Source organism: Erythranthe guttata, chromosome 14 (assembly GCF_056151865.1).
Source record: "Erythranthe guttata isolate IM_541 chromosome 14, IM_541, whole genome shotgun sequence".
Taxonomy (NCBI): Eukaryota; Viridiplantae; Streptophyta; class Magnoliopsida; order Lamiales; family Phrymaceae; genus Erythranthe; species Erythranthe guttata.
In genome coordinates this window covers 25,980,891-26,246,814 of record NC_142546.1, presented here as the reverse complement: position 1 = coordinate 26,246,814, position 265,924 = coordinate 25,980,891, and the positions used below count along the sequence as shown (strand labels likewise).

The following is a 265,924-nucleotide window of genomic DNA, read 5'->3' as shown; positions in this document are numbered from 1 at the left end:
ACCCTTCAAACACAAGAAAACTACTACTTATTAATTGTTTATAATATAGCTGCCGTTTGGCCTCTCCACACCCAGGCAAACCCCTGTTTTTTACTTTATTTTTTCCCTCCCCCAATTAAAGTTTTTTTTTTTCTTGAATAAATACACGGTGTGTGAAATAAAATTTAATTGTAAATTCAAGTTTGATCTTGGTACTGTTTTCGGCTAGTATTTGGCGAAAGGTATGTGTTGTGTGCATGCTTTGTAAGGCCATATTGTAACCCGAATTTTTTAAATTTTCTAAATAGAAGAAAGTTTGATTATTGTCGGGAAAAACACATTTGGTCCACCATATTTCAAAAATTCAACATTTTTAGTTATTCCCGTAAATTTTCTGTTAGTACTAACAAAATCAAGGAGTGTGCCGATGACAGCCTTAAGTGACGACCTAATGGTAAATTGATAAAAATGACCAAAAATGTTAAATTATTGAAAAGCAAGGTATCAAATGTGTTTTTTGTGAATATAGAGACCAAATGTGGAATCGATGCAAACATAAGGGATGAAAACTGTAAATTTCACGATTTCTCCAAATTCAAAATTGAATGAAGAGGAGCAAAGGGTCCCAGTTGGACTATAACATGTGCGGTCCACATGCTGACAAACTCGTGATGTCGGCTAATGAGACACGTGTCCACCGACACTCATGTGCGTACAAAAATTCATCGTCCATTTATTTCTGAAATTCATCACTATATTGAAATACAACTTATGTAACAAATGACAAATTTAGTCCAATAGTCTTTTCTTTTGATAATTTTTCTAGTACAATAGTCAATTAAATCTAATAGACACCATTTTATGGACTATTGGACTGACTAATTGTTCAAAGGGAAAAGGAATAATAACTAAACCCACATTTTAAATGTTTTACACACCTAATAAGAAAGAGTCAACAATATATACAATAAACTCCGAAGATAAATCTATATGATAGCTACATATATATGCTAACAAATAAAAGATAAACTATATTTACTTCGAGACCTGAGTCTTCATAAACTTGTATTATTCAAATAATTAAACCTTTTTTATATAATAATAAACCTATCTATCTCTTTGCATGTGTATAATTATGAATAATGTGTCAGTTTGTCTCTGTGCGTGTTTCACTTGCAGACAAGTTATTGCATTTTATATGCATCTCTGGTTGACTCATTCGCTCTCTCTCTCTCTCTCTCTCTCTCTCTCTCTCTCTCTCACACACACACACACACATAAACCCGCATCTTGAATCTTGATTATAATCCCCCATTATTGATTATATTGTCCTCATTTAATTTCACTTCTCTCTCTCACACACGCACACATACACATATCAGATCACATAGAAACTAACTAAACACCACACATAAATTTCTACGCACACAAATTACACACCGAGAAACACGCAGTAAACAAGAAGTTGAGATCGAGAAACCCCACCCCAATTAATGGGCCACGGATATGATCACCATAGCATTCAGCACCACCACATCTTCCACCGGAAAAACATGTTCCTCCCAATCTTCTGCAGATTATCAATCAAAGACATTAATCTAAACAACCGCCGCCGCAAGGATCCAACGCCCGCCGCCGATGAACCCTCCTCCCCTAAAGTCAGTTGCATGGGCCAAGTCAAGAGAAACAACCGTGTTATCGGCTTTCCCACCACCGCCGCCGTCGCCGCCGTCACAACCCACCACCAAAAATACTCCAAGCTCAGAAAACTATTTTCCAGCAAAGCCCTTTTGCCCCCAATATCGACTTCCTCACAGTCCACCACCAACACGGGCGGCGCCGTCGTGGCCCTCTCCGCCGGAAGAAGTGGGAGCAAGAGTTGCAGAAGTAGCAGAGATCAGGTGTGCCTCAATAACTTAAGAAGATTGAAATTGAATAGTAGCGGTGACGGCAAATGTGGACAGGGTTTCGTTAAATTGGTGAATATTGGTGAACTGGATCCGCCTCTGCCGGTGGTGAAGAAGGTGGCGCCGCCGGGGGTTGACCGAGATGAAGTGAATCTATGGAAGAGAAGATTTAGTGGGGCTGCACTGAAAAGCTTACAGATTGAACCAATTCATTTGCCGAACACCAAATCACAACCACCAACTGTGTGACAATTCATTTAATTAAGTGGAAATAGATTGAGGTCTTTAATTTGGACCCAGTCTATATTATCTTGTAGTGTAAACTATAATTCAGCTGTAGATTTTTTATTTTTTTTTCTCATTTGATTTATTCTTTTACACCACAAAATTGACAGTGATGGTCAATATTTTGTGTTCACTTTAGAATTCAAATTGAGGTTATCCAGTATTTTAATTGAGCACGATTAAAATAATTATTCAATACCACGCGTTCACTTTAGAATTCAAACCGTGTTTAATTTTGTTAAAAGGTTCAAAATACAAAATATAAAATATAAAATACAGTGGGCTGCTCTGCTCTCTCCCAGGCTCACAACTTTTTACATATCAAAAAGTAATAATTTCTTGAAATCAATCAACACAGGTACAAAAATCTCATACATTTCTATTCTAAGAAGCTACAGTGCTGATTATACAATATTATATAGAAGGCCTACAGAGCTACTACCACCAGAATCATAATCTGGTTGTTTAATTTTTTCTATATACATAATACAGAGGGCATCAAATTCATGACAAGGAATAATAGAGAGAACTTTGTATCGACTCTGTGTAATAATAAGACTCAGCCCTGTTCTTTATAAGGAGTCCATATCAATTTGGCAACATCAACATCAAGACCACCTCGGCCAGCTGCTTTAAGATGACGATCTAAGACCTTAGGATCTGCGCATATAACATGCTGCCCCTTTCGATATTGTATCAACTCTAAACTCTGTAGCGTCGACAGAATATCCTCTGCTCTGATTGCTGTCATGTCACTAAGCTCCTGTATTAACCAATTAAACTATCAATATTGGAGCCCTAGTATTTGGTATGTAAATAAGCAGGCAGCATCACATATGAGGATGGAAGTTTTTATTTGTGTCAGAAAAACTAAAATGGTCCTTCAAACTGAGCAACACTATTTTAAGAGTCGAGATAACTGTAGGTCATGAAAGAACATACTCATGTACCAGGAAATGAGATATTTTTTACCACATGCAAAAAAGATCTACTTCAATAGGTATCGGTAAACTTTGAAACTACTTGTTAAACAAACCTTAATAGAGATGTTTCCCTTGTGCTTTTTCAGTATATCTAGAAGAACACGTGTCCAATATCCTCGGTAGCTCAATAGCCCCAGGTCCGAGAGAGGTCTTTCCGGTGTTCCAACTTTACCTTCCTTCTTTGAAAGCTCATATGCTGCATGTTGGTCAGAGTAATTAAGCATTTTGTATAAACATAATTTAGAAGTTATGCATAGTGTATACAGAGAACTGAAGTGGTGTAGGAAAAAGAGACATGGTAAAATGTCATCATTGTGTTGCGTGTATTGTGGTTATGTGTGTTTAATCTTTATTTAAGGCAATGGGATACACAAAACAGGAGGGAGGATGATAAATGAAGAGCTTACAGAAAGCAATCAGGAATTTTCCATAGCCTTTTCTCTGGTAAGGAGGAAGAGTAAGAATGCAAGCTAAATTGTAGGACTCCTCTGAATGCTTCTCCTGCAGATCAATCAAAGATGAGTCAGGGAAGAGAAAAATGTCTAGTAATTTCACAAATGCCATCAACTACTTCTTCCTAATGGCTGAAATTACTCGAAGGTGTTCCAGATGTTCATACACATAATTAGATAAGTACCTACCCAATCTGGTTTTCCTTCACCTTAATGACGTTAAACAAGAGAACAATAGGGCAAGAGATAAAGTTGAATAGGAATAAACTCAGGTGACATGTTAAATACCAAATAGCTCAGATGGGAGCTAATAAAATTCTGTATTGATCAAAAGGCTAATATATGAGAGAGATGGTGCATGACCCAAAACGAAAATGCATGATAATAAGACGGAAAGGATTTTGAATTAAAAAACATGAACTTCACTGAATTGGCAAAGTAAAAGAGAAGACCAGCTCCAAATGATAAAATTACCTTGGAGAAGTAGCCAACCATGTGACATCCTCGATCATCACATTCGCAAAGCACATAGAAAAGGAAAAGATCAACATCATAGTACAGGGTCTTGTGATCAAGAAACAACTTCGCCAGATAGCAAAGATTTTGCCCGTAAACCTTGTTCTTTTTGCCATCAACCTGTTGCCATGCACTTTCAAATTTAGATACTTCTTCCCAACAAATGCTTGCACTAACAAACCAGACAAAGTCACAAAGAAAAGAGTGAAATGTGAAAATGCAAAAGACAACAGTGCATGTCAATTACTAAGAGTACGCTTAAATTGTTTCTTGTATGCATAGAGAATTTCAGTTGACGGACAGCTGTGGCAATAATCAAGAGCGAGAAAATTACAGCAAATTATTTCTGGCAAATTGCCAACCAGCAAAGTACTTCCTTACTTGCAATGAGAGTAGCAAGTAGAGAAACGAAATACATATAAGCAGCCACTCGAATGGAACTTTTACCTCAAACATTGACAAGGTTCCATTTCGGTATATCTCATCACCAGGAGGATGCTTGAGATCACATTTCCTCTACAAGTAAAAGGTAAAAGAATAAAACATCTAAGTTGAATTTAAAAAAAAAAGATAATAAAGCCCGAAAAAAACTACGAAGGACCAGGCAATAAACTGAGAGAGAAAGACAGAGAGAGAGAGAGAGAGAGCTCACCATATGCCTCTGAAGTTGTTCTTTGCGCTTCATGAAATTGAGGCAAAATTCACAAAAGAACAGCTTGGTACAATCATTGTATTCTGGTGGAAAGGGAGAAAAGTACCAAGTTTCGATCTCGTATCTTCCGAGCTCCATAGTAGCAATATTTTTAACTTTTGTAAATTCTTCATGCTCACGCAAGCTAGCAGCATCAAGCTCCTCGTGGCCCTGCTAATTTCAAATAATACATCTTATCATCCAAAATCAGATCTACGAACCTCTAGAAAAGAACATACCAAAACCAACTAGGAGTACCTCCACATGTGTCTCATCAATCTTACGCTTTTGGTGCCGTGTCATTTTCAAGCTAGTTACCTGAAATGTCCATATGTCATGTGGAGAACAATGAATGAGTATAGATAATTAGGAGATTTGTACATATATGAGAACCCAAATATGTAATAACTATTGATACAGAATTGATCTTCGAAATGTGGAAAAGGTATAATACGTACTAACAGGAATAAATGCCAGGAAACAAAGATACGAACAACATGTTACCTTGTCCTCAACCTTCTCATCCACATCAGTTTCTACAGAGTTCAGATCAAGTTGGTCAACTTTTATCCATTCATCAAGTCTACGGTTAACTGTCCAAAAAAATAACATACATAATCAGATAAACTGAATCAGGTTTCACTGATGGCTTAGTGAACTTCATCTGAAGACCAGCAACAAACACAAAATTCGACGTCCACCAATTCAAAATCTCAGTACATAAAAATGTGAGCAATAATGATGAACGGATAGGTCTAACAAACAACTCAAATCAAACAGGGTTCATTATCAAGGAATCGAAGCTTTAAACAGAAATTAGAAATACTCTTTTCAAAATTGAATGAAATCTTATCAAGCCAAAGTACACAAATCCCGTAAATACTTAAATAACTCTCTTAATTAGTCAATTTTCCCCATTTTTGGATCGAGTATGGGAAAGCCAATTATCCTAACCCTAACCCTAATATTTATAATTAACAAAAAAAAACGGAATCAAACACTACTCTCACATTCGGTATAGTGCACGTAGTACTCATAATCGTTGGATTCATCAGCAGGAAGCTTTCGGCGCTCGATAACCTTGACGGGATGGTATTTTCCGTCCCGCCACCGGCAATTGACACGGGTCCCGACCTCCAAGGGGATACTTGTCATTTTTCTCTTGCGATAACCGTCGCTGTCTGGCTGTACGCCGTTTGAGTGTGACATCGAAGGAAAGGTGACTCCTCCGGCAGCAGCCGCCGCATGGTCGTTCGCGGTGGCGGCGATAGAACCGTTGTCAATCGAAACCATTTTTCGGCTTTTTCGGCACCAAAACTTTTTTGGGGGGTATTTGTGAAATAATTTAGTGATATATTTCCTACGTGACCTCTTATTTGCAAAATGATCCCTTAAGTTTCTACATATCGAGTATTCGCCCCACAAGAATTACTCAACTATTGTGTTTGACTAAATTGGATCCTTACTTTTAATCATGCAATTTAGTATATTTTTTGCCATTTACGAAGTTACTTTTTTAATAATAATAAAATAAATGATAGTAGTGATTAAGAGTTAATTGAAATAGGGTATTTTGAGTATTTTTAAGGAGTAAAAAATTGGGGCAATTCGAGTAATTTGAAGAGTAGATGGAGCTAAGTAATATATTTGAGAGTATAAAGGGTTAGTAGTGAAATTATTGATTAATTTATATATATATATATATATATATATATTATTCTTTTATATGCAAACGCACACTACAAAAACCCTCGTCTAAAACCCCTCCGCCTCTCTCTGTATCCTGAGCACGCATACAGTAACACCACGCACCAGCTGACGGAATCGTTAAGAAACTAAGAAATCTCAGGTAATAAAATTGTTAAATTCTTTTGAAATTTTCGAATTTGAATTTAATTGTCCCGTTAAAATCTTTCGCAATCTTCATCTAAAACTGCGTAATTTGGGGGTGGATGAATGGGCTGGGAGGATTGTTTTTATTAGATAAATACGGAAATGGTTTCGTCTATGTAGGTTTTGTGACAGTGTTGAGTAGATAATAATATTGTTATCTTTTCGCGTCTGTGCTTCTTTTTTTTTTTGGTAACATATTGCAATTACAGAGGGAAAATGTTGTCTGAGGAGGAAATCTCGCGGCTTTATAGAGTGAGGAAGACAGTGATGCAAATGCTGAGCGATAGGGGTTACTTGGTGGATGATTCTGAGATTGAAATGACGAGGTCTCAATTCGTTCAGAAGTATGGTGAGGGTATGACCAGAGAGGGCCTTGTTATCCTCAAACCCTCGCGTACCAATCCCTCCGACCAGGTCACCCCCTTTTCGTGTGTGTGTGTGTGTGTGTGTATAGATAATTGTATGCGTGCATGTGTATGGTTTTGTGGATTCGTTCTAGGTTAAACCATGAGAGGTTTTTGGGTGTAGTGTTTAATGTATTTTGTACATTTTTATTTGTAGCTGCAGAATGTGATCCACGGCGAATAGATTTTTGGAAAAAAAAAGAGCATTGTGAAACCTAGAATAAAAATGATGAACATAAAAAAAGTATGAAAATATTTTCACACGAGCCACTAAAGAATCAGGAAGTTTATGTTCTTTATCCACTTCGGATGGATGTCTAGTTGTGCTCTTCGTTTGGGTGATATGGCCCGGGTTCAAACGAAAGCAGCTATGTTATGGGATTATGCCATTAAGATATAGTATATGTATTGTGATTCGTTTACATTTTCCATCTCTATTTATGTGTTGTTGTCCTCTTAATATTCGTCAAATCTTGCATCCAGTGTATTTTTATGTAGCTTCTTTGGTTCCTCAAAACTGAATCATGGTTATTGGTGGGATATCAACTTCTCTTTACTGTTGTCAGTTAACATCCTTTTGTTTTGGTGCTTATTTCCAGATATTTGTGTTCTTTCCTGATGACCCAAAGGTTGGCGTAAAGCCAATTACCATTAGTACAAAACGAATGGCAGACGAGGGTGTTCGTCGGGCGATCCTAGTTGTACAGCAGGGATTAACTCCTTTTGCTAAGAACTGTATAAGTGAAATATCTTCAAAATTTCATGTGGAATATTTTCTGGTAAATTTTCCTGTCTCTCATTCTGTTGTCATTTACAACATGTGTCTTACATTTTATATTCAAAATATAAGCGTACATTCTCGTTTTTTCGACAAATGCGTCTAATATTTTCCTCAGGGTAATTTTTAGAAAAAAAAAAAAGAAAAGTTTTCTTGCAGGTATATATACCACTTATACCACATTTCTGAATCATTCATATGTTGTTGAAATTTGAAAACATGTTTCTTTTAGATCTGCTATGTTTAGTTTTTATTACATATAAAAGAAAGAGTAACGTTTATTGGGATTTATAGTACATGTCACTATGTCAGTAATACTATTGTCTACTTATTGCAATAAAACAGGAGGCTGAACTGTTAACCAACATAAAAGAGCATATTCTTGTTCCCCAACATCAGTTGCTTACACCTGAGGAAAAAAAGACTCTGCTGCAAACGTACACTGTAAAAGACACTCAGGTTAGTTTCTGATTAAGTGTAGCAGTTCTATATACATCTGAAGCGATTTGTTATATCATTTTATATGATTTATTATCTATTATATTTCACAACTTATAAACCGCTCGTTGTATTGAGAAGCTGATTGTTATATTTTTGTTGGACCAGCTGCCTCGCATATTGATGAACGACCCGATTGCGAGATACTATGGGCTGAGGCGTGGACAAGTTGTAAGAATCATAAGGCCAAGTGAGACTGCTGGACAGTACATCACTTACAGATTTGTGGTTTGAATATTTAGAGATTTCTTCTTGTGATTTGATGATAGTGATAATATTATTGCAGTAGTATTCTTAATGATTATAGTAGATGATTGGCATCATGGATAAAAAAAAAAAAAAAAAAAAACTCCCTTATTATTTGTTGAGTAAGTGCTTTTATCACCTAAGCTTAAAGTATCCACTTAAAGTTGAGCCATTTCATATAGTTCTTGAAGGAATTAGTTTTCTTGATGATTATATTCAATCTCAATTGGTTGTCTTCCTCATAATGCATCAAGTGTACGTGTAGCGTTAGTTTGGTGTGTAACGACTACTTCAGATTGTGATTGCATTCGGAAACGAACATGGGAAATTGTCATTTTCAAGGATTAGTCTGATAAACTTTTAATTTATGGGGTTAACAAAAAATAAATAAAAAATGGAGGTACTTAAAGAATATTTTACCAATGAAATAAGCACAGATTAGGGTTGGTGGTAGGTTTATATAGGGCATAATTAAATAATTAATAGACGTTTCCAATTACATTACAGTACTTGAACTAGTGAAGTATGTACTATTACTAATAATGCAATACTGATGAGTTTGATTAACAGTAATCTACGTGGGAAAAGGATCAAACTGAGTTGGAATTCCATCATATTGTCTAAGTGATAATAAAAGTGGCCGTATATATATATCAGGCTATTTTGTGAACCAACAGTCGTGCAAATAAGTGCCTGTATTTTTTATTTTATTTTTTGAATAATTATGAATGTGCATGAAAGTCTATTTCATTAATTATATCATAATTCACAATGAATATATTTTTAATGTGAATCGTAGTACTACACTTAATTGCTTGATTGATGTGGAACACACCATAGATAATCTCAATATTCAACTCAATTATTATAATATTTCTAAACCATTCAATCAACAACACATAATTAAAACATTATGTATTAAGCATGATTAACAAGAAGTAATTAATGCATGTGAACGAGATTAGAAAAATTAGGTTTGTGTATCGAAATAACCTTTTTAGCGCCACATGGGGCACTAACTTTTGCCTGTAACAAAGCATTAACTGAAAATCTCACACTTCCATTAATTAATTAATTATGCATCAGAAAATTGTATGTGTTACAACTTACATGTACAGTTATATATAGTTTGGTAATGAAATATAATGTGGGAGACAGCACAAACACACTAGTAAGATCAATCTTAATTGGGCGTGCTTCTTCACTGGACCACTTTGTGGGTCACAATTTTAATTAAAGCAATTCTCATTTTTTCTTTTCTTTTCTTTTTTTAATTTTATTACACTCTTCACATTTATTTGCATGACGCGCTTTTAATTAGTTCATTCCATTTGCCTATAAATACCCCATCACTATGTGCAATGAAATTCATGGGTTATGGGATTAATTTGAATTAATCAAGAATTTAAATATTGTTATTAATTTCCCAATATGGCTGCCAACAAATTTCTTAGTGTTTTTTTCTTTGTGTTTTTGTGTGTTGCGATATGTTCGGCTGCTAGGGTTCTTATCGAGGGTGGTGGTTATCATCCTCAAGGTTTGAGCGGCGGCGCAACTGCTGGTTTGAATGTGAACATTGGTGGAGCTTACGGCGGAGGTGGTGGTGGAGGTGCCGGTGGAGGATCTGGTGGTGCTGTTGCTGATCATGGCTCTGCCAGTGGTGCCGGGAGTGGTGGTGGTAGTGGCGCTGGCTTTGGTGGTGCTGGTGCTGGTGAGCATGGTGCTGCTGGTGGAGGCGGTGGTGGTGGTAATGGAGGTGGTGGTGGTGGTGGTTTCGCTGAAGGTGGGGATCATGGGGCTGGTTATGGAACTGGCAGTGGGGAGGGACATGGGGCCGGTTATGGAGGTGGAGGTGGTGCTGCACATGGTGGTGGCGGCGGCGGCGGTGGTGGTAGTGGGGGTGGTGGAGGTGGAGGTGGTGCTTCTGCTGGTGGAGGACATGCCGGCGGATATGGAGGAGGTGAAGGTGGAGGCAGTGGAAGTGGAGGTGGTTATGCCGGTGATGGAGGATTTGGTGGCGGTGGCGGAGGCGGCCATGGCGGCGGCGGCGGTGGTGGGGCTGCGTCCGGTGGAGGAGCGGCCGGATACGGTAGCGGTGGAGGTGCTGGTGGTGGTGCGGGAGGTGGTCTTCATGGTGGAGGATATGGAGGAGGTGAAGGAGGTGGGGCTGGTGGTGGTGGTGCGTCTGCCGGCGGTGAACATGCTAGTGGATATGGTGCGGGATCGGGTGCCGGAGAGGGCGGTGGCCACGGTGGCTATGCTCCTTAGAAGAAAGAACTGTTTTAGTTATCCGAAGATGGATAAAAAAATTGAATATGAATAGTTCTTATTAATATATTAATTAATATTATATATTGGTATTAAGAATAATTTCAAGTGTTAATGCCTTTGGATGTTTGAGTCTTTGAGTGCATGCACTTGAAAGTTATAAATGGTGCATGGAGTGTATCAATATGTTGTTAATTACTACTAATGATATATCAAATATTTGCTTAATTAGTGGTGGATCCTTTAAATTGCATAATATTAGGACCGGCAATTGAGCCGGGCCTAACCGATGCCCGATGGCTCGGCCCGATTATATTTGAGCCGAGCCTACTTTTTAGTGAGCCGGACTGAGTTTGAGCCATTTACTAAATCTGATTTATTTATAAGCCGAGTTTGAGCTTACTATGGCTCAACTCGAATAAGGCCCGACCGATTAGGATAATAGTAAAATATATAATATATTTATTATTTTAATCCTATGACTCAATATACAGGATATGACCGTATAAGATTATTTGATTTTGCGAAGAAAAAGTCAAAATAAAAGGAGTTAATTAGTCACCGAGATTTGAGAATATAAAATGTTTTCAATAATAAGAGTTACTAATTTTTTTTTTACTTATTTCGATTTTATTTTCAAGTTTTTCCAATAACTTTCAAAGATCGTTTAGGGTTTTTTTTTTATGGGATTATTTCACAAAACCCCCTCATCACACAAGTCCAATTACAATGAGCCCAAATTTATTTCTTATTTTTAAGATAAATCCAAAACATCTTTTATTAATAAAAATTAATTAATTATCACAATTATACCCTTGCTTTATTATAACGTAATATTTGTTCCCTTAATATCACATTCTCAATCTCACCCACAAATCGCGCTCCACAAATCTCTCGAACATAAGAACATAACGTGTTTCTCTTTTTTTTCTCTCCAGATTTTATTTTCTTTTTATCTTCTTTTCTATTCACCGTTGCCCGTTCGCCTCTTCTTCTCTCCCCACCGGTGCTGCCCCAACCCCACCCGGCGACGCCCCAACTGCCGTCTGAGCCGCCTCCGCCCAAACGCCGCCCCATCCTCCGCCCTCCGCCGCCCCATCCCCCGCCCGGCGCCGCCCCAGCCCCCGCCCGGCGCCGCCACAGCCCCATCCCTATTTCTTCTCTCTTCACCGTCGTCGAACGATATCTATGGGTGGTTGAAAAAGGTAAATATGTGCCGAATACTACATCGATTTTACTAATCGGCCCAAAAGCTTCTGGAAAAAGTGCTCTTGTTAACAAAAATTCTCGAATTCTTGAAAAAGACTTATTCACCTCAGAAAGAGCCCAAGTGTCATGTATATATATATAAATCGGTCTATCTATTCGGTTTTCTGTATTACATATATTATATTTTAACTAATTTATCATTATTGATTTTAAGGGCTTGTTTTGCTTAAACATAGGTAGCTCTTCTACTGAAGATGGAAATTTTTTTTCGCTTCAATCATCTTTATTCAATGGTTATAGGGTTTGTGGGGAAGGTTCCTATTTGATAACGATATTGTAAAAAAGACTATTAATTCTTATAAATTAATTTTTTTTCTTGATCAGATTGATACAGTGACCCTCGTCCACCTTGTTGGTGGTGGTGTACTGATTTTGCATTTTTTCCTAGATATAGTAGTGACTTGCGTTTTAAATAGCGGATTTTTTAATAGTGAATTTATGTTTTTTTAGATGTGTTAGTAGTGGATTTACGTATGTTTTTAGTGGATTTCGATAACTTTGTTGTTGATTATGTTATTATTAAAGTGGATTACGTTAATTTTTCGTAATATAATTGGACATAGTAGTGGTTTACGTTTCTAATAGTGGTATACGTTTCAAATAACGAGAAGAAGATGATTACACGGACTATGCTCTAGGGTTCATTGGAGAGAAGATGGTGTCTTTTATAGTGGTTTTATAGCTTCTTTTTTCGCAGAATTTTGATGTTTTCTTGTTAGAATTCATAGTGGTTTTCGATATTTATATAATTGTGTATATATAGTGGTTTTCATGTTTATATAGCTATTTTATGCATAGTGTTTTTTATAGTGAATTTACGTTTTTTTCCGTTTGTTATTTTTTAGTTGTGTTACTAGTGGATTATGTATGTTTTTAGTGCATTTCGATAAGTTTGTTGTGGATTATGTTAATGTAAAGTGGATTACGTTATATTACAGTGATTTTTGTAGTAATTTTACAATGGTTTTCGATAATTTTATAGTAGTTTCTGATGAGTATATAGAGGAATTTTAATTTTTGTAACCCGGGTGGAAAAACAATTAAGTGGATTTGACTAATTTAATAGTGGTTTTCGATGAACATGTAGTGCATTACACTAATTTAACAGTGAATTACACTAATTTAATAGTGGGATTACATTTATATTAATGTGCATTATGCTTATTTTGTAGTATTTTTTACTTTATTTTCATAGTGGTTTTCGATAAATTTAGTGGTTTTCGATAAATTTAGTGGTTTTCGATTATTATATAGTGAATTTCTTTTTATATAAAATATGAACGATTTAAAAACTGAAATAAAATAAAAAATAAAAAATAACAAAGTTTTGTTTTAAATTTTGAAATAAAAAAAAAACTATTAAAAAAATAAAAAAAAATGGAAAAACACTAAAATTCCGTGCGTGAAGTAGAGAGAGAATATTGGGGTGGGTGAGATAGTGGAGAGAAATAAGGGATTTGCATATTTAATTTTTTTTAATGATTTTCCATAATAATATAATATGGTAACTTTAACTAATAGTAAATAGGGGTATTTTAGATAATTTGGGTCAATTGGATTTATAACAAATATCAATTAAAAAAATGGATTTATTAAGAAGTCAAAATTGAATGGAGGGGTTTTGGCAAATAGCCCCTTTTTTATTGACTTCAATGGAGGTAAATCTTGTTCATAACTTATTTTTATAAAAAGAATTACTCATTACAAGTATATAGTAATGGGGCTCGATATAAACCTGAAACCCGAAAAGATAAATGAGCTGAGCTTGACCCTATTCTAATGAGGCCCAATGACATGTGAGTTTGAGCTATAGTAAGAGCCCGATGGTATATGAGCTTGAGCCGACTCAAGCTCAGCTCACATGGCCCGATTGCCAGCCATACATAATATAGATGTTACTTACTACTAGTTTGCTTCACGTATTCTGTTGGGTAATTTGAATTTAGGTTATTTAAAACAAGCTCTCTTGTTTCAACCGCTAAAAAAATGGACGGTTTATATCTAGTCATATTTTAAACACCACCTTTAACAATTTCCCTCCAACAAATATGTTGGTTATATTTTTTACATAACTATTATATTTTAATAATTTAAATCTCAATTGCTATATTTCAAAGCGATATTCCCACTGTCATATTAAACTATTTGATATAAAAGTAGGGATTATTTGTCAAAAGCCCCCCATCACACAAGTCTAATTACAATGGATCCAATTTTTTTACAACTTTTTGAGATAAATCCATTTCAGTATTTATTAATAAAAAGTAATAAATTATCACAATTATACCCCTAACCTAAAAGTAACCTATGTTTTAGGATTTGAAATATTTAAGTATTTTTAATTGTCTTAGCAAATTATTTAACACTTAACATTAATTAAAAAAATTATTAACACGGCAGAAAATATTTAATAAACATAATAATCTAAATAAAACTTAATTGGGAAAGAAAATAACCAACCCTAAACCCGTCCCCCCCAAACGTTCTGCATCTGCCATGGACACAAAGCTCAAGGGCAGGGCTCCCACACTATTGCCAGTTTCTTCTCTCAACCATCCGCCCAGGGCGCCCAGCCCACTCAGTCACCCGGGACGACTCTAGACGCCGTTACTACTCCATTGGAGACCAAAATCGAACGGAAAATATAGTTTATCTTTTTTTTTTTCCGTAAACTTAATAAAAACAGCCCAAAATCCGTTCATGTTTCATCAAGTTTGGGGAGGACTAATTTATATGTACAGGACCCACTTCAATATAAGAGTGGTTTTTGCACGCAGAGTGGTTTTTGCACACAGAGTGGTTTTCGCACACATAGTGGTTTTTGCACGCAGAGTGGTTTTCATTAATTCCATAGTCTTTTTCGTTAATGATAAGTTTTTAGTGGATTTTTGTAATGAATTTTGTTAATTATATAGTGATTTTCATTAAATACAGAGTGATTTTCATTAATTACAGAGTGGTTTTCGTTAATTGATAAGTTTTTAGTGATTTTTTTTGTCATGGAACTTGTTAATTACAGAGTGGTTTTCATTAATTATAGAGCGGTTTTCGTTAATTCATAAGTTTTTAGTGAATTTTTGTAATGAAATTTGCTAATTACATAGTAATTTTCTTTAATTTAAAGAGTGGTTTTCATTAATTATAGAGTTATTTTTGTTAATTACATAGAGTTTTTCGATAAATTTATACTCTATTTTCGTAATAGAATACTATAATCACATAGTGATTTTTGGTAAGTTATAGAGGGATTTCAGTTTGTTAAAAACAATTCTTTTTTAAAATTTAACTTAAAAAACGGATGTATAAAAAAACCATTTAATTTTTTTTTGATAAAACTTAAACATAAATAAAAAGAAAATTCCAATTAATTAATTAATTAATTGGAGGAGAAGGAGGCGTGATACATGAGAGGATAGGGGGGTGGTGGGGAGAAAATAGGGGGATTTGCATATCTACTAAGAAAATAATGAATTTTTCAAAATAATATAATATGGTAATTTTAAGTAATATTAGATAAGGGCATTTTGGATAATTCCACTCAATTGGATTTATAACAAATATCAATTAAAAATTTTGGATTTATCAAGAAGTCAAAATTGAATGAGGGGTGTTTGACAAATAGCCCCAGTATTAAAAAAACTGAAAAACAATTAGAATTAAGAATTTCAATGATATTATTTAAAGTTAAAATAATTAATATAATGATAACTTTTGATTACAATTAATGACAAATATAAAGTTAATTTTCAGTTTTAATATGATTATTTAAAAAAAATTACAATAAAAAAAGAAGTATAAAGCTGTCGATTTTCTAATAATTTGTTGACTGTTTAAAATTGAAGGCTTTTTTGGGTTTAATTGTTTAAATAATATAAATATTGTAAATATACATCTTTTAATTGGAAATTCCCCTCCGAATGTATGTTGGCTGAAGACGAGTCACAGTCAGAGAGAGAGAGAGAGAGAGAGAGAGGGGAGAAAAGCAGAAAGATTGTTTGCTGAAGACAGAAACCCTAATATCAAAATTCTCCAATTGAAGAGCCACGAACAATCAATCCATCAAAATCATATCCGATTTCCTACTACTCTCCTTTAATCTATCAATCAATCAACCCGATCACAATTCTCTGAGTTAAGTAATAGTTGCATAGAATGGATTTGAGCGAGCTGTTGGCGATTTTCGGACCCGGCGTCTCCGGTGCAGTATTCGCCACTGGGTGGTGGTTTTGGGTGGACGCCGTCGTTTGCAGCTCTGTCAAGGTCCCGTTTGTTCACTACCTGCCAGGTAATTCTATGCGAATTATGCATGAAATTATCTCTCTCTCTTTTTCGTTTGTTCTGCTCTTTGTTAATTTTCAATATTTGTTTTTTAGGGATTTTTGCGTCTTTGTCTGCTTTGATGTTCAATTCCGTGAACAAAGAGGATATTGATTACTCGCCGTATGCAGAGGGTGAATGGAGGTTAATATCACTTTATTTTTTCTATCTTTAGTTTACTTATTTCTGTTAACACTATCAGATTTTATTACACTTCTAGCGAAGCAATTTGCTTTGGGATTTCCTGCCAAAAAAAAAAAAAGAAAAAAAAATTGGGGGTATTTATTGATTAAAGATGGTAATGACTAGTGTGTTTGTGTTGATCAAGTTTCCTCTTGGTTGGTTAGAATGGATGAATCGATGAAATTCGAAGTCTTGACCTTGTGCAAATTCTTATGAGATTGAGTTTAGAAATTGGATATGATTTTTCACAAGTCTTCAAACTATGTTATTCACAGTTTACTCCATAAAAAAGCTATTCAGTCATTGTAGTTTCTGAATTTGCAGGTTGAAGCTCTGGCTTTTCATAGCATATGTTGTTTCGTTTGTCTCGTTAGCTGCATCAGTCGGCTTATTGATACAAGATGCACTTGTGGAATCTGGTCCTTCTGCATGGGCCGGGGTTGCAGGTGTTCTTCAATGTGTGTTTGTCCTAATCAGGTGAGATTTTTCTCTCTCCTTTCTTTCCCCCAATCAGAAATGTTGCTCGTCAAATAAATATCGATCTTCTTATTTTGATTTTATTGCAGTGGCCTAATTTATTGGATATCTCATTCGGAATAAAGCTACTATGTGCAGAGTGTCATCCTTCAGTGTAAACTGAGATTATTTGTGTCATCCATTTGTGTAAACCGAGGTTATTCGTCTCACACAGACACGTGAAGTTATAGAGAGAATAAAATGAAGTAAGTCATTTGTGAATCTAATGGTGCCTCCTGTGTTATTTTGCTCGTACAGTTCAGTTCAGATATCTTCTGTCCTCGTTCGATTCAAATAAGTTTTAATAGCAGGATCAGTATTTCAGAAGCCAACCTTATTTTTTGAAAGTTGTTAACACATCCCATCACAGACAGACTTACGAATGCTCATTTTGTTCCCACTCAATTCCTTCATACCGATACTTCCAATGAAAAATAAGTTGGGAAATCATCGATCTTACGGTGCATTGCAGATGCATGATATATTCAAATGTTCGGCTATACCTCTGTGATATAGCACGACACTATTGATCAGAATAGAAAATGCTACAAGGGAAAGATTAAAAGACAATCGGTATAACTATAATCAGCTTTCAACTTTTTTTTTTTTCCTTTTCTTCAAAATATAGTAAACCTTTCTTCCCCTATTTAAATCAGGAGAAATGGGAGAAAATATGCCCAGAAAAAGGATGAGCCACTGAATTAAATGTTAGCCGAATGCATTTTATGTCCTATCTTTCAAGTATGATTCAGCAAACTCCCGTTCATGCCAAGCATCAATCTCAGATGCCAGAAATTTATTATTTCATCCACATACAAAAACCAATCATCACCGTAACTTTCCTTCAGAAACAAATAGCCTGCCAACAAAATTGAACTTCCCAGATACCTTGAGCTGACATTAAGTCTCAAGCTTCAGATTCGGAGGAGCTTGATTCAATGCCAGAAATACCAGAGTATAATTCAGACCGTTTCTCGAGAACTTCCACACACTTCCAAAGATGGCCTCCTATTCATGTACTGTAACGAAAAAAGTTAAAATAAATTAATTTACTGCATTTAATTTTATTCACTAATGCAATCAACTTGGATGGATAATTCTCACCTCCTGATAGAAGGCGCTGATCTCTTCCTCTGTGAGGCCTTCATCTTCCCCACTATTTTCTTCCCAACCAAGTGAACGGAGAAATGCAGCCTCTTCTTCATCTGGGCAAATTTGTCCGTTACAAAACATATTCGTCTGTCCAGCATCAGAAAAGTTATTGGACTTCTCAGAAATGTAATCTCCATTTCCATTGCAAACCGTCTGGTTACCATTCTCTAAAGCACGAGGGCTTTTCGGATCATGGTCTTCTTTAACAGCCAAACTCGGACTAGATAGAACGGTTACATCATTGGCTGTGGTTTTCCTCCTCATGAGGTTAAAAAATTCACTTCTGCTTCGGGCCAGAGCACTGTGGGAGGATCTTTTGTCGATAGTAGATTTGGAACTTAATGGGAATGCAGTAGCCAAAGAACCGTCCAGACTCAATGCAGTTGGAGTCGATGGAGCCACGAGCTGACCATTAAGAACTCTACAGTTGTCTTCCCTGCTTGAAATAGATGCATCCTTTGCCAAAATGCTGACCGTGTTCTCACGCCCTGGTTTGAGGACCAAAAACTTCCCGTTATGAGAGGTGCTTGAAGAATCAGATCTGACTTGACCAGAACGAGGTTGGTTAGAAAATTGAGGGGAATGGGGTGGCGGCTGAATAGCCTTTGATGAAGCCACAATCATTTCAGTAGTTCTGACTGTACTTTTTGGTTGTTTCGATTTGTCTCCTGAACTAAGACCCTGAAAAGAATATTATAATTCAATCAAACACGTTGTACCATGCATCAAGGATGAGATATGAAACTAAGGTAAACCACCATATGAGATATCCATAAGACTAAATGAAATCAGACAATAAGCAAAAGCATGCCACATAAAAACTCCTTCTACAAAGGGTTTAGGCATTGAAGGTGCTATGTATATAAAGTTCAAGATGTCATCTAAGATGCAAAGAAATGAATATGCCATTAAAATTCCTTTTACCGAGGGTTTAGGCATTGAAGGCGTCATAGGAATTAATTGTCTGGACTGCTTAATGGCCAATTCCTCAAACCACTGGCTCTTATCAGATATCTGCACAATGATTAAAGAGATTCTTCAATTAAACTTGGTTCATTGTTGCGAGACAAATTCATAAACCAGTGAAAGGAGTTACCGACAATTTACCTCGGGAGCAATGCGGACTCGGGCCTGAGGCTGTGACAACGCCTCAGCCATGTTAAGACCTGCCCCACAAGAGGCTCCAGATGTAGAAGTTGCAAATGTTACTCCATTTTGCTGACTGGGAGAGTGGCATGTGCCGTTATTGGCAATAATAGCAGGCACTTCTGCTAAAGCAGAAGTCCATTTCTCACTACCAATAAACCCTGAGCTGCCAATGGGCAAACTCTGGACAGCAGAACTCAAACCAGGAGACAAAACTCTCCTAGTTCCAGTCATATCTTGCTTCTCTTCAGTTCCAAGAGACGGGAAACCCTTCTCAAAAGCAGATTTCTGAATGCCACTAGGATTAGTACCTCCAGAAAGCACATCATTGCTACTTTGTCTGCTAATACTGTTTTTTGTGTCCTCTGTTCTGCGAGGAAAGACCTCACCGGGTTTCCTCGAAACCAGTGATTGGGAGCGCCTAAAACCACTATTTAATATACTTGCCAAGCGGTTTGACGAGCCATCTTCCCAGATTTCATCAGAAAGAGACTTCTCTTTATCTCGAACACGGTTTTTTTCGCGGTGAATCCTTGTGAAACTACTATACGGATGCTTTGCAGAACCGTTACTATTTGAAATACGCCTAGTATCGGACGATGAGCTTCTATCCAGAAATCGAGAGCTATCTTTCTCACTACTAATCCTACACGATCGGCTTCGTGTGGAATATATGGAAGAAGAAATTTCTACAAGAGAAGGAACTACAGTCAATTTTTTGGTAACTTGAGAATTGAAACGCATAGCAGAGATTACACGGACAAACATACACAAAACAAACATAACGACTACATGTATATAAGTATAAGGGCAAGCAAGCAATGATACCTGAGTGACGGGCTGATGAGCCACCTCCAGCAACACTTCTTGTACATCTTAACCATTCAGGAACTAGTGCATATTCAGTTCTTTCCATCAGCCCTTAACATGATCTATTTACTGAGTGACTGAACATTACAACTCAATGAAGCTCCTGGATTACCCAACTTTGCTTTGTTTCGCTCTATACAAAAACACCTTTCGATCAAGCCATTGCATTAATAGTGAATCTGTTAATCAGCATTCAACAGATTCAACAATGGGGATTATCAATCTTCCACTTTTAAACTATCATTACAGAAAAAAGAGACACACTGAAACAGCCAAGAAAAATAATCCTTCCTGTCCAAAATAAGAGTCCAATTGCATCAACTAAATCCCTAAATCAGAACATTTTTCTCTCTTCGAATATCATCCAATCAAAGACAAACCTACATAAAAATGCAGGTCGAATTAATGGAAGAATCCAACCATAACCCTTGAACTAAAATCCTCCCACCAATACAAAGCAACTGCAGAAACGACTTTCTTACCCAAAAATCTAAAAACGAGAGATCATAAATAATCAGTAACCCCACCTCCAAAAGGAACAGTGAAAAAGGGATCCAGCAAAACCCTAAACGCTCCAAACACCGCCAAACTAAGAGTATATATTTACAAATAGGGGCAATAGTATATAATTCAGCGGTTTACTAAATTTGTTCGACGAATAACATATGAATACGATTGATTGTATATTGGACGTATGTAAAATTTCCGGCGCTTAAGAGGAAATGCAGAGGGCGAATTTTGGGAGAGAAATGCATACAGATTTGGTAATGCAAATTCAGAGAGAAATATATTATGAATAATGTAAAATATTAGGCGGAGAGAGAAAGTGAGAGAGAGAGAGAGAGAGAGAGAGACCGAAGGGTGTTATAAAACGTTCCGTTTTATAGTAGCGATTTCACATTTTCGTAAATCACAGTGATTAAACTTTTTTTTTTCCAGAAAATAAACTGATCATAACTTTTAGGAATATTGATTTTATTACAAAATGTGTTTTTGTAAATATTATTCATATTAATTAAATTTAATCAACATCAGTTATGACTAATTGATTTTGTACTACTTTTAATGGGTATAAGATTGATCATTGATCCTTTCTACGAAGAAATTTCTGAGTAAGTGCTATTTTCGATATTTTATTGCATAGTAATTAATTTTGAGTATAGTATTTTCTGATCTGAAAGTGGTAACAAATTTGCAAATTTTGGTGAAAAAATTATCCAAGCTTTCTTTATTTGGAATTTACTTTCAAGTAATTTGTATTTTTTCTTGGTTTGCTGCTCGTTTTTTTTTTCTTTTTTTTTTTTTTGTTTTTAATGGAAAATTCGTATATATGTTTTACTTCAAATCCCTTAAGTAAAAATTCAGAAAAATAATGCGGAAAAGGAAAAATATCATATCATGAAAAATACTGCATGCAGCTGTTCAGACAAAAACCAAACGAAATTCAATAAAACTCCAAATTTACTAAATACTGTGTGTCAAATATCTGCAAGCTTTTTTGCTTTGACAGATTAACCAATCAGCAGCCTCCATTTTTGCATTTCCAGGCCCTGCACATCTCCTTCAAGAAACACCTCAATCTCTTCTGCACAAAATTCATTATAAATAAATAAAATTTGCATATATAGTGCTGAAACTGTATTTTTTGAGTATGATTACCAAAAAATAAAAGACTTACACAACAATGAGAATATCTTCTTCTACCCTTCATATTTTCTCGATTGCACGATCCTTCGACATCACTATAATATTCCTCATGATCACTAACAATGCGCTCATACTTCCATTTCTTCTTTATCCAATTAAGCCGCGTAAATATTACTCTGATTTTCTTCGGTGCATGAAGTGTCCATTTCCATTTCTGTGATTTTATAAATATCAGATCGACTACGTACTACATACTGCATTATAAATGTATAAATGAAGGAGGTTGATCGTATTTACGTTTGGTTTTCGCCTTGATTTTTGTGGCTGTGGTGCATTGGCCCCATGCCTTAGCTCTTGAGAGTAGGCGAGAAGCTGGGCCCGCCTGCTGTAGCCTCCTGTTTCGAAAACACGAGGCTTAGAAGATGAACGGTTGGGATTTAATTTCTTGATCGGATCTGTTTTCTGATCTGATCGAAGTTTTCTTGATTCTATGTATACTTTGATGATAACCCCTTTGTTGTTTGGCATTCTCCTTTTTTTTGTGTGTGTGTGTGTATTGACATCTATGCCTCTTTTGAGCTGAATTAAGCCTTGCACTTGTTAATGATGCTATAATTAGGGCTATGTTCTTGGAACCTGTTTTGAACTAAGCAACATTATCAATTTTCACATCTTATAAATTTTGACCTTGTTTGGCAACATGGATAATAATAATTAACATGTATCAAATGTTTGGTGTTTAGGTTTGAAGTCCGTAATTAAAAATAAGCCCGTAATTTAATTAACTATGGCCTCGTTTGCTTACCTATATCGGATTACATTGGATTAGGTGAGATTGGATTAATACCTCACTGACTAATTAATTATTTAGTCAATAAGATGTTTGATTCGTTAGATTAAATCTTGTATTAAATTTGTTAAATTCTGGTATTTAATGTGAATTGTCTAAAAAGTATTTCAATTAAAAAAAATTAAGATATGGTTTTAAGGATAAGATTGTATTTTCCTCTTTTAATCACCCCTACAAAATTAATCGCAGGGGGAAGGGTGCTACTAATTTAACCAAATAATAGCACTTAATTGCGGGCTTTGAGTGTAGTAGCGGGCTTGACTAAATACGAATCTCATCAACCAAACATCTTACTAACCCCTACTATTTAGTTAATAGAGGTTAATAGCACTAAGCAAACGAGGCCTATATCAATAATAGTCACCCCATTTTATTGCACAATCATTTGAAATATATTACCCAATGCAAGAATTTGAATAATCATAATCACAAATATAAGATAAATCACATTACATTATTGATTATTGTGGACAATGTAATCATATCCAATTCAATCAATCTTATATATCAAATCTCATCAATATTACCAAATAATTATTAATTTACCATATAATTTATCCCAAATTGAACTCGACCAAAAATATTATTTGAACAATATTATTAGTTAATCAATCGTTCAGTCGATTAGGGTTTACTGTAATTCGATCGACACAAAACGTTGGTTACTCGTGCTTAGTCTTAAAACGATATTATCAAACTAATTTTTTTGGATTAATTATGGAAAATACCTGGCGTACAATATTTATTTATTTAATATAATATAATATGCATTTTATTCGAAATATTTTATTTTAAATTAAATTTAATTCGAAAATAACAAAGGAGTGTGAGTCGAATATGTAAATGGTGTAGAAAAAGTCAAATACCAAGGTACAAGAGTTGATTATTCTGGGCGTATTTGACATGAAATAAAATTCAAAAAGCGGGGACAGAATAATAAATAGACAGTTGTTAATAAGGGAGTATAAAAAGAGAGAAATGAGAAAGCAGCCTAGCCTATAAATAATAGAGAGAGAGAGATAGAGAGAGAAAACGCCGCTCGTGTTTTAATTCTCTTTTTTATTTTTTTCTCCTCTTTCACTAGTATCTTTCTGTAACGGACATTCAGAAATGGTGGATGGGGCTCAGCCGGCGGACGCCGTGATGTCGGATGCGGAGCCACAACCGCCGCCTCCGGCAGATCACATACCTGCGGTTCTTAGCCACGGCGGACGATTCATTCAATATAACATATTCGGCAACATCTTCGAGGTCACCTCCAAATACAAACCCCCAATCATGCCCATCGGAAAAGGCGCATACGGCATCGTTTGGTAACCTAATCTCTTATTCTTTTCGCTTCCCCCCCTTCCCGCGATTGCTGTTAACTGTTGATTTTATTTTATTTTCTTCTTTTTTTTTTGTTTGGAGAAGCTCGGCTCTGAATTCCGAGACGAATGAGCATGTGGCGTTGAAAAAGATAGCGAATGCTTTTGATAATAAAATCGATGCGAAGAGGACTCTGCGTGAGATCAAGCTTTTGCGTCACATGGATCATGAAAATGTTAGTCAATTATTATCATTTTTTTTATGAGCTAATACATGTGTATATAGTTGTATGTAAATGTTACTTTTTATGACTACTGCGAATTGCAGAAGGTAGCTTAGAAGTTAATTTTTGATTCAATTCCTTTATCTTCGGAACACTTGCCACTTGTATTCTGATATGTGTATTTCTGCTTGTATTTTGATAGCTGGTCATGGACTTTCCATCAATTCATCTGAATTTGTTTGAGAAATATAGAGCAGGTTTAATACAGGGGGTTTTAAATAGGTAAGTTAGCATTCACATTAAGCACACACAAATAGACGTCGAGGAGAAAATAGCCTTTTTAAGGTATGAACGAATTGGAATCCGTATGCTCTTGTTTTTTAAAATTTAATCCATTTAACTGGAAAAATTAATCGGTTTTTTTTCAACTTTGTTTGATGCGATTCCGAGTCTAGCATATCTCGTATTTTGTGTAGTTGAATGAAGTTTATTGCTTCATAAGGTGATCTAGTTTAGATATGTACTAGGTAAGTACTATGAGCGTATATTTGTCCAAAAAACGAACACTGATGATTTTAGGCCGACATAGGCCAAGTGTCAACAACTTTGGTAGGTACCACTATTACCGTCATGCATAATCCATGAGGATAAAAAAATTGGATTCTCAAGATATGATCATGATTAGGTTTCATAAAAAAGAATGGGGCTAGGAACTTTCTTGATAATTTGCAATCTGTTTGTTGATTTCTAGGACAGACTTAATGAAATCGGAGAACGAGAGAAACATTTAATGCGAGTCGACATATAGTAACCACCATGGTATGCAATGGTGCCGTGGCCAAATAAATAAATTAGACTATTAACCAACATTTAAAGTGTTCGATCTATTAGCTTTTCGATTAATATCTTTTGGGGGCAGGGAGGAGGAGGAAAGTTTTGCTCACAGCCTAATTTATACTCCTTTTATGTCGTTTTGTGCTAAACTGGATGCTGCTGATTTGTTCACCAACTTCTCATTTTCTGTATGTTTCTTGCTATGTAATTATCAGTTAGCACACTTGATTAAAGCTGTAGCATGCATTTTACTCTGCATCTAGTATGTTTAATTATTGTTATCGGATCTTCATATAATAACAACCAGGAAAATAACTTCTTCATTATAAGGATTACCACGGGTTATAAAAGCAAAATAAGAATATAAAATTGAGGTGTGATTACATTAACTTATCAGCATGCTTTTCGATCATTTAAAGATATACACCTTTGTGTTGCAGGTTGTCGCAATCAGAGATATAATTCCACCTCCGCAAAGGGGAGCGTTTAATGATGTTTACATAGCTTATGAGCTTATGGATACTGATCTTCATCAAATTATCCGTTCTAACCAAGCTCTGTCAGAGGAGCACTGCCAGGTTCTGTATTTTTTTTAATATTCGTAGAACTCTAATTATCATTAGATAGGACACAGTGTCTTTAGAGTGAGACACGTACTTTTCGTTTTATCCACTAAACCATGAAATTTCATGACAAGGCATCACGTGTTCCATGAAGTAAATGTTACTTAATTGCACCGTAATATTTATAATAGTCAGGATACAATATAGTAAGTAATTGAACTGTTAGTAGGCACATTTTTCTCATTTTTTTAAGAGAAAAATGGAGAGCAAAAATAAAGCACCAGTGTTGTTTGGGTTGAGATCTCAAAGCATAGCTTTAATGTTATTCCTAAATAAAAGCAACGAGGAGTTAGGAAACACTATACAGTTTTAATGATTCGAAACCACATTAATTCACTCACTGAAGAAAAAAAAAATCTGTTGACTTCTATTCGTTGGTCCCCTTGTACTGCAGCACGTGACGTGCAAAATTGTGAAAATGTGCTTCGAATCTGCATAACTTGCTTTTTTTATTGACAGGTTCAGATTTTATTCCCTGATTTTTTTGGTGAACTTTTACTTCATATCTACGAAATTGTTTATGAAATGCTTATTTTACATCCAGTCCTTGATTGTCAAAAGATATCACCGTGATTCTCTATTGATCTATCACTGTTTTCTTTGTCTTGTATGGTAAACTAACTATTGCCATGATTTTGTTGCAGTATTTCTTGTATCAGATCCTCCGAGGGTTAAAATACATACATTCGGCCAGTGTTCTGCATAGGGACTTAAAACCTAGCAATCTTCTCCTGAATGCAAATTGTGACCTAAAGATATGTGATTTCGGATTGGCACGAGTCACGTCTGAAACTGACTTTATGACAGAATATGTTGTTACAAGGTGGTATCGGCCACCCGAACTTTTGTTAAACTCATCTGATTACAGTGCCGCTATTGATATATGGTCAGTGGGGTGCATTTTCATGGAACTGATGGACCGGAAGCCATTGTTTCCGGGTAGAGATCATGTGCACCAGTTACGTCTGCTTATGGAGGTATCTCTGACTCCCCTTCTGCGCTTATACCTATTTAGGATATCTTCTAAGTCCTAATACCTTTTTTATTTTATTTTTTAATTTAAAAACATAAAATACCTATTTAGGATATCTTCTTAGTCCTAATACCTTTTTTATTTTATTTTTTAAATTAAAAACTTAAATCCTGTTACAAATGGGAAATTTAGTTCCGATTTATAGTTGTCGCTAGAAGGATGAATGAGGTTCAGTATGGGTCTTTTTAACCTCAAATGAAGCATTTGTTAAATTTAAGGCAGAACAATTTTATCAAGTGTGACTAAAGAGGTTACTTGGTTGCAGCTAATTGGCACCCCCTCAGAGGCTGAGCTAGGTTTTCTGAATGACAACGCAAAAAGATACATCCGACAACTTCCTCCTTATCGCCGACAATCATTCATCGAAAAGTTCCCTCATGTTCACCCTCTTGCTATTGATCTCGTTGAGAAGATGCTCACTTTCGATCCTAGGCTGAGGATTACAGGTCATTAGATTTTCCGAGTCCACAACCTATATATATATATGTACACACACACTTCATCTTTATAGTACTAATGTTATGCTGCTCCCCATATGAATTAACATAGATCTTTTTACCAAAATGTTGATTCATGTAATGAAATTTTGGGTAATGATCATTCCAGTGGAAGGTGCATTGGCTCATCCGTACCTGAACTCACTCCATGACATCAGCGACGAGCCTGTCTGTACGAGCCCGTTTAACTTTGACTTTGAGCAGCAGGCACTGACTGAAGAACAGATGAAGGATCTGATTTACCTAGAGTCTCTTGCTTTCAATCCAGAATATCAGCCCATGTGAAGTGTTCGTAGCTCCCGATTTCCGATAATGCTAATGTGGTACTCAGGTTGTATGTAATCCCGATTGATGATTGCATGTATATTAATTTATTTAAGTCATAAAAACTAGATTTCGACATTATATTTTTTCTTTTTTTGTTAGAACCTGCATCTGCACTCTGTGGCCAGGTATTGGGTGGTGTGTGCTAACTAGGTCGAGGAATAAACTCGATATGTGGCTTGCCTTGTATTTTCCCTAGTGAATTTTAATACTATACATTTTCTGATAAATCGAAAATCATAGACTAACACCCGAGCCCTTGTTTAGTTGTCGCTTTGATAATTTTAAAACTTGTTGTCACACTGCAACATGGTCGAATGCAACATGGTCGAACAGGGAAATAAATAGACGGATGACTGCAACGAAATGGAGTAGTTAACAAATATTACAAAGCCGAGAAAACATAGTTGGATAGTCCAGCAAAAGGAACAAGTCCCATGTTTCCATTTCACCCCAGCCAGCCCTTAATCAAAACACCACAAATCCAGGGGGACAATGGAAACACAGGCTGTCAATGCCTATGTAAAATCGCCGGACAAGTACCTACCGCATACTACTAACTTACAAGAACAAACCCATACTTACAACAACTGCTCAGAGAGAGAGAGAGAGAGAGAGAGATGATCAGTAGTACATCTTGCTAACAGCCCTCTTTTGCAGCTTCCCAATAACAACAGGAGGAGCGCGTATGGGATCCGACCCGTTGCGAGGTGGATCAAGTACCACCGGCAAGTAATCCAATTTGTCGCAATCAAACTTCGAAGCCTGGAACCTTTTCAATAAACTTTGTTTGCCCTGAACAAAAAACTTCAACAATTATGGACAAAAAATAAAAGTTGGAAATGCAACAATATGATTAATAAATAAATAACCTGGATTCTAGCCCAAGTGGTCTCGCAAACTTTGTTGGAAGTAATGAAACCGCAGCCAGTCTGAACAGTTCCCCATTCGTACTTGTGTATAACTTGCTTGAATTTCTCAGCAGCAGCAGTGCTTGTGAAATTCACAAAGCAGTATCCCAGATTATCCCTCTTTCTATTGGTTCCAAAATTCAACAACAAAGATAACTAGTTAATTAAAACAAAATAAATAAATGTTCTTGAAAAAAACAAAGCTAGAGAGTCTGTTATACCTGAAATCCATGGGCAGATAGAGGAAATCATATTCCAAAGAATAATGATTGCAGTATAAGTCTATAAACTCTAGCATATAATCCCTCCTGGTAAATAATCAACATAAACAAAAGCATATATATATATATTTGTTTCAAAAAAAAAAGTAAATGTACATATGTCTGAATTAATGAACTGTGTCTATATCATTAGCATTGATTTGCAAAAGTAAATGACTTGGCAAAGGAGACAAAACATTAAAGATGCATTCCTTATTAGTGCAACAGACTTTCCATTCAACGTAGTTATATATATATATATATATATATATATATATATATATATATATATATATATATATATATATATATATATATATATATATATATATAGCAAAAGTTAAAGGGAGTGGACTAGTCCAAGAATTGCCATTTCAGTGTAGTTTCTTTACTTAATTTCAGATATCGTCTTGTCCCACTATTAACAAGGGAATAAATTTGCACATATCTTAAAAAAAAAAAACTTAAAGAAAATATTTAATAATGTAAAATAGTAAAGATTAATCAATCTTAACCCAAAACAATTTATAATAAAAAGTGCACCTTAATTGATTAGGGATGTTTTTTATCATGACAGTTGTTGCTGAACAAGGTGAAAACTCCTCATCAATAGACATCGCCTTAGCCGGCGGTGAATGGACGGCGGCACCACCACGAAGGCCATTATCAGAGTATGCTTTCCTAGGCCTAAACTCCTGCTTACGCGCCGACTTCGAGTCCATACTAAATGACCTCGTTGCCCTTCTCGGAGGAGGTGAAAAGAACTTTCTCCCACAAGAGACTGGATGGCATTTCGGACTTTTCTCAGTCGTCGGGCTCTCCGAAAAGTTCATCACCGTTTCAAACCCATCGCTCACGAAGTTTGGAATCGGTGTCGCCGCCTCGTGAAAGTAGGGATCACTCGCCGGAAAAGAAGCAAACGTGGAGTGGTGGTAAAAAGGCCGAGGCGGTGGTTGTGCGCATGGCATCACGTACGGGTTCACCGGAAGTGCATGACAGTATGAAAGTTGAGGAATCTCAAATGCCGCCATGATCTCCTGCGGCGGTGGCGCAGCTGAAACCGTCACTACCTGAACCGCCGCCGGCGGTGGCAGAGGCTGGTAGTGCAATGGCGGTGCGAAGAAAACATGCTGGTAGTGTGAAGATGGCCACCATTCTTGAGCACTAGGGTTTAGTGAAGTTGTTTCCATGAACGCTTTGATACACATTTTTAAGGGTTTTGGTGATTGTAACATTTATAAGTTCTTTTTAGGGTTAACTGCAAAAAATCCCCTAAACTTTGGACGTTTTTGCGCTTTACCACCTGAACGGAAAAAAGTTGCACGAGCATACCTGAACTTACTAATTTGTAGCAACGAAACAAAAATTATCCATTTTTAGTAAAAAGTGACCGGAATCCGCAACACGTGAGAAGCACATGTTTTGAGCTGGGATAAATTAGTCTTTTCCTCCTACTACTATTTTCTTCATTTTTTTAATAAATAAAGAAAAAAAAAGGAAAAAAACTTCCATCTTCTTCACGTCACCAGTTCCCCTTGTGCAGCAAAACAGGGACTTTCTTGTGAACGAGGTTTTGTTTGAGGAGTAAATCACTCTTGTTTCGAACTTTTAGAGCCGACTCAACTCTTGTGCAGTAGGAAGACTCACCACCACGAAAAACCAAAATTAGTCTTCGTCCTTCTTCAGCCCGCCGCCGCCCGCCGCCTGCCGACTCTGATTCGCCCCCGCCGCCTCTAATTCGCCGCCCTCCGCCGCCTCTGCTTCGCCGCCACCGGAAATAGAGGACCCAATTCATCAACCCCACCAATCAAAACCTCCCATTCATCGGATCATAAAACCTCTGCACCATCCACATCGCCGTCGATTTCCCGGACCCACCGGAAATAGAGGACCAGTGCACCGTCGCCCCACTCTTAATCGTCAAGCAATTTTCTTGACTTTTTTCCGTTGCCGTTGACTATCAACCCCCAAAAATTGCGTTAATTCCTTTCAAAACCCCCAAAATTGTGTTCTTTATGTTCATTTGTGGACCCTGTTTGCTCCAAGGGTGGATGAAGATTAATTTGGTGGGGGTGTTGGTGACGGGAAGAAGATGATTTTTTTCCCTGTTTTTTGTGATTTATTCATATTTATCCTCTTGTCAAGAAAAGAGGAGAGGAATGAAATTGGTGTTGCGGTTGTGGTGTGGTGGTGCAGCGGCGGAATAGAGGTGGTGGTGGTGTCTGATTTTTTTTTTTTTTTTTTTTTTTTTTCTGATTTATTAGAGGTCTCCTCTCCCATATTCTGTTGCAAAAAGGATAAAGGCAGAAGATGCAGACCATTTTTTTTATCTTTTTTTCTCTTTATTTATTTTTTTATTTTTTTTTTCTTTTTTCTTTTTTCAAAAACCTTGTGAGTTGGCAAAATTGCCCTTTTATTTGCACGTGTGAGTTGCACGTGTGCATTTCCGGGAACAATTTGGCTAAAAATGGTCAATTTCAATGCCGGTGCTACAATATAGTAAGTTGAGGTATGCCCGTGCAACTTTTTTCCGTTCAGGGGGTAAAGCGCAAAAACGTCCAAAGTTTAGGGGATTTTTTGCAGTTAACTCTTCTTTTTATATATTAACGTTTTCTTAATTAAATATTGGAAAAAAAATAATATTTTATAGTAAAAATGAAAATATAATAAGAATCAAAGAAAATCTTGGAAAAAATAAAATAATCGAAACTTTTCATTACAGTAAACACTGCAAAAGCTAGCTGCAGAGACTGTGTTGTTGTAGTTGTTTACATTTCACGTAACAAGAGAATATCTGTAATGATGAAATTTTGAAAATATTGAAAATGTCTAATTATGGCATTCGCATTAAATGAGACATCTCACTACACGACAAAATTACATATCTTTGGCGGCGGAAAATCTGATTTTCTTTGCATACAAATTGCAGGCTTTGGGGAGACAATTTGTACTAACCTTGGGTTTTGCTATGCTCACCGCTACTGTCACAGTTCTCCCTTCCTTTTTTTTTTTTTTTCTTTTCTCTTTTTTCTTTTTTCTTTTCATTGAAAAAAATATGGAATATGAATTGGATATACAATTGGATTTGGATTGATGTAAAGATGTAGATGCACTTATTAGCCTAGTCTTAGAGTAAGGCCTATTATTATTATTACTACTACCTAAAAAGATAGATTTGACGCCACTGTAGAGACTAATGAAATATATTATTTTAAATAATAAATAAATAAAAAATTGCAATTGTGTACACGATTTCAAAAAATATTTGTTTCCCAAAAAAACTACTTGTCAAGTTTTGATGATTGATAATATGATTTGACGTAGAGAGTTGGATTTTTAATGATGACTAAGATATTGTAGGGTATGAGGACAATCAATTAGGATTTGGACTAATATACCTTAAACAGTAAAAACATTTTTACTTCATTTTTTTATTCAGACAAATAGTTTACACTACAGCCATGCCAGTTATACTAAATAAATCTAGTCATATTTTGTTGGGCTAAAAGTGAGCATAAGCCCATTATTATCATGACCCGAATTTATAATGGGCCTGGGCTTAAATTTTATATTATATATAACCAATAACCAACAAACCCATATTGCTGACCCGAAACCAACCATTAAAACATGGCAATTCATAACAGAAAATGACAAGTTTGCCCTTCTAAACACTAGAACTAAATATTTGACTGGAATTTATAATATTAAGGTGGTGTTTGCAAATCATTATTTAAAAGCAGAAGTTAGTGATTATGAGTTAAATCAATTTTAAGTGCTTATTTTTAAAAGTTTTGGGTGTTTGCAAATATTCCGGAAAATGAACTTAAATAGAAAAAGCAGGGTTAATGGTGCTTTAAAAAAAATAGCTTAAAACAGATTATTTTAAGAGAAGCAAAAGCAAAAGTTGATTTTGCAAACACCTGAAAACAGATTATGAAACAGCTGAAAACAGATTATGAGGAAAAAAAAAAAAAAAGCTCATAATCACTTCAAAAAGCGTTTGCGAATTCATTATGTGATAATTGTTTTTGCATAATTCTCTCTAAATAATATTCAACTCAGAAAACATGAGGCTTAAATCGCATTGCTCCATACCATACTTCATGTTCCAGAAATTGAGTACAAAAATAGACGTTTGATTTGAGTCATCATTATCTCTTTCAATACAAACAATTTCAAAGTTCAATCAATATATATATAATTAATTTTTTTTCTATAGACTCCGAATTAATCTAATATTAATTAATTCATTTTTATTAAATAATTTATTGATGCGGGTCCCATTACATCATGGGGATCCATGAGGTGGGCTAACGTATGTAGTTCACGAAAATACATTGTAAAAATACTTATTAGCAATATCCTAAGAATCACGTGTGATATCACTATTGAACATAAGTATTAAATGTAGGACAACCTACTTCATTATTTCAATTCATACATTGCTTAAAACAAAATCAATGAGGTGACTCGATCCATAAATTAGTGTAACCTCTCAATAATTAACATTTCTTTAAAATTAGAGTTAACTGCAAAAAATCCCCTAAACTTTGGACGTTTTTGCACTTTACCCCCTGAACGGAAAAAAGTTGCACGAGCATACCTGAACTTACTAATTTGTGGCATCGGAACAAAAATTGTCTATTTTTAGCAAAGAGTGATCGGAATCCACAACACGTGACAAGCACATGTTTTGAGTTGGGATAAATTGGTCTTTTCCTAACATTACTATTTTCTTCATTTTTTTAATAAATATAAATAATTCTTTAAAAAAAAAAAAAGGGAAAAAGATTTCATCTTCTTCACATCACCACCACCAAAACCCAAAATTACTCTTCGTCCTTCAGCCCACCGCCGTCCACCGCCCCGCCGACTCTGATTCGCCCCCAAACGGAAATAGAGAACTACTCAGCCACATGGAAATAGAGGACCCAATTCATCAACCCCACCATTCTATCGCCGTCGATTTCCCGGACCCAATTCCCCCGACCAGTGCACCGTCGCCCCGCTCTTAATCATCAAACAATTTTCTTGACTTTTTTCCGGTCGCCATTGACAACCAACCCCCAAAAACAGCGTTATTTCCTTTCAAAACCCCCAAAATTGTGTTATTTCCATTCATCTTGTGGACCCCTGTAATCAGCTCAGCCACGCTACTTGACCATGGTATCAGCCCATATGAATTGATTAGCTGTCGGTCGGAACCGGTTGTAATGGGGAAGAAGAGGGAGAATGGGCACAGCCCCACCAGCAGCCCGCGTTTCCGACCCGAAAGGAATTGAAAATGAAAGAGGAATCTGTGTGCACTATCTATGGAGTGGAGTGACTATCCAACATCTCATCTTCCCTATCTCTCCCTTTTTGCCTTCGGCTATTACCGGCTGGCAACGCTTGGCCCAAGATTGGATTTGTTTGAATGCTCCAAGGGTGGATGAAGATTAATTTGGTGGGGGTGTTGGTGACGCGAAGAAGATGATTTTTTCGTTTTTTTTTTTTTTTTTTTTTTTGTGATTTATTTATATTTAGCCTCTTGTCAAGGAATGAAATTGGTGTTGCTGTTGTGGTGGTGGTGGTGCAGCGGCGGAATAGAGGTGGTGGTGGTGGTGTCTGATTTTTTTTCTTCGAATTTATTAGAGGTGAAAACCTCTTCTCCCATGTTCGAAGATGCAGGCCAATTTTCTCTCTTTTTTTTCTTTTTTCTTTTTCTTTTTTCAAAAACCTTGTGAGTTGGCGAAATTGCCCCTTTATTTGCACGTGTGAGTTGCACGTGTGCATTTCAGGGAACAATTTGGCTAAAAATGGTCAATTTCAACACCGGTGCTATAATTTAGTAAGTTGAGGTATGCCCGTGCAACTTTTTTCCGTTCAGGGGATAAAGTGCAAAAACGCCCAAAGTTTAGGGGATTTTTTGCAGTTAACCCTTAAAATTATACATAACTCCCCCAAAATTAAGTGTAATTGCACTTAGATTCTCTCGAATTTGAAATTTCACATTCCTATCTTAAGGTTTGACTCTCAATTTTGAAATCGGTTCAAGATTGAACGTTTGAAATGCTATTTACATATATATATACATGGTTTTATTCTTTATAACATATTTTTATATTTAAATTAAAATAATAAATATTTTTAATAATTTTGAATTAATAAATATGTGTAATAGCCTAGAGTGTGAAGAGGGTGGGCTTGTCTGCCTTTGGACAAGCCTTATGTTGGAAATGCCCACAACACTGCCCAACATATGGTCTCACTTAATTTAATTATTGGGCCAATCACAATCCACCGAAAATGATACATCTAACTTATTCTAAATTTACAGATTTGTTTTAAGTTCTAATAAATATTAATTAAAAATATATACAAATGGGTTTCTTATGAATTTTCCATACCGTGTGGAATAGATAGGTATTTAAAACAAGAACGTGACATTTCAGCGACGTGAATGAATTACCTATGTGAGGAAATATTATTACTTTTATTTGTTTATTTGTTTTATTACTTTACATAAAATAAAAATAAAAAATAAATAAAAAAAGAAGAAGATTAGCAAGCATAATTAGGGGGGGTCAATTAAGCTTACAAAGTAAGTCATGTCATATAGAATAAAGACAAGTAATTTGAACTAAACATTTCAATGGGTAAAGGTCAAATCGTAACGAAGAAGGATGTGAAATAAATCAAATAATACATACAATATTAGTAAAACCTGAATTAACCAAAATAAAAAATAGAGGCAAACAAGAGCACAAGAATCAATGATAGAAAAAGTAGGGATACCAAAATGAGCAAAAGAGGGCATTAATAAATTATACGGCTGAAGTAGCAGGTTTACTAAATCTATTCATTTCATTTATTGACGGCTCTCTTGCAGAACATAGTACGGAAGCTAAACAATTTTGGTGTAAATTCATTTCAAACAACTATTTATTTAATTTATATGTGGTCCAAAACATTGGAGTAAATAGTAACAAATTTATGTAGCAAAGTAATAATTATTTCAGCTTTTTAGGCATGTGGGGGATGCCTGTTCTATGAAGAGGTAAAACATACGGATTAGGGTCCAAAAGCTCAATTTAGGGCACGGTACATATAAATGTCATTCATCCTTACATCACATAAACATGTAAACAACACACTATTTCTGTGTTGTATTAATTGCATTAATGTATTTACCTAGAGTTGGATTTCAATCAGCTATGTTAAACTTGGACAGCAATTATAATTAAATTTTATTTAGAAGAAAATTAGATATTTGAAAATAAAAAATAAAAAAAATAAAATAAAAAAGGGCGGGAAAAAGGGGAAACGGTCCCAATACAGAGTGAGGGGGACTGATGAAGAAGGTGTGTGAGGTAATAGAGAAGCGAAGATCCCATAAAAAAGAGAACAAGGTCAAAAAGAGGAGACACTGTGTAAGAAGAGGAAGAGAATAAAATAATGGTGGGTGGGCCCCACATTAACTGGTGGGGTCTTCGCTTTGAACTTTGACCCCCCACCCCCTACCACAGTATCCTCCTTAGATTCTCTTTGCTTGAATTGACCATAATGCCCTAGTAATTTCAAAAGAATTAACAGTTGGAGAGGATTTTTTTTTCTCAAGACTTTGGCATGCATTCATTCATACTTCAACATATTTTTCTTCAAAAGAAGAAATATTTTACAAGTAATAAACATTTCAATAGTAGAAGAAGAAACACCAGCTCATCTTTGCTTTCTCTGCTTTTTAGGTTTATTATAAGTTTTATAACTGCCCCCCAAAAAAGGGCCCCCCTCCCCCGCCCCCCATCTCTTTCACTGCAATCACAAGAAAAGCAAATGTCCCTCTCTCTCTCTCTCTCTCTAGTCTAGAGAGAGAATGAGAGCGACTACATTGTACTACATTATTAAAGAAAGCACAGAGTAGAGTGGGGTTTAAAGACTTCCATTTACCCACCAGAAACTTTGATTTCTCACCCCCCCCAAAAAAAACATACATATATATATATATATATATATATATATAAACTTAATTAATAATCTATGGCACTATTTTTCTTGTATACTACTGTACACTGCATTATTCAAAAAACCCCTCCCATATTTTGAATCTTTTCTTCACAGAATCTCTGTTCCATGTTACTATCTCTTCACATTTTTTTGGCACTTGATACCAAAAATATTACTACCCCCCCTCAACCATAGCTAATCCGATAAAACTCGGCCATTCCGTTTGTTATCCGTTAGGCTGGCTATGCTTGTTCTCGTATCCAAGGTGGTTCGATTCGTTCAAGAATCAATCGAAAACACCTCACGATACCCTTTTCAGAGAACCATATAATATAATCTCAATTGTATCACCTGTCCTCAATAAATATTCTTCCAATGAAATCCCGGAACCTTCTAGAATACAATTTCGGGTCGACGGCCGAAATCGAGGTGGGGTCCACCTGCAAGGATTTGTACGCATGCTCAAGCTTCTTGCTGATATCGTAGTCTTGTAAAATGTCGATTATACCAAAGTAGAGGACTACTTCGTAAACTTCGCCGCTTCGTGAGGGTATCAAATTGCCAAATCCACCGGGAGTGTACTGATCGAAATCACTCCTTCGAGCAACACGCTCTGCTCTAGCAGGCATGTTCGCCCCTAGCCTGATCAAGGGTTTCCTGATTTACGAAACAAATACATTTAAATTAATAAAACAAAACGCATGCTCATGTTAAATTAATTAATTAATCTTGAAATATACGTACCTGCCCGCTAAAACCCGGTCCATATCTTGTAGTTCTGCTTCAAGAAAACGACACCCACGCATGAACTTTTCACTTTGATAAGTATCACTCTTCCCTGTGTTCCAAAATTCAATGTAAGCTATATCTTCCAATGCCATAATCGATTGCTTATTATGATATGGATAATTAATTACCTGTACGCAATAGAAAAGGTGATAATCCCATTTTGTCTTTAGTACTATCGTCGCGAAAGTGTAAGCCCACTAGGAGACTGTAATCCATAATTCTCTCTGCCTCCAAGAACTCACAGTCGCGCTCGATTTGTCTGAACAGATAAATCAAGAATAAGCTAATTTCACAAAACAGTATAAAATCGAGAGTCAGAAAGACAAAGAGATACGAATACTAACTTGATGAGTTCTTGATACCAATTGGTTTGAAGCCGAAATAAAAAATTTAAATCAAGGTCTTTGAGGGTTGTGGTTTCATCAATCTCCTCTTCGGGTTTATCAGTTGTTCGGCCATGGGAAGATCCTTTCAAATCGAATCTCCTATGAATTCGATATTCTGAGCAGAACATATTACCCATCACAATAAACCGAGTCTAATTTCGAAAAAATATGACCAAAAATTAGTTAATGGAAAGTGATAAACATTATAAAAAAAAGCTGAAATAAAAGCTGAATTACCTTGACACCCCCCACTGGTTTGACACAATGGACACCGAAGAATTTAGTTACGAGAGAATTTTCGTAACGACATACATGCTTGTGATAACTTGGAAGCATCTTGATAAGCACCTGAAGAAAGAAAAAAAAAAACGTACCGAGTTTAATTACAGTTATAATTGTCTAGAAGATGGTCCGAACCAACTATAATCCACCTGTCATGTTAAACATAAATTTCGTTTCACCGTTGATTATGCTAATTTTGTCCTAGTTAATATATTTTTTTTTGTCAACTCTAACAAGTCAAAGGTAGGCAACAAACCTTGACTTCTGATTTCTTGACTGTCTTGATCATGAACCTATCGTCCTGTGTCAAGTAAAAGAAACTTCCACTTTTCCCGGGCGATGAAAGCTCTCTCAAAGCATCGTCCCCACAAATGGCTAACATATAATCTGCAGGATCGACTTGAAATAGCTCCCTTAAATGTCTGAAAAACACCCAATAAAGAAATCCATTATTTAGGAATGTAACTCAAGCACATATATAATCATAATCGAAATTTAATAGCAAAAATTGCATTCTGAAACAAATCAAATAAGCCCGATTAAAGAGGAATAATTACCTAAAAACCAGAGGACAATAGTCCTTCCATCGAAACTCGAACGATTGGTGAGGTGGCGTAAGTTTTGATCCCTCGGAAGGGAACCTAGTCCAAAACTTTTCGTTAGGATCAAAATCACTCAGCTTAAGATCGCGTATCGTTGAAGCATGCTTCCCCACTGAATGCCTACAGAACAATACACATACACAACTCAACAAAAATCAAATCCAACAATACAAATCTCATCACAATAAAACTACAAGCATAGATAAACAGATAAACATCAAAGCCATCTGGCGTAAAATCTTACCGAATACCCAATTGGAGATTGAGCATCAAATCGTAATTCTTATGCCCTTTCGATATTGTATGACCAGGCTTCTTGGCTTCCCCACTGAGAGAGTAGGGATTCCTCCTAAACTGCCGCAACCCATCTCGATCGAACACAAACCCGTCTCTATACATCATAGAAGCCTCTGTATTATCAATAATATCACAAGTTATATCACCTTCTTCCCCATCTGATTCCCAAATGCAAATTCTCGGAAATGCCCTTTCCCCCATCCCATCCGACGACCTCTTCTTCCCCCCACCACCGCCAACGCCACCATCGCCTCCAACAATCAACTCCAAACTATCCTCCCCCACCACCATCAACGGCGCCGATAATTTATGACTAAAGTACCCCTTCAAACCCTCGTCGTTACCATTATCGCCACTCTTGGCATTATGAGCAGCATAAAAAGTCCCATTCAAGATTTGAGTTGCGTTGCTATTTTTAGACGAATCGTTCGACCAGCATCCGATATAGCAGCTTCCATCGGGCCAAGTGAAAACCCCATTCCCTTTGGGAACACCATTCTCCCAATTCCCATCGTATCGATTCCCATTATTCCAGACCAAAACACCCCTACCATGAATATTCCCACACCTCCACTCCCCAATATACTCATTCCCATTCCTCCAAAGGTATCTACCTTGCCCATCTTGCAGATTCTTTTTCCAATGCCCTTCGTAATAATCCCCATTACCGTAATACTTAACCCCGTACCCATGTTTCCGATCCCCCGACCACGAGCCTTTGTACATATCTCCGTCGGACCCGATAAAAGTACCGGTTCCCTCCATCCGACCCGACTTGAATTCGCCTTCAAAAGTTGCGCCCGACGGCCAGGAGAATTTGCCTTTGCCACTCGCTTTCCCCTTCTTCCACTCCCCTTCGTACATGCACCCGTCTTTCCACAGGTATTTTCCCGATCCGTGAGGGGTGTTGTTCGAGAATGTTCCGATGTACAGATCCCCGTTCGGGAGATGCTTCTCGATAACAATGGCTCCGTTGCTCTCGGGAACTGAAGTCGGCGCTACTCTCCGGCAGGTGGCTTGAGATTTGCTCCGGGGAACAATTATAACTGATCTCGGCGTCGTTGTGGTTGTCGCATTCTCCAATAATTTCTCGTCTTCTCTATCGAAATTCTCTTCGTATGAATTCTTCTCCCCATTTTCGGCTGGCTTTACGCATAACAGTGTCTCCGGCATTTTTCCCTAATTTTTTTTTTCTGGAAATAAAACAAAATAGTGACTCTCTATATCGACGAACAAAACAATTGATTGGTTTACTAACCTAAACTATGGCTAGAAAAATTGATGCATATAGCTGCAACACCCAGCTCCGGCAGCATTTTCCGGCCTAATTTTTTTTTTTTTTTTTTGTCCGGTGAAATAGTTTCCGTTTGTGGCTTTTGTGGGAAGGTCTGTATGAGAGAGACAAACAAAAAGACGAAAAATTGAATAAATTAAACAATGAAACTGAAAAAGCAGAGAGCGAAACAAAAAAAAAAAAAGCAGAAACAAAACGAGTGCGTGAACTGTGTGAGATAGAAAGTGTCGATAATTAAGTAGGAGCCGGCATTACATTTTTTGTGTACTGTAAACGTTTCTGTAATGCTCTGCTAACCTATACATACACACTATACATACAGACACTGATGAATCTTGCGTTTATATTTATTTATAAATAAATATAATGAATGACAAATATACCCTTACGAAGGAGGTGCACAGTTTTACCCAACAATAGGAATATCTCCCTAGTTTCTACTTGACGTGACGGCTTCGCCTAGGACTGAAAAGGGCAGGACTCGTCATTTGTGTGTACTTAAATTAAATATCCTTTCGTTTTGAGTTAAATTACGGAAACGCCATTATGTAGATTTATATAGGTGAACCGTCGGTTTTACTGACAATCTTTTAATATGGGCAGATTATGTGTCCTTTATTATGGTAATGTGTAATAATTCTCCTTGCTTTTATTAATATTAATTGCATATCGTATTACCATTTCTTAGTTTGGTAGATAAATAAAGTCTTCTTCACAATTTATGCTTTTAATTAATTTGGTCGGCGTTAATATGAATCCCTGTTCTTTTGTTAATTCGTATGATTACCACATTCTTACCTAATTTATTTATTCAATTGGATCTAATTATTTAAGAAATATAATATTTATTTTATTTTACTTGTCCATGATCAAATCTTGTGTTCAATTGTTGGTGAACTATATATGATAATTTAATAGAAATCCCCAATTGTCAACGTAGGAATAATGAACAGATTTTAAGACATGGGCACAACTTATGGACTAGTTCTTAGGTCTTTTCTTGGTTTTTTCAATTGGCCTATTGATTTAAATAATAAATAATAATCCGATTATTATCTTCTAAATCCTCCACATCAGTCATTGACATATTAATGTCAATGACGGATACTTTTTACGTGAATATTTGATTTCATTATTAAATAAAAATAAAAATAAAAAACTTTTCGATTTTATAAATATTTGTTATTTTTTTTAATAAATGCTCCATTTAGAGTAGATTTTCAAAAATTTAAATACAGAGAAAAATACTTATAATTCATACTTCAACTAAAAAAATTAATTGACAAGATACTCAATTTAAAAAGTGCTTTCATATGAATTCAAATTAGGGTTGAATAATATCACACTCTATTACTCTACTAATTAGGTAATCTAAAACAAATTTAATTTTATAATTAAGTAAAATGGTAAGAAGAGAATAAGTTATACTAAGTGTATCAGCATTGCATTGACCAAATTGTGTTGGAAATGGTGGTGCATGATGGACTGTAAAGTGAAAAAAGACCTAGGTGGAACGAGTGTGGGCCCACTTAATGGCCCATTTGCATAGTGGGGTTGCCTCGTTGGAGATCCATCATCTTTAGCATAATTGCATATTCGGACAAATAGTATGTGAAGTGGGTAATTGTCATTTTCATCTCTAATTAATCCTAGGTTTTATTCTTTTGTCTTAAGATGATTAAGCATATAATCTATGACCTTTTACTCCTAGATCCCACAGATTTGGAATCTAATTGCCAATTAAGACGTTAATCTTTTTTTTTTTTTTTTTGTGTCTGTCTTAATTAGCCTTTTTCTATCGAGAGTGAACATTTAGTTTGATATTGTCTTATCCAATATCGAAAAATTGTAAGATATTGTTTACGAGAATGGTAATGGCAACTATCCTTCTAATAAGATGGTGTTTACCAAAAGGAGTAAGATATTTTTTATTTTTCAAAAAATTCCACTAGTAATAAGTTTATTAGCAATTAAGCCAATGGATTTTTTTGGACATAATTACCCCAGTATATAAACTGAAAATTAAAAAGTCCTAAGCTTGTTTTTCATTTTCGGTGCGAAGTGACAGTAACTTCTGAGGACTCCAATGTAATTTTGCTTCAAAATAGTGGCACATATGACATGAAATTTAAGTCCGAAACCGCGGTGTAAATAACAGTATTTTTTTAGATGCATTAGTGGTTTTGCTTCCGTGTATGAAAATAAGGTTGAAAGATTTGATTATCCTCATAATGCATAAGGACGTGGCTGGTGTAGTACTTTGCTTGTGATTTGTCCAACTTTTATCCACCATTTAATAATAATATTTAAAATAGAATAATAAATAAAAATAATAATAATAATATACATTAGTGGTGATGGATCATAAATTCTTAATAAATTTGGAGCCTCTTCATAAATTCTAAGATGACCCTATATATCTAGTCAATTATCAGTTGGGGTCGGGTTTTAATTTATATGACTAATGTGTCCCAGTATTTATATATTACATGTGAGTGCAAGTTATGTACTCCCAACCAACCATATGAATTAAGGATGATTATATTATTAATATAATTATTCTTTTGGTAGGTAAACATTCATTATCATTCACTTTGATTTGGTCTTATTTACTGATGTCATGGTTGTGAATTTCGATTTTTTTTTTTTTTTAAAGATTATTACTGATGCTAATACTAAAAATTATATATTAAATGATGGTGGTAATACCCAAACCCACCCAATTAATTTTTATATTGCTGAACCAATTATTAAATTGAGTTATGAAGCCCATTTTGTAGTTGATAATTGGTTTCAATAATTGAATATAATTATTGACAGAATGATATTTTTTTCAAATACAATATTTAATAATGAGAAAATAGAAACATTTAGGTGGTGCCAAACAGTTGCTTTTAACAGTTGGCAGTTACTCGTTAGTGGCAGGGTGGATCCGCCGTCCAATCAAGGTGGTGGCGCCACCTATCTCGGCTTGGCCGTTTGGAAACCACCACCTTCATCTTCCAAGTGGTACCTATTTTGATGTGAACCTCTCATGAATTGACACGTGGCACTATAAAAGATTATTATTCGTGAGAGAGACTAGGAAACATGGGCTCAGATATACAGTTTACAGTTTACACCAAAAAAATAACACTGTTCATTTAGGTAAAGAAGGCCAAACGGCAAGAATGGTCGAGGGGCGTAATACGATGTCGATTGTCGAAACAATTTAATTGCTTCATCTATAACAAAACTATACAAATGCACCTATAATGAATCCTTCATCAGCTGCTTTTCCGATATTTCTCCTAGAGACTAATAAAGAGAAGACCAGAATATATATAATACGATTTAATTTTTTTTTTAAAGAAGAAAAAACGAGAACCCCTCTTACTCGTCAAGAGATTGATCGGAAGGTACTTGGCCAAAAATATCAGGGCATGCTTCCCAGTTTCCCTGTTCCCTAGCTTCCCAATACCCACCAATGTATCTGTATGTATCAGATCCGTTCTCTTTCGCAAACCATTGCGGTTTCCACCCTCTCTCTTGCATTTGCCTCGCCTGTCGTTTTCATACATCACTAACAAGTTCATATTCGAATTCGTGTTCAAAGTTTACACATTTGCTAAAATGTTTTCTTTTTTAGATTTTAGAAAGAAATTACCTGCCGTTGCCTTTGCTCGAGACGCAATTTTTCAGCATTTGCCATCTCATACTCCCCATTTTCCAGGCATCTTTGATCGGGTCTAAGCCTTGAATCTGTTGGAGGCAGCTTTTCCTGCAAAATGTGAAAACAAAAAAAAAATCTAAAAATCGACACTGATAAGACACACGAAAACTCTGTAACCTCGTAAAAATCACCTTCAGCCCAGGAATAAGCTCGTTGAGTGTGATAGCAAAGCGAGTCAAATTATAACGCGTAGTGAACTTTGGAGGCTTGCTACGTTTCCAAAGCAAGTGAGCTTCGGATGTAGATTCATGAGCTTTTCCTTTGGAGGAGTAATCTCCATGGACAAAATGCATGCTTTCGTCCCACTTCCCAAACAAAGTTGCTACAGTTTTTCCACTCTTGTCTTGGACAATTCCCTGCACCTGCAATTTCATATTTGTATGCTTGAAAGTCGTATCATATTTGAACTTTTTAACTGATTTTACCAAGATTTGCAACTATACTTTTCTTAGGTAAAGGGAGTACCAATTACAGAAAAAAGGAGAGTACCTGATGAGGATTTCTGTCTATGATAGACTGCTCTTTGAATTTCAGTTTACAAGAGTAACCATGGTTTCCTTCTATCCGCATTGTACCGTAGTGATCGCAATATAGTTTCCCCAGAATAAGATTGTATATAGATGTTGTTACCTGTCACAAAAAAAGGTCTCTATTTTCAATAACATTAAACAAAGAGAAATACAATCTCCAATCTTCAAATATTGTACCTTGCTCCACTGGAATATTTCTCCATCGTCAAATTCAAGAGTTAAAACGCCGACTGGATCGAGCTGAATGGAGCGACCCCAAAATTTACTTTTCAGATTGCTATCACCATAGAACTTCCAGCCTGTACCCTCACAATGGCATGCTACAATCATGGGGTGGTGACTCACCTGATTCAAAAGACAATGGCACTGGCTATTAATTTGTCACTGCAAATGTATGTAAAAAAAAAAATTCCTTTTGAGGGGCCTAAGCTTGATTTAAACTCGAAGGGGTGTAGTGCTTCAAATAAAAGCAGATCGGCAAGCATGCTAGAATTACATTTTGATAGATACATTTAAACAGGTGATTTGCTGTGACTCTCCTTACATTACAACGAATGTGGACACATTTATTTACTGGAATGCCAGTTACCCTGCCCTAATCTTGAAGATGATAAGCAAATGATAAGGCATAGTAACAAGCAAATTGTAAGAAACTAACAAGCGAGCATAGTAAAGGCATCATAAAGAAAACACACAAGACTTATATCAAAGAAATAAGCTGAAACCTTCTCTGAGAAAAACCGGAGGCCTTTATCCGGATAATCAGCCTCATAAGTCTCCCCTAAGAGTGGATTGAATGGTTTGCAATTTCTTCCTTCAGTAGAAGCATATCCAGATATAGCAAATGCAGCTACATTTAGAATCCTCATAAGAGAGTTACCCTATGAAAATAATTAGAAAGAAGAGTCAGATGCTAAAGGGTGGCATCTGATTTGAAAAAGAGAAAAAAATAAAAAAGGCCAATCTCTTCAAATTAAGCTCAGATTCTTTTTATTTCAACTTTAAAGATGCTAATAAGAAAAAAATCCCATGACGACAGTGAAAGCATTCAAAAAAATTAAATGCAAGAACATCAGAAACTGAAGTAACTAAAATTATAACACCAACTTACTCTCTTCCCCCATTCATAAGCCCGGTCAATAAGATACGAATATTCCAAATCCTCGTAACATTTCTGCAGCGAAGAGAGAGGCTCGTTGAAGTACACTGGAAGACATACTTTTGTAAGATCCTTCCCAATGTTATCTTTAATCATGGACCACAAACTCACTCCTTTCTCTTTCTCGACAGGGTCTGGCAATTTCTTTCGACGCTTAATATAAGGAAAGTTTGCTCCAGCAGATCCAATGGCAGGATCAATAGCATCCTCAGCTTCAAAAGCATAAACGTCATCATCATCGGAGGAAAATGATGATGTTCGAAAGTCAGAACCATTGCTTTTAAAAGAGCTAGATGAAAGAAAATCTCTGGTGTCGAAGAAAGTATTGTCTTCTCCATCTGTATCTTCCTCTGCCCCATCTACTCTTTCATTTTCATCTTCAGATTCACTCGCACTTTCTGGTATAAGTATACAAAAGGGTGATCAGATGTGCTAGGAATTCATTAAAACTACAACATGCGCATATGGATCCCCATAATATGGTACAAACCTTAAACTAGAGGTATTGAACCTATTTTTTAAGAATAGTATTTTTTATAAATGTTATACAACCTAAAATAATTTCAATTATCATTTTAATTCTCATAGGGTTGCAACAAATTTTGACAAAGCAGCATAGAATGGTAACTGTGGAACTTCAAGTGCGGGAAGATTCACTTGGTAACACTATTCCTAATCGAGCAGCTAAAACATTAATAGATCAGTTGAGATTCGTTTACGCTGTAAGCTAAAAAATAAGTATAACATGTTGGGGAAAGCTTACCACTATACTTATCTTGCCTTGAACTAGAGGATGCTCCAACATCATTTAATCTCTGGCTTTCATCAACAACAGTATTCTCCAGATCAACCTTTTCTGTCTGCACTAAGATGACAACCTTTAGCACCAATCAAGTAGAGAGAACCAGATATACTTAACAGCCAAAAGCCCTTTAAATTCATCAACTCTTGTCTCAAGAAAGTAAATCAAAACTTGACGAACCAGATGAAATAAAAAATGTCTGGATATGAAGCAAATTAGTTCCATCAACATAACAAATATATAAAGGCTAGAAATGCTACAATCAAATAAAATCAAGCTTGCAAGAAACCAAAAATTCACAGGTCCAAGCTACCCATACAAAGTCTAGGGAAATCAAAAGCACTGTAATTACAAATTCTTTGTGGAATTGAAGAAAATTCTGAAATTGATTTTCTAAGCTTGTAAACTTAACGCGTACCTCCAACTGCCTAAGTGTGTCCATGAGGAGCCAATACTTCTGCCTCAAAAGCATCAATTGATTTTGCAGTGATGCAAACTCGTTTCTCATGATCTGTTCACAGTCCTGAATGGCAGCCTCACTGATGCCTTCTTGCAACAACCGTTGCCTCAATATTTCTGTCGAGACAGCTATATTGTCCACAGGAGCCATTAACTCACTGTTGGACATCCTCGGAAACATGTCCTTCACAGCTTGCAAAGCTTCCACCCATGCCATTCGATCCTCTCTGCTCTCAGCCCTCAGATGAAGTCTTTTGGTACCAGTAAATATTGAGAACCTCCTATCATCTGATCGGCTTTCTCGAATAGATGACACCTATAAAGAACTACTCAATTGTAAAAGATACACTATAAACTTTACAATTCCAATGCAAACACCTGTCCAGCACATTTAAGTCATGAAATGGAAGTAGTTGTAGAAAAAAAAAATGAACTCTTATAAATCTCAATTGATAACAAGTGACTTCTTACAAAAACCTCAGTTTAACATGCATCAAAATTACTCCACTGGAAAAACAGAAAATCAAGCAGGTAACAAGTATAGCTGATGCAACTCAATTGGAAAGAAGTGAAACCTTTAAATGAACTTCACCGATGGGATTCCGGCTTCTCGCAGATGCCCCGTTACTCCCGTTTCTATGATGATGATGATGATTCTGATGATTGAAATGCTGCCGGGAAATCCGCTTCACCGATTCTTCCCCAATCACTCTCGATCCTTTTTCAGTCTCCTGATTAACCACAATTTTGTCGGGCCCATGGATCTTATAATAACTCAGCACCCCATCCTGCAAAACAAACCATCTAGGCCTCCATCCTTTACCGTAATTTACCCATTTATACAAAATTCCAGAAATACCATTCCCCACTATGTCGTTAATCTTCAACTCACGGCTGTGGTGGTTTGAATTGTGATTGTTACTGATAACCAGAACACCAGTATTATCCGGCATGGAGTCACGCGCTGACACAACCCTGGATAAAGCTGGATTCTGAATTCTGTTCAGAAGATCGGACGGCGGAGACGGCGGCATGTCGGAGTTGCTTTGCAGAGTCATCGACGAAACACAGCAGAAAGGATGCATAGCACAGAAGTCGCGATTAGCGTAACATTCATTAGTTTCCGAACAATTATACCGATCATCGAAATTCTAGACGAATCATCAACGACGGCGAAGAATAATTCCAAAGCGATGGCGGAGAGGGAGTAGAAAGGTCGGAGGACTGAACAAAGGTAGATAGATATATGCGATTTGTACGTATATATTTGGTAAAAAAGAAATAAGAGAAGGGTAATTAAATTGGCAGAAGGGGGAGTTTTCCGGTAAGGTGATGAGTTGGCAGTTGTGGAGGTGGGGTTTTGAGTTTAGGTTAAGGCCGGCGGTTTTGAGGGGTCGATGGTGGGGGTGGGGTGGTGGTGGTGAGGGGAGGGGGGCCTGGTGTGAGAGAGTGACGGGTGGGTAAAGGATTTTGTGGAACGTGGCAATGGCCAATGAGGCAACTGTGGATTTATGGCGTTTCTTTCTTTCCAGTTTTTAACATTTTTTTGCAGAATAAATTGATATTCTAATTTCAACGTATTTCAAGTCTCTCTAAAGTAGTAGTAGTCGTAGACAACTCCCTTTTCTCTCGATAAACTTTATCGAGTTATATTTTATATATATATATGTTTGTGTAGTACACAATATACTGGTATAAGTTTATTCAGTGCACTTATAATTATATTATTGACTGTGAGTTTCTTCATTATAAACAAATAAAAATTAGTAGATATAGTTTCGATTATCGAATTCAGAAGTGACGTGAAATGCAATTGTGCACGTTATGTGAAGAAGGTAAGGTGCTTTCCATTTTGTTACATGTTAGTCAATGCAGCTATTTATTGACTATTTCAATAATATTCCCTATCAAAACAATTACCATGTTACTTCCCTAAGTTTTAAAAAAATACCCAAACAACTCTCAATCTTCTCTACCTTATTTCCTTATTTGTTTTCAAATAATTGAAGGAAAAAAATGACTAGAAATAGGTGTTTGGTTATATTTACTATTTATCTTATTTCAAGTAAATGTATATTTCAAATTAAAGTTATTAATGGAATATAATTAATATATGTGCAGTCGATATACCTAACTAATTACTAGCATTGTATTGACAATACCGCGTGGGGAAGTAAAGATAGGAATATATCCATTAATCTCTTTTAACTCCAGCTGGTCCAGCTTTTGTTAAATCAAGAAATATCCTAATTATGCCCCGCAATAGATGAAAGTGTAGTCCAACAGAAATGATGCTTTGGAATATCCGTAAAGGTAAATTACAACCATCCACTGATGTAAAGTTTATTTACAAAAAATCCCTTATTTTTGAGAAATTACATCCAACCCCCTGTAGTTTGTGAATTTCTTACATCCATCCCTACAAAAGGGTGTTAATGCAAGAAATTTACAAATTACAGGAGGTGGATGTAATTTTGAAAACATGAGAGTTTTTTTCGTAAATAGATCGAATCTCAGGGGAGCGGTTGTAATTTGAATCGAGAACTCCGTTTCCTCCTTCGGAATGAACAATGCGGACGAGAAGAAGGGGACAAACTAATCTATGTACAAAACTGGTTTATTAGGAGAAATCGAGAAAAAAAAAACAATAGTACCGAGTTTTTCTTGACCACCTGAGTAACAGAAAACAATGTCTTTGTTTTTCGTCCTTTTTTTTATAATAATAATAAAGAATAAATAATAAATTGATAGGTGACCACAGTACCAACAATACATTTGAGTCTCTTAAAAAAACACAATCATTACCTCTAATTATACAAATTATTAGTGAGGGACTTTTATCTAATATTTAAAAGTAGATTCTCACCATGATTGGTATTTGGTACGAAACCCTCCAAAAATACTGTAACGGTAAATTATAAACAAATTTATTCTAAAACTTAATTAAAAGTTGTGAATAGCATTTTCACAAATCCAGCAAAATCTCCAAAAGGGCCAAGACAAATCCAGCAAATGTTTAGTATACAGCAGGCGACAACAATGTAATAATATCATATATTGGCCTTCTAGAAGCATCCAAATACACAACTGTGCATGCCCCATGCAATAGCCCCCACCATTCAAGCAAGACGAGAAACTAGCACAGTGTCTGTCCATTTCACCTTTTTTTTTCAGTTTTCATGTTTTACTAAATTCAATTTTTATCATGGGACCAACTTTATAGAATCCTAGAATACTCAAACCTAGTACAAAACGTTTCTTAAAAAATTCAAGTCAGATCATGAATAAGCATGAGTACCTTTGAACAGCAATTTCCGAGACGAGATTAAGCAATTTCCGTCCCTCGTCTTCATTATCGAAAAGCTGAACAAAAAATCAGAAATCAAACAACATAATTTACAGTGGAGAAAGTGTAATGTAAATAAAGGGAAGAAATAAAGAAAGAAAGGACATTCTCACATTTCACATGGTGCAGCAGCAGATGGTTATTCCTTTATTTGGCAGAAGGTGCCATCACAGCTTCAAGCCATTTCTCTACTGACAAGTCCTTTAAGGAAAAGAAGAAAAAAAAAACTGTAGCCACATGGAGTAAATCTCGCATCAATCGACCGCGAATATACTTTCGAGTGAATACAACATCAAATGACAAAACAACATGGGACATGAATTCTGTATACACAAAACTATTATGCATGCAATCCACATCCTCATTTAATTTCTTTTTCCCTTTCCTGAATGGAGGTTTTGAGAAAACGAATGGATGGCCCGAAACATAGTGCCATATCCGTGAACGATCACAACAAGTGTAAATTATTTACAGCTTTCGTATCCAAAAATGCGTGCTCGGTTTGCCTCATCAAAACTATGTAACTAGGCTTCATAGCTGGAAATGACCCCTACATGTGTACGATTTCTTAAATCTGGCAGCCACTCGCATTAATTAGGTAAGAGAAACTGGCAACGAGCACAAAACATCAAATGAAAAAAAAAATAGGGACCAGAACTGAATAGGTATTCATAGTAGAAATCTTACCAGAACTGCTCAAGATGACATGGGAGAGATGAACTGAAATCTAACTCTGATTCACAGCAACATGCTACAAAATATCAACAATTGTTTTTTTTTTTACAAATCTTACACGCACAAGGAGAAAAAATTGGGAAATTAGGTTAAATGGGTAAAAACTAAAAACAATAGAACATCATACAGGAAGATCACAGACAAAAGACATGCAATATATAAATTAATTGATCAGATGTTTTTATCTCCTTCCAAGTTTCCTAGCTGATCCTGGAGCTGAAAGCAAAGGGTAGAGACTTTACGAAGTAAGTTACATAGTTGGTGTCTTGACATAGATGACTCAGATTCTACTATTGACGTTGAGTCCTTCAGTAAGTTTTGGAGTTGGGAACATAACATCAACGTCTTTTCATCTGTTTCACTTGATTCGATAATAAGTTGAAACAATCTATGGCTTTGGTCAAGAGGGCAAGGTAGTTGAGGTGGAACTGGAGGTACAAGAAACGGGTGTTGGAGTAGTTGAGGAATCCTCCATCTCTTGTTCCTGTCCCAAGCAAGACATTTCTTCATAAGATCAAGAAGACAGGGGTTTGACAAAGGTTCGTATACGATCTCGTGATTTGGATCGGTTATGACTTTGAATTTTGCCCAGAAAGTTTTATAATCGGAGAACGGTGTTCTCCCATAAACCATTTGGTATAGGATGCAGCCAAGGGACCATATATCTGATGGACGGCCACATTTTATTACGTTTCCATTTGCATCCATCTCGTTACACATAAATGCCTCAGGAGACATGTAACTCAGCGTGCCAACCTGCAATTTAACAGTTATTTCAGCAGAAGAGAAAACACGGGCATGATAGAAATAAATGTATATAATATTTATGCAAGACCGTATTGTCATTTCAAGCTTTTCAGATAGGGGGTGGAAGAATAAGTTTTTGAGTTGCTCAAACTGCTTTTTGTTGAAAAAGACAAAAATGCCTGTTAAATGAATGATTTTAACTTAACTGACAGGATAAAAATACTAACGGGAAGTAACTTTAAGAAAAAAACAGGGAGAAAGACCTGTGAGTCACGTTGGATGTTGGTTGTGTCACTCAGTATAGCCTTTGCGATTCCAAAATCAATTAGCTTCAGGGAACCTCTCACCAGAAGGAAATTGGCTGGTTTCAGATCAGAGTGCACAATACGTTCCTCGTGAATAGTGTTAACTGCCAAAAGTATTTGCTGAAACGTGATTTGTGAAGATAAACGTTAGTCGTCAGATCTTAGTGATGTACAAATACAAAAATTCTTATGACAAATAAATTACCCTTCATGAGCACTTCAGTAGTTAAAAATGAAGTAAATAGAGAAATGGATTTAGTAAATAACCTGCCAATAAAATCGAAGCCAATTCTCATCTATGATTGTATTAGAACCGTCAAGTTCCTTCCATTTCTGAGACAGCATGTGTGCCAAATCAATTTCTCCATATTCAAGTACCATGTATATATACCCATCATTCTTGATCTTGTAATCCTTATTACTCATGGAACCATTTGTCACTTCTTGAAGCAAAGTCTTATCTGTCACCTAAGAAGGAAATTATGTTTAGTCGCAAATAAATTGTCATTTGATCAATGTTTGAATTGCTTGAGAAACATAGACGGGAAAACCTAAAAAAATAGTATTAGTAAAAGAGGGAAGCATCTTCTAAAGCGTGCACCTCATAATCAATCAGCTGAATAATATTGCTCTTCCCCCTCAATGTGTCCAAGTATTTCATTTCTTGACAAAATCCATATGCTGTGGCATAGTCACGGCCTTTAAGTTTGATCTTCTTCAAGGCATAAATTTTGCATTCAGATGAAATGACTTTGTGCACCTCGCTACTTCCTCCACTACCTATCTTGCCAAGTCTTTGATAGAGCTTCCCATTAACTTTGAAAAACAAGTCAGGGTCATAACCTCTTCTACGAGATGTTGATTCTGCTTTACCACTTGCAACTCTTTCGACTTTCTCAGACTTGGAATCTTCAACCTTTGCATCTGATGGAGATACTCTTGATAACTGAGGTTGAGATTTTGTGTTAACTACATTTCCCTTGGCTGAATTTTCTATTGCATGGGAAGAATTTTTAGAATTGCCATCTTCCTCTGGCACACTGTTCCGTTGCTGCTCCACTGGCATGCTGGAAATTTTATCGACTTCCGCTGGCATTGGAGCAATGGAGCTAATAGCTTGTGAGCATGCTGCTAATTGATGAGATAAAACTTCACCAGCATACTTGTTTTGTAAAGAATATGATGGCTTCACAACATCCATCTGCACTTCAGCGTCTCCAACAGGATCTGAACCCATATTGGCACTGCTAATGTGAGCTTGTGATGAATTAGTTGTTGAACTAATCATTGAAGCAGCAGTTGAGTCCATTAGTGTTGAAGTAACACAAGATGACTCAACAACCGAAGTTTGGGTCACGGCGTTATTAAAATCATTATGCAAACAGTTTCCAAGCCGGTGTAACTGATCCTGGGTAGAAATTGCTTTTCTAGCAAACAGAGAAGAACTTTCAGACATAAAAATATTATCCATTTCAATGCTCTGTATACTATGACGCTGCCAGCCTTGATTGACAGCAGCTGAAGCATCTGATTGATTACCCACATCCCATTCTGCTTCTGTTAAATCAAATGAATCAAAATGAGACGTCAGACCATTTGTTGGAGTAACCATTTGGTCGCTTACTAACTCATTTTTAATCAAAAACAGACAAAAATCTGATGATTAATGCATCACTTTGAAACGAGCATTGAAACACCAACTTACCGCGAGATGAAGCATTGGCCTCAGTGGCAAAACGAACCTTCTTTTGCACTTCAGCCAGACAATTCCCAGTTCCCACAACACCTTTATCATTGCTTCCAGACCTTGCAGCGAGTCCAGGTTGATCTCTTTGAGCATTGAACGGCTTAAAATTTTGTTCAAGTGTAGTCACAGTGGAACCCCATTCTGAATGCGGGGTAATTGATATAGCCTCCTGGTTCTCTTCAGTGACGGAGACCATGTTCTTGAACTCTGAAACGGAGACCATTGATCTATGACCCTGTTGAAAATCCTCTTTCGTGTTTTTGGCATCAAATGTCAAGTAAGGTTTTATGTTTGAGTCCTTTGAAGTTTCTTGTCTGTGAACCAAAAATCTCCTCGGTTTAATACCATTTGACTGCGTCGCACCTAGATATACCTCAGCAAATAGCAATACAAATTTAGGGAAAAAGTTGAAAGAGCAACTATATAATAATATCTAAAACAAAAATTACTAAACTGAGGTCAGCTAAGGCGAAGTAGGAAAAGCTAAACAAAAGCACACAATGCAAAATAATAGATTATAGCTAAGCAAAACATAATCCCTCGAGAAAATCCTTTAACCATAAGAAACCCTAATTGAAAGTTAGAACATGGTAAACCTTGTAAATCCCTAATTTGTACACTGAAAATACCCTTATAAGATTATTAAAAAGTTCGTACTACAGCTAGGCAAGATATAGAATCTATCGGCACCCAGTTCTTCTTTACTCTTTCTACTTTCAAATCCTAAATTCTGCCAGTCACAGTAACGCACAAAAAGGAGGAGTTATAAGTTATAACCAATAAAATCCACATGTGAACTTCTTAAATTCTGATAAATGAAACATTAATAAGATACCCATGGCATGTACGAACAACCAGCAGTCGTCACAGCATCACCACTCACTGTGAATACAAATTGAAGTAATTAAAAAAAAAAAAAACGAACCAATTGGACGATGGCGTTTGAAGGCGGCTTGAACTTGCCGGACCAAGTCGGGAGGTGAGGAGGATGAAGAGGATGTGGTTGATGTGTAGGTGGAGGTTGCATTCGACGAATGGCTGTGATTGATTGATTCTGGGTTGATGTTGATCGGTCGGCTCAGATTGGGGTTGAAGAACTTCTCGTCAGACTCCTTTTCCATCGATTAGCCTCTCTCAAGCATTTCTAATATCCATTATACATTTGCAAAAAGGATTGCGTATGAGCCTCATAGAATGATAGAAAGGCTTCTGCTCCAGAACTCTGTACTGTGTGTTTGTGTGAGAGAGAGAGAGGAGAGAGAGGGGTTTTGAAATGACAGATTGGCGCTCTGCGTCTCGAATACTTTTAGGGCCTGAAGAATTTTATTATAGTCAGGGCCCAAGCCCAATTATTATGTTCACATGTGTATTATTCATATAATATAAGGACCTAATTGAAAATAAATTGGTGGAAGACTCAATCAAAGCTACAAGTCTATAACTGCCCAAATAAACAACTAACGAGGTCATTAATTAAGTATTGTTACATTATATTTGCTTGTGATGAAAGTTAATTCATGAACGTCAATTTAGCCGATGCTACTCTACATCTCAACTAATTAACATTAATATATTGTCATTTTTCGTAGTGTTGATAATATTTCATTTTCCTATATTAATTACTAGCCACTAAGAGCATATATTAGTCATAATATCACAATCCTGAAAATAATTATTTGACTAGATGATTATACATATATATATATATTCCATAATTTATAAGATTTTGGAGGAACCAAATGTAATCAGATGATCATCCAAACTAATTTATTTAATTAATTTATATATTTATGAGTCCAAACAATTATTGAAAACGGATGAGAGAGAGAGAGGGAGAGAGAGAAACTCATGAACCAACAACAAGAGGGCACGTCACGTACATATATTATAAATCATGACATTCGTCTTATTACAAGATCGATCAAACATATGAATATGATCGAAGGAAAATCAAACAAACAACAAAAAGAGGAACATATATAATTAAAACCAGAATAACAAATTAAACGCAGCATGCATGCATCATATATATATCAAAACACACGCACACGCATGCAAGAAAGAAACACGAATGATCGATCAAGAGAGGCGCATCAAGGCAGCAACGCTCTCGGCGATCAACATATTATCGATCGTCACTTTCTCGCCGAAGCTGTAGGAAATTCTCAAAGCCCCCTGCGACTTAGCACACCCCACATGCACAGGCAAAGTCAACACCGTGCTTCGACCTGCGCTAATTAAGTCAACTTTGCTGCCTTTTTCGCCTCCGTAATAATCTGCAGGTGGTGACGATCCGGCAGCGTCAAAAAGCTCCTTCAGGGAGATATTGACTTGTCCGATGTACTTGTCTCCCGATTTGCTCGTGCAGTACAAATGCACGTCCAGAATCGTGTTACAGTTCTGGAGCATGGACTCGATTATGGTGTAGCTGGCCGCCACTACAACAAAATGTTCTTATAAGGACACAAATAAACGTCCCAAAATATACCATATTGAGGCACTTATAGTTTTAGGGGCAAAAAATATATGTGTCGCGTAGTTGTATGTCGCAATAGCTCATGGGACACTTATTTATGCCCTTAAAACAAATTCCTTTCGAGACACTTATATATGTCCAAATAGACTATTTTTGAGGCACAAATATATGTCTCCTAAATGTCTAATACGCTTAGTAAATAAACTATGCTGGGACACTTATTATAGAGAACATATATCTATATGTGTCTCCAAAAGATTGTCATACGACATTTATAATTGTCTCTTAATATACTTATAAGGACATTTTTTAATATCCTATTAAAATCTTATCAGCACAATTATTTTTAAATCGAATAAATTTTACAATATTTAAAAATATTCAAATAAATATTACAGGATGCTCAAAATTCTTATTAAATGGGTAAAATCAAATGTCGTAACTAATTTTTGGAATATCATATGATAGTATCCAAACTAAACTTCCAATCCACATGCATAATTTAAATCATGCTATAACTACACTTTAAAAGTACATAGAAAATAAACGTGCATATAAGAAATAAAAATTAACATTCAAAAGTTTCAACAATGAAGGCAAAGTATTAGTATAATCAATCTTCAAAGAACAACAGTATTCAAAGATACGAGAAATTCTCTAACAAAACAATAGTGAGACAAAATCTAGAATCAAATTCAGTGTCCTAAGTTATTTGAAAAAGAAAGATGAAAAACATCGTGTTACCAAATCATTATATGCTCGCACTACACTACGAACTCAAATTATGATTCAACCCCCATCGCCTTGATTTTATTAATAATGAAATTCATCATCCAAAGCGACCTGCATGTACACAAATATGTATTAATTATAAATAAATAGTAAAATATTATCATCATTCAGACAAATTTACTACATATATCAACAAATTCATTCACCATCAGTAAAGAGAATAGACTAGAATAATAAAAGGATTACCAAATCAACTAGACCTATGAAAAGAAAACCAATAAATAAAATAGATTACAAAAAAAAAAAAAAAAAAACTAAATCAATTGTGTATGTAAAGGAAACGATTCACTATGCATGAAATCAAACTCTTGCCGACAATTATATTCCTATTTTTTAAGGTCACCAATGTACTTAAAATTCAAAGTTGTAAATTGAAAAAATGATCTGGTGGTAGTTATATTTCATTGTACTGTTCATGGTTGAATTCAACAGTATATCAAAAAAATCCATGCATTTGGTCCATTTAAGTATCAATATTATGTAAGTAAAGCAAAACTAAAATATTTACCAACAAACATTAACTAACAGAGATAACAAGTTCAATCTACATCTCCCAATAAGTTAATATTAAGCATCAACAAAAGACGATAATGTAGATATAAAAATAAGTTAAAGATGTTTAAGGATCAAATAGACATACCAATGATATGGGCCAAGCAACTCGTACTCCGATAGCATTTCCAATGGTTTGAATATGATTATAGGGTAAAACTAATCGTGCATCTTTATTTACCGGATATTGAATGACAACTTGGCAAAAGTCGGGCCCCAAATCTATTCCATTTACGCTGATATGGTCCATCTTGTCCACTATACCAGTTGCCACTATTTCATTCATATTTGCAAGACTTTTCAAAACAACATAAGAACCACCCTGTGAACAAGTTTTTGCTAATTAGTGCATCAAATATATACAAAAAATTATATATATAACAAATTACATGTTTTATTTTTGTTACCTTGATAGACATAGAAAGTGAACTTGTTGTAAATGAGTGTTCCTCATTTGAAACTGATAATTTTTCCATACCTTGATTTACAGTATTTGCACGGACATATAATTTTTCCATTGAGAGATACATTAGCAAAAGCCATGTCTAGAAATTGGTTTAACCCATTTTTATATACTTTTGTAGACCTTGGTTTATGCATCCAACTCTTATCCATTACGACCCTACTAAAATCAAATATTGCACATTAACAACAAATAAACATGTGAACATCATACTCATATGATCTGAAAGATGTGCTTCAAGTAATAATAATTTCCATGACATAATAATATAAAACAAAAGGGCTGGGAAGAAAGTAATAACAAACCTTTTTCGTCACACTTATAAACCAAATAATTATTAGGTTTGCGTTTGCGACTTGTAACAAGATAACAAAAATCGAGATGCATATCTCACAATTGATTATGATCAAGTTAGTAGATGCAATGTTCACCCAATCCAAATAATATGCAATAAGCTAAATGCATATCTTAAAAGAAATATATTTAGTACAATTCTATATTAAAAATAGTGTATTCATAAAATTTAAACAGTACCCTTAAAAATCACGATTACAATTTTATACATACACCTGAACTAGCTAATAAGAAATTTGTAAGGAGAAAACACATGCACCTTATGCAGGCTGTAACTCAAGATATATATATATATATATATATATATATATATATATATATATATATATATATATATATATATATATTAATGTCAAGTTAGATAAATTAAGTAAAAAAAATATTAAAAGACTTCTATATTGGCTTTTAAGAAACCAATGATTTAGAGGTACAAAACAATCATTTGTTCTAGATCTGTAGTAACGTTAAGAAACTAAGGTACTAATAAGTTTGGATCTAGTTGAAAATATATATGTCACCATAGATGTTGCTTCTTATTATACCAAACTTCTCTTATAGAACACATTTTACGCAAGAAGGTTATGATAGTCCAGATGTACCTTATTAAAAAATAAAACATCATTGTGATAAAAAAACACGAACCTGAACAGCCGTAATACTTATTCCACGATCAAAAACTTCAGAGCGATGCGTAACCCCTACAATTATTTAACATAGATGTGTTATTATCACGTCTCCCAAACGAAAAATAGATATAACAAGTAGGATAAATACTATAGCGAATCCCTGGTAGAATCACGTAATATACAATTAGTTAGTTTAAGATAAATAAATCATCGAAATTATCGATGTTGAACTTTTTACTGATAGAAAATTTATCAGCTAATACTATCAAAATTAAGTACACAGATGACATTACAGAAACATATATACATATATTCATACATGAAAGATGGATGTAAGATGAAATAAATAGTAATATATATAATGCTTTGTCTAGGAAAATCACACCAGTCAAGAATAAAAAAGGAAAAGAGTACCACATTAGAAAAGTCATTCTTCTTCACATGTCCAGAAAAACAAATAATTTCTTTATAGAACTTTTATGAAAAAACTAGTATTTTTCTCCTACAATTTCCCAACCTCTTTTTCGAAAAATCACAAAGGTTGACATGAGAATTAATTTCTAGCATATTGTTATTTCTATTTTCAATTTATACATATACATACATACAAACTTATATAAACTACAAAATCACAATTTAGGGCTTCTAATTTAATTACTGGGAATTGAAAATCGGAGGGATAAATTTCAATCTCAATTACCGTAAAGAAAAATCAGTGTCCAAATTACTTCAGAACTCGATTAGAATCTTCTCTTTCTCGTTGTTGCTGGTGAAATAAAAAAAAAATATGAAGGCCGTCATTGTTGGAAGGAAGAAGTACAATAGGGTTTTTTTGAGCAATACGGTGTATTTGGGAAGAGAATTGGGGGAAACTAAAATACCGCGAAGTATTGGCGGTATACTTTTAGTATCTCCGTAATGAGTATATGCATAGCCCACTAAGACTATGGCCCACCAAGCCATCTTCTCTTGACCTTTTGAATTACGGATATATGTGGACTAATAAATTGCATATATTGTATTTTTTTATTGCATAAATTGCATATATTCAATTAGTGTCCCTATAGGTTTTAAAATTAATTAAAAAAACTAAATGTCCTTATAAATTATATTTGAGGCATTTATAAAAATATGTCCTAAAAAAATAAATGCCCCTATATATCTTATAAATAAGAAAATTTTATCAAGTGTCCCAACAAATTATATTTGAGGCATTTATAAAAAAATGTCCCCAATCTTATGTCGTAATAGCTACATTTTGTTGTAGTGCGCGTAATTCCAGACCGGATTTCTCTTGCCGTGGGTGTCCGTCGGAGTTCTTTTCTCCTTCTCCGGCAAGCCGCCGATGAAAACTCTTGCGTGTACGTTCATCTTGAGGCCGAATAGCCGTACCTGTTCAAGGTTGTTTGCTGATATATACGATGGTTATTTCAAGCCTTCTGCACTCCATTTCTGATTTTTCCTTTTTCTTTTTTCTTTATAAATTTGGTTACATGTGTACTTAATGGGAAAGTGGACTATAAATAGAAGACTCTGGTTTGCATGGAAAGAGAACCTACAAGCGGCTTACATCACGTACGAAGTGAGCCGCTTAGTAATTTCTTAAAATAATGGAAATGCGTACGTGTTAAAGAAGAAAAATTCAAGCAATTGCTTAGATCGATTGGTTGATGGGAAAATATATTTTTTAAATTCTCAAGGGTATTTTAGTACTCTTATGATTATTTTAAATTATTTATTTTTATAAACCCATCAGCTATAATTTTCTCCCCAGTATTACCATCATATTTCTCTGATTTGACCTTTTTTTCCAGCTCTCCTTTAATTCTCTATGTGCAATTGTGAATTAAAATTGATAAGAATCATTTTTTCAAATGATTATGGCGGAAGAAAGATTAATATATATGAATGCTCACCTTACTTATTTGATAGAAAATACATGTAAGAGAAACTTGAATTTCAATAATTTTATTACTTTAGAACACGCTTTTAATATACATTAACATTATGATTAATACAAATTTTTAACTTTGATAATACATAACCCACAAATTGTAACAATTTGTCCTGCTAAAAAAGTAGGAACTTGAAGAACAAAAAAGAAGAGAGAGAGAGAGATATGTTTTGAAATGACAAGATTGGCGCATTATTTCTCGATCGAGCTCATATCTGTATCCCGCCCTAAATAATTCACTCAGGTCTAATCGGATATCAACAAAAAAAAATAAAAAAAATCAGACGCATACGAAAATTTCATCATATATATATATATATATATATATATATATATATATATATATATATAAAATTTTAGTATATGATAGTTGAAACCAGTGGCGGATCAACCTATGGTCTAGGGTATGCAGTTGCACACCATTGAGTTTGGAGAAATATTACTATTATACATAATTTGACAAAAATGTCTGTTGGTTGAGGTGGTTAAGTTATTCTAAATTAGGTAGTGGGGTTGTGGGTCCGATTCCCCACCCTCTCTCATACACTGACTTCTTTTCCAAATCCTAACATTTTGGTCCACTATTTTTAATATTTTCACATTTTTTTCTCTTTAAATATTTCCACAATTCACCCAAAATTTGTAATTGTAAATTTTTGGTCCACTAGTATTCTATAATTTCGAACCCCCAGGATTCGCCACTGCTCGTAGGGAAACTAGACGAGCCCAATGTTCGAAGAGAAGAACTAAAGGACAATTCACCCAAAATTTGTAAATTGCAAATTTTTGGTCTACTATTTTTAATATTTTCATATTTTTTCTCTTTAAATATTTCCACAGTTCACCCAAAACTTGTAATTGTAAATTTTTGGTCCACTATTTTTATAAAGTGATATTTAAATTTTTTATTCTATAATTTCGAACCCCCTTGGCAAAAATCCTGGATTCGCCACTGGTTGAAACAGTATAGTAAAATTACTAATGTATAGTGGTTGTAATTATCAACATCTGATTAGTAATTATTACTTATTAGTAATTACAAAACACAAGAAAATTTACGTGGACTTCTCACAACACAAGAAAATTTATATTACAAAACACACACACAGACAAATTATCTCCCAAAACCAGTAAGAAAATATATATAGTGAAGAACTTCCCAACACCAGAAATTAGAAAACAGACAACAAATGAAACAACCTTGTAAAAAAAAAACTGATCATCAAAAGTCAAACAGAAAACTGTCTCTCTCTCTCTTTTTTTTTTTTTTTTTTTTTTTTTGATAGGGTTAAAAGAAAATGTAAGAATATCTTAATTAGCATGCAACATCATTATGAATTAATCAACACTTATTAAAAGAGGAGAGGATGTGGGGAGCAACGCTAGCAATGCGAAGCTTATCGAGCACCACCTTCTCAGTGAAGCTGTAAGAAATTCTCAAAGCCCCCTGAGATTTAACACTGCCCTTCTGCAACGGGAGAGTCAGCATCGCAGTTCGACCGCCGTCATAATTATTAGCAGCTTCTTCATCTCTCTCGTCATCTAGTTTGCTACTTTTTCCGGTGGCAACATGCACGGGTCCGGCACAATCAAAAAGCTCTTTAAGGGAGATGTCGACTTGTCCGATGTATATATCTCCCATGGCTCTTGTACAGTACACTTTCACCACAAGCACCGTGTTACAGTTCTTCAGCATGGACTCGAATATGGTGTAGCTGGTCGTGAAATTCCACGCAGGGTTTTTCTTGCCGTGAGTGTCCGTCGGAGTTCTTCTTTCCGGCTCAGTTAGGCCGACGATGTAAATCCTGGCGTGTGCTTCCGTCTTGCCGAATAACCGGACGTCTTCAACGTTGTATGCTGCGGAGATGGTTATGTCGAACTTTCTGCACTCCATTTCTGACATTTTTTTTTCTTTTCTGAAATTTGTGTAGTGATGATGTGTGTTTTTACTCGGAAGGTTGGGGTTATATATAGTACATGCATGCTCAACAATCAACATGCTTAGTTTCACTTTGAATTTTTATTTCAAAATATATCATTTTGCACCCCAAAAAGCCAGCTAATACTATTTTGCACCTTTGAAAATTGAAATATAATTAGTATTATATAATGTACCCTGAACTGGTTTAAACATATTTAGCTTCAATTTTTAGTGCTAGCTATTCTCTACAAAGTAAAAAAAATAAATAAAAAATCAAATTAAATTGTCGAGAAATAATCTCGAAAGTGACGAAAAATTAATTAATCATAAAACTAAGTCAAGTTAAAACAAACTAATTTAATTTATTATCGTATAATAGTATTAATTATTTGCTGATGATGCTCCTTGAATGATATTTTAGTCCTTGGCTGAAGTAGAATATTGTGATTGGAACTTAAGTTATAATTAACTATTAATACTCAAAAGTCATACTAATTGAATACATTAAAAGTAACTATCTTGCTAATAATCTATTGCCACAATTAAATGTGTATTGACAACTTCTGTGGCAGTTTCGTCAATCATAATAATTAACAAATATTTCAAGGATTTACAAATGTGATGGAAAATATAAATTAAAGGTTGTTACTTGTTAGGAATGACTCTAATAAATTGGACAGCCTATCACGTTCTCCATTTTTGAGGTTGCTTTTTCGGATACGTTACTGTATCTAATTATGTCGTTCGAGATTTATTTAATTTGAAATATATAAATGAGTCGATTTATAATAATTAAATCAATTATACTTATATTGCGTGTATTTGTAAACGAATTTGAGTTGAGGTAAACTCATGACTGTCGTGTTTATTGAACTTTAAGTTTATTAACTTATGTTTGAGTTTGGTTTGATATAAGTAAAGGAGAGGGGCTTCGATCGAGCTAGCGTGGTTATCCGTTCTCTGTTTTTTTATGGAGATTTATAAAAACTTCTTAGAACAGTTTTTTGTAGTTAATTGCCTTCTAAAATATTGTACGTACTTTTCCAAAATGATGAGCCACCGGCAGTATGATTAGAGGGTATTTGGCTAAGCTTATTTTAAACAGCTGATAAGCTCTTACGTCTGATAAGATATTTTAAGAGCTGATAAGCTGTTATATCTTATTTTTAGGATTAATTTTTAGAGTGTTTGGATAATAAGCTTATTTCCTATTTTTACTCATTATAAGATCTTAAATAAAAAGGTGGGTAGAGGTACTTATTTAAAAAGATCTTATTTGCTCTCCAACAGCTTATTTTAAAAAAAATTAAGATTTTTTTCTAAAAATTTACCAAACACTTAGGAAGAGCTTATAAGCTCTAAAACATCTTATAAGCTCCTTTTAACATCTTATAAGCTTAGCCAAACACCCTCTAAATCAATCGCCACCATCCATTAAAGATGGGGTAGTATAAATACGAGTAGATTGACAATGATAAATAATTGTAAATATTAATTTTTTTTTCATGTTTTTAGTATTGAAAATATCCGTTTCGACAGCATAATCCACGCAACACTGTTTTTTGTCTGGATCAGTGATATCCACAACAACCTTCCGCAACTGTTTTCGGCGAATCATATCACCCAACCACCGACTGTTATTGCCAAGGAGAGCCTAACGCGCTTTGAAGTCTTGCCCTATCACAATCATAAAATGACAACGGATATCATGCTTCAAAAAAAAAAAAGGGGTAATGGCAAATAGGCCCATGACAAGGGCACTTAATTAAAATAGGGACATCCAACTTTTTTGTCTTTCAAATAAATCCACCCCATTCAAACTTATTTGCAAATAAGGAAAATCCCTTTATATATACCAAAATTACCCCCAATTCATTTGAAACCCAATTTAACTCCAATTTCATGATTTACACCCCAATTTAGCCCAATTTCATCAATTAACCAATTTTAACCCAAATTTCAATTTTGACCCCAATTTTAACCCTAATTCGTATCAATTCCACCCATTATGCTCTAACTTCTTTAATATTACACATTGACCCCGGATTTTAACAAATATATCACATTAACCCCCAAAACTTTTTTTTTTCAGAAAATAATTTTTTTTCTGAAATATTTTTTTTCCGGCCAGATTCCGGCGTTGACTTTTTTTTTTTTTTTTTTTTTTTTTTTTTGAATTTTGTTTTCCTGAAATTTTTTTCCGGTCGGTCAACGGCCGTTGACTGCCGGGTTTCCGGCGTTGACATTTTTTTTTTTTTTTTTTTTTCTTAAAAAAAATATTTTAATTAATTTTACTGTCTTGGCTGTTAAATTACTGTCTCCGGCAGCTATTTAACTGTCGGAGACAGTAATTTAACTGTTAATCGACTGTTTTTTTTTTTTTTTTTCTTCAAAAATATTTTAATTAATATTACTGTATTCGTTGCTAAATTACTGTCTCCAGCAGTTATTTAACTGTCGGAGACAGTAATTTAACTGTTAATTGACTTTTTTATTCTTAAAAAAATATTTTTAATTAATATTACTGTATTCGTTGCTAAATTACTGTCTCCAGCAGTTATTTAACTGTCGGAGACAGTAATTTAACTGTTAATTGACTTTTTTATTCTTAAAAAAAATATTTTTAATTAATATTACTGTATTCGTTGCTAAATTACTGTCTCCAGCAGTTATTTAACTGTCGGAGACAGTAATTTAACTGTTAATTGACTTTTTTATTCTTAAAAAAAATATTTTTAATTAATATTACTGTATTTGTTGCTAAATTACTGTCTCCAGCAGTTATTTAACTGTCGGAGACAGTAACTTAACTGTTAATTGACTTTTTTTTTTTTTAATTTTTTTCCTTAAAAAAATTTATTTAAATTAATATTACTGTCTTGGATGTTAAATTACTGTCTCCAACAGTAATTTAACTGTCTTAGATAATAATATTAATAATATTACTGTTCGGAAAAATAATATTCATAATATTACTGTCTCAAACAGTAATATTACTATCTGAGACAGTAATTTAGTAGTCAAGACAGACAGTAATATTAATTAAAATATTTTTTTTCTAAGAAAAAACAATTCAAAAAAAAAAAAAAAAAAAAAAAAAAAAAAAGTTAACGCCGGAGACCGGCGGTCAACGGTGGTTGACCGGCCGGAAAAAAAAAGCAGGAAAAAAAAATTTCAAAAAATTTCAAAAAAAAAAAAAAAGTCAACGCCGGAATCTGGCCGGAAAAAAAACAGTTCAGAAAAAAAATTATTTTCTGAAAAAAAAAGTTTTGGGGGTTAATGTGATATATTTATTTAAATCCGGGGTCAATGTGTAATATTAAGGAAGTTAGAGCATAATGGATGGAATTGTTAAGAATTATATTATTGAGGGTATTTTAGACTAAAGACATGGGGATGGGCTTAATTGAAAGACTGTTTTTTTTGTGGACTAAAATGCATTTAAGTCCCATGTGATGGGCCTATTTGCCATTTGCCCAAAAAAAAAATATGATGTGCTCCCAAACGTATTGGAAGTTACAAGTACTAAATTGGAAGTTAACCAATTAATGTCACACAGCCCATTAGTTATGTCAATTAGTTTTTTAATACTTTTTTCACTATATTTCTAAAAAAATGAGTAATTTTACCACTTATGTTGAATGTACTTGAATTTATTTAATCATTTAGTAGTATATATTTTTTCCTTCAAATTAGAGGTGTTTTTCCTTTTTATAAAATGTATACACATGTATATATATATAATTGCAGAATAGTATGAACCATAATTAATATACAAAAGTTGCACTAGTTGAATGATCCATATATAATTTCTGTAAATGTTTATTTAGTCACTCGATGCTCATTCCCTAAATCTTAACCGGTTAAATTACTTGGATGTGTTTATACACATAGTCAAGGAAATTGAAACTCTCTCAAGGAGGAAATCAATCGTAAACATTTTAGAATTTAGAGCAATTAACAAATTAATCAAAGCTGCTAGAACTAATAATATTTTCCATTAAGACTCAACACAGCTATTACTAAAGGGGAGAGAGAGAGAGATCACCAACAACAGGAATCAATTAAGCCAAACACTAACACTATTAGAAATGAGATTCGGAAAAGAAATACATGTACATGAAAAATCCCCACACCACAAGAAATAAGAAAAAACAAACAAACAAGAAAACCTTTTAAATGTTATTTATTTTACAAAAGTTGTAGAACAACAAACCAGCATCATCAAACTCAAACAGAAAACACCGACACACACATGCACTAGATCTCTGATCTCTTTTCTTCTTTTTCTTTTTTTTTTTCCTTTTCTTTTTCTTGTTTTTTTTTTTTTTTTTTGTTGGGGTTCAAATAAATATATATAAGAAGGAATTAATTAAACGTACACACATCATCCATAATGATGAAGAGGAGAGAGCATCCGGGTAGCAACAGTAGCCATGAGCAGCTTAGTTATGGTGACCTTCTCACTGAAGCTGTAAGAAATAATCAAAGTCCCCTGAGATTTAACACTTCCCTTCTGCAATGGAAGAATCAGCATCGCGCTTCGACCACGGTTAATAGCTTCTCCTTCGTGCAGTTCAAATTCTTTGCTACCTTTTTTGGCGGCAACTTTGTCAGGTTCCGCACGTTCGAACAGCTCTTTGAGTGTCATGTTGACTTCTCCGATGTACTTGTCTCCCAAGTTCCTCGTACAGTACAGTTTCACCACAAGCACCGTGTTGGAGTTCATCAGCATGGACTCGAACACGGTGTAGTTGGTCGTGAAATTCCAGGCCGGGTTTCTCTTCCCGTGGGTGTCCGTCGGAGTTCGCCTTTCCGCCTCCGGTAAGCCGGCGATGTAAATCCTGGCGTGTGCTTCCGTCTTGCCGAGTAGCCGTACGTCTGTAACGTCGATTGCTGATGAGACGGTTAGGTCAAATGTTCTGCACTCCATTTCTTAATTTCTGAATTTCTTTTTTCTTTTTTTTTTTTTCCTCCCCACCCCCCTCGAAATTGGTCTACTGGGATTATAAATATATAGTATGATCAGCACTAATTCAACGTAACAGGGTTAGTTCTCTTAATATAGCATTTTGCTCCCCAAATATAAAATTAATACTATTTTGCACCTTTCATATTATTAATACAAAATAGTTTACGATAGTGTACCCTAAAGTAATGAAGGAAGAAATTGCAAACTAATTCAACATGGTTAGTTTACGATACTGTACCCTAAATATATATACAATGAATATGTTGATAATGATAAAATACAATATACAATATACAGAGTACAAACTTTAGTTTTACACTTGCGCACGTCTTTTCAATTTTTTAAGTGAGCAAATAAAATAACAATTTCGCACTCTGAAGTAGAATGTTGTGATTGGATTGAAAATTATTATTATTAATACTCAAAAGTCATATTAATTGAAAACATCACAAGTTACTATCTTTCTAATAACCTATTGCCAAAATTGAATTTGTATTGATAAGTTCTGTGGCCAGTTTCGTCACTCGATATTATAGTTCTTGTAATCAAACTCGAGCTTGATCAACACAAATTTGTAGTATGTTAAAATTGGTTCGTAATGGTAAAAAGAAATGACCTTTTCATGATCAATCCGAAATAGAGCAGATTAACATAATATTTTCGAGTCGACCTGTGATGTTATTGGACTGTTAACAAATACCAGATGCAAGTCCGGTTATTTAGTTAATCTTCATAATCAAATAAATAAATATAATAATAATAATAATAATAATAATAATAATGTAAAAGAAAGTGGTATGGATAAGAAGACAAATAAATATCGACTTTGAACAACTAAAGTATATACAAACCAAAGTCCAAAGTACAGATATATAAACTCAATCACACCAACAAGAGGCATGCACACATGCAGTACTTTTATTTATATCAGTTTATTACTATTAATTTTATTTAATTTTGTAGTGGTCTTTCTTAATTAGAGATGAAATAATTGGAGGATCGGAGAATGAAGTACTAGATGATCAATGGAGCAACATTCTCAGCCATGAGCAGCTGATCGAAGGAAACCTTGTCACTGAAGCTGTAAGAAATTTTCAGAGCACCCTGTGACTGAACGCAGCCCTTCATCACAGGTAAAGTCATCACCGCGCTCCGGCGGCCGCAGCTACCTTCATCTGCAGGTTCAACCTGTTTGCTGCTTTTCTCGTCGCCGCCGTTATATTTGGCACAATCGAAAAGCTCCATGAGAGAGATGGAGACTTCTCCGATGTATCTGTCGCCGGCGTTCCTGTAACAGTACAGCTTCACGACAAGCATAGCATTACAGCTCTGCAGCATTGTCTCCATTATGATGTAAGTGGTCGTGAATTCCCATGACGGGTTTTGATTGCCGTGAGTGTCCGTCGGAGTTCGTCTCTCCGTCTCCGGTTTGCCGTTGATGGAAACCCTAGCGTGTACTGCCGTTTTCCCGAAGAATACGCGTACATCTTCGAGGTTGTTAGCTGATATCACGGTTATTTCAAGCTTTCTGCAATCCATTCTGTGTTATTTGTTAAGATGATTAGTTATACTTATAAATAGGCAAATAATCTTTACATTGTCAACATATATATATATATATATATATATATATATATATATATATATATATATATATATATATATATATATATATATATATATATATATATATATATATATATATTGCACAAAAGAAAGAAAATGTAAATACTTTAATTGTTCCCCTTCCGCACGTCTTTTAATTTTTTTAATGACCAAAATAAATTACCAATCTTGCAACCCATCCAAATTATTGAAATAAAAAACTCATACACTAGTATTAAATATAATATTATCTTGCTAATAATCTATTGCCTCTATATTGAAGAGTCGCAGTTTCACCACTACCTCTATGATAAAAAAAAAAAAAAAAAAAGAGATTATGATAATATGTCCCATTTTGTTAACAGCTTTTAAAGCCGATTAAATAATAATTGTTGGCCAAATTGGACAGCCTATCACGTTCACCATGGTTAACAGTTGAAGTCTTTGCTTTGCCAAGACGTTATTAATGTCATTCAGAATTTATTTAAAATATCCAGTGACTTGATTTATAATTATCAAGTCAATTCTACTTATATTCTCTTTGATTTATTTATTACTTCTTTTGTTTTAAATTATTCCAAAAAAAAAATATGTTAATTCCATGTCGAACAACACAGAGTATTTGACATGATTCTTTGACGAACTTAACGCGGAATAAAAATAGATCAATTTTTTTTTTTATAATTTTATTGTATATATACTATTTTTAATTCTTTATTTATTTATTCCATAATAACTGATTTGTGTAAACATACCGTGAGGCTGAAACACGAATTGCGGTTGCGGGCGATATGTACAACTATTTGTACTATCAGGTGTTGAAGTAAAGGCTGAACGATATATTGATAGCCAATTCGAACTACTATACCATGGTCATAGACGTGCTAGAAGGATCCGTATGGGAGCAGTACGTCGGGGCACATGTTTCACTTGATGATCTGTTTCAAGTTAAATGTATGTATAACCACATATGTTTGTATCTGCCGGTTGAGTTGATTAATTTGATTTTGTGAATTTAATTAACTTAAGTTCTATATGTTTGTTTGTGATATTAAATTATTTAATTTTAATTATCTAGGAGCACTACTTTGGATGTTGTGAGTCAAGGATTAATCCCCTCAACTAAACAACCAAGCGATGAAGGATATATTGCTTGTCTCGCCGGCCTCCAACACTTACAGAATTGTGCTTCGTACGGAATGTAGATATATAGTGCTTTGATGTTAACGTTTATCGAGAAGTGGCAATAATGATGATCACGGAATTCTGTTATTTTTCAACCTGTGAACAACGTAACTAATGCATATACAAAACAAATGTACAGGCAGATAAACACAATCACACCAACATGAAATAATTTGAAATAATATATATCAAGATCGGGAGAGGCGGCGCTGAAGCAACAACGGAGCAATACTCTCGGACATCAACACGTTATCGATGGTCACCATCTCACCGAAGCTGTAAGCAATTGTCAGAGACCCCAGCGACTGAACGCCACCCTTCATCACAGGTGAAATCATCACCGCGCTACGGGGGCCGCCGCCGCCAACACTGCCACCTTTCTCATTTAATCCAGCCTGGCTGTTAACCGTGGCACTTTCGAAAAGCTCCCGGAGGGAGATGTGGACCTCTCCGATGTATATGTCACCGGCGTTGCTGTCACAGTACAGCTTCACGACAAGCATCCTGCTAGAGCCCTGCACCATCGCCTCCGTTACGGTGTAGCTGGTCGTAAAATTCCAGGCCGGGTTCTTATTACCGTGCCTGTCCGTCGGAGTTCGTCTCTCCGTCGCCTCTTTGCCGCTGATGGAAACCCTAGCGTGTACTGCCGTTTTCCCGAAAAATACGCGTACATCTTCCAGGTCTTTAGCTGATACCACCGTTATTTCCAGGTTTCTGCAATCCATTTTTCTTCTTGTTTTCTGAAATTGCTTTATTTTACATATATATTTTTGTGAAGGTGGTGGCCTGGTTATAAATAAGCAAATAGCTAGTCTTTACAGCTTCAAAATACCTTTTTTTTTTTTTTTAATATATAATATCCCCTTCCGCACGTCTTTTAATTTTTTTTATTGACCAATTAAAATAACAATTCAGATTTAGATTGTGTTTGTAAAAACTTTAGAAATAATCATTTAATATCATTACAAACTTTTGTTTTTGAATAAGGTTTTACGTACAGTCGAGAGACTTGACTTGAGTATTAGCAGTTTGGCCACCACTTAACAAATAATCAAATATCGATCATAGACTAATCCGCTTAAATTTAAATATATTGATGTATGTATCTATTGACTATTACATAAATTTGTGATACTAATTGTTGGCCAAATTGCACAGCCTATCACGTTCACCATGTTTAAGCGTTTGCTTTTACAACACGTTATTGTATATATCTTATTTCATTCAGAATTTATTTAAAATAATTAATGCCCTTATCATTTATAATAATCAAGTCAATTCTACTTATATTGTCTCTTGGCTTAAATAAATATAAAAAATTAAAATTAAAATTAATAGAAGAAACAAAACTAACCTGTTTCAAGAACCTGTATTGAAGTAGTGAATTAGAAAGACCCTTGCGGAGAAGAAATGTAATCAAAGTCCATTCAAATAAATCCACATCTTGGCCCAAATAAACCCATTAGACCTAACTCTAGCAATTGGGCCCCGGCCCCAAGCCCAGTTAAAAAGTGTGCTTAACTAAGTGAAGATTTTAATTCCAATATGTCATATTTAAATCTGGATTAGTGAAACTTCATCCTTCTTAATTCTTAATTAGTACGTAATTAGCTAATTAACCTATATTACTATAATTTGGCTACTCGTGGCTGCTACATATTGGGGTTATTTTTACATACCCTAGCCACTAAATAAACTAGGGATAAACGCAAGTCCAAATCATTATTTGATATACCCCTCTGGAGAAGCGAAAGTACTATACTACCCTCATATACAATTTTCGGCCAAACTGCATTCAGCATTTAAGGTCCTGCATTTATCACATTCGTTGATTTATTTATTATTATTTTCTTTTTTCTTTTTTAATAATAACAAACTTGTTTGTTAAATTTATATATATATATATATATATATATATATATATATATATATATATTTAAATTTTTAATTTTTTTTAAATAAAAAAAATTAATTTTTTTTATTTTTTTAATTTTTTTAATTTTCAAAACAATATGTTTACTGTAGTGAAAAATAACTATATGTAACTATGGTACCTATAGTAATTCGTAGTTATGTTTGTCTTTTTTCCCCATATTTTTAGTCGATCAATTGTATACACACACGAATACTGGCTTATACAAAAGAAATTCATAAACCCCAACAAAAAATTGCAAAATTCAATATTTTTATTATAAATCACCTCAAAACCAATAAAATACAAATAAAAAATACACCAATATATGCATATGTAGCTACATGTTACTATATGTATATATAGTAATGTATACAGTTTGTTGAAATGCTACATATTTTAATTCAAACACAACGACTCTTCACCACCTCGCCTCCTACCAAAACCCTAGGCGTCGACGCTAATAACCACCCACGGTTCCGCGCGCCCACAAATGCAAAAAATTATAGAAATAAATCTGAGAACATAAAAACAACGAAATTAACATCAAAATATAGATCTCGACATCTCGGCCCATATCCACGTCCCGGCCCAAATAAACATATTAGAGCTGAATCTGTCAATCGGGCCGAGCCCATGCCCAATTTAAATAGTGAAAATTTTGTAGTAACATATGTTCTGCAATTAATGGAAATATTGAAATGAATCGATAAGAGTTTGCTAATACAAATCTCATATTATGTTGGTTTAAGAGATGCTCATCACCTAAACAAGATACTTCACCAATTGCAAGTTTCATTAAATAACACAATTAATAACTACATATAATTATTAATTATTGACTTGAGATCGTCGATCTCGCCCTTGAGCTCCTCCTCCGTCTCGCTGGCCTCCTCGTAGCACTCGCGGCAGGTGCCGGCGTCGCTATCGCCGTAGTCCTCCTTGCAGGAAAGGCACTTCATCATTAATAATAATGACTTTTGGGTATTCCTCTCACAGTGATTCTGCTGGCTTAAAGCGTACACAGTTTATTGACGCGTGCACACCACGACTCTAGTTGAAACTGGAATGTATTGGAGTAATCGAACTACAGAAGGTGTTTTGTCTTTTTTGTTTCGGATAATATTTGATAAATATTTATTTATTATTAATTTAAGAGGGTCTTTGAGAAAAACCCCTCGTTACTTATACTATTTTGCCCCATTCAAGAAAAGTCAACACCCATTTCTAGCCATTATTTTTTTTTTCATTTTGCCCCCATCCCACATCATCACTACGTCCAGGGCCGACCCTGGGGTGGGGCGAGCAGGGTCCACGCCCAGGGCCAATGTCATAGGGGGTCCGAAATTTTAATTTTTTAATATATATAATATATATTTTTATATGTAAATATTGTTTTATTGCTTTAAAAAAAATTATTCTTCTATTTTTAAAAAAAAAAAATATTCTTTATTCTCTTTTTCTTTTGTATAAATTTATTTTAAAAATGGATTTGAAATTTATTTTATTTTTTATTCTAACGTTTGCTTTACACAATTTTTTTTATCTAGACATGAATATTTTCAGACTTCTTTTTATGAGGTTTATGTTAATAAATAATTTATTTATATTATTTCATTAAGGTTAAGATGCGGAAAATAAAAATCCGGACGTTGCCCCCGAACAACTGAACAATTATATTCTCACCCCGGGCCCTCGGATACGCCGGACCGGCCCCGACTGCGTCACGCGCCCGCATCATAAGGAAAATTGCTTAAGAAACATAGTCGATTAAGAAAATTCTTTTAATTTTTTTTTTTTTAGTTTTTTAATATATTTTTTTCTCCATCAGGTATATTAATTGCCTATGAAGCATAGTCGGTTAAGAATTTGACTACTAAAAATAACAAATCACAATTAAAAAAAATGCAAATCAGATCAACTATATTTTACAAAAACAAAAAATATACAAACATTATAATTTGAGTTATACAATTGAAATCAATAAAAAAAATCCAAAAAATAAAATAAAATTGGAGTCGAATCCCTTAATCGACTAATGAACATAAGTATTGACTTTTCATCCAAATCGAAACTTTGTAAAGACATGAGAACCGAATAATTTTTTATCTTGGAGTTATACATTTTCTCAAATTTGTAAATTATTATGATTTAAATTGTACATCCTCTATATTATTAAATTATTATAGTCCACCATCAAGAGGGTTTTACTAATTACAAATGGCAGCAGCCCATAACAAGTTCTGGACTCCCACCAAAAAAGTATAATTCATTTTTTACTGAGGCCCAATTTCTTCTTATCCGCATAGTATATCAACCAACCAAACTATATAGGGTAAATTAAATTACAATTACCCCCTCAGTATGATCAAGTTATAAAAATAAAAAAACCCTTTTTTTTAAGGTAATTACATGTTCCCTCCTCCCATAGTATGGCCATCTAAGTAGATCTTTTAAATTAAGTGAAAAATATTCTTTAGCTTATACTCATTTTACCTTCTTAGAACAACTCCAACAGTGATGTGCAAATCTACTTTTTGCACTTTTTACATAATTTTAGCCCATAAATAGAGCTTCAAGAGCAAAATGGGAAAATGCAAAATTTCTCCAATTTTAATTTTGGTTTCTCAAATTTGAGAAACCAAAGTTACCATTTAACAAATTGTGTAAAGATAAAAAAGAAATAATAAATTTACCACTATCCATCCCTTTCAACATATTATACATATACATATATATTAATTTAGTTGTTCGAAGTTGTTTTGGAATTTGATTTTTCGAATTTCGTCTTTTTATTAAGAAATATTATTTTTATTAATAATATTATTATTTCAAATAATTTTTTAAATGGTTATTTCAATACGGTCGTTCCAATTTGCTCGTTGAAATATAGTTGTTAAATTTAATTTAAACTGAAATTTCTAAATAAATAAAATATGATAATTGTGTAAAATATAAACAATGTTGTTGGAGTGTGAGATTAAAAGTGGTGGTGTATAATAACACTGTTCGTCTCTTAAATTATAGATATAGACAACCAGTTTTTGAACCACTGTTGGAGATGACCTTACACGTTGTCCAATCTTCTAATGAGTCAAAAATACCTTAAGGGGTCCCATTCTTTTAATTTCTTCACGGGGTGAGTGAAATCGCTTAAGTGATAACATATCGAATTATTGGGGAAATAACTTAATGAATTATCGCGGGGAACAGATGTGGGGGATGGGTATTTTTGTCTCCGAATTAAATCATGACACATGTAAGGGGGGTTAAAACGGGTACATGCTAAGAAATTAATATCCCACGTAATCTAAAAATTCCGCTCAATTTGACATTGTAAGGGGTTCGTGTTAGATGGCTATAAATTAAGGTACATATGTAATTAATAAAAAAAGAGGAGGGATTTTCGTAATTCGGTCATAGCTCAGAGGGGATCGTTGTGATTTACACTAGTATATTGAACTTTTCTTTTTGGGGGTGGGGGTTATTTCTTTATCTTGGTTCTGATCTTATATATACGTTAATATCAAACTACAGTCAAACATCTATAAATTAATACAGTTCGGACCAGAGAAATTCTATTAATTTAGTGAATTATTAAATTATCGAGTTAATAATTTAACACATTTTTACCAAGTCGGGACCGAGAGAAACTATTATTTAATCGATGTTATTAATTTATCGAATATTAATTTAACGAGGTTCTCATGTATTTTGTACTCCGAAATAACTATTGAAGATATCCAGTATAAATTAAGTCCAACTCCGTACATTTGACACGTGTGAAATGTTTTCCTGGAAGTTTTCTTTAAATTATTGTTTGGGAATTCTCACCCATTTTCTAAATAGTCGTGGGCCCTAGTAGTTAATAACTGGGTTTACGGTTAAAGCTATACATACAAAAAATACAAACAGTTTATGGTTACTTTTATATATATATAGCGTATATAATTGCAATTTCATGCCCGACGATTCTCACATTTCAAATCGATAATTCATAATTTAAGATCAAGAAGATGGATAACGTAGAAAGAGAGAAAGCAAAGGTTCAAAAATTGATGGAGGACATCGAGGATGTCATTCATAGCGTGGATATGCAGAGAACGTTTTTCAAAAAAGTTGATTACAGATGCGACAGAAGAAATAAAACGAAAGAAAGCATCAAGAAACAGATGAAAATGTTTTCTCACGATCGACAAACCCTAAGACAGGCCTGGAAAAAAGAATCAACCGTGATACTATCTGGAACGTATATGAAATTCCTATATTCAGATGTCATCTAAAACGACTGCAGTATTGGAGCGGACATGAAGCAATAGACTGGGATATGCGTAGGCTCCGACAAGCCTTAATCTCCCCAAATCTCCCCATGGCTGGGGGGGGAGGAGAGGGAGCGGCGGTGTTGAGGTTGTGATCGGTTCTCCGATGTGTGTGTGTGTGTTGTGCGAGCGGCAGTGTTGAGGTTGTGTTCAATTCTCCCGTGTGTGTGTGTGTTGTGCGAGCGACGGTGTTAAGGTTGTGTTCGGTTCTTCGGTGGGTGTGTGTGTGTGTTGTGCGTGTTCTTGGGGGTTCATTTGTTGTTCTATGCGTGTTCTTGGGGGTTCGTTTCAGTTTCCTAGGTTAGGTTCCGGTTATTTTTCCTTTTGTGTTTGTATCGGGTTTGATATTATCTTCGACATGGTAACGAACAAAGCTGCACCAGCCGAAAGAACTAAAGCAACGGCAGACTACTACGAAACTCGGTCGATTTTACCGTATCGAGTATTTTAATTCATGAGTTGAACTTTGTAATTTTGCTTGCTTTACAACTGTTAAGTTTTTTCTTTACATCGAGAATTTGACCCGTTTTCCATCGGGATATATTGTAGTGTACATATAGTAGCTGCCTTAACTATTTGAAATTTTGAGTTCAACGTGCTATTTTGCTTTACGACTACTAGTTTTTTCGCTTTTATGTATTAGTAACTATCTATTTTACCTATGTAGACACGGCCATGGGCCGGTTTTGGGCCCGGAACCGGCCCGTTGACGAACCGGCCCGGAACCCGTGAACCGGTCCGTTGTCCCCGGGAAGGGCCCGGTTCTATGAATTGGTGAACCGTGAACCGCCGGGCCGGCCCGGCGGTTCACCCGGATTTAAAAAAAAAAAATCAAAAAAAACGCAAAAAACAGCCGGTGAACCGACCGTTATTTGCTATTTTTTGAAACTCCGTACATTTGACACGTGTGAAATGTTTTCCTGAAAGTTTTCTTTAAATTATTTTTTGGGAATTCTCACCCATTTTTTAAATAGTTGTGGGCCCTAATAGTTAATAACTGGGTTTACGGTTAGAGCTATACATACAAAAAATACAAACAATTTATGGTTACTTAAAAAAAACAAAATAAAAAAAAAATCAAAAAAAACAAAAAACTGCCGGTGAACCGACCGTTATTTGATATTTTTTGAACCCCCCCCCCCTCTTTTTCTATAAATACCCTCACACCCCATTTATTCCTATAAAATTAAGTTAAAGTCATTTTATTTATTTTCTTTTGTTTTTTTCCTATTTAAAAGTAATTATTTTAATTTATTTATCCATTAAGTATTTTTTTTAAAATATATATATAAATATAAATTTCCGGCCCGACCCTGAACCGGTCCGGATAGGCCCGGAACCGGTTTGAACCGGGGGGCCGACCCGGCCCGCCGAACCGTGCATATTACGGGCCGGTTCCGGTTCCGGAAAAAGTGAACCGTGAACCGGTATGAACCGGCCCGAAACCGCCCCAAACCGGTCCATAGCCGTGTCTAGATCTTATGTATGTACGTATGTGTGTGTGTGTCTTGCAAATTTAAGGAGAAATACTACCCCTGTAATTCACTATGCACCATCTATGAAATACACACGATGATTAACGGGTTAAAAGAAAATTCAAAAGAAAAAAAAAAAAAAAAAAATGAAAAAATTACCTGACAATTAACAATGACATACTACTAAATGTTTGTGTGTAAAATAAATAAATTAAATCAAAAAAATTAATAAATAAAATATACCCTAATTATATAATACTAATAAATTAAATTATAAATTTTGACAATGACATATATACCCCACCACCATGCAAGACTACTTGTACCTCGCTCTGCTTATTTGCCAGCGGTTGACGCAGCACATCCTCGCAAAGCCGACGCCGTCAAGCCGGCCGACGATGCTCAGCTGCAAATCCTCCGGCATCGACGTGAAGATGTCGAAACGCGGCAGTCTTTATAGGTTGATTTGGTAATATTCGTCGTCCGACAAATAATCGACGTCGTAGAGGAGATCAGCTGCTTTTTCGAGGCGTCGAGGCTCAGGATGGTTATATTCGTTTTCGGTCCTAGGGTTTCATCGTGAACCAGTACTTGGCGTGGGTCAGGGCTTCGACGACGGCGTTCCCATTTAGCGGTGGCTGGGTGTAGAGGTCCGTCTTTGGGTCGCAGTCCCTTGATATGACGAGGAGCTTGATGTTTGCGTCGTTATATCCCACGGCCGCCGTCGCCGCCATGCCACCCATGTCATTTATATATATATATATATATATATATATATATATATATATATATATATATATATATATATATATATATATATATATATATATATATATATATACTAGTGAAAGAAATATCATGTTTTAATTCAAGTATAATAGTAGTTTGTTAGCATTTAATAAATATTTAATAATGTTAATAATTGTTTAATAATTCTTAATAATGTTTAAATTGTGTAATTAATATTAATTATTCTTTAAAACATTACTAAATGTTTAATAATTATTTAAATATTGATAAAATATTAATAGTTGTCAATAATTGTTTAATTTTTTTTAATAAAATAGAACAAAAATTAATTTAGAAATAAATTTGCTTCTACTGCGGACGCAACAAAAACTGCGCCTGCGTTCGACGCGAGTGCAGTGCATCGCGCGGCCAACATGGACTCGATGTTTGATTTGTTCGCTTTTAGGTTGTCCGCTCTTCTGTACCGATTCCGTTCCGACCATGGCTGCCGTAAACTTGAAGAATTTTCAGTAAAAAAATTAAAATATTACCAACGGTTGAAGAGTATCATCGTTAGAAGGTATTGAAGTGATTATTTTATGATATTTGAAACCGTAGAGATTTTTTTTTAATTTACGTGGGAGATATTTAGTAATTATTAGTGCGGAATGTAGCATCCCATAAAGTAAGAGCAACCCCAATGGGGTTACCAAACATGGTATTCAAACTATTAACCACTATTTACACACTAAAAAATAGGAATTTTTAACTCCAATTAAGTAATTAGGACTCTTTCAAATAACTAAATTCCTAATTAATTCTACGTGAATAATATATTATTTTATAGGGAAAATATGAGATACACCCCTAGTTTTATAAATATATAGGGATAGGTCCTATGAGTATTTCTCTTCTAGTCAAAAACCCAAATTTTAATTTAATTTGGCAGACCCCCGGACAATATGAAGTACCAATTATACCCCTTTCGTATAAAATAAGCGTCAATTCGACTCACCCACGTCTTCAACCCACAACCAGCCCCCGTCTGCTCTTTCTCTCTCTAGAGTTTTCTCACGATGCTCTCTTCTTTCCATTATTTCCCTTTCTATAGATCTCTCACACTCAGCCTATCTTCGCCGTCCGCCATCTCGAAGTTGCCGCCGCGAGATCCGAGGCCAAAGTAGAGGAAGGGGAAGCCATACAAACCCTAAATATCGTTCTGACATATCTCCGCCGCCGCTTCGCCGTTCTGGATTTCCGCCACTCGAAATGTTCTGTTCCGCCACCGTGCTCATCTCCAGCCACCCGGTCCTCTGGCGATGTGATCCAGCGATTCCTTCGCTCATTTTACATGGCGGCATCCTTTCCTCCGATTTACCCTCCAAGCGCCGCTCCTCCTCCGTCAAGCGCCGCTCCTCCTCCGTCAAGCGCCGCTCTATTTCCACCGCCAACTGCCCGCCACCCCTAGATGAGAAGGTAAAGTCAGGGAAGGGGAAACCGCCGCCGCCGCCGCTAATATTAGATCATAGCCAAGAACACCACTTTCCTCTCGGAGCAAAAATTACGGATCTAGGGTTTGAGTTTGAGAATAAAAGTGTGTAATGGACGAAAGAGAAATCGAAATTCATGCCTTCAATGCTGAAAACGGGTTGGTAGCATCACGGTTTGAGATTATGAGGAGGTAGTTGCCATTACTTTTGATATGGTTGAATTTTGGTGGTGATTTAACATAATATTGGAAATTGTGATGTTAATTGTGAACTAAATAGTTGTTTTGTATTATTTATTTTTCTATTTAATTTGTTTTGCAGTACATGAAGCAGCTCAATGATTTTCTCGATTCTCCTTTGCAGTAAGTACATAATCTATGTGTGCACATATTAAATTATAAAATCACATCTTAGTAGACGAATTTGCCAAATCAAACTGCATTTAGGCATTCTGCATTTATAGTGCACTTTCTCTTTTGTGAATTGTCGAATTAGAGCTCTGTTCATGTGCTGATTAACTAGATTCATTTGATGTAGCAGAGACTTTTCTGTATGTCGATGAAAGAAAGAAGGGAGAAATAGCTTGCTCGACAACATGTTGAGGCAGTAGATTATGTGTGCATCATGCTACATTAATCTAGACTATGTTACCGTATAGTCTACATTAATCTAGACTATATGTTACCGTATAAAACTATATATGACTATAGATAACTGTAGCCATATGTAGTAACTAGAACTTGTATTCTACTATAGTCATTTGTAGTCGACTTCATTAAGTTAATTTATCAAAAAAAAAAAAAATCGCATGTTTAGAGATTGTTGATTTAAATAGTGGTAATTTGCTATTTTACTGAGATGAAAGATGTTCCTTTTGGTAGAATATATATACCAGTTTTTTTTCTTTTTTTTTAAATCAAATTATTTTGAAATTCATCTTAGCAAAACAATATATAAAATAAAAGTAAATAAATAAATTAAAAATTTAAACTCACTTGAACGTTTTTTGCAGGGACGTACGGAGTGTCCCCAAGTGGAACCTTGTGTGCCACGTGGAAGGATTCAGATCTGGTTCTAGATGCTCCGAGAGGCTTAGTAGGTGAAATCCGGGTAGCCCATTCACATTTCTTTCATCATTTTTTTTCTTGAGAGAGAAAATGGAGGAAGAGCCTTCAAATTGAGATTTTAGAGAGAGACAGGGGAAAGAAGTGGAAACAGGGTTCGTTAATTTTCGTTAATTCAAAACAGCTTTTTTGCGACCGATAGATCGGAGTCGTTGTCGTGTTGAAAATTGGTATTTGAAGCTAGAAATACAAACTACACTACATATGACTATACTCGTATAGTCACGTGTAGTCATATACACGTAGTCATATATAGTCACATATGGTCATATACATGTAGTCATATATAGTCATATATAGTCACGTGTGGTCATATACATATAGTCATATGTAGTCACGTGTAGTTATATACATGTAGTCATATATAGTCACATATGGTCATATACATGTAGTCATATATAGTCACATGTGGTTATATACATATAGTCATATATAGTCACATGTGGTCATATACATATAGTCATATATAGTCACATGTGGTAACATGTAGCGGTATATAGTTATATATAAATTAAGTGTTTTTTTCTGATGTATAGTGATGTTGATGATTGTGTTTTTCCAATTTTTTGTTCGGTACTAATTGATGATGATGAGTTGTTCTTTGTTGAAGAACATAGGCATGTGATAGTGTATTTCGATCTATATTTGTACAAGTTGATTTATAATATCAAGATTTAAATTGAGATTTTTGTGGTAGGTGTCGACTATATATAACAGGTATATATAACAGGTATAGTACAGGACAATATATAATTTTGGAATAAAAAAAAGGTACATGATTATATATAACTATACGTGACTATAGACATGTACTGGAGTATAGTCAAGTCATCTGTAGTTTCTGTACACGAAACTTATTGAAAATTTATTTTTTAAAAATTAAAAAAATTAAAAAAAAGTTAATAAAATTAAGAAACTTAAAAAAACAAAAAAAATTAAAAAATTAAAAAAAAAAATTAAAAAATAAAAAATAATAATTAAAATCATTTAAAAATAATAAAATAAAAATTTATAATTTTTTATTAAAAATTCTGAAAAAATGATAAATGCAGGTCTAAAAATGTGGAGTGCAGTTGTCTATAATGCTGAATGCAGTTGGAAAATGCTGAATGCAGTTTGTTAAAATTTACAAATAAGGGCACAATAGTACTTTTGGCTCTCCAGGGGTGTATCTCAAAGAAAGAATTTTAGGGGTGGATTTATCCTTATATATTTTCCATTCTAGGGGTGTATATCAAATGGCCCCTTTTTTATATTAATGTGATTTAGTTGCTGTAGAACTTTCAGTATATATAGTCTTCCAAAATTTCGTTGCTATGTATGTGGATATCAAGCGGCTATTTTTTTTTTCTTTTTTTCTGATTATTCTATTTTAATTATTCAGTTTATAATTTGGAATATGGCTTGATTGTATAGGGTAATTGAAGGAAGAATGGATGCAAAGACAGCGGGTTACGAATATCATTTTAGTTTCTGGACTGACGAAGATATACTATCAGTGTACAATAATTACCGACTGGTCCCCAGATCAAAAACTTATGTGATCGATTCAAATCTAATTTTATGGTGAAAACAAAAGACGGCGAAAATCAGATTATCGAGTCGGAGATATTCACAACTGACCAATGCTCCAAAGATTGTACGATTATTTTGTTGGAACCGCTTTTGTCTTACGGATTCGAGGAGTATTGGATAACCCAACAGGAAGTAGACGCGTTGGAGCACAAACTTGAAGATTTTGCGGCCGCCGATCCAAAATACGCCAATCGTAGAGTGATCCCTATAGTCGTTAAAATCCATGTATGCACTGTTCAGAAAGATGACGAGACGATTGGTGAGGCCCACGGCAGGGCGATCAGAGCGGCAAACTTGGTCCCCCAAAGTGCGTACGACATGAATAGAAAATCGTACGATCATGAGGTTGTGTGGTTCTTGGATGAGTTGAAAAGGTATAGAGTTTTAGATGTTAAAGAAGCCGAGGTTTGCGATATATGTTGGATGGATCCTATGCTTGGTGCTCAGATGTCTGTTATGCCTTGCTGCAGCCACGCCTTTCTTTCCAATTGCATTTTTCGATGGGTTTTGGACAAAAATACGTGTCCTTATTCCAATTCTATTCCCGAGGCACAAGATTTGAACTAAATTCTTTTCCCCTAGTTTATTTATTTAGGATTTGAGTTACTTGCAAATTATTTATTATTTGTGTCAGATTCAGTTTATATTAACATTTAGTTACTGCTTTGTTATTCAATCGTTAGACTTTTCTTTATAATATTCTCCATTTTCTTTATTTAATTATTATAGATATATATCTCCCCTCGTCATGTTTTCTTCTTAAACTTTTATGACCTATCTATACTATTTTTTTAATTGTTTCATTGTACTCGTATACAGTCGGTTTTACCTAATGGTGTTCGAAATTTAATACGAAAAATATATAAATTATAAGATATAAAAAACTACATTTTTATACACAAATATAATCTTTCATGAGAATGGAAGACAATATTTTAGTAACGGAGGTGAGGATCAGGATGTAAACGATACCGTTGACTTGCTGTTTGACCAATGGTTGAGATTAATCGAGGTCCGGGTTGATGTTGATCGAACGGCTAAAATTATGGGTTCCATAATTTTGCTTCTGCTTCTAGACCAATACTTGATTATGGCTAAAGCCCATATCCACGTCTCGGCCCAAAAAAACACATTAGAGCTGAATCTGTCAATCGGGCCGGGCCCATGCCCAATTAAATAGTGAAAATTTTATAGTGACATATGTTCTGCAATTAATGGAAATATTGAAATGACTAGATAAGAGTTTGCTAATACAAATCTCATATTTATGTTGGTTGAGATGCTCATCACCTAAACAAGATACTTCACCAATTTTTTAATTGCAAGTTTCATTAAATAACACAATTGATATATTTTTTTTTTTTTGACCACAAATAACACAATTGATAACTACATATAATTATTAATTATAATATCGTACAAGAAAAGAGGAACTTGCAATAATGACCTCGAACGTAAAATACTACATATTTATATTTAACTACTTGATCGTTGTCAATATTTTTACGTCGAGTTCGGCGCACATAACTTGTTCGAAACGGTTTATGTATACAGCTACGAGTTTATTTATTAAAAAATAAAATTAGATCAATTACCAGGTGATGAGAACCAATACTAGTACTTCCATTGACGAAGCTAAACGGAGAGAAACTCAACTAGACAATCACCGACAGAGACGAAAACATGATTAAACGAACTTCTTACAAGAATATATCGGTACAAGAAAACTAACCCTATAAATGGAAAAAAAAAAACACAAGAAAAGGGAGATATTATTTACACCTTCTTCCACCCCTCTTTTTCCTCTTTTCCAACACTAAACAATATACAGAATCATAAAAAAAGAAAGAAAAAAAAACCCTAACAGAGGCTCCAGCTAGAAACACACTCAGCCAACAAAAGCTTATCAATCGACACTCTCTCTCCAAACCTGTAAGAAAATCTAAGCGCCCCCTGAGAATTAACGCAGCCCTTCTGCACAGGCAGAGTCAAAACGGCGGCGTTTGTTCCACCTCCACCATTTTTGGCGTACTCGAAAAGCTCCTTCATGGGCGTGTGGATTTCTCCGACGTATCTATCTCCCATCTTCCTCTTGCAGTACAGTTTCACGACCAGCATCGAGTTGTAGTTCTCCAACATCGTCTCGCTTATCGTGTACCTCATCGTGAAATTCCAAGCTGGGTTCACCTCGCCGTGCTTGTCCGTCGGAGTTCTCTTCTCAGTCTCCGGCGAGCTCCCTCCGATGGAGACCCTCGCGTGCACTTTCATCTTGCAGAGCATGCGCACGTTTTCAAGGTTGTTTGCTGATATCAGTGTTATTTCAAACTTTCTACACTCCATAGGTGTTTGTGAAAATGTCTCAATGAGGTGTGTGGATCAGTACGAGTTAATTATATATGTAGGAAGCAATAAAATAGTATATATATATATAAGATGACTAGGTGCATGTTGAAAAGAAGGAACGGAGAAGGAGTGGAATTTATTACAGCGTCGATTGGTTGTATTGTAATTTACTTAATTAGTTGATTGATCAGTCCAATAATAAATCTATTTAAATTAGTTATCTTAATTATGTTGGAACATTATTCCAACGTTGGACTTATATGTGAAATATTATGTGTTGCAAGACTGTCACGTAAAGTTAAGCCCGTTAAAGTGATCGACTAAAGTTTATCTGGATTGGGCTTTAATGTGTCTAATAGGGTGTGGGCCTTTAATGTGTAGAGACATTAGGGTAATTTTATTATAGTGATGGGCTAAAATAAAATTACACAAGATAGCCCATTAGGTTATCTATATATATTGGTCATGGTCCCCGGGTCACATGTACGATTTCCATTCTCTATGTATTCCATCGACATAAAGAAAACGAAGAGAAGTCTAAAGGATTCTCGGGTTCGGATGTACATGATGATCTGGAAGATCCATGATTGTTTCATATCAATTCCACCGGAGTAAGGTACGCTTCCGATTTATATTTATGCACAATATTCTTGATGATTCGGCATGACGGTTCCATGGGATTTATTCAAGTTTATTCCAACAAGTGGTATCAGAGCCACCATGTTTTGAATCATCGAGAATTTTAACAATTCTCGTCAAGTTGTTATTACGAGAAATCTATGTTTTTCATGAATTTAATTTTCAAAGTTTCGGCCAGATATTTATATGATATTCAGTACGTTCTGCAATTAGGTTTTAATCTCGAATCAGATATGTTTATATTAATATTATGACACCTGTTGCCTTGTATTAGGTATTAGCTTTTCTGAATTAGGGTTTCATGATTATATATGATATTTTATTCATATTAAGTGAATTGCACAATTGTTGCCTGAATTTGAAAATTCGGATTAAAGTTTTAAGGATTCATTCATTAAGAATAAGAATTAAGGATAAAGTTTACGGTCTGAAATTCCAATTTGCAACGGTGAATGAATGGCGGCTGATTTGGTTTTCCGGCCGAGCCATCCTTCGGCACCACCGCTGCAATGATTCTCACACCACCATCATTTCTTTCATATTTCCCACAAACTACAGCCACATAAGGGAAACGGGGAATGGGTTTTTTCCAGTTTTCGCCTATCTCGCCATTCGGTTCCGGCGAGACGAGTGCGGAAATCCATCCCGATTCAGGGCAGCCAACGAGGCAGCCACACTCAGGACCATCTCCGTTCAGTCTTCGGTGGCGGAGGTGGCAGATCTGTGTACCTATGTCGTTCGCGACAATGGCGGCACAATTTGCTGAAAGTGCCTCGATTGGCGCCGCCGGTTGATTCTGGCGGCGTCTATGCTCGTGGGTTGTATGTTTCCAGCGGAAATCAGGGGTGGTGGAGCCAGATTAGGGAGATGAGATGGTGGCGGCGTGTGTCTAGTTGAACAAGTCAATTAGGGCTGTTTAATTAAAGTTTTCGAAATTGCTATTCAAGTCCCCTAAATTTAAGTTATTACTGATTTTTGGGCCGGGGTCGATTTGAAATAATGAAAAATCCGTATTACAGCCTCAAGCTTTCGAAAATTGCATTTCAGTCCCCGTTTTTCAAGTCTCTCTCAAAACAGTGATATACATTCAGAAAATACAGTTTAACCCCCAAAATTAAGTATTTCTGAATCTTAGGTCCCTTTTCACTCAAAGGCTTTTCTTTCAAAATTTCTATTCAGTCCTTCAAATTTTTTGTTTGGATTTTCTGAATTTGGGGCAAATGCAATTTTTTTTAAGGAATGAAAAAAATTGATTTTAAGTTTTACAAAAGGTTTTGGGGCCACTTGAAATTTATGTTTTATGAAGAATCAAACGAATAAGTGAATTATTTTTTTAATTCTCTTTAAGAACTTGTTTGGTCAATAAAGTGAGATTCAGTTTGAATTTCAATTTAGTTTCCTGAGGGATTTTATTTTGGGGAATTTCAGATTTCTAAAGTTCGGGTCTTTTAGGATTGAAATTTTGGATTAATTAGTCAAATTATGGATATGAATTATTATAATTCAATTGGTTTTGACTCATTGAAGTTTCGTTTGTTTGTCAATATATGTATGAGTTATCATGTATAACTCAATAAGCTTTGACCCAATCGATATTTGACTCGTAGACTCGTGACTTTATTATAAATTTGAGTCTTCATTGTTTTGTGAAAATTCATAAGAATTTAGATTTATTTGTCAGAAATTTATTGTTGGCTTTAAATCTAATAAGGTTGAATTTGTGAGCTCATTTTTTTTACTTTAAGCTCAAATTCAAATAAATATGAATTTTATGATTTATGGTTTAGGCTCATCTTTGGGTTATAAAGTGAAGATTTCTAGTCGACTTTATTTTGACTTTAAATCTAAATAACGTGAAATTTGGGTTCATAAGGTAATTTAATTAGGCCTCTGACTAAAGATTGTTTGAGAAAGTCTAAAGGCTTAAATTCAGTTAAAATTCAAATATTGGTTTGGTTTATGTATTTTGATATGAATTAAGAGAAGCAGCATCTCGCCTAAGTGAGCTCTCCTGTGAAACTTAATTTATTTTAAAAATACAAAAGGTTTTGTGCATGTAATAATGTGGGTATTGTGTCGGCCCTAAGGAAGGCCAATACTTTGCTTAATTGCATGTGCATATTGTGGTGGTAAACGCGTGGCGATTATTTGGTGTTTTGCATGTGAATAATAGTTTGGCCCTAAGGTAAAATTATTATTTGATGTGCTCTTATTGTCAGTGTTTGATTACTACACCAAGATATCACGTACAAGTTAATATCATTGTCCAAAGATAAATTATTAATGGAGTGCCCGATATCTTGAGATGGAATATACCTTTATTTGAATTTGTGGTTGATACATAATAAATATGTGACGGTTATTAGAATTTCATGCGAACTGTAAATTGGCCCTAAGGTAGATTTATTGTTTGACACGATAGTTTACCGTCAATATTTATTTATAAAAGGTTGCCGCTTAAAAGTTAACGAGTTGTCCATAACGTCAAGTTAACATTGGGCTAGGTATTTTATGATAAATGAACCCAATTCCGTTTAATTATGTCATACATACATAGATTCTATTTGATATTTTTATGACATAATAGTAGTTGTGAGCATGTCTTCTTGTTTATGTTCTCTATTTAGTTCATGCTTCCGCTTCTGCATTATCTGTCAATGTTAATTTTGGTTCTTGTGCTTTATAGCACAATTTACTTATTATTTAGGGTGCATAGATCTTGATTTTACCTTTTAAATAGAACGACCAACTAGTTACTTCGGAATTAAAAGTTTCCTTAAGGTTAAGGTAAAAGGGACTTAAAGAATATGATCGTTCTAATTATAAGTATTAAGATCATTTAGTGCACCATTTAAGAAATCTTTAGGGGCATCAAGATTGATAGGGCAAGTACTAGAATGTTTCTTAAGGCACTTTTGATACGTTTTATTATTAAAATGACAAGTTTGAATCAAGTATAGTTTTGACTAATCTTGTTTCATTATTAATAAAAGAAAAGAAATATAAAGGAGTACATTCAGTATTAGTTTAATCTCACTTTCGGCTTAAGCACTAAAGTTACGATTTATTAACTTTAAAGTGCATATGGTTTGATTTTTCTTTCTACATCTATAGTCAACATAAGGTTTGTTTCAAAACCGGAAGGATAAATGAATTCTTTGTCAGCTTTTATTTAACTATGTGTAGGAATAAAATGACATAAACGAGAAAAGACTAAAAGTACTCAGTTAGCTACTATCCCATAGAATGACACATTGTTGCAGTAGAGACATCATAATAGATTTTCCAAAAGTAACAGAATCATGTCCGCTTTATCTGTTATTTAAAGATATGAGTCTCCAAAGTATGTCAAATGACAAGTAAGGTTTTGCTTCTAATCTTAAGAGAAGCACTAAAGACTGCAACATATGTTTTTTTTTTTTTTTTTAAGAGGGATGTATAAAATCTCTTAAGGATATTGAGTTTAAGGGGGGAGAAAGGGTTATACTCATTGTTGTATGAAAGAGAGAATTTATTTTTCTCATTTTGTTGCTATAGACAATAATAAAAAATACTTCTCCCACATAAAGGAAATTGCTCCTTAAAGATAAACTCAACAACCTTAAGAGAATACAATATTAAATTGAGTTAAACTGAAGATGATAATGACATTTGGGATCTTATCAATTGTCAAAAGTGTGTAATCATTTGGTCACAAATGTATATTTGAGACCGTTTGAATTTCAATAGGCTATGTTGAAAAAGTTATAACTAAAGTCTAATCACCTAGAGTTTCACTCAATACGGACTCTGTTTTAGAGTTTTAGGATCCCCTAAACGGTGTTACAACTCATAATGATTATCTCATATTTGTGAGGTATATAAAGTTAATGTTTGTATATACCATGTGATACGCACTCAATGCCCAATAAAGATCTTACGGTAAAAGAAGAATGCAAAAGGTTCCCTTGTTGTCAGCTTTGGGAAATTATACGCACACTTCGGTATGTACGCATTCGGCTAAATCGTACATAAAGTTAGGCAGATATATAAATAATCCTTTGAAGTGGATCTTTGAATAGAAAAAAAAGGATTATACGGTAATTATAGAGAACATAAGGTCATTTATGCTCATTTATCGAAATCAGTTCATTTGGGAGATCATTTGGTTTTTTGATTTCGAGTTTGTATGATGCTTGTACATTATAGATCCATTTAATGTATACCTAATTAAAAGAGAATTTAAGTACGAGTGTTTAGCCAACACCCAAAACTCTTTTTTTAACTACGGTAATCAGTTTATAAAAGCATCTTATTTTTGTAATATACAGAGTGGATAGGTGTCTATAGAATACGTCGATATAAACTCCATTATGTGTGCACACTAAGGATGTCACCCAAAAAGGTCTCATGAGCATATTGCTCGTATGGGTGTCATATTAATTAAGGATATTCGGTTTTAGTGGGAGTTTATAATAAATGTGTTCTTTTGGCGTAGACACAAAATTTTGGGTTAATTCGGATTAAGGATACTCTTAAGATAATTTCTGCAGAAATAAGGTTTTGGTTTATTCACACTCTGATTTGTTAAGGTTTGATCTCGTTAAGGAGGACCAATTGGAAATAGGTATGTTAAGGTCACATTGCATGACATTTCCATGCTACACATCCACATCATAATCTATGTCATTCAATTGTGTTGATATTGTGACCATTGTTGGGTCCCGTTACGACTAATGTGAACGAAGGCCCCTTTGATTCAGTGTTAGCATGATTGATGGACGAGATTGGTTATAGACACACTTCAGTAATGACAGCAAAGTTGAGCTCAAATTTTATTTATGCAACCTATAATTATAAAGTTACACATATAGTCCAAGTGGGAGATTGTTGGAACATTATTCCAACGTTGGACTTATATGTGAAATATTATGTGTTGCAAGACTGTCACGTAAAGTTAAGCCCGTTAAAGTGATCGACTAAAGTTTATCTGGATTGGGCTTTAATGTGTCTAATAGGGTGTGGGCCTTTAATGTGTAGAGACATTAGGGTAATTTTATTATAGTGATGGGCTAAAATAAAATTACACAAGATAGCCCATTAGGTTATCTATATATATTGGTCATGGTCCCCGGGTCACATGTACGATTTCCATTCTCTATGTATTCCATCGACATAAAGAAAACGAAGAGAAGTCTAAAGGATTCTCGGGTTCGGATGTACATGATGATCTGGAAGATCCATGATTGTTTCATATCAATTCCACCGGAGTAAGGTACGCTTCCGATTTATATTTATGCACAATATTCTTGATGATTCGGCATGACGGTTCCATGGGATTTATTCAAGTTTATTCCAACAAATTAATCTTATCTTGACAACTAATTAAACTGGTCTTCGTAGTACATATTTCGGATATATAATATGAGCTTCTGTTGCGTTCCCTAGGTAATTAATTATGGATTATTGTTCCGTAATTATATAATTTAGTTTTATGATGGAATTGTATACGTGGACTTCCTATAACTCGATTATATACTAGACCGCGGTCGTAAAATCGCATAATTTTATCTTTGATTAATCATATGCTGTAAGTGGTCACCAATCGGAGGCCTAGCTAGTAGTACATACATTATTCGGATATAATAAGAGCATCGACCCAAATACGTTTATAAATATATATTTAATTGGAAAGATAAGTTATTAATGTTTTGTTTATTCAGTAACTTTTAATACGAGCTAATTTCTTTTTTTTAGAGATATTTTTTTTATAAGAGTTTTAGAGAAAGATTTGACCATTAATATGCATAGTTAATTAACCCTATTGTGACAACTGACAAATGAGATGTTAAGATATATACAAGACTTGATCAAGACCAAATTAACCACTACGATTTGACTTCTAAAACAGATTATGTATTCCAAATTAATTGCTCTAATTTAATCTCGTTGTACTTTGTCGTTGGTGTCAATTAGTACTTATATTGATAACCTTCTTATAATTAAACAAAAAAAAAAAGAATTTTGTGGCCAGGATATGACTTAAGCACATGATATCGGCAAGCTACGTCGTCGTTTCGTCACCCATCACTGCATTTTCCAAGAAATTAATGAATATGCAGACTGCAGTTCATAAGTCACAAGACTAACACGACTTACATTAATTCAGAAAACAAAAATGTGATGGACACATAAATTGAAGGTGTTGGGTATATATATATATATATATATATATATATATATATATATATATATATATATATATATATATATATATATATATATATATATATATATATATATATATATATATATATATATATAACATTTAATTTACAATATTCGACGCAAACGACTTATTAATTAAATAATCAAAAGTCAAGTTGGACAGCCTATCACGGACCTGATTTCCATGTTTTTCCATGGAGGTCGTTATCTTTTTTTTTTATTATTTTTTTAGAAATCGAAGCCAGCCATATAGGTGGCACCCGATAAACTTACGGTATCGTATAATAGTTTTGCAAATTATATGAAAAATGTAAATCACATTAGATTAACCATGTATGACAAGCTTGAACTAACAACCGTTGTGAATGGAATTCGAAATGGATGAATTGACACAAGCTGATTTACTACTCCAATCGTTAAGTCATCAATTGCAGACCGGAGATCGCTATCTCGTATGATCGTATCTTATGTTCATAGATTCTCCCTTCGATGAACATAATATAATAAAGGGTAAATTACAAATACCCCCTGAGATATGGTCAAATTACAAAAACCCCCCTCTTGTTTGGATAATTACATCTACCCCCCTCAACTATGATTTTTTCTTACACCTCCACCCTTATGGTGCCAAATTCAACATAATCATCTAGATTCCGTGAAATTTGCTCTAGTTTGTACTCGTTTTGTGTAAAAATACAGTTTCCGATGCACCAAAAATTGATATATACAAGCTAAAAATCACATATTATGATCATCTTGCTTCGTAATGTAGAGTTTGAATGAGATAAAATGGGTACAAAAGTGATAATATTCCATATAATCTCGAAGATTTCACTAAATTTGAGGAGTTGAGGGGGTGGTTGTAATTATCCAAACAAGAGGGGTGTTTTTGTAATTTGACCATACCTGAGGGGGGTGTTTGTAATTTACCCTATAATAAATAGAACAACCTCTCTCTCTATATATATATATACGTGTGTGTGTTTTTTCTGGCTCACATTCTTCTCTATGCAAAAAACTAATAATAATAATAAGAAGAAATATTGCCAACTTGAATTAATTATATGATTGATCAAATTAAAGATTCAAAGTTAATAATAAGCATCAAGTTGGAGAAAGACACGAAGTTTGTTCTGAAGTTCCACATAACTTGTATCAGAGAAAGACCTTGTTGACTTATTAAATCCCCTTCTTACCCCGGCCCCCTTTGAAAAGTCAGAATGTATTAAGACCTAATTAATATATTTGTACATAAAAAAAAAAAAAAAAAAAAAAGATAATATATGTACCCAAAAGTTTTTATGCAACCTACGGCCCATTAAATTTTTGGGTCGGCCTGCTAAGTAGTGATCTTTATAGTTTATACACACTTTCTTCATTCTGAAAGTCAACTTCCAAAATGTCCCTCATGGGATGGCCTAGCGGTTGGAGCAAGAGAGCTTGTGTCAATTGACCCAAGTTCGAATCCCCTTGCCAACGGTCGCTAGGTCGAGCTTGTCACACATGGTTAGCCTAGTGTGGTTTACATCTCTCGTATGGTTTGCAAGCTATTATACGAGAGTGTAGGTTTACCCAGTGCACCTATATGGTTGGCTGCGGGTTCCTTCATTACCAAAAAAAAAAAAAAAGTCAACTTCCAAAATCAACATGAAGCTTGTCCTGAATATTTGACTTTTTATGACTTTGAATGATGAATCAAGACAGAAAGACCTTTAGGAATTTTATTTCACACTTCAACCATCGACCAAACCTAAACACGGTTATTTCTATGATCAGTGATAATTACTCCCAGTTGTTTTTTATCGTTGATCTACACACGTAAATATGTATATGTGTGTTTGTGTGTACGTAAACGAATGGTAAAGATGTACCAAATGTATTTTACAGTAGAATATAAACCCCACCCACACACCGAATCCACCAATTCTGATTTCAAAATTCAGGCCGGTTCATTTGGCTTATAGTCAGGGGCCGAGTTCATCCTCATTTTATAAATTTTCCCATATATTATATATATATATCCATATAGCTCACTCAATTTTTCGTAATTAGCCCACCAAAATATAAATTTATGCGAAAAAAACTCAATTTTATTAGTAGTCCTCCGAAAATTCAAATTAATAAAAAAAACTCTGGAATTTTTTTTATTAATTTTCTTATTCCTATTTTCTGTTTTTATACCAAAAAAATACTTTTTTGTTGTTGTTGTTGTTGTTGTTATTAAAAGACCAAGACCATGTCGATTCCTTTTTTTTAATCTTTTGCCTTCTTAACTTTTTTTTTTTTTTTTTTTTTTTTTTATTGCTTGCGTTTTCACTTCATCTTGGTCAAGTTAAGAAAAGCGACGACTTTTTGTTAAAATAAATAAATATAAAAAAAAAACTCACAAGTGGCCCTATCTTATTCCCTAGTTGAGGGAAACAGGATATTCTCACAAACTAGTATAAATTCGAGCTGCATTCAACATATCATATACTCGCAAGACAAAACACATCTCATTTTCCTCCGAGTCTCTTACTTTAATTTGGTCTCTAGCTTTGTACCTGTCGGAAAGTATATCAAGATGGCAAATGATGATACGAAACAACCAGCAGAGGAGGAACTTGATCAACGAACGAGGGATGAAGGAAGCACATCCGAGCCAACGGTTCAGATCAAAGCAAATGACGATCAAGACATCCAAAGGGAATTGCAACAGGCTAAACAAGAGATTCAGCAGCAGCGGAATACTAATCATCCTTTGAAGATCACATGTGCTATTATGTAATAATAATAACACGTACGTCGTCATGCACTTTTAAACCTATCTTCTATATATTTCGAAACATGACTTGTAATTTAATAATACACGGTTTGCAGCTGTTCCCGCCCTTTACATGCATGTATTCGTACTTTGATGTGGTTTATTAATTTCCGTTTCGTTTCTCTGCTATACGTATACGTACCGAGTGTATTAATTAATATTAATATTGTGTTAATTATGAATATATGATATGCATCTTGTGTGTGTTTGCTTTTGTAATTATCTCTTATGTTCGCTATCCATTTTTCAACAAGCTAAGTTTGCATTGTCGATTTCCAATTTTCATATGTTCACTGTCAATTTCAAAGTTAGTTGCCGTTTTTCAGTCAATTTTTAATTAGAAGTTCATTGCCAATTACAATTCGGTTGCCAAATTTTCATTCAATTTTCATTATATACTAGATACGGGCGCAAAATTGCATAATTTTATCTTGATTAAAGATATATATACTAAATTGGTGATTAATTGAGACATAATAGTGCATTATTCTGATATAACAAGAGAATCGACCCAAATACCTTATAAATATTTATTTAATTGAAAAGATAAGTTATTTTTTTGTCAATTTGGATAAAATTTCTATAAAATTTTATATTCATTTTTAATAAATAATAATATAATTTTTTTTAGCTCATATTGAAATAAATATTGATTTAATTGGAGGATTAAAATTTTACAATTCGGACATTATATTTAGTTCTGACTTTATTCAGATACACAATATTGTCAACTTGAATTTATATATTAAATGAAAATACAACAAGTTTGTATTGAAGTACTACATAATTTCTATTAGAGTAAGACCTTTGACTTAAATCAGAGCGGAAAACTTTATTTTGACTATGAGATGATTACATATAATAATTATTTCCACGTAATTAAGTGGATAAAAATAGAAATATATAGCAGATCGACATATATATATATATATATATATGAATTTCTATCCGAAGCTGTAAGAAAATGTCAAAGCCCCCTGAGACCGAACACTGCCCCTTGTCACCGGAATAGTCACCTCCCGGCCACTCCGGCCGCCACCTGCCACGTCATCAAAAAGCCTTTTCATGGACACGTGGACTTCTCCGACGTATCTGTCACCCAGGTTCCTGGAACAGTAGAGTTTAACGACGAGCATGGAGTTATAGTTATCCAACACCGACGCCATTATGGTGTACTCCATCGTGTAATTCCAGGCCGGGTTTCTCTTCCCGTGTGTATCCGTCGGAGTTCTTTTCTCCTTCTCCGGCGAGCCTCCGATCGAAACCCTGGCGTGTACTTCCATCTTGCCGATTAGACGTACGTCTTCTAGGTTTTCTGCTGATATGATGGTTATCTCGAACTTTCTGCACTCCAGTGCCATTTTATTTTTTTATTTTTAATTTGGTGGAATTGGTGATTTGGTGGGCTTTACATATAGTGCAAAAAGAGATTGTAAGTTGCATGCTGAAAAGTATGTTTTTGGACAAAGTTGGAGGGGACAAAAAAATGTCTTCTAATTTCATTGTCAGTATGTCGGTATTCTCCTCCATTAAAAGTAGCACAAAATTAATTTTGAGATTTAGTTATCTACACAAAAATAATATTATAAAAAAAAACCCGAAAAATCGAATTTTATTGAAAATACAAGAAGTTTTTGTTTTACTTAGGGCGGCCCATTAAATTGTTGGGTCGGCCTGCTTAATATTGAACTTTATAAACACCGTCTTCATACTCAAAGTCAACTTCCCAAATGAACACTATCGAAGCTTGTCCTGAACTTTGACCTTTTATTATTGGAATGAATCAAGACAGATACCTCTGAGGAGTTGACTTATTACATTGCCTTCTTTCTTGACCTCCTCTTTCGCCAAACCAGAATGTTCATAGTTCATAAGAACTTATATACATATATATTATAACTTAATACAAACTAATAATTATTATTATTATTAACCTCCATCTTAATAGCCAAGATTACCATCTGCTTTAAAGTACACAGGAGAACACATAAACTGTTAACCTTTTAGGAATTTAAACTGCCAATAGAACTTACATGTAAACGAACAATTTAATTAGAAATTTATATACAGACATGCTTTCATTTTATGAACCAACTTTCATTTAGCAAAATAAAATTCACAATCATGACAGAAAACCAAAAAAAAAAAAAAATGTCTAAACTGCTTGTTCTTAATGTGCCTTATAAATCAACAAGCATCGTAGAAAACATCATCGTCGTCATCATCATCACCACCAACATTATCATCATCAACACGAACATTAGATTTATTATCTTCAACAGATTTTTTATTACTATTATTATCAGCTAATAAAAGCACAGCGCCACCCAACAAAACGAAAAACCCAACCTCAAATGCAATATTCTTCCAACTCGAAGGCTTTCGAACCAAAACCTTTTCATTACCAAATCTATACAATATATTCACCACCCCATTTTCAGTTCCAGCAACTCTGTAGCTCAAAATCTTATCCGCTTTAATCCCCTTATCAAAAAGACTCTTTATCGGTATACTCACATCTCCGATGAATCTATTGCCAAGAGTTCTCTTACAGTAAAGTCTGATACAAATCTTGATGTCTGGCTGTTGAACTGCGGACTCGCTTATCGTGTACTCTGTACGGAAATTCCATCTGGGATTGGTTTCTCCTTCAAAGTCAACCGGGCTTCTTTTGCTGGTTTTCGATTCGCCTTTGATCGAAACTTTTGCGTAGACTTTCATTTGTCCTAAACATCTGATATCTGGAAGACTATTGGCTGAAACAAGTGTTATTTCCAATTTTCTGCACTCCATATGTGGAAGTTCTTTGCCAGTTGCAGGTGTAATAAAAAAAAAAAAAAAAGAATAATAATGTTGGATTAATATGAACCAACAAAGGGAAACTGATTGTATACCATCATTGAAATATAAAAGTATTCAGAATATATATTACTTGGTCTTTCTTCTAAAATAGCCAAGGCAATTTTTTACAAATTAGTAATTACATCGTTTTATAGCTCATTATATTATATACATTTGGATTTTTTAATTATTTCTTTTGGTAAACGCCTGTTTGTTTTATGGTTTATTAATCAAGAAGGGAATCAGTAAACTAGAATCTTTTTATTTTAATTACTCAACCGGCAACTTGTCTTTCTTACCCCAGAAAGGACTGATCACTTAACACGATTTCGAATTTTATAAAAGAAATGCTATGATTTGATAATTTGATTCTGAAGTACATACCAAAAGGCATGATTTTTCAACATCATATGTATCGATAGTTAGAGTCTCCTTCATCCCACCGGAAAACAAAGCCCCTAAAGGCTAAAACAGTACTTACTTCTGCAGATAAGATACAATCTCATATCGTATTTTTTTTCGTATCAAAATTGAATATATCGGCGAAAAACACATTCAATAAAGTATTTTTGTTAATACCATGCATCATAGGATTCAAAGGAGGCTGCTTATTATTTATTTCAGTGACACAAATAAAGATAACTGTTTGCAGATGAAGCCACCAGACGAGACACTGCACTGATTTATCATTTATCACATGATTTTTTATCGAGCGTCAAATTCAGATTGCAAAAAATAAGGAAAAATATATGAAAATAAAAGATGGAAACAGAGAAATACTACAGTGCTCACTCATCCGAGGATTAATTAAACCGAGAACCATAGGCAAAGGACCTTTAAGAAGACATCAAAAAAGCACCAACTCTGTCTCGAGGAATCAACCGCAATTCTGACCCATGTTTAAGAAACACATTTCCTGAAAATAAAATAAAAAAATCATTCAATTTAATATGGATAAGCAAATGCAATATTCCAGAGCAACACGACAAATTTACAAAATGAATTGCCAAAAAAGCATATTTGGATGAAACTCTTAAAATGTGTGGTTGCCAAACACTAAATCGGAACGTAAGGAGAGTAGTTAAATCCTGTTTTGTAATATACTTTTTTTTACGAAGGAGATAACTGATAACTCAGTTCATCGATCGAACAACAAGTTAAACAAGCAAGCACGTAGCTTTACGATGGCTAATGACTTCTTTAGGTATACTGTTTTGAAAAGCCAACTAATTTTATTCATTACACGAGTGCGCAATTTAGATTCCAGGCTATAAAATCAAGCACCGGCAGCCTATTGTATATAGCTTATAAGCTAATGAGGCAGGAAAAAAACTATATATTAAAATACTATGAACATCAATGTAAACTAATTGATGCAGAAAATAATGCAAGGTACAGATAGCCAACAAACAATGTCAAGTCTGTGATCACAAACATGCATTTGTAACAAACAATTATCCGTGAAAATAACGAAAAATATCTAAAATACCTGCGCTTTGTTGAGGATTAATTCCCACTCCATCTGCATAAACAACAATCATTAACAAATTTAAAATTAGCAAATTCATCAGAAGGAAATAAATCAAAATTAGGAAATTACATATCCGTATAAAAAGATGGGGAAAAAAAAAAGATTCTGCTAAAAATACCGTTTGTGATTATGGCACTGGTTTGAGGAGGCACTTTGAATTCTTCAGCAGCAAATTTCAGAACTGCTGTGAATGGAGCTGCCTCTGGTACGCTAAATCTGTTTATTAGATTTTTTTTTACAGAAAAAAAATAATTCTAATAATTGGATTAAAAAAAACATAATTGATATAAAAAATCAGAAAAAGCACCGCTTACACTTTGAAAGGAAGTTTGGGATCGGAAGTAAGAATGACCTTGAATGACACCTTTCCACCGCCGGCACCACCGCTCGCCATGTTTTCCGGCTAAATTTTCCTTTTTTATATTTCTATTTGTTACTAATTATTCTGTGCTTAAAGAATATAAAACGTCGTCGTTTGATACATAGAGCTGCTTAGTATATACGCGCGGGTACAGCTGGGCCCAATAAGAAACAGCCTCATTCATAATGTTCCTTTTTAATTGGGCCTTGTAATCAATATTCAAATTTATTTATTTCCAAAAATATCTGGTGGGGCCCATTAACTATCCGCCAAAACCGATTGTACCGGGTCGAATAAAACCCGAACCGTAATGCATATTAGAAAACGGCAAGTCCGCAGCCCTATGTTTAAAGCGCCTTATTCTACTGTGCGTCTCTTTTCGAGCTTCTTCCAACTTCTGGTGAAGAACTCCAATTTCTCAACAATCTGCTCCGCCTTCCAACTTTTAGAGGTAAAATTATTCAATTTTATGCAATAATCTTATTACAGTACAAATGAGGTTCCGCCACCAGCATAGTTTTCCAAAACAAGCCGATGCAAAGGCGGAATTCCTGAAATTGGGTTTTCAGATATTTGTAGAAATAACCAACACTTTTGGGGCAGAATTTGTTCACATTTTTTGAAAAAAAATCAGAATAGAATAATACCCACTAGATTTTACTTTCTGCAAGTTTGTGTAATCTTTACCTGAATCTAAATTTCATCGTCCTTGAATTCGGGAAGCTAAATTCCACCTTTGGATTTGATAATATTTTCAGTTAATAGATTTTTTGTGCCTTATGGCAAAGTAAGTCAAACGAGTTTTGTTTAATTGACAAGTGTTTGATTTAGGTTATGTGCCGTAACTAACCGACTATTGTGATATTTTGCTGAAATTCACATTACTCGCATCTTTTTTCCAATGAATGAACAGTGCATTGAATGGCAATCATATCTTGTGGAAGTACACGGGTGACCTCGTTGGGAGTTCAGCCTCAGTTCACACTGCGATCCTCTATTACAAATAAACTTTCGACTTCTCTACCATGGTAACCATTTTTTCGAGGCATTATTAGTATCTTAGTCATAGAGCCTGTCATTTTTCTGATATGTTTTCTTTTGATGCAGTACACCTAGTAGGATTACGACACTGGCATCCCAAAGTTCGACATTATTCTCCGAAAAATCATTGAATGCACTTTTCAATTCAGCCTCGTACATTAGTCCATGCCACAAGAGAGGAGCTCGTCTTGTTGTTCGAGCTGACAAGGTATGATTTATAAGATCATTTTTTATTCTGCTTGTGAACAAACTCTTTTTCACTATGTAAGTTATTAATTAGCATGTTTTTACTTGCAGGATTACTATTCCGTGCTTGGTGTGTCTAAAAATGCGAGCAAGGCAGATATCAAAAGTTGTGAGTATATTACTTTGATTTTTTTTATTTTTTATTTTTTTACTCTCGCTTAACTCAATGTTTGTATTGCTCGAATCAGCTTAGACTTGATATATAAGCAGATCATCTTAAACATTCTGAGAAACGCCATTGAGATATTTTTAATAGAGCACCTTTCCTCTACGATGCTCCTTATTCGTTATCACCATCTTTTATTTATAATGTTTCTCTGTATTCCTTCACCATTTACTATCATTTTGAATAACTATGTCCGAATTTTCCTTTTATTGATTGGAAAAAAATGATGATTTAATTAATTTTCTCGTTTATTACATTCTTCTTCAGCATATCGAAAGCTTGCCAGGACTAACCATCCAGATGTTAACAAGTAATTCACAATGCCAGTTTGATTTTTATTTGGACTTCGACTTTTATCTACAGTTGGATTATAAATATATTATATCTGAAATACAGGGAGCCTGGAGCAGAACAAAAGTTCAAGGATATTAGTAATGCATATGAGGTAAGTAAATTTATTTTCCTGTACATCATTTCCCAATTAATGCCATTTACAGCATGTAGAAATTTTCTAAATTTTTGAGCTTTGTGACAGGTTTTATCAGATGACGAAAAACGTTCCGTTTATGACAGGTATGGCGAAGCTGGGCTCAAAGGTTCTAGCATGGGTGGAGGGGTAAGTCCTTGTAATAAAAATTGGTAATTCAGAAGTATTATTACTGCATAATAATTTTATAATATCTACTTGCAAAATAATAACAGGATTACACAAACCCATTCGATATATTCGACTCATTATTCGACAACCTAAACACCGGTGGAAGAGGGTCCCGCAATCGAGCCACAGAAGGCGAAGACCAGCTCCACAACCTAGTTCTCAATTTCAAAGATGCCATATTCGGTATCGAGAAAGAGATCGAAATAACCCGTCTCGAAAGCTGCAACACATGCAAAGGATCAGGGGCAAAACCGGAAACGAGGTCGTCCAAATGCAGCACATGCGGAGGCCAAGGGCAAGTCATTACATCCGCGCGGACCCCACTAGGCGTGTTCCAGCAAGTGATGACGTGCCCCAATTGCAATGGAGCAGGAGAAATATCCACCCCTTGCAGTACGTGCAGAGGGGAGGGAAGGGTAAAAAAGTCAAAACGCATCAGCTTGAAAGTTCCGGCTGGAGTAGATTCCGGAAGCAGGTTGAGGGTCCGTTCGGAAGGGAATGCCGGAAGGAGAGGGGGCCCGCCTGGAGATCTTTTTGTAATGATTGAGGTTCTTTCGGATTCTGTTCTGAAAAGGGACGACACTAACATTCTCTACACTTGCAAGCTTTCTTACATAGATGCTATTTTGGGAACTACGATGAAGGTTCCGACTGTGGATGGGATTGTTGACCTGAAGATTCCTTGTGGGACCCAACCTGGAACAACCTTAGTTATGGCGAAAAAGGGTGTCCCGTTTTTGAACAAGAGCAATAGGAGGGGTGACCAGTTGGTCAAAGTGCAAGTTGAGATTCCGAAACGGTTAAGCGTCGAGGAAAAGAAGCTCATTGAAGAACTTTCTGAGCTCAACAAGGCAAAGGCTACTGCAAGTAGGAGATGATAGTAAGTCCCCTTACCTATATTATTTGCATTTCCGATTTCTCTCCGTAGTTTAGTAAATGATGTGTCTGTTAAATCATAGCCATTAAAATTCACATCGAAATTTTGGGGTTTATTATTATTATTTATTATTCTTTAAACACGGTGAGGAATATTAGTGAGATAAATTTCTTGATTGCGAAACTTTTGTAGTATCACTTGTAAATGGCAGATGGTGCTGATAAATTGACATGATCTTGAGAAATTATCTTAATATACACTATACATCTTCTTTGGCTCTATATAAATAAATAAAAAACAAATAAAAAAATTGCATTGGCTCTCAAAAGGTGCATGTATTTATTATAAGGTGGTTAATAAATATTCCAAAGAGCAGTTGTGGTAATCATGGTTAGAATCATAATCCACCACATTTTCCCTGTAGGCTTCAAACCCATTGATCCACCACACACCAATTTGTTGTTATGATATGTACATACAGGTTGTCTCCTGCAGAATTTATTTTTTTAATAAAAATAAAAAAATAAAAAAATATTTTCTGATAAGAATAAAAAAATGAAAATTGTTTATATATACCTGGATGAGCAGAAGGAAACAACATAATCAGTGCCGGAACAAGTGAAAATACTCGTCGGATCATCGTAAGCGTAGCTATAAGCAGTGGGGCAAGCTTTCTTGAACGTCTTTGAATAATACGTTGGCTGACAAGTCACCGGATTCCCGTAAACCCCTCTACAGCAATACTCATCCGTATCAAACACATCACACGCACTTCTACAGGCCACATTTCTGCCGCCACCTTTCACCGCCAGCTCCGCCGGACAATTTGTCCGGAGGTCGGCGTCGCAGCCGGCAACGCTGCAGTTCCCCCTCCCGTTGAGCGGTGTCACAACTATGGGCAAGTTGAACCCGTCGACTAGGCTTACGTCGTAGAAATCAGTGGCGGCAAGTGTGAACTCCGCCAGGGAGGCTGGCGGCTTGCCGGAGGCACCGCACTTGAGAGTAGAGCCGCAGCTGCCGGTTTGGCAGGAGCCGTTGCCATTTCTGTCGAAATTGCAGCCTGTGCGGGCCCATATGCGGCCGGACCAGCTGATGGGGGCGGTGAAGATTTGGGTTTGGCCAGGCTTTAGAACAAAGCCGCCGCCGTTGAAATACTCACCAGGAGTTACGGCGGGCCAGATTGTTTCTTTGCAGTAGTTTACTATTGTGAAAATTCTTGCACACGTGGACAACTCTGGCCCTGCAATGGCGGCCATTATAAAAAAAAAAAAATAATTAGTAATATAATATAATATCCCTTTTTACGTAAAACAATAAAATTGACAAATGGTTATTCAAATACCTGTAATTAAAAGAAGTAAACCCAAAATTAGATGTAAATAAGCCATTGTCTTAATTTTGGCAACTCCTTAAATTGAAATTTTGTGATGATCTAAGAGGGACCATGAGTATACATATATATGCTGTTTAAAAGCTGGCTGCAACTATGGAGAGGAGGAATACGTGCATGGATGAACAAAGAGAAGCACGAATCATTCTTTTCCTAAATCGTTACTGTAAGTTAGTAGATTCTCTTCTTTTTACATCTTTATTAATCATTAATCAACTTCTCTTTTACCAATTTTTTAATTACTTGAATTGTCTTTTTAATTGTAATTATTGTTTTATCTTAATCTTTACATAAACTGTGCTGTGTCCTAATTAGTAATTATAGTGGTCGATTTGATAAATTGAAGACTACAATAAAATTAAATGAATGGCAAATTACTGTCAGACTGCCGCCCCAAAGGTAATGTCAAATTACAGAAACTCACCTAAATAAGGTTTTTTTTTTTTTTTTTTTTTTTTTTATAATAAAATATATAATTTTAGGAATAATTGTAATTATTCAAACATGAGTGAAGTTTTTGTAATTTGGTCTTAGCTTAGGGAGTTGGCCGTAATTTGGCTAAAATGAAATGATATATCCATAGCAACATGCTTTGATATGGGCTAGTTTGACAAGTAACAAATAAGCATAAGCCCATTAGGGTAAGCCCAATATGATAGGCCCATAATGAAGAACCCATGATGTCTTAGCTCGGTACTATGAGCGAAGTCGTCGTATGGCGCGAACCTCGGAACTACGTGGGAGTACCTTAACTCGCTAGCCCAATACCAAAACGGGGTAAGGCGAGCCCAGGACAATACCGGCCCAAGATACATGACTTGGGGGAAAAGAGAAACCCTAAAAAAGGAAAGCCTTGAAGGCCAAGCTTTCCTCATCTATAAATAAGAGAATCAACACACGCACACACACGAGAAATATATACACTAATTACTATTACATTACACGTTTTTCCCTTTATTCCGATCACTGACTTGATCGTCGGAGCTTTCCCGCCGGGAACCCCTCCCGGCGTTGCAGGTCTATCCACCGGAGTACGGACGAAGCTGGCTTGAGGAAGACGAAGACCTACGGACCAAATCAAGTGGCGCCGTCTGTGGGAAAGATCTAAAAATCTTGGGGATAACTTCCGGGAAAATATCAGATCTACCCTCGGAAGTCCAGATCTGAGCTATCAACGTAGAGAACAATGGAAGAAGGAGATATCACTGCCCGGAATTTGCAGAAGGATTTAGATGCAGTAGCTCGCAGTACACCGGCTGATCCATCGTCCGTTCAAAAAGATAAGTCGGGGTGTAGCTTCCTTACACCTGAAAAGGAGGGTCGGATCCCTTTCACCCCAAACAGCCCCTCTTTTGAGTTCCAGGATGGCGAAGCTGCTTCAAGAAGGCCAGCCGCAACCCCCGCTCAGGCTCCCAATGAGCGTACATATACCCGGGACGAGGTGGAAACCATGATCACCGCGGCCATCCGAAACTACACCCAAAATTTACCTCACGATAACCGACTCAGGAGAGATCCCAGACGTTCTCCGAACGAAGGACGAGCTGAGGACGAGGGCGATAGTTATTCGGAAAACCGAGGGGGTAATAGTCATGGTGTTAGAACAGAAGTTGACAGCTTAAGACGCGATATAGATGAGTTGAAGGCCTTGCGAAGTGGGCCAGCGCGAGATCTCGTAGGATCTAGCCCTTTCGCTAGTCATCTCGATAGCGACCCTATACCAGCCAACTACCGACCGATCTTATTTGAGTACAACGGCACGTCAGATCCAGTTGAACACTTGAGTCGGTTTAATAACACTGCCTCACTTCACCAGCTCACAGAAGGGGTGAAGTGCCGTGCCTTTGTCACCACCCTAGCAGGTCCAGCCCAAGCATGGTTCGGTCTGTTACCTGCCGGAACCATCCGATCTTTTGAACAACTTGCCAAAGCTTTCATGAACCAGTTCGCTAGCTCGAAGAAGTGTAAGAAGACCTCTCTGTCACTATTCAACGTTCGTCAGAAGGAGAAAGAAAGTCTCAGAAACTATATCAAACGATTCACTTCGGCTACCTTAGAAGTCCCCACTACCAGCGACGAGGTGCTCATGGCAGCTCTTTCGCAAGGACTGAGAGATGATGAATTTTTCCGAGCTTTGGCGCTGGAACCTTCGCCCGATTTTGACCATCTCCTAGAGAGGGCGTCTAGGTTCATTAACTTAGAAGAAGCCCGGCAGCAGAAAGTAGAAGAATCTCACCAACCCGCGAACACACGAGCCAACGAAGTAAAAAGAGTCAAAGAACCACTGTTACCTCGAAGGGATGCTAGTACCCCCGGCCGAGGTATCGCCTCAGACGCTAAGGGATCACGATTCCAATCGTATCAGCCCCTTACGGCTCCTCTGTCCCAGGTGTTGTACGCGATCGAGAAGAGAGCTGATCTGCGGTGGCCTAGGACCGCTCGCGGAGCCCCCCGTCGAGATCCGGCACTAGGTACTTTTTGTCGTTTTCATAACGAATACGGACATACGACCGACGACTGCGCACATTTAAAGGACGAAGTGGAACGTCTCATCAGAGATAACAAGATCGGGGACTTTGTGAAGATAGATCCACCTCGGGGACAAAAGCGTGAAGCCCAGTTTGGGAACCCGCCACGAGCACCGCCCCCACCGCCAGCACCGAAAAGAGGGTACATTCAGATGATTTCGGGGGGTCCTACGGGAGGAGATACTCACCGGGCTAGGAGACGTCATCTCGGTAGCCTCAAAAATAATCATGAAGTTTGCCAAATCTCTACACCGAAGTATCGTCAATATCCCACTATCTCGTTCGGTCCTGAAGATGAAGCAGACCTAGATGATTTTCACTGTGACCCTCTCCTCATCACGATTAACGTGGGAGGATACGACGTCGCTCGCGCCTTCGTTGATCCCGGAAGTTCGGTGGACGTCATATCTTACGAGTGCTTCCTGCAAATGGAGCTTGACCTCCCGGTTTTCCCCGTTACCACACCGATATTTGGGTTCACAGGAGGGTCCCTGACGCCGATTGGACAAGTTAGAATCCCTGTCACTATAGGAACTCCACCTCGAACACGCACTCAAACTGTCAATTTCGTCATTGTCGAAGGATCGCCAACCTCGTATAATATCGTGATAGGGCGACCGATGTTACATACCTTTCGGGCGGTCCCTTCGACCATTCATCAAAAGCTTAAGTTCCCAGTTGATGGGATGGTGGGAGAAGTCAGGGGCGACCAAACCCAATCGAGATCGTGTTATGTCGAAATGGTTAAGATAGCAGAGAAAGGCCGACGCGATACCCTCACCAAAGAAGATTTGGGAGACGAGAAGCGCCCCCGGGTTGATCCAGAGGATAAAGTTAATCATGTACAACCCATGGACGAATTGATGACAATCGACCTCGTCCCCGGGATGATGAAACAAACCCGGATAAGTAAGGATTTAGAACTACCTCTTCGGGACGAGTTGATAGCGTTATTGCGGTCTAATGAAGATGTTTTTGCTTGGCAACCAAGTGATTTGACCGGTATATCGCCGCGAACTGCTGTACACAGGCTTAATTTACGACCCGAGTGCAGGCCCGTCAAGCAAAAACGGCGACACTTCGGTACCGAAAAAGACGAAATCATACAGAAGGAAGTTCAACGACTTCTGGAAATCGGACACATCCGGGAAATTCAGTTCCCTACATGGCTGTCCAATGCGGTGTTAGTACAGAAAGCCAATGGCCAATGGCGAATGTGTATCGATTTCAGGGACCTGAATAAGGCTTGCCCGAAAGACGATTATCCTTTACCTCGCATAGATCAGCTTGTAGATGCCACTGCTGGATGTGAGCTACTTAGTATGATGGACGCCTCGCAAGGATACCACCAAATTCCGCTAGACGAAAAGGACCAGCCAGCAGTAAGTTTTGTCACCGCCACAGGGACTTACTGTTACGTGGTGATGCCTTTCGGCCTGAAAAATGCAGGAGCCACGTATCAGCGATTGATGGATAGGATGTTTCGGGCCCAACTCGGACGCAACATTGAAGTTTATGTTGATGACATGTTAGTTAAAAGCAAGAGGCGCTCTACGCATCTCGCCGACCTAGCTGAGACCTTTGCAACTCTTCGTTTATATGGAATGAAGTTGAACCCTGCTAAGTGTGCATTCGCAGTACAAGCTGGAAAGTTCCTGGGATACATTGTTAATCGGGAAGGCATCAAGGTAAACCAAGATAAAGTGGAGGCCGTACTTCAGATGACACCTCCTCGTTCCATCAAGGAAGTCCAATCCTTGGCAGGAAAAGTTGTAGCCCTAGCTCGGTTTATATCGCGAATGGCCGATAAGAGCCTGCCTTTCTTCAAAGTACTAAGGAAAACAGCTCAGTTCGAATGGACCACCGAATGCCAGCTCGCATTCGAAGCATTAAAACGATCTCTTACTTGCCTGTCGATTCTTAGCACCCCTGAAAAGGGTGAAACCCTGTTTGTATACTTGTCGGTGGGCGATGAGTCCATCAGTTCGGTTTTGTTTAAGGAAGTTAATAATCAACAAAGACCGATCTACTATACTAGTAAGATCCTCACTACGTCGGAAAGCCGATATTCTGAAGTCGAGAAAATAGCGTACGCTCTGGTCCTCACTACGCGACGACTCCGGCCTTATTTCCTGTCGCATACCATGGTGATTCGCACAAGCTTACCCCTTCGGCAGACCCAAGGTCAACCTACCGCGTCAGGGCGAATTGTTAAATGGGCCATCGAGCTGGGACAGTACGAGATTCAATATCAACCCCGTACCTCGGTCAAAGGACAGGCGCTGACGGATTTCATCCGAGAAACCACCAGGATACCCATCGAAAAAGAGTGGAAAATTTACGTGGATGGTTCATCTACAACCTCGATCGGGAGCGGGGGCAGGGATAATAGTTATTGATCCCACTGGAACGGAAGTCGAGTTTGCCGTTAGGTTACCTCGGGTTTCCAATAATGAAGCAGAGTATGAAGCCTTTATCCGAGGTATGGAGATCGCTCAAGAGCTCGGAACGCGAGTGGTGCGAATATACTCCGACTCTCAATTGGTAATACACCAACTCGAAGGGGACTACGAAATAAAAAACGATAGAATGAAGAGTTATGTAAATAAAGCCCGAGCTGTGCAAGAAACTTTTGAAGTCTGTACCATGCATCAAATTCCGAGAAACGACAACCAGCGAGCTGACTTCCTCGCTAAAGTCGGGTCGTCAGTCGTCGATTGTATTGAAAGAAAGATCACTATCCTTATTGCCCCTACCCCAACACCGGGCATAATGGTAATAGACGAAGAGCCCGATTGGAGAACGCCTTTGTTCAAATACTTCAGAGGAGAGCGAGCTGGTACCAAGAGAGAGCAGCACCGCTTGGCATATAAGGCAAGGCACTTTTACGTACGGCATGGGATATTATACAAGAGGAACTTCACCACGGTAGATGCAAGATGCTTAGGAAAGCAAGAAGTGAAACATGTCCTGGACGAAGTACACCGAGGAGGTTGCGGAGAGCATGGAGGAGCTCGGGCCCTCATACAGAAATTACATCGGGCCGGATACTATTGGCCCGGTATGAAGAGGGACACTCATCAATATGTGCAACATTGCTTACAATGTCAGAAATTTGCCCCACTCATTCATAAACCAGGAGAAGAAATGACCATCATGAGCGCTCCATGCCCTTTCGCCCAATGGGGAATTGATCTGGTGGGTCCTTTTCCTCAAACCACCGGTAGAAAGAAATTCCTTATCGTTGCAGTAGACTATTTCACCAAGTGGGTCGAGGCTGAGGCTCTGTCTAAAATAACAGAAGATGAGGTCATGCACTTCATTTGGAAATATATCTGCTGCCGGTTTGGCCTACCTCGCAGTCTCGTGTCGGATAATGGTACTCAGTTCAATGGCAAAAAGATCCGCGCATGGTGCGAAGAGATGAAGATAACGCAGAAATTCGTGGCGGTAGCGCACCCCCAGGCTAATGGTCAAGTAGAATCCACAAACCGGACCATTGTCAACGGTTTGAAGAAAAGATTGGACGAGCTAGGGGGAAGCTGGGTAGACGAGCTGCCCTCAGTCCTTTGGTCTTACCGGACGTCAGCTAAAGCAGCTACTGGCGAGACACCATTTCGGTTAACCTATGGAACCGATGCTGTTATCCCGGTCGAGGTGGCAATGGACACACTCCGCATCGCCACATTTGATGAAAAGACAAACGATGATGCCTTGAGGACACAGCTGGACGAGGTCTTTGACCTACGAGAAGCGGCGTATCTACACATGGAACGAAGTAAAAACCTGATCAAAGCTCGATACGATCAAGGGGTATGGCCTCGTTCATTCCAGATCGGTGATCTCGTCCTACGACGAGCTGACGCACTAAAGCACACGGGAAAGTTAGAGGCCAATTGGGAAGGACCATACATGGTCACAAAATGTTTGGCTGGTGGGGGATATGAGCTGGCAGACGAAGAAGGAAAACCATTGCCACGGGCATGGAATGTCATCCATTTGAAACGCTTCTTCGCGTAAAAAAAAAAAAAAAAAAAAAAAAAAAAAAAAAAAAAAAAAAGATAGAGGCGAGTAAGTCAGCAAAACCGAGACACATCTTGTACAGGCAAACAACCATTAATAAACATCCATTTTCCGATCTGGGCTAGGCCCCGTGGTTTTTTCTCTCCTTATCTGGAGGGTTTCCACGTTAAAAAAGTACTTGTGTTATTTACTTAAGTTATAACTGTGGCGTTAAATCGCGTGTTTCATTGTGGCGTTAACTCGCGTGTTTCATTGTGGCGTTAAATCGCGTGTTTCATTGTGGCGTTAACTCGCGTGTTCTACTGTGGCGTTAAATCGCGTGTTCTACTGTGGCGTTAACTCGCGTGTTTTATTGTGGCGTTAAATCGCGTGTTTTATTGTGGCGTTAAATCGCGTGTTTCATTGTGGCGTTAACTCGCGTGTTTCATTGTGGCGTTAAATCGCGTGTTTCATTGTGGCGTTAAATCGCGTGTTCTACTGTGGCGTTAACTCGCGTGTTCTACTGTGGCGTTAAATCGCGTGTTCTACTGTGGCGTTAACTCGCGTGTTTTATTGTGGCGTTAAATCGCGTGTTTCATTGTGGCGTTAAATCGCGTGTTCTACTGTGGCGTTAACTCGCGTGTTCTACTGTGGCGTTAAATCGCGTGTTCTACTGTGGCGTTAACTCGCGTGTTTTATTGTGGCGTTAAATCGCGTGTTTCATTGTGGCGTTAACTCGCGTGTTTCATTGTGGCGTTAACTCGCGTGTTTCATTGTGGCGTTAAATCGCGTGTTTCATTGTGGCGTTAAATCGCGTGTTTCATTGTGGCGTTAACTCGCGTGTTTCATTGTGGCGTTAACTCGCGTATTCGTAAGCAAAATATTAAGATTGGGTACTAAGTTAAAATATAGGAGTGGTACAAGATTGAACTGATGGATAAGCTTAAGGAATAAACACTACTGAAGATCAGTGGGGATATTGACAGACTAAGTCTGAAGCCCAAAACGACACAGACATAAAAGCGAATAAAGACATTTCAAGCATATGGAAAAACGGAGAAATTGTTAAGGATACATGGCAAAAGGAAATGTTTAAGAAATACATATTCAAAATACAGAACATAAAAAATGGTTAAGTCTTTTTTTTTGGTCTTCACTTCGGAACTGCTGCATCTGCTTCACTTCGATTCTCAGCATCCGGAGGGGGCGGCGAAACGAGGCTTGGCTGTGCCTCTTCGGAACTAACCACCATTCCAAGGGCCCCAATGTCCCCGACAAAGTCCGTAATGGCTCCTTGACGGGTAAACTCTTCAACAAGGCCCTGGTAAACCGGCCTCCACCATTCCAAGTTGGGGTCCTCATTAACGTCCCCCTCAAAACCCGGGATCACGTCATCGGGAAGGTCTTCGGCTAGTTCACTTTCCACCAACGGGAATTCGATGCCGGCACCACATAACCTCTTTCGAACGGCTGCAACCGCCGAGGAGAAGAAGAAACGAGCCAACCCTGAAGCTTCTCGGGTGAAAGTAGTCGAACGCCATAACCGGTGAAAGAAGCGACGAACGAACTCCTCAATAAAACGGAGACCCTCGGGCGACCCCGGGAACAATCTTTGTCCCTCTTTCACCCCCTCGGCGAAATTAGTAGAGGCCTGCACTCCGGCTGCGTACAGCTCGTTGGAAAGCCCTTTGGCTTTTTCTTCTAGGCTGGTGACGTGAGAACCCAGGGAGTCCTTCTCCGCCTGTAAGATCTTCTCCCTCTCCTGCAGCCTCTTCACCTCGGCAAACAGCCCTTCCTTCGACGATTCCGACATCGCCAAACTCTCCTTCAGGCCTCGAACTTCTTTTCGAAGTTGAGTCACCTCCTTCTTTTGGTTATCGTATGCCTCACGCGAGACATCATCCCATCCCAAAGGACCCGAGAAAGCGATGGCGAATTGCTACATGTACAAGGAGTTCAAACAAGGTTAGCCTTGAATAAAAAATATGAAATTAAGGAATTGGTCCGCATGACCGAGATAAGACAAACCTGTGTAATGTTGTGAAGAAGTAGCTCAAGTCGGTCGCCTTTACTCATCTGCCCGAAATGGGCAACATCGGTGGGAAAGGCCAGGGACCGACATGCAGCAATGGCATTCTCTGCGTTTTGGCAGAGATGAAGTCCAAAACCAGCCGGTAAAGATGACCGAGCCGCCCCAAGGGCCAACTCAGACCTCCGTTTCTTCGGAGCAGGTTCTCTCTCTACCACCTCTTCGGTTGAGGAAGGAGGCGGTGACGAGGCGAGAACTATTGCGGAGGATCGTTTAGGAGGTTCAGAATCCTCAGTTCGCGAGGGAGGTCCACCGCGGGCGCGAGGAGGAGCGGCGTTTTTCTTCGATGGCCTGGGCCTTAGAGCCCCTTCTTCCGAAGATCTTTTCTCGGATTCAGCGATTAGAGGGCGCTGAAACTCGGACGCTTCGAACCCAGGTTCCGGCTCGGAGGGACGGGTAGCCGGCTTGTCACCTCGGAACATCCTCTTCATCCTTAGATCTACGCACCGAAGCAAACGGGCAAGGGGAGATAAGTGGGTGAGAAACAAGACATACAAGTACATAACTAGCAAAGCAACAAAAAACAAACCAACCGAAGTAAGACAATGAGTCGAAGTAAGAATTAGTGTTATAACCAAACCCACCTAAATCTTCCCGAGTTAGAGAATACGTGCCGTTGTCGTGAAAACAGAAGTGGCGAAGCATCGGCGGAAAGCTGGTGAGGCTATCCGGGACGCCGTGGCTCGGTTGAAAGTGGGATATCATTTTTAACAAACATTCGTCAACCGCCAAAGGTTTCCCCCTTTTCTTTTCAGGCAGGGTGGCGAGCCAAGGACACAAATAGGGCGTGTCAACAGGATTTCTGGCAAAGAAATAGTGACCTTGCCACCCATCGGTTTTATTAGGTGGCATCAGAATCTTAAAACCCGGACGAGCCGAGATAGAGACATGGAAAGGACTCGAATTCTTTAATACCATCACACTCCGGAAGCGAGCTGGTGTGGGAATCACCCCCGACCAGGCGCACAACATGCGAAATCCGGTCATGATTATTATGGCATGGGGTGGAATTGGTTAAGGGACACGTTACATAATTGGGCAATCTCGGAAAACCAGGGCGAGATGGGAAAAGACAGACCGAAATAGAATTGCTCTGAAAACCAAGTACTAAAACCTAAAGGAGGGTTTAGAGGGCGATCATCTCGCGAAGGAAGAATCAATTCGACATCGGAAGGGAGACCTATGTCGCGAACTAAGTTAGTTAGATCTGCCTCGCTTAAAGTACTAGGTCCCCATTGGTCATCCAAATCTCGTCCTTCGGATAAGGAAGGAGAACCGCTCCTCACAGAAGACGAAACCTCTTTCCTGTTTTTCTTCTTGGGTCTTTCCAAGAGTTTGCCCGAGGGGGAGAAGAAGGGTCCTTCCTCCGATGAAGAAGAGATAGAGAGGGCGGGGTTTCCACCCCCCTCCCCGGAGGGCACTTTTTGGCCGAATGGGTCAGGAGAATGGGCAGACATTATCGAATTGAAGAGCAAGACGGAGGTAATAAGAGATGGGGGAAAGAAGTAGTACCTTTGTCGGGGTAGAAAATGGGCACGAAGGATAAGATCTCTGTCTCGGAAAAGCAGGTTCGCCGGAGAAGAAGTAATAAGAGAAGAGGAAGCACGAGGGTGGAAAAAAGAAAAATCTTAAAAAATGGCAAGGGCCAGGTATTTATAGAAGAAGGAAAAGGAGAAAGCTCGATCGTGACCGTCTATTCGGATGGACAAGATTCAAAGTAGGTCACCCCGAATCCGATGCAAGAGGCGCCGATTGGAATTCCTCAACAATGACCTAGGGAAAAGGGAAGGTCAATCATAACCGTTTCTTCGGGCGGCCAAGATTCAATGCAGAATGCCTCGAATCCGACGCTGAAAGCACTGATTGAAATTTTTCCATGATGACCTAGGGAACTCGAATCGACCACACGGGGTGTCAGAGTAATTAAATGGAGGAAAAGTGGAAAGGTTGCGTGCATCAACCAGACGTGAACCAAAGTCCGAGCTCGCACCTCGTACTCCGTATTTATAACGCGAGGTAAGAAGGAGCAAACTCGTATTATAAATAAGGAGTAGGGGGGAGTAGTTGATATGGGCTAGTTTGACAAGTAACAAATAAGCATAAGCCCATTAGGGTAAGCCCAATATGATAGGCCCATAATGAAGAACCCATGATGTCTTAGCTCGGTACTATGAGCGAAGTCGTCGTATGGCGCGAACCTCGGAACTACGTGGGAGTACCTTAACTCGCTAGCCCAATACCAAAACGGGGTAAGGCGAGCCCAGGACAATACCGGCCCAAGATACATGACTTGGGGGAAAAGAGAAACCCTAAAAAAGGAAAGCCTTGAAGGCCAAGCTTTCCTCATCTATAAATAAGAGAATCAACACACGCACACACACGAGAAATATATACACTAATTACTATTACATTACACGTTTTTCCCTTTATTCCGATCACTGACTTGATCGTCGGAGCTTTCCCGCCGGGAACCCCTCCCGGCGTTGCAGGTCTATCCACCGGAGTACGGACGAAGCTGGCTTGAGGAAGACGAAGACCTACGGACCAAATCATGCTTGATGTTAACGCAGTGTGTTGATTATGATTTATGCGGACCCCTTATTCCAATTTCTATCCACCTTTTTATTTATTTATATATTCCATTAATAAGAAGAATTTGTCGTTAGAGAATCATAGATAAATAAACATTGATCCACAACCAATAGAAAAAAGCAAATATATATATTTTCATAGGAAAATGGATAAAGCATGCAATCATTTTCAACCATAAGATCCGATAATCAATCTTCTATTAACAGTGGAGATCACTACTTCAACCTCATCGATCAACTAACTATATTTAACATTCGTTGATTTTGTTGTGATATATTTTAAATGGCGGAGGATGCAGCTGGGAGATTGATCGGCACGGTGAAATGGTTCAGCGGGCAGAAGGGATTCGGTTTCGTCTCTCCGGATGAAGGCGGCGACGATCTGTTTGTGCATCAAACGGAGATCCAATCTGAGGGTTTTCGGACTCTCCGCGAGGGCCAACGGGTCGAGTTCAAGGTGGATAGCAGGGAAGACGGCCGGAGCAAAGCTGTCGAAGTCGTCATTCTCGCCAGGAGTTTCAATTCCGGCGGAAGACGCGGCGGGTTTCGCGGCGGCGGCGGTGGTTATGGAAGGGGCGAGGGCGACGGTGGTGGTTACGGAAGGGGTGAAGGCGGGGATGGTTATGGAAGGGGGGAGGGCGGCGGTGGAGGTAGAGGCGGGAGATTCGGCGGCGGCGGCGGCCGTGGGGGTGATGGAGTGGAGTGCTACAATTGTGGTCGGATAGGGCACTTGGCTAGGGTTTGCTATCGCGGCAGTGGTGGAGATGGTGGTTACCGTGGGGGGTACGGGCGTCGTGGCGGTGCTGGCGGGAGAGGCCGTGGCGGCGGCGGCGGAAGAGAGTGTTACAGTTGTGGAGAAGAGGGCCACTTTGCAAGAGACTGCCAGGTTGAGCAGAGCTGATCATCACAAATCATAATAAATAAATACATGTACAAAACAATAATTTGCTTACATAATGTTCAATTCGGTTTCTTTTTTTTTTTTTTTTTTTTTTTTTTAATCTTTGTTCTTTTGTTTAATCCGATTTCGTCAATAAACAAAGCATGAAAGTTTGATACATTTGATTATGAACAAATTGAAAATTACAAAGAATGCCACTGGAGAAAAAAAAAAAAAAAAGTCCTATCTCGGACCAGAAATCTGCTGGGAAGAAATATAAGATAAGTATCGATGATTAGCATTCCTCGTACTATTGTCTGAAACATAAGCAGCAGCATCTGGAAAAACCATAGCACCATTATTTTTAGTTTCTTCCATAACTGAATCCTCTGCAAATCTCCGACCATAAAACCTCAAGAAATTCAAAGACTCAATCCTCGGATTACACAAAGCCACCTCACCCTCCAACATACCTACCACACTAACCATGGTTGGCCTCAACCCTGGTTCCTCATGCACACAACACAACCCTAACCGAACCAACTTCTCCGCATCCTCACTCGTCACCCTCCCCCGCAACCTCGGGTCCACCAGCTCCAAATACCTCCCCTGCTCGTGCATCTCCAATGCATAGAACGGGAAGTAGACGGCCCCTGCCGAAGAGGAACACACCGACGAGCTCCCGCTGTTTCCGCCACGGCTGTGACTCTTCGTAACCAACCCACAATTCTTCCTCCCACTCACAAGCTCCAATAAAACCATACCGAAGCTATACACATCTGTCTTTTCCGAAACAGCGGAGCTCGTTAGCCACTCCGGAGCAAGATACCCGCGGGTCCCTCTCATCGTCGTGAATAAACTCGATTGCTCTCGAGTTAGAAGCTTCGAAAGCCCGAAATCGGATATCTTCGCTTGGAAACGGTCGTGGAGGAGGATGTTTTCGGGTTTCACGTCGCAGTGGATGATCTTCCGTTCGCACCCGCTGTGGAGGTAGGCAAGCCCCCGGGCTGCGCCGATTGCAATCTCGACCCGCTCCGCCCACTCGAGAACTGGACCGGGTCCGAAAAGGGTTCGGTCCAGCGACCCGCGGTTCATGTACTCGTATACCAACAACCACTGCCTTCTCTGTGCACAGTAGCCTTTTAACTTCACCAAATTCACATGATGGATGTTTCCGATAACTGCGATTTCCGTGCAGAAGTCCTTTTTGCCTTGAGCACCTATATTGGTTATTCTTTTAACCGCCACGGGTGTTTTATCGGGGAGTTTGCCTTTGTACACTGTGCCGAAGCCACCCGTTCCGATTTTGGTCTTGAAATTTTCGGTTGCAGTTTGAAGCTCTTCGTAATCGAAATGTAAGGGCAAACCCGGGATAGTGAATTCCAGGTCAGCTAAGGAGTTTTTGAAGCTTTGTTTTTTTTTCTTTACTTTCTCTTCAAGACTGTACCTTCTCCACAAGAGGATTGCTATTGCGAATAAGAACAGGAATCCGCTCAACGGTAATACCACCGCAATTACAGGAAAACCCGCCTCATCGTTGCTGAGAACGCCGAAATCCGTTGGCGAAGCTCTAATAACGGTTTTAATGAACCCTAGTCGATTGTTACGCGTAGTACTTCTTGATATTAAAGATCCCAATACGTTTTCGAGTTTGTAACAAGAACCGGAAGTGTTTTCATGGAAAATACCCAAGCAAGAGCAATCTTGCGAGCATAAATCTCGACACTGCGATAAATCCACTCCGTAGTTTGTTGGGAGAGTGAAATCATTCGCAAAGTAATCCACACCGTAGTCTAGTTGGACGAAAGACAACCTCGAAGAATTCAAACCTTTGCTGTCATCTGATTTGCAAGAAACCGGCGCCAATGAATAAGAACCATCAACAGGAAGGCAGTTGGTTGAATTATTCGAAGCACTCAAACGGAAACCCGAGGGGCAGGAGCACGCGGGACTATTTACGGAAACGCCATTAGTACACAAACCAATCTTCCCACAAACGAATGGAATTTGACATGCATCGATAGGCCAAACAAACTCGTGTCTTTGTGCAACCCCGAAGAAGCTACTGATAATGAACTGACCAGAGGCATCAATCTTGGCAGTTCGAAATTCAGACAGAGGCAAATTAACCTTAATCACGACTGCAGATCCGTTTCGACCAAACAGATAAAGCCCAGTTTGGTTAACCGCCAAGAACTCAACCGCGTAACCGGAGTTCACGTATGCCTTGGTTTCCATAGACAGTTTCCAGTATGTAAGATTCTTCCAAAGCAGAGTAGCATCAGACAAAGATAAAGCAAGTCCGTAATTACCGACAGAAAGATCGTTGTTCGAGACAGCACTTAAAAGTACCGTTTCCGCACGAAGCTCTTGTCCGATCACAATCGTGTCCGTGGGATTACGAAAGCTCTCCCAAAGGGTTGCGTTATATCGATCGAGCAATACGAGGTTTCCGGTTTCTGTTAGCCTCAGGGCAGAAACTAACGACTGGAAAGGTGGAGTGGACCACCTTAAACTCCCGCCTTCTTCGGTTATGCTGATGCCGTTTCCGGACAGAGTCATAGTTCCCGATTTCGATACGGGCGAGTCGCGATTAGCCGACCATATAACAGTGTTGGATTCGACATGGATAACACATAGGTAGAATCTGATTTGCTGTGAACCAGGATTGAAAATAGCAGCTTTGAATGTTCCATTAGAAGAAAACAAGAAACTACCGGAAGCATCAACGTGTCTGAGATTCGAAGCCGTGAAATTCGGGTACACGAATTCGGTGAAGGAAACAGCAGACACGAGAGAAAAGGACAAGAAGAAAACATTGAGAATTAGTATCAAGAAATCCATCATAAGACAAAGTGAAGAAGGGAAGAAAACAAAACAATGGGTTTGATTGATGACAAAAAAGGTATTATTGTGTGGGAAATTCATTTTCTTGTTGTACATAACTCAAAAGAGTTGACTAAAAAAAGTCAATCAATTCCAATTGGACAATGATTGATGAACTGTATAGAAACATTATAGTAGATTAGTTTATGTGGTGAGAGTGAGATATGATGCAGACATGGGGTTTTATTCAATTCTATAAAAAGAACTGCTACATGTCATGCTGTATTAATTTGTTTTATTATTTATTTATTTATTTATTTATTTGATCAAACAGGAACAGTTTACTTTGAATTATACAGATCACAGAACTCATCAAACGTCAGCACTTTTCTTGTCTGACTAAAACTATGAATATATAAAGATAATAATACAGTAAAGACTGAAGAATTAACAATGTATTTCATATTATTGAATAATAAATGAGTGAGATTATAATAAGAAGGAATATGCCGCTTATTTCTGGGAATATTCAAACACGATATTCAACTGTCTTTGCTAGAAACGGCGTCGTGTAAAGGGTGTAGACTCGCGTTTTATATACCAACGCTTTTTGTTTCTTTACTTACGAAAACGCTAGCTTTTTTAGCATTGGTAGGAGTTGTTTAGTTGTTTCGCCGCTGCCAATCATAGTGTGACACGTCATCCTCTTCCTCATTTAGATAACATTAAAAGTTGATTACATATTTTATAATTTACATATATGAGAAAATGGAATTTCAATCTTAGTATTTTCAATTTTTTCAAACCAATTTAGAAATTTGGATATCCAATTGAAGTTAGTTTTTCAGAAATTTATTTTTTCCAAATGTACTAGTTCTAATTCAATCTGTTCGATTTTCACCCATTACAGTTACGATTGAAATGTTTATTTTAAATGTTGGATATTGAAGATGAAAATAAATAAGAATATTTTTTGGCAATTTTTTTTAATATTTTTTTTTGGGGCAAAAATTAATAATTTAATAATTCATAATTGTGATTTGCAGGGTTTCATGCAATTTAATATAATAGTTTAATTAATTTACTTAAAAATTACAAAGAATAAAAAAAAAAAGAAAAAAGCCGATTGAACTAAATAAGGCTCGGTCCAATAAGAACGACCATCAGCCCATTTGAGACTGTACACATACTAAAATAACCCGAATCTAGATGACCCAAATGGATCGGGTCGGGTCACGCCGGGTCGGGTGAGAACAAATCACTTTTCACCCTACCGGCCCTTAAACCCCTCCCCCCTCTTCGATTCATCGTTCATCGTTTTTCGTGGAGCTGCAATTTCTTTTTCCGATAGGGAAAATGAAACTGATTCGAAGTGCACTGCGGTACGCGAACGCCGCTCTGCCCCGTCAATTTCAAAGCCCTCATGTAATCCGTGCTTTTTCGGCAAGCGCTTTTGCAGGTAATTATGCTTCCTCTTTGTTTTTGTTTGCTGAGATTTCTATTTTATTTGCTTGCAAATTTCATTGATTTTAGTAGTAGTTGTTGTCTTCGCTGTTATCGACTTTGTGGTTTTGCGAGCGGCAATGCGTACTGAGAACGTATGAAAGTGATGTAATTTCTAATACGCGTTGCTAAAACTTTTGGATCCAAAAGCAATTTGTGTTTTAAAAAAGAAAAAAAAAACCCAATTGATTGTGCTAAATGCAAATCTGATGAATTGATGGATTGATGCAAATCTTTCAATCCAATTGACTGTTCTAAATGCAAACTTCTCCCTTGTTACAGTTACTGATGATAAGCACAACTTTAACTCGTCTGAGTCAGTTGATGAATTTGAGCAACGGATATTTCGCGACGAGAGTCTTCCCAGTTCGAGGTTTTTCAGAAAGCTTGACAGAGTCGAGAAGGCACATGATCGATCTGGGATGGGAATTTCATTTAAAAAGTCTGATATCATGGATAGTTTAGGTGATACTGATAATTCGTTAAACGATGGAATGGATTATAAGCTGAGGAAAGCGGCAACTTATTTTGAGTTTGACCCTGAAGAAGTAACTAGAGAAGATTATGTATTCCGGTCTGATATTAATTTCCAGGCTGGGATGACTTACGACCCCAAGGTATAAATCATAAAGTAAATTTGTGCCAGCTGGTATGAATGACCGTCTTCTATACTTTATCCTGGAATGTTGATTTTTTTTTTTTGGCTGCTGCGTGTAATTTCGTGCAACAACGAAGCATCTTATCCTTTGTTTGATATTACATTACCTAGATAAGTTGTAATACATTATCCTTTGCTCAGGAATTTTTGTTAATGTTGGACTTGTGTTTTGGTTTATGCTGACCAATATTTATGCCACCCCCAGTCGCTCGTCCACTCAAATACTTGCTTGAGACGAAAATGAAAAGCCCGTTTGATTCTTGACATATCTATCCTATGATAAGTGTTGGATCCTGTTGATTGTAACCATTAACCATTGTGCAGCACTAGAAAATAATTATCTTGTCTGGATTTACGTTTTGTCTTGTTTGTTCATGAGTATATAAAGTAGTTTGAATTTTTAGTTTAGCCTGAAGTTTATTCTGATGATTTGTCTGATTAAATCAAATATGAGACTCAGTTTGCCACTATACTTGCTTCGATATATTTAGGATCTTGATCTGCGAAAGCCTGGAGTACGTAAGCCTGTCAAAAGGGGCGAGTTTGAGACAACAACAGATGAAGTATTACTGAAAGCTGATTTCAGGGTAAGGACATTAGGAACCTAAACGTCATTCTTCGGACAAATAATCAATTTCTGTATTATAATGTCTATATACATTGTGTGTAAACGAACTGTCTTCACAATTTTCTAAACTTGCTGCTAAATTTCTGTGTTCAGAATGTGAAATTCCTCGCAAACTTCATCACAGAGGCTGGCATCATTATCAAGAGGAGCAAGGTAAATAATGAAAACCGCATAATAAATGGTAAATCGAAAAATCATGATAGATGCTTTGTTTCTAACTGTTGCTGTTTTGTGGGGCCAGACTGGAATCAGTGCCAAGGCACAGAGGAAGATTGCTCGTGAGATAAAGACTGCACGAGCGTTTGGTTTGATGCCTTTCACCACAATGGGAACCAAACAGTTCAAATACGGAGCAACAATGGAAGACGAAGATTGTGATTTTGAGTACGAGTCCTATGATCGTAGTTTTGTTGACGAGGATAGAGGTGATTCTATGGCGGCCTAAAACCTCGACCCGTTTTGCTCTTTGTAGTTCTTTATGTTCAAGGAATAGAGCACTGTTGTTTCTCATTTTGTATTTGTTTTGTCAGAAGGGAGAACTTTTATATTGTAAGCCCAATAAACTAGGTTGTATGGTGGTATTTCTGATGGGCTTGCTGACAGCTTCCTGGGCTTTAATTGGCTATTGGGCCTAATTTATCTTCTTTTTATTTTTCTTTTTTGAAATATAAATCAAATAAAACACACATGCACACTTGTGTTTTTTAATTTCTTGAAAAATAAAAAAAAAACAAATATTAAATGAAAAGTGATGTTTTTCCCTAATTCGGTTTTTTCTTGACAACTCCTAAATCGGATTACGATATCTAATAGAGAGGAGAGTAGAGTAGTTAAATTAAGTAGGTGATGCTGATGCTGATGCTCCATCCAATCTCGTTGCGTTATAGTTCAATCCATTGTACCTGGACATCTTCTTCTTCTTCTTCCCATGAAATGCTTAGACCCTACTTCCTCAAACCCTTGAATTTTTCCAAAAACAGCGGATTAATTTTGGGTATTTCTCGAATTCACGGCATCGGCTGCGCTTCCAGGATCTCCTCCGCCGGCATCATGGTTTCCCCTGTATCCACCGCCGCAACTACTCAGCAACAATCTGTTTCTACTCAGGACGGTTCATCTGAGAAGATCGCCGCTCCAAAGCCTCCCCAGGTCAATATCCATTTATGTTTTCCTTTTTTTTTTGTGTATATAGTTTTCTGATTTGTTTGATTGCAATTGAGTCGGAAAAAAGTACTTTTGGGGATTTCGCCATAGATTAAATATTTCGTTGATTGTAGATTTTCTGGTGAGATGCTGGTTTAAGCAGAATCTGGGAAATTAATGTACTGGAAGTTTGAGAAATTTGTTTTTACACTAAAAATTAATTGGTAGTTTCATAATATTTTTTCGAGAAAAATTATTTACTCGTGATGCTAATTCCCTTAATTAATAATGTGTTTACTTGATTCCATTGCACTGTTTGATTTAGCAGCCATGAAAGTCCATGCATAGAATTTTTAAAGATTGAATACGGCTGCAAATTGGTTAATTTTCGGATGATGTCTAGGGTTTCTTCTAATTACGAGCTGCTTTAACAGGTTGCAAAACGCTTGGAGAAGTTCAAAACAACAATTTTCACACAAATGAGTAGCCTAGCCATCAAGCACGGTGCTATTAATCTCGGACAGGGTTTTCCGAATTTCGACGGCCCAGATTTTGTAAAAGAAGCAGCTATTCAAGCTATTAGAGATGGCAACAACCAATACGCTCGTGGGTATGGAGTTCCGGACTTGAATTCAGCTGTGGCTCACCGTTTCAAGAAAGACAGTGGACTTACGGTTGACCCCGAGAAGGAAGTTACTGTCACCTCCGGATGCACAGAAGCTATAGCCGCAACCATTTTAGGTTTAATAAACCCTGGCGATGAGGTCATCGTCTTTGCTCCGTTCTACGATTCCTACGAAGCTACTCTGTCAATGGCTGGTGCTAATATAAAATGCGTCACACTGAAACCACCAAATTTTGCTGTCCCGATTGACGAACTGAAATCCCTTGTCTCGAAAAACACCCGTGCTATCTTGATGAACACTCCACATAACCCCACTGGAAAAATGTTCACCAGACAAGAACTTGACGAAATTGCTTCATTGTGCATTGAAAACGACGTATTGGTTTTTTCCGATGAAGTTTATGACAAGTTAGCTTTTGAGATGGAACATATTTCGATCGCTTCTCTTCCAGGTATGTACGAGAGGACTGTGACACTTAATTCTTTGGGGAAAACATTCTCGTTGACAGGCTGGAAAATCGGGTGGGCCATAGCTCCACCACACCTTACGTGGGGAGTGAGACAGGCGCATTCGTACCTCACTTTTGCTACTTCCACACCGATGCAATACGCTGCAGCAGCTGCTCTAAGAGCTCCCGATTCTTACTATGAGGAGCTGAGGAGGGATTATAACTCGAAAAAGAATATTCTCGTGGAGGGTTTGAAGTCGGTGGGTTTCACTGTGTACCCGTCGAGCGGGACCTACTTCGTGGTGGTGGATCATACAAAGTTTGGGATGGAAAATGACGTGGCGTTTTGCGAGTATCTGATCAAGGAAGTCGGGGTGGTGGCAATACCGACGAGTGTGTTCTATTTGAATCCGGAAGAAGGGAAGAATCTTGTGAGGTTTACTTTCTGCAAAGATGAAGGGACTCTTATTAGCGCTGTTGAGAGGATGAAGGAAAAGCTTTTGAAGAAATAATAATACCCTCTACTTTCTCTTTTATTTATTGTTTCAATAAGTTTTTGTTCTAATTGCACTTGACGTCATCGGATCTGGGGTTTATCTGTTTTTACCTTTTTTTTCCTATTTAAATTGTTAAGGTGGATTAAATTGCTAATTGTCAATGGATATAATAACTATTATAATAATAATAATAATAATAATAATAATAATAATAATAATAATAATAATAATAATAATAATAATAATTTAATAACATGATGTGAGATTAAATTTCCGGTTAGCGCAAGGCAATTAATGGTGGTCAATTGTATAGTATAGGCCGCTGTATAGGTACTATATACTGTACCAAAACAAAGAAGGATTTGTAAATACTAATTAAAAAGAAAGTACATATATGAATATGAGTTAGTAACTGGCACGTGCCGGGCAGAGATGAGAGGGTATATAAAGGCAAAAATACCCCGAATAAGATCGGACGACCATATCTTTCTGTCAGTATATTGATTCCTCCATCCAACGACCAATACTCTCTGGCCAATATCCACCGGAGATATTCCATCGACGGTCACCATCAAACACAGGTGTGGGGCCCACCACTTCACCTTTTCTGCATATAAATATAAATATACCTCATCTCATTAATCCGGTCTTCTCTGCAAAATTGCAAAATTGGGACTCTCTCTCTCTCCTCACAACTTCCCACGCTTCCTTTTTCACACACAAAACACACAGTATTTTTCTTCTGACTTACACTTCCAGTCCTCATCACCGGAGATGAAACCGGCTTTTGAGCACATGAGAATAATTTCTAGGTACAGAAGCTGGGCCCACTAGTCGGAGGAAAAAAGATACGACGGCGGAGTTGACGGCGTCGCTAATAAGAAATAATGGACGGTCAGAAAACGCAGGCGAAGCTTACTAGGACCCACTCTTCGCTCCTCCGTTCATCCCCCACCATCCGCTCATCAATCCACAGCTTATCTTCCGTGAGCGACATCGCATCTGATCAGGAAACGGAAGACCTGGAGGAGCAAAAGCCCCACGGCAAACTCAGCACACCACCTGTTCGATCAATTGCCGCGCGTTCTGCACCGGCCCTCGCATTCGTCCTCTTCTCCTTTTACACGCTTTTCGCGTTCTTGTACTGGGATGACGTGTCCACCTCGGAGAATCTACTCTTAGCTCTAATCTTCATCGCGGGTCTGCTGTTCTTTGTCTCGAAGAACAAGGCCCTAATCAACGAAACCTTCAACTTCTGCAAACAATCATGCGTCAAAAAAATGTGTCTTTCTTGCTTCACATCCAAGAACAGCCACTCCAAACCGGTGCAGTGGTTCATCGGGGAGTCAAACTCGAACAGGATCGAAAGAGAACACAGTTTCAAAAAGATTGTAAGAGAAGGGGTGGAGTTCTACAGCAATGGCGATTTCTACGAAGGGGAGTTTCACAAAGGTAGGTGCAACGGCAGCGGGGTGTACAACTACATTGTGAACGGCAAGTATGAAGGAGATTGGGTAGATGGTATGTACGATGGTTATGGTATTGAGAGTTGGGCGAGGGGGAGTAAATACAGAGGGCAGTATCGGCAGGGTTTAAGGCATGGCTATGGTGTTTATAAGTTTTACACAGGTGATACATTTGCTGGTGAATGGTTCAAAGGGCAAAGCCATGGTATTGGAATCCAGACTTGTGCAGATGGCAGCTGTTACATTGGGGAATTCAAATGTGGTGTTAAACATGGAATTGGTTGTTACCATTTCAGGTAAAATATTAAATTCTTTACTCTTGTTACTATTGTTTTGTTGGATGAGATCAAGATTGGGTTTTTATGTTTATTTGTTTCAAAATTAAAGAATTCCTGGATCTTGATACGGTGTGAGATCGTATAATTTCGTCGTTCGGGATAGAGACGAGTTTTTTCGTAATTGAGATGTACTGGATTGGATTAGTTGAATGCTTTTTTAAAAAAAGTAGCTATCTAATTAGACTTTGTTAAATATTGAACTAAAAATTCAATCTTTAATTTTTTTGTGTTTAGTTGTTACGTGGTCCTTTTGGTAGGCAATCTAATTATGATAATTAGAGGGTAGCTTTGGATTAATTATGTTGAACAATGCACAATTTATTGGTTCAACGTCTTTGTCTTACCCATTCAATGAGTTGGGTAACCAATTCATTGGTTTGATTAAATAAATTATTAATTAATCGTTTCAATTATGTACGTTGATGTATGTATAGGAATGGAGATAGATACGGTGGGGAGTACTTTGGAAATAAAGTTCATGGTTTCGGAGTGTATCACTTTGCCAATGGTCACTGTTATGAAGGATCGTGGCACGAGGGGCGTAAGCAAGGCTATGGTATGTACACTTTTCGAAACGGAGAAACGAGGTTCGGTGAGTGGGATAATGGCAATCTAAAGATTTCTCTTCCTCCTCTTACAGATGCTATTCTTCGAGCAGTTCAGGTACACTACATTACATTAATCATTGGACGTAACTATTAAAAAAAAAAAAAAATCCTTAAAATTCTTGTAATTTTGCAGGCTGCTAGAAATACAGCAGAAAACGCAATTCGCCTTCGAAGAGTGGATGAAGAAGTGAACAAAGCGGTGGCGGCTGCAAATAGGGCCGCCACTGCCGCTAGAGTTGCTGCGATCAAAGCTGTTCAGAATAGGATTCATGGGAAATTTTGCGATACTAACATTTGAAATTTGAAAAAGAAAAGAAAAGAAAATACTCGATTCTGTCCAAAGGGACGGAATGGTGGGCCCCGATAGGCAAAAAAAGAAGTCATCGGAGGTTTTCGAGTATATGTTGAGGTTTTGTTTTGTGTCTATACAATACAGTAACTTTGTACATAGATCCATCATATTGTATACACTGTCTTGAGAAAAAAAGAAATGATGAATGCAAAAAAGTTAGCTCCTTTTTGCTCCAATTCCACTTGCTTGATCATATTTCTCAATGAGAGTGTTTGTTTTTTTATGGTGGGGTTTTTAAAAAAGCACGAGCCTCAATTATTATTGTCATCTTGTCTTTCCACAACATTCTCATTTCTTCTTATTGCATCACCATCAATAATTCTTATCTTCATTGTCAGTAAAAATTGATCATCATATATGCTTCAACAACCAGCAAGATTGTATGTGCAAATTTATTCATTGATGGATTAATTTTATTATTAGGTGAAAATATATGTATAGAGAGAGGGAGTAAAAAAGAATATTAGTTAATTAATTAATTAATTAATTATGAAGAAATGATTGAATAATTGCAGAGATGTAGCACGTTGTGACAGGTAATTTGGGTCATGTAATGGTTCGTGTCTTGTTTAGATTTGTCATCTATCTCAATTCACAGATTCTAACTATATATTTAACGTAACGTAACCAACTTGCTTTCTCATATATCCATCCATTTTTTCACATTATCACTATGTCTTAATTTTTTTCATCCATACTCTTAACATTAATGTAAGAAGCTTCAATTTAAAAAAAAAAGTAATTAAAAAAACTCTTCTTGAATTAATTAACCCCATGAGCATCAAATTAGATTAATCCCAAAAAAAATCGGACAGGAAGCTTCATTACACACACACACACATGTATACATATGTAAATATATGTATGTATATATGGAAACACATGGTGGAGTGGGGAGTAGTAGTGGGGTTTTGTTGGTGAATATTTTGAGCAACTTTTTTCATGTTCATGCATGCTTGATCCGCAATCTCTGTTTAATGTATTATTATTTTACAAAAGGCAAAAATAGCTTTTGTTTTCTTTCCAATTTATTTATTTATTATTTATTTTGGGAATCAAATTGAAATACTGTTGATTAGATTCTTGTTGGTTTCTCTAATCTGCTTTTCACTCTCACCACATTCAAATCTCTCGTAATTTTTCAAATTGATCCAACCACCCCCCACATGTATTTCAAACACAAGCTAGCTAGTAAAAGTAAGTGTACTTGGATTTTTTATTTTTTATTATTATTAGATAATAAATCATGTTCTTTTGACTGATGATGATCACGTGAAGTTTCATTATATTTGGTTGCACAAATTTTATTATTTTACGTTTCTTGATTGTTCAATAATTATCATTTTCTTTTTACAACAATAAAAAAATAAATTTTGAAAATGAAATTAAAGGTAGTCCTATTAGTGAATGGAAAGTATTGTACATATAATATTATTTTCTGTATGTATTATATTATTTTCTGTATGTATTCATCATTAACATCAGAGCAGCAGTACGGTAAAAAACATTTATGACATAATTAAAAAAGAAAAATTATAACTTTATGTGTGTGTGTGTGTGTGTGTGTAATGTCGTGTAGCATGTTCGCTCCACTTATGTCTGTAAAATTTATTATTTTCTTGGTTACTGAAATCAATGGAATTAAAAAATTTGAAATAGGACCAGACTGCAACTTTTGGTTACCCTTTGGGTGTGCAAACTCACATTATCCCATATTTATTTATTTATATTTATTTCTTGAATCTCTCATCTTGTCGATCAGATCCATTTCTTTATGTATTTATTTATTTTTCTCTCATCTTTTTTGAATATATATTGAGAAGATTTCATTTTTTTTTTCTTTGAGAGAAAAAAAATCCACTAATTATGTTTGAAGATTTGAAGTTATTAAATGACCATCTTGTCCTTATGTACAGTCAGTATTAAGATGTATATCCGATTTTTAAATTATATCTTACGTATATATTACACATCACCTAAGATAAACAATGTTTGTATTCTTTGTATTCGGATAAGCATTATCCACGCAATTCAATATATTTTTTTTTATACTAATTTAAAATAAAATTATTTTATTTGAGGGGACAATATTAATGCAATAGATTGATTCTGCAATTATCATTTTGGTCGTCCCAGCCTTCCCTAGCTGTGTTTGTAGCTTATCCATGACGTGAATTGTTTAATAATATTTTATTCAGATCCTCTCCCTAATAATTTAATTATGTCAATTTGCTCATCAATTATTATGACACTTCCAGTATTTCTCGAGCCAACAAAGTTAATTTATTAATTAACTACTTAATGTGTTTTTTAATGTGTCTTTTTCGGGTGGGGTTTGTGTTTGAATATATCAAACAAATAAATGGAATTTTGGCCGAATTTGTTTAAGTACTTTTAGTAAAGGTGACTGTTTTTTCAATGGCAAAAAGGCAAGAAGAATTTCAATTTATCATATATATATATATATATGATCATTAAATATTCAACTTTATCGAAATTAAACTATTTTCAACAAATGATTCCTACTATTTGAAAATTGATTTACATGGGACAATTCTTATTATTTTTTCTCTTTAAGAGTTGAAAAGTCATACGAAACATATATATGTTTTCCTATTTGCTAGTCGTTCGAAGTTCGAACTATATTCTTAAACTTGGTTTGGCTATCAAGATAAAATTAGTTAAGATAGGATTATGCAATCTGACGAGGAATAAATTGAATAAGAGGTCCAACTAATAATTCTCAAGTAAACCAAGATAAGAAAACATTTTTTTTAATAATTATAACAAAAAAAAAACACCACAAAGTGATTTATTATTAGGAATTAGGATAAATGTGTTAAACGTAAACAATTCATAAAATATAAATAAATTATTTGTGGAGAAAGTGATTAGTCGTATGTTATTATTTATTAGAAAGTCGTAATTGAACCTCTTGTTATTGGATGGTAAGTCACCTAATCCTTATTGTGCCCATCCTTTTTTACTTTGATATTAAAATAGAAGATGTCACACTCACGAATATAACCAACACGATATCTCTAAATAAAATAATTTCCACCCCATTTTAAATAAAATAAAATAAAATTAAATTGTATTTTCCAATTCCTGCAAATATTTGTTTGGGCTTTTATTTATTGGATTTTAGATGGGCTGTAGTATAGGGATACTTTGTTGGGCTTTATTTATTAGGCTAGCTTGAGTTTAATTATACCCTAAAAGGCCTATTTTACTTACTAAGTTTCCGGGCCTTATTCATATGTGTCATTGTCGTTAGACAAATAAAAAAGCCCACAATCAAAGTTAAGGATATATACATTTTTTAAATATTTTTTTTCAATTTTTTGTTTGATATAGAGAGGATGTATACAATTAATTCATGCCACAAGTCACATGCCACAATCGATATTTTTATTCATTTGAATATGATTTACATAATAACATTAATATTACAAGCGTAAGTGTTTTGGGGAAAAGATTTGAACTTTTGAAAATTAAAATTGGAGTGGAAATCGAAAACTCTTACATATTTGTATTCTAATAAATGTTATTTTATATATAATCGAAAAAATATATTTTTCAAAATCGACTTTTTGAACGAAACAATCAAAATTTCAGAAATTCTATTCCGATTTTCGACCCTCACATCCTACTAACACTAAAGAGAACATAGGATTCCCCAAAAAGGATAGAAGATTTACACGTGATATCCACAAGCTTAGTTTGATAATATAGTGACACATATGAAAACAAATGAATTTTATTTTGATGTTTTGATGCTCCAAGCCCACATGGCATGTTGTCCTAATGAACTTCAGACTAATACAAGCTTCTGCAATCCCATGTTCTCGACTTTTATTTCTCACCCACACTTTAATATAAATATGTTAAATCAATAATTAAATTTATATTTAATTGATGTAATGTTATTTTTATTAACTAATTAGAAAGAAAGAGAGAGGGTTACTTGTGCCCATGAAGAGCCCAGAATCTTATGTAGGCCATACCTTATAGATTGTGCTAATATCAAATAAATAGCCCTTTATTTAATTTATTTTTATTTTTATTTTGTTTGTTTTGTTGGCCTAAATTACACTAGTGTCCAAAAGAACAAATTTAATCATGTAAAAAAAATAAATCGGTGGGCAATATTATTTGTCCTGAAAAGGGCAAGTACAATGTAGGAGGAACAAATACAAATGGTATACTCTGCAATCTCAGGTTCTCTATAACCGGACACCTCCATGTGCAATATTGTTTTAATTATTAATTGGATCAACATTCATTTTCAAATATCATTTACATTTTTAATTTGATTATCATAGGTTAAATAACATTGAATTACAATGTTGCCCCTATATAACATAAAATAAGATTGAGTCATATTGTTAAATTAGAGATGTTACATTTAGCAATTTCTATATATAGATCAAATATATGAAACGCAATACATATTTACTAACTAAATAATTAGTTAAGAGATGGTAAATCCAATTAATACAGTCCAAATTAATTAATTCCACTCATGCAAAAAAATAAACCCTAGTCTGTTTTCAGCACAGTAAAAAAACAATTTTTTTTTTTTACTTAGTACATTCAACATAAATATAAATACATATATTATACATGAATTCAGTGATGAGAGTCAAGAAAATAAGTTCCTCTCATGTGAAATTCTCAATTCCACTACAATACAGAGCAATCTAAATATATATATATATATATATATTTTTTTTAATTACTGCAAGTCACTATCAGTAATGTCTTCAAGAAATAATAAACTGAAGATCATCCAATGAATAAATAAATATAAGTGACCAAAAAAAATAAAAAAATAATATATGATGAATTTCAGCAGAAGCTCCATAATCGAATATCAGCAGCATCTTCATAAGAATCCTCCATTATCATGTGTGGATCAAAGAACACCCCATTCACCATTTCAGTGTAGTACTTTGGGGACTCAAAGTTGTACCACGAGTAATCGTCACCATCAAAAGGCGTCGTCGTTGCTAACGAGATAAGATCATCTTCGATACTATGAAGGGTAGCTTCGGGATGATTAGGAGAAGACGAAGAAAGTGATGGCGACCAATCTGCACCGTTCAATGAAGATGCTGATACTGATGTTGATACTGATGCTGACGCTGATTGTGGGCTTAAAATATTCAAATTTTCATCGAGAAAATTAGTTGGATTATTATTAGTACTAGTATTAGTATTAGTATTGGCTGCTGCAGCGGCGACTCTTTGAATGGATTTCGGGGACATGATTGAAGAAGTGTTGTCGGAATAATTACGAATGGAAAACGGAAAATTGAAATTAGCGGAAGAACCCTTGAGACAAAAAAGAGCAGCATCGTAAGCTCTAGCAGCAGCTTCGGGTGTAGAATGAGAGCCTAACCAAATTCTTGTCTTTTGATTAGGTGCTCTTATTTCAGACACCCATGAACCCCAGCTCCTCATTCTTACACCCTTGTACTTCTTTTTGTACTCTGACGACGATGACGACGACGACGACGATATTATTAATGCATCATTGGCAATTAATGCCGCGGCCGTCTTCTTTTCTGCCTTCACCATTCTTGTAATTAATATTAATAGTTTTTTTTTTTTTTTTTTTTTTTTTAAATTGTGTATATATGTTTTGAGAAGGAGGAAATGGCAATGGGAAGTTGATGTTGTGGAGGAGAAGGGATGTCAAGATATTTATAGTTAGAAGGGGGATTTTTATTTTTAATTTTTATTTTTATTTTTTATTAATTAAGTTAATAATTAATTTAGTCAAGGAAATGGTATTGTGAATATGGAACCTGCAATATTGGCTTACAGATAATTTCCAGTACTACCAGTTGTTGAAAAAAATAAGTATGTCAATTACTTCACATATGACAATGACTTTTTCTATCTTGCTCCTCAATGATTCTTAGTTGGAATTGACCGCTTCTTGATTAATTAGCCTATTAACTACAGGGTTAGTAGTAATAATACATGCATTTTCAACTTCAGTAATTTTTCTTTTCATTTCTTAATTAATTATTTCATCAAGTAGGTCACCCATTTCGAACTTTATTAATTTTGAAATTATTATAATATAGTAGCATGAGTTACATAAAAAGAATATGTTAAACTAGAGTTTTCATGAAATTAAATGTTTATATAATAAGAAATAATGTAATTAAAACGCATTAAATAAATATATATTAGGACACATCTCACATCAACTATCATAATTAAGCAGCAAAGCCGCAGCTTCGTGGATGATACATGCAGGATTAATTGTTTGTGTAGGTATTAATTGTCTCAATAAAACACAATCACATATATAATAAATAAATACATTAATAATAAACTGTATGCAGTAAGTAATTAGTAATTAATTAACCTTAAGCAGCAAAAACAAACAGCTGGTGCTTCCCTGTCATGCATCTATCTATCTATCTCTAAATACGCGTTTTCAGGGCCTTACCTATATCTTTCGTCATCTCTCTCTCTATATTGTACTGTATCTTTCTTTTTCTTTTTCTTTTTTTTTTAATTACAGGAAAATGCTATTATGATAAATAAATAAATAATTAAACGAATAATAACAGGTTTGAAAGTCTAATGACTATTTGCATTTATTGGGAAAAAAATCGATTATATTATTATACTGATACAGATAAAACACACAATAATGGACATGCATGCATGAGACGCAGGTTTCGGACAAAATAAATTACGCAGGTTTCGGACAAAATAAATTATTCTTGAATTTGATATTTTTTTAATTTCTTAATATAACTACACCATGAGTTTAACTTGTTAATTAGGTTGATAAATTAGTTAAGGGGTCATAATAATTAATTAATTAAGGAATCATGTTCATATATAATGCAGTAGTGTCCTGATGGATCGATGGAGGGAACATGTTGAAGAAGAATAGTGTCGGGTCAATCCGTACACCTCTGCTTCCTCCTAGACACAAATGGGAACACAAGCTAGTTAAGTAAATTAATTAATTAAGCGCTCTAATTTGTGATTAATAAATAGTATAATCAGTGTGGGAAGGACAGTTAGGTATGCTCTCAGGTAGGTGGCATAATAATCATTAATCTTGTTTAAGGACTCATATATATTGATCACATGCCAAAATTTTTTTTTTTTCTGGAATTAATTTATAAGGAGCCTTTGCTTCTTGGACTTCCAAGGAAACTTCACTATGTATATATACATATATACATAAATCAGCTGTTTTGTTTGGAAAGATTAATGGGATCGATGATCAAATTGGATGAATGATGAGATATTCATGAAACTAGAGAGATGAAAATTGAAAGTTTACAAAATTGAGAGACGGTGTAATTAATAATTAATATATAATATAGTTCACAGTGATGAATTATTAATTAAAAAGAAAATGAAAGAAATGAAAAAATCAGAAGAAATAAATGAAGAGGAGATGGATGGTAGTAATACAAGTGGTGGGTGGGAAGGGAAGAGGGAAGGACATACCGTACGTACCTTATCTGAAAGGACGTTGTCACAATTATTGTGAGACCTAGCTCCATTTATTGTTTAATTTGACACTATATTCCAGCTATCATATATTGTTTGGACCCCTCCTTCTTTCTTTTTTTTTTTTGAATAATTTTTGGTTTGTTGGAAGGAATTGGATAGAGAAGATGGGCAAAGTGAAATGCAGGGGGGTTACGTTGAATATTAATGGTTGTTTGTTGGACTATATATATATATACATATGTACAGACAAGGAAATCTTGTTTTTTTTGGGATCGAATCACAGAGTTAGAATATGAAAACAGTCAAATGTAATTACACATCACATTTTGTAAGCATTCTTGAAATCTCAATGTCATTTACAATAACCAGATCCAGGAAAATGTATATGAGAATTAATATTTCTGGGGAAGAATTAAGGCCAAACTCTGTGTGTGTGTGTGTGTGTGTGTGTGTGTTAAAGGGGGTATTACAATTTACAAACACAGAAAACCAAAAATAAAAAATCGGTTATTATTTAAGAAAAACAATGGAGCAGACGAGCAACTAAAAATACTCGTATGTTTTTGACATAGTAAGTAAGCAATTCATAGAGAGAGTAGTACATCTCAACTCAACTGAAGTACCAACTATGAAACTAAATTGTTGCAAGAACAACTCAACCATCCAACATATTTATTATTATTATTTATATATACATCAATAATGCACCATCTCTACCTTTATTTCATCTTCAACAAACCATCAAATGAACTCAACGATCGGATTATGTGCTCGTAAACCTTAATCCCCTCTAAATAAACACTCGTCTCCAAAAACTGCAACCAATAAACCACAAAAATTAGCGATGATCACCCTCGGAAACAAATGAATGCGCAGGGGTAAAAAGAAAGAAAGGGAAACCTCATTATGGTCATGAAGCAAAATGGGAGTATTCTTCATCGGAGAAAAACCAAGTGTAGGAATTCCCTTCTGTCTCATAAATCGAGCATCCGTAGTTGAAGGTAATATCTCAGGCTTAGCAAGTTTTCCACCACCTTCTTCAACACCTTGTCTGAATACAGACCACCATGGGTTCGAATCGTCAATTGCTGTAATTAATGGCCGCCCCATGTAGTCTAAAATAGGACCCTTTTCTGTGATCTGTCATAATAACCAAACAAAAAAAAAAATAAAAAAAAATTAAATTAAATTTGAAGTAAAATCTGATTACTCGTTATGCCATGCTCAATCAAGAGACAATTCGAACTAGTTTGACAAACTCAACGCCTAACATATAGTAGCAAAATCCGAAAACATGATCAAATTCCCGACTAACAGCAGAGACAACCGTACAATAAACCCCAGCTTTCGAATTTATCATCGACACTAACTGACTAACATAAGCATTGTAAAAGTATCCGACTCATTCGAATACCTAATTCAAAAAACTAATTTCAAATAACCTCGTAAGACATGTTCCTCCACGACGGCGCCCATTCGTCTTCAATTCTCCTCTTCATTAAATCAGGGTGTACAGTTGGCGGTAGACGAACATCGAAACCAGCTTCCACCTCAGATGGTTGCATATTCATTACAAACCCCTAATCATTTAAAAAAAAAACCGATCACAGATAGAACAAACAAACAAACAAACAAAAATCGAACAATTTGCAACAACAAACACAAAGGACTCACAGTAGGGGATTCAGTTCCGGCTTTCATAAAAACAGGATTAACCGAAATAACCTCCGAATTAGCGGCCAAACCAGCCTTAACCAAATCGAAGTTATTCTCCCTAAACTTCATAATAACTTCCATACTCTTCATCAAATTCTCCATAGCACTATTATCGTACATTCTCGATCCGTGTCCGGGCATTCCCGTTGCCCTAATCACCAAATTCCACGGCGTTCGATCCGAGTAAAAAACCCTAAATTCGTCACTAACAGATGCCTGCCCTTCATCCAACACAAACCCTACATTTAATTCCTTAAACTCATCGCTCTCAACTAATTTCGCCATCCCGTTAAACCCTCCGATTTCTTCGTCGGGGACATATGAAATGTGCACGGTTCTCAAGGGGGTGTAATCGAGATTGTTTTTTAGGTGTTTAATGGCTTCGAGATACTGCATACCTATGCATTTATCGTCCTGAGAGCCGCGGCCGTAGATTTTGCCGTCGTCGGATAAGTGGGCGGCGAAGGGGTGGTGGAGCCACTTGGAGGGCTCGGCGGGGACCGAGTCGAGGTGGGAATTGAACAGAACCGAAGGGAGTGAAGGGTTTGAACCTGGCCACGTGATGAGGAGGAGGGGTTTATCTGGGGTGGTGAAATAGAGGGTTCGGATTTGGAGTGTGGGAATGGTGGCGGCGAAGGCGGTTAGGTGATTGACGGCGGCGGCGTAGTCCGGCGTTGGGTGAGCGGTGTTGATTCTTAGGTAATCGCGGAATCGCGATATGGGTCCAGGTTCTAGGTTAGTTTTGACGGATTCAGTTGGTGACGGAGAGAGAAAGACGGCGAGTAGGATGACGACGGAGATGGGTGGCAGGTGGTGGCGATTGGACATGGCTGGTTAATCAACTGGAGCTATGGGAGTGAGAGCAGAGACAGTAACTGGAGACAAGTTCAGTAAATGTAAATCACCTCTCTATAAATTATCGTACAGTTCGGTACAATTTGAAGCAGAATCGTAACTCTGTTGATATCTTGTATTTACATGTATACATGATATCTTTTTTTTTTCTTTTTTTTTTTTTTTTTTATAATTTGGGTCCACTTCTAGATATTAAGCCCTGGCCCGATCGTTTTTAAACAATATGGGCCTCTTATAAATATTAGACCCTGGCCCGATCGTTTTTAAACAATATGGGTCTCTTATAATTATTAGGCCCTGGCCCGATCGTTTTTCAACAATATCGGCCTCTTATAAATATTAGGCCCTCGCCCAATATCCCGATTTCTATAAAAATCTAATATGGTAAATTACAACCAGCCCCTGAGGTATGTCAAATTACGAAACCCCCCCTCTTGTTTGAGTAATTACAACCAAACCACAACTATAAATCTTCTTACACGTCCACCCTTGCAGGTTTCAAATTTAGTGGAATCTTCTAGATTATATGTAATATTATCACTTTTGTACCCATTTTATCTCATTCGAGTTCCTCATTTTGAAGCAAGATGATCATAAGATGTGTTTTTTGGCTTGTATATATCAGTTTTGGTGCATCAGAAACTGTATTTTTATACAAAACGAGTACAAACTAGAGCACATTTTACAGAATGTAGAAGATTATGTTAAATTTGACACAATAAGAGTGGAAGTGTAAGAAATTCATAGTTGATAGGTAGATGTAATTAACTAAACAAGATGGATTTTTTCGTAATTTGACCATAATATATTGTAATTTACCCAATCTAATATTGAAGTATGAATGGTAACAATTTGATATTGCAGTCAACTTAATATTTAGTAAATTGAGCAAGAAATTACAGACATCTCTATCCGATTTGTGATTCTTATACACACACACACACGAGTGAATGGATTTAAATTTAATGCTTGATTGGAGTATAAGGAAATAAAATCCCTAATTCAAGATAATGCTTTTATACTACGCCAATCACTATTTTTTTATTTTCTAATAATTAAAGTTTATATCTTTTATTGTAATTGTATATTTTATATAATTAGAAAAATAAGAAATCTGTATTTCTTTTTATAATATTTGTAGCATTAATATAATGTGAAATATGAAATTAAAAAACATTAAATGATTTAATAAAGCTAAATCCATTATTACATATTATTGCTCTACATAAATGGTAATTGTTTTAAAACCAGTATAGTGAAGAAAAAAGACTATAAAAGCGCGTGAGGAATTCCATCTACAACAGAAGCATTTTTGTTCCAGCCGGGACACCTGTCCTCACCTCGTCCAATCCTATTGGCCAGAATGAAACTCTAACTGCGTGGCGCCAATATTCATTCACCTCTGCCCACTCTCACATCACCACGCGCCTTCCTTAAATCTCCTCATCAGTTCTGCCGTTACAGAAGCACCAAAAATTCATATTTTTCACAGCCGCCCCGAAAAAGAGAAAAAAAAACCTTAATCAGTACCATATCACCATTCTCTATCAAACCTTGCGTCTCGGTTAATAATGAAATTGCAGGTGGCGGCTCGTCGTTTATGGGCTTTGATGTTAGCGGCGGCGGTGGTGGTGCCAGCGGCGCGTGGTGTCTGGTTCGATTTGCCGAAAACTGAGTTAAAGTGCGTCGGAGAGGAAATACGCAACGGCGGCGTGGTAGTTATGGGTAACTATTATTCCTTCTACGGCGATAGAGACCAGAATACTACCCTCAATCCCTCCATCTCCGTCCAGGTTTTTTTTTTTGAGAATTTCTATTAATTGATCAAGTTATGAGAAATTATTTTAATTTATTAATTTTAAAGGGAAGAATTATTGAATTAATGTTGATGAGATTGGTGCATATATATATGATGTTTGTTAGGTTGTATCACCATATGGAAGTAAGCTGTATAACAAAGAGAAAATGACGCATGGCGAGTTTGCATTTACAACGACTGAGACCGGAACCTACTTAGCTTGCTTTGGATTGGATGGTGACGATCACTCCGGTAAAACTGTCACAGTCGGCATTGACTGGAAAACCGGAATCGCTACTAAAGATTGGGAATCCGTTGCCAAAAAGGAAAAGATCGAGGTCTGTATACATATGCTCTCTCTCTCTCTCTCTCTCTCTCTCTCTCTCTCTCTCTCTCTCTCTCTCTCTCTCTCTCTCTCTCTCTCTAAACTGCATTCGATATATGGCTGTAGGGTCTGGAACTTGAGTTGAGAAAGCTAGAAGTTGCTGTGCGTGGAATCCGTGATAGGATGATTAATATGATGAGTAGGTAATATTCCAGACGCCGTTTCTTGATTAATTTTATAATTCTTGAATAAATGTCCTATTTTTTAGTCCAGAATTGAGTAATAAAACACAATATTCATATGGGATTTGTATTTTGTGCAGGCAAATTAGTATGATTGTAAAAAGTAACAGAACAAGTGACAGAGTGGACTGGTATGGAACGATGTCCCTCGGTTTCTGTATCGTGGTTGCGATTCTCCAGGTGTGGTATTTGAGGCGATACTTTCACAAGAAAAAGCTTATCTAGAACTTACACAAACATACTATTACAGATTTTGAACAACATAAGACGAAACTGCTGCAGTGTGGTGTTGGTTCGAATAAAATGCAGAGTAGTTTATGTTTTCTCAATTGAATCTCATGCCATTCTATTATTCAAACAATTACTACTGGTCTTCTTCATATTTAGTGCATCAATCAACAAATCATAGTATTAGAGACTGAGAACATTGTTGTATACGAAAGATGTCCAAGAATTGATTTTGTCTCGGAAAATGAAAACATGTTGTAAGTGAAGCCCTATGTATCACGTACGTATTGTTATTTCATTGGTCGAATGCAGATGCGATCTTCTTTTGGACAAGCTCAACTCCTAGGCGGGGAGACAATCTTGGAAGCGTCTCCTACAAGAAAAAATGAAACGGAATAATAAGTGACAAACTATTCTCACTATTTCCAGGAAAAGGAGTAACGATATCAAGTAAACAACTCCACATTCTATGCACAGTGGTTAGTATACAAACTATCCTCCCAAATGTTCGAACTCCACGTTTGGAAAATCATATGCAATTTCGATCAGGTTTCGGAATGCAACCTATATTTCTTTCGATCGAGTCCTTTCACTTATTGAATTGGGACAACGTTATCTTCAATCCAACCTTATTAAATTTCAAACTAGTACATTATGCATTGAGGGATTAAACAGAAAAAAATAAAAAATGAAAGAAAGATCGAGAATAAGCAATGACTGGAAATAGCAAAAGAAAATGAACCTCTGTGCCATCGTCTCGAACTCTGGCCAACACAGGTATTTCGTACTGGTAAAGCTTCTCCCACTCTGGATTACTAGTGATATCCCTTATCTGTCATAATTCATTTCTAAATTATTAGCCGATTAAAATCCACTATTAGAAAATAGTGGAGATTTCAAATTTAGGGCAAAAATCAATCCAAACTTCACATTTTATCCCACTAATCACAAATTTCCGTACCAACAAATTTGTGCACGAACACATATCAAGAACATTGCTTTAAGAAAAAATACAGTGGGGAAGTAAAATTGGGACCTGTAACTGGACATCGGCGAGGGAATTGGGGCCGGAGAGAGAAAAGGCAGCGTCGAGTTTTTCTTTGAGGCCATCGCACAAACAGCATCCGGGCTTTGAGTAGAGTATCAATTTTCTCGGCGGTGATGAAGAGGCAAAAGAAGCCGATGCTGCGAAGTATGCCAACCTGGAATTCCGGGTGGTGGGATTAACGGCTGACGGTAAACGCCGAAAAAGTAGTGGCCTTGTTGCCGCATTTCCGATGGCAATCCTCACCGCAGCCATTCTCGTTTAGAATATACCTCTCTCTCGATCTCCAAAACTCTGATTTTTGTTCTTGCTAAAGCGCGTTAACTAGATCTGCGCTTTTAGCTGCAACAGTGAGAATCGCTAAAGACTTTGGTCAATAATATATAATGGATTTATAAGTAAATAAATATATTGAAAATAGAATAAAAAAGAATTTCATTTTTTGGGCCAAATCGGAAGTAAAATACTAAATTTTTTAATGTGATTGATGGGCCTAGGCCCAATTTTACTAACATTCATAAATCAGAAATTCAATAAATGTACATAAGCCGATTTTAATCAATAAACTTAATTAAGGGCCAAGCCCATTTCATCTTGTTCACAAGTATAAATAATACTAAATCCAAGTAATTAGAGGTAATCAATCTTCATTTTGTTTATGCTAATCATTTTCTTAATTTGTATTTGAAGTTTTGTTCTCTCAATATTCAAGGGCGGACTAGAGCGCACACTCTGACGTTTGTTTGTGACGCACGTAACAATTTCCGTGTATATTTGACCCTTTTCTTAGAAGATGTTGAAAATCATCAACTCGATTTTAAGATTAGGCAATACAAGTTCATAGTGCAGAAACTCGCTTTAAAGACTTTCTTAATACAGGAAACATCCAAAAAATGTGCATATCTATTTATACATGTAATAAAGCGTTGTTTGGTTAAATTAAGAAAAAATGTTGAAAATTGGCAAAGTAAATAAAATCCTGAAATTTGACATAGTGTAGTGAACAAAATTGAGTGGCACACTCGGCCACTGAAAATGTCTGGATATATATGATGATGATGATGATCGTGCAATTATCAATGCAACAAAGCAACCAATAATTTCTTACTGCCCATTTAATTCATATAATATAAATATTATAATTCATATTATTATTATTATTATTATTATTATTATATATATATATATATATATATATATATATATTTTTTTTTGGAAAAATAGTTTGTGCTTTTCAGGGAACCACAAAAAAAGTTAAAGTTGGAATCATAGCAAGAAAGCACCAATATTATTAATTTCACTACCTCACTGATTAAATTGTCCTCCAAGTGCTCTATTATTTTATTGCACCCAATAAAATAAAATAAAACCAGCAAAAAATATGGAGTGTAAAAGAATTTAAATAAACGGTCTTAATCATTTAAAGGGTCGATATCTGGATATTTAATTTGCATATTTTTTTTTATTAAAGTATGGTGTTATTTGGGTCATATTCTAAAAGTTTTTATTCAGGGGATATACATCCATGCATGAATTATTTGACTGAAACTGCCCATTTTAATATTCCTTTAATAAAGGCCCTTTATTTATTTTATTTTATTTGTGTTTGTATGTATATACTCCATGTATATAGTAAGAAAATTTCCCACGCAACAAAATACTTTGAGCAAATTAAAAAAGAGGAAAAATTCCCTACTCACCTGGATTCATTTAATTATTTAGCCCAGACCTGTGGAGCAAACAACTCCATACACATTTTATTATATTTATTTAATTAATTTATTTATTTGAGTCATCTTTTTATCTATATTACGTATAGCGTGGTCTTCATTAGTCCGTCCATGCAATGTATTATTGCAACTTTATTCAATTTTCTTTTTAGTGAAAACGATACTACCAAAAGCAACTGCTTTCCTATCTCGGATTATTATTGATTCATGAAATTGGCTAAACTAAAACATCATAAGAACTAATTTAATAGACTAAAGGCTCGTTCGATTACTGTTATAAGATTTTACGGATTAAATAGTGGGGGCCAGTAACATGTTAGGTTGACGAGATTCACACTTCTTTAAATCACTGTTAAATGCTATTATTTCATTAAATTAGTAGCACCCATCCCTGAACCAAATGATCCAAACGTCTTAATGACTAGATAATTAATTAGTGTGTAGAGCATTAGTACAATCTCATCAATCAAAACTAATCTGATTATAGGTAACAGCACGAGCCCTAATCATTAAAAAAAATATGTTATAAGATATACTACATTAATTGCCAACCACAATTTACATAATTATCCTTAAAAATTAATGAAAAATATAATAAAATGAGAAAAGTTATATAATCTTGGAAAAGAGAAGTCGAAATTTGTAAGCCATTTTCGAAACTAAAGTGTCCACTCGTCATCCACAAAAGAGAAAAAGATAAGCCTACACATATTGCAATAACAAAGCAATGTAATAATAATTTGTGGTCCAACATTTTTAAACAATCACTTTGCAAATAAACACAACATTAAATTAACTTAAACATAAAGCCCTAATTCACGTCTTTGATGATCAAATCACATTTTAAATTTATATATTTTTTGGGCAATTCTTTTTAAAAGATAGATATATTATAGTAGCAAAGATTCTTGCTGCATTTTTATGGTGATGGATAAGGGAATCTTAAAGGTGAATATAAAGTTAGTGCCACCATGCATGTTATATTCAAAATAATGTAGGTTTCTTCCAATATTCTTTATTATAATATTATATATACATATAATACTACTCTTGCTTTTATTTGTGTATATATAGAAAAGGCCAGAAGCCCATTTTTGTGTATCCCATATATTCATTATACTAAGTACCATTTGGGTATTGAATAAAAATAATATATTTTTTAGAGTGATCAAGAGAGAAAATAATTAATTATGGGTGAAGAAGGAGTTTTCAAAAAGATGAAGCCTTATTTGGCAATGATATTCCTTCAATTTGGTTATGCTGGAATGTACATAGTTACCCTTGTTTCATTCAAACGTGGCTTTAGCCATTGGGTTTTTGTTGTCTATCGCCATGCCGTTGCTACCCTCGTTTTTGCTCCGTTTGCATTTTTCCTCGAAAAGTACTCATCGATCAGACTATTAATTATTTGCCTGAATTAATTTTTCTTCTATTTATTGTAAGTACTAATTATTAACATAAATTTGTTTATTTTGCAGGAAAACAAGGCCAAAGATGACACTATCAATATTCTTCAAGATTATGGTGCTTGCTTTCTTGGAGTAATGCCCTTAAACACCTCATAATACTGTATTTACTTAATTAATTTCAAAAGTTGATGATTAATTAATTGCACTACTACTTTTAAGTTTTACATGTTCTTTCTCTAGCTACAAAATTTTATGCATGCATGCATGCATGTATTGATATCAGTATATGTATGTTGGATTATATTATTGAGTGTTTATTAGTATAAATAATAAAATAATAAAATAATAATAAAAAATGAAATAATGAATATATCAGGCCGGTGCTGGACCAGAACTTGTACGGTGTAGGAATACAGTACACGTCAGCAACCTTTGCATCTGCTACCGTTAATGTTCTTCCCGCCATCACCTTCATCATGGCCCTCATTTTCAGGTATATATATCTAATCTATATATATATCTATTTAAATAAATTAAAAACAGCTGTTGGAATAATTTATATGTATATATATAAAAGCATAAACCCTAATGGATTATAATATATATTAATAATGAAGGTTGGAAAAGGTGAATCTGAAAAAGATGTACAGTTTGGCAAAGGTGATTGGTACGGCAGTGACAGTGACAGGAGCAATGGTGATGACTCTGTACAAAGGCCCCGCCGTCGATATATTCCGCAACGGCAGCCACCACCAAGCCGCCGCCGGTTCCGCCGATCAGCACTGGGTCGCCGGCACTATTATGTTGCTCTCTTGTATTGTCGGCTGGTCCGCCTTCTTTATCCTGCAAGTACGTTATAACTCATTTAACTTTATTTTAAAACCCAATTATATTATATTATATGTCAATTCAAATTAAAAATAAAAATAAAAAATATATCTTAATATCTTACACTAATTGGAATATATATATATATGTGTATATACAGAACAAGACATTGGAGGAGTACCCTGCTGAGCTGTCACTGACGTCATTAGTTTGTTTCATGGGAACATTGGAAGGAGGAGTGGCGGCTGTAATAATGGAACGCCGTAAGAGTGCTTGGGCTATTGGTTTTGATTCCAGGCTTCTAGCAGCTTCTTATTCTGTATGTACTCATGAGAGTTTATTAATATAGATATATAATTAATTGATTTGCAACAATAATTAATATAATTGATTTGAATTACAGGGGATAGTGTGCTCAGGAATAGCATACTACATGCAAAGTGTAGTGAACAGGGTTCGAGGTCCGGTGTTTGTGACAGCGTTTAGTCCTCTCAGCATGATTATAACTGCTGTGTTGGGTGCCCTAATTTTGTCTGAGCAAATTCATCTTGGAAGGTATATATATATATACATTCGTAAAATTTATATTTTTTTTATATATTTTATGATATGTATACATATATATTTAATTTAATTTGAAATGTAATATTGGATGCAGCTTAATCGGAGCGGTGATAATAGTATTTGGGCTGTACTGTGTGGTTTGGGGCAAAAGCAAAGAGAATAATAATAATAATAAACCAGACAAATTGGCATCATCAGGAAAAGGCGGCCAAGAATTGCCTATAGTTTCGGACAAGAATTTTCACGATGTTATTAATACTAATGGTGCGAAACCAATGATTCGTGACAAGAATTCCTTACACCACCAACAAGAGCCATGATCTATGTGATGAAGCAGCAATAATATATACCACTGCGCCTACCACTCTATTTATATATAATCCCATTATCTTTTGTACGTACTATAATTGTAATAACCTAAATATGTTGCAACTTTTGATTATTCATTCTAATTAATGTTCAACCGCATATATATATATTTCTCTTACCACTCTTTTATTATTATTATTATTATTATTATTATTATTATTATTATTATTCGAAAGTCATGATATGGGCCTGGGAAAAAAAAAAGTAAAAAGGAATTAAGAAGGTATAGACACATATTTGGGCCAACCTATGAGAAATAAGTGGTGGGGCAAGCAAGGCCCAATTAGAAACTGGGATTTGATTTCAAATCTCAATCATTTAATCTGATTCTTCTGATGAGATATATGTTACCTTAATTAACCCCCATTCATTTTCTTCTCTCAAAATCGGCCGATTTTGCTTCTTGAATCTTGATTCAAACACATAATAATTTCTGCTCTAATAATCTCTTCTGAAAATGGCGATGTGGGTATTCGGGTACGGGTCACTGATATGGAAAGCGGGCTTCAATTACGATGAACGCCTCGTCGGTTTCATCAAAGACTACCGCCGTGTCTTCTACCAAGGTTTTTATTTCACCCATACATACATACATACATACATAATTAACATGCATAATAGCATGTTTGTGAATTTTGATTTAATTAGAGTTGGATTTTCATATGCAGGAAGCACTGATCACAGAGGAACCCCACAATTTCCAGGCAGAACTGTCACTATTGAGCCTGCAAAGGGGGAATTATGTGTACCTCTCTTTCTCTCTTTGTATTTTGGCTACTTATTTATATGCTTATAACTGTCACAATTATCGGTATTTATTATACAGTGGGGTGCTGCTTACAAAATTACGCGCAACGAAGATCAAATCACTGCTTTGGAGGTATTCATTTTACTTCTAACTACAGCAACATACATTATCTAATATTCGACATATTGTCGCCAATGCAATAAATGATTCTAGCTGGTATATATTATTCGTCACAGCATCTTGAAGTGAGAGAGAAGCAGTACGACAAGAAGGCGTACGTTGATTTTTTCACTGTACGTTCATCTATTTTTATTTCAGACCACTAGCCTAAGTTTTATTGAATTCAACTAATTTATAAAAGTTGCAATGAATCTACGTATATCACGAGAGTAAATTATCGAACATTTGTTGCAGGATCTTACTGATTCAACACCTGCTATTTCCAATGTTATGGTGTAAGTTTCAGATGAGCAATCTTACATTGTTTTTATTGCCGATTAACTTATGTATCGAAACTTACGAGTGTTTCAGATGAGCAATCTTACATTGTTTTTATTGCCGATTAACTTATGTATCGAAACTTACGAGTTTAACTGCTCAGATACATAGCATCTGCAGACAAGAAGCTCAACAACAACTATTTAGGACCTGCCTCACTTGAAGATATTGCCATGTATCTATATATATATTCTTTTCTGTCACATCATTAAAATTTATCTCGTTATAATATTTCCGTTTTCGTTTTTCAATGTGCAGCCAAATAGTTAGGGCAGAAGGCCCCTCGGGACCAAACAGAGAGTACCTCTTCAAACTAGAAAGTGCCCTTAACCAAATTGGTATGCTGTCTAACTTCATATCCAATTAAAAATTGTTTCCATTTTCTTTCATTTTCTTTTGTTGTCTTGTCAAAACTCCATCCTTTATTTTCGTTTTAAAATCTAATTGTCGTTGTAGGATGTGAAGACAAACATGTCACTGATCTGGCAAACGAAGTGAGGCGCATACTCTTATTGCAAGGAGAATTCATTGTATAATGATGTATTTTAGCAGACCTTGAATTCATGCCTTTGAACTTAATAGAACATTACATTCTTGATTCTTGTACTAATATTGAGATGCTGAGATGTAACATAAATGATTCTGAACAAGTTCTTTGTTTACAACATCTTTCTTACACAACTAAATGATGACATAATCTTGCATACTAGTTTAAGAATGTTTATTAAATAATCCAATCTGTAAATTAAATAATCCAAATATCCAATGCCATTTACACGGTACACCTATGTACATTTAAAGATCAAACAACAGAAGTAACAAATATTTTCACGGGACTATGCAACACACAAATACCAAGAAAGTCGGGTCATTAGAATTTACACACACGAATAAAATCCCGTCTTTACAGGACATTTAAAGCCACTTTGCTCGAGTGATGAACCCCAAGTGCAGCAAGTTTTAGAATAGCACGACCTTGGTACAAACTGCAATACAAACAAACACGCACATTAGCAACCGGTAATCAAGTCATGATTAATTGTCTACTAAAACTTCAAGAAACAAATGGATAAAGCTCATGCAAGTTCAATTTTATTATTTCCCTTTTCTCTTGAATTTTCACTTTCCCGACAAATAGCAAAAGGCGACTCATATGGAACACACTCTCTTTCTCTTTCAGTCACTACATTATTCCATAGCCAAAGATAGAAACGACCGTTCAATTATCCCTCTTTTCAGCACCTTCAACAATGAAGGTGTGAATTTCTTAATTACATCTCATCCCGAGGCAGTCATCTGATTACAATTATATCATCGACTTATTGCATACAACAGACATGAAAAAGAAAAAAAAAATACTCGAATCAAAATTAAACAGGGACAAAATCAACTTCAATATAAAATAAGTGAGATTTCGAATTAACCTTGCAAGAGCAAGACCCCATGTAGCTAGGGTGTAAAACATCTTCCCAGCATGCCAAATGTTTAGCATTTTCTCTACCTTGTTTATACCTCCAAGTGCTTTCATCAAGGCTGCAAGTGATGAAATATTCATGAGATGAACATGCCACCAAATCAAAAAGAAAAAATCGTTATGAAGCATTCATATGTCTATAATAACAGCACAATTTTACTGCTCTCTGAACAAGACTCAATCTAAAATGAATGATCAGGAAAAAGCTTCCGAACCCTACCTTTCTGCAGCTCCAATGGAGTCAAATTCTGCAAATACATAATACCATTGTCAAATAAATGACATGAATAGTAATTAACTAATTACTAAGGGCAAAAATCGAGCAAGATCAGGTTATATACCAGAGAGTTCGGGTTTGCCAAAATGCATTTAGCCATAAAGGTAGCAACTCCATCCACTACATGTTCCTCGCTAACAATTACATAATTTTCACTGTCGATTCCACTTTTCTCTTCAATTTTAATAGGGACCTCGGGAACCCACACCCACCAACTTGGCTCTTCGTGATCAACATTAATCAAAACTTCTGCTTTCTCCAAATCTTTACCTGATAAGCAAAAATTCTTCCAAATATTAGCATATACTCACTTCCAAAATCTTGCAAAACAATATCGACAATTTCCACCGTATAGTTCTAAAGATCATCACTTCTAATGCTAACCAGATATATGTTTTGTTAGAATTGCAGAGGTATGCATATCATATTGAACTAGAAGCACAAGATAAGTAATACGAAATATGTAAATTAATACAATTTGCAAAATTTGAAAGAGTATGTTACATGAGTTCTCTATGATTGTACCTAGATGATAACTTGCTCCAGCACCATAATTTTGATCTATACCTGATGGCTCATCAAAGGGGAATGTGCTTGTAGATTTTTGACGGAGGGATACAAGTTCGTTCAGGAAACTCTCGGAATTGACAGCATCCAATAGCCGATCATGAAGCTGCAAATTCATTACAAATTCAGATAAAATTCACCATCAATTTCCCAAAAAAAAATAAAAAAATTTTGCATACATCCGACGGGCAATCATGTAACAACGTAGGTGAAGTAGATATCTCTTGGAGAAGATTGAGATTTTTCTCGAGCAATTGACGGAGCCGTTCATTTTCAGAGCTTAGAATTTCAATATCCGAATCCCTTCCTTTTAGGATATCCGGCGGCGACGCCGTCGTCTCGTGATTGTGGTGATGGCAGCGTTCTACGGCAGTCCACGCTACATCAGCCACCTCCAATACGGTCTTCGCCACCTCCATCGTAACATGGCCCGCCATTTTTTTCTGTATCTTGATTGTCTCTCTCCCTCTCTCCGTGCACCTTAGGGTTAGGGTTCGGACGATTCTGATTATTATGCTTACAAACCGTTTGTGTGTATATGCCGCTACTAATAATTAATAATGAATTATAATGATTGATTCTTGCCCAAATTTGGTTGTTTTCGCTTAAAATACTGAAATGGCGAAAGTGCCCCTGTAGTAATACATAATAATAATTATACAAAATATTAACAAAAAACTTATAATTGACTATGTTAAAATAAAACTTGTTATTATATAAAAGAACCCTATTGTTACTCAACTATAATTTCATGGAATTCAAAAAAAATCTGAATCTCATATTGAAATAAAACAATCCTTTCAAAAGGTAATCAAACATACTGTTCTTGGAGATGTTTAAATACAACATTAATTCAAATTAAAGAACCAAAAATTACAATGACAGTACAAACTTCATAGCCAAACCTAACATAAGCATAACAGGAAAGCTACTTAAGTGGTTCATTAAGGAGCAAGAACCGGAGGAACCACCGGAGGCACTTCCGGCAGGTCCACCTACCGGTGCAAACCCTTGAACTGCACCAGTAGAAGGCACCACATTAGGATTTGATGTCGGAAAACCACCCGATTCCGATGGTGATTGTGCCGGAGAAAAGAACGTGTTTGGGACTACAGTTGGTGGTGCACTAAGCAAAGGAAATAGCTGTGATCCTGCATAATCGTATGTATTGTGTAATCGATGATTAGTCGGCTAATTAAGAATATTAATTAGTGTTGTGTGAAGACTAATGATTAAATTAACTTTACCAGGGCATCTAGGTTGGAGGGATGTGGACAACCTGCATATGAAAACAAGAAACAGAGTCAAATTGTAATTGCTAATGAAAGACAAATCGAAGAAATATCGAATCTCATAAAGTTATTACAAGTATTAAAAAAAAAAAAAAAAAAAAAAAAACATACGTAGTAGAAATGGTTCCATTAACAAAGCCGCTGTAACTGCAAGAAGTGACATTGCATCCAGCGCTGGATTGTTGTGCCGTAACGTTTCCTAACATGAGATTGCTATTTCTGCATTGCATGCTCGAACAAGAAACTGCCAGCGAAGCAGGCATGCAATATAAACTGCAATAAATCCGAGTCATTTAATTAGATATTTCTCTAACATATAGACGTGGAGAAGTGTATCTACATGTAAGAGATAACTTAGAACTCACTTGCGACTCCCTGGTCCACAACTGCACTGCACACAATGACTAGCAGCAATAGCATAACTCCCGTTGGGCACAACCAATCCATAGTCATTTGCGTATGTTGGGAAATTTGACGCACACGCTGTCAATATTCAAAATGTGGTTATTCATTTACAACTAATTTATCGAAAACAATAATTCATAAGATGCCCCAAGGTAAACCTATAGCTGCATATATCAATCAAGAAGTTACTATATAACCACTAATCCAGCTAGCATATATAACCATGTCTACCGATATTTTTCGGACCACATAACTTATAATCACATAGTAAGAAACTTATAATCCAAGAGACTGCTTAACATTATATTATATCACAAATCAAGAACAAGTATGTAAATTACAAGTATCTATAAAGAACAATCCAAACAAACTTATTTAGGTTCATTTAACAAATATTTATTACAATCCCCTGCAAATCAGGAGCTGCAATTATTACAGCAATAACTTAATCAAATCAATATTGGTCCTAATTACATCATTAACAAAATTAGGGCAGAATCGTCATCACTAACCAGAGAGGGGAATCGCGAGAATATCACCATCTTCGATATCGGCACTGCCGAGAGCATTCACATTCATCAAATCACTAACGGTAGTGACGTACCTCGCCGCAATTCCGGCCAATGTGTCGACATCCTTGACAACGTACGACATATACACCGCCGGCAAGTTGTTGTCAGTGTTGTTGAAACAGGTGCAGGGCAAGGGAATGCTGAGCTGAGTGCCCACGCCAATGACGGAAGGATCTGAGAGGTCGGCCTTGGGGTTGGCTTCCTTAATCTGGTCGGCGGAGACAAGGCCGCCGTAGACGGCGGAGGAGATGGAGGAGAGGGTGTCGGAGGGGCGGGTCTTGTAGGAAACGGTGCCGGATTTGCGGATGCCGTCGATGCAGGAGCAGGGGATGGGTACTCTGAGGAAGAGCTGTGAAGGGAGGATGTGGTTTTCTACGTCGGGGTAGGAAATGTCGATTGCGTTGGTTAGGAGGAGAGAGATTGGGTCGACGGAGAAGAGGGAGGCGACTTCGGATACTTTTAGGTCGGTGTAGAGTGTGTAGCCGACTAGGGCGGAGCAGGTGTCGGAGTTCGAGCAGGGTTCTATGGTGGATTTGGGGGCGGCGCGTGGGAGGAACGCTCCGATTGTGAGGAGGAAAGCGACTGTGGCGGCTCGGAGAAGTGCGGGCATTTTTGTTGAGAGAATATTATTCCGGTGGTCTCAAAGCTTCGTCGAGCTTCTTTCTCTCTCTCACTGTGTGCTGTGTGTTGAGTGTGTGAGAGAGAGAAGACAACGGAAAGTTTTTTGGAAGAGTATTTTGAAACAGAACACTCTGCGAGTGTATGTGTGTGAGAGAGAGAGAATACATTTTCAGACTTGAAAGTTGAAACACTAGTCAGCTTCTCGATATTCGAGCCGAAGACAAGACCATTCTACGCTTTTACTACTTTGCCCTCTCGCATTTTTCTTTTTTTTGATAATATTATGTTAAATAAAATTATTAAATAATCATGGTAAAACAAAAAAGTATTGAATAATTGTCAATAAATTAAAATTACTCCTGCATCAGTATTTAAAAACATTTTACCCGACAAAATCAAACAAATTCGTTTAGAAAAGTTGGTTGTCGTGTGCATAAAAAACAGACCATGAGAAAAAAAAAAAAAAAAAAAAGAGAATATATATTTTATTGTTCATGAATATTATATCTAGAAACTCGTTTTTAATTTTTTAATTGTACACCTGGTAAGGGTATTATTGGAAATTGGCAAGTATAGCTTTTGCCAAGTTAAAGAAGTGTGCCCCATTCTTTAGGCTTTGTATTTGTCTTGGGTCTGTGTCTGTCTGTCATAAAATATTTATTTTAAACCCTTGTTTTCCGACACCGGCCGAGATTAAAAGTTGATCGGCAATATCCCAAGTGGGCCCCACGCCTTCAATTCAAATAGGTTTAGCCCATTTACCCGACTTGTTAGCGGATCAAGTGCATCTGTATTCGGGTTCTATATATGGGTCCGAAACTGTGTAATTTCAGCCCAATTTGTTTGTATTATTGGGGTCTGCAATTGGGTTGGTCTGAAACTAAAAATTATTATTTTTCATACTAACCATTATTAGAATTTTATTATTATAAAATATAATAGAAAAAATGACATGTAATTTATTTTATATTAATAATATATTAAGATAAATAAATAACAAAACTTGTAAACCAGTTTGTGAGCTCATGAACAACTAAAAATGAGCTCGTACTCTACTCGTCAGAAAGCTTGAGATCGAAAATTCAAATTCAAGTTCGAGCTTCTGTCGAGCTGGTTTGGCTCATTTACACTTGTAAGAAAACAAATGACTTCAAATCAAATATCACTTATTTTTTATTTCAAATGTTTTTAATCAAAGGTAGAAGTGAATTGGAACTTTTCACATGTAGAATTTTAAATAAATCTCAGGCAATATCAAATTTTAATTAATAAATTTGGGACTTCCGTAAATATCCCTCGTCTACTGAAACATACGGGAAGTCAATCACCTACGAAAATACACTGAGGGGTAAAAGAGTAAATAAACAGGATATGGGCCATTGCATGTAATTATTTTGTTGTACGACTGGAAAACTCCAAAGGCCCAATTAACGAGGGCTCATTTCTGACAATTAGGGCTCTTAAATCGATGCCCTTTCACTTTCGTCACGTTATTTTCTTTCTTGTTGTGATATGGGTTAAATTAATTTTAGATCATTCTAAAACATTTAATTAATTAATTAGCCTCCAACTAAAATTAATATATTGCAGGAAAATAAAAATAATAATTCCTGGAAAAGTAAATTATTTTCCGCTTGCAAATCAGACAAGAAGACTTAATTGTTATTCTAAAAGAAAAAAGAAAGAATTGTTTGTCCATTTTCTTTAATCTGACAATAATTAAAGCTAGGTGTAAATAGCTGCAAATCCAATTGATGAACTATGCTTGTGAGTTGTGACCTGTGAATATTTTTGTATGGTTCCCTTAAAAAGCAATTCCAGATATATACAGTGGTTATTACCATATTATTTTATTTGTAATATAATTGGGTACACCTCAAGAAACATTTAAATATACCCAACGTATATCAAGAATACCCCTTTCTCATTAAGCTATCACATCATTATTAATCTAATTATAAACATAAAAATAAATTAAAAAAATCAAAATAATTGTGAGTTGGAGTCACTTATGAAATGACTGGTTAACTAAAATGAACTGTTTGTGAAATGACTAATTAACTAATTACTATAATCTAACCATCATTAAGGTGTAGTAAGTAAAATGTACAAGATTTAAAGAGAGGGCCGGGCCGGGCCGGGCCGGGCCTGGTAGATAGGTAGATGGATAGGTATTCATTGATGTGGCGAAAGAAATGAAGAAAAGATATGTGAAAGTGATGGACAGGGAAAAGATGGTACAATGAAAAGATCCCTGAAACTGATTTATTTACTATTTTGGTCCTTTGATTCCCGTGACCTTTTAACCTACATGCATATAAATTATACTTAAAAAGATCATCTTTTTCCCATTACTTCTCCCACCTCTTGCCCCCTTCTTTCTGCCCCCCCAAAAAGAATACACATCATATACACAAAGTACAAGTCTTGTTGTATTATTGTGGAGGAAGAAAAGCAAGAAATGGGGAGTTCAGATTCATCATTGATGAGGCAGATAATAAGTAGGAAAACAACATCAAAGAGGTGGGGTGGTGGTGGTGGTGGTGGTGGTGGTGGGGTGGTGAAGCAAATGGAGGAGGAGGAGGAGAATATGATGTATGATGGTGGTGGTATGTTGATGAAGATGAAGAAGAAGAGAGTAATGGTGGTTGTGGATGAAAAAACACAGAGTAAACAAGCAATGATGTGGGCACTTACTCATGTTACTAACAAGGGAGATATTCTCACTCTTCTTCACATTCTTCTCTCTCCTTCTTCTTCCCACAACTCTTCTTCTCCTTACCTTGCCACCTCACTCGGTTCTCTCTGCAAAGCCTCCAAACCTGAGGTCACCTTTTTTTTCTTCTTTTTTTTTTTTTTTGTATTTGTTTAATGATGATGATAATTAATATGCAGGTTGAAGTAGAAGCACTGGTAATCCAAGGACCAAAGTTGGCAACGGTTATGAGTCAAGTTAAGAAGCTGGATGTTTCTGTGCTGGTCTTAGCTCAGAAGAATAACCCTTCTTCATTACTTCATTGGTCAGTCAACTTTTTTACTCTAAATTTTATTCAAAAAATTGCTAATATTTTATTTATTTCATAAAATAATAATAATTTATGTAAAAAAAATGCAGCTTGTGTTTCAAAAGCAGCAGCACAGAAGAGTTTGTGGAGGAGTGCATAAACAGAGTGGAATGCTTGACAATAGGAGTCAAGAAACAGAGCAATGGAGTTGGTGGCTACCTTATCAGCACCAGATGGCACAAAAACTTCTGGCTTTTGGCTTAACAGACTCTAAATCAAGATTTGCTGTAGAAATTAATTAATCTTTGTATTTCAATGCATTCTGTAATTTATTTGCTCTCAATGAATAAAAATAAATAAATAAAACTTAAACACCATCATCATGTATAGATTGTAGGCATCCCCTGTTCATCTATTAATCACTATGTTTAAAAACAAGAAACAGTACATTTCATCGAGGGGGCGACGAATCTTACTTAATTTTTCCATACGATCCTCGGAAGAACAAAAAAAAAAAAGATAGGGAAAATAAAGAAAAAAGAACTCTTCTTTGATTTCTACAGTAAATATCTATAACCAGTTCCCTCTGGTGATTAGAAGAAATTAAACTTTGTCGTCTAACTTATCGTTAATTAACGGAAGCAACTCCATTTTGCCCCTTGGAGTTCGAGGTGTGCGAGGGGTACCGGGTGTTTGGTGTGAGAGCATGTGCCTCACGTATCCATAGAAGGTACAACCGATCAGCGTTATGCTACAACCAACCGCATTCATCATGGAAATTGGGTTCCGGAAGATCAGCCACGAACATGTCACAGCCACAGCAACCTAATCACCGAGCCATGAAAATCGAATTTCAAGAATAGTTACAAAATTGTAAATTTATAAACAAAAAAAAAAGAGTCAACAAATGACTGACCTTTAGATTTCCAGCAACATTGAAGGTGACAGCTGTCGTCGAGTGGATGACGTAAAAGATAGAGAAGTTGAGGCAAAAGGCCATGACTCCAGAACCGAAGATTATTACAAGAGAAGAGAAAAGAGAGGGGCATGTATAAAACCATGCAACGACCCCCGATCCTTCCAGTAGCAGAGCTGGCACAGCCAGGATCATAGTAGCAAATGGTGCCATGTAGTACACTGTGTTTATACTGCACTTAATCCAAAACAGATTTCTTAATATTATATACGAGGCAATTCGTGACTAGAGTGTGTGGTGTTTGTTGTATAATGAATTTATTTTGCCTCGTTAAACAAATAAAAAGCTCAAGAATCTAATATTGTATATTTGTATTGACATGCTTGATTGAATCCTAACGAATAATTAGATCCTCGTTATTCGGAAAAAAACGAAAGAAATGGAATTCTAATCCATTCTTGTTTCAGACAAGCATAAAATGAGTTTCCATTAATTCGATTATTACCTGTCAAATTTGTATCCATGCAAGAGAGATTCAGCAAGAATAGTCTTCGTAGAAGTAGCAAGACAACCGAATAAAGCAGCACAAAACCCTAGCATGTTAAAACTGAGCTCTGTGACAGAAGTGAGTAAAATCCCTCCAACAATAGGAACCAACGAAGCCCAAATTCTCCACTCAAAGAACTTTTTCCAGATTAGCCACTGCAACAAAACTGTTTTCGAAAACGAAAAATCATTTTCGTTGTACTTGATTATTATTGTTTATAAACCAAACCACCTTTTACCGATTATTAATTGGCTACTAGAAAAAACTCACCTGTTGTGGCAGGGGTGAAAGACTTGATAGTTTGCATGAATGAAACTGGAATATACCGTAAGCTCACATTTCCCAAAACTATGTTGATACAAAATATAAACGACATGGGGAATATTCTCTTCCAGCGATCTTCAGGTTCAACGGTAATTAGCGGCTTTAGTCTTAGCACTTTAATTACCACAAATGCACCGATCGCAGATGATATAAAGTGAATACACGACACAGTCAATGGAAACTTAAAATCCAGTTTCTGCAAAAAGAAAAAATGAATATTTGGTAAGAAATAACGATTACCTCGAAAAAGATTGTCGGTGCTCGATTGTATTCATTTATTAAGCTAAACAAGACCAGATACATTCATCATATATAACTTCAAATTAATGACAATTCATTTAACTGGAAATTCATCTCAATCTATATGTCGGCTGCATTATTCGGAATTGAAACATAAAAAATTCAAAGATGAATTCATGGTGAAATTAATCCAATAATAATAATCATAAATGTTGAAATAATTAAAATTTGGGCTTAAATTCCATCGCAAGACTAGCCTTTCTCAATTTTATGACAATAATAACCACATTTTCCAGCTAAAAATCAATTCAATTTGAATAAAATAAAAATAAAACACACCGAGATCGACCGGAAAATTCATGAACAAAACAAAATTTCAGCAAAAAATTAAAAAATGATTGATGAAGAATGAATCAATAATTGTAACTGGTAGCGAAGAATGAAACCTGGAAGATCCATTTGTTCATGATGATAACGGTGACATTGAAACCCCACCATTGAAGAATAGCAAGTACGGATCGGATTACACTCCACTGGCACAACCGACTCTCCTCCATAACTTTTCAAACCAAACCCCGATTCCTAATTTCCGATAAATCAAAATCAAACCTTTACCCAGAAACAGGGGATTAAATCAAATAAAATCGAAACCGAAAGAGGGAGAAGTTGGGAATTTCAATAATTTTGGGGGTGTAACGGCGGTGGAAGGGGTAGGCTGTATTCAGCCTGGTGGAGAAGTGTCATAATAATTAAGGGGTGTATATGTAAAGGTCTTTTTTATTTTGGGTGTTTAATTAAATTTAATTAAATTAAATTAAATTTTGGTACTTAGTTTTGATTTCGGAAAGAACTCAAAACGTGTGGGGGATTTCTCGTCTACCTTCACGCCTTAAGGACCTCCCCCACACACCCCCCAAACACATAGTACACACAATCTGCGTGCAATTGTATGTGCGTAATGTGTGTGTAATTGTGTGTATATATAATATATATATATATATATATATATATATATATATATATATATATATATATATATATATATAATTAATACTTTCAAATTAGTGGAATATACTAATAATTATGGAAATTAAACATTGGCACAAAATTAGTATATGATTTAATTAAATTACTTGAAGGAATGAGTGTGGGACCATTTACTGCAGACTTCCAAGGTTTTTGGGTCAAAATTGGTCTAATTAGTAATTATTATGATGCCCTTTTAATTTAATAAATGTAGCCAATCCATTATTTTAAATAATACAATAAATATCCATTCCTTTTAGTATGTCAAATTAATATATGTCACACATTTACAAAGAATTGAGTGAGAGATGCATCATTCATGTAAAAACGCATCTTTTTTCATTGTAAAAGAATATCCAATAAATATTTTCTGGAAGATACCTTGAACGTGCAATAATACTATTTCTTGTAATAAAAACCCTACTAAATTATATTGCCATATGTTATTATAGACAAAAAGAAAACGTCAAAACAAGGCCATCTCTGCTAATCTTGATTATTCAGTCGTGCTTGCTTAGCTAATACTGATCATTAAAAGCGAAGTTAATTAATTAATGTAATTTGATTGATAAATAGTTACTAAAAGTTGTGTCCATAAATCAAGCTAGAGAAATTAGTATGAAGCAATGCACAAAGATGGTGCATGTGCAGTTAATACATAAGTACACAATACTTGCTTGGTGTGTCAATTCAATAAAGGTAAGATATATATAGATACATGTATCTATATATACAAAAATGCATGGCACATGGGCAAGATTCAAGATCCTTAATTAGGAGTATTTTATATAAAATGGGAAATTAATATTATCATAATTAAATTGTCAAATATACAGAAATTGAGGGAAATTATAATCATTTTGAAGTATTGAAAAGGAGTGTGTATTGGGCTTTCGTATTGTTGTTTCTCAAGATAGAATTACAAAGTTGTACATATCAATACAGCCCATGCTATTGTTGGCAAGACCCGTTTAGCTTTCGGCCCAACCTTAACCGACCCGACTTTATATTTTGGGCCCGACTACACATCCGAATATAATATTTCCATAAATAATTAATGGGCAAAATACAGTTTTCACGCCTCAAGTTTTCTCTAATTACACATTTGGTCCCATATGTTCACAAAAAAATATATTTGGTCCCTCATGTTTAAAAAATTCAACACGTTTAGTCATTTTCCGTTAAAAATAATGGAATCAAACGTGTTTCCATGACCACCACAACTGACGGACTAACCATATGTATTTATTGTGAACATGGGGGAACAAATGTGAAATTAGAGAAAACTTGAGATGTGAAACTTGTGAATTTCCCAATATTTAATTATCCAAACTAAATATTAATTATGTAAAAGAAAAGGACCAAAACCTAATACAGATAAAAACTAAAATGGTCCTAACTGATGTAGTAAAAGACATGGAAAATGACCAACTAGTTGAAATTGAAATAAATGAATGGCTATTTATACACCAACTCAATAGTGTATACCACCATATATTCTTAAAGAACACACACACACACACACACACACACACACACACACACACACACACACACACACACACACACACTAGTGAAGAAATATGAATCATGAGTACAAGGGATCAGATGATGAGAGGAGATGGTGTTATAATCATCCAAAAGAGTTGGTTGTAGGAATATGTGCATTGTGCTTGAATGAAAGACTCTTGCTTCTTCTATCTTCTTCTTCTTCTTCCAAGTTTGCCCATCTTCACAAAACACGCAAGCATCGTCGTCTCGCTCTAGCTAACATCTTTGCCCTTACAACTTTGCTCGATCGTCTCCACTTTAAACACCGTAAATCCGATCGCTATTGTTGCCACACTTCATCAACTACTCCCGGAGGTAATTAATAATAAATATCTCTATTCTTTTCAAGATTGCATATAATTAGTACGAGGATAAGATGTATGAATCCATCTAATTATATTTTACATAATCATTTCATTTATCTAGCTTAATTAATTATTTTATGTGGTCCCTTTTCAATTATTACTAATGAAAGTATGGGCAAAAATATGATTGCAGACTCATTCATATCAATAAAGTTTGAAGACAATGGTGTTGCCACATGGGACAAGGACAAAAAATCGAAAATGCCACATCACCATCACCATCACCAGCAGCAGCAGCAAGACAAGAAGATCAAGGCTAGTAGCGTGGTGCCCGATAACTCAAAACCACGAGCTGCGCTGAGGTGGCGGAAGGGGATTGGCCAAGTCTTCCAGCTCATCAGCTGGAAGAGGTCCAGCAAAGGCAATATGTGCCATGTGGGCACAAAGCCTATTAGAAGGACCAAAGCTTAAAATTGTGGGTGGATAAGGACCCCAAATTAAAGGGGCTCTTTTTCTATACAGAAAAGGAACCCTTGATGCTTTATTTTTTATTTTTTAATTAAAAAAAAAAAAGCCATGTTCTTGAAATATTTATCTGTGCACAAAGGCATTGTCATTTGTAAGCCACGTAATTAACTTAATTATAAAAGCCATGTTATTTCTGCAAAGTAATAAAATGGACAATGTTGAATTTTGAATGCCTATGGATATCTACTCATCTGTTGAGACAGACTACTTGTTACGACATTAGGTGACGTAACAGAATTGTTGTGTTGTCACAGTAATAAATCTACGAAAAGCAGAATAAAGAACACAACAATTTAATGTGGTTCGGATACAAACGTACCCTACATCCACGAGGACTTGCAAAACTAGTTCAGATTTATGTGTACATTAATAGGACTTAATAAAACACTAAAGACTCCCTCTTTATGTGATACGCCGTTCTTGCACACGACTCGAACTTGTTGAAAATCAAAGCAATTCCTCCATCCGCACTCTTGGACTTCCTCCAATGTTGAACTTCCTTCAAACGGCGGATCGACCTCTCCCGAGATCTTTTAAGCACTTCTCCCGAAACGCCGATCTTCTTTATGGCCTGGTAGAAGAAACCTGTTCTGTTGCCACACCTGTCGTGCAGACAGGGCTGCAGCACGGGCTGCACCCTTCAAAGCCTTTATGCTGGGATATTCTCGATTAAAGCTCCATCGGACTCATATGAGGTTGAGGGCCTTATATAGGCACTAAATCTCCACCCTAAACCTAACTTGGGCCCTAAGAAATCGATTTAACTAGGTAATAGAATCCTAGTCGATTTCTACTTCTATTCTAGATAAATACAAAAGATACCTAACTAGAATACAATACATGGAAATAAATCTAAGTCCTAATAACAATATTACAAAAATAGGACTCTAATTAATTCCAAAATAAACATGGAAAACAAATCTTTGCCAATCTTTAATTTCCACGTATGACGGATTTCTTCAATCTTCACTAACGGAAATTTGGTGCCAACAATCTCCCCCTTTGGCATAGATTGGTTAGAATCCATGTTTAACAAGAACTCCCCCTGCAGATGAGATTTACTCCCCCTGCAACAAAGATATCACTTTTCTTCACCCGTCTTGGTCTTCTATCAGAGTGTCCCATCACGGGGCACGTTACAACGCAGCGGAATTGGGTGAATGCCGTGACAAACTTCCGTCTCAACCTTCCTTGTGGACACACGTCATCCAATAAACAAAGCAAATAAACCAAAACCCAAAATCAGACACTAAGTATATCTAGTGACCCGCTCTGATGCCAATTGTTGAATTTTGAATGCCTATGGATATCTACTCATCTGTTGAGACAGACTACTTGTTACGACATTAGGTGACGTAACAGAATTGTTGTGTTGTCACAGTAATAAATCTACGAAAAGCAGAATAAAGAACACAACAATTTAATGTGGTTCGGATACAAACGTACCCTACATCCACGAGGACTTGCAAAACTAGTTCAGATTTATGTGTACATTAATAGGACTTAATAAAACACTAAAGACTCCCTCTTTATGTGATACGCCGTTCTTGCACACGACTCGAACTTGTTGAAAATCAAAGCAATTCCTCCATCCGCACTCTTGGACTTCCTCCAATGTTGAACTTCCTTCAAACGGCGGATCGACCTCTCCCGAGATCTTTTAAGCACTTCTCCCGAAACGCCGATCTTCTTTATGGCCTGGTAGAAGAAACCTGTTCTGTTGCCACACCTGTCGTGCAGACAGGGCTGCAGCACGGGCTGCACCCTTCAAAGCCTTTATGCTGGGATATTCTCGATTAAAGCTCCATCGGACTCATATGAGGTTGAGGGCCTTATATAGGCACTAAATCTCCACCCTAAACCTAACTTGGGCCCTAAGAAATCGATTTAACTAGGTAATAGAATCCTAGTCGATTTCTACTTCTATTCTAGATAAATACAAAAGATACCTAACTAGAATACAATACATGGAAATAAATCTAAGTCCTAATAACAATATTACAAAAATAGGACTCTAATTAATTCCAAAATAAACATGGAAAACAAATCTTTGCCAATCTTTAATTTCCACGTATGGCGGATTTCTTCAATCTTCACTAACGGAAATTTGGTGCCAACAGACAAAAACCCAACATTAGGTGCTCCACTCAAGGAAACATAAACAGCAGCACACATATTCTTCTAGATCAATCTTGTCCTCTAGCTGTCTTTTTTTTCCTCCCCATAATTTTTTTTTAAATTATAAAAAAATTAAAATAGAGAGTAGTTTATATTGATATAATTACTTAATTGAGTTAAAACCCAAATTTTCAATATAGATTGGCAACAATATAATTATTAAATAAAAAAATAAAAAAAATTGCACTTTAATCCCCACAAGAGCAAAATGGGGTGCATGTGCAAAGGTTTATAATTAAATTGCATTTTATAGTAAAATCATTTTCAATTGAAACAGAGAAGTTTAATATAGGGCCATGTGTCTCCTTTCTTGGATCTTACAACCACTATAATACACACACTACAGGACCACCATACTTCAATGTTTAACCATCTTAAATAATCACAACTCAATTATATATATTAATCATCATACCTAATTCTTATTATGGCTGGTAATTAATTACATAATTAGTATAATGTCATATCATGTCATTTAATAAATAATTTATGATGAGATTGAGAAGTAAACAGGTGCGCAGGTGCAGTTCATTACTAGTTACAATTTACAAAAGACAGACTCTTTTGAAAGCTTAAGTCAAAATAACTTTTGTTAAGGCACATTGTTTTGTCACGGTACATTGCATGCAGATTTATATAGTCAAATAATAATAATAAAAATAACAACAAAGGGTGCTTTTAAGTAATAATTGTAAGAAATGTTTGGAGCAAAAACAAGTGGACCCTTTGGATAAAGATTAGGGTTCATCTCTTTCCACCTTTTTTCTTTTATTTTCCATGCATCACATGCTTTGATTCTGCACCATTTAATCTATCTTTTTTTTTTAATCCTGGGATAACTCCAAATACAAGTTTTCATTGGTTATAATAAATAAATAAAAAACAGAGAAAAAAGAAGAAAATTACAATATATAGAAATCATTAATGATCTTGAAATTTCAAAATATATATTCTTTTTTTTTTTTTTTTTTTGAAATATATATATTAACAAAAATATAAAATGGAAATTTGATTGATGAATTTCACTTCTCAAGAGAAATTATCGATCTTGAAATTTCAAAATATATATTCTATCTTTTTTTTAATTATGAAATATATATTTACAAGGGTAAATATCAATTACCCCTGAGGCATGGTCAATTTACGAAAAAACCCCTCTTGTTTGGATAATACCCCTCAACTATGATTTTTTCTTACACATCCACCCTTATGGTGTCAAATTAAACATAAGCATCTAGATTTCGTGGAATGTGCTCTAGTTTGTACTTGTTTTGTGTAAAAATACAATTTGTGATGCAACACAATCTGAAATATATACAAGCCAAAAAACAAATATTATGATCATCTTGCTTCAAAATGTGGAGTTTGAATGGGATTAAATAGGAACAAAAGTGATAATATTCTATTTAAAATCGAAGATTCGACTAAATTTGAAACCACAAACGTGAACGTGTAAGAAGATTTATAATTGATGGGTGATTTTCGTAATTTGGTCATACATGAGGGGTGGTTGTAATTTACCCATATTTACAAAAATAAATAAATGTGGTAAAAGGGGAATTTCTTTTATAAAGATTGGCCTGTCAATTCACTTCTGACTTCATTAACCGTTAATCTTTACTTACAGAAATATAATAGGAAGCTTTAAAAAGGATTATTATCTTTTTAATTAAAGTCAAAATGGAACAGAAATCAAATCAAAATTCAAAGTAAATCGATTGTTCAGAGTAAAAACCCTCACTCGCTCTAAAAACTCGAACTCAGTGGAGACGATGACGGACTCAAAGGTGGAAACGATAGCTAGATTAGCCCAGTGGAAAATCGACAGTTTCGGACCCACCACTCCTTACAGAAGATCCGACCCGTTTAAAATCGGCATATGGAATTGGTATCCAATTCAATCGATTTTCTCATGTTTTTCTGCTTCTTTTTTTTTTTTTTTTTTTTTTTAATTGTGTGTGAATTGTGATTGCTGATTTTCGTGGAAAATTTAGGCATTTATCGGTGGAGAAGAGCCGATCCGTATACATTCGGCTTTTCCCCGAGCCGTCGCGGGTTTCCAAAGAGCAGCCGCCGGTTGCCCGGTTCGTCATACGTGTCACCACCGCCGGCTCTAATCGCAGACCCTACATCTCCCCCAGTATGTTCCATTTTTTTTTTTTTAACCTTTTCCCTATTTCTTATGTATGTGTTTGGGTGTGCTGATAAAAGGTGAATCGAAAGTTGAATCTTTTGAAATTGTTCTTGTATTGTTGAAGCATCTTTGTTAGAAATTTTATCTACCTGCTGCAATCTGTGTAAAAACTTGAAATAGTTAATGTAAATTGGTAGCGAATGATTTCTCTTCTGATTAGAATTAGTTAGTGTGAGTTGAAATTCTTACCACATAAGCTGCTCCAAAGAAAAAAAATCATTAGCAGCACTGCCATTTACTACTAATTCGACATAAAGGAAATATCAAGATACTTCATCGAATCGTGTGATGAATAGAATCTACGTATCCTCTTGAACTAAAGTATTAGATAAAATTTAGATAAATTCTTGATCTCGCGTACTAGATTTAGTAGGTTTATATACAGAATGTCAATTATGACAAAGAGAAGGCGTTTTCTTCTCTTATCTTAAGTAAATAAAAGAAAAGAAAAAATGAATTTGAACTGACGAGAACCCCGTGATTTGTTATCATGGTTAAGTTTTTCTCAAGCGAATTGTCGAGAGAAACATTTCTATTATGTACTTTTCTTGCATCCATGGTGTTGTCGACACTGGAATGTCTTCTATTTTGGACAGTTTACACTTCTGATATTTATTGAAATAATCGAATAATTACTTCTTGGCTGGGTGCATCACTTTGAAAAACATATGGTAGCTTTTACACTTTAGATATTGTAGCTCCTTCTTATGAAAAAAATATACACAGTTGATATATATTGTTGCTCTGTGCTGCAGTTCATGAGAGGCTACTTCGTACAAGTGACGACTTTGCTTGTCCTATTGACATAAATTGCCAAGGCCGATTCATCATTGACGTTGAGTTTCTCGACCTCAAGATCTGCCCTCTCAATGTAAGATTCTTTGAAGTATCTTTTGAGTTCTTGAAATTTCGACTCTTAATTACTTTTAAAAAAATCTCAGGGTGGAGAGGGCAGTTCAATATGGCCAAGTGATGAGACGATGCAAAACCTAGCAACTCAAAGCACATTCAAATGCCTATCCCGAATGCTAAACGAGTCAATTCACGCTGACATCACCATCAACACGACCGACGGAAAACTAAAAGCCCACAAAGCAATTCTCTCCGCAAGCTCTCCCGTTTTCGACAGTATGTTCACCCACGACCTAAAAGAGAAGGAATCTTCAACAATCGACATAGAAGACATGACATGCGAATCTTGCATGGCACTCCTCAGTTACTTGTACGGTACTATGAGATCAGAAGATTTTTGGAAGCACCGGTTGGCATTATTGGGTGCTGCGAACAAGTATGCCATTGTGGACTTGAAAGATGCTTGTGAGGAGAGTCTTCTAGAAGATATCAACACGGGGAATGTTCTGGAAAGATTGCAAGAGGCTTGGATTTTTCAGCTTGGGAAATTGAAGAAAGGGTGTTTGGTGTATTTGCTCGATTTCGGAAAGATTTATGATGTTAGAGAAGAAATGAATGATTTCTTCAGAAAGGCTGATAGGGAACTTGTGGTGGAGATGTTCCAGGAGCTGCTTGCTGTTTGGAAACCAACTTGACTATAATCCTTTAATTTTATTTTTTCTAAACATTGTTTCGTTTTGAAGAGATAAATTTTACAAGGGCAAAAACGTAAATATAATAGTAGACCGTGCTTCAAGATTATTGTCAATAGAATGAACAACAGAGCAAAGTATGGGAGTGTCGTTTTCGTGTGATAACGTTTTAGTCGTTGTATGTTTAAAGCTAGGAGCGTGAAATGTTAATTCCAATTTCTTTCCGAAAAAAAAATCAATTACAGTCTAAAAGAAAATCGGAATTCGAAATGATATTGTTCGAAAAATTGGAAAATTTTGGATTGAAATCGTCGGAATTCAATAATTTTGTTTCGATTTCATTTTAGTTCTCTTTTTTTCGCAAGCTAGAATAAATTGCTATGTAATATGTGAATGATGTAAGTTTATTAGCAAAACCCCCCCTTATAATGCAGTTTTCTAGCACATAACTCCCTAAAGTGAACTTTTAGGGGTAGTTTGCTTAAACAAATTGGGTCATAGGGGGATTTTTGCTAATGTAATAATGCGAGGAGCTTTTTAGCAATTAGAGAAAATACAGGGGTGTTAAATGCAATAAACCCATAAAATATGTCAAAATAAATGTTTGGCCGGAATTTTCTATTTAATTAATATTTTAATTAAAAGGGGAGTAAAATTAATCGAGAGAGATCTCTGTAAAAGGCTAAAAACCTCCACAACTAAAACCTCGTCTTCATGTATATATAAATCTTCGTTTATAACAGCTGATTACTTCATTTCTTACGACAAAGAAAACAAAAGTAAGAAGAGAAAATTGTTGATCAAAGAAATATGTTTTTCTTTTTTGTGGGAGGATTAGAGCAGCAGGCTAGGCAGGTGCTCAAGAGCGGCGCCGGGAGGTGCATAGCGTGCGGATCACGCGCCGATCTGGTCGAGTACGACAAAGTGCTGAAGCTATTCTTCGTGCCGGTATGGCGTTGGCCGGGAAAGCAGCCGCTGATGCACTGTAACAATTGCAATCTCTTCTTCCCTCAGTCGCCGGAGAAGGAGGCGGCGTTGAGGTGTCAGTTCTGTGCTCGTGAGGTGGACCCCGCCTTCAGATTCTGCCCCTTCTGTGGATCGAACCTGTGAACGTCGAAATTAGGGTTTTTTTGTTTGTTTAATTTGGGGGAAATAGGAATTAGGGATTTGGGCTTTTTCTTTGTAATAATTTAGAAATAATGTCCAGCCCATAATCTACTGGAAGTTTCATTACAAAAATAATCTGCCATTGTCAGAAACATTCGGCCCATAAATTGTACAGTTCTTAAAATTCCCAACTTGTAAATTATTTTTTCCTGAAAATAAAAACATAATTCTCTACGAGTAGTACGAGGTAACGAGATAAGGAAACCACGTTCAATAACACTTGAAATTTGCTCTCACCACTCTGCCCGGTACAGAGAAAATTCTCGAAGAACATGGCGAGGGAAAGCGGCGCCGGCGCCGGCGCCGGCGGTGGCGGCAGAAGCAAGAAAGATAGCAAGGCGGGGGCATTTTTCGCTGCAACTTTAGTGATGTGGGGCATCTCGATTTTATTCGAAATCATCTTCAACAAACGGTCTGAGCTGATTCCGATCCTCGTCGGATCCGTTTTCTTCCAATTGGCAAACGTCGCCGTCAGGAAATTTGTGTCACGTGATCCTCTCTTCGTCAACACGTGCGTCTCCCTCCTCCACTCCTCCATCATCTCCGCTTCCGGTCAGCTTCCAATTCCACCTACTGAACATCACTTTTTTTAAATATTTAATCTAAAAATGAAATTTCCATTTTTTCTTCATTGCAACTTGCAATTGAACCCAATTTCGTCTGGCTGAACTTCACATTTGTGGTTATAGTGATGACGTAGTGCAAATCTCAAAAACCCTAAAAATCACATTTTCGACCTTTTGAATAAATTCTTCCAATTTCGTTGGTCTTGTCTGAAACAAGTTTGGGGTGTGCATTGCAGTGGTAATAATCTTGCTAAATCAGTGGATGAAAAGTGGAGTCGAGAAGATGTTTGAACACTCACAATTGGTTGAGGTAACATGGACACGGGCATACGAAGCGCTTTGCTTATCGAGCGGTTACTTTGCATACGATCAGTTTGATATGTTGGTCTATCGGTTGTACAGCGGTTCGATCCCGTCAATCCTAGTGCATCACTTAGTACTCCTAGTTTGCTTTACGCTCGCATTATATCGGAAAGTCACCATCAACTATCTTATCCTCACTCTCATCTGCGAGGTAATAAAACTTAATTGATTCATATCAGGTTAAATTTACAACATTAAACGATATATCACGGGATTTCTTGTCTTTTTTGCTTGATCAATGCAGCTGCATTCGATCTTTTTGCATGTAAGAAAAATTCGGCGAATGGCTGGTCTGCGTGACTCGGGGAGCGTGATTGTGAAGGCGGAATGGGGTCTTAACTGGCTGACGTTTGTGTTTGCGAGATTTGTGCCGCACGTTCTTATTACAGTGAAGCTTGTGAGAGATGCTTCGAAGTTCGACAAGGGTGTCGAGCTGCCACTTGCTTTGGCAGGAATGGCTGGAATGAATTTGCTAAACATCTTCCTCGGGATCGATCTCTTTAATGCTTACAAGAAGGAGAAAAAATCTCGAAACAACCATCATCACGAATGAAATACACCCGAGTCTAGTGATATAATTTTCTTTGAATCTTTTGTCGAATGTGTAGTTGAAGATTGCATTCCTTCTGTAACACAGGATATATATGATGTCGTAAAAAAGTAGGAAAAAACCCGATATTTCAAGGAAAAAAAACCGATTCCATATGTAAAAGTATCGAACAATGCAGAATTTAATCAACAATACACATTAGCTATTCCGGTTTCTACGACAAAGCCCTGCACTAATCTCGACTGTTTTCGATTTCCCTCACACTCTTACTCCTAGAGAAAAATTTCCCGAAACTGCTTCGATTCTTGCCAGTTGTAATATGGTTGGTTGACAATGGTGACAAAGACAAATCCTCGTTTCCGTTTGTAAGAAGACTATAATTATCTGCTGACATTCTTGGTCGATCCAAATCGGATTTTGGTGTTAAGATATTTTTAGTAGACAACCCTGGTATATTCGACGAATCTATCAAGAAGTCTTCCAATGTTGCAAGAGATTGAAGCTGTCTTCCAAGCGATGCTATCGTTTTCTGACACTCTGCAAGCTTATCGGCAGCTACAGCTAAATCCTCCTGCAAAAAAAAAAAAAAAGATTCTTGATTTGATAATAATAAGAAAAATAATCGACAAAATGAAAATTTCGAGCAAAGAGCAAACCTGCTTTATTTTCAGTTCACTATTTGAGTTATTGTTATGCTCGATCTCGATTTCTTGGATTGTTCTGGCTAGTTCATTCTCCAATTCCCGACACTTGACTTTCATTTCTGCTGATAACTTTCTCTCTTCCTCGATTTCCGCTTTTAACGAATCGACGTTTGCGGCCATGGTCCTTGCTTCTACTTCCATGTCAACTAGTTGAAACTCAAGCAACTCTTTTGTCTCGTTTACCGCATTCATCTCCTTCTGCAGCTCCTCCAACTTTGTTTCGGTTTCTTCCGACCTAGCCTGTGCATCCTTGAGGGAATCCATGGTATGTTCTAGAACATTCTCAAGTTCTAATTTCTCCGATTCTATCTTCTCTAACCTGTCTTCCAACTCAGCCACTCGCTGAGTCATCAAATCAAGCTCAGTTCTCAATCTATCATCCACAGAAATGGATTCTCCAGAAACCGGAGAGCTGGTCTTAGTTTCAGGCAATGCAACGAGGCGTTCCATTTCAAGAAAATCATCCATCATATCAATTTCAACCGACGGCTTTATAACAACAGTCTTGAATTGATCGAGCTCTGAGAAACTTCGTTCGGACCCATTAATGTCTTTGTCTGAGTGACTATCTGTTAGAGATTCAGGATAAAACGAGGGTTTCTGATTATTGAACGGAGATGATTTTCGAGATATTGTCTGAAGCTTTCTGCAGTCAGACTCGAGCTTAGCAATCTTCTTTATACTCTCGAGCTGTACCTTGCTAGCAGTTTCTGCCGCTCGCGTGCTCAAATCTCTCTCGATTGTCATAATTTCCAACTCCTCATAACAAGAAACGAGGTCTTTTTTTAAGGACGAATTCTCTTTCTTCAAACCTTCAACAATAGAAGCAGAATTTTGAGATCTAGAAGCTTCCACCTGTAACTTGAGATCGAGAATTTGCTTCTCGAGTTCGGATTTAGTGGACTCCCATTCGGTGTTTTTCTCTGATAAAGCATCTGATATCCGTTTCTCTTGCTCGTCTTTTGCTTGTCTTATTTGTCTGACGCATTCTTTGAGGGCCCCATCTAGATGACTGGCTCTTACTTCCAGGTTCAAGTTTTGCTGAACCGCAACTTCGAGCTGCTGCTTTAATGCAGCCACTTCATTTTCTGCCTTTTCCCAGCCTGATAATATCAAACTCAAACTCGGTTAAAAGATTGCATACAGAAGTGTTTATTTACGAGTATTTAACAATTTTAGTGAAGAAGTGACAATAGAATTTACCAGCTACAGCTTCTTCAGCAACTTTAGCATGCTGCTTAACTAGGTCTTCTTTGGCGCTGACATTTACGAGAGCGGCTGATAGCTTTTCTGTTAGACTTTTCACGCTTTCCTTCACTTCTTCTTCGGTTATTGTGGATTTTGAAGTTACTTCTGGCGATTGTTGACTGTCGTTCGGAGATTCTCTCAGTGCTTCCTGCTCAAAGAGAAATGTAAGAAAATAATTGGAGGTGATTTTTCAAGACAATGCATATTAAACTAACAAATTTAAATTCAACTGCACTCATTAAACAGAACTAAAACGCCCACAATTACCGCATAAGGAGAAAAATTACGTAAAAAATCGAGTTTTGAGGGTTAAAATAGGAACAACATAACTTTAAACTCAACTCAAGCCACCGAAGCAAAAAATAGTGGCCAAGAAACAAGTCGAAACTAGTTGAGGTTAAAGTTACAAGTCGATGAATATTTTCATGAAAGTAACGAAGGACAAAGATGAAGAAAAATAAAACTTAAATCGAATTAGGGCCACGAGATCGAGTCGAATATATTATGTACCTGTTCATCAGAGTATCTCTCAGAATGTGAAGAAAATGAACCGGAGCTTTCACTTTCACCGGGGCTTCTCTCGGAAGATCTTCTCTTCCACAGCCATTTCCTCTTGTCCATCCTGTTTTATTACCAATTTAAATCACAGACAGGTAAAAATGCAAACACTGCAGCAACATTCAGACAAACAACCAATTACTTAAATCCTTAAAATCAAAATTGGAATTGTTAATTTCTGCAACTTCTACTTCCAATCCAACCCACTAAAATTGAACTCAGACCCATCATTTTTTTCAGTAGGCAAACAACTAGCACAATTCTAAAAATCAAATCTACAAAAACAACATAAGGCGAAACCAAATCATTTAGGGCAACCAAAAAAGAAAGAATGTAAGATGAATGGAACAGTGATTAGCAACGAAAGTATCACCTGTGAAGAAGAATCAAGAAAATCTAAAGTTTCTTTCTTGGAAGCGCAACCAATCAAGAAAAACCCTCTCACTTTGTTTCTGAGCAAGTGCGGAGATTGCTTCTCATCTGGGTTATCATATTTTGAAATAAAAAATGAATCTTGGCCAAGATCTGAGGACTGCCCGGTAAAATTTTCGGACAACCCACAAATTCGCAGCAAAGACTAGATTTTTAATTTTTAATTTTTTTTAATTTTTAAATGGTGGAGGAGCAGAGCATGTGATGGTGGTGAGTGTGTATATGGTGTTTTCAAAGTGAAGAATGAGACCACTTTTCAGCTTTTCAATGACTATAAGAAAAATACATTTTCAATTTAATTTTTAAATATTTTTGAAAATTGGGATTCATTTAATTTTGAAGTTAAGGTGGCCTTGTTCCCGCCCATCAATAAGTAACGCCCTACTGCGCTCTCTTCTTATCCACATCATTTTCTTTTTGGTTGGTTCTACTTTTTACAAGTTTAATTTATTATCAATATTAAATACAATACTTTGAATTTTAATTTTTTTTTTAAGAAATTATTTTAGAAAATACTATATATCACTCTTTGTTTTAGGTGACAAACAAGAAGACATTAGTGCCAGGTAGATTTAAATTATTTATCGTTTTGAACACGTGTCAATTTTTTATTTTTTATAAAAATGCATGAATTATAAGAAAATTCTTAGGAAATGACTAACATATCCCTCTTATTAATTATTCCTCCGTATATTCTATTTTTCAATTAATTAAAAATATCAAGATATTTCTTTTCTTTTTTTAGAAAAGTACAAGTCAATATATTTCATTGAAATTGTACAATAAAAAATTGTCATTAAAACAATCTTAATTACAAATTAATAATAAATAATTGGGTTAATACAAAAACACCCCTATACTATGAACTTCGTATCATATACCTCATATATTACACAAAAATACAAAAAACACCCTCACATTACATTTTTTCAAAATATGACGAAAATACCCCTACTCAAGCATATATATATATATATATATATATATATATATATATATATATATATATATATATATATATATATATATATATATATATATATATATATATATATATATATATAAGGGTTTATATGAGCAATTTTCCACTATATATTTTACAATTTTCAGTCAATTTTACGTGGGGAATTTTGGTATTTATATTTTTTTCTCCAAAATATCTAATTGCTTAAATTTTTTTTATTTTCTGAATAAAATCTTTTATTTTTATCATTTTTTTTTCTTAAATATCTTTTGGTAGTTCAAACATACTAAGATTACAAACATCTTTACAATCTTGTGATTGTTGAGAATTTGAACTAGCGGAAGACATTTAAGAAAAAAAATGAAGAAATCCAAAACGAAAAAAATAAAAGTTTTTATTTATAAAATAAAAAAAATCTAAGAATTAAATATTTTGGAGAAAAAAATAAAAATATCAAAATTGTCCAAGTAAAATTGACCGAAAATGTTAAAAAATATAGTGGAAAATGACTCAAACAGATCCTTATATTTATAGGCTTAGCAGAGGTATTTTCGTCAGATTTTGAAAAAAATATAACAAAATGGTTTTTTTATATTTATGTATACTACAGGGAGTAAATGATACGAAGTCTCCATAGTATAGGGGTGTTTTTATATTTAACCCAAAATAATTTTGCACTAAGAAATTAAACACTTGTTTCTTAGAAATAAATCAAGAAGTGGAAAAGGGGTTGTCGTGGATGGTTTGAGCACCATCACAATTCCATCCACATCACTCCCATTTGTGTGACTCTAATTAGTTTCTACCAAATCATATCAATCGAACTTGCATTGCATATATATACATTGTTGGTGTGTGAGTGACTCACTGAGTGAGTGAGCTGAGTGTTTACACATCAATACTCCACAAAAACACACAGTAACAACAATGGCCGCTCAGACAATGCTGCTGACTGGTAGTAGTAGCCATGTTGTCAAGGGGGAGACAAACACATTGCTTATTCAGAAGCTAAAGCCAATGCCCTTATCTCAATTTCTGTTTCCCCAAAGAACCAATCATTCTTCTTTTTCTTCTTCATCTGCTTCTATTGTTTCTCTTTTCAAACCTAAAACCAAGGCCCCTCCTAAGAAGGTCTTGTCCTTTTTATTTTGTTCCTATTAATTTAATTCATTATATTTTAAATTAATTAATTTTAATTGTTTTCGACAGGCGGCACCCGTTGTGAAGGAAAAATCAAAGGTCGAAGACGGGATTTTCGGTACATCCGGAGGAATCGGTTTCACTAAGCAAAACGAGCTCTTTGTCGGCCGTGTTGCCATGATTGGTTTTGCGGTCAGTTAATCTTTTAGTGAAATACTCACTTCGTTCTTTTAAACAAGTGTCGTTTTTCACCTTGGCACGAGTCTTAAGAATCTCAATAAATATGTCTTGATTTTAGGAAAATAGATACCCTTATTTACTAATTAATAAAAATATGTAATTAATGTATCATTGGAATTGTAAACTGACACATAATTTGAGAGACCGATATTATAGAACAGAGGGAGTATATCATTTAAAAAATATTAATATCTCCATTATTGACGTATCAATTAATATTTTATAATTGTGTATGTAGGCATCTCTATTGGGAGAAGCGTTAACCGGAAAAGGAATCCTAGCGCAACTAAACCTAGAAACCGGGATTCCGATTTACGAAGCGGAGCCACTACTTCTATTCTTCATACTTTTCACCCTACTCGGAGCCATCGGAGCTTTAGGAGACCGTGGACGCTTTGTGGACGAAGAACCGGCCGGGCTTGGAAAAGCCGTTATTGCCCCTGGTAAAGGTTTCAGGGCTGCTTTAGGCCTTGGAGAAGGAGGTAATTTCATATATATATTTTCCTCATTTAGTAATTAATATTTTATTTTACAAAAAAAAAGGGGGTTTTAATATGCATGAATATTGGTGAAAACAGGGCCGTTGTTAGGATTTACGAAATCGAACGAGCTGTTTGTCGGAAGATTGGCTCAACTCGGGATTGCTTTTTCCATAATTGGAGAAATTATTACCGGGAAGGGAGGGTTAGCGCAGTTGAACATCGAGACAGGTGTCCCGATCAATGAACTCGAACCACTTTTGTTGTTCAACGTTGCCTTCTTCTTCTTTGCTGCCATTAATCCCGGGTCTGGTAAGTTCGTTACCGATGACGAAGATTAGATGTAATGTGTGTGTATATGTAAGTATTTAATTTTTTTTTAAATTTCTGTTTTTCTAGTTATGTATTTGTATGAAACTACTTTTGAGTGATTTGTTAGTGGATGATGAAATATTTATCTCGTTAATTATTAATTTATGAATAACAATCTTCAATTATGAATTCCTAAATTGATAAATCAAAGTTGGTGTAAAGTATATCTTGTGATAATTTATCACCAAGAAAGTCTTTTCATATTTATTACAGGTTTATTGTAATTAGTAAAGTTGTGTTATATGAATAGCTAAAGAACTTCTATATCTTATTTTATTGGCAAATTATCTTTATGGTTCAATTTGCTTTACCACATAAACACTATAAAAAGAAAAATAGAGTAATATTTCAGTAATTCAATATGACACAAGAGTACTAGTTGCACTAAATGGGAAAAATACATTTTTCGTCCATTAAATGTACCTCCATTTCATATTTGGTCCATGTTGTTAAAAAAAAAAACACATTTAGTTATTCGTGTTTAAAAAGTCTGATACTTTTGGTCATCTTCATGAATTCTCCGTTAGTATTAATGGAATCAAGCGTGGACCAAATTGATGGAAAAAATTAAAAGTATTAACTTGTTGAAAAAAGGACCAAATGTATCTTCTGTGAATAAAAGGGGATCGAATTTGAAATCGAGTTAAACTCGATGGACTAAAAGTGTAATTAACCCTCCAATAAACTCTATTTATTATTAGTCTCTTCTTTTGATATGTATACAGAAAAAATATTGCATGACATTAATTGACATAGAACATATCGAAATTGACCAACTGCATGACATCAGCTTTATGAAATAATTCATTAACGTGACATATTAGGATCCTCTGTTTTACACCACGTGTTTATATTCCTCCTTCTCTACACCCCCACCCCCACCCCCAACCCCACCCCCACCCCTCCTCGAATATCTTCTCCATTCTCTTTGTTTCTTCAATCCGTCGTTTCACTATCTCTCCTCATCTCTCTCTCTCTCTCTCTCTCTCTCTCACTAGAAATGAGGAATCCTCTGTTTTCTCTCACTACAAATCCAACCATTTTATTTATTATCCTCGTTGTTTGCGTGATCATATCAAAATTCTCAACAGCAGCAAAATCTCCCGACCATGATTTTTCATACTTGGACGAATCCACACTCGCAACAACTCCACAACTCAAACCCGGTTCGAAATTCAAGAATCAATCTTATACATCGGGGCAGATCAAATCCTTATTAGTCCCGAATTTCGATAAAGACTGCACCTTTTGGAACAGGGATTGCTCGGAAGAAATCATGAGAATTGCGAAAAGCCCAGAAAACATAAAATGGATAAAATCGGTTCGAAGGAGAATCCATGAAAACCCGGAATTAGCATTTGAGGAAGTCCAAACAAGCCGGCTTATTCGCCGGGAATTGGATGAACTCGGGATAAGATACCTATTCCCATTGGCCAAAACCGGGATTAGAGCTTTGCTCGGAACTGGGAATCCGCCGTTTGTGGCTATCCGGGCTGACATGGACGCCTTGCCAATTCAGGTTTTTATTTTTTATTAATTATTTTTAATTGGAATTAATTATTATAAAATATTGAAATTACCTGATTCTTTATTCTTGGTTCTTTCTGTGTTGCACGTTGTTAATTATGTAAAATAAGACTTGTTTCGTTGTGGGGGGACCATAAGTAACAGGTGGTGATTTTGCCTTTGCTCCTAATTCTTAATTTAAACCATGATTTATATACATACATTTTATGCTGATTTGGCTTATTAGAATACTAAATTGGAAAACAAATGAATTAAATATGCTTGAGATTTGATGATTTGATCTATAGTAATATTTTTTAACACACGCACTCACACACAGGAAGGTGTTGAATGGGAGCACAAAAGCAAGAACGCAGGCAAAATGCACGCGTGTGGACACGACGCGCATGTTGCTATGCTCGTTGGAGCAGCCAAGATTCTTAAGGCGCGCGAAAAACACTTGAAGGTTCGTTTCATTTCAAGTATTTATTTCTCTTAAATAGTGTTTTTTGAGTTAATTAATACATGTATACGCTACTTTAGAATCGCTAATGTTCGAATAGGATCAATGAGGAATCTTGTTTGCATCTGCATTAAAAGTGGGAAAAATGTAGTACTAGGTAATAACTAAATAGGTTCAACATGATAAATAATAATTAATCTCAGTCTTAGTTTAATTTCTTACACAAGTCCATGTTGTATGTGGGCATCAATCATCCATCCATCCACATAGGCATGACAACTCATCGACGTGGAATATAATCGTTGAATATGCATGTTCGTGTTTTTTACTAGCCGAAATTAATATTCTTAGAAATGTCTTTGTAGCCAGCATTTGTGGAGCCACTTTGCTTTATTAAAATGACAAAGAAAAAAAACATTTTATATAAATTAAAGGTCACGAGATAAGAGTTCGTAAAGCTAAGGGTTCGACCAGAAAGATAATATATATAATTAAGGATATTTCTCTTTCATATCCTTTTCATCACATTGCATTATTATAAAACAGACGAAATATTAATTAACATTGCTAATTATGACACTAACGGTGCTTAATTATCGTGATTAGGGAACTGTGGTACTCGTGTTTCAGCCAGCAGAGGAAGCTGGAAACGGAGCAAAGAAAATGATTGAAGAGGGTGCTCTTGAAAATGTCGAAGCTATATTCGCTTTGCATGTATCCCATCTTCTCCCTACAGCTGTCATCGGGTCAAGATCCGGCCCGTTACTCGCGGGCTGTGGATTCTTCAAGGCTGTCATAACCGGTCAAACGGGCCCCGCCCGGAATATTCTCCATCGCTCGCCCGACACAGTCTTGGCCGCCTCAGCTGCAGTCATCAGTTTGCAGGGCATTGTTTCTCGAGAATCCAATCCGTTAGACTCTCAGGTAGCTTCTCACAATGTTATTTAATCATCAATCCAAAATCATTTTTTTTTTTAAATTCTTTATGGTATAGTAGCCTAAATAAGAACTTTATTTGATTTTTAGGTAGTATCTGTGACTTTCATGAATAGTGGAAACGATACCGACGAGATGCCATTTCGGGTCGAGTTTGGCGGCACATTGAGAGCGTTCTCTAACACAAGCTTCCACCAACTTCTCAAAAGAATCGAAGAGGTTATTATTTAATTCGACTATTATATCCAAATTATTTGGAGTTTATTGCGTTTAGTACCCCTGTGTGTTATATCGAATTGCTAAAAAACTCCTCGTGTTATAAATATTAGCAAAGACCCCCTTGTAATGCTTTTTTTTTAGCACACAACCCCTAAATGGGTGTAGTTTGCTAAAAAAGTTGAATCATAGGGTTTTTTTGCTAATAAAAATAATATGGAGTACTTTTTAAAAAAAATAGAGAAAATACAGGGATGCCGAATGCAATAAAACCAAAGTGTTTGATTTTATTTGTACCATTATTAAGGTTTATGAGAGAATCTTAACTGATCATCATTTATAACAGGTAATTGTAGGTCAAGCTAGGGTTTATAGATGCTCGGCAACGGTTGACTTTTTCAAGAATGCAGATACAATTTACCCACCGTTGGTCAACGATGAGAAGATGTACGAACATGTGAAAAAGGTGGCAGTTGATTTGCTGGGGCCCACAAATTTTCGGGTTGTCGAACAGGTGATGGGATCTGAGGACTTCTCGTTTTACTCCGAAGTGATTCCGGCGACATTTTTCTTCATCGGGATAAAAAACGAGACCCTTGGATCGGTGCACTCGCCTCATTCGCCGCTTTTTGTGATTGACGAAAATGCCCTTGCGGTAGGGGCAGCTACTCATGCAGCCATTGCTGAGAGATATCTAAATGACCGTAGTAGTGATTATTGATTGATGATCAAGATTAATTATAGATGCGCATAAGTAGAGAGATTAAGGTAAATTTAATGGAAAATTAATAAAACTTAGTTATTTGATGTGAGAAGGTGAATTATTTAGAGTATTTATAATTTTCTTTTTTTTTTCATGGCAAATGCTGTAAAATGCAGGTCATGATTTTTATGTTTTTATTTTTTATTTTTCTTAATTAGTATTTTCATCAAGAAAGGGTTATATATTTTACTAATGCCTCGTTTGGCTGCCAAAATTGAATTAATGAAGATAAAGCTACACAAATATTACGAAAATTCTATTGTGTAATTGAACTAGAAATATAACCAACCCTCATTAGGAGAGTTGGTACCTAGCCTTTACCAATAGGGTAACGGTCTAGGGTTCGAGTCCCCCCCTCCCCTACTTCCTCTTGTAATGGACTTGAATTTACTCAAAAAAAAAAAAAAATTGAACTAGAAATATAGTGGTCTACATGCGGTTCTTATATTTGAACAATGACACTAACGACTATAGTTGAAACTGTATAAGAACCGTAGAGAAGGAAAAGTAGGTGATGTCTCACCTGAAATTCTCTTTGGGCCTAATTAACTGAAACAGCAAGATCTAAAGTCATTTTGGGCCTGAAAATAATTTTGGGCTTTTGCTAAGAAACAGTTTGATTTCTGTATGGGCCTCAATTAACCGGAAATGATTAAAAGTGATCAAGAAAGGGAAAAATTAAACTTTTAGTCCATCAAGTTTACCTCAATTCCACATTTGGTCCTCATTGTTCAAGAAAAATAGATTTTGTCCCCATATTTTAATAATTCAACACTTTTATTCATTTCTGTCAATTTAATGTTAGTGTGTCAGTTCTGACAGTGATGGACACATGCATGATAGTTGATTCCATTAAGAGTAATGAAAAATTGACGTAAATGACTAAACATGTTGAATTTTTGAAATGTGAGGAATTTTTTTTTTTTGTTGAACAAAGAGAACCAAATACAAAATTGATGTAAACTTAATGGGACAAAATGTGTATTATTTTCCAATAAAGAAAATATAAAATAAAATACTTCTAGAGAAAGATTTACAAGTATGAATTTAAGTTTATTTTGAATTAAAAATTGAGAAAAATAATATAGCCATAATATAAATTATTTAAAAATGATCCATTATATAATTAAGGGGTATATATTCCCCACAAAAAAGTTATATATCGATTGTTATAATTTTAAATAAAAAGGAAGAAAAGAAATGTTTGTGCAAACGAAGCAGTCCTTGTCACAAAAAGCAAACATATGAATTGTTCAACAAGGTATTAACAAAAGCCTAAAGAGCAATAATCTATATTGAAACCCACTAGCCATAATTTTCTCCAAAGACCTGATTTATTTAATTTAAAAAAAAAGGGGGAAAAGAAAAAAGGTTGGATTGGTCAATAAGAAGATCCTCTAATTTGGTAATATGGCCCCCATTATTATTAATTTTTTTTATTTGCCTCTTTAAGTCAAGATTTTAACTAATCAAAATCCACATTACAAAAGTCAACCCAAGATTATGGAAAACACAAAAGAGTAAAGAACACGCTTTGCTTTAATTTAAAGATCACACGCACAAAAGATTTATTGGATTGTCACAATGATTTCTCAAATTGCATGCATTGATTTTATTGTCTATGTACAATGTGAAATCAATCACTTTTAAAGACAAAAAAATATCTATGAATTTTTCACGCTTCCTCCAAGAATCATTAGTATCATGTATTTATTGTGATTTGTCATTTCATAAATAGGATTTGAATTTTTTTCAAAAAATAGGAATTTTTTTTTTATAACAAGCATAGTGCATACACAAAACTGCTCATGAAAATCTATACTGCAGTTCTAGTATATTCACGCCTCGAGAAACATGCACAAAAATACATAAAGACATGCACAAATAGCTCATGGAAATACGCACTCAAACAACAAGGGCATTTTGGTCAAAAGAATGTATTGTGGTTTCTATCCATCCATACTATCATACTAATGATGGATAAGATATGTGTAGGATTTCCTACATTAATTGTTTTTTATTAAATGCCTACATATATAGATTGAATTTCATATATCTATTGAACAATTAATAGGGTGTAAATTGTAATAAATAATAATATTATTTTAATTAATTAATACAAAAATGGGGTGGAACAAGTGGCACAATCCAGCGTCTCGCACGGCGGATTTGGGTGGCAGTGGTGTTGTCGGCCTCATGATGGAGCCTAAACAATTAGGAGTCAACACGTGGCAGACAAGAAAAGTTTGGGGTCCCAAATAGTATTTCTACAAAGTATGAAAGTAGAAACTTTGGACAGTGTCTTTTGCATGAGGGAAACTTTTTGATAATTACAAACCCACCCCTTCTCCCCTTCGACAGATTCCCATTAAATTTTCCAGATTTTACATCACAAGACAAGGGACCACAAAAGATTTCTATATTTTCAGATGACCCCACCCTGATTTACTAAATATTTGCTAATGGGTCCCTGCACATGTACCTTTCTTCATTTGTCACTGCATAAAGATCCATTCTCGACTTCCATATCCAATCCTCCATCCACGCTCTGTCGTCTTACATTTTTCAAATTCCATCGATTCGATTCGAAATATTCCAATTTTTTTATTATTTTTTTCGTTACAATTTAAAAAAAGAGGTTTATTGAAAATTCCGATTTCTGATAGGATTTCTAATAAGATTCGGTTTTCGAAATAATTCAAAATATCCAAAAATTTTGAGAACAATTGTAGTTATATTTTTATTTTAAATAAATATGACATCATATGTAATTTATTTATATATGTACAAAATGAATAATAATTATGAATAGTACACACATACTGTGAAATCTAGTCTATATTAATAGGACAAAAGAGGTAGAAATAGGCAACCAATAAGAAAAAAGTTGTTCAAACATAAGTGTAAGACCTCACAGTCAAAGGTCTCAATTTCTACGTTGGTGGTCCTAATTTATTTTACAATTTTTATTTTTATTTTATATTTTATTTTTAATAAAAATTTTGACAAGAAATTGAAACTTAGCAAATTATGAAAAGGACTAAGATTAAAATCCTAATAAATGTAATAAATTATTTTGTACAAATCTAATAAATTCATACTAGTTAGTTGTGATACACACAATCTCACCCAATTCTAGTAACAATTAAAGCTGGTACGTACTTTGAATTTAAGTGCTACTGTGAATTAATTAGTTAGGAAAGGAAAAAAGAGAGAGAGAAGGGCAATATCGGTATATAAAACATACAAGTAATATCTTAATTTGGTAGTTAATCACTTTTCAAAGTCATGAAATGGGGATCTTCCATCAAATCTAACCTGATTCTATTACTTAGACAAAATCAACAATGGCATCTTCCTTGAAAATCACTCCTAACCTCCCTTTAGTCTCTATTATTTATTTTATAGATAAAATAATTTGTTGAATTTTCAATTTAACTTGTCCGACTCATACCCGAAGAACAGACGAACAAGGTTCAAAAAACCAGTTGAGGCGATCGATTAATCGGTCTTCAAGGTGTAGGTTGTTCAGTGTTCAATACTTACATAACTTAATCGAGTATAAATTAATATTTACATAAATTATTTTATCTTCTAAAGTAGTTTTTTATTTAATAAAAGTAATTTTTCAAAGTAAGAAGTAAATAAAATAAAAAAATAAAAATAATTAAAAAAAAAAAGAGAGGAGAGAGATAGAGAAAGATAGGTGGGGGCCACAAGTGTGGAGGATGGAAGCATTGAGTAGTTGTACCAAGAGAAGTGTACAAAAGAGAATCTAGTGAGAAAGATCACACACCATCATCTTGTATCTATCTATCTATATATTTATTATATATATATAACCACATACACATTACTGTACCTATAGGCTAGCTATACGTATAATATATAGTGCTGTATTATATAGAATACATAACATTACATGTTCATAATAATAATAATATTGTTCATTGTCTGATTGTTTTGCGCGCACGCAGATTTTGCTTCTCAACTACTCAATAAAACCTGCAGACTGTACCACCCCACACACACACACATATATTATCTATACATACATATTATATATATATATATATATATATATATATATATATATATATATATATATATATATATATATATATATATATATATATATGTACATCCTCAGAAACACACACTACACACGCTTTTTCACACACACTCGATCACAGGAAGAATTTTATCAAGCTGGGAATATATAATATATAATACACACACAATTCTTGAATTAATATATATTATAAAAAAGAATTAGGTCGGAATATATAAATAAATATATATGGAGTCAGATAATTCAGCAGCAGGCCGTGATGACTGTACAATATGTAAACAACATAACGAAGAAGAAGAAGAGAAGCATATTTTTCATGTATTGGCTGTGGATGACAGTAATATTGACAGAAAGCTTTTGGAGAGGCTCCTCACCGTTTCTTCTTACCAAGGTATTTATATTTTACATATTATATTATTCGATGTGGTTGGGTTTAGTTAGAAAATTATGTATATATGTTTAAATAAATAAATATTGATGATGCAGTTACTTGTGTGGAATCTGGAGACAAGGCTCTGGAATATCTGGGGTTGCTAGAAGAGAATAATGAATGTGAAAGAGATGATGATGATGATGATGATGATGCTGCAGCACAATTATCCACAACTACTTGTACTACTACCATTGTTAATTCTTGTGCATTTTCCTCTAACTCATCATCTCCCCAATTACAGGTAATAACTAACTACAAATTAACTCATGCTTAATTTATTTATTTCTGTTAATTAGTGTTTGGCCCATCCAGTAATTAAGACATACGAGATTAATATTGCACTGGTGATCATACCTACGTACAGCATAAATAACTCAGAAAAAACCCCTTTTTTGTTTTAAGGTTTTTGGAATAGTCCAAAAAATCAAACGAGTAAAAGCTGAACTTGGTAAAAAGAAAAAGAAAAAATCAGGGCTTTTAAAACCTAAAGCTGCCCTTATTTCTTTTTATATATATATGTATTTATTGCTGCAGTAATTTCCCTTTTGACATTTGATGACCTAACAGATGAGTCACAATTTTATTTAAAATTGATTACAACAGTATTAATAAACAAACTAGCTATAGATAAAGTAAAAATGTAATTAATTAATTAGCAAGCTTAATTGTAATTTAATTGTGTTTTGATTTAGAACAAGTTGCAGGCATCATCAAAAGTCAACCTGATCATGACAGACTATAGCATGCCAGGAATCAGTGGCTACGATTTGCTCAAACGAATCAAGGTTATTACCTATAATTTCTGCTCCATTAAGATTGCAACAATCTTATATATGCATATACTGTATGTTTTATAAATTAAATTAAATTGTTTCATCAAAATTAATGGTAATTAATTGTTTCATAATCTGCAGGACTCTTCTTGGAAAGACGTCCCAGTTGTAGTAATGTCCTCAGAGAATGTCCAATCAAGAATCAACATGTATGTAATTAATCTACTATCATCTCCCTTCATTTAATTTGTCCCATTTGGATTAAATTTCATAATTAAGAGTTACGTCTAATAGTATTTTGATACAACTATTTTGAGTTTATTGCAATTATTACCCTTGCATGTGTTATACTGAATTGCTTACAAACCACCCCATGTTATTTTATTGGCAAAACCCCCCAATGATTTAATATTTTTAGCAATTAGTACCCCTATTTACAGGGTTGTGTACTAAAAAAAATTTGAATCATAGCGCATAGGGGTGTTTTTGTCAATAAAATAACATGGGGTAAATTTTTAGCAATTCGGCATAACAAATTGCAATAAACCCCAATTATTTTCCTCCGAAATAATCGGGATGTAAATAATTTGGTTTGAATGTAATTAAACAGGTGTTTGGAAGGAGGAGCAGAAGAGTTCTTGTTGAAACCGGTGAAACTATCAGACTTGAGGAAACTCCATTCCCATCTGGTGATGAATACGGATTCCTGCAGTGAGAGTTTTCCTACAGTACTTGATATTGATAATCAAGACTCCGTCATCTGTTGCGAAGGAGAAATTGATAAGAACTGCAGTATTACTAACAAGAGGAAGGCAACTTTGGCAACATCTTCTGATCTCTCCGACAGAAGGCCCCGTGTCCAATAACTGCCTGTTTCCTAGGTAATAATACTATTTTTAGTATGTTATACCCAAAATTAATGTCATCAATGACAAATTATCAAAAACTAAAAAAAAAAAAAAAAAAAGGTCATCAGTGACAAGAGAGTATGTAATGTAACAGTTTTTTTTTTTTTTTTAATTAGTAATGGAGTATTATTCGGCACAGTTTGTAAGACGTTTGTTCAGTATATATCCAATAAGCACAGCGTAAACAAATTTCTTATCGAAGACAAGTCATTGTAGCGCTTGCCGAAAAGTTACTCAGAAAAAAAATATATTAAAAATTAAATCTAATAATAGATAGCAATATATGTTCTGAAATAACCTCATGGGCAGACCACCATCGGGACTTGAAACTCGAATCCATCTCGAACGTTGTCATCAATCTCAATCCATTTGCCCTTAAAATAAACCTTAAATACCAACACAGGCAGCTCACTTATTTTCCTACACCAAAATGGAAGCCACATCAGAAAATAACTTTCAAGAATTCTACGTCAAATGGCAAAACGAGCACAACCAGCACCTCTATGAACTTACCAACGCATCCAAAACCCCAACCCAACAACCTCAATCCGATATGTTCTTATCCGGTTTGGTCGAACGCGTGATTTCCCACTACGAGGAGTATTACAGAATCAAAACAAAATGGGCGAAAAAAGACGTTTATCTCCTACTCTCACCCCCATGGAACAGCCCCTTAGAGGATGCTTTCCTCTGGGTCGGTGGGTGGCGTCCCACCACCGCCTTCCACCTCCTCTACTCCAAATCCGGTTTACAATTCCAGGCCCAGTTTTCCAATATGCTAATCGGTGCAAAAACCGGTGATTTGGGTGACCTGTCATTGGACCAGCTTGGCCGGATTGATGTTTTCCAGAAAGGAACAATACAAGAGGAGAGAGAGATTACCGAAAAGGAGGCCAAGCAGCAAGATAGGGTGGCGGACAAGGAGATGGTTGGGCTGAGTCACGACGCCAGCTCTGAGTCGACTCGCCCAGTCGGAGGTACTAGTTTGGATATAGGCAGCCTGGTCAACTCGGTTTTGAAGCCGAAGGAGGAAGGTTTTCAGATGCTTCTGCAGAGTGCTGATGAACTGAGGATGAAAACGCTCAAGGGTGTTATCGACATTTTGTCTCCAATCCAGGCCGTTCATTTCTTGATCGCTGCTGCGGAGCTACAGCTGTGTCTGCATGAGTGGGGGAAGGACAAACAAGACGAGCAATTAGCAGCAAGCAGTACCACCCAACTACCTGCGGTTACGTATTAATATTCCGGCCAGTTCTTTTTAATTACGTCTTCTGTTCGTAGCTGCTACTACTACAGTTCTTTTTTTCTCTTTTTTCCATGTTTTGTACTTTATGCACACTACATGGTTGTTTGTTGCAAGGTGTTTGATATTTGTGAGGAATACCTCAAACAGATATCAGTGCAACCTTTTTTTTGTTGTCGATTGTTCTCTATCGCTTACCAAGTGAAAGAGAATCGTCTTCGATTATAATACTGTCTCGCTCTCATATTTATATATATTTACCTACTAAAATCTTTCCATGATCTCCATATGCAACAATTGAATGATTACACATAGATCCCATAACTGGTAAAATCTTTAATAAATTCCGAACATGTTTATAGAGGAGGACAATTTTACTATTATTACACTAAGATGCTCTGTAAACTTTTGCCTAGGACGTTGTGTGTACTTTAGGGGGTTCCAAAGTGCCTTGAAAATCGGAAACTAGGGCAACCTAGTGAACTTCACCATGAATTAATTTTACAGCATTCTTATGCTTTTATTCTATCTTCAGCTCACATGGGGATCCAAGCATACAGCAAAAGAAGTGGCCATGATTGTACAAGTCACAAACAAGAGACGAACATCACATGCTTTATACATTGTGTTCAATTAACAGTTCACCGGCGAAATAACAGTACTAACAACAATGTAATTATACAAAGTATAAGGAAGAGAGAAGATGCATATTCATACCCGAGTTGCAATTCCTCGAACCTCAACTCGTGTATCCTGCTTGAAATGACAACAAATTTCTCTGATACTAACATCGCTCGAAGCTTTCTGTTAGTAATTTTCTTTCTCGTAGAAGATTTAGGTTATTGAACATTAGCATAAATCTTGCCAGGCTCATAAGATTTAAATTATTCATCCCTAATCAAAGTAAAACCACCTGCCTACCAAAATTGAGCGAAATTAATTGAATTGTAAGATAGATCAGCTGATGAAAATTGACTCGGATTAATGAACAAATTAAAATATGAGTTGCGAATTCCATTTTACCTTTATAAATTCATAGTGAAGCAGTAATCAACTCCTCGTCGACGAAATATCGTACATCATCGCGGACGGTGGCGTGGTTTCCGGCGGATAGTATAAGCCCTTCTGCTCACGCAGAGGAAGTCTTCCGCCATAGACCCAAGTAAACCCCATGCTGAAAATCGACCATGTGAAATGTACCAAGGTGTTTTGCATGCGGTGATTGTGGTGCAATTCTGTGCAATGCCATTGTAGAAGAGAGGAGGAGCTCCAAACAAGCCGATCAGTGAGGGAGCAGTTGTTAATAAGGGTGGATTAGGTTTTGGGATATAAAATTTCCTCGGGGAAAAAAATTGGAATTTTGAATTTGGATGATACTTTAGTAAATGTACATCTGACAATGAGAAAGGTACATCGTGTTTAGTTGTTACATTAATGGGCCATTTAATTGGCCCGAATCAAACATTTTGGGCCTTCTCAATTATTCCTTTTTCTTATAATAATAAAAAGAAATAAAAAAATGCCCTACTCCTTAAATACAAGAGGAACCTACAAAGGGAAAATGGATACAGATTAGAGGGTATATAAAAAACAGAATGAGATTTCAGACAAGAATAGTAGTTCAAAACTACGGGAAGTTTCAAACGATATCGAACATTTACGTTACAGCTCAAACACCACTACCAGTTTCGCCTGATAAATTTCCTGCTAGTTTTCTTGCATTCAAGTACCACATTCCCCAAACACTCAAATACTATGCATGGAAATAAACCTCTTAACAACTATTGACCATTCATTTCCATGTACAGACAAACACGACCGTCTCCCGGCAAATACACGTTGCCTAGATTCGAATGTTGTTAGTAAACCCATACTAGATTATCAACAAAAATCAATGAAAATAGGACCAAACAGTTTCAAAACAGCCAATTAAGAGTAATATTGCCGAGCCAAATGAGGAGTGGGAATTGAGCCAAGGCAATGAAGAGCAGCAGGTAATGGTGCCTGCTCGAATCGTAAGTCCTTACTTCCGCAAACAGAACTCGCTTCATTGTCTTCACCAAGAAAATTCCCATGCACAAGCATGTCCACGGCAGAAGAAAGTAGTACGCGTAGCCCCAACACAGCTTCCCCAGCACAGCTAGAGACAAACCCGTGAATGTATAGCCGGCGTACGCCACGATTTCTAGAAGAGGTGCCTCTCCACTACCCAGGGAGAATAACGTCATTTTCAGTAGGGCTACTTGAAAAGCCCACCCCACTAACCCCTTCACAAACAGCCAGTTCAGAGCTTCTGGGCTAAACCTATCAACCAACAAAATGAAGAATGCTAACATTATTTTCACAAGAAGTTATCTCAACTACTTGATTAAGTTAACACGACTCCAAATACATTTAACTTATAATGAAAGAACTTACTTCCCATGAAGACCTAATGTCAGTCCCGCAAGAACCACATAGGTACCAAATGCCATAAACGGAATATATAAGTCTGGAGCATTTATGTCGTAAATAGGGGGCTTGTAGGATAGCCTTCCACCAACTGGCTCGGAGATTCTTGTCCAATGACCCTGAAGAAGATTGAACAATTAGATAGGATTGCGATGTCTATAATAATGTAATATGTATAATATGTTTGGGATTTATGATTATACAATCCTTGTATAGGGTAATTTCCTTCATGGGATTGTGTAATAATAGGGGTTGAGGTTGGACTCAATATCATTTATATGCTTGATTATATTCCGGGTCCTTTTTCAATCACAAGCTTCAAATCTAAAACCCCAAACATTTGATATATCTTGATTATATGTCTATGAAATCCAATTTTTATTCCCAAAACGAGGCTTAAACGAATAACATAATCGCAAAGAAGCAGAGATAACATAAAACAAGTGAACTGAAAAACATCATAAGAGGATGGAAATATTACCCTGTGGAGAAATGGGAAAAGAACAACCTTCAGTTTATTCCTCACATACTGATCATTGACTTGGAAGTAGTATTGCGGGTCAGAAAAGTATCTGCTGATCTGTTTGCAAAACAATGAAACAGAAAATAAATATATATTATAACTAAAATGCTTACATCCCACCGTAAATAATGCTTTAGCGATGTCAGTGAGGCATAAAAAACTTAAGAGAGGCTACTTACATTACTTTGCACGTACTCAGAGCTAGATCCCAAAATTTTCTCTCCATAAGCACCTAGTCCACCTTTAATGAATCCCGAACTAGCACCGTAAAACGAGTTCCCAAAAGGATTTGGCTGCGCATTTGGTGGCCGAGGCATACCAGGCTGTGCTCCAAGATTATCATACATTGTCGGGGAGAATCAAAAAATAACTGGAAGGAAAATAATAAACATAGTGATGATGAAGAAATTGAGAAAGTTTTTAACAACGAAAAACTGCGAAATATCAAGCAATCACAAACTCGCTACGAGGTGTTTCAGCACAAGTAAATGCTAGTCGAGATCTGGAGATTATCACTTTACTTATCAAAGGAAGAAACAACGTAAATTTGACATTGAGAGCGGAAACTCTAAACTCAATGTCTAAATTCACTTGCAGAATTTAATAACTAGACTTTCTTGGTGTCTAAGTAAGCTAATACCAATTTGTAAAATTTACAAGTTTTGATCCCCAAAAGCCAAATGAAATTTATATTTATGCCAAAAAAAACAAAAATCATCGGAAAAAATTCAGATTAAAATACACATATACATGAATTGTGAATATCGCCATTCCATCCACACAGTATAAGATGCAATAGAAATGGAAATACGCAGTCCTTCGATAACGTTCGACGGAGAGTAACTACTAAATCGATTAAATCACACATCACACCGGCTCCAAAATTACGGGAGCGAATCCGAATACAGATCCGGGTTCGGATCCGGCGTTCATGACTATGTTCACAGGCGATTGATTTATATCTTTAAGAGAGAAATTAAATCGAATACGGAAAGGAGAAAGGAAAGAGAGAAGCGTACCGGTGAGCAACCGATGAAGAATTTTGTCGCCGGCGGTGATGAGAAAATGGAAATCGACGAGTATTTTGGATGGGTTTTCAACACTTGAATCGGAGACTCGGTGCTTCAAGGAATACAGAATTGAACTTATTGGGCCTAATAAATGGGCTGTAAAAGCTCTACATTAAACCAGCAGAATTTGGGCCATAAAGCTGTTAATGGGTATTTTAGTAATTGACTTGCTTTTTATTATTTGCGTATGATAAAAAATTCACAATTCTAATCAATGCTAAAACAATTAATTTACAGTCCCAATTTTTTTTTTTTTTTTTGGAAAACAAAAATTAGGTTCAAATTCATTATTATGGGCTACGAGGCTTGACTACAATTATTACACTACAAAAAGAAAGCCCAATTGAAGTCCAACAAGTGAAAAGTCCACCGAAGGTGCCTACAAATACTAGACTTCGTGATTCATTTGAGGTTGGTTTTATTTCTTCGACAATTTAGAGATCTTTCTACTCGACGACGCTGACTTGATCGTTGAAACCTAATCGTCGGGCAACCCGGATGAGTCACCTAATGTTTGCCTCGGTTTGTATGTTGGAGCGAATAATTCTACCATGCATGGGGATTTGGAACTATTGTACGAATTTTAAACTCACATTCACTTTGGACATGTGGCATTCAGAAGACCCCGTTTCCCGATTTACTTGAATTTGAATATTTGTGAGCGCATTTGAGCAAAATCAATACTAAAAGTAATTCTTAGAAATAACTATTAGGTATTTAAGGTATACATATACTTCGAAGTTAGGTACTATTTATTATGTTTTGAATTAGTTTAAGTGGTAAATGAGAAAATTGAAGGAAGACAGCAAGAAAACAAGTCTAATTGGTTCTATCTTATTTGGAATGTTAGGGATCCATCTTAATTGTCCAAATGTGAATAAAATAAAATTGCATACTTATAATTAAGAAAGTTGGTCACACATTCATACTATATATAAGCACATGATAAAACAATTATACAAATATAAAACCAGAGTATATAACAATATATAGAGGATCGGAGGTGATATATATGGCGGCGGTGGATGTGGAAGCGGCGGTGAAGGAGCTGAGAACCACCTACAGCAGCGGCAAGACAAAGAGTTACGAGTGGCGGATTTCACAGTTGGAAGCCCTTCTCAAAATAGTTACCCACCATGAGAATGAAATTGTTGAAGCTGTACATTCTGATCTCTGCAAACCACTAACTGAAACTTCTTTTCAGGAGGTCATTCTCATATCTTTCATTTTTTTTTTATTTTTTATATATATATTTATATGTTATTTTTTTACTGATATAAATAAATTCTATTTGTCAAAGATTTAATTTGATATTTTTATTTTTAATTCAAATTATTTTAAATACATGTATTTTATTTGTATTTAAAAAAGAGAGAGAAAAAAACCACATCTAATTACTTTTCCCACAAGGTTACGGCGGCGGTGATTTGATTTTGATCGATCCAATTGTGTTTTTTTTTTTTCTTTACGATTTACGAATCAGATTTGTGGAAACGATTACGCACGTTTTAAACGAGTAGATAAATCCGCCGAATTCGCCTACAAAAAAACACAGAGATTTCGATAATATATACATATTATATAATAATATATAAACACCGGGGGTTTGGAGAATTAATGGAAAATACGGCGGAGGCGGCGGTGAAGGAGCTGAGATCCACCGTGAGCAGCGGCAAGACGAAGAGTTACGAGTGGCGGATTTCGCAGTTGAAAGCGATTCTGAAAATAGTGACTCATCACGAAAACGAAATAATCGAAGCTTTACGTTCTGACCTAAATAAACCAGAACATGAAGCTTTTATTCATGAGGTCATCTGCCTCAATTTTGATTTTTGTCCCTTTCTGCATTTACTGCTTTGTTTCTGTTTCATCTGCTCAATTATTGTAAACTTGTTAATAAGATGCTACACCTGGTCGTTATTTATACTGAGTGAATTTAAACCATAGATCGATCTATTTATTTAATCAAATCTACGGTTGAATACCATCGTGCATAAATAAACAGGTGTAGCATCTAATTTGGTATTGGAAATCGAAAGTGTATTATTAAAAGGGAATTCTTTTTCTTGCATTATTTAAATGCCAGTTGGTATATTTTTTTTTCTGGTGTAGATTTTTTCGGTAGCATCGTCGTGCAAATTGGCATTGAAGGAATTACGCCGATGGATGAAGCCACAAAAAGTATTATTCATATCACACATTTTCGTACGTTTCTTGATTATATATTGTAAATGTAAAATGAATTAAATTGTTTGCAGGTGAAAACCGGAATGCTTACTTTTCCGTCATCGGGCGAAATAGTGCCGGAACCGTTGGGTGTTGTATTAGTTATATCAACATGGAACTATCCTTTCTGTAATTTTTTTATTTTTTATTTTTTATTTTATCCTAGTTCTTAGTTTTGTTCGCATGTTAAATTTATCCATCACAAGTAATTTTTTTTTTGTTGCATCCCGTAAAAAAAGTGATAGCGGTGGATCCGGTGATTGGAGCTATTGCAGCTGGTAATGCTGTAGTATTAAAGCCATCGGAGGTCGCCCCCGCCACGTCAGCATTGCTTTCCAAACTTCTTGGAGCGTACCTCGATACCTCTGCTGTCAAAGTTATCGAGGGTGCTGTGCGTGAAACCACCGAATTGCTGGCCCAAAAATGGGATAAAATAATGTACACAGGTACATTAAATAGTCGATTTATATAAATCATTTCTTGGTTTTTTTATTGAAATATCTTATAAAGTGTGATATTAATTGTTGAGCGTAATTAACTCGACAGGGAATGGCAGAGTGGCTCGTATAGTATTAGCTGCTGCTGCGAAGCATCTTACTCCTGTAATTTTGGAGCTTGGTGGGAAATGTCCTGCGGTGGTTGATGCAAATATCAACTTGAAAGTAAAATCTTCGATTTTTTATTTTTCATTTATTTTTTTATTTGAAGTTGTGCCTAATTAAGTTTGTTCTGAATTTTGATAGGTGACAGCAAGACGAATAATTTCAGGCAAGTGGGGATGCAACAATGGACAAACCTGTATTTCCCCCGATTATATATTAACTACAAAAGAGCATGCTCCAAAAGTGGTAAGAAAATGCGTGCGTTTGTGTTATGTGCTAATGCTTGTTCGTGTAATATATATCGAATGACGGGATGACATTTCAGGTAGATGCTCTCACAGCTGAGCTTGAGAAATTCTATGGAAAAGATCCTCTTGGATCGAACGATTTATCGAGAATTATAAATATTCATCATTTCGACCGCTTGGAAAAATTAATGGACGATGAAAAGGTTTCTGGTAAAATTGTTCATGGAGGTCAACGGGATAAAACGAATATGTAAGTTCCAAAATCGCACTCGTTTTTCTTCTGCAGTAAAGTACAATTGCGATGTTTATTTTATTTTTCTATCCAACTCTGCAGCAAGATTGCTCCCACTATTTTATTGGACGTCGAAGAAGATTCTCTAATCATGAACGAAGAAATTTTCGGTCCTTTACTTCCCATTGTAACGGTAAAAAAAAAAAAAAAAAAAAAGAAAATCAAATAATCTTGTTTTCAATTGAGCAAAACTTTACTAGATATAAGAGTCTTCAATATCTCCTTCTTTGTGAAGGTTAACAAAATCGAGGATAGTTTTGGAGCGATTAATGCTAAAGGGAAGCCACTTGCTGCATATCTCTTTACAAACGACAAAACGCTCAAGGAGGAGTTCGTAAGAAGCGTCTCTGCAGGAGCTATCGCCATTAACGAGACTGCTCTGCATGTAAGTCTTTTATTATTACCGATACAAAAGCAGAAAAGTATCGATTTATTAATTTGATGTCACGCATTGTGAGTTTTTTAACGAGTAAGTTGTTCGGTGCAGTTTATGGAAGTTGGTTTGCCGTTTGGGGGTGTAGGAGAAAGTGGGATGGGATCTTACCATGGTAAATTCTCGTTCGATGCTTTTAGTCACAAAAAGGCTGTCTTAAGACGAGGTTTCGGTGGAGAGGTTTCGGCTAGATATCCGCCTTACGCTCCTTGGAAATTGCAATTGCTCAAGGCACTTGTGAAAGGGAATATAATTGAGATTCTTCGAGCTTTGCTTGGTTGGTGACTATAGTATATTTGATTTTATTATTTTATATTTAAATGGATGAATGCTTTTCTGTAGTAGTAATAAGTATTGAATGGCTTCCATTTGTTCATGGATCTCATTGTATTGTTACTATTATGCAATCGTATAAGCTAAAACTTTATATATTGGTTTGCCTCATCTGATTCTATTTTGTTATGTTGTATTTTAAGGGTATTTTAGTCATATCACCCCTGAGGTAAGGTATAATTACAAAAACAAACCCCTCTATTTTTCAAAATTATATTCATATCCCTATATTTTATAGTCATCTTTCATATGCACCCGGTGTTAAACTAAACAAAATCTGTTAGATTCTTGGAATATTCTTTAACATACCCCGTTTTACCCCTGCACATGTGGCCTAATAAAATAGTTCATTTCTGAGACAAAACCCTAGGGGGGTATGGTAAGGTGTATCATTTTAGAGGGGTTTAATAATAATTATTTTTGTTACCAAATTTTGACCTGCTTTAAAAAAAATGTTTTTGAGCATTTTAGAGGGGGGTAATTGAAAGGTTCTAGCAGGTAGTAACTACAAAAATATATGCATTATCTTACAAGAACAGGGAACATTTGTCAGAATATTAATAATAATGTAGTTGGGACAGTGTCCATAAATTAACTCTAAACATAAGTTAGAGCATATAATTACCAGTTATCAGTGGCATATACAAAAGCAGAAAACATTCTCTTTGGATGGTGAATTCTTACATGTGGTCCGAGCAAATTGCTACTGCTTCCAATCCTTGGAGGCAAAATCACAGGTTCTCCTGCTTCGAGAAAGTAGTCGATTTTGGTGCCAAAATTCCCGAAAACTTAATGTGGAAACATTATAAAAGACGATTTGAGCCCTGCATGTTACGAGGATATTATTCAAGAAAATCCCGTCGCTCCTTAAAATTTGGACTAATGGCATACTGATGTAAGCAAGTGATGAAATTACTTACCTTGACTCTGATCGTTCTATTTTCAGCTAGAAATGCTGCTCTCAGCTCCTCTATTTCTTCAGGGGTTCCGATTCCCTCATTCTCAAGGAATCTCGTTCTTAGCTGACTATAAGATAACGGAAATCCATTCGAAACTTTGGTGTCCGAGGCATTCGATTTGTCATTTTCCAATTTTTGTTCATGCCTCTTTGCTTCATCAAGTCTCTTTCTCAAATCGGCTTCTATTTTATCTCTTTCGGACAAAGCAGCAACCAAAGAGGCTTCTCTATGGTATCTTGCATTCAATTCTAGATCAATCTCCTCCTTAGATAATAATCTATCGTCAGGCCTTCTAAATCGTAGATCAGATCGGCTACTGTGGATTCTGTTCTGCCTCGAATCAATTGAAGCGGACTTTTGGCAGCAGTTTGCTTCACAACGGGTATTTTTTGCAGCTGCCAGATCAGCGTTGAGTTTGGCGTTTTGATAGGAAAGTTTTGTTACCTCTTCAGCCAAGTTCCGGAGCTCAACTGCTGCTGCAGCAGCTAACTCTTTTGCATAAGAAGCTTCCTCGATTTGCTTTTGGCAGTGAATTTCTAGTCCATCATTCTCTTGGACAAGTCTTACCTTGTCTTGCTTCAACGACTCTATCTCAGCTACCTGAGTATGAGAAGGAATGCGTCAGAATCTGAGGCTAAGATCACTAATCATGTAAAGAACAACAACAAACCAGACAATATATAGTTCCTACACAAAATGAACAGAAAGGACACACACTCAAATGCAGAGTACATACATGTAAATGAATCTGAGACGTTGAAAAGGTATCACCACTACTATCTTTAGCATGCTCGTGGCTATTCATGCTTCCAACGCTAGTTGGTGTGTTTTCGTCCAGAGATGTTTCTTCAAATGAATTAATCTCGCACCCTCTTTGACTCATAATTTCTGAGGATTCTTCGGAGCTGTCGATCCTAGTCATACTATCAGCACTTGAATTCTTATTCGACATCAAGGAATCAAGCTGTTGCCTTAAAATATTGATGGTGTTTTGCATATCGGTATTCTCCAGTGTCTAATAACAGATAATATGTCATCACATGGTAAGATAATAGTAAAAGCACAAAACAAATGAGCAATGGCGTTTACCTTTCCACGTAGTTGCTCCTGGAGGACCCTGTTATCTGCTGATTTGATCTGTTCCGATCATGAATAAAATTACCATGTCAGTCACTTTTTTCCGATGGACGGATTAATCATTAAAGGGTTGAGCATACCTCAAGTTCAAAAGTTTTTTCATTTAGCTGGGTAGCCAGCCTGGACAAGGCCTGTGTGACGGCCACATGAAGATACAACAGAAATAAGCAACAAGGTTCAAAGTGGAAGTGATAGGATGTTTGAGAAGCTTACCTGGGACATTTCATCAAGGCTTGAACCATACGGAGATTTCTCCACTGACCCAATCATTCGTTGCTCTAGAATTCGCATTTGAAGCTTCTTTTCTTTTATTTCATCCTTCAATTTTTTAATCTTTTCCTATTGCACATAACCATGAAGCATAATTCTTGATTAATTTCTTTTACCGAGACATGCTCAATTAAAAATCGAAACTAACCTGAAGTTTGGAATCTCCAGGATAATTGGATGCTTGCTCTGATAATCTTTTCAGAGAACTAGTAGATAAAGCCACCTCTCCCGCTAACATCTTTATTTGTTCACGGAAAAGATCCATTTGATCGGTGATGGTGTTCCCAGTCTACAAAACATTTAGGGTTCAAGTTCAGAGAAATAATTCAAGCCAATGCTGGAGCATGATTATAAGCTCAAACTCATGTTATTTGGTTACATTTTTTGCGAGAATTTACATATATGGATATGTTTTACAGGGATGGAACCTAATTTTGGAAGATATTCTGTTTAGGTGTGTTGTAAAATAAACATAACACATGGTTCCAGGACCATCTATGCATCGTACTATCATTGACAAATCTAGAGATAAGAAACAGGGAATAATCTGGATGAAGTAAAGGCATGTGCATTATCAACATGCAGAAAGAAAATCAAACTATTTCTCACCGGTGGAAGACGCCGCACACCAACAGCTGCGCTGAACAAATCACCTGCTTGAGTTCTTTCAGGAAAAGAACCTGTCGGAGAAGCATCGTCTACTTTTCTACCAACTGATGTCCTATGTGCATCTTTCATATCACCAAATGTAACTTTGCATTGGGATGATTTTGCTGAGGAAGCAGGTGAACCACTTGCAGAACTCCCATAATCAGCACATGATGATGAGGTGATCACACTCTCAGGCCTCTGCACCCAAAATGTTAAGAAGAAGACTTGTTCTTAATCTGGATTTGAAAACGAAAAAAAAAACCATACTCCAACATTCATATGGCAGGTCCATCAACACCAATTAGAAGATCGAGAAGCGAAAAAAGCAACATCAAAATTTACTTTCAGTTTGAACCAGCCAAGCATTCCTTTCCTCCTGTTTCTTTTGTAATCCCCGACTATCTCATCAAGATTTGTGGCATCACTCTTTCCATCCCGAGAAATTTCAGAATCAATACTTCCAACATCATCCTCAATTACGCATTCCCGTTTTCTATCTGGCAAGTATGCAAGCTGCATATGCAAGGAAGACAAATGCTAATGAGAAAGACGGACTTAACCTTGGAATGGTAATAATACATGATCCCGGTCTTTGGAAATGTAGTCATACAATTCAATGGCAAAGTAACAAATCATCATATCAATATAATAAATATATTAAAGTTCTGTGTCAGTACCTCATCTTCCCCGAATGAATGCCTCCGCCTGTGGCTGGGATTTTCAAGGATACTTGGCTGGATAGCAGTTTTGGTCGAAACCAAGATCAGCTTCGTTAGTCTCTGAATCCTTCCCATCAAAGCAGCTTTGGCTTGTTCCTCCTCTTCCAATCTTGATTGCAACTTAATTTGCCCTGCCTCAAACTGCAGGATGTGAATAAGCATCCTACGCATTAGAATAGTAGAATTGATGATATCATCAATCTCCATTTAAATTAATAAGAAATGTTAAGCCTATCTAGAAAAAAATTCTTCTTAACTTCAGAATCTCCGCTATATCATATGAAGCATCAAATGTATAATGACACAGTGATGAAATACTCGTTGTATTCACACGGCCAGAATCAAGAGAAGGAAGTAACTGACAGTGATAAAATACTCGTTGTATTCACAAGTTCACATGCATACGATACAGATTGTAGGCACCAACCTGGAGCTTTAAATTAACTAATTCTTCTTGGCTAGGTGCCACTGAATTTTCTTTTTCCATCATGCCACGCTTTAGTTGCTGAAGCTCTTGCTTTAAACTGGATATTTCTTTCTGATATTTTTTTATCAGAGACTTCTCATCCAAAATCTGTCCAGGAAAAAAACAAAGAAAGATAAACAAGAGCTTTGAAAGATTTGCGGGGTATCTATCTTATTACTTCAATAATTTATAATTCCATATATTTCACCTTATTTTGAGAGGCTTTGATTTCGACATGCTTACTACGATGAGCAAACTTAAGAGTGTTGTGTGTCTCTTCGGTATTGCTAGAGGCTGGTGTTACTGTACATATAAGCTGCAGTAGAATCAAGGAAGAAATGGAATACTCCTCAAGCAGTATGAATAACGAAATATTACATGGATTAGGATGTCTCTCTAGATTAACAAACTTTATGCACTAAAACTTACGGAGACTCGACCGTGGCCACTAAGAGATGACTGCAACAAGCGTGTAAGTTTTGAATCTCGATACGGTATATGAGTGGATTTTCCATCTGTTAATTTGGATATCACCTAAGATTAAACAGAAAATAATGTGAAAAATATGCGGAAATCCTTTTTTGTATATATGAATTTTCTAAAACAATGAAAATAAAAATGAGACCGTAGAAATCAAATTTTATGTTAGAATTAATATTCAAACATAATAATGGAACAGAAAGACATAGGCTGTTATCTTACAGTGCCAAGAGTAAGTAAACTTTTATTTATGTATGAACCCTCTGTTCTCCTCAATCCAGTCGTCCCTGTTTTGGAACTTTCAGAACCTGCCAAGTCAATTAAATGCTATAAAAGAATTTAGTATTGTAAACCCAAAAATCATACATCTATGATATAAGGGGACAATTTAGAGACATAAGGCCACACAAACAGTAAACTCACTGCTAAGTAACTGAGAAGAAGGGGAAAGGGGCAATAAATTAACAACTAATGGATGTCAAATCGACTTAATTATACACTGAAAATGCTAACAGAAATTTATAGGGAGTATCGACTAGAGGAACCAAAATAAAGATAACACCATAAATAACATATACACATCATACCAGTTGTGACAAAGTTACATCCTCTCCTTCATTTTCCCCACGTGGACTGCTTTCAATTGTCTGTCAGTAAGAAAGCGTTACAGAGCAAGGGGTAAATTTAAAAACACAAAACATTAAAGGATAATAGAGCTGTAATACCAAAGTGAATATAGTGTGGCTTCGACTGCTGAGTAGATTGAAGTTATTAGAACCCACATGCCTATGCTCTGCATCAATATTTCGAAGCAAATTAAGAGTGTTCTAAACCATACAATGAAAATATTCAAGAGGAGATGCCTTCATATCGGCAAAAACATAGTGAGTTGCCAACGCGGATGAAAGTAGAGATGAAATGTGAGACATAATCATGTTTTATATTTTAGAAAAATAAATGAAGAAACACGACCGCTGTAAAAAGTAATCAGTATGATTTCATAAAGATTTACAAATACTTGGATTCAGGAGTCATGAAATCACAGACAAACTTACCTTCACCAGATGCTATTAGCGAAAGGGCGTGAGCAGGTGACAGAACAACCTCTTCTTTTATTCCCTCGACATATATGCCCTACCAAGTTTAAATTTATTATTCCTCAAATTCACTGATGACTTATACATCTAGTTAAGATATCACATTGCATCCAAATTAAGATGAAACTACAAGTTTGTGTGGAGTTATAACATAAAAAGGCAATAAAAGTCATCTTGTTCACATGTCAAGATCTTCCCCATTTTCTTGGTTGCCAAAAAAAAGTCAAATTAAAGAAAAAAATAAAGCACATAAATACTAGAAATCCATTGGCCTTCAAACTAATTGTCTGGCGCTTGTTTTGACATAACACAAAGGGTAGGAAATGCATATGGAGATATTCCTGACCAATAAGAAGTGTTAAAACCAAGCACTAGTCATGAAATTGAAACCACTGGCTGTGTATATGTACCTGACCGTCCTCTCGTATCTTAAGATTCTGTCCGGTGGGATCAAGCAAGTCATTGATGACCTAAACTTACAAGGAGAAAGCCATACATAAGAATCAGAAGCAAATATTTGACAAACGTAAGTACAAACCTGCAACATTTCATAGCATCTACCATGCATTTTGATTTTAACAACATCATTGACCAAGAGAAATGAATCATGTTTCTACCAAGTAACAGAAGTTTAACAGTATGGACATTCTTCTTACAGTTAAAAAATTACATTTATCATGACTAGCAAGATATCCCAAGTACTAAAGACACAAAGAAGACAAGTATTAAAGCATTTCGGGTAGCTTGATCAAAATAAGCAGAAATTCAAAATAAAAATAATAATAAATGCGTTCATCGTGCCAAATATTAAAACTAACCTCGTTATATATTTCCAGATATGAAACTCGAAGGAGAAATTCCCGCCCAGGGGTCTGATACAGGATTCAAAGGTCATTCAACATTTTGATCAAAAGACTACTATTAAGGAAATAGCTATCTATCGTTCTTGCCTAGTTCACCTAAAGGTGATATGAATTACCTCTTGTATAATTCCAAATACATCCTTAACAGCCAGCGGAATGATTCCAGGTGATTTTTGCTCCCCCTGAGAGAAAAGATCAATTAATTTATAAAATAAGTATCAAGGGCAAAAGAATTGAAGATGATGAGCTAGTCAAGTCTAATATCCCAACTATCCTCAATAAAAACTTGGCATTATTCATGCATCTACAGCAAGGCATTTTAAAGGAAGACAAAAAAAAAAGGAAATCAGAGAGCTTGCAGCCCATATGCTCTATGAATCTCCAGCCATTGTACAATATGCTCAGGTAGCCTGAGAATTTAGAAATTACATGCATCGTATGTGTCTTTCCACTGCTAGTGACACCATATGCGAATACTGTGCCTACAAAGACGGAGAAAATAGAAAAAGGAAACCCGAGTCAACAACCACGAGAACATCCGAATTTAATAGAAACATGGAAGTCAAAATCAGATAGAGATGAACATGTAAGACAGGGAGGTGAAAGAAGCCACAGTTCTTTTGATGGATACGAACACAAATAACTATTGTGTGAATATAAGTAGCGCTGTGTAAAAGAAGTTTGATTAGCATTCTGTTATTAACTACAAAAATTGAACTACTTCACAAAAAGTAAATGTGACGAGAGTAATTACCGTTAAGTCCTTTCATGGAACCACCCACAACATGCTGCGCTGCAACATCATAAACATGGCGAGTAGTTGTTGCAGGACCAAATACTCTGTCTGGTAATCAAAAGTAATTTTACTTACATAATTAAGATAAAAATGAACACAGAAAAAAACAGGTCATATATATAAGGTGGCTCTACAAACAGAAACTCAAATTTAATCCCCACAATTGCACACTACAACAGCTAAATAGATGAACATGTTAGTCAGTGTCAGTTACCGACTCAATTTCCATTTGCACTCCAAAGCTCTCACTTCACTATCATTCAAAAGTAACTCTTAGATTTGTTTAAAAAGAAAAAAAAAATATAGGTAAGATATCTATCTTGAATTTTATTCCTCCTGCTTTATCAGTTTCTAAGAAACGTTATGTTTTCATAAGCAGAAACCGGCAATTAAACAAATTGCATTAACCCATATAGGTTTACATCAGTTGAAACGCAAAGCCCATGCAATATCAGAGTTCAACTTAGCTTAAATTCGTTCAATCGTCAACTGACATGTTAATTACTAGCACATTAACATTGTTTATCATTTTTGCGCACACATAAAGTGTTTTAGTGTGTGAGTCCAGAAAACAGATACTAACCGAATCCGTATTCAATATCAGAATTGAACTCATTGCGCACGGAGTAGTCTCCATCCGCATACCAAGCCACTTCGTCGCCTTTCTTAATCTCCCTAGAACTGCACCAAAAAACATAAATTTAAAACTTAATCCCTTGGCTCCACAAGCTATAAAACTATTTTTTTTTTGTGGAAAAGCCTAAGTGAGTTCCAAATGTGGTGAATTCGCATCATAAATCCACAAAAAATGGAGACCGATTTCACCTGAGAGGACGAAATCGTACGGTAACAGTAACATTTTCTTTAGTTTTGCCGGTAGGCGTAGTCGGAGGCGGCACAGCTGGTTGTTTAGAAAATGGCGCCGATGAGTGTGATGGAGTGGCGGTGCGGACGGAAATGCTGGGCGGAGGAGGAGGCGTTTTCCGTGAGCGGAAGGGGGAGACGGTGGAGCGGCGGGTGGCGGACATCGGGAGTCACGTGGTGGGTGTGTTTTTGGCGCTCGGAGGCTTCCAAAATCGAAAATTAGACGAATGAGTGGGACTTTTGAAATGGCATCTGTATTTTTATTTTTTTCCTTTTTTTTCATTTTTTTGAATTGAGGGTGGGCCCACATAACACAGATCTATCTGGCCGGGAATAAGGTGGTGGGCCGGTGGTGGTGGTGGTGGTGGTGGTGGTGGGTTTTAAATTGAGGACCATCTAATTGGGGCCGAATGCAAATGATAGCAACTATTGCTAGTCCCGCACTATTGTTACATTACATCTACCAACTTACAATGTTGGACTTGGATTATTATTTTGGAATTTTTTTAAACTTCATATTTTGTATAATTTTAATTATTTAGGACTTTATTTTATTTTTATGTAATTAATTTAGATTACGTAACTTGGTTGGCCTTATCTAAATTAAGTGTACAAATTGTGTATATTTCCTTACGTTCGATTTTTTTAGGTTCGAGTTAGGGTTTGCAGTACTTAATTTATGTCTATATAAGTCAAACAAACTGGTGAAGAATCTTTGCGCTTTTATTGAAGAAAAATTTATCAAAGTATTCGGGTTTTGCTAGGGCATTCTGCGGAGTCTGAGCTTTTGAGAAACTCAAGGAAATGCAAATAGAGGAGTTGTGTGAAGAAACAAAATGATTAAGTTGTGTACAAGAACGACATAGTAAATAAGTTTTATTAATGTACATTGTAAATCTGAACCAGTACAATGTAAATTTGATAGTTTCTTGTATTATTTATTATGGTTTTAATTTGTGTCTACACAAAAACTATAGCTGTAACTACTACTACTAGTTTTTTTTTTTTTTTTAAAAGAAACTAACGTAGCCAAATGAGAAGGAAGGGAGAGACCCTCAGTAGTGGCCAATTCCATGGATGAAGCGATTCCATGAGTTAGCTTATTACAAGAACGAGGAACGAAAGAAAAACGACAAGATAGGAAAGATAAAATAAGATTACTAATGTCTTCTATATAAGCACCAAATGAACACATAAAAGAGTTTTTATCTTGGAGTGCCATGATGAGCTGACGGCAGTCTCCTTCGATAATAACGGATGACCAACCCCGTGCACGAGCACCCTGAATTGCTGTAAGAGCGGCATGGGCCTCTCCTTCAACTAGTTGAACCCGTCCGGGCAAAGAGGCGACGCTCCACCAAATTGTAGTGCTCTCGAAATTTCGGGCCAGGCCACCTTGTAATGCGACTGAGATGGTGGAAAGGCGGCGTCGAAGTTAACTTTCACAACTCCTTTCTGCGGCGGCGTCCAATGTACCTGTGAAGCTGGGTTCTTTGCGATGGAGGGTTCAAAATAAACCGACCTGAATGTGGAGAGATAATCTCGCTCCAATTCCGCAAATCCCGTCCTCGAAGACACGTATCTCCATGTGCTTCCCGATATCTCGAATCACACGCAGACCAGTAGATAACCATAGCAAGGCAAACCTTTTCTCAAGAGGTAGTCTTGCGCAAACGGTCAAACCAAAACTGGAAAGAAACCGTCTCGATCATCATATCCAGTTCAAATGGTTCCTAATGATGTGTCTAATCATAATTAGGCCCATAAACCTAATTAAGATTAGGCCCAAATTGTCCTAATTAATCTAATTGTGTGTATTAGATTACTTTTTACCTTTAAAAAGGACAACCATTGTCCCACATCGGATTCTTACAGAAGTTCTACCTATTCATCCACCTATAAATGTATGTGTCATTTCACATAAGAAGGTACACTCTAATTTGGCAATTAATTACTATTATTTGCTTATATTAATACATCTTCTGACTTGAGCGTCGGAGGATAATCGCCGGGCCAAACCCGGCGTGTCATCTAGTGTTTCGATTGTTTTGTAGGTTAACGAACGGAGCAGTCCCTTCGACTACCTCGGACACGTGGCAGTGACTCACGACATTCTCTATCTTTGTGGGCTCAAGGACTTTTGGGTTGTCCAAATAGCATTTGAGCAGCATCATTTTGGCGCCGTCTGTGGGAATGCAACTCGATCCGCCTCAGCAAGGAGCCGGCGGTGGGATCCCGGATCCGCCTCGAAGAAAGAGGACGGGGGGAGCAACCAACACGGCGGGACCTTCAGCGCCGATCATCCAAATGACGACGGAGGAGTTGCAAGCGATGATGGACGAGACCGCGGCCAAGGCAGCGGCTTGGGCGGCGGCGGACGCAGTAGCTCAGTACATTAGTGCCCAAGGCCATAGTGATTTCGTGGAGCCGAGTCTTTCAGAGAGCGACCCCACGGAGCCCGCTCACGTCCATGAAACCCCGCCCATCGTAGAACTCCACAACTCTGAGGAAAGGGTGTCGCTTAGCGACCGAAGCTTTTCTTCACAACGGGCTCCCCGAAGGTATGCCCAGCCCCGGTCGCTTCAGCATAGCTCGGCCTCGGACCGGGCCCCTCGAAGAGAAACGCATGGTCGATCACCACGACCCCTAAGGCAACGGGATCCCCCAAGGGAGAGAGCGGCGCGAGGCCGCGGAGAAAGAAGTGGATCCTCACGGCCGAGTGTTACACGCCATGAGCCTCGAGACGATAGACGTCGAGGACGATCCTTTCGCCGAGGCAACTCCCCACAAGACGAACATGGGAGTAAGTACTCTCAGACTGAAGAAACGACAAGGCACCGCGAAAATGGTAACAAACGTAATTCAAGAAGCCCACGACGAGAAATTTCAAGATCAGCCGCTCGATTTAGAACACTCCCCGCCCGAATAAGCCCCTTTATTCCGGCCATTATGGAGGAAGTTTTACCGCTCGGATTTAGGATCCCCAATCTGCCCCAGTTCGATGGAACCGGAGATCCTCAAACTCACCTTAACAATTTCTTCGCTAAGATCGACCTTTACGGCCTCAGTGATGCCGCTTACTGCAAAATTTTCCAAACTACCTTAACTGATCAAGCACAAACTTGGTTCAACGGTCTGCCTTGAGGATCATTGGATGGCCTGGGCCAATTATCGGAACGTTTCTTTAGCCAGTATTCCATCAACAAGCGATACGCCAAAACCGGGTCATACCTCTTCAAAGTCAAACAACGCGAAGGAGAACCGTTGAGAGACTACGTACAACGGTTCGTCAAAGCTGTGCACGAGGTACCCAATGTTAACCACGACCTACTAGCCGATATACTGCAACATAACTTGAGGCACGTTCGCTTCCAAGAATCCATAGCAGGACGACCCCCGCAAACTCTGGAGGAGCTTCTGAATCGAGCGGAGAAGTTTATCCGGATAGAAGAGGCCGTAGAGATGGGACTTCCCGTGAAAAGGAAGCGCGAAGAAGAGCGCCATGAGACAAAAAAAGAAGGAAGAAGGACGTTCGATCCACGCCCATACCTACCCAAAGTTTACTCCCCTAAAAGCGAAACTCATGGAAGTTTGGATGGTAGCGGAGCAGAAAGGTTTAGTCCAGCCCCCGAGACAGATGAAAGAAAATCCGAAAAGGCAAAAATCGGAAAAATACTGCGAGTACCATCGAGATCGGGGACACACTACCGACGAATGCTTTCAACTAAAGCAAGAAATCGAGAGACTAATTAAAAAAGGGCACCTTAGAGAATTCGTGGATGCGCCACGGCACCAAAAATTCCAAAATAAACTCCGCTTCCAGCAGAAAGGAGAACGTCCCAACCCTAGGAAATATCGGGAGGATGACAATCTTCCGACTCAAGGAATAATTGCAGTTATTTCCGGAGGACCCTCAAGCGGTGACACTCCTAGCGCACGACGAGCATCAATGCGAGCAGCAAGAGGCTCGTATTCCACGACAGAACGTCCAGTGGAGCATATTTACCACGTTCACCACCCAAACTCAGAGGTTACATTTAGCGACTACCTCGGACACGTGGCAATGACTCACGGCATTCTCTATCTTTGTGGGCTCAAGGACTTTTGGGTTGTCCAAATAGCATTTGAGCAGCATCAGTTCCGTTTTCCAAACTTCGGGCAAAACCCTACAACAAATCAATGCGTGCACCATAGTAGACTCTCTTCTCTCCCAGTGAGAGGCAATTCTATCCGAACGTGTGATTTGATTATTAATTATGAAAATACTAGTAGGAAACTACTACTACTAGTCTACTACCTTAACAAGTAAATTATTACAATTAAATAAGATTAACTCAACAAAATTTAATCATGTAATATAACTGGATTATAAGTTATATATTGGGCTACATATATCGAAGCCCAGTAAGAAATCGCTATTGCATGAGATGGCCCATTAAGAAACTCAAGCAAAATTAGATTATGGTAATGGGCTAATGATCGCAACTGGCCCATATTTAAATTACCGTACGAAAGGAGTGAATTGACAAAAGATAGGACGTTAGAGGTTCTAAATGATAATAAAGGGAAAGATGAGGGACCAAGCAAGTAATTTCACGCGGCTCCAATGAATTTCATTTACTACCCACCAGCTGTAACAATAATTGAAAATAAAAGAAAATCACCAAAGAAAATAATAAAAACATTTCCCCCAAAATAGAAGCTGCTCCACCCCAAACCCAAAGCACACACTACAGTTCTAGAGAGAGAAAAACACTCCCAACTCCTCCCCCAATTCTTCTCTCTCTTTCTCTTTCTCTCTCACGCACCACACACACACACACACACTTCACACACCGCAATCTCAGCTCTCCACCTCACCCATCACAGAGACCCCACAAATCTCTCCTCCTCCCCCCTTAAACCTCAAGCCCTCCATAAATCTCTCTCATTTTTTTCTGTTGAGCAATGCCAGCTTCCTCCTCAGGTAACTCTTTTTAAACCCTGAAAATTCGGCCTTTTATTTACCGCGCATACTCATGCATATGGCTGATTTGTTGTCGACAACTCCGGATTGATGAATCTTTGTCTTTTTATGCGTTAATTGCTGAATGATTTCTCGAATTATGCTGAACCCTATTACGTTTTTTTTTTTTTAATTCGCGTAGCCCGTTTATGGAATTCAATCTGAGGTCTTTGATTTTATTATATAGAAAGTTTGTGGATGTTGCCCCTTTGGGAAATCAAAGATGATGCAATTTGATTTGTTTTATTAGGTATTTGTGCAAATTTATGGACCCTTTATCTAATTTGACATCAGAATTAGGTTTTTGTGTTTGATTTACGTTGATCACTAAGTTGTTGCTTGTATATATTTTTTAAATGGTTTAAGCTTCAAGCGAAATGTGAAATTCCATTAAGATGCAGAGACAAAATCTGACATTGCAGTACTAGTTTTATTAGAATGATTATTTATTTCAGTCATATTTTGAAGATGAACTTAAAAAAACTTGGTTTGTTTGTATTTTCTGTCTTTTTTCCCTTTATTTTTACCTCTTCTTAAGAGGCAAGAGCGAGGTGGAGGAAGCGGAAAAGAGACCACCCAGCTACACGTAAATCTAAACTGAAAGAACAAGATAATGATGATGCATTTGAGGACAATGAGGATGACGACGACGTCGATCTGGACCCACAGCAAAATCACCTGGAACCTGAAGATGATTCCCAGAATCATAATGCTGACCGGGCAACCCATATAACTGGAGAGAAGGAGGGTGAAAAGTTGGTTAGTGGTGGATTAAGAATATGTGAGTTTCCAATTGTAATTAAGAGGGAGGTTAGTTGGCCCCACTCCTCAGTCCTTCGAATTGTGGAAGCTGAGAGGGCTGCACGAATTGGGAATAGCAGAGGCCAGGGTCAGGGTGGCGTGGCAGCGTTGGAGAATATTTCTTATGGGCAGCTGCAGGCACTTTCCGCTGTGCCTCGTGATAGTCCAGCTCTTTTAGGGGCAAACGTGGAAGATACTGCAGGTGGTTCGTATGTGATCACGCCACCTAGGATAGTTGCGGGGCGTGGTGTTTCTAAAAGGCTTGGCAGTGCGGGTCGCTTTCATGTTGTGCCAGTACATTCAGGTTGGTTTCACTTTTCAAATAAGATTTACATTCGTTGTCTTAACTTGTGCTTTATAACCAGATGGATATGTTATAGTTTATAGTTTGTGCAATTGAAGTTAGGGTGTAAAAACTAGTTTACTATGTATTTTTTGATGTATTCCAGATTCTATCTCATGATTAAACAAGCTAGATTTGAAAATGTATTGTGTACTCAGAAGTTTTTGAAGCTTATGTATCTGACATTCTAGTTTCTCTCTAGTTCCCTTTTCATTTGCTTCTACGCTCTATGCGGGCATCTAGCCATTTTTTATCCTGTATTACTCTATGCTTTCTGAACTGGGATTATATACCTAATAAGACTCTTGGTTCTGATTTATTTTATATAAACAGAGTGGTTTTCGCCAAGTACAGTACATAGATTGGAGAGACAAGTAGTGCCACACTTCTTCTCGGGGAAATCAGCTGAACATACTCCTGAAAAATACATGGAGTGTCGGAACTCTGTGGTTGCCAAGTATATGGAGAACCCTGAAAGGCACCTGTCAGTTGTTGACTGCCAGGGTCTAATAGTTGGTATTGATAATGATGATTTAACTCGAATCGTTAGGTTTCTGGATCATTGGGGGATTATCAACTACTGTGCAACTCCTTTTAAGCATGTGTCCCAGAAGGATGGAACGTACTTGTGCGAGGACTCAAATAGTGAACTTCGGGTGCCTTTGGCTGCTTTGAAATCAATAGATAGCTTAATCAAGTTTGACAAGCCAAAATGTAGGCTCAAGGCAACCGATGTTTATCCAGAACTTGCATCTCAACGACACGAGGACTCTGACTTTGACAGTACTATCAGAGAGCAATTATCTGAGCATCAATGCAGTTGTTGTTCTAGATCTATTCCTAGTGTGTATTATCAGTCGCAGAAGGAGGTAAATGTTGTAATTTAGATTTTAGCTCTTTTTTCCTAGCCTTTTTACTTATGCCACTCATTGTGTATGGAAATTTTGTTCAGACATTGTGCCCCACTCATTATCTATTTCCTGTCTTTCCTTATTGCTAGATGGACGTAGGTAGATTGCTCTTTTATCTTCATGTTTTAGCATTCGTATCGATGACATTATTTGTGATTTATGGAGAGTGTGGCGCACCTAGACAGTAGTTGGATCTATACTAAATCTGTCTGAGCAGGTTGCAGAATTTTCATACAGAAAAGTCGCATTTTACTTGCCTAAAATAGGTTGTCATAGATTGACTTCCTGGGAGTGATGTATCTATAATATTTCTTTATTGTCCTTACAGCCAAAAGACTTAGCATTGATTAGTGAATTTTATTGCTAGGAGTAGTGAGGTGATGCTGACGACTCATACAAGTCAGACACACACAGAAAAATAGCATACTTTTTGGTTTAGAAGACGAATGGATTCTATTCAATGCTGTATGTGGCTTAACCTTCACTTTGGCAGGTTGATGTGCGGCTGTGTCTGGATTGTTTTCACGAGGGAGGATTTGTTGCTGGTCATTCTATGCTGGATTTTGTCAAGGAGAGTTCCGTGAAACTTTTTGGAGATGTGGATGGAGATAGTTGGACTGACCAGGAAACATTACTGCTGCTCGAGGGAATGCAGCTGTACAATGAAAACTGGAACAAAGTTGCTGAGCATGTTGGCTCAAAATCCAAAGCACAGTGCATCCTTCACTTTGTCCGCCTTCCTCTAGATGGAGTTCCATTGGACAATATTGATGTTCCAAGCACATCTGGTTCATCCATTTTATGGAGCCATGATACTCATGAAAGATCAGAAGCAAATTCAAATGGTTGATTTTATTATCCAGATTGTTTTGTTTTCTGCTATTCAGGAAGTTCCATGAATTTACTTTGGTATTTCATTTATGATGCAGGTTTCTGCTTGCAAGGGGATGATGCAGAAAGCAAATTTCCTTTCTCAAATTCTGAAAATCCAGTGATGTCTCTGGTATCGTTCTAAACACAATGCGCTTATTAAATCTTTTGAAGCTATTTTTTCTCTCTTCTGCAACTTGTTTCCTCTCTATTTGCTCCACCCACCCCCACCCCCACCCCCCCCCCCCCGCCCACCCCCGCTCACTCTCTCATGCAACACACAATTTTTGTTGTTTTTTTTTTCTCATTTTCTTTTCCTTTCCTATGTGGGCTGGGTTTGGGAGATTCCTTGTTTAATGAAGTTTTACCTAGCAAGCCCTCACTTATACTGCCTTGTTTCTATGGTTGGCAACTGTTGTGGCACATTCAAACAACTTGGACATTAAGAGTTGTAATATACTAGTATTCCTTTGTGTTGTGAGAATATTTGGGGAGAACACCATTAATTTTCATGTGATTGTTTTTCTAAATACTGTGTGTAAATTTTTGCCTGAAGTTTTGTATGTAAATTATACAGCCACATTACTCTTCACACCGATGTTCCTCTTTTTCACACCCTTTTACCCCACCCGTTTAAATGCATTCTTCTCTCGTTTTTGTTGTGTTTTGATAAAGCCCACGGTGCTGTTCGTTACAGGTAGCCTTTCTTGCTTCTGCACTGGGGCCGAGAGTGGCTGCTGCCTGTGCCCATGCATCCTTGTCTTCATTGTCCAAGGATAGTTGCACTGAAGGGATTCCTAATGGAGGTATCACAAATTCTCATAAAAAAGGTATAACCATAGCTTTTATTGTCCTTTTCCTACTTTCCTCCTGTTTGCTAACGGAGTGGCATTCTCTGAAGGTCCTCTGAGCCAAGGTGACGCTGAAGGTGGTCAGTTATCTGCTGAAAAAGTGAGAGCTGCTGCAGAAGATGGACTTGCTGCTGCGGCCATGAAGGCAAAGCTCTTTGCTGATCACGAAGAGCGTGAAATTCAGCGTTTATCTGCTAATATCATAAACCATCAGGTAATATCGTTGTTGTTACTAGGCTGGATAATATCTCATGGCTAGTCTTTCTAAAATTATGTTTATGTTTTGCGTATGTGAGAGTTCTATAAACTTAGTTGTTTTAGGTTATCTTGTTATGCTTGAGTTATATGGGTTGTTATCTAATGAACGGGGTAGAAATTGTCTAGTGTCACGAACATGCATAAATTTATTCAAATTGGTCCTGAGTTGATAACATTGTCTAGTATTGTTGGCTTTTGCACAGTAGAACTTTATCCCGTTTTATGCATTAACTTTATACAGTTCACTCTTTGTTTCAGTTGAAAAGATTAGAGCTGAAGCTGAAGCAGTTTGCAGAAGTGGAGACCTTGCTAATGAGAGAATGCGAACAGATGGAAAGAACAAGGCAAAGGATTGCTGCAGAGCGGGCCCTCATGATGTCATCACAGTTTGGATCTGGTGGAGTAGCGGCACGTTTACCAGGTGTGGGCCCCAATGCCATTGTAAATAATACATCAGCAGGAAACAATAATAGTAATAATAATCGGCAGCAAGTTTCGAGCTCCTCTCAGCAGCCTTCCATTTCTGGATACGGCAATAACCAACCCATCCATCCGCACATGGCTCTTATGCAGCAGCAGCAACAGGCTATGTATAATAGCCTTGGTCCGAGGCTACCTCTTTCAGCTATACACCCTTCTTCTTCGGCCTCTAATCCCATTTTTAACCCTGCATCAAATTCACATTCACAGCCCTCCCTTGGTGGTCATCCCATGCTCAGGCCTGTATCTGGGGCTAAATCTGGTTTAGGTTGATCCAACGGTTGAACTTGCTTCGATCGATTTATTAGCGTTGATTGATCTTTGGTCTTATATGACATGCATGCATGGGTGGAACCGAGTGGAGTTTAGATTGGCGGATTTGACGAATGATCGATTGATTGGTTGATTCAGGAAAGGCTTTGCTCTTATGTTCGATATTTGAATCTATATTTACTAATTTCATTGCGACATTTTCTAATCGGACGATGTTTTTAGGAATGTGTTGTTGAGATGTACAGATGATGAAAATTGCAGGAAATTGAATTTTAACGAGTCTTGTAGATGTGCTTGATCTGAATATGCTGATGTTTTGTATCTTTAAGTTCTTTATATTTGCCCCCCACCCCAAATTTCGAAACAGATGATACGAGAAAACATACACACCACTTTCTGCAGGATCTTCAAGTATTGGAAAGATCAACAACTTTTGGCAGAGACATTTCTCAAAATTCATAATGTAAATTGCAACTTTGAGGAACTTGATTATTACATACAAATTTCTCTCAGAGATCGAAAAAATTCACCAATCCCATAATCAACTCATTTCTCTCCTCATCGTAGGTTTCACCTTCTTTACTTGTCTAATCCGATTCTCGATACCGCTTTCAATGTGCCTACACAAATTTTCATCTAACAAATCCATCTTTCCTTCCCTCTCTAAAGCATTACACACCACCTCGTAAGTATACTCCCTAGGAATCGAGCCCCCCTCAAACAACTCAACCACTAAATCGACCGCCTCCTCAACTCTCCCCACTTCACAAAGGGAATGAATTATCGGTGTGTAAGAACTCGAACTAGGCACACCGTGACCCTTTTCTCGCATCATCTTCAACATCTCAATCGCCCGATCAACCTCATTCACGGCACTATAATACCTGATGAAGGAATCATAAGTAACACGATTAGGCACACATTCTCTCTTAGTCATTTCATCGAACAGCTCCGACGCCCTCCCAATCCTATTCGTCTTGCAGCAACCATTAATCAAACAGTTGTAAGTCACCACATCAGGAACAAAACCCTTAAACAGCATTAACCGGAACAAATGATTCGCCTCCCACACTCGTCTCCTAATTGCCTTTCTCGAACCAGTCTCCATCGCATACCTGCAATACGAACTAATCAAAATCGTGTAGGTAAACACGTCCGGCGGGCATCTAAACCCCGGCAGATCCATCTGCCCGAACAAGAACTTAGCTTTCTTGAAAAACCCAACTCTGCAAAGAGCGTAAATCGCAGTGTTGTAAGCAAAAACATCGGGTTTGCAGCGAAATTGCTTCATCCTGTAAAATGCAGACAACGCCTCATTCACCAAACCCTCATCTCCCAAAGCCTTGATCAAGCATGTCATAGTAACGGTTGTCACAAGATTGGATCTTTTGTCCCCACCACGTGACATATTCTTCAAAAAATCCCAGAATAAATTCATTCGGTTGCCCTTGACTAAAACAAGAGCCATCTCTTTACACGTTTGCTCGTTGTGCTGAAAATCGAAGTGGGTTTCGACCCAGTAGTAGAATTCGAGTGCTTTTTCGAGCCCGAGATTCACTCTTGTTGGGTCTCTGTGAGCTGCGGGGCCGAGAATCAGGGAACCCGTTTGATATTTTAATGTTTCCTGTTTGAGGTTTCTTTGCTTGAGTGGGGAGCGGTGGCGGAAGGTGTTTTGGCGGCCGATTGATCTTGAGGATTGAAAGAGGTGCAGTGGGATTGATCGCAAGACTTGAATTACAGTTTCGGAAGTCCAAATGCGTTGGTGGTGGTGGTGGTGGTGGTGGGGGGAAGGGGCGGTGTCGAAGGGGCGGTTTTGGATGATCGCCGCCACCACTTGGCTGATTAGATGGTTGGGTTGGGTGGAGAAGCGGCGGCGGAGTGGTGGCGCTACGAACATGGATGATCTCGCCTTTTTTTTCCTCTTTGGGCTTTTCTTTTTTTACATTTCTTATAAGAAAAAAAAAAAAAAAAAAAAACTGAATAAAATGTTGGTTCTTGATTTTTGTGCGGCCCATTAATAAATGGCTTATTACTGAATCAATTGAATTAGGCCCATTATTACCCATTAAAAATTGGCCCTTTTACAGGAAAAATTAAAAAAAAAAAAATTGAGAAAATTGAATAAATTTGCCACGTAGACTTCGAGTCAACGCCGAGTCTCGGCCACGTAGTGTAGTGAGATTACTTTTGACTTTCCAATGTTGCAAATATTTGGTCTGCCAGAGTTGACCTTAGTCCTAATAAAGTCTAGGGCGTAGGGGTGGGGCCCATATCTTCCTTTTGGCCGTTGACCATTTTTCTCCATTGAAGGTGGAGTTATAGAACACATGTTTTAATGGAAGGTTGCCAAATTCAAGTTGGTGTAACATATTCACTTATTACATACCTAACTATCCTGTACATATCACTCACACACTATTATCTATAAACAGTTGATCTCATGTTGGAATTCTTCGACCGATAATTTTTTTTTCTATTGGTTCGTTAACACCGTAAAATCTACATCGATCTCAGAACTTCTCTTCAAATCATATTCCTTTCGATTATGATTGTCGCGCAAGATCTCATATTTTTCTTTAGTTATTTACGAAGAAAATCTGCAATCTCAGCTCTCCAACGATCTCTAGTTCAACGAAGGTACATTGAGGACGCGCAATAGCTAAGAATAAGGAGTTTGGCCCAATAATGTCGGACTGCAGGAGTTTGGCCCAGGAATCCCGTCACATAGTGTTTTTTTTTTCAAAAAAATTGACTACAATATGACTTGACCATTATGAAAGATACTCACCCAATACCACTAATTTTAGACTAAATTTTAAGTGATATATTAATTAAAAAGTTAATGTTTAGATGTTTAAGGGGGGGATTAAATAGATGCTAGTGTCAAGTGTACATACTAAACAGAAAGAATGTTTTTCCCACTAACATATATCAAAAAATTAATCTTTTAGTTAAGATGCCATTTTGAATACTTATAAAAAAAAAAGATGCCATTTTGAATGGTCCAAAATCAATTTCTTTCTCAATCTTTTTTTCGTCCAACAAAATAGATTCCATTAATCATTCCTATAAAGGAAAAAATAAATATATAAATATATATATATATATATATATTAGAAATCTAGAGGACCTAAGATTAGGTTTTAGGTATTGGAAAAAAAAGAAAAAAAAAAGAAAAATTTAAAAAATTAAAAAAATGGGAGTAATAATATAATTGTCTTTATGTAACAGCCTTTCTTTTCCTCGGACTCTGGGAACCGAACATGTGAGAATATGATTCTGAAACAATGTCCACCCTTCAATTTTAATTAATTAATTTATTTATATATATTCATATATTTACTATAGATAATATACAACCATGATTGATGTTTATATATAATATAATACCCACTAAGGACAATATTCCAATCCCACAAGCAAGAAATATTATCATTTGACTGATATTTGATGCTTATATCACTCACGTATATGTATTATTTTATTTTATTTTGGAATTATTAATTATTGGAAGATAATAATCAAATATGAATCTCTTTTTAAAAGGGTGGAGAAGAACAAGTTCAAATTGATGAAATGTTTAAAAATCTAGCCTTTTTCACTTGGGTGCATGTTTTGTAATTATTGTAACATTTATTATTTTTTTATTAATTGTACGAAATAATTTGTGTGTGTTTTAATAATTAGGGCAAAAAGATTGCCAACATTAAAATCTTGCCTGAAAGGGTGAAAAACAACATACATATGGTTCGAACTAACTTTTTAAATGCCACCTGTCAAATCCCCATTCCCATTATACCTTCCAAACCAACTTTAACTTTCACTCATCAAAATTAATTATTTTTTTTCAATTTTTTCTTTTACTTTTTTAATCAATCTATGAGATGTTACATCTGGTGTAACACATCGTAGGTGATTTAAGCTACGTATATATATAAATAATCATCCACGAAACATACATATACATATGTGTTGTGTATTTGTTATTATGTATAATGATTCATGATCACACGATTTATTTCATCAAATATATCATTTACAAGCAAAACCCTCATTTGGACTCTATTTGTCTGATATATGATCAATAATTAATATATAAATGCACGTTTTTCTTTTTGTGACTACGACTGTTGATTTATTATTATTGATTTTATTGTTATTATAAAAAATCTTATATTCTAGCAATTGTTTCATTGTTTTCGAACTTTTAATATTTTGCACGTCAAATTTAATTCAATAAATCGTTAATATTTCCTTGTTGAAAAATACATTGAGTAGTTTTTCATATTTCAATTTTAGACAATCACACACATATCACTAATATCCATATTAATTTATACAAAATATTATTGAATTGTACACATATATTATGTATATATATAACATAAAGAAAAAATATAACAAGACCGATGAAAGTTATAAGACTAAACTCTACTTTTAGGCGCCTTTATGGGCTGATCTTAACCGTTTGATACACAGCGCGTGCGTCCCTCTCTCTCTCTCACACAAACACGTACTTCTACAGTTGCCCGCATGAGTGGAACTCAACTGATTATGAAAGTGGTAAGTTGGTGCAATGTCCAAGGATCGAATCCTGGCAGCCGCAGTATGGGAATTTCAACTCCAACGATAGTTGGTTTTTTGTGGGCACCAGATCAGGGTCCGCTACCATGATTTACATTCCTCCATCAAATACTTGTCGAGCCTAGAAATGAGGGCGACGAATTTCGCGTTTAAATAATTTAATTAAATACCTTTTTGACTGTAATAATCTTTTTGAGCTTATATATACCCCCAGCCAGCCATGCCAACATTCATCCTCAAACTAATTCTCCAACAGCAAATTAACACACAATTCCACCTCGAAAACTGTGTTTGTTTCGATTTGAAGTTTGAAAGAAAGGAAAAAAATGAGCAAGACAGGTCAACAGTACCTCAACCAAGTCTCCATTAATGTACCCCCTCAGCTTCCCTCCAAGTGTTTCGACGACGATGGTCGTCTCAAAAGAACTGGTATTTTTTTATATTTTTTAATTTTTCTCAAAATTCCTTGATTTTTATTTTTTAGATATTCTTTTTTGTTTCTCATTAATGAATTTGATGTATAGGGAGTGTTTGGACGGCGAGTGCTCATATAATAACTGCTGTGATTGGTTCGGGTGTTCTGTCATTGGCTTGGGCTACCGCTCAGTTGGGTTGGATTGCGGGTCCCACTGTCATGTTCTTGTTCTCCTTTGTCACTTATTACACTTCTACCCTTCTCGCCGCTTGCTACCGCTCCGGCGACCCCGACTCCGGCAAGAGGAACTACACCTACATGGATGCTGTTCGTTCCAACTTAGGTCATCTTTCTTTCTTTCTTTCTTTCTTTCTTTCTTCATCAATATCATATACATATAATTTAGCAACAAAATAAAAATATATATTGTCAGTGAAAAAGTAGTGAAACACCCGTTTTGCCCTTGTTGTTTTTCTTGGATTTTACAGGTGGATTCCAGGTTAAGCTCTGTGGTGCAATTCAGTACTTGAATCTGTTCGGAGTTGCTATTGGCTACACCATTGCATCATCTATAAGCATGATGTAAGTACAACAACATATGTTCTGTTATGGTTTAGAAAAAATGTAAATTAATTAATTAACTAATTAATGATGACATATATCTTATAAACATGTGTGTGTGGAAAACAGGGCAATTGATAGGTCTAATTGCTTCCACTCCAAAGGACACGAGAGCCCGTGCAGAGTTTCGAGCAATCCGTACATGATTGCGTTCGGTGTTGTGGAAATCGTTTTCTCGCAAATCCCGGATTTCGATCAGATTTCTTGGCTTTCTATGGTCGCTGCCGTTATGTCGTTTACTTACTCCACCATCGGTTTAGGCCTCGGTATTGCAAAAGTTGCAGGTATGGAAAAATTTAACGAGTAAAACGAGTCCATCAACATTTTCTTGATTTCTGAATTATTTTAACATGGCTTTTTAAAATCTCGATCAGAAAATGGAAAAATCAAAGGAAGCCTCACCGGGATAAGCATCGGTACAGTCACCGAAACGCAAAAGATTTGGAGAAGTTTTCAAGCTCTCGGCGCCATTGCCTTTGCCTATTCTTACTCCCTCATTCTCATCGAAATTCAGGTATACTTCTTCCTCCCTTTTTCACCACTACTTTTACGAAACAAATTTTTTATTTCATTTTTCTATGTTTTATCGAAACGACAGGACACGATAAAATCCCCTCCATCGGAATACAAGACGATGAAAAAGGCGACCCTTTTAAGTGTAGTAGTAACAACGGCCTTCTACATGTTCTGCGGCTGCTTCGGCTATGCAGCATTCGGAGACTCGTCTCCAGGAAACCTCCTCACTGGCTTCGGCTTTTACAACCCTTACTGGCTTCTCGATATTGCCAATGCGGCAATTGTAATCCACTTAATCGGTGCGTACCAAGTTTACTGCCAACCCCTCTTCGCCTTTGTCGAAAAAACTGCTCGAGAATGGTTCCCACACAGCGAATTCATCACCAAAGAAATAGCAATTCCAGTTCCGGGCTTGAAATCTCTCAAGCTCAATCTCTTCAGGCTCGTTTGGAGAACCGTTTTCGTGATAATCACAACTATTATTTCCATGCTCATGCCGTTTTTCAACGATGTTGTTGGGATTTTAGGGGCATTCGGGTTTTGGCCGCTCACTGTTTATTTCCCAGTCGAGATGTACATTAAGCAGAAGAGGATTCCGAAATGGAGTCCGAGGTGGCTAAGTCTACAAATTCTGAGCGGTGCGTGTCTGATGATTTCGATTGCCGCTGCAGCTGGTTCGTTTGCTGGTGTGGTTTCTGATCTCAAGGTTTACAGGCCTTTCAAGACTACTTAGTGGTAATTACTGATTAGTGGAGTTCTAATCATTAATTTAGTAGATGATGCATTTTCAAGAAAAGGGGAAGGGTATTAAAGAAAACAAGGATTAGGGTTTCCATTTAGTTGATGTGTTCATACCTAAAAAAGGGGTTGTTTGATTTCACTGTATTAAAGAAGGAGAAATTATATATAGATATACATAATATATGTGTATGTATTAATGTGGAGATCAAGATTCAAGACCCATATTTTCTTCAATGTAATTTGAGTCTATTTCTCAGTTCAAATAGTGTATAAATCAATGAAAAGTCCTCAAGGACCTCTTCTTCTACATAGTCTATTCATAAAAATTGTTTCTTGGTAGATGTAAAACAATAAAATTAATAAATAAATAAATAAAATAGAAAGAAAATAGCTTCTTGGCTGTTCTATGCTATAAAAGTAACAAAAATGTAGAGTCTTTGAGAATCTTTCAGACAACGAAACATGGGACTAAGGATAAGTTTGTGTCCAATCTCAGTTATGAAATCATATGAATTATTGATCATCAAAGCTCAAAAGCCATCCACAAAGGTCAAAGTCATGTAACAGAAATTGTTACATATTATTTGAAATTGGATGGTTATGGAAAATTGGGGAAAAATCAAGAACCCTAGAAAGTGGGGACTAGCATCAATCAGGCAATCACTACATCATCATCAATAAAGAAGTCATGATTTTTCTTGGAGAATCTTTTGACAGAATATATTCTTTTCCAAAATTGAATATATTAATGTGATTCCTAGTTCACCTGTAAAAGTAGTTCAAACACATGACCAATGAGTTAAAGGTAAGATGGTAACAGTGGTGGAGGCCACCACCAAGACGATGGCCGCCACCACCTTCGGTGGTGGTGGTGGGTAAAACAGTAGTCAAGATTTTAAATTCATGAATCGAGATTTTTCTCGAGGGTCCTTCCAATTTCGCCTAATCAAATTACAGATCTACCGCTTTAAGCTTTTTTTTTTTTCTCCTTCCCGGAAATTACTAACAAGGGTCAACATAAAAGAGAAGAAAAACTGTAGTCTTATCAATACAGAATCAAACAATTTGTCTTCAGGCCCAGCGTCGTTGATTTCAAATTTTGTTTATAGAGAACATAGTGTTGAATTATATGCATCCACAAATTAATTAAATTTGGAAAGAAGGAAGTACGTAATAACATGACATGCAAACCATTTTATTATTTCATTACATAAGCATTAAAGAAAATTCACAATGAGAGTTGAAAATGATTACTTTGACAGAGCATACAGCTTCTTGTTCTTGATGGTTCCTGCCAGATCATAGGTTGAACACAAGGAATCCTGAAAGTTTTAATCCTCGGAAATTATCGCAGTTCCTCTGCAGTAAATTTGTTCGAAGCTTCCTATTAAGACATAAAATCCCATGAGCTAGTGAACTTCATATTCAGTGAAAAAAAATGCATACAAGTTCGTCCAAATCATCAGTCATTGTCAACAACTTAGTACCAGATTTATGGTTCCGCAAAGGATAAATTTGAAAGCAATATTGCAATAACATAATGTATATTGCACGATAAGAAGCATTAGCTGGAATATATACCTTAAGAATATCAAAAACCTTTTCCGCGATATATTTTTCCTGGAGAGTTGCTCCTCTTTGTTGAACTTTGTCCGGGTGGACGTATAAAGTTGCTTTCTTGTTAACCTTTTTCACTGATTCGGAAGTAATCAAATCTGTTAGGGAGACTGGACGCCAGCCAGATTCAGGCCCCAAAACCTGCACCCATTTTTTTATATGTAAATAATAGCCTTTAAAAGAAAATAAAAAAATTAGAATATCCTATTATTTGTGGCACCGATCAACTGATCAAACAATTCATCAACCACCATTTAATCTCTATAATTATTTTAAATCAAGTAATGGACAAACCAAAAGTTAATCAAGATCTAGAAACTTATGCTTCATATGCTAATAATGATTAGCAAACCCAAGAGAAATTGAGGTGCAATCTTAATCCTTAGGATTAAATCCAAATGCTTATTCTTGCAACGTAAACTGACAGAACTAAAATTTCAAGTGCTTGTATCAAGCCAACAGTTGAATAAGTTCTACATTTTTCAGGCAATTGTAGAATGTTAAGACATCCCACAAAGATATCCTAGAGGTTCCGCACATGCCTTATCCAGCAAATTATTATTACATAAAAAGGATAGAAAATAAAATGATATGTCCAAATAATTCTACCTGCTCTAATGAGGACAACAAGGCACGTAAATTTCCTTCTTTCCCAGCAGCCCAACGCTTTATGTCATGCTCGAAGGTTTCGGCAAGCCTCTGAAATCAGAAGTAAATCAGATTAATGAAGAAAATAAATATTTCTGGATATTTAAAAGGCTATAATGATTTCATTTATGGAAGTATGTATGCTTCGTATTTGAGTGTCTGTGTGTGTGTGTCTTTGTGCGAGAAATAGGGAAGCATGTTGAATCCTAAGACCTTATCGATCACTCGAAGAAGTAATCATGTCAAAACTCATGAGAGAGTAACAAAATAACCCGTCAAAATCCGCCAGTTTCTCAAATTGTAACCTCACCCTCTACTCCCACCCAGAATACACATATGGGGACACTTAAAAATCTGTAGATTTTAAGATCAGTGATAATTGGAAGTGCATTTTTTAGAGAAAGAGTCTTACACGTTTCTCATCCTGCTCATACTGTATCTCAAGATCACGCTGGTTCTTTGCAGCAAGTGCTCCAGCCTGGAAATGGGAACATATAAAAATTTTAAATCCATTGCACACAAATTATAAACAGCATTCGAGCCAGATAAGAGCAATTACACGCTCATAATAAAGGAATCTTGAGTTGATGCAGCTCTCAATTATGTTGACTGGGGAATTTGACAGATTACAGCAGTAAACAGTCTGAAGGAGACTAAGTAAACCCATGGAAGTCATTGCAAAAGCCAGAATTGGTAATAACCCTAGATTGGTGTAGAAGGACTCTTTGCCAAAAGAAAAGTGAGGTAGTGGTAGGAAGGCAGCTTCAGTTTCCATTGATGTAAAAATATGATGACGGACATTGAATATGATTTGATGGAAGAAATTAAAGGAAAGATTGCCGAATTATCTTGCTGGAAGTTTAAATAATCCAGGAAAACTGCCAACCCAGCACCACAGATGCAGCTGACATGATACCCAATCAGTCTTTTCTAAATATCAAACAAAAATATGACAGTTCTCTTGAAGCAAGACGGACAAACAGGAAAGAGGTGAAGTGAACATACCATGCGTTCATTCATTCTCATATGGCGATTTAGCCTAGCTCTTCGTCTTTCTGCAGGTTCCCCCTCAATTTCATGAAACTCTCCAGACGAAGTGACAACATCTGCAAACATATAGTAACTAAGAGATCCATTTGAGGAACACAGGAAGCTAATACTATTATATAGGACTGGTTTAATTAATGAGCCCACCAACATATATGCACCTCCATAGAACTGATTATCACATGCAATACAGAAAGCCAATACTAATACATAGTACTAATAGTGAATTGATAAAAGTTTAAAAGTTATCATGCATATCAATTGAGTGTTGATTATAAGGAGTTCCATTCTAAAGAATGCTCTAGTTTGTGAAAGTACCTCCAAAAACTGAAGCAAAATCGTTGTCTACATTTGTAGCAGAGAAATTCTTCTTTGTGCTCAATGAGGCGGGAGGAAAATTTTGTTTCACTTCAGGCTCCTTCTTTTCATGGAAGAAGTCATCAAAGAATGAATCCTACATAACAAACAACAAATCGATTAATTCTTTGAAGCATCATCTGCATACATCAGAGACTTTGCTTGATTTATTACTCCACCTGAGCCATAGAATTTGGTTTTGCTCCATTGTTTCGCTGCACAGCATTACCACCACCAAAAATATCATCCAGATAATTGGCAGTCTCAAACCCATTCGAACTTGTGCCAGAACTTGGCTTCTTACTTGTGGTTCCCATTCCGTCAACGTTTGAACCACTCTTTGCCCCGCCCTTGGAGAAATCATCAAACTCGTCAACCCAAGATTCAACTGAATCGTTTCCTTTATCTTGTTCAGACCCAACAAAGGGCCAAGAGTCATCCGACTGAGGTAAAGATGACTCAAAGGCTAAGAAAGGATCATCAATCACATTTGAGCTAGAGTTAGACGGACGGCCATTCGACACTGGAGTGAGGTTTCTGTTAAAGGTAATGTATAGATAAGACAGCCTTCACGAGAAAATAAGAACGAAAAACCATAAATGAACAGAAAAATAACCCCACATCTACTCATAATTCTTTAGTAACTCATAATTCGAAAGGTAGAACACATGTACGCATAATTCTTTAGTAATTCGAAATCATTTGACACATGCTTCAAAAGAATGGTATGCAGAACTGCATTGTACCTAATAGACCAAATATTAAGTAAATCAACAAACAGTTAGATATCAATTCATAAATTCAGGAAAATTCAATACATTATCTTTGAAGGGGCAGCAGCACCGGGTCCAGGTATCAAACCGGGCACCTTTTTATCATGCTTCCCACTGGAACTCAGCCCAAAACTCCCAACCAAATCATCAACAGGATCTTTCTGCTTCGAATTTAACCCTAGAAGATCATCGTAATCATTGAAACCTGTAGGATTCCTTGAATCCAAATTGCTACTGTTGTTATTCGCCCGATTATTCGAGCTATTAAACACGGATTCAAAATCAATCCCCCCATATTGATTCGAAGTAGAAACAGAGCCACCAAAAATATCGTCATCAACGAAGCTATTCTGAGATTGCCGAGTTCTAGTGATATTAACATTGGATCGGAAAATTCCGTCGAGCTCGTCAACAGGTAACGAATAGGAATTATCAAACGAAGACGTGTTGACGGAGCTATGGGCGTTGGTATGCGATTTAGGTTTGGGCTTCAATTTCGCCATGGGAGCTGATCTTCCATGGGCTCTGAATCCAATGCTCTCGACCAGGACTCCGAATTCGTCCATTATCTTCAAAATTGCAGCAGAAAAAAAAAAAAGGAAGGGGATGAAGCAAAAGCAAAAAGTTGATCGGATATAAATATAGATGATCAACGGTTTGAGGATAAAATGTATGAATTGAGCGACGGAGCAAAATTTCAAAAAAAAATTAAATGAAAATTGAAAGGGGTGGCGATTGAGCGACTAAATTCTCTCTCGCTCTTGTCGGTCGACAAAATATTGTGGCAAGATTCCTGCAATGAAATATTCTGGTGTGTGTGTGTGTGTGAGAGAGAGAGAGAGAGAGAGAGAGAGAGAGAGAGAGAGAGGAGAGAGAGAGGAAATGGGGTTGGTGAGGTGTACATTAATCAAATTGTACAGGTAGAGACATACCTATATTATGGTGTCATGGGGCTGTCAATTGATTGAGCAGCCTAACTAAAATACGCGTTTGTATTTTTTTATTATAATAATTATTATTTTATTATATAGGATTTTACCACCTAAGTCAATTATATGGGCAATTACTTCACAATTTGAGACTTTTACATAATATATTCACTCGAGCTGAATGGTATTCAAAAGAAAGATTAGCTATTACCAAAAATAAGATAAAAATTTAATTGAATCAATGTCAGCATCTTTATCACAAACAAATACTTGTCCTGATTACTTTTTGAAAATAATACAACGAACACAGTGTCAACCAACCAAATTTATTAATCTTCACTTAATCATAATTAGTGAAGAAAATAAGAAAAAATCGTAAAATTATATCTCACACACAACTGAATCTGAATTGCGCTTCGAATCTTTGAAAATAAATAATGCTTCGAAAGATGTCGATTATATATTTATAGGGTAAATTACAATCACCCCTGAGGTATGGTCAAATTACAAAAACCCCCATCTTGTTTGGATAATTACAACCACTCCTCAACTCCTCAAATTTAGTGGAATTTTCGGAATCATATAGAATATTATCACTTTTGTACCCATTTTATCCCATTCGATCTCTAAAATTTTAAGGCAAGATGATCATAATATGTGTTTTTTGGCTTGTATATATCAGATTGTGGTGCATCAGAAACTGTATTTTTATACAAAACGAGTATAAACTAGAGCACATTCCACGAAATCTAGATGATTATGTTGAATTTGACACCATAAGGGTGGAGGTGTAAGAAAAAAAAACATAGTTGATGGAGTATATGTAATTATCCAAACAAGAGGATTTTTTTTGTAAATTGACCATACCTCAGGGGGGTGTTTGTAATTTACCCTATATTTATACCAGACAGGTATTCGATGTGCGCAGGCATTTCAACCATGGGATTTCATTTTCTTGAAACCCATTAATTCTGCAACAAGCTTACCACAAACTTGACCTTCAAACTTACATCTGACATAAAGTTTTGCCCATGCATAGAATTTCAAAATGCAAGAAATCATTTCAATGTTTCCAGCAGATACGGGAGAGCGCGACGGGCGATATGAAAGTATCGACAAATCTCTTTAACATGTAAACTAGCTTTACGGGAAAGCGCGACGGGCGATATGAAAGTATCGACAAATCTCTTTAACATGTAAACTAGCTTCTCGGTGAAATGAAACTTTTACAGTCCAATAAGTCATCGACTACATGTTAGTATAATTAAAAATCATTATAGTAAATAACAAGATAAACCGGGAATCACAAAATCTGATTATCAAAGGATCACTGGCTAGCCAGATACATAGTTTAAGTTCATCATACTCTCAAGCTTACCGATATACCTCTTTCTTAGGTGTCCCCATCAGAAATATGAGTAATGAGAGTGGTTTTAGAGCAGATCCTCTAAAGCACCACTTTCCACTCAATACCTTTTACCTTTAGATTCAGCGATTCCTGAAAGTTTGTTGACCTCGTATAGTAATCCAGCAGAAAACAGAAAGCTGCAAATTCAAACACTTTGTGCTAAAATATCATTCTTATCGGAAGCAATATTTATGGTTTTATTTACTAATTTCTACCATAAAACATTATAAAGAGAAAATATAATGACCAAGGTAAGAAATATGATAAATTACCAGGTCGTGATGCAAACTCGATGAACAGTGCCAGCAGCTATAAGCGCCACTATTTCTGCGGTTATAACTGAACCACAAAGGTCAAGACTTATAAGTTAAACGGATCATCATTCATTGTTTAATTTTAATTAAGCATCACTCAAATTTGTTCAGCAGGATGATGTATGTAATTCAGGCTACAACAGCATGGAGAAAATATTTTTAAAAGGTTTCCGCCCTCGTTTCATTTTTCTTTTGTTTTTTGCAGTTTCAGCCACATTTAGGCAAATCAATCCACTGTATTAGCTTTTATGAAGTGCTTTGTGGTAGTATACAAGGTAAGAAGCATATCAAAGGGATGTGATGTCTAATAAAATCTACCACTTAAAGCAAATGAAGTGTCTGAAAAAGCCGGTGGTACTTACCAGCACCCCATCCTGTCTTGATTCCACATGTTTCCTGATAATTACCAATGAACTGAAGAAGAAAAATCCAAGTCAGAGGCATACAACACAGTCGTACTCGAAGTGTCTCCGTCAAATAAATAATGTGTGCAAAATCAGAATGCATGATCAAAACTATGTCACGGATGGAGAAGTATGTCAATTGGATGTCAAATATGTGTCTCGTCCAAGCAGTGTGACTTCATAATTTATAGAAACCTCAATCTTAAAGGTAATTCATGATTTTGCAACTCTAATCAAGAGGCTAATAAAGTAATATACACTACAGGACATGTCAACACGGATGCGACAAAATTATTACCAAACATTATGAGCTAGGTAGACACTGTACGTAAAATTCTCTTACCGTCAACAGCATAAGGAATATGAGGGAGCTGGTGAACCCTCCGAGAATAGTAAACAACTCTGAAGAAGCTAACTTCACTCTAAACATTTCTTGCAAGGAAAAGGTGACAACAAACAAAAGAAAAGAATACAGCATCGAACTCCCAGATCCCGCCATGTGATTGATGTGACTGAAAAACAAAACAGGAATACAGAAAATTCATTACATCACATGAAACAGTCCGAAAAAACGGGTAGTTGCAACTGACAAGTTCAAATTCCCATCTACAGAAGCTTGCTAAAACTAATCAAAGTTCTAAACCTAGCTCCATAAATGTAATGAAAAATCTGCAAACTAACTTGATAGCCCTACAGAAAGGTTTTGCCACTGGCCTCGAAACATTCTTCGATCAGCTTTAAACCACCCATAATTAGCCTGCACGCACCTTGTCAATAAACCTCCAATAAAATGTGAAAAACGAACCTCCAATTTGTGTTCTACATTTCCATCGCGCAATTCTATAAACCTTCTCAAACTAAAACCTAAGAGTCCAGCATTGACCTTCAAAACTCTTCGATTGCCCACTCTCTACATTACTAACTCACACTGCCGCACTCAAACACACCTTCACGGTTCGAGATTTCTCCAATTCTACCACACCATTTTCACTTCCAGAAAATACGGAACATAGTGATGTAAGCATATAAATTGGGTATCTAGGTCAAGAACAACTGTAAATTTCAATACTCTATAAAAATGGCACCCAATCAGAATCTACTTGTGGCATAAGCAACGGATTTACATTGAAGACAAAATCTACTTGAAATTATTACAAAAATCAGATAAAATAAACAAATTAGAATTATCATGTACTCCAATCTACCTGTTCTCCACTTCAAATCGAACAATAACAGTACCATTTTTAGGTTTTAATAGAAAACGCAAAGCAGGAAAAATTGAAATATAAAAACACCATCGAAGGGCGAATTGCACTTACCGAAAGTAACCTAATGCAGTCTGCACCTGAAAATTTCAGATCAAAGAGTAGCACAATCACTATGCGTGTTGTCTGTAATTTATGTTTCGAGATTCATAATATGACTTTGACGCTTTCTCCAAAAGCGCGTTTGTAAGACGCGACTGTTATTTGATAAAATTGAAGATACATTTTGGGCTTAAAATATTTGGGCTCAAGCTCATAATAAAAGATACGGTCTCAATTATAACACAGGCCCAGGATTTACAACTAAATTATTTAGCCCATAATTAGATTAACTATTAAGGCTGTTGGGTTGGCATGATTAGCTTAATTAATATTTCTCTAATCTTTATCTTTATATATACAAGTAAATAACGTTGGGGCAACCTAAAAAATTATAATGACATTTTTATATTTTTTTCTGAAATTAGTTATTACTATTTTTTCATCTCCTATTTCGGTTATTACCAACCTTTTTTTTCCCTCGAGTGAGTTTCATAGTAATTTAAATTTACAAATCCACTAGCTAAATTAGAATCCGGGATATTGTTTTATTATTATTATTATTATTATTTCTGTCTCTTACGCTTATTGATTTTTTTTATACAATTTAATTATCATATATTTATTTTTTCTTCTTTTTGCAATCTCGTGCATGGCATGGAAGATTTGCTAGCTTTATTTAATAACTATAATGAGACCTAATATTATTAAGTATCACAAAAAAAATCTTTATTTTCTAACTTTTTTTTTTACTTTTAGCACATAGAAAATAAAAAAATGACCATTCAAAAACTTATTTAATCAATTTTTTTTTTGACCATTCCTAAACCCATTCTCATTTAATCTTCAAATTATTCTTTGACCATTAAAAAACTTCCAAAATAATAAATACATATTTTTTGTTGAAAAATAGTATAGAAATATAAATTCAAAACAATTATTTTCAAAACCTTTTGTTATTCAAATACAAATTAAAATAACTAAAGCGCACATAAAGTATTAAAAAATCGTGTAAACTTAAATTATTTTTTGACCATATAAAAAATTATGAAACATGAGATATGCATTATTTATTGATAAATGGTTTCGAAATATAAATTTTAAATATTAATTCACGATTTTTTTCTTATTTTTTGCCAATTTTAAATAAATTGAAATTCTTAAATACACGTAAAACATTAAAAACTCATTTAATCTTTAAAAATCAAAAATTTACTACAATTTAAAAATTTATAAATATAAAAAATACAAAGTCCTGTTTGGTTGAAAGAATTTTGAAATAGAAGATCGGGTCAGAAAGTTGAAATAATACAAAAATTGAGAGTAGAATGAGAAATTAGAAAAGTATTGGGCCTTTTACAAATCTTTCCAGTCTGTCTTTATTCCTCGTACCAATCACACCTGTAACCGTTACGACTTCCGAAAAATAAAAAATAAAAAATAAAAAATAATAATAAATATAAATAGGGCAAAATCCTCTTTCCCTCTTTCACTCACTCTCTGATCAACTCCACTCTAGGGTTTTCCCCCCCAAAAATTGATTCCATCGATTTTTCTCTTTGTTATCGCCCAAAGATTCGTAAATTTGCTGGCACGACGCTGAATTGATGGTTGAAGGCAAGGAAGGTGCCGGGCCCGATTCGAGGCCCGGGTCGAATTCCGGGTCATTGTTCGAATCATCTGGTGACCGCGTGCGGTTCACGGTGGAGCTTCGGCCCGGAGAAACAACAATCGTATCGTGGAAAAAGTTACTCAGGGAGGCCAACTCTAGCAAGTCCAGGCCCGGCACATCAGTTTCGGACCCATCCGCCGAAGCCCAATTCCAGCCCGTTTCTCAGCCCGCTCGTTCTCCTCCTCTGGAGGCTCCTTCTTCTTCGAAGCAGCCCCTGGAGAACGAACCGAAGGATTCACAGGCACAGGCCGGGCCAAATCGTTTGAGCAACGTGATTGAGAGAATCGAGAGAATGTATGCGGTAAGTTGGAATGTTGGATTGAATGTTATTTTTGTTCGGATTTGAGTTTTATGAGTTTTTATTAGGGCTCTTTGGCGAGTGTGCCCTTTTTGGAAGTATTGCACAAGAAAAATCTAACCTTTCATAAATGTAACAAAATCATTCATGAATTGTGCATATTATGTTAATGTTAGCTGTAAAATTATTTCCTTGTTAACTGGGTCGATTTGTGTTTCTAGTCCTTGGTTTAAATTCAGGGGTGAATTGATCTTTTTTCCTTGTCTTTTCTGAACTGTTAGCGAGTGTACCACTTTGAGTTTCATTGTTGGTACAGCGTAAATCGAGGTTTACAATCTCATGCTTTAATGCTTTGTGGTGCGGTGAAAATCATACTTGAATTTTCAACCTAGATTATTAATTAGTGGTTATTTGGTAAGGAGAGGATAATGCTGGTATAGCTGTTAAAACAATATAGTCTTTGTTGACTGGGATGAAATTTCTTTCACGTTCTGAGTCATGGAACATGCAGGGCAATGGGAGTGGCGATGAGGAAGATGTTGTGCTAGACAATGTGCCTGATGATGATGAGTACGATACAGAAGATTCCTTCATTGATGATGCTGAGTTGGTGGGTACTGCTCTTTTATCAATTTACTGTATTCTAGATCGCAACATTATTAATCGATATAGTGATGTTTGATACTTATTGATTCATTAATAGATGAGTTTAACTTCTATACAGGACGACTATTTCCAGATCGATAACTCCTCGATAAAACATGATGGCTTTTTCGTTAACCGTGGGAAGTTGGAGGGCATGTGAGTTTGTTTTACTTTGACTTTGATTTTTCTGATAGATGGTATTGCGGTAAAAATTACATGACATTATGCGCAGTTGCACTTTCGCAATTACACGACATTACGTGCAATAGATGGTATTTTTGGTAGATGGTTTGTTTTAGTTCAGATGAATGTGATAAAAAGAACATAACTATGATTCATGTATTATGTTTTGCTGTAATCTATTTATGTCTCTTAGCATTGCATGTGATGAAACCAACCGGAGAATTTTGCATGCTTCATAGACTTCGAAAGTGTAGACAAGAAAATAAATGGCTGCAATACTTCAAATTATTTTCTTCTGTAATAATTCAATGAAGTAGAAAGTAAATAATGCTTACATATTTTTATTTCCCATTTGTTGCAGTTTTCCTTCTAATCTAGGAAATACACCTTTGGCTCACCTTCTGACGCAAATTTAACTTCGAGTTTAATTTATTAGAAGGTGTATGGGGATAGTATGGACATCATTTTTAGTTGTTTGTGATGCAGAATTAAGATGACTTTTAATACACTAGAACTGGTGACGCAATGGTGTTATTACTGCTTCATCTTTTTTTTTTTGAGAAACCTAGATCCATGAATGCATTATTCAAGCTGGAATTTTTTTCTATGAATATACACTAAAGTTTTATGTTCAACTTGCTTGATTTTAACATAAAAGGAACATTGCCTTTCTGTTTCAGGACAACTTGCTGTAATCTGTATGTGTTTATATCAAATGATTCGAAGGTCTTTGACTCTTCTAATGATAGCTTAACTTTTTCTGCAGTGAACCTACGATCCCCACAAACCAGCAGCCGAAGAAGAGGAGACGTGAAGATTTGACAAAAGGTCATGGGGGAAGTGACGATGGACATAATCCAAATAAAAATGTGAAAATAGGAAATAAAGTTAGAAAGACATCATCGAGTCAAAGAAACTCAGGTAGTCAGGCTTCTCCAATGCATACTGCTGAAGTTTCAATAAAGAATAAAACTGCAGAATCCCAAACTACAAGAAATCCTTCGGGATTGTTGAATGGTGATGCCGTCAGGCAGAACATGGCTACTGACCAGCAGAGATCTGTAGTTCTCTCATTGAAAAGCCATGTTAGCAAACTGAAGGAGACTGAACTTCAAAATACATCGACTCAGAGGTCAAATAATAAAAACTCAGATGCAAGCAAATCCCGTTTTGGGAAACAAAAAAATAATGTTGATGGTCTAGATCAGTCGATTCAACAAAAAGGAAAAGGTGGACTTATAGAGAGATTTGACCTTAATGTTCCTGCAATGGGGGACTCTACGTCAAGTACGGTAAGTAATTGCGTGTGTAGACTAGGCCTTCAAAATACTGGGCTTTTAGTCAATGACTCGAAATGTCCCAGAGATCTTGGAAATTAGTCACTTAATTCGTCTTTTGTATGACCGGAGAGAGAACCACTTCCATTTGTTCTGCGTTTATATTTGTGGTACTTGCTTTTTTCCCGTCAGTTTAGCTAATCATCTCTAATGATTGTCTGTCTTTACCATTTCGCACAGAAGGCCGCCCTCATGCAGAGAAAGGAAGCCGCTAGTGTTAGATCAAAAAGTACAACACTTGAGAAGGCCATCAGAGAGTTGGAGAAGATAGTTTCAGAATGTATCTTACTACTTCTACTGCTATTCTAATTTTTTTCTTCTTATGATATATTTATTCTGTAATTCGTAGCTCAATTATTCATTTGTGCTCGTGCATATTGGAAAAACAACAGTTAGACCGCCTTCAACAGAAGTTAAGGATCCGGATAATTCGTCTCAGGCAGTCAAGCGGAGATTGCCACCTGTAATAAAGCAGAAGCTGGGAAAAGTTGGTAGACTAGCGGTACTTAAGAGCAATTAGAAGTCTCATCAATTCAATTTGTCATAATACTAATTGATTATCTTATGATCTTAAGCTTTTTTCGCTTCATTGGCTCTATTTCAGAAGAAGTTAGATTTTTATATGTTTCTGTTGGCTGCAGCAAATCAGCTACGGGAAAATCCCAAAGGAAGTGATCAATCACCTGATGAGCATTGTTGGCCACCTGATGCAAATAAGGACGCTGAAGGTATCTTCCTCAAGAAATTTACATACTTTTCATCTTTTTGCTCTCAGTTTCCTGCCAAAAGACCCCTTACTTTTCCTGTGGTTTATTGCAAGATTTTTGATATTGGAGTATGGTTATCTATGTTTATGTGATCTGGGGTGTAAAGTTGACTGCTAAATATATGGCTGTTCACTGCAGTCCAACAAATATATAGCAACTTGCTAGAATTGTATAAAAAATAGAAAATGCCACAAAGTAAAAATCTGAATCATGAAGCAAGCTATTATTGTAAGGCTGCCAATCATTTGTTTTAATGTCGTTGGCATTTGCAGTTCTTGGCATGCATTTTTCTTCTGTGGAAAGAAAAAAATTGACTGTAGTCAAAATTCTGAGCCTCTCCCATTCATGAAGGGAATGTGTCAGTTCAGTTTTTTCTTTACGCATGGTACTAACAAGCTACAGTATTTTTTTGTTTAGAATGAGATTTGTTTTGCATTATCTTACAATTGGTTAGAACTTGATAATTCAACTGTTGTCTTCTAAAATACCTTCTCTCTATGGTATTATGTGTTGGATAAATGCAACATTTTACATTTTTGACCTAGTAAGCAAACTTTTTTTTTTTTGAATGTGTTTAATGACTGTAGAATGGAGCTGTTAATTGTGTCTGTAATATTTGCCTGTTAGACAGATTTGCTCGTATTATACCTTTTTAATAGCCTTGCCATCAACACTTTTAAAGTGAAATTACATATTCTGATTCGGTTGACACTTCTTTTGTGATGGTATGACAGAAGTTTTGCGAGAGGAACAGGTATATCTTGGCTAAGAGATAATCGAAATGTTAGAGACATATATTCCAAATGGAATACTTCTTCTGAGATGTTTAATTTAGAAGTAAATCCATGTGTTGAAATAATTTACTTGATACATCAAAGAAAGAAATTAAGTTGTCCGATGCAATATGGTATTGAAACATAATATTTATTTTACTGTCGAGAATTAAAAACTCCTATCTACTTAAGTATAATTGTTCATGAGAGATATAAATGGCATCATGAAATTATCGAGAAGTCCAACTTCTGGACGGACGATATTAACCTTATTTGTACTATGTAGATTGAAGAATTTGAATATCCTGTTTGTTGTTTAAACCTTATCCACATATTCAACTGAATGGAGGTTTTGAAATCTTAATTTTACCTACATGAGGATTCATGTTCTCTTTTGGTAACTGTACCTATTTATCCTACATAAAACTGTAGTATTTCTTATGGTTTACTGTAGAGTATAGAATCATTTTACCTTTTAATCAAATCTGTCTTCAATTTAACAAATTTTATTGAAATCTATTTCTAATCTTCATATGCTGCTTCCTCGTAACTTAAGTATTCATTTTGCTTGTTGTCTTCGCTAACGTCTCATAGCAGAATTTTGTTGTGTTCGGTAATATGAGCTTCAAATTCTCTGATAAAATGGGAGCATGGCAGCCAACAATATTACCATATATAAGATATATGTGGAAATAACCGGTCCTTGCATGTTTGGAAAATTTACAGATATACCTACATAAAATACCTACGAAGGAAAAAAAGATATCGTGTCTCGGGTTACTATGGTTAAGCTGGGTCGAGTACTTGATGAAACGGGTTGAGTAACTAAAAAAAAATGAAATTGTACATTGGCCAATCTTGTAATATCGTTCAAAATGCCTAAATATAGTAGGTTTTCACTCCTTGTTGCTCCGCTTTCCATTCCAAGATGCATTTAGTTGAAATTATTTAGCGAAAGGTGTGTTTCTATGTAAATGAAATGGCTACTTTATGAGGATTTTGTAAAAAGGGTAACAATCACGTCTTAGTCATCTTTTATCGTTTTGGCATGTATGATTTTCTCGAAAATCCTTAAGTTGCTAGGTTGTGTAGTGGCATATAAGTTCAAAATCTCATTTTCTTTTCTCCCGCAACGTGGGCATTGGATTGGGGGTGGGATAAAGGATGTAGTTGGGACAACTTGGATATGTAGAAACTTACCTTCTATAATATTTTGTGGTACTAGTTTGTAATGCTTGATGAAGTCTTATTTATTATTGCTTTTGCCTTTAATGCAAAATATGTTTTTGACACGTGTTCATCCCCGTGTTTACTGATTAATAAAGCGTGTTTTTGTATCAGAAAAATCTTCTGATTAATAAAGCGTGTTTTTGTATCAGAGAAATCTTAACGTCACGAGTGATACGGGATTATCTGCTAAACAAGAGAAGGACGATATAATAAAGAAGATGAAATTAGAAGTTGCAGAGATGGTCAAGCTGCGGATTGTGTCTATTAAAGCAAAAGTATGCATTTAAGTTTGTATCAATTCTGATTCTAGGTGCCAGATTTGTATCAGATTTGTCTCGAACCCCTAATTTCCCATTCTTCTCTTGCTAGATAAAACATCAGTGTTTCGTATCGTATGCTGAAGATGATGCCTGATGTATTTAATTATAGTTAACCCTGATTTTTGACATGCTGTGCAGGTTGAACAACAAGCTGCAAATTCAGATGATTTTCAGGAAGCTGGTCCAGAAGAAAAAGAAGCCTTGAAACGCAAATATATCATGGACGATTTATTGGAAAATAAGATTTGCGACTTGTACGACCTTTATGTTGAGGTATACATCAGATCTGCCCACCAAAAAAATAAAAAATTCTTGTGTACCTAATTTGGTTTTTTGGTTTTCATTCTCAGAGGTCAGAAACCAATTCAGGCCCATCAGTCAGAAGTCTTTATGAAGAGGTAAATTTTTCTTAATGTAATTAGTCAATAATACTTTTTGAGGTAAATTTAGAGGGAATGATTTGCACTGGAAAATTGTTATATGTGCCTTTGCAGTTTTAATGGGGTCTTTTGGATCAGTTAGGTTTTAAAGTTTGACTAGTTAACCTGGCATTTGTGCCTGTCTCATGTAGGGCTGTGCGTTGGTTGGTTTGGTTAAAAACCAGCCATAAAACCAACCCAACCCGTCCAACCAACTTTGGTAAATATTGGAAACCGTTATCGACCCAACTTATATGGGTTGGGTGATGGTTGAAAACCAATTTAATGGGTTGGTTGGTGGTTTGGTTGATGGGTCATCCATCTAAATATTTTTTAATTTTTTTTTATTATTTTATTACTTGTTACAACGCTATATCTTTTTATAAATTAAATGCGACTAGTTCAATAATATTCAAATAAAAGATTCAAAACATTACGGACATATATATTGCAATTAAACATAAATAGTTCAACAAATAATAATCGTCCAAATATTTAGACTATATGTCTTAAAATTAAAATAGTTCAAATTAGATAATTAGGTTAGATTTATAGATTTTAGGATTTTGGTCAATATTAAACAATTTAATACATGTGATATAAAATAGAAATTTGAAATTAAAAATATTAAATATTTTAATTAAAATTAATAAATAATAAATTAATGAATAAAGTTGGTTGGCCGATATTAACCAACTAACCAACTTTTTAGCATATTAGAAACCATTATCGACCCAACTATACATGGGTTGGTTGAAATTATCGACCCAACTTAAATGGGTCGGTTGATGGTTGATTAACCATCACAAATTGTGGGTCGAAAATGGGTTGGTTGGTGGTTAAAACCGATCCATGCACAGCCCTAGTCTCATGTATGATGATGCTAACCAAGCACAATCATGTAGCTTATTATTCTCGAGAGTACTGCAACTAACTGGTCTTTATCTTTCACTTAATGGATGTAGATTTTCGAATTATGTAATTTTTTTGCAGGTCAATAATGCTATTAAAAACGGAAAGGATTTATATAGACAAGAGAATTAGGGATTTGTCATAGTGACAGCAAAAAATATGCATGCACCATGTAATTTCCGACTTTGAGGATACGAAAGTTTTCACTTGGATGGTGTTAATTCTCTTGACATTTTTTCCTCACACACACTGAGAGAAGGGGGTTAACGGGGGTGATGGATGGATGTAGGAGGTTAAATGGTAGTAGTGTCTTTTGGTTATGTATCCACAGTTGTCCAATGCTGAAGCCCTTCAATTGTTTGATGAATTAACAGCCTGCTTTTGGCAATTTAATTGTCATTCTGTTTCCATCATACCAGATAGGTAAGTAAATGAATATCTTTTTTCCTGACGCAGCTTGTGATGTTGTGGCCTAACGGATCAATGGATATTGATGGAATTAAACGTGCTATCTACAGAGCAAAAGACAGGAGGGGGCTGTGCAGCTTGCGGAAGGTATTGCTATCTTTAATTATTATTTTTCAATGTATTTCTTATTTTGGCAGATGAAATTCGAAGGTTTTTGTTTAATGCTATGCATTTTAAAGCCATAACGACATGCATTTATTGTATACGTTTTTAAGCCATAATGAAGTGCATGCAATGCATGCTTACTCATAGTCATATGTAGTTGGATATAATGACTAATTCAAATTGTTTCGTACGTTAGGAAATTTACACAGTTTTTGCATTTGCTTTTTGATTGGCTCACTTCTAGATATTGAAAATCATTGATAGTTGTTTGGTCTTTTGTAGTGTTCGACTGTTCTCCATATTTTTGTTGTTGAGTAAACAAAACCTATTCTGTGCTTTCCTTTTATTTATTTGTGTCCATTATTGGATTTGAACTTGGGGTAGTGGTGAATGTTATGTGACAAGTTGAATTTTTGACTCTCAACTAGCTTTCGTTTTGGTGATTGAGAGATAGATAGAGAGAAGCAGCCGTGAGGCTGTGGTGTCAAAATTGTACATCATGCCTCCAAATAATATATATAGAATATCCCTTTCGGTTACTTCTTTGATGGAGTCTCATTCTTGCTTCCATTCTTTTGTTGATTAGGATCAAGAGAAAACCAAGAGAAAGTTGTCAGCACCAAAAGCAAAGGATGCCACCCAAACACTGCATACTCACGAGAAATTATCGTCCGATTCTCGCCAAAAAGGTTCTACTTCGACAAGCAAGCCAATTATCTCTGCTCACAATACTGCTCGTGCGCCTATTTCCTCTGCAATTGACCCAAAGATGGAGAAGCCAAAGAAGAAAGAAAAACTAAAAGGCATCTCCAGCAGCAACCCTGTTGATACAACACCATCAAATGCTTTACCGAACAAGAAAATAAAAAGAAATCCAAACGCAGCAGTCTCTGTTGAACCTCAGTTCCGCCTTGAGAAGATGGTGTCTTCGAAGGTCGAGGAACGGCCCAAACCCCGTAAGCATAATATGCCTGCTCCGCTCACTAAATCGAACAACCTTCAGCCAGCTGTGCCTTCCGGCTCTTGAGTACTTAAGTTGACATAAGCAAAAAATTTCTAGATAATTTTGAGTATACTACATTTTTGTTTGTTAGATAGACTACATTTTGTTGATAGTAACTTCTGTAATTATTTTGAACTTGATGATCAGTTGACTCTGGATTTTTAATATTAGGAGTAGGTTAGTTGAAGAGCTCCTTGCCTCCCTTTATTTATTTTATTTTTTATTTTTTTTATATGAACTCAATGAGAAATTGAGTTTTAATCTTGGCTCACCTAAATTTATTCGAGGCGAAATTAATTTCAAACCAATATAATCTGACATTATATTTGAAAAAAAAGTAATTTCTATAATACAATAAAATCCATTTTTTTATTCTCAATTCACAAAATAATATTTTATTACTATGCTTTTTAATTATTTTAATTGTTGTATGGGCTGGGCTGTAAGTGAACTCGAAACGGGTGGGATGAAAAAGTATTTGGGCTCTAAAAAAAGCCAATTAATCGGAGTAGTGGCTAGTTAGTACCGCCAAACAAGCCCTTAATCAACAATCGGAGTATTGTACTCTTTGCTTTAACTGCTGTACATTCATTAGGCATTTTTATATCCGAGAATTTCAAATATTCAGTCCAGCATATTGGTTTCCAGCTTCCATATTCCTCTTTCATCCAAGGTATGCTGCTTTTAGGGTTTTATGGGCAATTGTATTGCTGTTTTCTGTTGAGCGTTATTCCACTTGTTCTAAAAGTTACGATGGTCGGCTTCGTCGGATTTGCTTAGAAAGTTAAAGCAAATTCACTATAATGAACTTTTAGCTAGGAAATTGTGTTTCGTAATTAATTATTGGGGTATGCTGTCTTATTTTCTAATTTTTGCTAATTTTCTGGAAGAAAATATGTTGTTTCTGATTTTTGTTTTTGGGGGAAAAGGGTCGTGTATTGGTGATTCTGATTTGGAGCAATTCAATCTCTTTCGTGCTCTATTGACTATTAATTCTTGGATTTTTTGCTTGCATCCGTTTGCTAAAACTGTAATTTTCTACGATTTCTCAGCTTTATGGGTGACAATTATGACGAGCCGCTTCCTCCGGGAGTCCAATCCCTGCCACGTTCGTTAGTCTCATCTTCAAGTAATCCATCCTCCTTGCCAGCTGTAGATTCTGGAAACCGACTTTTTCCTCTATTAAATGCCCATACTTCTGCTCCCCTGGAAACTATTAATCCACAGTATATATCCACATCAAAGTTCAGTAATGATATTGATGCTGCTGCCCAGAATGCTGTGATGCATGAACAAGTATTTTCTTTTCATTTATGCTTCATTATGTAGTGTTTATACCTATCTGGCGGTGTACCTTATTCGACTTGTCTTATCCCGTTTCAGGAAATTGCCACCCAAATTGTTATACAGAACCAGAGGTTTGTGATGAAAATCTTCCATAAATAACCTGATCCCTTAGTATATGATAGTAAAATGTGTTTTCATGTACATTTATATTTTTTGGACTCAGAGAATCAAGCGCTGTAGCTGGATCATCTGAGGATAGTAGAGACATTTTGTCTGGACGTCATGACCCACATGCTCTTAAGGTGTTTTTGGCCTCACGGTCTTTTTTAATCGTCTTGTATTTTATCGTTTGATTTTATACATATTTACTTGAGGTTTAAGTTGATTCAATGTTTTAATCTAACAGGAGCATCTACTAAAAATGACCACACTGCATCGAACAGAAACGGCATTAAAACGTGGCAAGCCCACCACTATGGAGGAAGGTTGGACTACCATTCTAAACTATCTCTATCTTTTCAGATTCTCTAATTTTTGTGCATGAGTATTTGATATGCTGGAAATAGTATTTTCAGATTCTCTAATTTTTTAAATAAGCAACACATAGTCACATAGAAATAATGTACTCCTCTGGTATATTAGGTTCCATGAATAGTTCTTTGGGGAATACAATCCGGAAAGTTGTGTGATTATCAATCAATATATATTCCTAGTGAATGCTGAGAGTGATGATATTTATCTTAGTTATGTTTTAAAATTTACTCTAGCCAACTGTATTTTTCTTAAATCTTTGCTAGGAAATTTTGAAATTGGAAATGGATATGGCGTGCCTGGCGGAGGTGCTTATTATGGTGCGTCAGTGCACAATGTTAAAACCCACGGTAAGAATATTTCCCGTCTTTGAATCACTCTGTTGGGTTTGTTTGACACGCCTCTCCTTCATGATCAGAAATAAAAGATCTTGATGGCCAGAGAACAAGCCAAAACAATGCAGAGCTTAATGGTGTGTCTAATGACTTACCTGAATATCTCAAGCAAAAGCTGAAAGCAAGAGGTATCCTGAAAGATAATCGAAGTGCAGAGAATTCTTCGGTGACAGAAAATGTGAGTTGATTGTTCTTTATTGTCGGCCCTTCTCGAATCCGCCTTACTTTCTCTAAAGATTTAGGTCTGCAAAATCAATCCTGGCTAGAGGCTCTTTCTTTTAATACTGCAATTAGTATTGCCAGTTTCTGACTGGGCTAAAGAGGGTAACTATTTAAATGTAAATGTTATTATGTTCTTAGTGTTGTTTGTAATATTCGTTTTCTGAATAATATCTCATTGGCTATGTCTAAACCTGTGTTGGAACTTTTTTAGAGATTGGAAGCTCAGTCATCTCAGGCCATGGCACCTGGGAATCTGCCTTCAGGATGGGTGAGTACCAGTTGCTATTCTTATTTACACATTTAAAAGCGAGCATCACTTTCTTCAATGACCATTTTCTGCATCATAAATACCCTATGTTTCTCACACCACTTTAATCAGAACAAAAGTAAGACCTCAATGGATTTGCTTCTGTTATTCACATTGTAGCAGCACTTGTAACGAGACTATTTGTAACGCCCCTTAATTTATGATTATGTTATGTGTGTGTATATATATATAAAATATATACACACACATAACATAAGCATAAATTATGGGGTGTTACACTATTGTTCAATTGTTCCAGCGTCATATTCCCTCCCAGTCTCTTCTTAACATAATTCACCTTGTTTTTCGTGCTATTATTTCTTTGCTCATCCATATTTTTCTCACCAAATCATTGTGTAGATTGAAGCAAGGGATCCTGAAAATGGTACTGTGTTTTATTATAATAAGATTTTAGGGAAAAGTCAGTGGGAAAAACCTACAGATGCACCTCCTATTTCTGTCTTTGTGGCACCGCCTCAACCAGAAGATTGGACAGAGGCATTTGATGAAACTACAGGTATATCCTTAACGTGTAGATTTTTAGTAGTAATGTATTTATTGTAGTTGTGAAGATAGCAATAGTTTAGCTTGCTGTTATGGCATTTCAAAGTTTCGTTAAAATTGTCATGTTGTTCGTAATTGCTTGAATTAGTATATTCTTTTGTAGGTAAAAGTCAAGAAATTTGATTTCCTTGTTATTTCCATCTGTTAAGCATTTACATGTCAGTGATGATTCAGTGATGATTCTGGTTTGCTTTTGAATTTCAGAACTGTCTTAACGTTCAATTTCTTGTTCAATTTCTTCTAGCGACATATCCTAACAGATCTTTTGTCATTTCTGTTAAGTTTTATTTTCTTTCCTTGTGCTTTCTTCATATATTATTTATTTTCTTAGCGATCTACTATAGTTCCAGCTTGTGATTACGTTGACAGAGAGAAGGTCTTTATAGTATGTGGGAAAGAAGGCATATAACTTTTTTACTATATCCACATTTCTAGGAAAAATGCTTCTGAAATTACATGTGATTACGTGTTCCAGTTATTTGTATTCTCAGGTCAAAAGTATTATTACAATAGGAAGACCAATGTGTCGCAGTGGGAGCATCCAGGTGCACAGCAGACTGCCCCACAGCATCACGAAATGGTCTCCTCTGATGCATTGGACGCGAATTCGGGAGATCGCCCATTGACTTTACCAAAATGTATGGGGTGTGGTGGGTGGGGATTGGATCTCGTACAGTCTTGGGGCTATTGCAATCACTGCACCCGGTTTGTTTATCCCTTATCTTTTACTGTTTCCTTTATTTATTTTTTGCCTTCGTGTTTACGGAAACTGATTTTGGTATTCGATGGTGAATTTTACTGTATGCAGACTTCAAAATCGTCCAGAAAGCCAATACTTATCAGCCCCTGCAGAAAGCCATATGCATGCCATCGCCACTCCTAGAAATCAAGGAGATCCAGAGAAGAGTTCTTCTAATCACAGGTGATCTTTCCTCCCTTTTCATTACTTCTTATTTCAAGCATCAAAAGATTCTATTTTCTAAGGTTAGAATAAATTAAATAGCGGCATCTAAACTTTAAAATGACAATGAAGTGGAACTAACTATGATAAAGATGCCGCGTCGCATGTGCTTTTTCCATTTCATACTTCGCTAACGGTCTTTAGTAACATGTAGTGTAAATCCCGTCTCAACGGTTTCAATAATAGTGATTTTGTTGTCTATTGTTACTTGTTTGGAATTGTCATAATTTTTGTGGACTTTGGTGTACAGGTCCGATACGAAACCCCCTCTCGGGAGTGGCTACAAAAAGGACAATAAGAAGCGTGCATACAGTGAGGATGATGAATTGGACCCGATGGATCCAAGTGCCTATTCAGATGCTCCTCGTGGTGGTTGGTATGTTACTTGTCTCGTATCAAGCAGTGCAACATAGTAGTAATCAATCACTTTGGTAGTGCTAGCTCAAAAATCGTTTCGTTAGAAATATTAGCCATCTGCATTAAGAGCTATATACTTCGGCAAGTTAATTCCCAACTAATTGTACAGGGTTGTAGGCCTTAAAGGAGTACAACCAAGAGCAGCAGATACCACTGCCACGGTATGTTACTACCGTCAAACAACACACTTGCAATCTCTTTCTTTCACATACTTATTTTGGATCAGTTTTGAGATATATGATGATATATTGGGCAAATGTGTAAATGCGTTTCTTCATTTTAACGTGTTTGGAAAACTCGAAATTGCAGGGACCTCTTTTTCAGCAGCGGCCTTACCCGTCACCAGGGGCGGTGTTACGTAAAAATGCAGAAGTTGCTTCTTCACAAAAGAAAAAGCACAATTCTGGTTATGCTCCTATTTCCAAGAGAGGGGATGGAAGTGATGGTCTTGGTGATGCTGACTAGATTTTAAGCTAACATATTCCCATGTGCTTGGTGCACTACTCCAGGCTATACTTCTCTCTCTTCTCTCTCTCTCTTTTGTTGACTGGAGTAATAAGAGAGATTATCTGGTGCGGTGAAGGTTCAACATATATGATGAAGGCGATGGTTTCTTACAAAGAGATGAATGCCCATCATTAAACAATTTTGTATTTCCTTTTTCTTTTTCTTCTCCATTTTATTTATACATTTTCCCAACAGTCACGATGCATATATATACAAAAACAATTCGGCACGAAATTCATTTTCATGTAATGTTAGAGTTTAAATTCGGGGTAAAACTAATTTTCAACAACTATGCAATTTGTTAAGAACAAGAAATCAAACTGTCGAAATATGTTAGTCAACACTCTGAACTGCAAAAATTAACTAGGCAAAATGAGTTTACGAGCCAAAACGCCCTAATTATGAATTTAATATAAAATAATTAATTTCATCCTCATAAGAATTTAAATGAAATGCTATTTACTGTCACAAAATTGCTATTGCGTTTATAACAAACCCCCCAAAACTTTCCAAAAAAATCAAAAAATTCCCCAAACTGCAAATAGCAAAAAAAAAAAAAAAATCGAAAATTCGAAATCAAGCTTGAAGAAGGGTTGGGCTTCGATTTTTTGATGTAATTTCGACTATTTTATGTGTAATATGCATTGGGTAGATCGATTACGGAACCAATTTCATGTTAGGGCTTTTTTTTTTCGCAAAAAAATGTTGGAACGCCCAAGATGTGCGCCCAAGGCGTGTACAAACGCCCGTTCCCGGGCATTCGTACACGCCTTGGGTGGCCATCTTGAGCGTTCAATAAAAAAAAAAAATTGCACTGGACGCCCAACTCGGGCGCCCAAATGCAGTTTGCACGCCCAACTTGGGCGTGCACTGCATGAATGGGCACCCAAGTTGGGCTTTTACGCGTTTTGAGGTGGGGGTGTTTTGGATTTTTTTGGAAGTTTTGGGTTTTAGAGAGAAAAAGTGTTTTTTGTTATAAACCGCAAATAGCAATTTTCAAACCGCAAATAGCAATTCCCGAATTTAAACACGTTTAGCGTGTTATAAGTCGAACGTTTTGAACTTTCCTTAGTTCCAAAACCCCAACGCCATCTCCACCACCGTTTCTCATGACCACCGTAACTTCCTACTCCGTCTTTCTCCTTCCGCCGACGAAGTTCCGCCGCCGCCGTCAAAGTACAACTCTGCTATGCACCAAAACGTCCTTCTCTCCATTTACTGTTCCCCATTCCTATGTCCCAACTCGCCGTCGGTTCACAGTCTCTCCTATCGCTTCGTCTCTCACGGTACGAATTTTAGATACCCAACCGTCTTTTCCCTTCTTCTTCTTCTCGGTACTTCGTTAATTTAGTAATTATTTTGTGCCTTTCCATTCAGAAGTTCTATTTCCTTAGGTTTATGATTATATTAATGTGGGATTAAGAAATATTACTGAAGTCACATTTACGGGGCTTTTATTTTAAGAATTTTGTTTTTTATAGGAAAAAATTGGTGGGATTAAGAAAACATGGACTGACCTAAGCAGCTTGAATTACTGGGTGGTTAAAGATTACTACAGACTTGTGAATTCCGTAAATGTTCTGGAACGTTCCATTGAAAAACTCTCCGATGAACAGGTTTTTCTCTACTTCACCATAGCTTTGGTTTTTCCACTGTCAGTTCAGTTTTAATTTAACTTCTTCGTTTTTATTGTTTTTCTTCCTTTGGTTCTTATAGTTGAGCGCCAAAACTGTGGAATTTCGTCAGAGGTTGGAACAGGGCGCGAGTCTAGCTGATATTCAAGCTGGTACGAAATCAACTTGTCCATCTCTATTCAGTTATCACTAAAGACACTAAAATTTTGTGGGTTAGCCATTAAAAGATTCAGCGCTATTTGTTGATTTGTTTATGGGTCTTTATACATTTCATTTATTTCGATTTTCACGACTTAAAATCATGCTCTTTTGATAATGAATTTGTTTGTAGATGCTTTTGCTGTAGTTCGTGAAGCTGCGAAAAGGAAGCTTGGAATGCGTCATTTTGATGTTCAGGTTTCGTATACATAAACACCCGACCATAATTGTTTTGTATATGACGTTCCTGGTTTTCAATATCCATAGAAACAATAATTTGGATACATTTGCTCCACACTTTCGTATAACAGATTATTGGTGGAGCTGTCCTTCATGATGGGTCAATTGCAGAGATGAAAACCGGGGAAGGGAAAACCTTAGTGTCCACTTTAGCAGCTTATCTCAATGCTCTAAGTGGGGAGGGTGTTCATGGTATGTTGTTTGTGTTGTTCTTATTGACTGGCCTGTCGTCCATAAAAATATTGTGTGTGAATGTTAGTTTTGGATCATCTAAATGTCGTTAGTTGAACAGATGTCTTGTTTTTTTATACTATATCTTGTTATCGGTTATCACTCATAGCTTTTGGGATGTGACTTGTGGATAGTTGAAGTTGGGTGTTTTATAGGTACCATGTTTCTTAATGTGTACTCTCTTTGGCAGTTGTTACAGTAAATGACTACCTTGCTCAACGAGATGCTGAATGGATGGGCCGTGTGCATCGTTTTTTAGGTCTTTCGGTTGGACTTATACAGGTAATTGTCTACCGTGTGCATCCTTCTATGCTCTGTATGTGAAGTACTTTGGTCAAGGAATTTTACCTTAGTTTTAGAAAGTCCTTGTATTCAGTTTGTTTAGAATAAGCTTCTGGACTAAAAGAGCATCACAAAATGACAAGAAAATTAACTGGACTAAACACAAAAAACTTCAATATACATGTATGCATATAATACTTGAATCACAAAATATTTCAAACGTTACAGCTACAACATAGGGTTGAATATTATCAACATTTGGTATGTGAAAATCCTTCCTATGTTACCGACATCAGATATTGTTAACTGATGTTGTTGGAAAATATTGCTATCTTATGTTGTTGCTGTTTGTGCAGAGAGGCATGACGCCTGAGCAGCGAAGATCAAACTATGGATGTGACATCACATACACCAATAATTCGGTAAGTTTCTAAGTGTTTTGACGAACCCACACCATCATATTACTGCTGCTTACTTCCTTTTCCTGCATAAACATGTTGGGATCATAGTATTGTTTTGCTTGCATTTGCACTTTTACAGTTGATTTGTAGTTCATATTCTAACATTCACAACCTCATTTTATGTTTTTGTCCCTTATTTTTACCCAGGAACTTGGGTTCGATTATTTGCGCGATAATCTTTCTGCAAGCAGGGACCAGCTTGTGATGAGATGGTAAACCATCAGTTTTTCTACCTCCATGGTTAGGTCTGGTAATCTCATTATTACTATGGTTAATTATTGTATTATGACAGGCCAAAACCCTTCCATTTTGCAATACTTGATGAAGTTGATTCTGTACTCATTGATGAAGGCCGAAATCCTTTGCTGATAAGTGGTGAGGTAATATTGATATTTATGAGCACTTTACACAAAAACGTCTATTTGCAATCACAACTCTGAATACAATCATTATTCCCCAAAAACTGGAAAAAAAAGGAAAAATAAATAATATGGTCTGGTAGGAGGTAGTTTTCTGGAGCATTTTCTTTACCTCCTAATAATTTAATATGTTCTGAATATTATTAATTCATGCTTCCTTTTCCTACTTATCTTTATTTATTTCAGGCAAGTAAAGAGGCTGCACGATATCCAGTTGCCGCTAGAGTAGCCGAGTTGCTGACACGAGTCCTAGTGAGTCGTTTTTTTCCTTTTCCATCCGTTATCGTCAAAGAATCTTTCACATTTTTCACAAAATTATAAGATCAAATCTATATTTTTTTATCATTTTCGTGTAATATTTTAGCATTACAAAGTTGAGCTTAAGGATAATTCAGTGGAACTTACTGAGGAAGGAATAGTACTGGCTGAGATGGCTTTAGAAACAAATGACTTATGGGATGAGAATGATCCTTGGGCTAGGTGAACATTTTTCTCACTCTTTGCTTATATTTTATATATGACCTCGTTAAATAGTTTCTTTTGATTCTTCATGCACATATTAAATAAAATCTTAGGCCAATTTTTTGCAGCTTCAGTGTGCAATCCTAACCTAATTCTCTAAAACTTCTAATTTCTAAAATGTCGTTTTAATGCTGCAGGTTTGTTTTGAATGCCTTAAAAGCCAAAGAGTTCTACCGGCGAGATGTACAATACATGGTTCGAAATGGAAAAGCTCTTATAATCAATGAGGTATGTGGCCACTGTTGAAGTATCCCCAGTTAGTTGCTCTGGCTGCTTCATTTTTGTTATAAATTGCTATGTTTGCTTTGTTCTCATGCAGTACGCGCTTGAGATATAAATGTTGTTCCCACAGTAGTTTCCGTAATATTTTGCCTTGACTATTTGGTTTCCTTGATGAGAAGTACATTGTTATTTTTTCCTTCACAGTTGACTGGTAGAGTAGAAGAAAAAAGGCGATGGTCTGAGGGTATCCATCAGGCTGTGGAGGCTAAAGAACGGCTGAAGATCCAGGTATCACAGTTTTCTATATCTGATTTTGCTTTACACTGTTTAATATCTTGGTAAACTCACAGTTCCTGAATTTGTCAGGCTGATTCTGTTGTTGTGGCCCAAATTACTTACCAATCACTATTCAAACTATATCCCAAGCTTTCAGGGATGACTGGGACTGCTAAAACTGAGGTACATTCATCTTCACAAATTAAACTGAAACCTACGATGATGTTTGAAGAATACCTACTGTTAATGTAAAAGCTTTCTTTTCGTTATGTAGGAAAAAGAATTCTTGAAGATGTTTCAAATGCCAGTAATTGAAGTGCCCACAAATATGTCAAACATTCGCCAAGACTTACCTATTCAGGCATTTGCAGTAAGACAATGAATTCTTTAAACTTTTTCTCATTGTTCTGGAAGCCATCGTTGACTTTTTGATGTTTTGAATGGTTTTTATCTCAGACAGCTAGAGGGAAATGGGAATATGTTCGTGCAGAAATTGAGTATATGTTTAAGCTTGGCCGGCCGGTATTGGTTGGGACTACGAGGTATTTTTCACTCAGTTTGGTACTTATGGGTTGACTTTTTATTGACATAAAAAGATCTTTATTCTTTCAATGTGATATGCAGCAGATCTCATCTTGGTTTTTTTATTGTTTGATGCAGTGTTGAGAATTCTGAATATCTGTCTGATTTGCTGAGGGAAACAAATATCCCCCACAATGTCCTTAATGCACGCCCCAAGGTTTATATACTTAACTTATATTGAGCGGCCTTATGATCTTTGGATTCCTTTTATCTATATACTTTTATATTTTATCCTTAATAACTACTAACAATTTGCCTTTTGCAGTATGCTGCTAGAGAAGCAGAGATTGTAGCGCAGGCGGGTCGAAAAAATGCGATTACTTTATCAACAAATATGGCTGGCAGGGGCACTGACATTATCTTAGGAGGAAATCCAAAGGTAGGTATCAGTTTAGGTGTTCTTATCGAGAGTAGTAATTAAGTAGTACCATTATTGTGGGAGGAATTGTTGTGCCTTACATTCGCAATTCTCTCTTGGTCAGATGCTAGCTAAAGAAATTTTGGAGGACAGTTTGCTTTCATTTCTTACGCAAAATGTTCCTGATGTTGACATTGATTCAGGGACTTCAAAACAGGTGATAACTGATTTTTACAGTGAAGAAACAAGTAAAAAGAGCAATTTCAGTTTAACCTTTAAATTGTCCTTTCGATACAGGTCTTATCCAAGGTAAATGTTGGGCCATCATCATTGGGCTTGCTAGCTAAGACTGCTATTCTGTGTTAGTTTCATATTTTACTACTAAATCTCAACTCCGACTATCTGCTTTTTCACCAAATTTCATCGATATTTTTGTCTAACTTTTTCTGTTAATAATACAGCTAAATATGTAAGTAAAAGTGAGAGTAAGAGCTGGACTTATGACGAGGCAAGAAATATGATTTCAGAGTCTATCGAAATGAGCCAGTCAATGGAATCGACAGAGTTGCAGAAGCTTATTGATGAGCAGACTGAGATGTACCCTCTTGGCCCATCTATAGCTCTTGCTTATTTATCAGTTCTAAAGGATTGTGAATCTCACTGTTCTAATGAAGGGTTAGAGGTGAAAAGTCTTGGAGGTCTTCATGTGATTGGAACTTCTTTACATGAGTCTAGGAGGATTGATAATCAGGTGAGTTCTTCCATTTGGTTGAGTCATAGCAGGAATAAATGTTGGGTAAATTACGGCCACCCCCTGAGGTAAGGTTAAATTATGAAAAAAACCCTCTTGTTTGGGTAATTACAACCAACCCTCAACTATGAATCTTTTTACACGTACACCCTTATGGTGTCAAATTCGGCACAATCTTCTAGATTTCGTAGAATGTTCTCTAGTTTGTACTCGTTTTGTGCAAAAATGAAGTTTCTGATGCACCTCCATCTGATATTTACAAGGCAAGAGATACATCATATTATCGTCTTGTTTCAAAATGTGGAGCTCGAATGGGGTAAGACGGTACAAACCGGAGAATATTCCACATAATCTATAAGATTCCACTAAATTTGACACCGGCAAGAGTGGACGTGTAAGAAGATTCATAGTTGATGGGGTGGTTGTAAATACCCAAACATGAGTGGCTTTTTCGTAATTTGCCTTGACCTCATAGGGCGGTCTTTAAGTTGAATTATGGCGATAAGATTCCTTGTTGCTCTATTTCTATGTTTAATATGTATCAGTATAAGCGTCCCTTTTTGAATTTCTATATTCTTAGTAATATTTTTCTTCTTCATTCTCCGTCCGTCTGTCTTCGTTTCCGTGTCATGTTGTATTTATTATTTTATTGTTTTGCTGTCTTTCATGGATTCCTAATATAATTCGCTTGAACAGCTCCGAGGCAGGGCAGGAAGGCAAGGGGATCCTGGATCAACACGGTTTATGGTGAGGTATTATCAAATTCTGTCACTTGCTTGATAGTATTCGAGACATATATAACATTGAAACCAGTTGCATAAAATGACCTTTGCCTTCACAGCTTGCAGGATGAGATGTTTCAGAAGTTCAACTTTGATACTGAGTGGGCAATAAAACTTATATCTAGAATTACAAATGACGAGGATATCCCAATAGAGGGTAATGCAATTGTGAAACAGGTATTTAGTGATGTTGTATATGCTTTTGTTGTTGTGCCCCACAGCTTCCCATCTTCTTTTTGCATTGATGTAATTCTTGAGGACTCAAATAGCTAATCCTTCTGATCGGCTTTCAGCTTATGTCCCTGCAAATTAATGCGGAAAAATACTTCTTTGGCATAAGAAAAAGTCTCGTTGAGTTCGATGAAGTTTTAGAGGTATCATCTAACCTTTTAACATATACTAGCTCTCAGTTGACTTGTGTTTATGATTTGTTGATTAATTGGTATATGCAATTTGGTAGGTAGATAACTATTGTTTTAATATTTTTCTTATCAAATTTAGATCTTCAAATTTTATTATTTGTAGCTTATAATAGACTGACTTCTCGTTGGCCTGGCAGGTGCAAAGAAAGCATGTCTATGATCTTCGCCAATTAGTTTTAACGGGTGATTCTGATGGTTGTTCAGAGCACATTTTCCAGTGAGTTCCATTTTCCCTTTCAGATACTTAGTTTTTGAGGACACTGCCTCAGTAGTTTTCCTTTTTATCTTCTGAGCATGTACTAATAAATTGTCTTTAGGTACATGCAAGCAGTGACAGCTGAAATTATTATCAAGAATGTGGATCCAACAAAGGTAATAAACTTCCTTAAAGAGTAGATTCTTTGAAGCAGTGGATCTCCGAACAGTCGATTTTAGTTCTTTGAATTTTTCTAAAACCATACTGTTGAATGCTGTAGCATCCAAGCAACTGGAACTTGGGGAAACTTTTGAGGGAATTTAATGGAATTTCTGGAAAAATATCAAATGGTGCGTCGTTTGTCGTATAATCTGCTAATTTTTCGTTATATTAGTGTTTTTTTTTTCCGAGTGGGATCTGCTTGAAAATGTACTCTGAAGTATTGGAATACCTTTAGACTCATTTGCAGGGGTTACTGAGGAACAAATGCTGCAATCACTCACCCAAATTGATGATGTCTTGAGTTCCACAGACGTTTACGAGTTTCACCTTCCAAACTTGCCTGAACCTCCAAATTCCTTTCGAGGCATCCGCTTGAAGAGCTCGTCATTGAAACGCTGGCTAACAATATGTTCTGATGATTCAATTAAGTGTGTATTTTGTATTCTCTACATCTCTCAACTTCTTCGAGATATTTTTTTTCCGCCTTGTTTTAATTAATCTTTCTTAATTTCTACTAGAGATGGGAAATTCAGATCAACTGTTAATCTTCTTTGCAAGTACCTTGGAGATTTCTTGATTGCTTCGTATCTGGATATAATTCAAGAATCGGGCTACGACAGTACTTATGTGAAGGAAATTGAGGTACCCTAAATTCTGTTGAAGATGCTTACTGTGATGGATGCTCATACAGAATCTCCTCGACATACAATCAATTATCGATGCATGTTTCTTGCCATTGTTTTCTTCAACTTTAGATCATTTGTGATATTGTTCCTCACAAAGTAATTTCTGCATGTAGAGAGAAGTTCTCGTGAAAACTCTTGATTGCTTCTGGAGGGATCATCTTGTGAATATGAACCGACTTAACTCAGCGGTATTCTCTATGCTTAACTAACTATTTTTTTTTATTTCTTTTCATTTATACAAAACTACATAGTATTTAGATTTGTACTGGTTTTGCGGTGTCTGTATATAGGTGAACGTGAGAAGTTTTGGTCATAGAAATCCACTCGAGGAATACAAAATCGACGGATGTAGATTTTTCATTTCAATGCTTAGTGCCACAAGGAGGGTAACTGTGGAATCTCTGTTACGGTACTGGTCGTCTCCCATGGAGTCTCAAGAATTATATGTATAGAAGCAAATACCGTTAATTCTGCTAAAGGTAAGATAATATCTGTAGATAAGATTCGAGCTTCTACCCTTTTCATGAATATTGGCCTCTTCTCGTTTGAGATCTTCTTACGTGAGCTACGTAATGTGCAAAAACAGTTATGTTTTGTTCTCTCCATAGTACTGTAGTCCAGACTATTGAAAAATTGCTCTGTGCTAATTAAAGATGTTTCTATGATTTTCTTTAAATCAGAAATTCGATATATCTCGAGCAAGTGATTGCAAATACAGTTTACGACAGCCATCAGAAACAACTGACTGTGGAAACGATTGGGCCAAATAACAGGTATGGATGGAATAAACTGCTAAATTTCGGTTGATTCATACCCCTCGTTTCGGATGAATATGTTAGCCTGGAGGTGAAAGGGTCGCCTTGGCTTGGCTTGGCTGTACCACTGGAATTGGCCAACCACAGATGTAAGTGAAACACACTGTTTCACGTGATCCTGTCTGAAACAAGTTTTGCCTCCGATCACAGTTCAGTTCTAACAGGTACGTGATTATATAATTAGATTCTCAAGATCTGAGAAAACATTCTATATTATGAAAAATTGAAATCTGTAGTTTCTTTTATCTTGAGACGACGTGTATATTCGATGGCAATAAATAAATAAAAAATAGGCAGAAAGATGGCTGAGGTCATGTCATTATGTTGTTGGAGGGACAAGTATGTGCTGTTGTGTCTGATTTTGTGTTGTGTGTTGAAATTGGTTTTAGAGATTTTGCTGTCTTTCTGTTTGGAGTTTTAACAACTTTCTTTGCTCCATATTTGCTTACTACAATTACTTAGTTGCCTACATGTTTAGCTGTTTCAATTCAACCAATTTGCTTATTATTTTTTTACTTGTCTGAATAATGAGAAAATATTATTTTATTTTATACAACAAAAATTTAATTTAAAACCTGCTTTCGTGTAATGCCCAGTAAATGACATGAGGTGTAAATTTTGCCCCGTGTGACGAACTCGACCTAAAAATTGTTGGCAAGGGATCGAACTAGAATTTATTAGGGTTTTGAATTTTGCTTAATGTATACTTAATCCTCGTAGTTGCATTTAATTTTATAATTGTTAATTTATACATGGTGAGTTTTTGACGACAGGATGTCAACTATATGGTAAAAAATAAGTGTGTGATATTTATTGCATGTTTACGAAATCTTATCTAGCCGACCACGCTAAATGAATTCACAAGCCATAAATATTTTTGTAATGAAATTTTAATATATTTGTTTTCATTTTCCATGCATTGCCTTCATAATACTTTATGTATGTGGGCCCGGGCTCTATTGATTCTTGCAATTGAAATTGCAAGTACTAACTTCTTGATTGAAGTGTAAAATATAATTGTTGAACAGAGAATGAAAAAACACAGAAATCCGAGTACAGCTACCGTAGACCGTAAATTTATCTTACATTCTAAATTAATATAATGCGTTGAGGCAGGATGCATGAATTTTATTAATATTTAATATTTAATTCGTTCCAAGTCAAGGTCTAATTAATGTGGAAGCCATCAAACAAAATAACCGAATTCATTTTTATTTAATTAAATATAATTATATTTAGCATGACTCATCACTGTTATATTAAATTTATTTTTTATTATTAGTATTTAAATAAAAGCTGTATAAATATAATACATTATGGTTGTATAAATATAAATAAAAGCTGCAAAATAGTAATACATGATTTTGCATCCCGCGTCGAAGTACCTTTACGTACATTATGGTTGAATGTGCTTTAGAAAAAAGCACACAAGAAGTTGGAAATTTCACATTTAATTTGACCGACTTCAAATTAATAATTAATAAAACGAGGGATGAGATAAATGTCGTTTCAGTCTTAATATATTCTATCGATTTTAAATAAGAGTTTCACCATTTTTTAGGTTGAATTTCGCAAAACTCAAAGCACGAAATATGTTGTCATTTGAGTTAGCCTTTTATTCTAACTTGAATTACCAAAATCGGATGTTAGATGCGGAAGATGTGAATGAATCACTAAACGATGTTCATACGGCATAAAATTTAAAAAATAACTTATTCATGCATAAATTTGTCATACGACATCTAATCTAGCTGATTCAAATTGGGTAGAAAAGTAACCCATAAAATTACAATTTATGTGTTTCGAGCATTGCCAAAATCGGATTGAAAATCGGCCAAAATTACGTTCGAAGTCAAAACGGTATTAATAAAATTAAGACGACATTTGACATTTTAGAAATACAATTGAGCTCGTCTGAGGATAAAATCCTCTTATATCCCATAATATAATCCGTGTATTAATCGCAAATAGTGTCCCAAAAAACCCTGGTTAGTACTAATCTTTCAATGATTATCTCATCATTAGGACATTAATTCATATGTAGTTAATCAAACCATCAATATTACCTGTACCAGCTTACATTGTGTCCTCATATTCTAACAATCATTATCATTAATATCACAACCCCACGATTCGTACAACAGAGCTTCTTTAATTACAGATCAATCTCAAAATTCAATTAATTTTTTGTACACAACATATTGATTTCCTGACAAAAATCTATTAATTTTAACGAATTATTAAATTATCGAACTCATAATTTAGTACGTTTTCACCGAATCGAGACCGGAATAAATAATTATTTAAGCGAGATTACTACTTTATCGAGTATTAATTTATTGAGGTTCTACTGTAGTTGAAAAAATAATGTATAAAAAACTAACATTTGACCATAGGTTCTGTTTAATTAATGAAAGAATTTTACTTCCTTAACCCACAAATTATGCATACTAATTAATCCATTTATTTATCTCATCTGATCTCTAATCACACGAAAAGTAGAGCATGTTATGTGCTACAAAGTCAACAGGGATTATTAAATAATTAAATAAATAATAAAAAGAATTAGTTGAGAGTCAACTCTCAATGAATGGTGTTAATTAATTAGTCAGTCGGCACAATTTTCAATTTCAAGTCAAATACACAAATGTGGTATTTCAGTTACTGCCTGTTGCTTCATTTTTAAGATAAATATATATAATTTATTTTTTAAAATTCAAATTCTTATAAATAAAATAAACCTCCCCTTTTTTTAATTTCACAAGTTGAATATATAATTTTAAGGTCTGCAGATTTTGAAGGACCATTGGACAGTTAGAAGATATGATGACAGTTGTGACAGAGAATTAACAAGTAGAGCATGGTATTTAATTAATTAATTTGGTAAAGCCGCCATCTGGCAAAAAATCGTGTTAATTAAGCTTAAATTACATAGTTAGTAGTAATCAATATTAAACAATGGCTTAATAATGATGATTAAGATGCATTACCAGCTGAGAGGATGCATGCTTCTGTTATGGGGCAGCAATTACATCATCAAACCGTTGACCTTGCGTCACCGTCCGTTGTCTTAATCCAATGGCTGCTATGACTTTACAGTTTAATTAAGCAAGAAAACATATTTTATATATAATTAATTAATACAGTAGTGGTGTGGTTTATATGTATGGTGGCCCTCTATAAATAGGCATCAAATGTGAGTTGTTGAGCATCCAAATCAATTTTTCTCTTGCTAATAATTAATTAATTAATTTATAATAATTAAAATTCAATGGCGATTCCGGTGATCGATTTCTCGAAGCTCGACGGAGAGGAGAGAGCCGATACTCTTGCTCAGATTGCTAACTGCTGTGAAGAGTGGGGTTTCTTTCAGGTACATACATATGCATTATGTTGTCATGCACATGCATTAATCTTGCTTTATAATTAATTGTTCGATTAAATATTCGTGATTAAACGACGTACAGTTAATCAACCACGGAATCTCGGAGGAGCTGTTGGAGAGGGTTAAGAAGGTTGCATCTGAGTGCTACAAGGTTGAAAGAGAAGAAGGTTTCAAGAAATCGAAACCGGTGCAACTTCTTAACGAATTGTTGGAACGTAAAAATGGCGGTGATCATGATGAGAAAGTAGAGAATGTTGATTGGGAAGATGTTTTCCTTCTCTCAGACGAAAACGATGATCAATGGCCACCGAAAACTCCGGGTTTCAAGTAAGCCTTTAGTCATAGTAAAATTTATTTTTTTCGATTTTTATTTGCTGTGATAATATATCACCTTGATTCACTTTCCGACGATGATTTTTTTTTTTTGTTGTTGTAAAATAGTGCTAATCTGTTTTCATATGATTCATGCATGTTGAAACTTGACAACTGTAATTAATAAATCATAATTACAAACTACTAGCTAGTAATTCTAGTTGACATATATTGTATTATCTAAGACAAGAACATGTGCATGCATATGATTAATTATTTTGATGATCGATTACTAGAAGTCAAACTAATCATGTATGAACAGGGAAACCATGAAGGAATACAGAATCGAGCTCAAGAAACTCGCGTTACGAGTCCTCGAAACGATGGACGAAAACCTAGGCCTCCCGAAAGGGTACCTCAACAAGGCCTTCAACGGTGGACAAGACTCCGAGAATGCAGCTTTTTTCGGGACAAAAGTGAGCCACTACCCACCCTGCCCCCACCCGGAGAAGGTGACCGGGCTTCGGGCCCACACGGATGCAGGTGGGGTTATCCTCCTCTTCCAAGACGACGAGGTCAACGGTCTCCAGATCTTGAAAGACGGAGCGTGGATCGACGTGCAGCCCATGAGAAATGCTGTGGTCATCAACACAGGTGATCAGATCGAGGTTTTGAGCAACGGGAGGTACAAGAGCGTTTGGCACCGGGTCTTGGCCCGGCCAGATGGGAATAGGAGGTCAATTGCTTCGTTTTATAACCCATCGTACAAGGCCGTTATTGCGCCTTCTCCGGAGCTGCTAGCGGCAGAGGCCGCGCAGGGGGCGGTGGTGGAGGAGGAGGTGGTGGTGAAGGACTCATCATCATCAGGTGCTAAGTATCCGAAGTTTGTGTTCGAGGATTACATGAATGTTTACGCCGAGCAGAAGTTCTTGCCTAAAGAACCGAGGTTTCTGGCTCTCAAAGCAATCTAGGATTTTAAGAATTAATATATGCCGTTTTATTTTATTTTATTATTATTATGAATTATGTGTAAGTTTTCCTTAAAGCAAAATGCTTTTGCTGTCACTCTTCTGCTGCATGTGTATGTAATGTGTTTATGTTGTTTTTCTATATATTTTCCTCGATGATTAATATATATATATATATATATATATATATTAATATATATATATATATATTAGAACCTCGATAAATTAATATCGGGTTAATTGCAAATACCACCCCTGTGAAATCTCTAATTGTCAAATACCCCCTATCAAAAAACAATTCACACATGCCCCCCTGTGTAACAAAAGTCAAGGCATCGAGACCCCTCGTAGCAAATCGTGTCCCTCACGCGCTGCTAGTGCGAATTTTTCTCCCCTTTTGCGTGTGAATTGTCAGAAACACCCCCAAACCAAAAAAAAAAAAAAACCCAGCTCTCACCTTCTTCGCGTTCCTCAGGGCAGCAAAACAGGGGAAGTTTGATTTCTTACAAATCAAACACCACCACCTCTGTTCCGCCGTCACACCACCACCACCCACAAACGCAGAATGAAATTCAATCCGCTACTCACGATCTATGATAATTCCATCTCCGCCAGCATGATTTTGATGTTTTTAATTTTTTTCTATCACACAAGTTGATTTCTCTACAAGAGGAATCATTGACCATTTTGTTCAGATTCGTTAGTCCAATGAGAATTTTTTGGGCTACATTTGTGGTGCGGGGGGGGGGGGGGTTCTTGGTTTGGGAGCTTGGGAGACTCCCCTTTTGCTTCGCCGCCTGTGAGGGTTGACTTCCGGCGAGAGGCTTGGCCCAGAAGACGAGGGTTTCGGCTTCTTCTTCATATATTTGGCCGTTGGTGGCGGCGCCTTTGCTACTGAAGCAGCTCCTCTCAGCGGAAGAAGACGGGAGCGGCGACGGACGGAAATTGTCGTCGGCGTCGGAGGGCATTTTTTTGTCGAACTATTTATTATTATTATTATTATTATTATTATTATTATTATTATTATTATTATTATTATTATTATTATTATTATTATTATTATTATTATTATTATTATTATTATTATTATTATTATATTTCGAATTTTTTATTTAAAATTGAAAAACTATTAAAAAATTTATAAACATTAATATGATTTACTAATTGCAATAAAGCCCTAGGGTATTCTCGTCTTTTTATGCTTGGTCAAAGATTAAAATGACAATAGGTGCAGTGTGCTTCAAAATATATTACACAGGGGGGTATGAGTTAATTTTTTTTTGACAGGGGGTTATTTGACAATTAAAGATTTCACAGGGGTGGTATTTGCAATTAACTCAATTAATATCCGATAAATTAATAACCTCGGTTAAATAATAAATTTTTCTGGTCCCGACTCGGGGACAACGTGCTAAATTAATAATTCGCTAAATTTATAAGATAATACACATTCAAAAAATTTAAGAAGCCCCATATAATATATAAATTAATAATGCATAAAAATAATTCTTAAATTACATGGTATAGTACATATTTTATAGATCTATGAAAGCTTAATACAATATAATTTAATTGTTGCTTGTTTCTTGTTGAAGTTCACATTACTATCAATCTCGTCCCTCACTTTTCTTAACATGGTTAGAACTTTCGGTATTGTTTTGTCATAACTCAACATAAAATCGTTCTATACCATTGCTGCTTTAAGAGCTTCCGTTCGTGAAACTGGCTCTATAATGCATTGAACAATGATACAATGAATGATATACACATAAAAAAATAAAAAAAAATGTATTTATTGAAAACAATAATTAAAGTAATTTCATAAATTAATAATTTATTAATTAACGTATAAATTAATAATTATTAATTTATCGATAAGTTAATATTTCGCTAAATTAATGAAATTTTGATGGTCCCAACAGTATTAATTTATAGAGGTTTAACTTTACTTTCGACATTCCAATGCAGAAACAAAATCAAGCAATGGTCAAAAGAAGCATCTAATTCACATCTAAAATATCCAATTTACCGAAATAGTACTTTTCCACATTCTAGTCGATGATGTTCATCGATTAAACTTTGTTAAAAAACACCTAGTTTGCATCATCATCCTCCGACCGGACTTTGAAGAAATTGATCGTTATCCGTTTGTTTGGAGACGAGCAAATGGCCTGCATACCTGACGCATCTTCGTCCTTCATGACTAAAAGGGAACTGATCGAGAAAAAGCCAATATTTTTGAATTAGATAGATGTTGTATACATACAAAATATCGATAGTTATAATGCCATACACACAATACATACCCTTTCCTGATAGAGAGGTTCAAGGATCCTTCATAATTTCCTAGACCGTGATTTGCAATCGTGTCACCCAAAGCAATTCTCGATTCCGAGAGGATGACGGTGAAAACAGGATCCACATGAGGTGGTTTGACAAGAATCTTCGAATATTCTCCCTACACAATATATCGCAAACGAATTCCTTTGCACATTCTTCAGTGTGAAACAAAAAAAAAATGGACAGCAATTTATGTGAAATACCTCATCAAAGAAGTTAATTTTGCACGCATTTGGTCTCCTATTTTCCGGAAACAAATTATGCTCGACTACTTGCTCGATTAGACCTTGAAGACGAGCAGGGATTGGCTCAATATACCCTGTAAAAAAAAAATTATATGCAGAATTTACATGGTAGAAAGGTGGTTCCTTCGACCCTACACCCGGTGAAAAACACCGGGTGGGTCTTCTGCTGGCACGTGTCCTTTTCTTTATTTTTCTAAAACCCCTAAAGGTAAACCCTAGCGGGGAATATATTATAAAATACAAAAAAGAGACACGTGGCAGCAGAAGACCCACCCGGTGTTTTTCACCGGGTGTAGGGTCGAACAAATCGTAGAAAGGCAAGCCGAGTTAATTGATATAGATACATAATAAAAAAAACATATACTTATCGGGAATCGGTTGGTTTTACCTGCTTTCATCTGCCCAAACATGGGAACCCCGAACTGAATAAACTCCGTTTTGTTAGGCGTCAGTCGATTATATGAGATGTAGGTCTCTCCTGAAATGAATCAAACAATAGAACACTAGAGTTTAATCTTCAATAAAAAAAAAAAAAAAAAAAAAACGAATGTCGAACAAGGAACAAACTGATTTTTACCTAAGAATTCGCCGTTCTGAGCTGCAACTCGGAGCTCATCGACAAAGTGATTCAATCTAGATAACGTATCGCCTTTCCACACCTCTTGGTATAAAGTGAGCACGTCAACAACATTCTGCAAGTTCATAATTTACCTATCAAAATATTGATCACACACTCACATCTAAATGTAAATATAGAATAGAGTCGACGAAATTCGAAAATTTACAAATCGTTCGTTCTGAAGTTGCTGAATGTGCTGAGAGCCTGCATAAAATTTGGATAAATTTATATCAAAAAATTGGAATATAAATTATAATAAATCTAAATTTGGATTCAACCTTTTAGAGGCACGAGAACATATTTGCTTTCATTTTTTCTTCTTCTTCTTCTTTTCTCTTCAATGGATTCAAGCGCATCATCTATTAGGTTTCTTATTCGCAAAAGCTCTCGTTCCACCCTTGAGCCCATTATTCTTTTTGGTTAATGTTTAAAATTTATATTCTATATTATTATTTATACACGATTATTATAATATTTCCTTACTAAAAAGGTTGGCAATAGAATCCTAAAAAAAATAATTACCTTACACTTCTAGGGTTTTTTCTTTTTCCCATGTCGGTTTCTCAAGAATAAAACGGTGAGAGAAGTGGGATATAAAAAGTGAAACCCTAACATAAGGAAGTTTGCTTCCTGGTCCTTCCATGCGTGCACTACTGCACTGGCCCGGAAATATATTTACTTATATACAGTTAAACCTTTATAAATTAATACAATTGGGACCATCAAAATTTTATTAATTTAGCGAAATATTAACTTATCGATAAATTCATAATTATTATTTTATACATTAATTAATAACTTATTAATTTATGAAATTACTTTTATTATTATTTTAATAAATGCATTTTTTACGTGTATATTATTCATTCTACCATTAGTTCAATGCAAATTATAGTCCGTTTCATTAGCGGAAGCTTTTAAAGCAACAATGGTATAAAACGATTTTATGTGGAGTTGTGACAAAACTATACCGAAAGTTCTAACTATGTTATGAAAACTGATGAACGAGATTGATGGTAATGTAAACTTCAACAAAAAACAAACGATGATAATTTATATTGTATTAAGCCTTCATAAATCTATAAAATATGTTTTGTACCATGTAATTTAAGAATTATTTTTATGCATTATTAATTTATATATTACAAGGGGCTTCTTAAAATTTCCGAGTGTGTATTATCTTATAAATTTAGCAAATTATTAATTTAGCATGTTTTCCTCAAGTTGGGACCGGGAAAATTTATTATTTAAGCGAGGTTATTAATTTATCGAGGTCTACTGTATATGTTTGTAAGAATTATAAACACCGAAGAATTTTATTAATTCAACAAATACTAATTTAATTGAAAAATATTTAATTTATATTATTTTACTCTCAATTACGATCTTATGGCTATCTTGTATATAAAACGAAGATATTTTGAACTAAAACCTAAACCTAAACCTAGAGGTATTTTAGTCATTTTCTAATCTCAATTTTTACTCCATATTTACCCGTCACACCACACCACATACATATCATACCATTATCTTTTATTATCATTTTTTTTCTCCTATTAGTTTTGCACACGTTCACTATTTGTTATTTATATTAGATTTTTTCCTATTAAAAATTATGCACGTTCCATAATACAATATACAATATATAATATATAAAATAATAAATTAATTTTAGGATTTTTTTTCTTAACAAAAATCTGCCACATCCACGGGAAAATAAAACATGTCCTATTTTGTGGTTACCCACTAAGAAATCAGTTTATCAATCTTAACTCCCACAGCCCTATATAAACTATTCCTTCTACATAAAATATTCCTCCATTAAAAATTATTTCTTCAAGAACAATATTTCTCCCACATAAATTATTTTTTTCCCCTCCCTTTCTTCACATAAACATACTCCAAGGTATGCACAATTAACAATTCACTTGCGTTGCATATTTTCGTTCCTTCAACATCTTCTCATAATGTGTTCGAATAGTTTTCTCCACTCCATTTTTTCCAGTTTTGTTGTTTTTGTTTTCTCACCATATGTTGTTCCCCACAAAATTTTTGAGGAATATTATTATACTTAAAAGATTATGAAAAAACCTAATAATGATGGTGTACCATTTTCAAAAGTTTTGTTAGGCATTTTTAGAATTCTTTCCGACGGCTTTTAATCTCTTTCTACTACATTTTTTTCTCTCCATGTTTTTCTCTTTCAAGAATTTGTTCTCTTTTTACTGTTTTCTCCTTTTATTGTTTTCAATTTAATCGCTTTTAATTTATTCTTTTTTTTTTGACTAATTTTTTTGACCGGCATTAAATTTGTTTTCATCTTTTCTATAGGAATTTGCAGCTGCAATATATCGCACTTATTCAAGTACGCCACAATTGTTAGTTAAAGATTTTTGCGCTAAAATTGGCGTATTTGTGTTAATTTCAATCTTCTTATTATTTGTATCTGTTAAACGATTGTGTTGCTTTTGCAATTGTAATACCGGTCCAAATTATATATATAGAAATCTCATCAGATGAAGATGAGAATAAATTATACTCTGACAATCGTTGCCTACAAATAACGGATGCGGGATTTTAATCCATCTACAATGAAAATCAAAATGATGAAATGGGGAAGGCCACGAAATCATCGATCCAATTTCGTACGAAACCACGATGCAGAGTAATCCGACCATCATAAAGGATCAAGTTCGTATACGACATGAATGATGAGTACGATGATTGGTCGAATGAGGCACATATGTCAGACTCTGCAAGTGATCGCAAATATTATGATCGCAGTGACGAGGATTGCTCAAATGATTCAAATATGTCAGACTCTCTTAGTGATCGCAAAGATTCTGATGGCAGTGAATCGGATTAGCTTGATCGAAAAGATATTTATATTTTCTTAGATGTTTTTCTTTTCTCCTGTTTTTTGTTCTTTTAATTTCTTTCATTTTTATAATGTTCAAACTATTACTTTTGTAATACAATTATTGTAGATGAAGTATTCTATTATTTTATGCTTACATATTATTAGGATATATTTTCCGTCCAGATTTTTAGTTTTTTTCTCTCTTTTAATCAATTTCTGGAATTTATTTCTCATTTTGCATTAGATTGTTTGCTTAGTACTACTATGTATTAGTGGAGATGTAAAATTAAACCATAGTATAGTTTATGAGATTTTATGTAGAACTATAATATATCAAAAGATTGTTTCTTTTAATCAAATAATATTTTTTATATATTTTAAAATCAAACTATAGTATATGATTATGCATTAAAACATATTTTAATGATATATTTTAAATTAATTGTAGGGCTAATATTGTAAATCATCGGACTTTAATTATAAAACAATTTTTTAACATAAAAATGAGATTCCTAAATGATTAGTATTATAATTATAATTTATTTACTATATTATTAGTGATAATTATGAAACAACTTTTTTAACATAAAAATAATTATCCTAAACGATCAGTATTATAATTTATTTACTATATTATTAGTAAATGAAATAAGTATTATATGGCCAACTAACTAAGTTTTCTTAATAATATAGTATTAACTTGCTTGATCCCACGTCAATATATAAATTGAACATTATATATAACTTCCACGTTATATATATCTATAACCGATCACATTATATATAACCAATCACATCATATATAACTTCCAACTTACTTTTCAACTCATTCATTACAATGTATTAGTATTAATATTTCATATTTTCCTCCATTAATATCTCATTTTCAAACATCTTGCACATCAAGAGTTTCATATTGTTTAAATCTTTCATGGCAATGACTTTTCGTTTTCATCTCAACAGTTGCAAACTTATGTTTGTTGCACTATAAGTAGTCTACTACCAAATCTTTTTTTCCCCTGGTGAGTTAAAATAACGTTTCACCAATCCGTTGTTGGATCGAGCTTCTGCCGAATTTAATTAAAGGTCATTTGCGAATGTCTCATTGATTAATTCATGTTTTCTATACATTTATCCTGTAAATGCCTTTTTAAGTGTTATACAATATTAAACTTTGAATGTTGTGTAAATGTAACTGTGATTTAATATAACTAATTGTTTTTCTGTTGATTTTCATTTCATATTTTCATAG

The 265,924-nt window shown here is 36.0% G+C and overlaps 57 protein-coding genes, 2 long non-coding RNA genes and 1 other non-coding gene across 76 annotated transcripts; 31 read left to right on the top strand and 29 right to left on the bottom strand.

Annotated features, from left to right (window-relative positions):
* Positions 1-889: 889 nt before the first annotated feature.
* LOC148765543 (uncharacterized) lies at positions 890-2,388 on the top strand. The gene has a single exon (XM_088814038.1). The coding sequence runs from the start codon at positions 1,473-1,475 to the stop codon at positions 2,133-2,135; it is 663 nt and encodes a 220-aa protein (XP_088670164.1). The 5' UTR covers positions 890-1,472; the 3' UTR covers positions 2,136-2,388.
* A 94-nt stretch (positions 2,389-2,482) lies between these two features.
* LOC105973048 (histone acetyltransferase of the MYST family 1) lies at positions 2,483-6,185 on the bottom strand. 2 transcript variants are annotated; one of them, XM_012998048.2, is made up of 9 exons: positions 5,824-6,185; positions 5,318-5,406; positions 5,072-5,131; positions 4,775-4,984; positions 4,570-4,638; positions 4,081-4,242; positions 3,562-3,655; positions 3,208-3,350; positions 2,483-2,934 (listed from the first exon to the last, which is right to left on the bottom strand). In XM_012998048.2, the coding sequence occupies exons 1-9, from the start codon at positions 6,104-6,106 to the stop codon at positions 2,731-2,733; spliced, it is 1,314 nt and encodes a 437-aa protein (XP_012853502.1). In that variant the 5' UTR covers positions 6,107-6,185; the 3' UTR covers positions 2,483-2,730. The 2 variants fall into 2 exon arrangements, with proteins under 2 accessions (XP_012853502.1, XP_088670163.1); XM_088814037.1 differs by having other exon boundaries at positions 4,775-4,987; positions 5,824-6,153.
* Positions 6,186-6,534: 349 nt separating this feature from the next.
* LOC105973114 (DNA-directed RNA polymerases II and IV subunit 5A) lies at positions 6,535-8,822 on the top strand. The gene is made up of 5 exons (XM_012998130.2): positions 6,535-6,662; positions 6,916-7,120; positions 7,710-7,889; positions 8,234-8,347; positions 8,495-8,822. The coding sequence occupies exons 2-5, from the start codon at positions 6,923-6,925 to the stop codon at positions 8,618-8,620; spliced, it is 618 nt and encodes a 205-aa protein (XP_012853584.1). The 5' UTR covers positions 6,535-6,662; positions 6,916-6,922; the 3' UTR covers positions 8,621-8,822.
* A 1,161-nt stretch (positions 8,823-9,983) lies between these two features.
* LOC148765542 (uncharacterized) lies at positions 9,984-11,128 on the top strand. The gene has a single exon (XM_088814036.1). The coding sequence runs from the start codon at positions 10,064-10,066 to the stop codon at positions 10,898-10,900; it is 837 nt and encodes a 278-aa protein (XP_088670162.1). The 5' UTR covers positions 9,984-10,063; the 3' UTR covers positions 10,901-11,128.
* Positions 11,129-16,051: 4,923 nt separating this feature from the next.
* LOC105973055 (uncharacterized) lies at positions 16,052-17,452 on the top strand. The gene is made up of 4 exons (XM_012998057.2): positions 16,052-16,454; positions 16,543-16,630; positions 16,994-17,146; positions 17,236-17,452. Exons 1-4 carry the CDS (start codon positions 16,322-16,324, stop codon positions 17,267-17,269), a joined length of 408 nt encoding a protein of 135 aa, XP_012853511.1. The 5' UTR covers positions 16,052-16,321; the 3' UTR covers positions 17,270-17,452.
* Positions 17,453-17,761: 309 nt separating this feature from the next.
* LOC105973054 (uncharacterized) lies at positions 17,762-21,219 on the bottom strand. Its single transcript, XR_016029540.1, has 5 exons — positions 20,312-21,219; positions 19,445-20,172; positions 19,262-19,351; positions 18,290-19,018; positions 17,762-18,204 (listed from the first exon to the last, which is right to left on the bottom strand). It is a non-coding gene; the product is annotated as an uncharacterized LOC105973054 (transcript).
* A 2,602-nt stretch (positions 21,220-23,821) lies between these two features.
* Positions 23,822-27,922, top strand: LOC105973056 (mitogen-activated protein kinase homolog MMK1). Its single transcript, XM_012998058.2, has 6 exons — positions 23,822-24,163; positions 24,264-24,393; positions 25,656-25,793; positions 26,483-26,815; positions 27,137-27,317; positions 27,478-27,922. The coding sequence occupies exons 1-6, from the start codon at positions 23,961-23,963 to the stop codon at positions 27,651-27,653; spliced, it is 1,161 nt and encodes a 386-aa protein (XP_012853512.1). The 5' UTR covers positions 23,822-23,960; the 3' UTR covers positions 27,654-27,922.
* Positions 27,923-28,052: 130 nt separating this feature from the next.
* Positions 28,053-30,091, bottom strand: LOC105972904 (uncharacterized). Its single transcript, XM_012997884.2, has 4 exons — positions 29,407-30,091; positions 28,825-28,911; positions 28,565-28,727; positions 28,053-28,487 (listed from the first exon to the last, which is right to left on the bottom strand). Exons 1-4 carry the CDS (start codon positions 30,069-30,071, stop codon positions 28,317-28,319), a joined length of 1,086 nt encoding a protein of 361 aa, XP_012853338.1. The 5' UTR covers positions 30,072-30,091; the 3' UTR covers positions 28,053-28,316.
* A 6,771-nt stretch (positions 30,092-36,862) lies between these two features.
* LOC105973026 (phosphatidylinositol 4-phosphate 5-kinase 1) lies at positions 36,863-40,607 on the bottom strand. Its single transcript, XM_088814442.1, has 9 exons — positions 40,467-40,607; positions 39,156-40,401; positions 38,867-39,031; positions 38,566-38,731; positions 38,265-38,375; positions 37,986-38,179; positions 37,770-37,900; positions 37,597-37,690; positions 36,863-37,509 (listed from the first exon to the last, which is right to left on the bottom strand). Exons 2-9 carry the CDS (start codon positions 40,379-40,381, stop codon positions 37,200-37,202), a joined length of 2,397 nt encoding a protein of 798 aa, XP_088670568.1. The 5' UTR covers positions 40,382-40,401; positions 40,467-40,607; the 3' UTR covers positions 36,863-37,199.
* A 2,686-nt stretch (positions 40,608-43,293) lies between these two features.
* On the bottom strand, positions 43,294-48,882 carry LOC105973023 (oxysterol-binding protein-related protein 1C). 4 transcript variants are annotated; one of them, XM_088814439.1, is made up of 11 exons: positions 47,740-48,820; positions 47,124-47,480; positions 46,667-46,763; positions 45,856-46,301; positions 45,470-45,625; positions 44,922-45,089; positions 44,704-44,844; positions 44,346-44,576; positions 44,149-44,262; positions 43,879-44,045; positions 43,294-43,554 (listed from the first exon to the last, which is right to left on the bottom strand). In XM_088814439.1, exons 1-11 carry the CDS (start codon positions 48,247-48,249, stop codon positions 43,464-43,466), a joined length of 2,478 nt encoding a protein of 825 aa, XP_088670565.1. In that variant the 5' UTR covers positions 48,250-48,820; the 3' UTR covers positions 43,294-43,463. The 4 variants fall into 4 exon arrangements, with proteins under 4 accessions (XP_088670565.1, XP_088670566.1, XP_088670567.1 ...); XM_088814440.1 differs by having other exon boundaries at positions 43,294-43,515; XM_088814441.1 differs by lacking the exon at positions 43,294-43,554 and adding an exon at positions 43,590-43,799 and having other exon boundaries at positions 47,740-48,882.
* A 2,344-nt stretch (positions 48,883-51,226) lies between these two features.
* Positions 51,227-55,359, bottom strand: LOC105973077 (serine/threonine-protein kinase MPS1). Its single transcript, XM_012998082.2, has 6 exons — positions 54,970-55,359; positions 54,003-54,407; positions 52,899-53,854; positions 52,565-52,765; positions 52,256-52,417; positions 51,227-52,001 (listed from the first exon to the last, which is right to left on the bottom strand). The coding sequence occupies exons 1-6, from the start codon at positions 55,163-55,165 to the stop codon at positions 51,417-51,419; spliced, it is 2,505 nt and encodes an 834-aa protein (XP_012853536.2). The 5' UTR covers positions 55,166-55,359; the 3' UTR covers positions 51,227-51,416.
* A 7,244-nt stretch (positions 55,360-62,603) lies between these two features.
* Positions 62,604-63,155, bottom strand: LOC105972856 (protein SRC2). The gene has a single exon (XM_012997838.1). It carries the CDS (start codon positions 63,153-63,155, stop codon positions 62,604-62,606), a length of 552 nt encoding a protein of 183 aa, XP_012853292.1.
* Positions 63,156-67,569: 4,414 nt separating this feature from the next.
* On the bottom strand, positions 67,570-68,115 carry LOC105972855 (protein SRC2 homolog). Its single transcript, XM_012997837.2, has one exon. The coding sequence runs from the start codon at positions 68,113-68,115 to the stop codon at positions 67,570-67,572; it is 546 nt and encodes a 181-aa protein (XP_012853291.2).
* Positions 68,116-69,168: 1,053 nt separating this feature from the next.
* Positions 69,169-69,693, bottom strand: LOC105972937 (protein SRC2). Its single transcript, XM_012997915.2, has one exon. It carries the CDS (start codon positions 69,691-69,693, stop codon positions 69,169-69,171), a length of 525 nt encoding a protein of 174 aa, XP_012853369.2.
* Positions 69,694-71,132: 1,439 nt separating this feature from the next.
* LOC105972854 (protein SRC2) lies at positions 71,133-71,669 on the bottom strand. The gene has a single exon (XM_012997836.2). It carries the CDS (start codon positions 71,667-71,669, stop codon positions 71,133-71,135), a length of 537 nt encoding a protein of 178 aa, XP_012853290.2.
* Positions 71,670-80,398: 8,729 nt separating this feature from the next.
* LOC105951348 (uncharacterized) lies at positions 80,399-82,686 on the top strand. 2 transcript variants are annotated; one of them, XR_016029830.1, is made up of 4 exons: positions 80,399-81,060; positions 81,191-81,231; positions 81,882-82,282; positions 82,430-82,686. It is a non-coding gene; the product is annotated as an uncharacterized LOC105951348 (long non-coding RNA). The 2 variants fall into 2 exon arrangements; XR_001172281.2 differs by having other exon boundaries at positions 81,882-82,686.
* Positions 82,687-85,200: 2,514 nt separating this feature from the next.
* On the bottom strand, positions 85,201-85,999 carry LOC105972931 (protein SRC2). The gene has a single exon (XM_012997911.2). It carries the CDS (start codon positions 85,906-85,908, stop codon positions 85,429-85,431), a length of 480 nt encoding a protein of 159 aa, XP_012853365.2. The 5' UTR covers positions 85,909-85,999; the 3' UTR covers positions 85,201-85,428.
* A 10,505-nt stretch (positions 86,000-96,504) lies between these two features.
* LOC105972853 (protein SRC2) lies at positions 96,505-96,921 on the bottom strand. The gene has a single exon (XM_012997835.2). The coding sequence runs from the start codon at positions 96,919-96,921 to the stop codon at positions 96,505-96,507; it is 417 nt and encodes a 138-aa protein (XP_012853289.2).
* Positions 96,922-97,594: 673 nt separating this feature from the next.
* LOC105972995 (protein SRC2 homolog) lies at positions 97,595-98,514 on the bottom strand. The gene has a single exon (XM_012997984.2). The coding sequence runs from the start codon at positions 98,351-98,353 to the stop codon at positions 97,748-97,750; it is 606 nt and encodes a 201-aa protein (XP_012853438.2). The 5' UTR covers positions 98,354-98,514; the 3' UTR covers positions 97,595-97,747.
* Positions 98,515-98,989: 475 nt separating this feature from the next.
* Positions 98,990-100,486, bottom strand: LOC105972996 (ubiquitin-fold modifier 1). Its single transcript, XM_012997985.2, has 4 exons — positions 100,247-100,486; positions 100,051-100,148; positions 99,891-99,923; positions 98,990-99,317 (listed from the first exon to the last, which is right to left on the bottom strand). The coding sequence occupies exons 1-4, from the start codon at positions 100,324-100,326 to the stop codon at positions 99,238-99,240; spliced, it is 291 nt and encodes a 96-aa protein (XP_012853439.2). The 5' UTR covers positions 100,327-100,486; the 3' UTR covers positions 98,990-99,237.
* Positions 100,487-100,622: 136 nt separating this feature from the next.
* Positions 100,623-103,543, top strand: LOC105972992 (chaperone protein dnaJ A6, chloroplastic). Its single transcript, XM_012997982.2, has 8 exons — positions 100,623-100,744; positions 101,207-101,321; positions 101,401-101,542; positions 101,632-101,689; positions 102,014-102,056; positions 102,143-102,191; positions 102,282-102,362; positions 102,449-103,543. Exons 2-8 carry the CDS (start codon positions 101,215-101,217, stop codon positions 103,280-103,282), a joined length of 1,314 nt encoding a protein of 437 aa, XP_012853436.2. The 5' UTR covers positions 100,623-100,744; positions 101,207-101,214; the 3' UTR covers positions 103,283-103,543.
* LOC105972993 (Pathogenesis-related thaumatin superfamily protein) lies at positions 103,485-104,755 on the bottom strand. Its single transcript, XM_012997983.2, has 3 exons — positions 104,624-104,755; positions 103,858-104,521; positions 103,485-103,770 (listed from the first exon to the last, which is right to left on the bottom strand). Exons 1-3 carry the CDS (start codon positions 104,667-104,669, stop codon positions 103,635-103,637), a joined length of 846 nt encoding a protein of 281 aa, XP_012853437.2. The 5' UTR covers positions 104,670-104,755; the 3' UTR covers positions 103,485-103,634.
* A 1,102-nt stretch (positions 104,756-105,857) lies between these two features.
* On the top strand, positions 105,858-109,598 carry LOC148765541 (uncharacterized). The gene has a single exon (XM_088812840.1). The coding sequence runs from the start codon at positions 105,858-105,860 to the stop codon at positions 109,596-109,598; it is 3,741 nt and encodes a 1,246-aa protein (XP_088668966.1).
* Positions 109,599-115,947: 6,349 nt separating this feature from the next.
* Positions 115,948-116,939, top strand: LOC105973090 (cold shock protein 2-like). The gene has a single exon (XM_012998099.2). The coding sequence runs from the start codon at positions 116,165-116,167 to the stop codon at positions 116,780-116,782; it is 618 nt and encodes a 205-aa protein (XP_012853553.2). The 5' UTR covers positions 115,948-116,164; the 3' UTR covers positions 116,783-116,939.
* LOC105973089 (S-locus lectin protein kinase family protein) lies at positions 116,166-119,795 on the bottom strand. Its single transcript, XM_012998098.2, has one exon. It carries the CDS (start codon positions 119,702-119,704, stop codon positions 117,005-117,007), a length of 2,700 nt encoding a protein of 899 aa, XP_012853552.2. The 5' UTR covers positions 119,705-119,795; the 3' UTR covers positions 116,166-117,004.
* Positions 119,796-120,758: 963 nt separating this feature from the next.
* On the top strand, positions 120,759-123,011 carry LOC105973013 (Ribosomal protein S18). The gene is made up of 5 exons (XM_012998004.2): positions 120,759-121,046; positions 121,373-121,707; positions 122,240-122,335; positions 122,470-122,529; positions 122,618-123,011. Exons 1-5 carry the CDS (start codon positions 120,944-120,946, stop codon positions 122,819-122,821), a joined length of 798 nt encoding a protein of 265 aa, XP_012853458.2. The 5' UTR covers positions 120,759-120,943; the 3' UTR covers positions 122,822-123,011.
* A 62-nt stretch (positions 123,012-123,073) lies between these two features.
* LOC105973012 (Pyridoxal phosphate (PLP)-dependent transferases superfamily protein) lies at positions 123,074-125,237 on the top strand. The gene is made up of 2 exons (XM_012998003.2): positions 123,074-123,525; positions 123,954-125,237. Exons 1-2 carry the CDS (start codon positions 123,223-123,225, stop codon positions 125,103-125,105), a joined length of 1,455 nt encoding a protein of 484 aa, XP_012853457.2. The 5' UTR covers positions 123,074-123,222; the 3' UTR covers positions 125,106-125,237.
* Positions 125,238-125,734: 497 nt separating this feature from the next.
* On the top strand, positions 125,735-128,030 carry LOC105973084 (uncharacterized). The gene is made up of 3 exons (XM_012998091.2): positions 125,735-126,852; positions 127,329-127,557; positions 127,636-128,030. Exons 1-3 carry the CDS (start codon positions 125,978-125,980, stop codon positions 127,798-127,800), a joined length of 1,269 nt encoding a protein of 422 aa, XP_012853545.2. The 5' UTR covers positions 125,735-125,977; the 3' UTR covers positions 127,801-128,030.
* A 4,542-nt stretch (positions 128,031-132,572) lies between these two features.
* LOC105972915 (Integrase-type DNA-binding superfamily protein) lies at positions 132,573-133,567 on the bottom strand. Its single transcript, XM_012997892.2, has one exon. The coding sequence runs from the start codon at positions 133,435-133,437 to the stop codon at positions 132,706-132,708; it is 732 nt and encodes a 243-aa protein (XP_012853346.2). The 5' UTR covers positions 133,438-133,567; the 3' UTR covers positions 132,573-132,705.
* A 2,278-nt stretch (positions 133,568-135,845) lies between these two features.
* Positions 135,846-138,026, bottom strand: LOC105973033 (Peptidase M20/M25/M40 family protein). Its single transcript, XM_012998026.2, has 4 exons — positions 137,029-138,026; positions 136,797-136,934; positions 136,255-136,494; positions 135,846-136,169 (listed from the first exon to the last, which is right to left on the bottom strand). The coding sequence occupies exons 1-4, from the start codon at positions 137,896-137,898 to the stop codon at positions 136,074-136,076; spliced, it is 1,344 nt and encodes a 447-aa protein (XP_012853480.2). The 5' UTR covers positions 137,899-138,026; the 3' UTR covers positions 135,846-136,073.
* A 1,365-nt stretch (positions 138,027-139,391) lies between these two features.
* Positions 139,392-140,710, top strand: LOC105973034 (transmembrane emp24 domain-containing protein p24delta3). The gene is made up of 4 exons (XM_012998027.2): positions 139,392-139,718; positions 139,849-140,061; positions 140,175-140,251; positions 140,371-140,710. Exons 1-4 carry the CDS (start codon positions 139,497-139,499, stop codon positions 140,513-140,515), a joined length of 657 nt encoding a protein of 218 aa, XP_012853481.1. The 5' UTR covers positions 139,392-139,496; the 3' UTR covers positions 140,516-140,710.
* LOC105973035 (Thioredoxin superfamily protein) lies at positions 140,474-141,910 on the bottom strand. Its single transcript, XM_012998028.2, has 3 exons — positions 141,555-141,910; positions 141,261-141,350; positions 140,474-140,891 (listed from the first exon to the last, which is right to left on the bottom strand). Exons 1-3 carry the CDS (start codon positions 141,816-141,818, stop codon positions 140,814-140,816), a joined length of 432 nt encoding a protein of 143 aa, XP_012853482.2. The 5' UTR covers positions 141,819-141,910; the 3' UTR covers positions 140,474-140,813.
* Positions 141,911-144,275: 2,365 nt separating this feature from the next.
* Positions 144,276-146,592, top strand: LOC105973102 (WAT1-related protein At1g44800). The gene is made up of 7 exons (XM_012998112.2): positions 144,276-144,674; positions 144,772-144,834; positions 145,079-145,195; positions 145,320-145,551; positions 145,691-145,849; positions 145,934-146,085; positions 146,189-146,592. The coding sequence occupies exons 1-7, from the start codon at positions 144,484-144,486 to the stop codon at positions 146,412-146,414; spliced, it is 1,140 nt and encodes a 379-aa protein (XP_012853566.2). The 5' UTR covers positions 144,276-144,483; the 3' UTR covers positions 146,415-146,592.
* Positions 146,593-146,755: 163 nt separating this feature from the next.
* LOC105972991 (ChaC-like family protein) lies at positions 146,756-148,374 on the top strand. The gene is made up of 8 exons (XM_012997981.2): positions 146,756-147,029; positions 147,132-147,208; positions 147,290-147,343; positions 147,448-147,504; positions 147,626-147,666; positions 147,813-147,884; positions 147,968-148,047; positions 148,166-148,374. The coding sequence occupies exons 1-8, from the start codon at positions 146,921-146,923 to the stop codon at positions 148,243-148,245; spliced, it is 570 nt and encodes a 189-aa protein (XP_012853435.2). The 5' UTR covers positions 146,756-146,920; the 3' UTR covers positions 148,246-148,374.
* Positions 148,375-148,443: 69 nt separating this feature from the next.
* Positions 148,444-150,609, bottom strand: LOC105972990 (elongation factor). 2 transcript variants are annotated; one of them, XM_012997980.2, is made up of 6 exons: positions 150,207-150,609; positions 150,028-150,133; positions 149,525-149,730; positions 149,404-149,431; positions 149,134-149,242; positions 148,444-148,695 (listed from the first exon to the last, which is right to left on the bottom strand). In XM_012997980.2, exons 1-6 carry the CDS (start codon positions 150,462-150,464, stop codon positions 148,614-148,616), a joined length of 789 nt encoding a protein of 262 aa, XP_012853434.2. In that variant the 5' UTR covers positions 150,465-150,609; the 3' UTR covers positions 148,444-148,613. The 2 variants fall into 2 exon arrangements, with proteins under 2 accessions (XP_012853434.2, XP_012853433.2); XM_012997979.2 differs by having other exon boundaries at positions 149,986-150,133; positions 150,207-150,594.
* Positions 150,610-150,784: 175 nt separating this feature from the next.
* Positions 150,785-153,108, bottom strand: LYM1 (lysm domain GPI-anchored protein 1 precursor). The gene is made up of 5 exons (XM_012997978.2): positions 152,237-153,108; positions 151,685-151,802; positions 151,431-151,592; positions 151,275-151,306; positions 150,785-151,178 (listed from the first exon to the last, which is right to left on the bottom strand). Exons 1-5 carry the CDS (start codon positions 152,904-152,906, stop codon positions 150,901-150,903), a joined length of 1,260 nt encoding a protein of 419 aa, XP_012853432.2. The 5' UTR covers positions 152,907-153,108; the 3' UTR covers positions 150,785-150,900.
* Positions 153,109-155,252: 2,144 nt separating this feature from the next.
* Positions 155,253-156,299, top strand: LOC105973051 (uncharacterized). The gene is made up of 3 exons (XM_012998050.2): positions 155,253-155,744; positions 155,813-155,937; positions 156,033-156,299. The coding sequence occupies exons 1-3, from the start codon at positions 155,379-155,381 to the stop codon at positions 156,184-156,186; spliced, it is 645 nt and encodes a 214-aa protein (XP_012853504.2). The 5' UTR covers positions 155,253-155,378; the 3' UTR covers positions 156,187-156,299.
* On the bottom strand, positions 156,284-158,913 carry LOC105973049 (UDP-galactose transporter 1). Its single transcript, XM_012998049.2, has 5 exons — positions 158,396-158,913; positions 157,656-157,905; positions 157,344-157,551; positions 156,839-157,070; positions 156,284-156,747 (listed from the first exon to the last, which is right to left on the bottom strand). The coding sequence occupies exons 1-5, from the start codon at positions 158,504-158,506 to the stop codon at positions 156,526-156,528; spliced, it is 1,023 nt and encodes a 340-aa protein (XP_012853503.1). The 5' UTR covers positions 158,507-158,913; the 3' UTR covers positions 156,284-156,525.
* A 1,575-nt stretch (positions 158,914-160,488) lies between these two features.
* On the top strand, positions 160,489-161,508 carry LOC105972906 (uncharacterized). Its single transcript, XM_012997886.2, has 2 exons — positions 160,489-160,841; positions 161,025-161,508. The coding sequence occupies exons 1-2, from the start codon at positions 160,559-160,561 to the stop codon at positions 161,300-161,302; spliced, it is 561 nt and encodes a 186-aa protein (XP_012853340.2). The 5' UTR covers positions 160,489-160,558; the 3' UTR covers positions 161,303-161,508.
* Positions 161,509-165,133: 3,625 nt separating this feature from the next.
* On the top strand, positions 165,134-167,379 carry LOC105973100 (BTB/POZ domain-containing protein At1g21780). The gene is made up of 4 exons (XM_012998111.2): positions 165,134-165,425; positions 165,532-165,677; positions 166,487-166,602; positions 166,673-167,379. The coding sequence occupies exons 1-4, from the start codon at positions 165,310-165,312 to the stop codon at positions 167,276-167,278; spliced, it is 984 nt and encodes a 327-aa protein (XP_012853565.1). The 5' UTR covers positions 165,134-165,309; the 3' UTR covers positions 167,279-167,379.
* A 706-nt stretch (positions 167,380-168,085) lies between these two features.
* LOC105973007 (zinc-ribbon domain protein) lies at positions 168,086-168,534 on the top strand. Its single transcript, XM_012997996.2, has one exon. It carries the CDS (start codon positions 168,086-168,088, stop codon positions 168,383-168,385), a length of 300 nt encoding a protein of 99 aa, XP_012853450.1. The 3' UTR covers positions 168,386-168,534.
* On the top strand, positions 168,507-170,135 carry LOC105973006 (TRAM, LAG1 and CLN8 (TLC) lipid-sensing domain containing protein). The gene is made up of 3 exons (XM_012997995.2): positions 168,507-168,994; positions 169,245-169,522; positions 169,616-170,135. Exons 1-3 carry the CDS (start codon positions 168,715-168,717, stop codon positions 169,922-169,924), a joined length of 867 nt encoding a protein of 288 aa, XP_012853449.2. The 5' UTR covers positions 168,507-168,714; the 3' UTR covers positions 169,925-170,135.
* LOC105973004 (filament-like plant protein) lies at positions 170,050-173,207 on the bottom strand. The gene is made up of 5 exons (XM_012997994.2): positions 172,805-173,207; positions 172,384-172,495; positions 171,829-172,021; positions 170,578-171,728; positions 170,050-170,492 (listed from the first exon to the last, which is right to left on the bottom strand). Exons 2-5 carry the CDS (start codon positions 172,492-172,494, stop codon positions 170,154-170,156), a joined length of 1,794 nt encoding a protein of 597 aa, XP_012853448.2. The 5' UTR covers position 172,495; positions 172,805-173,207; the 3' UTR covers positions 170,050-170,153.
* Positions 173,208-174,518: 1,311 nt separating this feature from the next.
* LOC105973008 (photosystem II 22 kDa protein, chloroplastic) lies at positions 174,519-176,152 on the top strand. The gene is made up of 4 exons (XM_012997997.2): positions 174,519-174,958; positions 175,037-175,159; positions 175,446-175,689; positions 175,786-176,152. Exons 1-4 carry the CDS (start codon positions 174,755-174,757, stop codon positions 176,025-176,027), a joined length of 813 nt encoding a protein of 270 aa, XP_012853451.1. The 5' UTR covers positions 174,519-174,754; the 3' UTR covers positions 176,028-176,152.
* Positions 176,153-176,944: 792 nt separating this feature from the next.
* On the top strand, positions 176,945-180,043 carry LOC105973098 (IAA-amino acid hydrolase ILR1-like 6). The gene is made up of 5 exons (XM_012998109.2): positions 176,945-177,577; positions 177,905-178,030; positions 178,634-178,951; positions 179,054-179,182; positions 179,526-180,043. The coding sequence occupies exons 1-5, from the start codon at positions 177,059-177,061 to the stop codon at positions 179,898-179,900; spliced, it is 1,467 nt and encodes a 488-aa protein (XP_012853563.2). The 5' UTR covers positions 176,945-177,058; the 3' UTR covers positions 179,901-180,043.
* Positions 180,044-184,052: 4,009 nt separating this feature from the next.
* On the top strand, positions 184,053-186,317 carry LOC105973064 (two-component response regulator ARR17). Of its 2 annotated transcripts, none has more exons than XM_012998068.2 (5): positions 184,053-184,405; positions 184,501-184,688; positions 185,140-185,232; positions 185,362-185,429; positions 185,831-186,317. In XM_012998068.2, the coding sequence occupies exons 1-5, from the start codon at positions 184,243-184,245 to the stop codon at positions 186,084-186,086; spliced, it is 768 nt and encodes a 255-aa protein (XP_012853522.2). In that variant the 5' UTR covers positions 184,053-184,242; the 3' UTR covers positions 186,087-186,317. The 2 variants fall into 2 exon arrangements, with proteins under 2 accessions (XP_012853522.2, XP_088670135.1); XM_088814009.1 differs by having other exon boundaries at positions 184,085-184,405; positions 185,152-185,232.
* A 94-nt stretch (positions 186,318-186,411) lies between these two features.
* LOC105973063 (protein DOG1-like 3) lies at positions 186,412-187,474 on the top strand. The gene has a single exon (XM_012998067.2). The coding sequence runs from the start codon at positions 186,559-186,561 to the stop codon at positions 187,366-187,368; it is 810 nt and encodes a 269-aa protein (XP_012853521.2). The 5' UTR covers positions 186,412-186,558; the 3' UTR covers positions 187,369-187,474.
* Positions 187,475-188,953: 1,479 nt separating this feature from the next.
* On the bottom strand, positions 188,954-191,501 carry LOC105973046 (uncharacterized). 2 transcript variants are annotated; one of them, XM_012998046.2, is made up of 5 exons: positions 191,365-191,501; positions 190,525-190,715; positions 190,304-190,402; positions 189,790-189,941; positions 188,954-189,675 (listed from the first exon to the last, which is right to left on the bottom strand). In XM_012998046.2, exons 2-5 carry the CDS (start codon positions 190,690-190,692, stop codon positions 189,288-189,290), a joined length of 807 nt encoding a protein of 268 aa, XP_012853500.1. In that variant the 5' UTR covers positions 190,693-190,715; positions 191,365-191,501; the 3' UTR covers positions 188,954-189,287. The 2 variants fall into 2 exon arrangements, with proteins under 2 accessions (XP_012853500.1, XP_088670134.1); XM_088814008.1 differs by having other exon boundaries at positions 191,376-191,459.
* Positions 191,502-192,280: 779 nt separating this feature from the next.
* ALDH3H1 (aldehyde dehydrogenase 3H1) lies at positions 192,281-195,649 on the top strand. Of its 2 annotated transcripts, none has more exons than XM_012998044.2 (10): positions 192,281-192,622; positions 193,528-193,596; positions 193,674-193,770; positions 193,881-194,087; positions 194,188-194,303; positions 194,385-194,489; positions 194,569-194,741; positions 194,826-194,916; positions 195,019-195,168; positions 195,271-195,649. In XM_012998044.2, the coding sequence occupies exons 1-10, from the start codon at positions 192,428-192,430 to the stop codon at positions 195,499-195,501; spliced, it is 1,434 nt and encodes a 477-aa protein (XP_012853498.2). In that variant the 5' UTR covers positions 192,281-192,427; the 3' UTR covers positions 195,502-195,649. The 2 variants fall into 2 exon arrangements, with proteins under 2 accessions (XP_012853498.2, XP_012853499.2); XM_012998045.2 differs by lacking the exon at positions 192,281-192,622 and adding an exon at positions 192,948-193,224.
* Positions 195,650-196,050: 401 nt separating this feature from the next.
* On the bottom strand, positions 196,051-204,205 carry LOC105973044 (P-loop containing nucleoside triphosphate hydrolases superfamily protein). The gene is made up of 24 exons (XM_012998043.2): positions 203,813-204,205; positions 203,571-203,668; positions 202,946-203,035; positions 202,621-202,673; positions 202,308-202,373; positions 202,147-202,200; positions 201,739-201,798; positions 201,287-201,365; positions 200,957-201,024; positions 200,819-200,878; positions 200,454-200,558; positions 200,181-200,285; positions 199,960-200,067; positions 199,713-199,859; positions 199,244-199,426; positions 198,909-199,079; positions 198,525-198,764; positions 198,064-198,204; positions 197,859-197,984; positions 197,726-197,776; positions 197,598-197,645; positions 197,245-197,523; positions 196,470-197,108; positions 196,051-196,373 (listed from the first exon to the last, which is right to left on the bottom strand). Exons 1-24 carry the CDS (start codon positions 204,013-204,015, stop codon positions 196,353-196,355), a joined length of 3,195 nt encoding a protein of 1,064 aa, XP_012853497.1. The 5' UTR covers positions 204,016-204,205; the 3' UTR covers positions 196,051-196,352.
* Positions 204,206-208,492: 4,287 nt separating this feature from the next.
* On the top strand, positions 208,493-213,947 carry SWI3C (SWITCH/sucrose nonfermenting 3C). Of its 2 annotated transcripts, none has more exons than XM_088814465.1 (8): positions 208,493-208,817; positions 209,395-209,961; positions 210,334-210,869; positions 211,405-211,756; positions 211,841-211,914; positions 212,479-212,611; positions 212,683-212,846; positions 213,149-213,947. In XM_088814465.1, the coding sequence occupies exons 1-8, from the start codon at positions 208,799-208,801 to the stop codon at positions 213,641-213,643; spliced, it is 2,340 nt and encodes a 779-aa protein (XP_088670591.1). In that variant the 5' UTR covers positions 208,493-208,798; the 3' UTR covers positions 213,644-213,947. The 2 variants fall into 2 exon arrangements, with proteins under 2 accessions (XP_088670591.1, XP_088670593.1); XM_088814467.1 differs by having other exon boundaries at positions 208,507-208,817; positions 212,479-212,587.
* Positions 213,948-214,088: 141 nt separating this feature from the next.
* On the bottom strand, positions 214,089-215,593 carry LOC105972851 (Pentatricopeptide repeat (PPR) superfamily protein). Its single transcript, XM_012997832.2, has one exon. The coding sequence runs from the start codon at positions 215,538-215,540 to the stop codon at positions 214,185-214,187; it is 1,356 nt and encodes a 451-aa protein (XP_012853286.2). The 5' UTR covers positions 215,541-215,593; the 3' UTR covers positions 214,089-214,184.
* A 2,452-nt stretch (positions 215,594-218,045) lies between these two features.
* On the top strand, positions 218,046-220,827 carry LOC105973059 (amino acid permease 3). Its single transcript, XM_012998062.2, has 6 exons — positions 218,046-218,656; positions 218,752-218,985; positions 219,131-219,224; positions 219,333-219,547; positions 219,638-219,777; positions 219,862-220,827. The coding sequence occupies exons 1-6, from the start codon at positions 218,554-218,556 to the stop codon at positions 220,510-220,512; spliced, it is 1,437 nt and encodes a 478-aa protein (XP_012853516.2). The 5' UTR covers positions 218,046-218,553; the 3' UTR covers positions 220,513-220,827.
* A 779-nt stretch (positions 220,828-221,606) lies between these two features.
* LOC105973076 (uncharacterized) lies at positions 221,607-225,901 on the bottom strand. The gene is made up of 8 exons (XM_012998081.2): positions 225,008-225,901; positions 224,369-224,726; positions 224,151-224,286; positions 223,791-223,891; positions 223,198-223,263; positions 222,747-222,836; positions 222,102-222,278; positions 221,607-221,904 (listed from the first exon to the last, which is right to left on the bottom strand). Exons 1-8 carry the CDS (start codon positions 225,526-225,528, stop codon positions 221,866-221,868), a joined length of 1,488 nt encoding a protein of 495 aa, XP_012853535.2. The 5' UTR covers positions 225,529-225,901; the 3' UTR covers positions 221,607-221,865.
* A 1,158-nt stretch (positions 225,902-227,059) lies between these two features.
* Positions 227,060-229,477, bottom strand: LOC105973111 (keratinocyte-associated-like protein). 3 transcript variants are annotated; one of them, XM_088814480.1, is made up of 6 exons: positions 229,337-229,455; positions 228,361-228,529; positions 227,976-228,027; positions 227,572-227,638; positions 227,357-227,436; positions 227,217-227,304 (listed from the first exon to the last, which is right to left on the bottom strand). In XM_088814480.1, the coding sequence occupies exons 2-5, from the start codon at positions 228,514-228,516 to the stop codon at positions 227,358-227,360; spliced, it is 354 nt and encodes a 117-aa protein (XP_088670606.1). In that variant the 5' UTR covers positions 228,517-228,529; positions 229,337-229,455; the 3' UTR covers positions 227,217-227,304; position 227,357. The 3 variants fall into 3 exon arrangements, with proteins under 3 accessions (XP_012853581.1, XP_088670607.1, XP_088670606.1); XM_012998127.2 differs by having other exon boundaries at positions 227,060-227,436; positions 229,337-229,477; XM_088814481.1 differs by having other exon boundaries at positions 227,060-227,436; positions 227,976-228,193; positions 228,246-228,529; positions 229,337-229,385.
* Positions 229,478-230,770: 1,293 nt separating this feature from the next.
* Positions 230,771-239,640, top strand: LOC105973029 (ubinuclein-1). Of its 2 annotated transcripts, none has more exons than XM_088813113.1 (12): positions 230,771-231,294; positions 231,803-231,901; positions 232,016-232,092; positions 232,886-233,411; positions 233,640-233,736; positions 233,849-233,958; positions 234,098-234,184; positions 236,376-236,501; positions 236,685-236,819; positions 236,897-236,944; positions 238,334-238,432; positions 239,037-239,640. In XM_088813113.1, the coding sequence occupies exons 1-12, from the start codon at positions 230,929-230,931 to the stop codon at positions 239,475-239,477; spliced, it is 2,211 nt and encodes a 736-aa protein (XP_088669239.1). In that variant the 5' UTR covers positions 230,771-230,928; the 3' UTR covers positions 239,478-239,640. The 2 variants fall into 2 exon arrangements, with proteins under 2 accessions (XP_088669239.1, XP_088669238.1); XM_088813112.1 differs by having other exon boundaries at positions 233,637-233,736.
* Positions 239,641-239,958: 318 nt separating this feature from the next.
* Positions 239,959-244,919, top strand: LOC105973086 (WW domain-containing protein). 2 transcript variants are annotated; one of them, XM_012998093.2, is made up of 14 exons: positions 239,959-240,126; positions 240,506-240,749; positions 240,837-240,871; positions 240,964-241,042; positions 241,147-241,225; positions 241,538-241,621; positions 241,690-241,844; positions 242,100-242,156; positions 242,556-242,712; positions 243,251-243,464; positions 243,568-243,681; positions 243,971-244,096; positions 244,247-244,298; positions 244,447-244,919. In XM_012998093.2, exons 2-14 carry the CDS (start codon positions 240,510-240,512, stop codon positions 244,600-244,602), a joined length of 1,548 nt encoding a protein of 515 aa, XP_012853547.2. In that variant the 5' UTR covers positions 239,959-240,126; positions 240,506-240,509; the 3' UTR covers positions 244,603-244,919. The 2 variants fall into 2 exon arrangements, with proteins under 2 accessions (XP_012853547.2, XP_088669693.1); XM_088813567.1 differs by lacking the exon at positions 239,959-240,126 and adding an exon at positions 240,140-240,301.
* Positions 244,920-245,647: 728 nt separating this feature from the next.
* SECA2 (Preprotein translocase SecA family protein) lies at positions 245,648-254,335 on the top strand. Of its 3 annotated transcripts, none has more exons than XM_012998047.2 (32): positions 245,648-245,930; positions 246,126-246,260; positions 246,361-246,430; positions 246,610-246,674; positions 246,788-246,908; positions 247,138-247,229; positions 247,586-247,651; positions 247,838-247,902; positions 247,983-248,070; positions 248,296-248,361; positions 248,474-248,589; positions 248,769-248,859; positions 249,058-249,141; positions 249,220-249,312; positions 249,404-249,499; positions 249,586-249,671; positions 249,790-249,868; positions 249,977-250,090; positions 250,194-250,286; positions 250,367-250,430; positions 250,531-250,820; positions 251,517-251,572; positions 251,662-251,779; positions 251,896-251,976; positions 252,162-252,241; positions 252,342-252,396; positions 252,501-252,570; positions 252,678-252,870; positions 252,961-253,084; positions 253,242-253,316; positions 253,419-253,607; positions 253,809-254,335. In XM_012998047.2, the coding sequence occupies exons 1-31, from the start codon at positions 245,754-245,756 to the stop codon at positions 253,578-253,580; spliced, it is 3,165 nt and encodes a 1,054-aa protein (XP_012853501.2). In that variant the 5' UTR covers positions 245,648-245,753; the 3' UTR covers positions 253,581-253,607; positions 253,809-254,335. The 3 variants fall into 3 exon arrangements, with proteins under 3 accessions (XP_012853501.2, XP_088669608.1, XP_088669607.1); XM_088813482.1 differs by having other exon boundaries at positions 245,650-245,930; positions 251,517-251,567; positions 251,669-251,779; XM_088813481.1 differs by having other exon boundaries at positions 245,650-245,930; positions 253,902-254,335.
* A 2,801-nt stretch (positions 254,336-257,136) lies between these two features.
* LOC105972927 (1-aminocyclopropane-1-carboxylate oxidase 5) lies at positions 257,137-258,773 on the top strand. The gene is made up of 3 exons (XM_012997906.2): positions 257,137-257,316; positions 257,411-257,655; positions 257,963-258,773. Exons 1-3 carry the CDS (start codon positions 257,215-257,217, stop codon positions 258,609-258,611), a joined length of 996 nt encoding a protein of 331 aa, XP_012853360.2. The 5' UTR covers positions 257,137-257,214; the 3' UTR covers positions 258,612-258,773.
* Positions 258,774-260,612: 1,839 nt separating this feature from the next.
* On the bottom strand, positions 260,613-261,039 carry LOC148765540 (uncharacterized). The gene is made up of 2 exons (XR_016029545.1): positions 260,915-261,039; positions 260,613-260,822 (listed from the first exon to the last, which is right to left on the bottom strand). It is a non-coding gene; the product is annotated as an uncharacterized LOC148765540 (long non-coding RNA).
* Positions 261,040-265,924: the final 4,885 nt, after the last annotated feature.

What these genes read in the sequence shown, in the direction of transcription:
- LOC148765543 (XM_088814038.1), top strand. Translation starts at nt 1,473, where the DNA reads ATGGGCCACGGATATGATCACCATAGCATTCAGCACCACCACATCTTC.
- LOC105973048 (XM_088814037.1), bottom strand. Translation starts at nt 6,106, where the DNA reads ATGGTTTCGATTGACAACGGTTCTATCGCCGCCACCGCGAACGACCAT. An exon ending in GAACCTTGTCAATGTTTGAG is followed by an intron (nt 4,243 to 4,569) that starts GTAAAAGTTCCA and finishes GCATGGCAACAG; the next exon opens with GTTGATGGCAAAAAGAACAA. An exon ending in AGGGAAACATCTCTATTAAG is followed by an intron (nt 2,935 to 3,207) that starts GTTTGTTTAACA and finishes TGGTTAATACAG; the next exon opens with GAGCTTAGTGACATGACAGC.
- LOC105973114 (XM_012998130.2), top strand. Translation starts at nt 6,923, where the DNA reads ATGTTGTCTGAGGAGGAAATCTCGCGGCTTTATAGAGTGAGGAAGACA. An exon ending in TTCATGTGGAATATTTTCTG is followed by an intron (nt 7,890 to 8,233) that starts GTAAATTTTCCT and finishes GCAATAAAACAG; the next exon opens with GAGGCTGAACTGTTAACCAA. An exon ending in ACACTGTAAAAGACACTCAG is followed by an intron (nt 8,348 to 8,494) that starts GTTAGTTTCTGA and finishes TTGTTGGACCAG; the next exon opens with CTGCCTCGCATATTGATGAA.
- LOC148765542 (XM_088814036.1), top strand. Translation starts at nt 10,064, where the DNA reads ATGGCTGCCAACAAATTTCTTAGTGTTTTTTTCTTTGTGTTTTTGTGT.
- LOC105973055 (XM_012998057.2), top strand. Translation starts at nt 16,322, where the DNA reads ATGGATTTGAGCGAGCTGTTGGCGATTTTCGGACCCGGCGTCTCCGGT. An exon ending in GTTTGTTCACTACCTGCCAG is followed by an intron (nt 16,455 to 16,542) that starts GTAATTCTATGC and finishes TTTGTTTTTTAG; the next exon opens with GGATTTTTGCGTCTTTGTCT. An exon ending in TATGCAGAGGGTGAATGGAG is followed by an intron (nt 16,631 to 16,993) that starts GTTAATATCACT and finishes CTGAATTTGCAG; the next exon opens with GTTGAAGCTCTGGCTTTTCA.
- LOC105973056 (XM_012998058.2), top strand. Translation starts at nt 23,961, where the DNA reads ATGGTGGATGGGGCTCAGCCGGCGGACGCCGTGATGTCGGATGCGGAG. An exon ending in GGCGCATACGGCATCGTTTG is followed by an intron (nt 24,164 to 24,263) that starts GTAACCTAATCT and finishes TGTTTGGAGAAG; the next exon opens with CTCGGCTCTGAATTCCGAGA. An exon ending in GTCACATGGATCATGAAAAT is followed by an intron (nt 24,394 to 25,655) that starts GTTAGTCAATTA and finishes TTTGTGTTGCAG; the next exon opens with GTTGTCGCAATCAGAGATAT.
- LOC105972904 (XM_012997884.2), bottom strand. Translation starts at nt 30,071, where the DNA reads ATGTGTATCAAAGCGTTCATGGAAACAACTTCACTAAACCCTAGTGCT. An exon ending in AACATCCCTAATCAATTAAG is followed by an intron (nt 28,912 to 29,406) that starts GTGCACTTTTTA and finishes ATTATTTACCAG; the next exon opens with GAGGGATTATATGCTAGAGT. An exon ending in TATCTGCCCATGGATTTCAG is followed by an intron (nt 28,728 to 28,824) that starts GTATAACAGACT and finishes TGGAACCAATAG; the next exon opens with AAAGAGGGATAATCTGGGAT.
- LOC105973026 (XM_088814442.1), bottom strand. Translation starts at nt 40,381, where the DNA reads ATGCCGGAGACACTGTTATGCGTAAAGCCAGCCGAAAATGGGGAGAAG. An exon ending in AATCTCCAATTGGGTATTCG is followed by an intron (nt 39,032 to 39,155) that starts GTAAGATTTTAC and finishes ATTGTTCTGTAG; the next exon opens with GCATTCAGTGGGGAAGCATG. An exon ending in TGGTATCAAGAACTCATCAA is followed by an intron (nt 37,901 to 37,985) that starts GTTAGTATTCGT and finishes TTATCTGTTCAG; the next exon opens with ACAAATCGAGCGCGACTGTG.
- LOC105973023 (XM_088814439.1), bottom strand. Translation starts at nt 48,249, where the DNA reads ATGCATCCTTTCTGCTGTGTTTCGTCGATGACTCTGCAAAGCAACTCC. An exon ending in TAGACAGAAATCCTCATCAG is followed by an intron (nt 44,577 to 44,703) that starts GTACTCTCCTTT and finishes ATGAAATTGCAG; the next exon opens with GTGCAGGGAATTGTCCAAGA. An exon ending in TCCGATCAATCTCTTGACGA is followed by an intron (nt 43,555 to 43,878) that starts GTAAGAGGGGTT and finishes AATCTTTTATAG; the next exon opens with TGCCACGTGTCAATTCATGA.
- LOC105973077 (XM_012998082.2), bottom strand. Translation starts at nt 55,165, where the DNA reads ATGGAAAAGGAGTCTGACGAGAAGTTCTTCAACCCCAATCTGAGCCGA. An exon ending in CAAACGCCATCGTCCAATTG is followed by an intron (nt 54,408 to 54,969) that starts GTTCGTTTTTTT and finishes AGGTATATCTAG; the next exon opens with GTGCGACGCAGTCAAATGGT. An exon ending in GGCTTCGATTTTATTGGCAG is followed by an intron (nt 52,418 to 52,564) that starts GTTATTTACTAA and finishes ATCACGTTTCAG; the next exon opens with CAAATACTTTTGGCAGTTAA.
- LOC105972856 (XM_012997838.1), bottom strand. Translation starts at nt 63,155, where the DNA reads ATGGAGTGCAGAAAGTTCGACATAACCATCTCCGCAGCATACAACGTT.
- LOC105972855 (XM_012997837.2), bottom strand. Translation starts at nt 68,115, where the DNA reads ATGGAGTGCAGAACATTTGACCTAACCGTCTCATCAGCAATCGACGTT.
- LOC105972937 (XM_012997915.2), bottom strand. Translation starts at nt 69,693, where the DNA reads ATGGATTGCAGAAAGCTTGAAATAACCGTGATATCAGCTAACAACCTC.
- LOC105972854 (XM_012997836.2), bottom strand. Translation starts at nt 71,669, where the DNA reads ATGGATTGCAGAAACCTGGAAATAACGGTGGTATCAGCTAAAGACCTG.
- LOC105972931 (XM_012997911.2), bottom strand. Translation starts at nt 85,908, where the DNA reads ATGGAGTGTAGAAAGTTTGAAATAACACTGATATCAGCAAACAACCTT.
- LOC105972853 (XM_012997835.2), bottom strand. Translation starts at nt 96,921, where the DNA reads ATGGCACTGGAGTGCAGAAAGTTCGAGATAACCATCATATCAGCAGAA.
- LOC105972995 (XM_012997984.2), bottom strand. Translation starts at nt 98,353, where the DNA reads ATGGAGTGCAGAAAATTGGAAATAACACTTGTTTCAGCCAATAGTCTT.
- LOC105972996 (XM_012997985.2), bottom strand. Translation starts at nt 100,326, where the DNA reads ATGGCGAGCGGTGGTGCCGGCGGTGGAAAGGTGTCATTCAAGGTCATT. An exon ending in CAGTGCCATAATCACAAACG is followed by an intron (nt 99,924 to 100,050) that starts GTATTTTTAGCA and finishes TTGTTTATGCAG; the next exon opens with ATGGAGTGGGAATTAATCCT. An exon ending in TAATCCTCAACAAAGCGCAG is followed by an intron (nt 99,318 to 99,890) that starts GTATTTTAGATA and finishes TTTTATTTTCAG; the next exon opens with GAAATGTGTTTCTTAAACAT.
- LOC105972992 (XM_012997982.2), top strand. Translation starts at nt 101,215, where the DNA reads ATGGCAATCATATCTTGTGGAAGTACACGGGTGACCTCGTTGGGAGTT. An exon ending in CTTTCGACTTCTCTACCATG is followed by an intron (nt 101,322 to 101,400) that starts GTAACCATTTTT and finishes CTTTTGATGCAG; the next exon opens with TACACCTAGTAGGATTACGA. An exon ending in GTTCTAGCATGGGTGGAGGG is followed by an intron (nt 102,363 to 102,448) that starts GTAAGTCCTTGT and finishes AAATAATAACAG; the next exon opens with GATTACACAAACCCATTCGA.
- LOC105972993 (XM_012997983.2), bottom strand. Translation starts at nt 104,669, where the DNA reads ATGGCTTATTTACATCTAATTTTGGGTTTACTTCTTTTAATTACAG. An exon ending in TTTACTTCTTTTAATTACAG is followed by an intron (nt 104,522 to 104,623) that starts GTATTTGAATAA and finishes CCGCCATTGCAG; the next exon opens with GGCCAGAGTTGTCCACGTGT. An exon ending in GTTTCCTTCTGCTCATCCAG is followed by an intron (nt 103,771 to 103,857) that starts GTATATATAAAC and finishes TAAATTCTGCAG; the next exon opens with GAGACAACCTGTATGTACAT.
- LOC148765541 (XM_088812840.1), top strand. Translation starts at nt 105,858, where the DNA reads ATGGAAGAAGGAGATATCACTGCCCGGAATTTGCAGAAGGATTTAGAT.
- LOC105973090 (XM_012998099.2), top strand. Translation starts at nt 116,165, where the DNA reads ATGGCGGAGGATGCAGCTGGGAGATTGATCGGCACGGTGAAATGGTTC.
- LOC105973089 (XM_012998098.2), bottom strand. Translation starts at nt 119,704, where the DNA reads ATGTACAACAAGAAAATGAATTTCCCACACAATAATACCTTTTTTGTC.
- LOC105973013 (XM_012998004.2), top strand. Translation starts at nt 120,944, where the DNA reads ATGAAACTGATTCGAAGTGCACTGCGGTACGCGAACGCCGCTCTGCCC. An exon ending in TTCGGCAAGCGCTTTTGCAG is followed by an intron (nt 121,047 to 121,372) that starts GTAATTATGCTT and finishes CCCTTGTTACAG; the next exon opens with TTACTGATGATAAGCACAAC. An exon ending in TCATTATCAAGAGGAGCAAG is followed by an intron (nt 122,530 to 122,617) that starts GTAAATAATGAA and finishes TTGTGGGGCCAG; the next exon opens with ACTGGAATCAGTGCCAAGGC.
- LOC105973012 (XM_012998003.2), top strand. Translation starts at nt 123,223, where the DNA reads ATGCTGATGCTGATGCTCCATCCAATCTCGTTGCGTTATAGTTCAATC. An exon ending in CCGCTCCAAAGCCTCCCCAG is followed by an intron (nt 123,526 to 123,953) that starts GTCAATATCCAT and finishes CTGCTTTAACAG; the next exon opens with GTTGCAAAACGCTTGGAGAA.
- LOC105973084 (XM_012998091.2), top strand. Translation starts at nt 125,978, where the DNA reads ATGGACGGTCAGAAAACGCAGGCGAAGCTTACTAGGACCCACTCTTCG. An exon ending in ATTGGTTGTTACCATTTCAG is followed by an intron (nt 126,853 to 127,328) that starts GTAAAATATTAA and finishes ATGTATGTATAG; the next exon opens with GAATGGAGATAGATACGGTG. An exon ending in CTATTCTTCGAGCAGTTCAG is followed by an intron (nt 127,558 to 127,635) that starts GTACACTACATT and finishes GTAATTTTGCAG; the next exon opens with GCTGCTAGAAATACAGCAGA.
- LOC105972915 (XM_012997892.2), bottom strand. Translation starts at nt 133,437, where the DNA reads ATGGTGAAGGCAGAAAAGAAGACGGCCGCGGCATTAATTGCCAATGAT.
- LOC105973033 (XM_012998026.2), bottom strand. Translation starts at nt 137,898, where the DNA reads ATGTCCAATCGCCACCACCTGCCACCCATCTCCGTCGTCATCCTACTC. An exon ending in CCGGAACTGAATCCCCTACT is followed by an intron (nt 136,935 to 137,028) that starts GTGAGTCCTTTG and finishes TTAAATGATTAG; the next exon opens with GGGTTTGTAATGAATATGCA. An exon ending in GGAGGAACATGTCTTACGAG is followed by an intron (nt 136,495 to 136,796) that starts GTTATTTGAAAT and finishes TTATTATGACAG; the next exon opens with ATCACAGAAAAGGGTCCTAT.
- LOC105973034 (XM_012998027.2), top strand. Translation starts at nt 139,497, where the DNA reads ATGAAATTGCAGGTGGCGGCTCGTCGTTTATGGGCTTTGATGTTAGCG. An exon ending in CCAAAAAGGAAAAGATCGAG is followed by an intron (nt 140,062 to 140,174) that starts GTCTGTATACAT and finishes ATATGGCTGTAG; the next exon opens with GGTCTGGAACTTGAGTTGAG. An exon ending in ATGATTAATATGATGAGTAG is followed by an intron (nt 140,252 to 140,370) that starts GTAATATTCCAG and finishes TATTTTGTGCAG; the next exon opens with GCAAATTAGTATGATTGTAA.
- LOC105973035 (XM_012998028.2), bottom strand. Translation starts at nt 141,818, where the DNA reads ATGGCTGCGGTGAGGATTGCCATCGGAAATGCGGCAACAAGGCCACTA. An exon ending in TCGCCGATGTCCAGTTACAG is followed by an intron (nt 141,351 to 141,554) that starts GTCCCAATTTTA and finishes GAATTATGACAG; the next exon opens with ATAAGGGATATCACTAGTAA. An exon ending in TTCGAGACGATGGCACAGAG is followed by an intron (nt 140,892 to 141,260) that starts GTTCATTTTCTT and finishes TTTTTCTTGTAG; the next exon opens with GAGACGCTTCCAAGATTGTC.
- LOC105973102 (XM_012998112.2), top strand. Translation starts at nt 144,484, where the DNA reads ATGGGTGAAGAAGGAGTTTTCAAAAAGATGAAGCCTTATTTGGCAATG. An exon ending in ATGGTGCTTGCTTTCTTGGA is followed by an intron (nt 144,835 to 145,078) that starts GTAATGCCCTTA and finishes TGAATATATCAG; the next exon opens with GCCGGTGCTGGACCAGAACT. An exon ending in GAGCAAATTCATCTTGGAAG is followed by an intron (nt 146,086 to 146,188) that starts GTATATATATAT and finishes TATTGGATGCAG; the next exon opens with CTTAATCGGAGCGGTGATAA.
- LOC105972991 (XM_012997981.2), top strand. Translation starts at nt 146,921, where the DNA reads ATGGCGATGTGGGTATTCGGGTACGGGTCACTGATATGGAAAGCGGGC. An exon ending in CTGCAAAGGGGGAATTATGT is followed by an intron (nt 147,209 to 147,289) that starts GTACCTCTCTTT and finishes TTTATTATACAG; the next exon opens with TGGGGTGCTGCTTACAAAAT. An exon ending in TCACTTGAAGATATTGCCAT is followed by an intron (nt 147,885 to 147,967) that starts GTATCTATATAT and finishes TTCAATGTGCAG; the next exon opens with CCAAATAGTTAGGGCAGAAG.
- LOC105972990 (XM_012997979.2), bottom strand. Translation starts at nt 150,464, where the DNA reads ATGGCGGGCCATGTTACGATGGAGGTGGCGAAGACCGTATTGGAGGTG. An exon ending in TACATGATTGCCCGTCGGAT is followed by an intron (nt 150,134 to 150,206) that starts GTATGCAAAATT and finishes ATGAATTTGCAG; the next exon opens with CTTCATGATCGGCTATTGGA. An exon ending in TGGAGCAAGTTATCATCTAG is followed by an intron (nt 149,731 to 149,985) that starts GTACAATCATAG and finishes TTTGCTTATCAG; the next exon opens with GTAAAGATTTGGAGAAAGCA.
- LYM1 (XM_012997978.2), bottom strand. Translation starts at nt 152,906, where the DNA reads ATGCCCGCACTTCTCCGAGCCGCCACAGTCGCTTTCCTCCTCACAATC. An exon ending in TCTCGCGATTCCCCTCTCTG is followed by an intron (nt 151,803 to 152,236) that starts GTTAGTGATGAC and finishes GAATATTGACAG; the next exon opens with CGTGTGCGTCAAATTTCCCA. An exon ending in AATGGAACCATTTCTACTAC is followed by an intron (nt 151,307 to 151,430) that starts GTATGTTTTTTT and finishes TTTCATATGCAG; the next exon opens with GTTGTCCACATCCCTCCAAC.
- LOC105973051 (XM_012998050.2), top strand. Translation starts at nt 155,379, where the DNA reads ATGGGGAGTTCAGATTCATCATTGATGAGGCAGATAATAAGTAGGAAA. An exon ending in GCAAAGCCTCCAAACCTGAG is followed by an intron (nt 155,745 to 155,812) that starts GTCACCTTTTTT and finishes ATTAATATGCAG; the next exon opens with GTTGAAGTAGAAGCACTGGT. An exon ending in CCTTCTTCATTACTTCATTG is followed by an intron (nt 155,938 to 156,032) that starts GTCAGTCAACTT and finishes AAAAAAATGCAG; the next exon opens with CTTGTGTTTCAAAAGCAGCA.
- LOC105973049 (XM_012998049.2), bottom strand. Translation starts at nt 158,506, where the DNA reads ATGGAGGAGAGTCGGTTGTGCCAGTGGAGTGTAATCCGATCCGTACTT. An exon ending in TGAACAAATGGATCTTCCAG is followed by an intron (nt 157,906 to 158,395) that starts GTTTCATTCTTC and finishes TTCTTTTTGCAG; the next exon opens with AAACTGGATTTTAAGTTTCC. An exon ending in CATGGATACAAATTTGACAG is followed by an intron (nt 157,071 to 157,343) that starts GTAATAATCGAA and finishes GATTAAGTGCAG; the next exon opens with TATAAACACAGTGTACTACA.
- LOC105972906 (XM_012997886.2), top strand. Translation starts at nt 160,559, where the DNA reads ATGAATCATGAGTACAAGGGATCAGATGATGAGAGGAGATGGTGTTAT. An exon ending in TTCATCAACTACTCCCGGAG is followed by an intron (nt 160,842 to 161,024) that starts GTAATTAATAAT and finishes ATATGATTGCAG; the next exon opens with ACTCATTCATATCAATAAAG.
- LOC105973100 (XM_012998111.2), top strand. Translation starts at nt 165,310, where the DNA reads ATGACGGACTCAAAGGTGGAAACGATAGCTAGATTAGCCCAGTGGAAA. An exon ending in AAAATCGGCATATGGAATTG is followed by an intron (nt 165,426 to 165,531) that starts GTATCCAATTCA and finishes TGGAAAATTTAG; the next exon opens with GCATTTATCGGTGGAGAAGA. An exon ending in CAGACCCTACATCTCCCCCA is followed by an intron (nt 165,678 to 166,486) that starts GTATGTTCCATT and finishes TCTGTGCTGCAG; the next exon opens with TTCATGAGAGGCTACTTCGT.
- LOC105973007 (XM_012997996.2), top strand. Translation starts at nt 168,086, where the DNA reads ATGTTTTTCTTTTTTGTGGGAGGATTAGAGCAGCAGGCTAGGCAGGTG.
- LOC105973006 (XM_012997995.2), top strand. Translation starts at nt 168,715, where the DNA reads ATGGCGAGGGAAAGCGGCGCCGGCGCCGGCGCCGGCGGTGGCGGCAGA. An exon ending in CTCCATCATCTCCGCTTCCG is followed by an intron (nt 168,995 to 169,244) that starts GTCAGCTTCCAA and finishes TGTGCATTGCAG; the next exon opens with TGGTAATAATCTTGCTAAAT. An exon ending in TCCTCACTCTCATCTGCGAG is followed by an intron (nt 169,523 to 169,615) that starts GTAATAAAACTT and finishes TGATCAATGCAG; the next exon opens with CTGCATTCGATCTTTTTGCA.
- LOC105973004 (XM_012997994.2), bottom strand. Translation starts at nt 172,494, where the DNA reads ATGGACAAGAGGAAATGGCTGTGGAAGAGAAGATCTTCCGAGAGAAGC. An exon ending in TGCTGAAGAAGCTGTAGCTG is followed by an intron (nt 171,729 to 171,828) that starts GTAAATTCTATT and finishes TGATATTATCAG; the next exon opens with GCTGGGAAAAGGCAGAAAAT. An exon ending in GTGAACTGAAAATAAAGCAG is followed by an intron (nt 170,493 to 170,577) that starts GTTTGCTCTTTG and finishes TTTTTTTTGCAG; the next exon opens with GAGGATTTAGCTGTAGCTGC.
- LOC105973008 (XM_012997997.2), top strand. Translation starts at nt 174,755, where the DNA reads ATGGCCGCTCAGACAATGCTGCTGACTGGTAGTAGTAGCCATGTTGTC. An exon ending in CCAAGGCCCCTCCTAAGAAG is followed by an intron (nt 174,959 to 175,036) that starts GTCTTGTCCTTT and finishes TGTTTTCGACAG; the next exon opens with GCGGCACCCGTTGTGAAGGA. An exon ending in TTGCCATGATTGGTTTTGCG is followed by an intron (nt 175,160 to 175,445) that starts GTCAGTTAATCT and finishes TTGTGTATGTAG; the next exon opens with GCATCTCTATTGGGAGAAGC.
- LOC105973098 (XM_012998109.2), top strand. Translation starts at nt 177,059, where the DNA reads ATGAGGAATCCTCTGTTTTCTCTCACTACAAATCCAACCATTTTATTT. An exon ending in CGCGCGAAAAACACTTGAAG is followed by an intron (nt 178,031 to 178,633) that starts GTTCGTTTCATT and finishes TATCGTGATTAG; the next exon opens with GGAACTGTGGTACTCGTGTT. An exon ending in CCAATCCGTTAGACTCTCAG is followed by an intron (nt 178,952 to 179,053) that starts GTAGCTTCTCAC and finishes TTTGATTTTTAG; the next exon opens with GTAGTATCTGTGACTTTCAT.
- LOC105973064 (XM_012998068.2), top strand. Translation starts at nt 184,243, where the DNA reads ATGGAGTCAGATAATTCAGCAGCAGGCCGTGATGACTGTACAATATGT. An exon ending in CATCATCTCCCCAATTACAG is followed by an intron (nt 184,689 to 185,139) that starts GTAATAACTAAC and finishes GTTTTGATTTAG; the next exon opens with AACAAGTTGCAGGCATCATC. An exon ending in GTCCAATCAAGAATCAACAT is followed by an intron (nt 185,430 to 185,830) that starts GTATGTAATTAA and finishes GTAATTAAACAG; the next exon opens with GTGTTTGGAAGGAGGAGCAG.
- LOC105973063 (XM_012998067.2), top strand. Translation starts at nt 186,559, where the DNA reads ATGGAAGCCACATCAGAAAATAACTTTCAAGAATTCTACGTCAAATGG.
- LOC105973046 (XM_012998046.2), bottom strand. Translation starts at nt 190,692, where the DNA reads ATGTATGATAATCTTGGAGCACAGCCTGGTATGCCTCGGCCACCAAAT. An exon ending in CTGAGTACGTGCAAAGTAAT is followed by an intron (nt 190,403 to 190,524) that starts GTAAGTAGCCTC and finishes TTTTGCAAACAG; the next exon opens with ATCAGCAGATACTTTTCTGA. An exon ending in ACATTAGGTCTTCATGGGAA is followed by an intron (nt 189,676 to 189,789) that starts GTAAGTTCTTTC and finishes GTTGGTTGATAG; the next exon opens with GTTTAGCCCAGAAGCTCTGA.
- ALDH3H1 (XM_012998044.2), top strand. Translation starts at nt 192,428, where the DNA reads ATGGCGGCGGTGGATGTGGAAGCGGCGGTGAAGGAGCTGAGAACCACC. An exon ending in CTGAAACTTCTTTTCAGGAG is followed by an intron (nt 192,623 to 193,527) that starts GTCATTCTCATA and finishes TTTCTGGTGTAG; the next exon opens with ATTTTTTCGGTAGCATCGTC. An exon ending in AACATGGAACTATCCTTTCT is followed by an intron (nt 193,771 to 193,880) that starts GTAATTTTTTTA and finishes CCGTAAAAAAAG; the next exon opens with TGATAGCGGTGGATCCGGTG.
- LOC105973044 (XM_012998043.2), bottom strand. Translation starts at nt 204,015, where the DNA reads ATGTCCGCCACCCGCCGCTCCACCGTCTCCCCCTTCCGCTCACGGAAA. An exon ending in AGATACGAGAGGACGGTCAG is followed by an intron (nt 201,366 to 201,738) that starts GTACATATACAC and finishes TAAACTTGGTAG; the next exon opens with GGCATATATGTCGAGGGAAT. An exon ending in CTGGAGATTCCAAACTTCAG is followed by an intron (nt 197,985 to 198,063) that starts GTTAGTTTCGAT and finishes TATGTGCAATAG; the next exon opens with GAAAAGATTAAAAAATTGAA.
- SWI3C (XM_088814465.1), top strand. An exon ending in AAAATCCAGTGATGTCTCTG is followed by an intron (nt 211,915 to 212,478) that starts GTATCGTTCTAA and finishes TGTTCGTTACAG; the next exon opens with GTAGCCTTTCTTGCTTCTGC. An exon ending in CACAAATTCTCATAAAAAAG is followed by an intron (nt 212,612 to 212,682) that starts GTATAACCATAG and finishes CATTCTCTGAAG; the next exon opens with GTCCTCTGAGCCAAGGTGAC.
- LOC105972851 (XM_012997832.2), bottom strand. Translation starts at nt 215,540, where the DNA reads ATGTTCGTAGCGCCACCACTCCGCCGCCGCTTCTCCACCCAACCCAAC.
- LOC105973059 (XM_012998062.2), top strand. Translation starts at nt 218,554, where the DNA reads ATGAGCAAGACAGGTCAACAGTACCTCAACCAAGTCTCCATTAATGTA. An exon ending in CGGTATTGCAAAAGTTGCAG is followed by an intron (nt 219,548 to 219,637) that starts GTATGGAAAAAT and finishes AATCTCGATCAG; the next exon opens with AAAATGGAAAAATCAAAGGA. An exon ending in TCATTCTCATCGAAATTCAG is followed by an intron (nt 219,778 to 219,861) that starts GTATACTTCTTC and finishes TCGAAACGACAG; the next exon opens with GACACGATAAAATCCCCTCC.
- LOC105973076 (XM_012998081.2), bottom strand. Translation starts at nt 225,528, where the DNA reads ATGGACGAATTCGGAGTCCTGGTCGAGAGCATTGGATTCAGAGCCCAT. An exon ending in GCTGCCCCTTCAAAGATAAT is followed by an intron (nt 224,727 to 225,007) that starts GTATTGAATTTT and finishes TACCTTTAACAG; the next exon opens with AAACCTCACTCCAGTGTCGA. An exon ending in ATGAGCAGGATGAGAAACGT is followed by an intron (nt 222,837 to 223,197) that starts GTAAGACTCTTT and finishes TTCTGATTTCAG; the next exon opens with AGGCTTGCCGAAACCTTCGA.
- LOC105973111 (XM_012998127.2), bottom strand. Translation starts at nt 228,516, where the DNA reads ATGGCGGGATCTGGGAGTTCGATGCTGTATTCTTTTCTTTTGTTTGTT. An exon ending in CAAGACAGGATGGGGTGCTG is followed by an intron (nt 227,639 to 227,975) that starts GTAAGTACCACC and finishes TTTGTGGTTCAG; the next exon opens with TTATAACCGCAGAAATAGTG. An exon ending in CGAGTTTGCATCACGACCTG is followed by an intron (nt 227,437 to 227,571) that starts GTAATTTATCAT and finishes TTGAATTTGCAG; the next exon opens with CTTTCTGTTTTCTGCTGGAT.
- LOC105973029 (XM_088813112.1), top strand. Translation starts at nt 230,929, where the DNA reads ATGGTTGAAGGCAAGGAAGGTGCCGGGCCCGATTCGAGGCCCGGGTCG. An exon ending in CGTGGGAAGTTGGAGGGCAT is followed by an intron (nt 232,093 to 232,885) that starts GTGAGTTTGTTT and finishes CTTTTTCTGCAG; the next exon opens with TGAACCTACGATCCCCACAA. An exon ending in TTGTGTCTATTAAAGCAAAA is followed by an intron (nt 236,502 to 236,684) that starts GTATGCATTTAA and finishes CATGCTGTGCAG; the next exon opens with GTTGAACAACAAGCTGCAAA.
- LOC105973086 (XM_012998093.2), top strand. Translation starts at nt 240,510, where the DNA reads ATGGGTGACAATTATGACGAGCCGCTTCCTCCGGGAGTCCAATCCCTG. An exon ending in GCCCACCACTATGGAGGAAG is followed by an intron (nt 241,226 to 241,537) that starts GTTGGACTACCA and finishes AATCTTTGCTAG; the next exon opens with GAAATTTTGAAATTGGAAAT. An exon ending in GATGCTCCTCGTGGTGGTTG is followed by an intron (nt 244,097 to 244,246) that starts GTATGTTACTTG and finishes CTAATTGTACAG; the next exon opens with GGTTGTAGGCCTTAAAGGAG.
- SECA2 (XM_012998047.2), top strand. Translation starts at nt 245,754, where the DNA reads ATGACCACCGTAACTTCCTACTCCGTCTTTCTCCTTCCGCCGACGAAG. An exon ending in TGCGTCATTTTGATGTTCAG is followed by an intron (nt 246,675 to 246,787) that starts GTTTCGTATACA and finishes TTCGTATAACAG; the next exon opens with ATTATTGGTGGAGCTGTCCT. An exon ending in AGAATGTGGATCCAACAAAG is followed by an intron (nt 252,397 to 252,500) that starts GTAATAAACTTC and finishes TGAATGCTGTAG; the next exon opens with CATCCAAGCAACTGGAACTT.
- LOC105972927 (XM_012997906.2), top strand. Translation starts at nt 257,215, where the DNA reads ATGGCGATTCCGGTGATCGATTTCTCGAAGCTCGACGGAGAGGAGAGA. An exon ending in AAGAGTGGGGTTTCTTTCAG is followed by an intron (nt 257,317 to 257,410) that starts GTACATACATAT and finishes AACGACGTACAG; the next exon opens with TTAATCAACCACGGAATCTC. An exon ending in CCGAAAACTCCGGGTTTCAA is followed by an intron (nt 257,656 to 257,962) that starts GTAAGCCTTTAG and finishes ATGTATGAACAG; the next exon opens with GGAAACCATGAAGGAATACA.